We start from the raw sequence: 221,133 nt of genomic DNA, 5'->3' as shown, positions 1-221,133 counted from the left end.
AGCTCAGTAGGTCTCCACACTGAGCTGGTTCCTCCCGACTCGCTGTAAGTAGCGGGGATTACGCTGATGCTGGAGCGCCCCCTTGCGTTCAGGACCCAGACCTACCCTGCGCGTTCTTTGACCACTTGAACGTAAAGGCAAATAGGCGGAGCGGTTAGTGCTACGTTTCTGCAGATTTGAGCAGGTAAAATTAGCGTTTGTGCTGCTACGGTTTTTGAGATATTAAACATTATTTTATAGGTCATTCAAAGGTCACCATCCCCCCAGACTGCTCCAAAACGGGCCAAAATGGTCTACTTTTTTAGTGCTAGGTTTGTGCTGATTTGTGCAGGTAAAATTAGCGTTTGTGCTGCTCTGGTTTCCGAGATATTAAACATTATTTTATAGGTCATTCAAAGGTCACCATCCCCCCAGACTGCTCCAAAACAAACCAAAATGGTCTACTTTTTTAGTGCTACGTTTGTGCTGATTTGTGCAGGTAAAATTAGCGTTTGTGCTGCTACAGTATCTGAGATATAATGATTTTAATTATTACGGCCTACGCTGTACAACACCAGTGTCTGTGGCAGTGACTTTCAGCAGCTGTGGAGTTTTGCACTTTTTCTAGGCTTGCTGCATATTAACTTTTATTAGTTTACACTTTAGTAACACAATTTATTCAGCGGAAAGGTCGATATTTCTTTTGTTACTAGTGCAGAAACGTACACAAGGTAGGCTAAAGTTTTTATTTTATCTGTGGCAAAACTGAGTTTCATGTGAAGTGATTCACGTATACCTAAATTATTATTATTTTTTACATACCCAGTTGGCCTCTATGATTTTGTTTTGAATTATATATGTTCATTATTATTAATGTAGCTGTCTCAGAAAAAATGAAGTGTTTGCTTTGATAGGTTGTTACCTACGTGTAGAAAACTGAATATTCCACAGCACCTAGGCGAGGGATCTTCAACCTGCGGCTCTAAAGCAACATGTGGCTCTCCGGCCCCTCCACTGTGGCTCTTATAAGACCAAGTAAGTCATTTTTTTATTATAAAGACAACAAGAAAGGGTTCTGTTAACAGTTTTTTTTTTAAATGAAATATCTGCATTGACTATTCACTGAATGTACAAGGCTTTTAAAAGCTTCAAATCTGTTTACTGTAATTTTCAAGTTGGTTGCCCATCTTTCCTCATTTTCAATTATTATGGAAAGGACTCACGTAGCTGGCTTCATTTTAACAAATACTTTTTTTCGTTATAAAGCTTTGATGATTCATTGTCTTATCAAATCTAAAAATAAACATTTTTATTTACATTTCCATAGCTTACACGATACAACAACTCATTTTCTAGATATTTATAGGCTCTTTCTTTTTTTAGGGTCTAGACAGGTTTTGTAGCAGCAGGGGGAAAAGGGGCCCTTTGAAATGAAAAGGATGCTGACCCCTGACTTAAGCCACCAGGTAAACACAAAACAAATACAGAAAAATTATTGACAGAAAAATGGAACGGGTACTTTCAAGGCTACAGGTGAAGGTGACTGGGTGTGTAAAAGCAAATATGCATCAGACTGACAAAGAAAAGAGTGTTAAAAGATTTTTAATTTAGAACTTTAACTTTATGTGCAAAACTGAACTTACTGATAACACACACTAGCCATTTGAACACATGTAACTGTAATGAACCAAATAAAACAGAAAAATGCAGGCAGCACTCATTATACTGTGTATAACACAGCATGGGGTTGTATTTTTTTCTTTTCAGATGCTCCTGTCACTCCATTTCCCAGGTCATCATAGCACTCCCACACACATGGAGCTCTCCTGCAGTATGCAGTGTAATGCCCCAAACCATCAGTGGTCATCTTTCCATGGAAAGCAATTACTTTCCATGGAAACCAGGATGGCAGGAGAAACAAATGGCACTTCCCTTGTCATCCCTTTGCTGAGCTAGCAGTGCTGTGAAGAGCAGTGTTTGGTAAAATAAACACTTGAGATGTTCCTCATTGTCTTAGCAATTACAGCGGAGATATTGCACTGAGCATCGATTTGGATCGCAGCAGACCTCAACGAGACAGCTTCAAACATTACACTAAGCAGCTCTGCTCTCCTCCTGTAGGTTTGTTGGGTCACACCATCTGTGGCAATGGCTTTCACCAGCTGCAGGACTGGGTTTTCACTGTCTTTCAGAACAGCATTTTGAAATGTGGAGCTGTCACAGAAGGCACAACATAAGCACTGAAAAAATGCATCAAATGCACAGGTATTGAGCACAGAGATTGTCGATTCCCCCTAATCTAATAGGCTGATGGAGGTTTCCATTTTTTAATAATCCCACTTTCACTCTTTTGGCCCCAAAAGTTTCATCTGCATGGAGCCATTCGGTACATGAAGAGAGGTAGGAAGTCCTCTTCCTTTTTTTCGGTGGAACAGCTAGGCCCCTCCAGTTCTCAACTGCATCCCCATCAGCCGGAAGAATGTTTGTGGCAGCATCAGATCCCACAAACGGGTGAGCATCCATTTTTATTTTATCTTCTGCATTGTGAGTCGTCATGGATCCAGAATTGGCATCTGTGACTTTCAGTGGTCCCACTGTTGCCTCATCTTTGACCTTTTCTTTTGCAGAACAAATCCGCATATTTCCCTCGATGAAGGAAAGATGACGAGCAATGAAGCGATTGACTCGAAGAGGCAAGTTGTCATGTTTGAAAAGGCCATGTTTTATGTTTTTGAACTCAGCTTCAACAGTGGCTGAACTTGCTGTGATGCTGGTGCTTTGGAAGAGAGGGACCATTATTCCTGTCCAGAGTGGCAAGTAACTTGCCAGTCTTATTATATGAGGAATAATCTCAGGGAGAAAGTGAATATTATCTCTATCCCCGTTTGCTGCAGCAAGTGACCTGCTCTCCTCACATTTTTCTGTTACCCACTGTCGTAGGTCAGTCTGGATCTCATCCACTGAATCCACTCTCTCACTTTCCTCCGTCTGTTCATCTGGAATGATGATGGAGTCTTGAGCAATTTGGGCTTTCAAGTATTTCTTGCACCTTTCTGAAGGAAGAGGGGCTCCAGAACTGTCATCACCTTCTGCCTCACTGAGGGCCACAACAGTGATAGCATGTAGGAGCTGTTTTGCATGGTCCAAACATTGAGACTGAAGAAGTTTTGCTAATGACCTGAAAAAGAAATCTTTAACACGATGTGTTTTCTTCTTCAGGCAGTTCCACTGGCATATCATCTTGATGCAGTGCGCAACATCAACCCTGATATAACAAGAGGGGAGTTTGGCAGACTGGGTTCCAAGAAGGACATGAAAGCATTCATTAAGGTATGACTTCAGATCAGGATGAGGAGTGAAAGCCTTGACCAGAGCTCCCAGAATTGCCAGAGAAAAGTCACTCACAGCTTCCTTTGGCACAGGTGCACCTGCACGAATCCATTCTGTCAACCAGTTTGCGATGGCATTAACATCATGTTTCTCTGACAGCATTTGCACCACTGGGACACTGCGGCAATTGTTTTCTTTCAGAATACCTTGATAAAGGAATATATGGCCAGATTTGCCATTTGGTCTCAGCAGTTTTTTCACAACTGAACCGGTTGCATCAAAACACACAGTTGGGGGAGATTTTTTTGACAATGTCTTATAAACATTCATCTGTGTTTTACTCCAGTAGTGACAGAAAAACCTGTCCAGTCCAATATCTCGGATGCTACCACTGTGAGGAACACTATATTTTAACAATTGCAGAGATGCAATGGGGTCCTTATCTCCTAATTCCAAGTCTTTTCTCTCTTGTTTGGCTTTTCGCAGAGTGGCTAAATTTGGAAGGTGGCTTGGCTCAGGATCTCCAACATCCATCAGATCTGCTGCCCTCGCTGACCTCCATACAGCTGGTTCCATTCTGCCCTCACACAGCTCTTTAGCGATCACCCAGGTTTCCAGACATGAACCGCTTGGAGTGGCCAGTGTGCAGGGAGAAATCTGTATTTCTCATGAAACACTGGAGCACCATTGGACTATTAATTGCTGGCTGTCTGTCACATGACATTTCTAACTGGCCATGACACTCCTTACAGTCGCCTCTGATGTCCAGATAATTATTGTTGACAATTGGATGGACCTTTGCTCTACGGAACACAAGTGTACATGTATTTTTGATCTTCTTCCATATAAGATCGTTGATGATATGAGTCCAAGTGCCAGGTTTCAAAATTGTGTATTCCCTTTTTTGGGTAGGAGAAAACTTGTCATTGTATTCAACCTTTTCAGGAATAAATTTAACCCAGTCCTCAAAAGGGACTTCTAGTTCAAAAGCTTGACAGTTTTCTTGTCCAGGAGAAATGCAATGTGAATCTAACTCTCCTTCACTATTACTTTCCTGATCACTGATTTCCAAAGCTGACCAGATGTTGTGTCTATTTAGCTTCACAAAAGTGTACAGGGCCTTTGCTGACATCTTGTCTTCTAGCTGCTGACTCAGCTCTTTCCAGACTGATGCAGCTGGAGTGGCTATTTTGCCATTTTGGACTATGGCCTCTTTTGAATTGCAAAGAATTGCAAAAATGGAAACCTTGTCTACAGATGGCTTTCGAGGCATCTTTAAAAAAAAAAAAAAAAAAACCACACTATGATTATGATGGAGCAAAACGTGATTTCTGAACTATATATACAGCCAGGAGCAACCCCTCCCCCAAGTTCTCCACCAATCTACACTTTCATATTTTGTGGAATTATTGTTTTTAAGATGGAGCTATTGAATTTGTGAGTTTATTAAAGAGTCTGAGTATTTAACCCATGTACTGTACAGCACTTTAGTCCAGTGTGCTACATGTTTTAAAGTGCTTTAGAAACTTTTTTCTTGGACATTTTTGAAAATGTTTAACATTGAAAAAAAATCCTTTTGATCCAAACAGTTAGCTATATCATGTATTAACTCAGTAACTAAAATCTCAGTATTTTAAATGTAAGCTTACCTTGTTCAGAAATCAGATGAACGCTGTTCTAAGAATCCTTCAGACACAGTAATGCCAAAAAATATTTTTTTCTGCCAGAAAATGTGTATTTGATGCAAACGACTGCGAGCTTGTTCGTTTCTCAAAAAGTGTTCATGGGAGTGTAAAATGTTCAAATGTAGTTTTCAATAAAGTTTTTTTAATCCACTCTAAAAAAAATAAATACTCAAGCATTTGCATCGTGGTTTTATGAACAAAAAGTGATTGAAGTAAAGAAATTGAAGTTAAAAAAAAAAATACACTCATTACAAATTTAGCTGATTAAATACGACAAGAGGGTTTTTTAACAGAACTTTATTGAACAAGTGAACACACAAAGTGAAAGGTCATTTGAAAAAGACATTTTTCAGCAGTAAACCATAACAGAATATCTCAAATCATAGCAGCACAAACGCTAATTGTACCTGCACAAATCAGCACAAACGTAGCACTAAAAAAGTAGACCATTTTGGTTTGTTTTGGAGCAGTCTGGGGGGATGGTGATGTCATCAGCAAAAAATATAACTTTTAATATCTCAGATACTGTAGCAGCACAAACGCTAATTTTACCTGCACAAATCAGCACAAACCTAGCACTAAAAAAGTAGACCATTTTGGTTTGTTTTGGAGAAGTCTGGGGGGATGGTGATGTCATCAGCAAAAAATATAACTTTTAATATCTCAGATACTGTAGCAGCACAAACGCTAATTTTACCTGCACAAATCAGCACAAATGTAGCACTAAAAAAGTAGACCATTTTGGCCCGTTTTGGAGCAGTCTGGGGGGATGGTGACCTTTGAATGACCTATAAAATAATGTTTAATATCTCAAAAACCGTATCTTGCTGAGCAAGATGCCCGAAAATATATGCGCGCGCAGGCACACATTTCACCGGGGGATGTTAGAGGCGAAATGTAGTAATGATAAAACCTGAGGTAATCATATTTTGATAACAATAATAATAACAATAATACTAATAATAATAAAGTCATCTACATGCTGGTTGATAAAAGCTTTTGCAGTGCTATGAATACACTGCACTGGCTACAGTCAAAAGTCAAAATGTTTTCACATTTTTTTTAAATAAAAGACATTAAAATACATACAGTGCAGTATATACAGTAAAATACATTGCAAAGTTGGATTAGGATTGTTATGTTTGGTCATAGGTACTGGAAAATGACTTTCATCAAACTCTTACTAAAGCTTTTAAACACAGAAATATAATGGGGGGAAAATCCCAATGTTTAAAATCCAAAATGTTATGGCTATATATAAACCTATAAAATCTATTTTATGGGTTTTAAGCTTCTTGAAAATGGAGACATAAATACTAAATCAGTACCAAAGGCGTGAGGACTTGAAAGAGGACATAAATAAGGTAACGTAAGGAGAGCATAAACTAATCAGACTGGGATATCAGAACAGAACAGGCAGGCTCATGTTTGCAGCTCCTGCATTAAATCTGTACTAGAGGTTATATTTATGTTTGTATGCTCTGTGTAGCTGAACATCAACCTTCTGAGCTCCCAGTTAAGGCTCACTATTAATAGCATGATCATCTGCAATCAAAATGTCACCCGCACAATTTGATAAAAAAAATATCGCAGGTCTGCCGTGCGGCACACAGAGTGACTCATCTCTGCCGGGACTCGAACCCGGAGCCTCTGGATTAGAAGTCCAGCGCGCTATTCCATTGCGCCACAGAGACTGCGCCAGGATTTCCCCTCTCTGCCAAGGTTTACATACTTCACATCCTCTCATACCGCCGCTCTCTGCATCCCCGCAGCATCAGGACCACTCTGAGCCGACATATTGGCAGTGCCTTGTTTTGACCACGAGAGGCCGCTGTTGTACAGCGATGAGGGGAGGAGTGCGTCAAGCTAGCCTGTGTGTAAGCGGAAATCCAGACTTAGTGCGTTAAAAAATAAAAGCCGCGAAGCCTGCAGATAATAATTTAACGTGTATTCGTAACTGGGGCTTTAATTTTGAAACTGCACCATCGAGACGCTAAGCGTTATTATTGTATCTTAGCGCAAGCTATTAGAATAGCCCCACAGAGCGAAAATGGTTTTTGTGGGAGCAAAATAACCAAACGTTTTATTTTTTAGGCTGAGTGTCGGTAAGTTGACGGATTTAGAAACGAAAACGATTAAAGGCTTTTCTTAAGCGTCACATAAATTAAGCGTCTGTTTTAGCGGGCGGCCTTTAATACGCTTAAATGAAACGGCTTTCTAATGTCGGCTGTTGCGTGTAGTATTTCATATCTGTGTAATGTCAATTTTACAGGCCACCGTCACCGTCGTTTTTATGTTTATGAGTGGAAATGGTGCGCAGACTCACTAAAGAGACTGACATCCTGCTGGCATTACACCAGGGTTGCATCAGAATCCAGTTGTGCACGTCCCCAGAAACCACAGAGTGAGACATCTCGATTCATTCCATGTCACTCCGGGTTTTGTCCCGTCGTACAGCTGTGGAGACACTTGTCTTGCTGACAGTAGGGTTGGTTGCTACACTTTTTGTTCTGCATGAATTGCTGATCAAGCAGTGGTAATTATTGTGAATTAAGAGAAGTAAAATTAAGGAATTGACACAAAACGACTTCCACACTCCATAAAAATATCAATGATAACATTTATATATATATATATTTTTTAAATGAAAGCAGTTGTCTGTATCTTTTAAAAGACAAAAACAGTCTGTGCAAGATTTCCCACAAGGTAACCTGCACAGTAGTGAGCAAGGCAGCGTAAACACAAGAACCACAGTGAATGACATCAATATCAAACCGACTCTAAACCTTTTTAAGTCTCCACGTGTGCTCGATCATCCAGGTAAGCAAATTTTCAGGGATCTCCATTTTAAGGTTGCTAGTCTTGATCTAGACTCTCTCCCTGAATTGCCAGGGGTAATCACAACACGTAATCAGTTCTGGCACACAATACATCAACATCATACTTCATTTGGTGTATGGCTCAACACAAACCATTGTTCCAACAAAGAAACAAAAAAGAAAGAAAGAAAAACAAAAACATTTCTCTCAACGTTTTAACCTTTAGCTGGCTAGTGAAAAACTGATTTAAATCAAAGCTTTTTAACAAGTGACCATTTTATAAAAGACTAATATTGTCTCATCTTTTAATACAATAACATCAAAACCAAGAAAACTTACTCTGACCCATGAAAACTACAAACTGTATGATATCAATAGAATTCCACAGTGGCCTCTAAAGTGGCAACACCCAGCAATGTGACAACCAGCCCCGGTTTCCCCACATCTACCCTGCAAAGGAACTTCCACCCAAATCTAATGTAACTGGCATCCTTAAAATGGATACAAGACTCAGAGTCCACAAGCACAGACACGTCCCTCAGCTTGAAATTTGAGTGCTGATATTTGGACTTTGGATTAATCGCATGCATGCAGGCTTAGAGACCGAAAGATTAACAGAAGCTAGCCACTTCACAGAAAACGTAAGGAAGACCATTTATAGAAAAGAATCTTTGGTTTCTCCAATGTCACACATTTTTCTATTTAAAGCAGATTACACAACTTCCTTCTTATACTGAAGAGAAACATGTTCTTCTGAAGTTGTGTGATGCCATTACTACTAAGGGGATCTGAAACTTCAGAGAGGGAAATAAACCGTTTACGTCCAGCAGCAGACACATGGCGCTCTTTGAACCCGCTATACCTCGGTTTTGATTTCTGTTAGATCAGCGACCCTAATCAGTGAAACTTGATCTGCCTTTACTCGCTTTGCTTCTGAATCTTTGCTGGTATTGCCTAAGTTTTGACACTGTCTCGACACCCTTGAAAAAATAATTTGCAGAAGTGGATCTGAGAAACCGTTTGCTACGAAATTCAAAATTGTGAAATTCCGATCACAAAATATTATGTGCTGGTAATACTCGTACAGACGAATGAGATGCATGTTGGTTACAGTATAATGACAAAATGACAGAAGGGGAAAATAACTATATAAAGAACACAATAGTATATTAAGGAAATTTGTTGCTGTTGTTCAAAAATATTTGGAAATCCATTTAAAAATGTAGTTATTCGGAGAAAAAGTGGACACTAAGGCACAGTTAGACATTTTTCGAGATTATTGAATAGGAAAAAAAACATGTTTTACTCATGCTCACTGATTTGTGTGCAGTTACATCTGCACATGACATACATTTCAAACATACACAGAGTTCCTCGAACTTCTCTGATTAGCTGTTCTGGAACTGAAATTGCAATCTCAGAGGTAATAAACTCAGAGTTTATTTTTAAAGTCGAAGTTTTGTTGAACCTCCCTCCTGGAACAGGGCCCAGGAAGAGTGCAGCAAACTGCCAGGAAGCATACTTTAAAGAATAAAAGACAGACAGCATCAAATGGCTTGTTTGGTCCAATCTTGTGAAACAGTCGAGGACAGAAACATAAACAGTTAGTTCTCTATATCTATTATCCGTCTATATTTCACACAATGTTAAGTATGCATTATTTAGTATACAGTCTTCTTAAAATTAACACGATGAGAAACATATGGAGAAAATATACTTTTTCATATTTTTTTGCTGAGACTTAGAGGAGAAATTTGATGTCTGTATTTTTCACATGAAACTGGAGTCCAAGTTCAAGTAGCTTTTCTGGAAGTCCCGCACATGAACACAAACAAACTGTCAATTCAACATGAGAAAGACTCAATACTTCATGAGAAATGTGTAAAAAAAGAAAAACAATCTAACACACGACACATAAAAAAATCTTGGCCTCCTGCTCACTGAAATGTGTGCAGTTACCTCTGCCAACAAATTCATGCATTCTCATAAACGTAGAAAATAAACAGGTTTGCAGAAGCCGCCATGTTGCCACGCCATCTAGAAACAGTGGCTGTGGAGAACGTTGTGCCCCTGTCAGGTGTTTGTCCGCGTGGCCAGAGAGACCGGCCACATACGTACAGCAAAGATGAGCAAAAGCAGAACTTGTAGCTGTTCGCGTATTGTGGAGGCAAATTTGAATTTGGCCTGGATTCTGGCTTTATCTAATGAAAATTAAAGCTGAGTAAATAACAGCAAACATTCTGGAAAATGATATGTTGCATATTCAAATTTTTGTACTGTCAGTGATGATAAGCTCATTACAATCTCTCTTCTCCCCTCTTGTTTTTTTAAGATAAATGCCACAGTCTGCGCTGTGTTCACATTCCTCGGTCCACAGGATTAAAACGGAGGCGTTGCTGTTTATTTACCCACGGGCAATCCTGATAATGGAGCTCCATTGATGATGGTTTTTCTTTCCCTACTTAATAAACATCCTGAACACGCACATGAAAGAGTAAATATACTCAGAGTTCATCGAACTTCTCTGATCAACTGTTCTGGATCTGAAAACTGTAGGGGGAAAAAAATTGCGATTTCAAAGGCAATCAACTCAGAGTTTATTTTTAAAGTCGAAGTTTTGTTGAACCTCCCTCCTGGAACAGGGCCCAGGAAGAGTGCAGCAAGCTGCCAGGAAGCATACTTTAAAGAATAAAAGACAGACAGCATCAAATGGCTTGTTTGGTCCAATCTTGTGAAACAGTCGAGGACAGAAACATAAACAGTTAGTTCTCTATATCTATTATCCGTCTATATTTTCACACAATATTAAGTTTGCATTATTTATTATACAGTCTTCTTAAAATTAACACGATGATAAACATATGGAGAAAATACTTACTCACTTTTTTTGCTGAGACTTAGAGCAAAAAAAAGTAAGTATAAATATGTCTGTGAAGGTTCTCAGTCATCCAGGTCATCGTAGTCAAAGGAGCTTGCAAAGAAAAGCGTCTGGACTTCTTTAAGTTACTTGAAGACGTTTCACCTCTCATCCGAGAAGCTTCTTCAGTTCTAAGGTCAAATGGTGGAGAGTCCCAGATATAAACCTAGTGGGAGTTTCCCCCCACAGAGGGACAAAAGGACCCCCTGATGATCCTCTAATCGCCTGAGCCAAGGTGTGAAACTGGGTGTGGGTCCCAATCAGCCAGAGTTTCGGGTGAGTTCATTGTGAAACCTGGCCCCACCTTATCATGCGAATTCCTGAGATCAGATGGCCCAGGATGTGAGTGGGCGTTAAGGCGTCTGGGAAGGGATCTGGGATCTGGGTCTGGGAAGGGGTCATAAACCACCGAAAGATGGTTTACGACACCAACTCTCTGCCATCTATAATCCAGTTTTGAGATCCCTTCCCAGACGCCTTAACGCCCACTCACATCCTGGGCCATCTGATCTCAGGAATTCGCATGATAAGGTGGTGCCAGGTTTCACAATGAACACACCCGAAACTGGCTGATTGGGACCCACACCCAGTTTCACACTTTGGCTCAGGCGATTAGAGGATCATCACGGGGTCCTTTTGTCCCTCTGTGGGGGGAAACTCCCACTAGGTTTATATCTGGGACTCTCCACCATTTGACCTTAGAACTGAAGAAGCTTCTCGGATGAGAGGTGAAACGTCTTCAAGTAACTTAAAGAAGTCCAGACGCTTTTCTTTGCAAGCTCCTTTGGCTAAGTATAAATACAGAAATCAAATTTCTTAGAGGAGAAATTAGATTTCTGTATTTTCCACATGAAGTCTAAGCTCAGTTAGCTTATCTGGAAGTCCCACACATGAACCCAAACAAACACGAGAAAGACTCAATACTTCATGAGAAATGTGTAAAAACCACAAAAAAGAAAAAAAGAAGAAAAACAATCTTACTTGTGGGACATTAAAAAAAAAAACAGATCAGAGGAAGTAAAATAAAGTCGATTATAAACTTATTTTCAGCATTGAACACTATAATAATTTCATCAAAACATTTAAACACTATCACACAAAGACTTCTGTGTTTTTACACTGCGTTTAAGTGTCCAGGAGGAGAAGCCAAACTATACGTTCGACCGTGAGCACCACTGAGGTGACGAATCAGCCGTGTGACTGGCTACGGGGCAAACGTGGAAGCATTAGTTAAAAAGAAACTTAAGAAGGTGGTTTATATCTCTACTTGAGAAAAAAGTAAAAAGGTAAACAAGCACAGGGTGTTCCTTTCATCAAGGCTGATATCCTCTGTTAAAGGCCTGCTGGAGAAACATGGTGCTGTTAAAAGCTAAATCATCAGCCTCTGCTTCTGATAAAAAGTTCACCATTTCCTTCCTCCAAGAGCATGAGGTATTTCCCAGACTACTGTCCACTAACAGACCAAACAATGAGGCTGATGATTCATAAGGACATGTGGGTATAACCTTTCAGCCTTCTGGCCGTCTAAAACAAAAGACGGCAAATCTGTTCCCTGTTTTTTTGTTTTTTACTCTTAGTAAAGTAGGCAACTAAGTGATACATTCATTACATCGTATACTCTCAGAAAGCTGGGCATGTCTTTGTTTCTTATGTACAGCATACCAGGCTGCAAGAAATCCAAGGCAGTTAATACAGTTAATGGCAGCTGGACAGGGACAGTGCTCACAGGTCAACAGCAGACTGGCTCAGTAAGTCTTCCATATATATGAAGTAAAAACATTTAAGCTGTGACAGTGACACCATTGGGGCGGTGTGAAAAAGTATTTGCCCACTTAATGATTGTCACACTTACATATTTCAGGCCATCCAACAATTTTTTAGTTACATTTTAGTTACTTTTTTTACATAGGAAACAGTAGTTTTGGATAGATTTGTTTCCTTAATGAATGAAATCATTATTTAAAACCTGCATTTTATATTCACTTGTGTTACCTAATGCTAATATTTCCTTGATAAAACATTTAAGTGTGGCAATCGGGAAGGGGGCAAATGCTTTTTCGCAGCCCTGTAAGCGGTGCAAAGGTAGTAAGTCTGTTGGGATACATGCGTGGATGACGCTGTTCTGATTTGACTCAACATTCAGGCTCAGCTCACGACCAACCGCCTACTGTCTGCTGCCGATGGGGTTGCAGTTGTTGTTGTTTCATCTGTATCAGCAGCAGACGGGTCCAAAGAGCCTCACAGTATCTGACACATGGCGGTGCAATGCAAAGCTGTGACCCTGCACTAAAATGGACGTTTGTGTTAGGCTCGATTATGTAACCGACATGATTTCCAAAAAAGGAACCACTTCGGTGTGCAAACAAAGCATGTTGATAAGGGATCAAAATGCCATGGGAGCATTGCTGTGAATACAGAATCAACTTAATGCGTTGGTATATGTTGTGTGTCACTCCATAGGGATGATAAAGACATGCAGTCTTGTATTTCCCTGTGAGATTCATGGCATCAGATTTTAGCAGCACTAAATACAAAGTGCTGAAGCAGCAGCAGCTGCTTCTAGTTGCTCTTCTTCTTTGGGAGCACGAGGGGACGTCGGGCACTTATCACCAGTCTGGCTTGTTGATTTTGGGCTCTACCACAAGAGCAATTTTACAGTTGTCTTCTTCCACCGCCATGGCCTGAAAGTTGCACAGGGCCGTCTGAAAAGAGGAAGAAGAAGAAGTAGAAAAGAAAATGTGATAGTGTTTAAGAGAAAGCCAACTGTAGCCTGGCATTCAAAGAAAAACAACAACAACAACAACAAATGCAGTTCTAAGAATTTGCAGTACCTCGGTGATTATGAGAAGCATGCACTTACAAAGAAAAAGAAAAGGAGAAACGAGCACACAAGTACACCTAAGAGCAAAAACCTCACCTTATTGTTGTTGTCGCAGATATCACTGAGGAGATCCCGAGGCTCTGGTACTTTGGGAAAGATAGTATCCTTGTTTCTACACAGAGACAGTTAGATATCAGAGGTTAGCGCAGCCCCAAAAAAACAGAACAAAATAAAACCAAAACAAAGCCAACGAACAACAGGATCCATTCAGTAAGAAGAAGAGACTTTTTACTTACTTCTGGTAACACATCACAGTCAGGACTGTCAGGGTGGCAACCACCAATGGGACTGTAATCGCAAGAAACACTAATGGACTGAAGCCCGAGTCTGCTTCTGCATGCAAACACATATAAGCATTCATTTCAGCAACAATGAAACTGTTTCATGTTTCAGCCTTTGATGTTACTTTCCCCTTTCAGCTTTTTTTAATAGAGAAAATAACATGTCGGCTTCATTCATCCATTTACACCCAGGGATAAAACTATCTTCTGATTAGCAGATGACCTGCACTAGAGCCACCCCAGAGAAGAATGTATGGCCTTTATAATTTAAAAACAAATAATAAGTCAGTGCATTCTGTTTTTTATTAACACAAGATTAGAAAAAAGACACAAAACAGAAAATGACTTTACCAAAATACTGTTGGTCGGTCCACGGTGTTTCTCCTTTTTCTCCATACTTTGCTTTGATAGCCATGCTGTAGCTACAGTGAGGGACCCGGTCCAGCTCGTGTGATGTTTTTTCTTTTAGTATTATTGGACTCTGTGAAAAGTGTTTGAGGGAAACGATCGATTTGAGCCTTGAATCAGTTGATTAAAACTTCATCCTGAGAGAAACATCAGTGAGTTTGCAAAATTCAGCACGTAACCATAAAGGACAAATTTAAATATTTAATTTGGACTCATCTACTTGGGACCCTGTCGATTTCTGCCAAATATAATAACAACCGCCACTATAACTGATGAGGGTTTGTTTTTTTTTAAATAAAAAGCTGCTTTAGCTGCTTGGAGAAAAGTCTGTAATTTTCTCCTTATTTTCTCTTCTTATTTTCTCTGGATATGATGGCTACCATTATTCCCAAACCAAGAGCTATCATGCTAGCATGGCTTAAGGTTGTATTTAAGCTAAGTCCTGTTCCAGAGGGAGCCCTGGAAGCTGATCCTTAGCCACTTCCTCCTCCCCCTCTGGGATTCCAAGACTTTCCCAGTTAAAAAAAAAAAAAAGGTTATATAATCTGTCCACTGAAATATGAGTTAGCCTCTAACAGACGTCTTTTAACACAAAGGACCCCATGTCTTATATGAGCTCCCACACAATGTTTTGAACTCCTTACCGTGTCCTCCAACTTCACTCTAATGCTGGAACTCATTCTCTAAGTCAGGGGTGTCAAACTCAAATACACAGTGGGCAAAAATTCAAAACTGGAACAAAGTCGCGGGCTAACGTTAGTATTTTTTGAAATATATTTATTCCTCCAGATATAAGAATGAATCTTTTCTTATGTGCTCAAACACGTTTTGCTGAAAAACTGAATATGGAACAAGCAAAGCTTAATACTAAACAATATATATATTAGCTGTATAATACCAGTAGGCCAGCTCTAATAGTAATTTGGTATGGCTTCGCGGGCCAAATGTAATTAGGCTGTGGGCCAAATTTGGCCCGCGGGCCAGAGTTTGACACCTATGCTCTAAGTGCTTTCAGTTATTCGTTTTTTAACACAATCGTAACACACATTACTTTAAACTAATGGACGTGACAGACAAAGTAAGATAGTATTGTTGTTATTCTTACTTTTAGTTGACCACACTTAGTGTAATTTATTATATATTCCCACTCGTCCTGTGCAATCACTTCAGGAGGGTACCAAGTAATATTAAATTGATTCCCACTTTTCTCGACTTTCCAGTTAAGGGGCGGTGGTCTCACTGCACAGAGAATAACAGACAGATGTTGCAGTTAGTACAAGCTAGCCAGAGGTGCCTTAAATGCAAATCATAATGCAAAACAGTGTGTATTTTGCCTTTCGAAAAGTTGGTAGTTCTAGATTGTGTCATAAAATACACAGTGCTAGATACACACAGATGCGTGCCACCCCCCCCCCCCCCCCCCCCCCCCCACACACACACACACACACACACACACACACACACCATGATAACAGCTAAAATATTTCCAAGAAAGGAGAGAAAGAACAAATTATACCCCAGAAACTGAATGAGGAAGCACAAAATATTTCAACACAAGTTTCCTCTCGCATTACTTTTAAATTCTGAATTAGCACTGACCACTACACAGCTTACCAAAGCGAATGAGGCGTTTAAGGAAGGTGTTCCTGACAGTTTTGTTGTTCAGTGTTGTGTTAAACAAGACGCTTATAATATGTTGTGTGCTCACTGGCAGATAACAGCCAGTCCTCAGATCATCAGTGTAAGTATACGATGGGCATTCTTCTATTCCACTGACGATTTCATCCCACTCATCCTCAGACCTTGGAAACATAAAGAAAAAGGTGATTTACTTTTCTACCAACACACGGTATATTCCAAAAGGAAAGGACAAAACAATGAACTAATAATAAGACACTGGCATGCTTTTGCCTCTCGGTGCTGGTGAATAGAATAAGCAGGGGAAATGTGTTTCTTGCTAATGTGCAACAACAGCATCACATAGACTGTGGGACTCAGCCACCGAATAAAATAATAAAATTTGAAGTATTTCTTTAATCTCGTGACATTTTGTTGGATATTTTAAATGCAAAATGTAATAACTGTGTTTAACAAAGAAGCCACCCGGTGGGAAACAGCCAGTTATCAATACCATGTACAATATTTGTACCTACAGTACAAGTTTGGACACAATTGTGACGCATGAATGTGTTGAAACCTAGAGTGTCAACGCATTCATTAGAACTACAGCCTTTTGCTACGTGGACTAGCGATGCTGCAGTTTTATGCAATGTTTTGTAAAGTTTTGTGATGCAAAAAACAAAAACATTTTAATTTAAGATACTAATTTAACATCTATGAAACTGTATAATTAAACAGTTTCTTTTACTTCCTTATTTGTGCTCTCACTGGGAAACAAAGAAGACAAAAGTTCATAGGAAAATGGGTCTTTGTTGCAGCCTAACAAAACAGGAGTGACTTCTGGATTCAGTCTCGTCTTGGTAACAATATTGTGCAAATACCATGATGTTCACATAATAATGTCATTGTCACCTTCGTTATCTGAGACACTTTAAAAAGTTTATGTTGACAATGAACTTCTCGACGATGTCGACGGGTGAGGCAATAGAGGCGCTATTGTGAAAGTTAGCCTTTGTGCTTTGGATACAAGAGTGCAGTCATAACACATTTGAAGCAACAACTTAAACACACAATTCTCACATCTTTGAGTAATTTCAACAGCATCCTGACAAAATCAGTGGACAGTGAGGAATAACACTCTCCAAGTGAATGCCAATATGTACATACAACCTTCCCAGAGGTCATCTCAATCAACGAGTCAGAGGGGTATACTGCAAGTAAAAGTTTGAACCTAAAACCCCTGCTGGAGATCAAAGTTATCACTGTTAAGCAGAGCTTTCTGCTTCAGCTTCTGAGCGTGCTCATATAAAAAGCAGCATTTCACAGGTCATAAGACTCTTCTTCCACAAAAAATGATCCCCGTGAGCGCCCCCTACCCATTCCCTTATAATGATATGAGGATATAATGATTATAATTCCTTATAATGCTAGTGTAACGGGGGAAAATTCACATTTAGATTTAGGTCTGTAGAACTTTACTGTTGGATTTAGTTTGACCTTTTCCTTCTTAGATGAAGGATGTGTGTGTGTCAATATGACCTGGTGAAAACTTCTTAGATATGCTTAACGATGTTTCACTAAGTTAACCTCTAATTGTTAGGGAAACTCACAAGAAGACCAGTGCCAGGTGCTGCCTGGAAAATAGATAGTGGGAAAGTCTTCCCTGGCCAGCAACAGCCCGGGTGGGACAAAAGACTGTTGTAACTGAAAAGATACAAAGAGTGTGTGTGATGTTATCAAAGGGACGCTGGGAAATCCCAAGGTTAGCGCTCTCGTGACTGTAGAACTGTGATGTTTGATGTGTGTTAGCTTTCCTGCATCCAGCAATTACATTAGCTTGACCACAGCTGACTGTGTTGCAGACTTTAATAACAGAAATTTCACCCACACTAGGCACAGTTTGCTCTTCACTCAGTGGTTTTAGTATTCACGCCTAACAACCTGCACATATAAAACACCATTATATATATATAGTAGAGAATTTATAATACACTTGAAATGATGTAAATAAAAGATTCAGTGAAAATGTGGTGCTTATAGCCGATTTACAAAGAAATGCTCTGCTCCTGAACTTGTTACGTGTTCGCTACAAGTTAGCGTAGTGATTTAGCCAGTTAAAAACAGAGCCACTTTCGTAATACAGAAACCTCTCACTTTACGCTCGACAGCTCGCGAGACATTTATCTAAGTTAGTTGACTCCGCAGGGTGTGGTAGGTTATTTACAGCAGAAACACCTCATTTAAGTGTTAGGGTCATGGATAACAGTGGAGCTCTGTGGCCCAGACGGATTAAACATATACCTCTCCAATATTATCTTTGATGCACTGGCTACCGGGCAGTGTGGATGAAAATTTAAAATACCTTCTTCTAATGCAGGTGCCCTTTAAATAATCACCAAGCTGCACATTAAATGTACCATTTTACCCCAAAAGAGCACTTCTGTGTCAGAGCACAGACCTGCCTCCAGGTTCCTCCCCTGGGACAGCCCTAGGTAAGAGCAGGGGTGAATAATTCTGGTTTTGTTCAGCCAATGCAAAAACTGAGTTAATGTGTAACTGAGTCCTGCTGCTCATTCTAATAAGAAATGTTCTTATGCTCTCTCATGACACATCTCCCCTCCCCTTTGGTGAGGCTCATACATTTAATATAAAGTCATGTTGCTGTTGATGTGACAAAGAGAGTGAGAGTGGGAAGCTGCCACTTCCTTTATATGTGTGTTAAATTATTATTTATGATAATTCTGTGTGCCCTTTAAAACAAAAGAGGGCAATAGGACTACACTGAACGAGCAGCAGAGTTTCTCTTTGTACAATTCAGCAGGTCTTGGGTTTCCTATGTAAACTGGTAACATATCTTATGCTCTGGATTGGCAATATAAAAGTTAAATAAATAAAAATGCGTTTGGATACATGATCCCCACTTGTGTCCAAGATCACTTCATTTTTATGGATTGTCATGCAGAAAACCGCTGTGTTGCTTTAGTTCATTTTAGTATTTGCTTTTGGGTTTCTTTGTTTTTTCTTTTTTTCTTTTTCTTTTTACTTGCAACATATTTGTTTCAAGTTTGTGAAGACGTTTACTTAATTTGCTTAGGTTTTGCCTATTTAAATACATGACCTTAAACGGCAGTCCATTGGGATATCAGGGCTCCGGCGTGTTACAGTTGGCTTGAGTTAACACTTAACCCTCTTCATTTAATGTTACATTGCCAAATATGGTTTGGTTTTGTATGCATAAATCCCCACACCCCCAACAAACAGCCTGCAGCTGGCAAAAAAGACAGAGCCATTAAACACAAGAATTTAGCCCTGATTGAACTCTGGCTCATTACTTCCACTTCTGCTCAGAGTGACCACTGACTATCAGGAAGTGTTGCAAAATTACAAAACTACCTGTACTGCGTAATGCTGAATTTCTATTTCTTTAAACTGCATAATAAAAAAGCACATACTTGTAGAAGAAACGGAGATCTGCGGCGATACCGGTTGGTGACCATGAGCAGTTTGTTTGGTTTGGGGAGTGGACGTAGCACTGAAAATCTGTCACCAGCTCTGAGAGCGACACAGACACAGACACAGATTGATAATCAAACACATAGACAGCAATTTGCTTCATATGTGGCTCAAAAGCATTTTTTTACAACAAAGCAGAGTCAGTGGTGAGAATTACCTGGATTAGTTTCACTGACGACCACTGGCTCGCTTGATGACTTATTCCAAAAACTTCTGATAGACACATTTAAGACGTTTCCATTCATTAACCCCTTCAAAACTAAGGAAGTGCCCTGCTATTAAGAGAAAAAGAGAAGAAAAAAACTAATTTGAGTAAACAGTCTAAACCAATCCCAGATCTTTTGTTTGAAGAACTGGCTAACCAACCAGACATAGTTGTGGTGTACATGCAGAACAAAAGGGCTGTGGTAATAGATGTAGCAATACCGAGAGAGAAACATCAGGAAGAAGGAACACAAGAAGCCCGAGAAACACCAAAGGCTGAGAGAAGATGTGGAGGGTGAAGACAACAGTGGTCCGGTTACCACGCGAGATCTAGAAAGCCCAGGACTCAGTGCCACACATACACACAGCTATAGCTGTCATGGCTTAAAACATGTGAGGTCCACAAGAGTGCAGCTGGAGAAACGGTACGCTGCAACACAACACAGTCTTCCCCTCAAAACTTAAAATAGCGGTTGTCTATACAAAATCTAGAAATTACTCAAACCTACTTTTCATATCTGAAAATGTTTTTCAGCAGTATGCAAATAATGAGCCTCTACTTCCAGGAGGTGGTTGAGATTACTTGCAGTCTCTTAGCAGCGGTCTTTCCGGGAATTATTGGTTATTAACTGATGAAAGACTTTTAAATTATGGGGTAAACGTTGTGTAATCACAATGAATATACGAGGTTTTAAAGTAAGCATATACACATATAAGCGTACTTACAGTGGATTCATATTTTTGTCCGTTTGTATTTGTAGACACTTTATACTGGTAATCGACAGAATTCTCTGGTGGTACCCAGGTCACGTTATGATCAAAGTCGTTAATCCTCCGCAGGGACACATTTCGTGGAGGTAAGATTTCGCCTTAGTGAAGAAGGAGAAAGAACAGAAAATGAGTCAACATCTGCAGGATCAGCGAATAAAGACGATTTATGTGGCTCGCCAAGCAAGCTGTTGCGCTGAGCCAGTCACTGAGGAGGGAAAAAAATCTTTCCCTCAAGGCACAGCTGTTACGCACACTTCTGCACTGCTGAACAGTCTATTTACCAGATCTGATCCTGCTTTCGGATTTCTACGTGGATAATTTTAAAAAGTCAGATTCCTCCTGTTTCTGTCACGTAAACAGAATCCGGATTGGAATACTAACATGGGGGTGCGCTGAGAGGATTTACACGCGCGATTTACACGAAACACATTCTCCCACAAAGTTTTCTCTTTTTCCAGAGTCCGTTTTACTGTTCCGCTACACAGTGGCGAATGCCAGACGTGACGTCACTAGTGGGAATCACCGCAAATGACCCGAGCGAGAAAACTGGGAAAAGGTGTCAAAGAAGCAGGCAATAACAAAAACCCAGGTAAATGTGTTGTAAGCGTGGACGTGTAGATCGTCTTACCGTGACTGGACTCGATCGTCAGAGACAGGCAGCACAGAACTAACAAACTTGGGAACATCCTGCTGATCCCGTGTGTTCAGCTCTCCCCCTGAAAACTTTCTATCTCCTGAGTTTCTGTTGTGAGGAGAGCGGGGGAAGCGCTCTTGAAACGGGGTCCCCTGCTTCTCAGACTCTGTGTGGTCACAGCTGTTCAGAAGGCAAAAGCAGAGAGACGTCTGCCATGTCTCTGATCTACTTTCGCTTCCAGCTTCTTGGGAGGAAGGCACAGAAAAATAGTGGGAGGCTGGAAGTGGGTGGTACGCTTCCTCCTTCTGATGTAGACACGCTGACGCACGCACTGACATGTTGTGCTTTCTTCCTTTTTTTAGAAGTCATATTTTTCAGTACACATATTCTATTTTTTATGTAAAACAAATAACCTATGATAAACCTTTGCACAACTACTAAGACACATTTGTAAGTTTCAGAACTCTAACCAAACAAAATCTAACAAACAGGGGCGTAAAGACAAAAAAACAAACAAACATTGGCTGCTGCTGGTCCCCCAACAGCCGGTAGAATGTGCTGTGTGGAGTGAGAACGTGTTAAGACCTGCAGGTAGTCTGTAAGTATGTGAAAACGTTTAAAGGCTTGGACAAAGATTCACGTTTTATTGTCATGTACAGATAAAAAGTATAGCCACATTTATCCATAATGAAATTCTTTGGCTTGTGCTCCTCAGCTTTACATGAGCATATAGAGAGTGTGCAGAAAAGGAGAGAAAAAAAGTATTAAATATTAGAGCGTTGAGACGAGTTGGTATTTACGCGTTTGTGCAAGAGTATTTACAGGTTGTGCAAAGTTGTGCAACGAGCATTTAAGTGGCATTTGTTGAAGTGATGGTGTGCAGAGTCCTGTAATTGTAGTGAGTGTGTAGTGGTGTGTATGGAATATCAGCAGTTCAAAGGTCTGATGGCTTGTGAGTAAAAACTGTCTCTGTGTCTGGTAGTGCGGGTCTGGATGCTCCTGAGCCGCCTGCCGGACGGCAGGAGTGTGAAAAGTCTGTGGCTGGGATCCGCTGCGTCTTACTTATGCAGCGCTGTCCTGCATGGCTGGCAGTTCAGTCCTGTTGATGCGCTGTGCTGATCTCACCACCCTCTGCAGAGCTTTGCGGTCCAGAGCATTACAGCTGCTGTACCAAGTGCTGATGAAACCAGTCAGAATACTTTAAATGGTGCATCGATAGAAGTTTGTAAGTATTCTGGGGTTCATTCTGAATCTTCTGAAGAAGAGCCGCTGTCTTGCTGCTTTTTTGATCACGCCAACATGGTGTGACCAGCTCAGATCCTCGCCGATGTTGATGCCCAGGAATCTGAAGCAGCTGACTCTCTCCACCTCTGGATGGGGGTGTGGCCTCCTCTCTGCAGTCCCCTGTAATCCACGATGAGCTCCTTGGTTTTGCTGACGTTAAGCAGCAGGTTGTTGTCGCCGCACCATGATGTCAGGACATCTGCCAGCTGGTGGGCACATGCTTTGAAAACTCGACCTGGAATGTTGTCTGGTCCAGGAGCTTTCAGAGTGTTTACTTTCCTGAAGTATTTACACGCGACTGCCTGAGATATCTGAAGAGGGCAGCACAAAGGTCACAATACACCAACACAGTGTAACCATGTGCTTACATCAGGCTCTGCATCTCTGCACCAGTTGTAGACTAACATGGTCTTCTTGCAGCCAAGCAGGCGTAGACAGCTAACAACACTAGGTTTGCACAAGTCATTCACAAGCATCACTCCAACAGGATTAAAACTTTATTTTTAAAAACAATATTTTACTGTAAAGTTGATGTTCAGTTATTTAAGAAGACAACATGATCAGATTTCTTGTTATGCTGTTCTATCCAAGTTTATCAGGGACATTTTACTTTTTAATGCTGCAATGTCTGAAATGTTGTGTCATTGCGTTTTTAGCTTGTGATGCCTTGTAGGACCTGGTGTCCTGAGTGTGATCACGTATTTATGAGCAAAAGGCACACGGGAACAACAGCTGTTGTTGCTTTCTACACATGCTATTGTTTTTGTAACCTTGAGATGTTTCAGCGTGTCGCAACATTAAGAGACATTTTTTTGTTTTGCAAAGCTACCATCTGTGACCATTACACCGTGGTGCATGCAAATAATATTTTAATGATGTCTTGTGAAACTTGTACCTTCATATTTCATGTTTTTTACATGTTAGCGGTGCATGCCGTGGCTGTAGACCCAATTTAATTGTTGATACATTAGTTAAAAAAATAGAAAAATAACACCTCTCATGTCATTCTTGGCTGGTGTAGTCAAAGAAACGGGGCAGTGAGAGAGTCACACATGGCCGTTTTATATTTAATTTTGACTGCAGGTGGGAAGCAAGGTCACGTCATGTATGAGCATATTTACAGTAGTTTCCTCGCTGCCTGCCTCACTAGTTTTCGTAGATATCTGCAGTTTCTGAGTAAATGCCGCTGTGGAGCCAAATTCCCAAAAAAAATGTTGAGACTCTGTTTAACAGTACAGATGTAAATGGGAACCTCGGGAATCTTTTCTTCGGAGGAACTCTGCCTCTTTGAAAATCCAGCTGAAAACAGCTGGTGGAATAAATGCGCTTTATCCAGTAACACTTGCTTTTCTAGTCTTTTGTTCCTATTTATTTATTTTTTGCTTTTTTGGGATGCGTTGCTGCCAACAAATTCAAACTGAGTTCATATTTTTCTTTTCATGAAATAGTAAAGCGTCTCAGTTCACTCATCTGATGTTTTCTTTGTGCTATTGTGAATAAAACATGTTTGAGATTTCCGCTTTTCTGCCCATCAGTCTTATTCCTTTGTCCTCTCAAAAACTGAAAGCACAAACACGCACGTCGGTGATAGCAAACAGGTTAAATGTTTGACACCCACATAAAAGTATTTACTTATATGTCCATTATCTTCATGCTACGTGTGGTTGGTTTATGTTGACCAATGAAATACGTTGCTGAGAGAGAGGAGGGTGAGGAGAGCAATTGAGGATGTGCAAATGAGGAAGGTCAAAAGACTTCTTCAATAATCTGAGGGGTAGGGTCAAGATTTGGAACAAATACCATGAAAGCGTGGATCCATCTTGGTTTGTATGGGTATTTCAGGGTTCTGGTGGTGGTGTTATGGTTTGGGGATCATTTTGGGGACTTTGGGCTTTTTTTTTTTAAGCCAAATGTTGATTTAGCTGCCACAGCCTCCTTGAGAATTGTTGCAGGCCATGTCCATCCCTTCAAGACCACAGTATTCCCATCTTCTTCCAGCAGGATAACACGCCATGTCACAAAGCCCAACTGGTCTAAAACATCGTAAACTTAAACTTGAACATAACGATGAGTCAAATGACCATCACGGTCAGCAGATCACTGTCTAATAGAGCATCTTTGGGATGTGGCTAAACAGGAAAGTCACATCATGGATGTGCGGCCAACAAATTTGCTGCAGATTTGATGTTGTTGTGTCAATATGGACCAGAATCTCTGATGAATGTTTCCAGCATCTTGTATCTATGCAATGAAGAACTGATGCAGTTCTGATGGCAAAAAGAGGTTCAACCCACTATTAGCTATGTGTAAGTAATGAAGTAACTGATGTCCGACCCTGTTCTCCAGGCAGAGAAAGAGCATGGACAGCCACTCATACCTTCAAGCAAAGACTTATAAAAATGGACTGTCGTCTGTGGCACAATACATGGTTTAGTGGGGTAAAAAAGTTCTTTGTCATTGTCACCTCAGTGTTTTGAAATCAGCTGAGCAGGGCTGGATCTGACAGATAAACAGACACTGTGTGCTCATACAGTATTCACATGCCCAGCCTAAAACCTTTATACACTTGTTTTTGCAGCAACTCCCCCTGCTGGCCAGTAGAACAAAGTGCAGGTTTACAACTCCATTGCAATGGCCTCACTTTTTAAAGATTTCACGCAAATGCGTCAGTTTATTTAAAGCCTATTTTTGTTTGCTATGACTTCACAGCAGCCAAAAAGGGAAAAATAGGTTGATCATTAAAAAAATGATAAAAAAAAACCCAAACTCAGTGTCTGAAGCCTCATATAAGCTTTAGAAAGAGCGTTATTGTTCTGCCCTTCTTCACTTACATCATGAGATCCTGTTTCAGTGCTCATACAGGAACCTGACTATTGTTTTAAGAATGAGCTGAAAAACTGAGCTTCTGTACTTATCCTCGGGGAGTATCTCCCCCTGCAACCTCCAGTTTAATCTACAATGGGTAGGATTTTTTTGTTTCCGTCTTTCAGGAACAAAAACATGTTAATGATTCAGGTTAATACCTGCTCACTGAAAATACACACATCCAGATGCTGAGACAAGCTGCTCATTTCTGTTTGAGCAACTATTACAAGAAAGGCTGAGCGGGTTCCACATTATCACATCCAAAACACAGATCAACACACGTTTCCCTCCCCCAAACACATCCATGTTTTTAATCTCTCTCAAAAAGTCTCTAAAGCTCAAAAGTTGTGTTGGAAGCCCCCATTTCCCCTGGAGCTACTTTGGACTTCACCTTCCTTTTCAAGGAAGAGCATTTCCCTCTCAAGGTGATATTTCCATTTGGTTGTGTTAAATGCCAAGTCAAAATAGCGCTGCACGGAGTTGACAGTGTGACGTCGAAGTTTGTAATTATTTTATTATATGTTCAGATGTTTACAGTTCTTGGAGTACTTACATCACTTCTCTCTTTACAAAGTTTGAAAGTTTTGTACAAAGACAGAAAACTCTTAATGCCACACATCAAAGATCTTTTATACAGCTTAACTTTAGTAAGAAAATGCCATCCAAAACATGTCTGCCAGCAGAGTTCATGCAAGTGAATATTTAGACGGACAAGGTGAAAGTTCTTTTCACATGCACCAACAATGGTAAAACAGAGAAGTATACGTAGGCTGTCGCAGTCACCCAGCACTAAAGCCCAGCAGTGTGCTCTCATCCCGACGTGTTTTCCACAGTTTGGGGCTTTTTTTGCTACCAAAACTTGCATCCTAGTTAATTCCTGCACAGGTGACTCCGGATGGCAGTCAAATTTTCATTTGTACAAATAAGGTTCATGTTGTGACAAGATTACACTTGTTTTTCTTTCCATTTTATGAGTTACAGCAGATATCCAGGGAAAAGTCAGCTCTTGTTACCACTAGAACATCTTCCAGATTAATCAGCCTCCTCTGGTCTTCTCTTTCCAACGGGAATGCAAAGCCTCCCCTTATCTTCCTCTGCCTCAGCATGAGGATATCAATCCCACTCACATTTCTGGGTCCACGGTCGGGCAGCTTTTCTGAAGCAAATTCCGAAGATTTACTGCATTTCTTTATCCTGTCCACAGCACGCTCAATCAGCGTGGATCTGCACTGTCCCACAGAGTTACTTATTAGCAGGTGAAATTCCTTTTTATGCAAACACGGACACAGGTGTTCACCAGTGCAGCAGAGGTGCCCCACAGCACACGTCAAACCTGCAACAGGTATGAAACTTTCAACCGAAAAAAGGCAAGTGAAACTAAATGTTTTCAACCTGCTGTTAAGTTACTATGTATATGTTCCTTCAAGTCCATCTGCACTGCGAGCATTCCTCTGAACATGTGTGATTAGGAGATTTCCTGAGGAATTGTGTTTTCAGATACAAGGATGATGTGTTCAGTGGATTCTGGCTCCGCTTTGTACAGATCTCCAGGGATGGACTGAAAAACACAGCAGTGTAAAAATGAGTATTTATGAGGACAGAAAGAGCATTTGACTAGACTTTTTTTTCAAGTATATACCTTAGAATCTCTGTTTCCAGTCATCATCATTTCCTTGAATATTGTTGAAGGATCAGGTATCCTGGGACAAAAGATTTCCCTGTTCCTGCAACACACACACACAAAACCCCAACACATCATGTTTAGGCATGACTCTGACACTGGAAATACCTTGGAAGTACCTTGTGGTGTGAAATCATGTTACACAACGTCATATGGAAAATTTAAACCATCATTCAAATACTTTTCAGGGAAGTAGTACAGATACCTGCAAGTTCTTTCATTGATTTCAAGAACCAAAAGTGAGAACTAGGTTTCTTTGGTTTTTATTCCAGTATTTTAGCCAGGTAAGATAACACCAACTGAGATTCAAAGCAGAGTCGTTTTTATGTCTTGAAGTGAACCAATTCACCTTCTCCAAGAAAACAGCAGCAGAAAAGGAAGATGGTGGAGTTCGTGTAAAAAACAGGGACTCTTTGAAGGTCTAGTGTTATTTCTGTGTGTCTGCATGTTTGCTGTTTTATCAACATTTATTATAAATCTGGATTTTACAGTAATACAGTTTCATGTGAAGTATTCTTTTGCTACTTTTGCTAAAGCAGCAGTTTTAAACAGTCCTTCACTCCTCATTACAAGCTAGTGCTAAATAGTTAGAAACTATAGTAGTAATAAAATATTCAAATTCTATAGCCAGGATGAGGGCAGAAAGAGGCTGTCACAGCAGTATGTTTTGTAACTTCAGACGTTCACACAGATACGATATGAAGCTCCAGTATTAGATAAATATTATTTCCAACTATGGATCATGCACAGCTAGTCGAGTAGGTTCATGAATACAAATCCACAGCTGGAAAATGGCAGAGTAGGTCATATTTTTACCTATTTTATCGATGCAGCTCTACCTGACACACCAGTCTGTTGTGCTGGGAGAATCACTTTAGGTCTCAGTATAACCAGCTGATATTAGCTACTTGCCTATCTATTAGCATTGGCATTAATAGCGGCCAGTAAATGACACATGGGAAAAACACCCCACAACCATGCCATGATGTTACAGAGTTTCTTCACCAGAGGGCACTCTGAATCTTCCCTCTTGGCAACACATCACAAACACAACAACCAGCTTATCCAGAGTCATGCAGAGCACAAAAGAGTAAATAAGTGACTACATAAATGTAAAAGAAATCTATTTATGTTTTGACAACAAACAGAATATCTGATTTTTAAAATACCAAACATGAATATCAGTTTTAAAGATCCTGCATAGGCCAGGCTCTAGTCTGAACCTTTATTATTTTACCCTGCACATAGATCACGCCACAGACTCAATAAAGTTATGATATAAAAATGTGTGAAAGCTTTTCTTAGAGTAAATAAACTAAGCTGCTAAGTCATATGAGTTCATAGCACTATGGGAGGTTATAGTGCTTTCACTTCTGCTGTGTCTGTGTGTATAAAGGCACAGTCTGGCAGGAGAGGGTGAGAGGTTTTTAATCATTTGGGCCTATGACTAAGCCTTCTGCTATTTGCTACGTGTTTGCTGCAGGCCACACCTACCTGCCTGTGGCTACAGGTGGGGCAGTTTTGTCAACCTTTCCACTCAGAGGCATCGTCATTCTGTTTACTGATTAAACACTAGTCCTCAAGAGTCCTCAAGAGTAGCCACTCGCCATGGTCTATCAATTCTATTATCTTCTTTTCTTATAAAATCAAATTACACAAAAGTCACATCAGGAGATATTTTCACTACATGAAAAGCAAAGAGAAACTCAGCCCTCTCCCCGGGGCAAACATTTACTGACAGTGAGGAGGGGAAAAAAACTTTTACAAGAAGAAACCTCCTCAGGTAGCTTCCATGCTAGTGTTTATTTGGTTAACTATTGCTTGACAGACGCAGTAGGAGAAGCTTCTTTTGACATTAGTCTTTTAATGTCTCTCTGAGTGCAATGAGGCTACTGCACAAATCATTCTTGACACTGACTAAATCAACTCAACAATACTGTATGCTGTGCAAAACCATTGTTTAAAACATGGATTTTGCAAAATCTGCACTTGCACACAAACATTCACTTTTGAAATCATTCTGGCACATACCTCTGGAAGCAGTAGCAGGACAGAATGACGGAGACAGAAAGAATAATTGGGACGACGATGGCGATCACAGTCAGCATCTCATCTGGAGACCTATTCTCCCCTGGAGTGAACAAGAGAGACTTCCTGGTAAAGCTTTTAGGAGATTTTCAACATTTTTGCACATTGTGTTGCACATAATATTGTGTATCACAGTGGTTTGCTAGTGTCTAATTTCTAATTGATGATCCAAATTCAGTGCTCCAAAGTTTACAAACAATACTTTTTGTAAATTCATTTTAAAATGTGCCATTAGACATGATGGAGAACAGCTAAAAAGCAAGGCTGTATAGAGCTTTCATTAACTAACAGATAGCTCAATCACCCATCACATGAATGCTGGGATTTTCTGCTTCTAGCCGTGTTCCTGTTGTACAACATAGCTCGAATTAGTGAGCCAACACCTGCAAAACTATTTTTTTTTGTAGCACGGTACACTGCAACATCAGACACAGGCATTTTAGTTATTTATTTGTTTTATGGAGTGTGTAAGATTAATGTGTGATCCTTAAAATATACTGTTTAGTATACGACAGTGTTGCTTTGATTCCTTGTGTCCAAGTGACTGTGAGTTATTTTCTTGTAAACGAAGTTCCTGATGATGATGAGTCATTATTAAAATGACCCGACTTCACCCACCCACAGAACTTTATACACTAATTGGTGCATTTCCGATTGCAGCCTCACGCTGATTTGGCCTACATTACAATATCTGCACCAACATGTAGTTTGACACAAAATTTAAAGATGAAGTGAAACTTGAATCATTGAATCAATATGCTGTCAGTGATGTGATTAGTACATGATAAAAACACGAACATACAACTCTGTGTGCACATCATGGGATCTCATGATAATGTAGATATAATTATTTAAATATACTCATATTAATAATTAGTAATACTGGTTAGACAGTTACCGTGAGTTATGACTTCACTGAGGTCACTGGACAAAGGGATGCAGTATTGATCAGTCTGCACACTGTATTGGAATTTGTATTGGCAGTTTTTGTTATAGAGGATTTTCAGAGGTGGCTCTTTAGTGTGGAGAGTCTGAAAAATAAGAAGCACACAAAACCAATGTTGCACTTTGTCAGTATGGAACAACTGTAGCATTGACATAATATCTGGATTTAAGACAGACAAATGTGAAAATAATTTTTTTTCTGATATTTGATAGAAATGTTCAGCTATGAGATTATTCCAGCGTCTCATAAAACACTTAAGCAGAACGTCACAATGTGAGAACTTACTCTGACTTTATTGCACTCGGTGATGCAGACACTATAGTTTAATCCACATTTTCCAACAGCCGGACCTCGATCTTCCCATGTCAGGTCGAGATAGCCTTTATCTTCTGCGATGTTCATCTTTGGTAAAGGTATCACTGAGGAAATAACAAAACACTTGTTAAAAAAAAAAACAAAAAACGTTAACATTTCGTATTCATTTTCACAGCTTGGAATGACATTAACAATAAAAAAATTAAAAATAACACCAACCAAATTTAGGTTTGAGGGTGTTGCGTCCAGTTTCAGTCTCCACGAGCACATAGATGCCAAAGTTAAGATTATTCACGTTTAGATAACAAACATCCTTTTCATGGCTGGTGGACCCATCACATGCTCTGATTTTATCATGTTCCTCTGAAGTCCTGTAATAACAGAATGAGGAGTTAACAAGAGAAGTGAAAAACATAAAAAGCTTTTTCACTTCAGCCAGTGACTCATGTGATTCCTTCAAAGTTCCCAGATTAATATTCAGATGAAATGTTAAATAATTCAAATCGGCACAAGATTCTGACGAAGCCACAAGCAGGTTTTAACAAAATACTGCTGTCCAATATTTGTCACTCTGTAACATCCATACACAGAGTACTGCTACAGAAATGTATTGCAGTAGTTCATTTTCACAGAACCCCTGACTAATGATGTGCTGATTCACGGCACTAATCCTATATTTTTTCTTTAGATAAAATTTCGCTCCACACAGAGACTGCGTTACATTTCTTTTGTTGTTTGCAGCTTTTATGCTCACCTGTAGCTGATGTTCAGCTTGACTGACTCATTGACTGGTTTCCAGAAACACTTTGTTCTGTGAGACTCAAGTGAACATCTGAAGTCCGTCACCAATTCAGCTGTAAGTACAACAAAAGAATTAAGTCACACACATAGATATATATTTAAAAAAAATTATTCTAGAAGGACTTAAGTTATTATATATCAGCATTTCAGCTTTCTGGTACTTACTGCGGCGCTTTGAAGTTTTAATGGTTTTGATCACAGGTCTGCTTTCCTTCCAGTGACTACACACAGGATCTAGAACAGCTTGAATGCTGATATTCCAGTGATCAGAGTGCTCATCTTCTGTGAAGTACTTCACTGTGAAATGATTAACTAGGCTTCGGGGCAATGGCTGGAAAAAAAAAAAAATATATATTTAGTGAAATTTAAATAATTCTTAGTTCTCCAGCACTCTGTCTGATATCCACTTTAAGGGCACTTTATTTTCATAAATAGAAAACATTTTTTTAGATAAATGATGCTTTTTGTGTTTTTTTAACTTAACTTTAGGGTTATTTACGGCGCTGTATTGTTCAATATAAATGATGTTTTATTTATTTATTTATTTTAACTTATCAGGTCAATAAATTCACCATTGTGAAAAACTAGAATTTGATTAATATTTTGTTTGTTTTCATATTATCATTAAACATGTTTGGACTAATTTGCCATACGTTTGATGATAGTAGGTCTATGGTACATGAAAAAAATGCCAGATAGGTCAAGTGGATATTCTTTATAGATTTGAAAACTGTCATTACACATGGAAAAAACAGTTATTAATAAGAACTAATACCAAATACAGGTTAAAACTTTGTTTCACAAATCTAATGTCAGCCTGTCTCACTGCTGGCTTTCAGTTCAATATTACCTCAACTGACTGCGGTAATTCATATCTGGATACTGCATATTTGACTGTACAGTTTTTCGGGAGATTGTCTGGCTTCTTCCAGGACCAGGACACGGTCACTTGAAATTGGTCATCCCACCTATATGTCACATCTGTTGGTTCGGGAAGTTGATAATCTGCAGGTATAAGAAGAGCCGTTACTCCCAGCTTTGCATAAATGATCAATGCTGCTCAGAAACGATCGTGGTGGGCTACCACCGAAGCCAGAAATGACATTTCCCACGAACTCTTTCACAACACTCGCTGCAGTCTGCAATTAGTTCCTTGTGACACTCATTGTGACACTGATGTGTTTTGTAATACCTCGGACTGAAGCTGAAGATTGTAAAGCTGTAACTGTTGTCATCATTATACATCATTATATATATCCTTTTTTGTGCTTCTGTTATGCAATAATGGTAGTTGATTGGCAGTAATTTGGCAAAGTCATCTCCAAAAACAGATGATCAGATTTATTACCAGCAAACTCACGGAAAATGTCATTGCACCTAGGAATACCTAGGAAAAATGAAATCATTTAATTGCGCCAAATCAGGGAAATATCCAGCATGAAAATCACCTGACTGTACATGAACTGGAGGACATTCCTCACATTCCCCCTCCACCTCTGTTTTTACTATTAGATTGGTTGGAAATGCTCTTGAATCATATGCAAAATGTCCTCGGCACCACCCACACATGGAGTGTTAGGGTGTAGTAAAATGCGCTGATATCCACACTGGGCATGGAAAAGGACAGCAGTGATTCCTAGTAGTTTTTAAACACATGATTATAAATATGAATGTGTCATTTTAAATTCATTTGTCATAAAAATGAATGCGTCTTTAGATTTATCTTACAATCACACAATAAAGTGCAGCTGCTCGGCGTTGAAAATGTGACGCTGACATTTTCTTCGGATTACAGTATATGTGCACAGGCTTTTTATGCAAAGTGACACAACATAATGGGGGATATCATATCTTAGACAGATGTCCTGGAATCAAAAATAATGGGGGAGATGATTTAATTTAAATGCTATGAGACATCCTTTTAAATTTTGCCTCAGCTCTGTCATTGTTACACTTTCACTTGCGCAGGTTACCCCGCAACTGGTTGCGCTGCGCACCTGTAAAGTGAAAGACAGCCTCTTTAAGCGCAAACTAACCGTTAAGGTGCACTTGGTAAAATCGAGGGAGACTGAGTGAAGTCATAAGAATAAGAAATATACTCTGAATTTATACTCAAACAGAAAGACATCAGCGAATGTGTTCCAAAGAGCTCTCTGAATTAGCCAGATCCTTGGAGATAACTACCCTAACACATTAACACATTTTGTTACTGGGGATTAGAATTAACAACGCAAAACCACCGAGGTCAAGTTTAATGTGCTTTCCAATTCGTTTATTCATAGCAATAATTCATTACATGCCAATAATAACAACAATAATAATAATAGTAATAATACCACTTAGTGTAATAGGGTCAAGACCCTTAAAGTAACACTTCACCAAGTGTTATTAGTGCAGCGGAAAGGAAATGCTCCTTGAAGAGGAAGAAACCTCAGGGTGGGATTCCCGGATAAGGTGAGAGGAAAGCGGAGACAGAAATAACTATAAATAAATAAAAATACGCACTTACATTTAAAATTTAAATATTATCTGACTTATGCGTTAATTTATTATTTTTTACAAGGGCAAAAACACACAAACTACAACCACAAAAGTGCTTTAATTTAATTGGCAAATAAATAGCAAGTTGTTAGAGAGCTCGAGACGCTCGGTTAACGAATAACGCGCGTGCGTCTAAAACATGCTAATTAAAGTCTGGTTTGACGGGCTGGGTACGCTCACCGACAGGTTCCCTTTAACCGAACAATTTTTAGATGTAGACTATTATTAAAACTGGGATAACAACTAATGAGTGTTTTACCTGCTTTACAGTTGAAAGTCATGGTGGTCGCGCAGAGAAAGATGAAAAACTGCTGAGCGACAGTCATGTTGCCTCCAAGCGTCCGGACTTTATTCCTGGAAGCGTTTCAGGAGCTCGTTTGATTCCCTCTAGGAATCAAAGTAGAAAATAAATGTATATATATCTATGTAAAAGGAAAAAATACCGGCGACAGACCGTCTAGGTTAAAAGAAAAAAAGGTTGTTTTTTTTTCTAAAAAGTGAATGGAAACCGGGAAACGAGAAAACGAAGCCAAAACTCCAGCTACACCTTAACTGTCTCCGTGCCCACTGAACCTTACCGGGAAGGTCGGGGCGGAGTTGTTTCGAGTGGGAGGAAACTGTAATGACAACGAAGCTACGACATGTCACGGAGTGAAAATGCGTCAGCCTCGGTTACCAAACGCTGTCGGAAACGGGAATCCAGCGTCCATACAACAAATCGTTTTGGGGAATAAAGGAAGCTGCTCCCGTCGCTCTCTTAATGGGGGCAACATTACGCATGCGTGTGATCTTAAGTGCGATATATCAAACCGCAAGTGTCCATCCATTCCTCCAGGAAGTCGTCAGGCCCTAAATGAGTCTGTGAATCATTAAGCTTATTATCTATGTGGTAATGGCTTTATGCTGCAACAAACAATATAGAGTGGGCCAAACGGATAACACGGGTGCAGGAAAGGCCAAGAAAAACATAGATAGTTGTGTTAGACTTCAGATTTATTCGGTTATGGGTCAAGCTCAAAGCCTCCGTGGATGATATTAGACTAAATTAATGCTACAGTAATTGCGGTTGTAAAGAAAACTGCTGAAAACTTTGTGGTGGATTTCGCCTGTTTCAACATGCAGAAAGCAGCCGGTGGTTGAAAGAGGAACAAGCAAACCCCAGCGAGGGTTTCCAAAGAGCGCATGAAGCCTGAAAAACCAAAACCTGTGAGCGAGCTGCTGCTGCGACACTTCATGTGTGGTGTGAGACGTGATAGTATAATCCAGTCATAAACCCTGTTTCTCACTAGGACAAGCAGAATCGAGTGTGCAGACAAAAGCCATACATTTTTTTGTTTGCACGCTGTACTTGCAGTGATTTGTGAATAATTTTATCATCTACGTCTTCATGCATTTGGAAAGTTTTATCATGATCGTCTCATGTAGGATTTGTTCCAGGCCTCATTTCATGATGGCTCAAGTGTTTTGAACAATGAGGCTTGCTGACAGGCAGTGTCACACCTAACAACTTTTGTTTTTTAACTTATGAAGCGAGGCTGGTATATATATGAGGAATGTGCTTTGGTACTGTCTTGGTGAAATATGTTTTCTCTTAAAAAAAAATGTTGCTGACATTAAATGAGCAAAAATCAAATTTCTCATTTCATCGTTTGATTCAGTTACTGACAATTCTTTTTTTAAAAGCCTTTTAAATAATATCCAGATAATTGGGTTTTGCTTGTACTTACACTGGACACAGCCTGTATACGCTCCTCCTGTGCTTTCCCAGCTGTGATGGAAATGAAAATGTTTTGGGAGACTGTTTATGTTGGCTTTAAAAGGCCAGTGCGGCGTCCTCAGCCACATCTGCGGAGAAAGAATGTATGAGCGATACTAAAAAAGCCCTACAGAGATCTTTTCAACTACTGTCTTTAAGTTCAAACATCATTTTAGGCAAACGCAATGAGTATTTCCCCCCCACAGGTTTTATTGAAAAAGGGATTTTACAAAGGAAGTTTGACAAGCAGCTTCATCTCAGTAAACAATGCAATAAAAATGACAAACAGAAATCTCTGCTAGGACGGATTCTGGACCAACAAGAGTCCAAAAAAGTGGCTAAATAATACACCATACATACAATACATATAAACATACATGGATACAGAGTTTATTTTACAGCATGTTGACAAATTATGTACATCTGCTTAAATATTATTTATCTGTCTGCTAATTTCAGTGTAGCACTTGTGAAATACTGTGAATAACCAGCATGTGAGGCTTCTTATTACTCAAGATAAAGGAGTCTTTTCAGAAGACAGAGCACAAAGGCACTGGATCCAAAATCAGGTCTTTAATAACTCAATGCACTGAAGTAAATCTCATCACAACGCTGTCATCGCTTTGTCAATTTCTCATTTCAAATGTCCAAAAATAATAATATTTCAATGATTGTTTTCAAGCTGTAATAGAATTAGCAATCTATATTATGCATTCACGCGCGCACAGTCCAGAACACTGTTACTCCAAAGGGATTTTGTTTTGTCTTAACAATGCACTTGACAACTTTTAAACTACACAAGCCACTCCTGTCAGATTTATTCCAACCCTGAGCTCTGTCTTGTCTTCACTGTGACTTTGGAGCAGTCACAAGAGGCCTGCCATTGAATAAACAAGGTAGTAACTTTGCCCTGATGCTCTATAAGCTGTTGCTCTTTAGTTGTGACTTATCTGTTTATCACCTTCTCCTCAGTCGTCAGGAATGCGCTGCTAGCACATAAACATCGACCCTTTGCCAGACAGAGTCTCGAAATGCTTTCGGTTAGTGCCTTTTATAAAAGAGTTGAACTAGTTGAGCCGGTATGGTAGCACGAAACCTCTCGCCACAAACACTGAGACGCAATCTAAAGGTGCTACTGTCTTTAAAAAGGTGACTCAAGTTGTAAAAGTTGGGACGGAGCGCAGTGTCCTGCATAGATCTAAAGGGCGGTATTGCAAATAGAAAATAGAAAAACTGTTTAACCAGCAGTCAGTCTGGCAGTTTGCTGTAAAGGTGGGGGGGGGAAAAAGTGCAATGCAGCTGAGCGTAACACCTAAACCTGACATGCAGACACGTAAATGGTGTTGCTGTAATACATTCTCAGAATTACTGCTGCTGTGGTTTGAGGACTAAATCTGAGTGCTGTGCCGCAAGCTGTTACCCCCACCGTCCACTGCACATCCAGCAAAGATGCCGTTGATAGCCAAATGGCATCTTCACCAGGGGGAATGTTTTGGCATGCATAGCTGGGCAGATTTGCACTGACAAATTCCCTGTTATAAACCAATCCAGGTCCTCAAGGGAGAAGTGCAAGGATATACAGAAGTGTGGGTGGCCGCAAGAGACGGAGGGTGGTGTGCAGGAGGTCAACCGAGGTCAGTGGACGTCCCGCTGATGGCACGGAACACATGGAGGGAGTTCTGTAGTAGCGATCGCATCATATCCTCCGGGTATATCTGGGGTCAAAGCAAAACAAAAGCACAATCAGTGTCAGACACACACTTTGAGTACTGTGAGTTGGTGTTCTTCACATGCAAGCTGAGTGCACACTAAAGCTGGACTTTATAGTACTGCACAGTGGCCTACACCACAGTGGGTGATGGTGCACCTGCATCGCCCTGCCCTCACCAGAGACTAAGATCAGAATTTTGGCCATAATCTTCAACAGTGGGGTACTTTTTGTCAAATGCAGAATATTTCAGAATGTACTGAGTCAAAGCGCAGACTGTGGGAGATGTGAAAATGGCATAAGTCTGCACTGGCAGAATAATGGCTTAATGGCACTGTGAGCAAGCTAGATACATTTACAGGATAAAACATTGTGTTTAACGGATGCATTATTCTATGGTTGATCAATAAACTGTGTTTATGAAGCATATTAATTCCAAGCAGCAAAAACACAGTTTTTGTGTACTGTGTTGCCACAAAGTGCAGATAGTTTTCTGAGAAGGTCATGCAAGGCAAGGCAAGGCATTTCATTTATATGGAACCAAACACTACAGTCATTCAAGGTGCTTTACAAGAAAAATGAAAAACAAAAATAACAGGATTTTTAAAAAAAGAAGACAGAAATAATATAAATAAAAACGACAATGGTAACAATGATGGAACAGCTACTCGGTTAGTTGAAAGCAATAGTGAATAAAGCTGGTTTAGCTTCTTTTAATTTCAATGGATACAGTTGGAGAAGTCCTGACCTCAGTGGGCAGCTGGTTCCAGCTTTGGGCATCACACTGGCTAAATCACCCCATTTAGTTTAAGCTCTGTGACCACTAGGTGACCAGATCTTGGAGAAGCCTACCACATCTGTATCTTAGACATCTTAGGCATACATTTAACAACCAGTAAAAAATTATTTTTATTTTTTATTTAAAATAAAAAACTTTAAATTGAATTTTGTATTTTAATGGAAGCAATGCAGGGAGCTGAGAATTGGAGTGATATCCACTCTCTTCCTGGATTTTGTTAAAATTCTAGCAGCACAATTCTAGGCTAACTGTAAATGTCTTGTAGTCTTTTTAGCCAGGCCAATAAAGTCAACTCTATAAGAAATAAAGGCATGAATGAGCTTCTGTAGATCTTGCTGAGGACATAATCTCTCAGTTTAGCTACTTTTGTGAGATGCCAAAAAGCTGATTTAGTTACAGCCCCAATACGCTCAGTGAATCTAAGGTTCTCTTCCATGATTTTTTCCCACACGTTGCAATCGTGTATCCTTGTGTCCAAATAGGATAATCTGTTTTGTTTTCACTTTTTCAAGGCACAAACATAGATAGCCAAATAAATCTGAGTATCATCTGCATAGCAATGATAGGCTGACTTGTATTCCTGAATGATGTCACACAAAGGAAGCATATACAGATTAAACAAAAGTGGCTCAAGAACGGACCCTTGTGGGACTCCACGCAGTATTTTATGCAACTGAGAAGTATTAATAAAGACAAAATAATCTATATAAATAAATAATAATTATACCTTCAAGGTATGAACTAAATCATTTAAGGATTGTTCCTGTGGGACCAACTGAATGTTATAATCTAATAGTATGTTATGATGCACAGTGTCAAATGCTGCACTAAGCTCTAACAGTACCAGCCCCACCCACCTGCTGTTGAAACTTTATGTTTGAGAGTCTTGCAATAAGAAGAAAGTAGGTTTAAAGTGAGAGTGCTTCACCAAGGCGCATGAGAAAAATAAGGATTTTTTTTGGCCTGTCCCGTTTGCTACTTTTACAATCAGAATTATTATGTGAAGGCCAAGAAAGATGCCCAATGGTGTTTTTCTCAAGTGGATCATTATGGCTTAAGGGTTCTTTTGTCTTGTGTCTTAATCCTGTCCAAAAACAGCAGATGGCTGCCCCTCCCTGAGCCTGGTTCTGCTGGAGGTTTGTTCCTGTTAAAAGGAGGTTTTTCCTTCCCACTGTCGCCAAGTGCTTGCCCAAACTTGAATTGTGATTTCAGGTAAAGCTGCTTTAATAGAATCCAAGAATGTAAATGAGCACAATAGGTTCCCTTTGAAAAATTTGACATACGGTGACATATATATTTATAATCTAAAAAATATTCATATAAAAATAATAGAATAATATTAACTAAGAGGCCCTGTAATAAGTCAAAAACATCATCCGTCATTCCAATGAAAACTAAACACTGGAAAGGGTGATGTCACTAAAATCTGCACTCTTAGTGAAAAAGGTTATGAAGAATAATGTCTTATCGACTTAAAATGCATGTCACTTTATTTATTTTATTAAAGATAAAATGCAACAACATAAAAATTACTTTAGCTAGCAGATATTCATCCAGGCAGTGTCAGAGCTTTCATAAATCAGAGGAAGGTCGTCGACAGCTTGGCATTACTATGATCTATTTGAGCCTCCCCATATGGAAAAGAAATAGAAAAAACTTATGAAATACTTGCATAAGATGTGGCCTACTTCATATAGTGAATCATATAAGGCTTATATGATTTACTCATGAAAGTGGCCACTTTCATATATTGTTTTAGTAAGTATCCAAAACATACAAGTTTCATTTATATAATTTTTCAAGGGATCTTACATCTGTTTTCACTCTTGTATGCTTTTCATACAAGTTTCGCACAAGACAGATACAAACTTTATAAGATATATCTATCTATCTTTTCTATATGGGTCAACAAGCTATGTCGAGGAATATTTACAAAAAAGGTGCAACAGTAAAGCAAACAAAAGCAAATATTTCTTTATTCCACAGATGATTCAGCAGTCAGTGAGGCTGCACAGCATCCTCCGGGTGTTCCCCAGCTGTCGATGACCCCGCAACAACAGCACCTCGCCTCAAATCAACAGGATCAAAACTTTGACCATTCAGTGCAAAACTATATTTGTTTTATTCTAACAAGGAGAGAAGCCTTCCTACTAAAAACACACCCATGTGACATAAGACACAAGGTGACAGATGGCAGCCAAGTGGATGGTATGTTTGCCTGTAGTCTAGTTTGCTTGGGAATAATTCAGATGGCAGAAGATCCCTTTTTTTAAATTGGGATTCTGTTTTTACATATGCGGACACGCAAATAGTCAAACCTTAACCAGGACACCAGTGTGACTGTAAACAGGATTTGATTAAAGATGTCTCTCATTTGCATGGTTTTCAGCGCCATCAGTAGTGCTACTGATGACAGTGTGTCCCAGTGTGATCTGACAAGTTTGTCAAAGGAGGAAGTAACTGTGTGCAAAATGTGTCTCGTCTGCCAAACCACTTTTAACCTCTGAATGCATTATAAAGATCTTTCCAGCTGAATGCATTTTATTTGACATTAAACAAGCATTTGTCGGATCCATTCCTTTTAATCCCGTTTTATTTCTAATTAGGACCTGACTATTAACCACCCAGGTATCGATTGCTGCTGGAATGTTTTTGGGGATCCAGATAAATGTATTTAGATTACTTTTAGATTTAACCATAAGGTGTCTGGAAGAAATTAACCGCAAAAGTGCACAGTCATCATTAATGTTAATCAAACACATACTTAAAAAAAAAACAAAATCACACACAGTCGCACATTACCTTGGGTTTTTTCCTTAAAGCTTAAGGCCAGCATAATGGAGAGAAAAAGTCAGACCAGTTAGTTTGGTTGCATCAAAAATCGGCAGGCACAAAAACAAATGAAAATGTGGCCTAACAATACCAACGGGATGTGTGGCAGCTGTGCAGCAATACATCATGACTTATCATTTACGGGAAGAGACGTCAAACTAATGCACAAATGCGATGAGCAACACCGACCAGTTTTTTCATGCATTAAAACTCATTTATCGCTGTTACAGTTGCAACACAGACGTGTTTCACAAGAGCCGACTCATTTGGTTTTTTTAAGCCGAACATTTTTTGGTTTAGCCTAAATTCTACTGTCAAGGATTTTGAAGACAAAGGACACAAGCAGTGTTCTGTAACGCTGGGAATAATTTTTTCTAGGAACTGTTTCTTCCCACTGTCACTCATCACATCTCACTTCCAGTTTGGTTGTGCCCAGTGGTGAAAATGAGGAATCAAAAGTCTGCTTCTGAAAACCGCTCTGTGAGTTATGTAACCGAAAGGGTCAAATAATCTCAACATACGCTTTCACAAAATCAGGCCTGTGTTCATGAAACTTAACTTGGCTCACGTTGAATGATAAGCGCACCAGCATTCCCGTTTATATCGAGCATGAAGCACAGTTTTTCATTGTTGACCCTGACTAGGGTAACTCTGAATATCAGCCTAAAAACAGGCAGCTCGTTTGCCGATGTGGACATTTGCCCAGCTTTTCAGATATCCACTCTCCAAAATCCAGCACACAGGCATTGCAACAGGAAGTGACTTTTACACATGAATCTTTCAGTGTGTGTCCAGCATATAAAGGTTTAGACTCTAAGACAGACTCTTTCTGAAGTGAATTGGGATCGGTCCCTGGAAGTCCTGTTCTGACCTTTTACAGCTGCGTGGTTTCATCCTGCACCTGACAGCTGTCCAGCAACGACCCAGAAACAACCCACTGCACAAAGTCACTTTTGGACATACAATTTTGCTCTACTGAAGGGGTTGTTTTATAACGGCAGGCGTCTATTATACTTCTAGTGTTGATGTCCATACAACCTCCGTGTTCGGGGTATTTATAGTCCAAACATGGTCGTTGTGGACGCCTTTTAAATGTCAAACTTAGACTCGTTTTCGATATCGTTTTCGTAATGCTTCCACATGTATAGACTCTGTATTCCCATGTTTCCAGATGGGCTGTTAAACTAAACAACAGTGAGCAGCTGCTCCGGGGAGCAGAAATGTCCTGAGCTTCTCACAGACAGTTTGCAAAACGTGCACATCGACAAAGACTGTGGAGCAGATAGTCCAGTTCATACAAACACACTCGCACGAACTTCTCGGACTTTCCATCACAACTCCTCCCAGTGCTACTTCCGATCACACACTCACTTCCTCTGACAAGACTCTTTACAATAAGACAGGATACCAACCTCACTAAAATAAAAACAAACTATATATAATGCAAATGCACTTTTGAACTTGTTAAACACATTGTACTCCTATTGAAATGAATTCCAACATTGTTCTAAATACTTTAACCATTATTATTTTATATTTTAACATATATTTCAAAGTTTTTAATATTAAAAAAAATAATGAATCCCAGTTTTAAACTGGTTACAAACAAGTAAGTTGATGAATTAAAATAAATAAACCAGTTAAAGCAGGAAAATTAAAAACCACAATAACAAAAAAACCAACCCACATGTACTGAATAAATCAGTAGGCTAACGCATAATAAATTGTGTTTGTTTATAAATAATCCATGTTGTAAATGTAAATAAAAAGATTTTACATTTAACAATCATGTAAATTCCCTAACCCTGTCATAGACGTCCACATGATGTCCCAAAAAATTTCCGAGTCCAACGTTCAAATGTTGAACGTCATATTGACGTCCAAGTTGGGTCACGGCAGGATGTCCAATTTTCTGACCTTGGACGTCGTGTAGATGTCCAGAATTGGTCATGGACCGACTGACCTGATACAGACATGATCTGTACGTCTTTCCGACCTCCATTATTTAATGGGAAGGTTCAAAAGGCTCATGAGTGCCTTTGCTGCCTATGTCATCATGGGACTGTTTACCATGATTTTGAAAATGAACATCAAATGGTGGTGCGGCGCCCTGATGCATCGCAGGGAAAACATTTAGTACAAAGGCCTGACATTTTCATAAATGCCATTGTGCACACATTGTTGTACCTGGATATGATAGTGAGTTGTGGCTCACCACCAGATCTCACTTACCAAATGGGAATTTGTTCTGCTTCCCAAAAGTGATATTCAAGTTTCAAGATAGTGGTTTTAAGTCGGTTTAAAAACGGTAGACCAGAGCGTGTCAACAAAGTGCTTCTGTAGGCAGTCAGAACAGGACTATCAGGGCAGGATCCAAATGTGGCAATAGAGCTGGAAGCGGTGCATTTCTGAACCATTTAATGACCTTAAAAGGTTGCAGCCAAATTTAAATTTGGTACTTTTGTCTTCAAACCTTATTATGAGTGTGGTCATTTTGATTGCACCTGTGTGCACCGCAAGCGGAAAAATAAATTTTTAGTGAACTACATTTTGATTTGCCTTGCAGGAACCTCTCTGCCACACACCTCTGCAAAGCGGAACAAAATATAAAGGTTAAATTAATGCACTGTGGGATTTTCCCACTCCTAACACAGACAAATGACGTATGAGTTGCGCTCGGGGAAATAAAATTACCTGCTCGTGGATGATGTCCGACAGCTCTTTTACCATTTCTTTGAAATTGGTTTTCAGGCCCTCGTGATACTCAAACTGGTCCTCTTTGATCAGACGCTCGTTTATGTCCAGCGCCATGCTGCAAGCCTCGACAAAACGTCTGGAATCAGAAGAAAGACATTATGTCAACAAGTTAAAGTGAGGGTAAGCCAATAAGCCCCTTGCGATTTTTTCTACTCATAAAGCAGACATATACCTGAAAACATCCTTGAGCTCTTTTACTTTCTTGTTGCCGGACTGGTTGGATTTACTGTCATCCAGGAATGCTCTGGCATACGCCATGGGGCCTGCGTTCACCTGCAGAAAAACATGCCTCAAAATGTAACGCATTCTTCTTCTTCACTGATCAGTGCACGCAGATAACAACTGGTACATGCCACTCACTTTCATCCAAGCGTCAAACGTGGTGGGTGGATTGCAGGGAATACAAGTGATTTTATGACTGTCTGCAAGTGATGTGTAAGGAACGTCTGTATTTTCTAACTACAAACAGCAATAAAACAGCTCTGTACTCATTTTTTACGGGGACTTATTTAATAATAAAAAATACACACAGTTAACACTTGGCACTCTGCCCAAGTGAGTCATAAAATAAACACACAACAACAAACACATTTCACTGATTATCATCTGAATGCACTTTCTCGTAAAGTGCTAACGCAAAGTTACTCGTCAAATTTGGTGAAGCAGATTCTTACAAGATACCAGGAAGGTTGCACTCAAAAAAAAACTATTTACACCCAAAATGTTGACTTAATCTGATTACATGTAACATTAGCAATGGAATCAGGTAAATGAAATTTACTTCATCAGTATATCTCCAGTTTATGTCAAGCATACATTAAGAAAAAGTATCATTAAGAAAAATCATTAAGAAAAGCAGCAGGGCTGCGCAATTAATCGAATTTTAATCTCAATCGTGATTTTGGCTTCCCGGAATTAAACGAACACGATCGAGCGATATTGATAATGTGTGCACCACCGACAGAAGGCGAAGCGAAAGCAAATCGAGCGCTCCCTCAATCGCCACCTGAAACATACTCGCATGAACACTGTGTTCCTTCCACTGTGTAGCCTTAACGTTATCCTGAACCATCTGGAGGAGGAATGCAACAAACTTCAAATGCTTAGAAGTTCTTTGATGTTCCACAAGAACAAATCATAAGCAAAGAGTGCTACAGGACTGTGTCTGCACTACAAAGCACCTCAGCTCATTCAACCGCCTGGAAGTATATGGCAGACTAAGGATGCACGAAGAAAAGAGAAGCAGCGTGGAGGTCGCTAACGTGAACTGTCCGACATCGAGCCTGTGGCCATGTGGCCAAAGATAACTGTCCACCAATCACAGCGAGGAACAGAAGTTTCAGGAATTGTCAGCTTACTGGAAAAAAGAGACGTTACCCTCACGGGCAGAAACAACTGAAATGCCACATGTTACAGGGCAAATAGAGAGCTATGAATTTCAGTCCCATCCATCACGCAGGTACAGTGAATGATGTACTTGTTTTTAGGAGGTGAACACCTTATTTGCCCCGCATAAGAGCTTTAAAGAAGACCACAACAACAAAACCTGTTGTAAACATTCGAGCTGGACAAATGGTACATCAAAACAGCAGCCGCTTCACGAGCACATCTGTTTGAAGTCTTACTTCAGGTGACTTTAACAGGAAGGGGAACTGGAGCAGCGCCAGCCTGTTCTCGTCATCAAAAACTGCACATTTGTAAACAGGGGATCTATTCTCAGCATAGTAGTGGGAGTGTTTTGACAGAAACTCCTACACGAAAGGAAACCGCTTTAATTCCATTAGGGAGGTTGTGGGAAGTATCCATAGATGCAAAGCAAGGCTTGACGGGACATCCAAGGTTAAAGCTGGCAGACTGCCTGACCAGGCCACACATCCTATGTGGTGTTAATAAAAAGTGTGGCCGGGTCCAGACCGCACAAGAAACGATGACACACTGTAGTTGCTCAGTAATTACATTTGCAATGTAAACGTGATTTCTAAGAAGCTTTCAAAAGTCCTGCGTGTCTTCTCTGATGGCAAAGTCTGACTTCTTTAAAAATGCTAGCTGACTGTACAGACAATAAGCTTCGGGAAATGTTTGTTTAGTGTGAATGGTTTCAGGAAAAGTGTGTTAGCCTCTGGTAAAAACTGCAATATTTAATTTAATAACTAATAGTTAAACTGCAAAAGCTAAAAGGAGACTGTTGGAGGGAGTTTCTGGAATCAACCCTTTGAATTTCCTTCGGTGATCTACAAGAGTGAAAACATGAAAGACTGCGGCACTGAGAGAAATACCTAAAGACAGTAAAACAGGGGTTTCAGACACATTGCCAGCACAGCCTTGTTCAAGGGTAATGTCCACTGGGTGATTGTAAAAAATGAGGAAAAAAACACAAAGCCAGCAAAATTATCAGATTTTCAGTTTAGCACATCTTCTGCCTGGTTATCAGTTAATCTATTCCAAGAAAGAGCTCTGAGTCATCCTTAGATTTACAGCCCTATTACGGACAGAAGTTCAGCCATGGAGCTGTTACTTTGTAACTACTGAGTCAGTGAGGATTTCCCAGGTAACTGCACGTTTTCATCCTGTGCTCTGTATGACTGAGGAGGAGGGTCAATCACCCCCCATCAGCATTTTCACTCAAGAATGACACTTATAACTCATCAACATGTAAAAGAAAGAAATAATACAAGTCAACTACAGATACAAGTCAACTACAGACAGAAAACTGAAATATCTATTTATGCGTAAATCTTGTTATCTCAACTAATCTGGAGGTACCTATGGCCAGTCAACTGAGGTTTCACCCCCTAAAGAATATATGCTTAATAAGTTATAAATACTATTTTAGTGGGAGTGTGCAAGAAATGCCATAGAACAACAACAATGGACAGTATAGCAAGTGCGGGAGAGAGTACAACAGTGCAGCGTCTAAAGCGTGGAAGTACTGACATTACTTTGAGTTTGATTCTGTAAAAAGTCACAAAAACATTAGCATCTGCTGTTCACTCTGCGTGAGAGGAAAACTTCTTTCTACAGCAAAAAATTTAACTTCAAATCTGAGCAAACAGCTAGCACGCTGAATGTGAAACCCCTGGATCCTCCCACTGACATGACCGCTGGGTCACTGGGCAAACCTCCGCCTGCCGCACTCCTGCTATACAGGTGAAAATAGATTTAAGAGCCGTTGAATCTTTGATTTTATTTTTTCTCTGCTGTGTTTTACTCGCATCTATTTGAAAGAGTGAGTATAAACACAAAACATTATTTTATTTTCTATGCTGGAATATGCAGAAAATAGGTTTAAATGTTAAAGACATTTCTTCCAGTCAGAGGCTGTTGCATATAATTTAATTTTTGCTTGATGCAATGTGTATAAAGTTAAAAGATTAAAACTAATAAAACAATTTTGTTGCTAAGTGTTTCCCAAATTTCCCCTCTTTGCCTCCAGAACAGCAGTGGGAAACTACGTTATCATTTATTCCTCATCACAGAGGAACCATTTCGAAACTCTATGATGCTATTCTGTCTTTTAGTAACCACTCTAATGTTAAGCTTAAGCGTACATGGGAAGAAGAACTGGGATTTCGAATACATGAGGAGTCTTGGGAACAGGCTATAGCGAGAGTACGATCTTCCACCTCCTGTGCTCGTCTTGGACTTATTCAATTTAAGGTCATACACAGGGTGCATTTCTCTAAGTCTAGACTTTCTGAATTGTATCCAGAAGTGGAAAATAAATGTGATAAATGCCATGGTTCTCCTTGTCACCTTAGCCACATGTTTTTTCTGTGCCCTGAGCTACAAGATTTCTGGACAAGGTATTTTGCTATTATGTCAACTGTTCTTGGGGTAACTCTTCATCCTTGTCCTCTGATTGCTGTGTTTGGGATTCCTGCTCGCTCACTTACACTTGATTCCACACAAAGGGATATTATAGCCTTCACATCCCTATTAGCGAGACGTCTAATATTGTTGCATTGGAAGTCTGTTAAGTGTCCTACTATTTCCCGGTGGCTTAAAGATGTCATGTTTTTTTTAAAACTTGAAAAAATTAAATATACTTTGAGAGGTTGCACAGCCAAATTTTTTCACAAGTGGCAACCCTTTATCTCTTATTTTGCTAGTCTAGAGGTATTGCCTGTTTAAATCTACTTTTGTTACTGTTATATTCCTCTAATATGTTTGTGTTGATCTGTGTGGGACTGGGGGGGGGGGGCGTTGTGTTTTGTTTTTTTTGTTTTTCTTTTCATATGTATGTGTATATATATGTATATATATATGTGTATGTATGTATGTATATATATATATATGTGTGTGTATGTATGTGTGTATATATGTATGTATATATATATGTATATATAATGTGTGTGTGTGTTAATTAGGAAAATTATGAAAGGTTGATTGTATTTCGGTAACTGCAAGTACTGTTTTCTTTTTTCAATAAAAATATTTTCAAAAAAAAAAAAAAAAACTAATAAAACAAGTTTTAAAAAGAGGCTTTTTCATTTGATTCAATTTTATATGATGAATTATGCAGAAAAATAGAGCTGGGTTGAAAGGTCTATTGCTTTTTTATGTATTATGTATCATGTTTTTAAAAAGTAACTCAGCAATACTTTTGAAAATAAGTCATCAGTAAAGTAACAGGATTCCTTTCTTGGAGAAGTAATCAGCAATTGGTAGCTAATTACCATTTTCAAGTAACTTGACCAACACTGGTAATCTGTAAACTAAAACAACACAGATTTTAGAATGACCTTTCTCTAAGATTAAAGAAAATCTGTGAAATTCAAAACAATTCATCTCCCTGCCTTATGTGGTGTGTGCTTCTGATAGCTAGAGATACAAAGTGATGAGCAGCGCTGTCTTGTACTGGACCTTTTTATTAGTTAAGATGGGCTAGCGCTTATCGTTTCACTCTTCACAGAAAAACCAATGTAAAAATAATAATAAAAGTGAGTGATCAGCTGTGCAGCACATCTGAGAAAGTTTACATTTTGTTTTTTTTTTCGCCTTTACCTGCACAGAGACGCAGCCCTGCAGTTTGAGCTGCAGCTGGATCATGTCCACTTCCTGGCTGGAGCAGAGCTTGATCAGCTCCGCCGTCCGTGCCTTCATCTCATCTATGGCCACATCTACCGGCTTAAGCTCCACCTGCTTCTCAGCCACCACCTCCACCCGCTTCTTAACATATGGGAAAGTGTTGGCAGCTAAAGACAAGAGCGCAGGCAGAACCTGTTAGGTCATGTTGCGCTGCAGATACAACAAACAATGAAAGAAAAATCAACAAAAAAAGAGACAGTGACATGTTGTAGGGGTGAATTCAGGTGAATTCTTGTTGTCTGACATGCCCGAGCAGAAGTGGACATATGAACTTTTGTGTGCGCAAACAATGAGAGATACAAGCATTCAGCATACATAAACAGAAATAGATAAATAGATAAAATAAAAGGTGCTCTTCATTGCTCAGAGGAGACTAATGTCCAGCTGTCACTTGCTACAGTAACCAGCTGTTAATACAGTTCAGTATTTATTGATAATTCAGTAGGCAGACGTGCAACTACAAAAAAAAAGACCCATGTTTCTGCACACTGCTACTAGGTGTTTTTTTTTGCCTTTGAAATGTGCAACGGCGGAGGAAGAATGTGTTACTAATGTGGCGTATCCACATGCAAAACTCTATGAGACGTTCTTCTCGTGTTTGCTTTCTAAACGTGTTCTATGTACTTATGAGGATGGTCCTCCTCTTGCACTGCTCCTCCACCCCGCCGTGCTTCTTCCCCGACAGCGTGTACGGCGTCTCGAACACGAAGCGGCTGATGTTGTGGCACTTCTCAAAGTCCGTCTTCTTCTCTGGCGCTTCCTTCTCCTCGAAGTGGGGCTTGACAAAGGTCACTTGGATGTAGGCAAACTTGGGGTCAAGGTCTTTGGGGTTGACCTGCAGGCAAGCAGTCAGCAAGCTAAATGAGAACGTCATCCAGAAGCAACATGAAGTCTTGTTATTAAAGAAAGAAAGATCACTAGATAACCCACTGAATTCTTCTGAAATCAAAAGCAGACAAAGAAACAGTCTTTAAAACCACCAACTGGGACTTCATTGAAAATCCACGGGGTGGAAACTGATCACTTTATGTTGGACAAATTTTCTGAGTAAACACCCGAGTGTGGCTTCACTGCCAAATTAATTATTTCTATTTCTGCTACTTTCTGCTTTCCACAAAAACAGGAGCCTGCCAATTAAAGTATTCCAACCGTCTCCCACCCTTTCCTTCCTCCATTTATCTACTGTACCTTATTTGAGTCTTGAATTATCTTGACATTTTCTGGCCCAAACTTTTCCCCGTAGAGCGTCAGCAGCCGCTGGGAGATTTCGGACAGGCCGGTCAGTTTGGGTTCTTTGTAAATGTACTCCTTCCCGTCCTCCTCCTCAAAGAAGCCCTGTTCAAAATACACATTTATATTGGAAAACATCTTAAAAAAACTTGGCAAAACTGCTTAGGACTAAATTTTCAACTTTTTCTTCAATACAAATGTCCTTACTGATTAGTAAATGATCATAAAAGATGCAGTCACAGACCACATGGCGCATGCTGAAGGATGTCACATTGTACATGTTTGCTTTATTTTCCTCAAACTTCCTCAAATCTTGCCTATAGTCACTTTCTAACCGTTATAATTTAAGATTGTGTAGGTGACTGTTTTTACTCACAGCTTTGAATCACACAAAGCAAAGTTGAGAAACTGATTCACAGTTCTAAATAATCCTCAGTTACCTTCAACTTTGCCTCATTTATTCTTCGGAAAAAGTACTTTTTGGTTCCTCTTCCTTCAAGCCAAATGTCTGATTGGCTGATTGGCTGTCCTCACATAAATAGAAAGACTAGGCAGCAGGAGGGTGGGGCTTCTGTGCTCACAGATTGCCATATTAAAGACATCATATAAAGCCAAGAGGGAACAAACTGTCTGAAGCAGAACATTTAGCTTAGTAGTTCGCAGACCAGGGTTAAAGTCTGAATTTGAGACATTTTCCCAGAAAAGTGAACACACAATAATGTCTGACTACCCTAGAAATAAGGAGAAGCATTTCAAGGCCTAATTATCTCCCATCGAACAATTTACGTCTTTTACGTTGAAAAGCATAACGTCTTTTTCCTTATATGGACTGGCTGGAACATGACAGCTTCATTCAAATAAAAAAACACGGAACATCCTGCTTTGTATTTATATAACTGCAATGCTGAAATGTCCATCAAAGAGATTTGTACAGCTTGTAATTTCTTCCTGTTTGCTCTCCTGCACATGAGCACAGACAAATTAGCAGGCGTGCTGTTCCTGCTAACTGCCTGCTTTTGTAGTTTGAGTAAATAGATATTTGAAACCTCTGACACATGAAACAACTCTTCTTTTGCCTAATAGAGAAAAGCATAACATGGACACTTTTGAGGAAGCTCTATCTATCTAACCCAACTGGGATGGTGTCAGAACAGAAGAAATGAATATCTGATACATCATTGGCTTCCCAGCCAACGATAACATAGCTGTTAGCTTAAACATGCAAAGAAGCCAGAAGTAGCCACTAATAAACCTAACAGGCGAGAATGACCAAAAATAGCAAAGTTTCACACATAAGTCTGAGGACTCCCAGTGGGGGAAATAATTATTTGATCCCTGCCTAAATTGCAAGTTTGCTCATTTACAAAGAAATGAACAGCGGCTAATTTTTATGGTAGTTTCATTTTAAAGGAGAGAGACAGAATATCAACTAAAGAAGTGAGAAATTAATTTGGATGTCAGCATTTTATTCTACAGTCGTGTCCCTGACGTCCTTTGACACATCTTTGGTCTTGCCCAAGGTCGTGGAGAGGTTAGACTGGAAGAGACGCATTACTATGTGAGATCCGGAGCATCTGTGACTGACTGACTGACTGAATGAGTGACTACTGATTGCAACCTGCGGGCACACAGCCAATCTGCGGTGGGAGCCAGAATTCTGTGTTGCAGGGGATCAAATGTTTATGTCCTTCAGTGACATGCAAATCGATAATGTGTTTTTTTCTGTGATTTTGGTCTCTCTCCATTAACATGTAAACGCCCACAGAAACTAGAGACGACTCTTCACCTCTTTGTAAGTGAGCAAAGAGGTGACAAGACTATTAGTACTGTTATTTATATTATTTGAATCATCACCAGGCCCCGTATACACTCAACATTTACATTTCACACAGTCTTCGTGAGTGTGTGGGTGCTTTCAGAAGCTGCTTGTTGACCTCACCTGTCCATAAAAGGCCACTCTGAAATAGGTCCCGAGCAGCCTGCGGCCCGACTGGATCACCTCCATGATCTTATTGTACGCTCTGTGCAGAGTTTCGTACAGTCGGCTTAGTTTCTGGAAAAAGTAGAACAGATGCCATCAGAGCTCGCCTGTTGTTAGCGATTGTTTGTTTATCGCAGCAAGTGGGCCGTACACACAAAGCCGGCACAGGAATTTGAGTTATGCAACTCGGCAAAACACACACGAATTAAAGTCTATTTGTTTTTGTATACAGAAAAAAAACAAAACTGCAAACCCACGGCTCAAAGAAGCAATTCTGTATATCAAGACAAACCAAAATATTATGACAGCTCTGCCAAACATGTCGCTGCTACATCGTGTGACGCCAACCATGACCTCCCTGGGCATGGACTCTGGACACCAGTCATGTTGTCCTGTTGTATTTGGTTAGCCGCTCATCCCTGATGTAGGTTAAGTACTGGAACGTCTGTGGATCAGACTTGTTCCAGCACAGCCCCCAGTAGACTAACGGTGCCAAGAAGGCATTGCTATTTCTGAGCCGCACACACATCCAGTGCAGGAGCCAACGCACTGCACACATTGTCATTTTGACATTTGGTTCATGCTGTTTTTCAATGCTGTTACAACATGTTGCCGCAGTGGAGCACAGTAAAGATATGACGGAACCGGTTAAGCAGGTACTTAAAAAAAAAGAGGAAAAGAGTGGGATGAAATGCCGCGAAAGACCTCCTCCATTCAGAGCAAAGAGCTGCTAAAAGCACAAAATATAACCAGATATACTCGTGAGAGAAAGTGTAACACTGGGCGTTTTGAAAGGTCAAATTGGTATTTGACAGACTGAAATGAAGTTATGAAGCAGTAAATAATCTAACACAAACACCAGTGCCAGTGGCTCCTCGGGATTGTAATGCTGACATCTCTGATTTCAAACTCAAGATGCTTCCTGCATTTTTTAATTGTTTTTCTTGAAGTTTTTAAACACACAGGAACGTTTCGGTGAGCGCTCACAGTCCTCTACCATTCAATGCTTCAGACTGGTGCGCACTGAAGTAAAAGGAGATGTTTCATGCATCATATGACTCTTCTTCTGCACAAAATGATCCCTATTAGTGCCGCCTGCTCCAGTCAGAGACGTTATCAGATGATGATGATGATGAACTGGTGGTAAAAATCGACAGAGAAGATAAATATAACAGTGAAATGCAACACTGTTGCAAGCAAGACAAGAGGTTAACGCAGCAGGAAATTGTTAAACATGAGATTTAAAATAAATAAAAAGTTTCTTTTTGTTATAGTTATTTATGGCAGCTTTCTTAGTCACAAGGGGTCATCACAGCAGGCAGCTGCCACTTATTTTTGTGCCAGATTCCCTTCCTGCCACGACCCCGAAGAGATCTGTGTCACCTCAAACTGTGGCAAACTTGTAAATCACTGAAGCTTGGGTTTATTATCAAAGCGCTGATATTTGTTTCTGATCAGAGATTAAAGGTCACCAATAAAACAGGTATCCTTGGTATGCCTTCTAAGCAATGTTCCCTCTAAGCTGCGCACAGAAAGTCTGCGTTGCGCACAAAAAAAATCTAACCTGAATTGAAATTAAAATTAAAACTTTAACAATGCTGTATTGCAGTGTTAGTGAGTGACTGGCTGCTCCCATATGGGATTAGAACGATGCCACCTTATCCCATAGTCCAGCCAATAATGCCTACCGTATATACGCAGCCAATCAAGGTCGTTGACAACCTATGACAGCGTCCTTATGTGCCGACACCAGTGTTTTAGCTGGCAAAGCGGCGTGGCTGATGTGGAGTGAAGCGACGTTAATGACAACGTGTACAACCATTGGAGATGTGAGCAGGACAGACGGAACAATTGAGGGAAAATGTTTTTAAATTGTGTTGATCGGCCACGTAAAACCAGAGTTGTGATAAAAAAAATGCAATGTTTGGTTTTCTTCCTGAATACTGGTTGTTTATATTTACTGCGGGAAGAAACGATTAAATCGGCGTTAAAAAAAAAAAAGGCTCAAAAGCACTCTCCACCTGTGAGCAAAAACAAACTCCAGAGTGATACATCTCCTGTTGTCAGGCCTGCATCAGGCTGTTGTTCTCCTTTATCTCATAGTGGACAGAAATAATTTTTTGGAGTGGCACAAATAATTTGTGTGGCATCAGATTTGATGCAGAACAGCTGATTGTTCTATAAATAGTTTGAAATGTTTATTTAAAAACGCCTTGGCTGCATTTAAAAAAATAGCTGCAAAAAACTTTGTTTGCCAAACTGAGTTACTTTTTTGAAGAAGTAACTATATAATTAATTGCCCAACATTGGTCATTATTTACTGTATTTTGCAGACAGAGAGTTACAGGACACTCACACAGACTCATAATACAAGCCAGAGCTTTATATATATATATAAAAAAAAGAAGTTGTGTTTTCGAAATTGGAGTTCAAGTTATTTTTGCTTCCAATAGTGTTAACATATTGGAATACTAGGTCATGAACAAGATTTTTTAAATTTTCATGGTAAGTGGGCTAAAGCAGTTAATTAAAAGTAGTCTAACATAAATGTAAATGCTCTAATTTGATTATTTTAATAAACCATGTAACTTGGATGGATTCGATGCCGGCGTGACCACAGTGCACACGTCTGACGTCGCTCACAGTGGTCAAAGGGATCGCTCAGGAGGTTTGTGTGTTCGCTCAGACACGTGAAAAATTAGAGGGAACTTTGCTTCTAAGTTCTAGCAGCTGAAATTCCTTTACAGCAGATTAGAATCACCTATAACAACATTTAGGCATTTTCTGCATCATTAAATGATCACATGCAAGTTCCAGTAACCCTGCGATGCACAGTTTGCATTGAAGTCTTGTTTGCATTGAAGTCATTTGCAGTTTTGCGCAGTTTGATATCACACTTAGAACACGCTTATGAAAAGGTGTCATTTCTGGCTGATTTTAAACTGAAACTCTCCGTGGCAGGTCTTCAGAGAGCCACTTTCATGACTCCCAGAGTAACCCTCCAAATCCACTAAAGCTGCATTTGTCAAACCGAAATAATCATCAACCACAAATTCTTACAGGGTGAGAAGGTGCGCAAAGTGAAAATATGCACTGTGAAGGGATGAAATGACGTCCCGCTGTGCAGGTAAAGTTACTGAGAACTTCATGTGAAAGAGGACACTTCTGTAAATGCAGGCCATTTCCTGACACTCACAGGAACACAGCCTTATGCACGACGGATGCGTGTAAGGATGATGTCACGCTACCTCATATTCGTGGCGCTTCTCATAAATGGGGATAACAAGTTTGGCGATGTGTGTGATGACTTCGTAGCGCTCAGCTTTCCACAGCGCGTCCACGCAGACCTCGAGGTGTTCCACCAACACTTCCTAAACAATGGCAGAAAAAGAAATGTCCTTAAAATGTTAACACTGATTCATAAAACGGGACCCATTATGCTCATTTCCTCTTTTATTTGTGGACTCTGGTAGAGTAGCTTTGCATCATTTACAGTTTGTACTGAGCCTTGGGGCAGCCCCTCAGTTCATTCTCTGTCTGAAACAAGCCAATTAGGCTCCTCCCCCTTGGACCAAGTTTTTCCTAGATGGTTCACTCTCACAGCCAGTGTTGCATATGTAACATGACCAAATTAAAATTAAATTAAAATTTAAGTTTAGCTGCTCCTGCTAGAAGTCTTATTATTTTTAACACCTGTTTGTGAATGTTGACTCTTCCCATGACAGTAGCCTATTCAGTCTGACACGTCTTCACATCTTCGGTGCTGAAACATTTGGATCCTAAAAATGTCTTATAACTGCTCATCGTATTATTTGAAAGGTCTAATATAAGTATCCACCACTGTAACGGTGCTGAACACACTGATTAGGAAACCCCATTTGTTATAAAAACAAGAAAACTCCAAATATTTTAGAAATCTAAAACTAAAAATTATGTTGTTTTTTATTAGATTAATAAACTGAATTCACAGTTTTAACCCTTTAACCCGTAGTGGTCACTACAGCTATTCAAAGGCTGTTTTCTGGTATTTGTGTCAGTGTTGATGGTATACTCGCACATAAGCCAGTACAATGGACACTGATGTGTCACTCCTAACACGTTCTCACTCTCATAGCGTAACATTTTACGCTAGGTGACAAATCGTTGGTATATCACACTTCCGGGCACCTAATACGTCCCTATATTACGAGATCGGAAACATGAGAACCATTTGGAATGAATCTACACATGTATGTTGGTTTTACTTAAATCAGCGGGAGCATCATTCTACTGGATTTCTACCTGTAACCCGGCGTGTATCATAAGAACCTGTCACTCCATACCCAGCAACCCACTGGTCAGCCAGTGGACATGTAAAAAACTCTTTGAAAAATGTTTTTCATGCCTAAAGACGAATAAAAATACTTAAGAAAAGAAATCCTGATTGAGGTCGTTATAATTCATGCATGAAAGGGTTGAATCCAAATTTGTGTTGAGCACAGTGGGTCCTCTTTAACAAACACTCTACAGTAGAGATGGCCAAACAGATTTTTGATGCTTTGCTTGAGAAACATAAATCCAAGTACAAAATTCAGTGACAAATAAGCAGTTTATTTTTGTTTCTGTTTGATTTGAGGTAAAACGACTGTTTAACTGGGTTGTCGGGTCGATCTCTATATCTTCAGAAAATCTTAAATAAGCATTTTTCCTGAACAGGTGCCACACCTCAGTGTAATAGACATCCTGCATGCCGGCGTCTTCCTTCATGGCAGCTTCCTCGTCGATGTTAAAGGTGATTTTCTTGAAAGCTGCCAAGCCGCTGGGGAACAACTCTGGTAAGCAAACAGCAAAGATGAGTGAGGAAAACAAAAAATGTTTCACAAAAATCTCCACTAGAACATTTTCTACAAAACACATTTCTATTTATTTATTTATTTATTTCCCCCAGCAGGTGTGGCAGGTGTTTTTGTGACACTGAGAACTCACGAAAATCCAGATAGGTGTGACCCACAACCAAATGAAACACATGAAAGGTGGATATTCTTCGATTCCCAACATGCTGTAACTGCCTGGTGATAGTTAATCTACCTGATGGAAGGTAGCTTCAGTTCATACGTACCGCTGGACTAAAACCTAAACAAATTTTCAGAGATAAGCTTTGTCGTCTACCAACTGTTGTCAGCATATCCACCACACATTTGTTTGGCGGATTACAGAGACTTACAGCCAGTTTTGCATAAGATAAGGATAACCTAAAAAAATAACATACGGCATTGTGAGAATTTGCTTTTGCGACTCCACTGTGCTGTGGAGTGTTTGCACATTGTGACAACAGCGAGCCACAAACAAACTGCCAAGTATATCACCAGGAGGTCCACAGCAAAGGCTGCTTCACGAGTTTCTAGCAGATCAGTTACACTAGGCACACAATGCCAAGAAGGATCAAAGTATTTCTTGTGTACAGAAGGGCGGGAGACCTTACTTTTTCTGTTCAGGTATTCCGCAACCAGCGCAGCCACGTGAACATAACACATCGCAGCCTGTGGAGACAAGAAGAGGCCATCATGAACAGAACACACTGAAAAAAAACTTTTTAACACCAGAGCACACTGTTTAAATGCAGCTGGCAATTGCTCAATAATATTTCAAGCAACATAACATCATTACACATGATTTTCGAGGCTGCATTTAATGACTTTTTTGTGTTCAGTCATTCAGGCAGATATCTACAGCCACACCTACCACTGAAACGAAACTGTCTTCTCAGACTGTGCGAAATAGCTGTAAGGCATGAAAGCCATTTTTGACTTTCTCTTATCCTTTACTGAAGCATAACCCAATATGTTTCTCCACAGGAAGAGACGTGATGTGGAATAGACAGTAGCTGAAAAGCTCAGCAGTTCTTTTCACTTCACTCATTTAATTGTACATAAAAATGTTCATCCTGTTGAAACCCATGTGGATAAACTTGACATGATTTGACGTGTAATTAGTTTTTGTGTGGCTACATGTGCAGCATTCAATTCATTATTTAAATATTTAGTAATAAACATCAAGTACAAAAAACGTATTCAGGAACACTGCACATAAATGTGTATTTAAACTGTTATAACCTGTTACTGTAATGTATGTAACAAGGCCACAATAAGCTAACACGATAATTCTACGCCTATATGTTGCAAATAAAAAGAATAGCAGCTCTACATAGAATTATTATCATGTTGACCCTCACATCAATAATAAATCAATAAATCACTGAGCTGACCTTGAACACCTCGATGTCTGCTAAACTGCATCGCTAATTTGACCGCTGTCCACACACCTACAAAGTCCAGAACACACGCACACAACGCTACCAAAAACCTCGTTGGCAGAGATAAAAACAGATCTAATGTTACAATCCCTCTGGAGTGTTTAAATTAACTGGCTCACTTTATACTGAAAAGTTTGAAAAATCCTTTGAGAAAAGTCCTTATATAAATATCAACTTTTAAATAACCAAATAAATACACTTGACCTGCACTTAACAGCGCATCAGCTGCACGACCCAGGGTCAAGTTCTATATCAGTCTTCACCTTTGAACTCGCTTTCCCATGATCTAATCCTGACCAAGCGTTTCCTTGTACAACATCGGGACTGGATGCATTCACGGTATTAATATGAAAATTTTCATTTGAGTTTCATTTGGCAGAGGATGCAGCATTCAGTTTTGTTTCTTAGTCACCCTGAATAACCTTTTGCTGCAGCATCACCAAAAACACAAAAACAAAAGAAAAGGGGACAAAAAGTAAGTGGACTTGTACGTTTAAAGTTTCATTTAATAACAATAAAAATACTAAATGCTGAAAATACTCAAATACATGTTGAGCTGGGCCTATAGATATTACAGTGTCCAGTTTGAAATGACAGCATCTTGGATTAACTTGAACACCACTGCAGCTGAGAAAGGAAAACATGGCCTGCAGGACTAATTCTGCAGGTCTCATTGTCTGTGTACCAGACAGCGTGAATGTGATTGATGTGCGATCAAAGATGTCTGGTCAAACAACACAACCTGCCTGTCCGCGTTATTCTCCTACAGACCGCTATCCACATGACTGTAACAATACAAAGATAATGACTAAAAAGGGAGAGACACAGACGTCAGAATCACTCACAGTCTTCCTGTTCATACCTCTGACAAATCTCCATTTTTGAGGTGCGCTCTGGCCATGCTGTCCAACCAGGTCCGCCTCAGCTCAGGGGTGCTGGCGTAGGACCGGGCCAGGCTGTACTGGAGGTCCAGCAGCATTTCAGGATCTTTTTCATGCTCTCGCATCTGGGCTGTAGCCATCAGAACTGTGCGGATCCGCTTGGTCAGACCCTTCACTTCTGAGGGGAAAGCTGTGGACTGCAGCAAACATACAGACACTGGTTAAAAAGGGAACAAATCTAGGAGGAAACAGGAGCTTCAGATGTGGCCTGCATCCTGCTGCTAGACTAAAATTAACTCCTTTAAACGTTTTAAGTGCAGTGTGGGGGATGACTTTCTAATCTTCTAAAAAAAGGCTCTTATTCTGATAGGAGCGACAGAAGACAACATGCAGGTCATCCATATTGTGTTCCAGCCTTCATTTTATGTGTGTTACTGCTTTGTTACATTACAGTTACATTACATTACAATCTTACCTATGCATATGGTTGGCTCGTTATGTAAGGTCCTACCCACAAGAAGGTGCAAGAGACGTAGGACCAGATTTACTCTGCATTAAAATACTAATATTGGGGTTTACTCAACAGCAATGCACAGAGACAATTTAGTGACTACAGGTGTGAATGCAGTAGCTTTTGCTGCTGCCTGTGCTTCCTGTGTATTTGTTTCCTTTTCAGAGCATCGTATCTGGGGAGGAAGCTATTTACAGGAATCGCACGAAAGCGTTTTTGCCGAGCAATTAAGAGCAAGTTGAGCCAAAACTTGTCGGAATTTGCATCTTTGATAGTTGCCATGAAGGCCAATTTGTTTGAAATGCCGGAGGGGGGAACAACACCAGATCACCAGCTAGTCAGAGCAAATCAGAGTCATCATTTAGTCATTATTAACCAACTGTTGTATGACACTGCGTGGAGGAAGAATATCACCGAGTTACGCAAGTGGCACAGCAACGCCAGCTCATCTATTATGGACTTGTCCGTGGTAAAGCAGCATTTTTTCTGGGTGATTGTTAGAGTCCGTGTGAGGTGTGAAATGTATCCAGATGAATCCAAGTCTCCAGCAAGCTTCATGATGCTGCAGAGTCCAGTCAGTTTCTCAACAAGCTGGTTGTTTGTGACCTCTTATTTGTGCTAGATTACATTTGCCATTATTGAAACGTAAACTTTTTATTCTCATCGTCACTTTGTTCTGCTAAGTTAATCAGTAAATACTATACGCCTTAAAACACTGCGCCATACTTCACACTAGTAGTCCTAGCAGTAACTTGAATCTGTCATCTAAACCTCCTGAGCGGTATTTACTGTTTAACCAAATTACATCACTCAAGCAATGATTCAAATTCCCATGAGGAGTAATGTTTCACAAGTGTGATTGTGTGGCTGCTCTTAAGAACACAAAGAAACAACAAGGGGAGCGAAACTTGCTCCCTTCAATCGCTCATGAAAGAACAAGAGAAACGAAGCAGGAACAACCTGAAGGTTAAGTCAGGCTCGATTAACCTTCAGGTCATCGAAGATCGTCGAAGGCTAATTCACAGTCTCTTCCAAACAACTCATGACAAAAACAGAGATACTTTGGTGGTTAATCATCCACTGCTAACTAGACTGTCTGAATCCTGATTAACAAGTTAAAAAAAAACCCAAGTCATAACATCTTTAATACTTTAATACTATAATTACTGTTTTTGAATTATAACACTAATACCTCGGGATTTCCTAATCATCACATTCTGTCCTGATAAGTGAAGTGAAGCACCGTGCTTTGTGTGTACTACAGAAAAATGGTGAATTATAGTGAAAAAATCATGAAGCAATGAGTAACGACTTGTTGTGACACTTCATTTACACGAAAAGAGCATAAAAATAAAGCTCATTCGCTGATTATTATCATCTATGAAGAAAGTGTGGATTTAGATCAATCTACAGATTGATTTTACAATACATCCACCTGGAAACTCCTCAGTGAATAATGGTAACAATGAATGTTTGTTGGTGCCAGCTGTGATTGGTTGTCTAGACTTCCACAATACCTTCATGGCCTTGTCGCTGTTTGCAAAGTTGTTGATGATGGAGAGAGACTCCTGGAAGCGTGAACTTCCGGTCAGCGCCACGTCAGAAATCAGCTGGCTTACTGCAATGATGATCTACTCGGGAAAGAAAAGCAGGGGAAGGTGGAGGGGGTGGGGCAGTGGGCACGGAGAAAGATGAAAATGAAAGGAGGAAATGCACACACGATCCAGTAAATAGTATGTGCACTAATCACTGCGAGACAACAGAAAGAGAAACTCAGCAGACCGTCTGCAATTAAACACGCTTTACATTCTTACACGCTTTACATTCTTCTCCTCCCTTACTGCACGTGAATTGCTCAGAGGAGCGTGCTTGGAGAAAAGAAAACCGAGTGCTGAACGTCAACAGTTGTCAACATTAACACTTTACCTGCAGGTGTGTGCGTAGGAAGGTTTTCCTCTTGGTGTACTCGTAGTTGTTCCTCATGAGCAGGTAGAGCAGGGCCGACGCCTCGGCCCGCAGAGAGGCCAGCTTGGAGACGCAGCACTTGAGCACCTCGCAGCACAGAGCCTCGCACAGCGTCACGCGACCCTTGAACAGCACCGAAGGGAACTGGCGGGACAACGGGTTAGTGTATTAAAGACAGATTCAGGACAGGGCTGGAGTTAGAAAATAGAGTGAGTGTGTAGGAAAGACAGCAGGAAAACGATAAATCACTTGATACACAGTGAAGATATCACATTAAAACTTTGTGTTATGGTAGATACTAATAATAAGTCCATTTAGATTTGGCTGAAAATAAAAATAAAACCACAAAAAATAACTAAAAAATAAAATAAAAAATAAAAAACTTTATATTACCCACAATTTTTTATGGATCATCTTCAAACTTCACAAAAACATAGTAGACCTCCTGGGCTAAGTACCTAGGTTGGCTAAGCATTTGACCTTCATTGTTAGCACTCAAGGTCAAAGTTCACCTTGAAAAAAATTTCAAGAAACCATATTGAGTAATAACATGAAACTGCATGGAGAGAGTTGCACGACAACTGGGTAAAGGAGATAAGAAAAGACGCTTCTCTGGTAAATAATCCTTCGACGTCATAGGTCAAAGGTCAGACATTAGGGTGCTGTTAAAAATAAGCAGGATGGCATCAGCACGTTTCAATCAAAACATCGTAAAACGTCAAATTTATTCAGGTTTTGGGGGGAAATCAAAGGTCTAGAAAACATCTGCATCATCAATCTGTGTATCAAACATGATACACTTGGCGTTAAAAGGTTATTGCAAAGTTTTGCTTGGGTTTTTTTTTTGTGGTGATTTTATTGTCAGGAAGTAACAAAAAACGGACCTGTTAACATTTTAGTTCTTATTTCACATTGTAATGACCCTGACTGGTTTAAACTAGTACATATAAATTGAACTAGTACATATAAGATGAACTAAAGGACACTATTGCAATGCCTGCCTCATGAGTCTTGTGTACCAGCTAAGTCTTGAGTCGTGTTTAGACTTGAATTAGTCTCGATGCGCTATGTTGTTACCAGTGTTTGTGTGGCCAAGAACAGCAAAGGTTTGGCTGTTAACAGGAAAACACGGCACGCTGCTGCCAGGAATTACGATTGCCGGTAAGAGTTTTAATCTAGTGCAGTTACAAATATAAACCTGTGACGAAATAAATAATAAAATGTCACAAAAACTGATATTCTGTCTCTAACTAATGAGGGGGGAAATCTGAACTGTTTATCTACATTTTTTTATTTACTGCAAAAGAATGCTGCTGTTAAAGTCCTCGCTGCCCATATCACCTTTCTCCAGTTTTCAGGCAGTCACAATACTCACAATAGCAAAAATCTGGAAGTGGAAAGTTCTGTTTGTCTGCTAACAAAGGCCTAATTTCTACCAAACGCAGCATAAATGAGTGGATCAAAAACAAGCAGACCGGATGAGAGCGCGGCTAATCCCTGATTAAAATAACAGTCGGCACAAGTTTCACGCATGTGTTCCACATGGAAACCGATCAAAGAAAGCCAGCTGAAGGAGAATCAATATGTTTCTGATACAAGGACGAGCTCTTCTGTTAGAAGGTGTCGTGCGTGGATAAATGTGTGCGATACCTGGATGAATCTGACCGCTCAGTTGGAGCACAAGATTGAGCCAGAGAAGGCTCCATTATTACCTCCAACATATATAAACATGATGTGCAGAAGAAAGCAAAAGATCACTGAGTTTGTAAAGACATTTCCGTTTGGAGTGTGAAAGATCCAATACTGAAAGAAGAAAGAAGAAAAACACGCGACTGTGTGTCGACTGCTGAGAACAGACAAACAGACCGTTCTCAGCTTGTCTGTGTGGTGGATTTTTAGCCACACAAAACTGCGGCTAAAACCCAGAGACACCGCTCTGCCTATGTGAAAACCATGTTTGCATATTTGCCTCTTGCAATCTATGATAAGTTCACATCAGTTAAGCAAGTAAGTTATTGTTATAACAGAAATGAAGGGGCTCACAGCTTTGGGATCATCGTTCATAGTGATAACATCTTCATCCAGCATTTAAAATAAATGAATGACGACCGCCAAAGCAAATAAAGACAAACTTTTGTTTTTTGTGTTGTGAAATGAAACACAAGCACTCAAACCTCCGCCAAGAGAGCTGACTACCGGGGCTGTGTGGACTTTTAAGGGAATAGTATTGGATTTTGTACATATTCATTTTGTTTTCTTCGTTCTTTTTAAACAGTAAAAAGCAGAAAAAACATCCAATGTAATGTGATACTTTAAATGTTTACAAAGTACTTTCCATATGTTGACACAATTTCTGACCTTGAAGACCTTTTAAAGGCTTGTTAAGCTGACCTCACTCCACACTCCTACAAAGTTTTATTTGAATTCAGTTAAATTAAGCTTTTTGAGTGTTTGCAGAGAAAATGAAACACACACACACACACAAACATACCAAACACAACCTAATAAGTCTGGCTGCAAAAATAACTGTATCAGCACTGCTCAGTTACTAAATAGACATCATGTCTCTTTAGTAGATGTCTACAGTAGCATTTAAACACCTAGTGATGGTTTTTGCTACTTTTATTCTGTGTAAACACTAAATCTCTACAAAACAAACTAGTGTAAACAGACCACTTTGTAGAAATAAAGACAGAATAGATTAAAGTACAAGTTGCAAAGACTATTTTTTGGGGGACTACTTTCAGCCGTGCATTCACACACTCCACCATTTGTGTTAATGAAGGACAACGTCTGCACTGTGGCTCGCTCGTGTGCCTTTAACAGTTTGTGTCATGGTCCTGGGCCATGTTGGCCCAGTGTTCTTAGTTTTCTTGTATGTTTGTATTTTGTTCCTTGCTTAGGCCATGTTTTCTGAGTTGCCCTGTTGTGTTGTTCCCTAAGTGTTTTCCCTTCATGGCTTTTACCCCCTGTGTGCCCCTCTGTGTATCTGTGAGCCCTCGTCTCTCCTTATGTTTTATTCCATGTTTCCCCTGCCCATTATGTCTAAGTTCTCCCCGTGCTCTCTCTTCCCCCTGTGTGCCCTCTATGTATTTATGAGCCCTCGTCTCCCTTTGTGGTTGTTTCATGTTTTCCCAGCCCGTTATGTCTGTGTTTTCCCCGTGCTCTCTCTCTCCTCCTGTCTGAACCTCTGTGCACTTCCTGTTTACTTTGTGACTCTCACGCCCGTACATGTCATGTTCAGTTCACCCCGCCCTGTCTCGTTATGATTATCAGTGTCACCTGTGTTCCCCGTGTGTTCCCACTTTCCTCGTTAACCCTCTGTGTATTTCTGTCTGCGTCTCCCTCTGTTCAGCGTGACGTCGTCCCTCATGCTGTGTGTGATTCCCCCGTGTTTCCTGGTGAGCTTTATGTTAGTTTTTCCCAGTTTAGTTTTGTATCTCCTATTATCTTTGGTCAGCAATAAAGCTGCTTTTTGAGTTCATCCCCGTGTGTGTGAGTTTTGCATTTTGGGTCCTCCTCCTGCCTGCCACACAGCCGAGCCTTGACAGTACGACGTCACCAGACATGGACCCAGCAGGCTCCTCCCGGGAAAGCGATTTGGCCCGCATCTTCAGCCTGTGGGAGCGAGTTTCCCACGCCTCGGACATTAAAGCAATGTCCATTGGGATAAACGCCATCGAGGCAATTCTCAAGGGGAATCCCCATCTTCACGAGCTCTCAGGATTTTCGGGCCTACTGTCCAATCTACAGAAAGCCAAGGAGACAGTACAAATTCGCGAGCTCGTCATACCGCAACAGCGACCGCCACAATCAGGAAACGTTTCCACGCTGCTGCCACTGGACTCCTCTCCATCCACCCTCCACTCTGACTGTCACTCACCCGCTGCTTTTCTCGCAGCAATGTGGTCGGAGGATGAGGAGCCGGCCGTGATCTCTCCGTCGTTGCCGGTTTCCTCCATCACCGCACCTCCGGCTTCCCGAAGAAAACGGCATTCACGCCGCCGACGCGCCACCCCACAGCCGGACATTCGGCCTTCTAATTCACCTGCTGTGGTGAGTGAGGACTCTGTGTCTTTTCCAGACATTATGACTGTTCATTCAGGGGCTGTGTTTTGTGTGGCGGATGTCAATGCGAGCTGCTTATCGCCTGTGCAGCTACCAGAAGCTCAGTCGGCTCCCTCGCAGCTACTTCCAGCTCGGTCAGCTCCCTCGCAGCCCTTCACAGCTCAGTCAGCTCCCTCGCAGCCCTTCACAGCTCAGTCAGCTCCCTCGCAGCCCTTCACAGCTCAGTCAGCTCCCTCGCAGCCCTTCACAGCTCAGTCAGCTCCCTCGCAGCCCTTCACAGCTCAGTCAGCTCCCTCGCAGCCCTTCACAGCTCAGTCAGCTCCCTCGCAGCCCTTCACAGCTCAGTCAGCTCCCTCGCAGCCCTTCACAGCTCAGTCAGCTCCCTCGCAGCCCTTCACAGCTCAGTCAGCTCCCTCGCAGCCCTTCACAGCTCAGTCAGCTCCCTCGCAGCCCTTCACAGCTCAGTCAGCTCCCTCGCAGCCCTTCACAGCTCAGTCAGCTCCCTCGCAGCCCTTCACAGCTCAGTCAGCTCCCTCGCAGCCCTTCACAGCTCAGTCAGCTCCCTCGCAGCCCTTCACAGCTCAGTCAGCTCCCTCGCAGCCCTTCACAGCTCAGTCAGCTCCCTCGCAGCCCTTCACAGCTCAGTCAGCTCCCTCGCAGCCCTTCACAGCTCAGTCAGCTCCCTCGCAGCCCTTCACAGCTCAGTCAGCTCCCTCGCAGCCCTTCACAGCTCAGTCAGCTCCCTCGCAGCCCTTCACAGCTCAGTTAGCTCCCTCGCAGCCCTTCACAGCTCAGTTAGCTCCCTCGCAGCCCTTCACAGCTCAGTTAGCTCCCTCGCAGCCCTTCACAGCTCAGTTAGCTCCCTCGCAGCCCTTCACAGCTCAGTTAGCTCCCTCGCAGCCCTTCACAGCTCAGTTAGCTCCCTCGCAGCCCTTCACAGCTCAGTTAGCTCCCTCGCAGCCCTTCACAGCTCAGTTAGCTCCCTCGCAGCCCTTCACAGCTCAGTTAGCTCCCTCGCAGCCCTTCACAGCTCAGTTAGCTCCCTCGCAGCCCTTCACAGCTCAGTTAGCTCCCTCGCAGCCCTTCACAGCTCAGTTAGCTCCCTCGCAGCCCTTCACAGCTCAGTTAGCTCCCTCGCAGCCCTTCACAGCTCAGTTAGCTCCCTCGCAGCCCTTCACAGCTCAGTTAGCTCCCTCGCAGCCCTTCACAGCTCAGTTAGCTCCCTCGCAGCCCTTCACAGCTCAGTTAGCTCCCTCGCAGCCCTTCACAGCTCAGTTAGCTCCCTCGCAGCCCTTCACAGCTCAGTTAGCTCCCTCGCAGCCCTTCACAGCTCAGTTAGCTCCCTCGCAGCCCTTCACAGCTCAGTTAGCTCCCTCGCAGCCCTTCACAGCTCAGTTAGCTCCCTCGCAGCCCTTCACAGCTCAGTTAGCTCCCTCGCAGCCCTTCACAGCTCAGTTAGCTCCCTCGCAGCCCTTCACAGCTCAGTTAGCTCCCTCGCAGCCCTTCACAGCTCAGTTAGCTCCCTCGCAGCCCTTCACAGCTCAGTTAGCTCCCTCGCAGCCCTTCACAGCTCAGTTAGCTCCCTCGCAGCCCTTCACAGCTCAGTTAGCTCCCTCGCAGCCCTTCACAGCTCAGTTAGCTCCCTCGCAGCCCTTCACAGCTCAGTTAGCTCCCTCGCAGCCCTTCACAGCTCAGTTAGCTCCCTCGCAGCCCTTCACAGCTCAGTTAGCTCCCTCGCAGCCCTTCACAGCTCAGTTAGCTCCCTCGCAGCCCTTCACAGCTCAGTTAGCTCCCTCGCAGCCCTTCACAGCTCAGTTAGCTCCCTCGCAGCCCTTCACAGCTCAGTTAGCTCCCTCGCAGCCCTTCACAGCTCAGTTAGCTCCCTCGCAGCCCTTCACAGCTCAGTTAGCTCCCTCGCAGCCCTTCACAGCTCAGTTAGCTCCCTCGCAGCCCTTCACAGCTCAGTTAGCTCCCTCGCAGCCCTTCACAGCTCAGTTAGCTCCCTCGCAGCCCTTCACAGCTCAGTTAGCTCCCTCGCAGCCCTTCACAGCTCAGTTAGCTCCCTCGCAGCCCTTCACAGCTCAGTTAGCTCCCTCGCAGCCCTTCACAGCTCAGTTAGCTCCCTCGCAGCCCTTCACAGCTCAGTTAGCTCCCTCGCAGCCCTTCACAGCTCAGTTAGCTCCCTCGCAGCCCTTCACAGCTCAGTTAGCTCCCTCGCAGCCCTTCACAGCTCAGTTAGCTCCCTCGCAGCCCTTCACAGCTCAGTTAGCTCCCTCGCAGCCCTTCACAGCTCAGTTAGCTCCCTCGCAGCCCTTCACAGCTCAGTTAGCTCCCTCGCAGCCCTTCACAGCTCAGTTAGCTCCCTCGCAGCCCTTCACAGCTCAGTTAGCTCCCTCGCAGCCCTTCACAGCTCAGTTAGCTCCCTCGCAGCCCTTCACAGCTCAGTTAGCTCCCTCGCAGCCCTTCACAGCTCAGTTAGCTCCCTCGCAGCCCTTCACAGCTCAGTTAGCTCCCTCGCAGCCCTTCACAGCTCAGTTAGCTCCCTCGCAGCCCTTCACAGCTCAGTTAGCTCCCTCGCAGCCCTTCACAGCTCAGTTAGCTCCCTCGCAGCCCTTCACAGCTCAGTTAGCTCCCTCGCAGCCCTTCACAGCTCAGTTAGCTCCCTCGCAGCCCTTCACAGCTCAGTTAGCTCCCTCGCAGCCCTTCACAGCTCAGTTAGCTCCCTCGCAGCCCTTCACAGCTCAGTTAGCTCCCTCGCAGCCCTTCACAGCTCAGTTAGCTCCCTCGCAGCCCTTCACAGCTCAGTTAGCTCCCTCGCAGCCCTTCACAGCTCAGTTAGCTCCCTCGCAGCCCTTCACAGCTCAGTTAGCTCCCTCGCAGCCCTTCACAGCTCAGTTAGCTCCCTCGCAGCCCTTCACAGCTCAGTTAGCTCCCTCGCAGCCCTTCACAGCTCAGTTAGCTCCCTCGCAGCCCTTCACAGCTCAGTTAGCTCCCTCGCAGCCCTTCACAGCTCAGTTAGCTCCCTCGCAGCCCTTCACAGCTCAGTTAGCTCCCTCGCAGCCCTTCACAGCTCAGTTAGCTCCCTCGCAGCCCTTCACAGCTCAGTTAGCTCCCTCGCAGCCCTTCACAGCTCAGTTAGCTCCCTCGCAGCCCTTCACAGCTCAGTTAGCTCCCTCGCAGCCCTTCACAGCTCAGTTAGCTCCCTCGCAGCCCTTCACAGCTCAGTTAGCTCCCTCGCAGCCCTTCACAGCTCAGTTAGCTCCCTCGCAGCCCTTCACAGCTCAGTTAGCTCCCTCGCAGCCCTTCACAGCTCAGTTAGCTCCCTCGCAGCCCTTCACAGCTCAGTTAGCTCCCTCGCAGCCCTTCACAGCTCAGTTAGCTCCCTCGCAGCCCTTCACAGCTCAGTTAGCTCCCTCGCAGCCCTTCACAGCTCAGTTAGCTCCCTCGCAGCCCTTCACAGCTCAGTTAGCTCCCTCGCAGCCCTTCACAGCTCAGTTAGCTCCCTCGCAGCCCTTCACAGCTCAGTTAGCTCCCTCGCAGCCCTTCACAGCTCAGTTAGCTCCCTCGCAGCCCTTCACAGCTCAGTTAGCTCCCTCGCAGCCCTTCACAGCTCAGTTAGCTCCCTCGCAGCCCTTCACAGCTCAGTTAGCTCCCTCGCAGCCCTTCACAGCTCAGTTAGCTCCCTCGCAGCCCTTCACAGCTCAGTTAGCTCCCTCGCAGCCCTTCACAGCTCAGTTAGCTCCCTCGCAGCCCTTCACAGCTCAGTTAGCTCCCTCGCAGCCCTTCACAGCTCAGTTAGCTCCCTCGCAGCCCTTCACAGCTCAGTTAGCTCCCTCGCAGCCCTTCACAGCTCAGTTAGCTCCCTCGCAGCCCTTCACAGCTCAGTTAGCTCCCTCGCAGCCCTTCACAGCTCAGTTAGCTCCCTCGCAGCCCTTCACAGCTCAGTTAGCTCCCTCGCAGCCCTTCACAGCTCAGTTAGCTCCCTCGCAGCCCTTCACAGCTCAGTTAGCTCCCTCGCAGCCCTTCACAGCTCAGTTAGCTCCCTCGCAGCCCTTCACAGCTCAGTTAGCTCCCTCGCAGCCCTTCACAGCTCAGTTAGCTCCCTCGCAGCCCTTCACAGCTCAGTTAGCTCCCTCGCAGCCCTTCACAGCTCAGTTAGCTCCCTCGCAGCCCTTCACAGCTCAGTTAGCTCCCTCGCAGCCCTTCACAGCTCAGTTAGCTCCCTCGCAGCCCTTCACAGCTCAGTTAGCTCCCTCGCAGCCCTTCACAGCTCAGTTAGCTCCCTCGCAGCCCTTCACAGCTCAGTTAGCTCCCTCGCAGCCCTTCACAGCTCAGTTAGCTCCCTCGCAGCCCTTCACAGCTCAGTTAGCTCCCTCGCAGCCCTTCACAGCTCAGTTAGCTCCCTCGCAGCCCTTCACAGCTCAGTTAGCTCCCTCGCAGCCCTTCACAGCTCAGTTAGCTCCCTCGCAGCCCTTCACAGCTCAGTTAGCTCCCTCGCAGCCCTTCACAGCTCAGTTAGCTCCCTCGCAGCCCTTCACAGCTCAGTTAGCTCCCTCGCAGCCCTTCACAGCTCAGTTAGCTCCCTCGCAGCCCTTCACAGCTCAGTTAGCTCCCTCGCAGCCCTTCACAGCTCAGTTAGCTCCCTCGCAGCCCTTCACAGCTCAGTTAGCTCCCTCGCAGCCCTTCACAGCTCAGTTAGCTCCCTCGCAGCCCTTCACAGCTCAGTTAGCTCCCTCGCAGCCCTTCACAGCTCAGTTAGCTCCCTCGCAGCCCTTCACAGCTCAGTTAGCTCCCTCGCAGCCCTTCACAGCTCAGTTAGCTCCCTCGCAGCCCTTCACAGCTCAGTTAGCTCCCTCGCAGCCCTTCACAGCTCAGTTAGCTCCCTCGCAGCCCTTCACAGCTCAGTTAGCTCCCTCGCAGCCCTTCACAGCTCAGTTAGCTCCCTCGCAGCCCTTCACAGCTCAGTTAGCTCCCTCGCAGCCCTTCACAGCTCAGTTAGCTCCCTCGCAGCCCTTCACAGCTCAGTTAGCTCCCTCGCAGCCCTTCACAGCTCAGTTAGCTCCCTCGCAGCCCTTCACAGCTCAGTTAGCTCCCTCGCAGCCCTTCACAGCTCAGTTAGCTCCCTCGCAGCCCTTCACAGCTCAGTTAGCTCCCTCGCAGCCCTTCACAGCTCAGTTAGCTCCCTCGCAGCCCTTCACAGCTCAGTTAGCTCCCTCGCAGCCCTTCACAGCTCAGTTAGCTCCCTCGCAGCCCTTCACAGCTCAGTTAGCTCCCTCGCAGCCCTTCACAGCTCAGTTAGCTCCCTCGCAGCCCTTCACAGCTCAGTTAGCTCCCTCGCAGCCCTTCACAGCTCAGTTAGCTCCCTCGCAGCCCTTCACAGCTCAGTTAGCTCCCTCGCAGCCCTTCACAGCTCAGTTAGCTCCCTCGCAGCCCTTCACAGCTCAGTTAGCTCCCTCGCAGCCCTTCACAGCTCAGTCTCCAGTGTCCCCCTCAGTTCAGTCTCCAGTGTCCCCCTCAGTTCAGTCTCCTGTGTCCCCCTCAGTTCAGTCTCCTGTGTCCCCCTCAGTTCAGTCTCCTGTGTCCCCCTCAGTTCAGTCTCCTGTGTCCCCCTCAGTTCAGTCTCCTGTGTCCCCCTCAGTTCAGCCATTAACTCCACCACACGCTCCATTTTCACCTCTACCATCGCTTCAGTCATCAGTTCGGTCTGCCACTCAGTCGCCCTTAGTTCCGTCATCCACACTACCACCTGTTTCCCTTCCACCCCAACCATCACTACACCCAGCCATTCAGGCTGCTACTCAGTCAGACATTCAACCCATAGCCCTGCCGTTACTATACTCTGTAGCTGAGCCACTAGCCGCCCGACCCACAGCCACTTCAGCCACTCCTCCACCCGTTGCACCTCCACTACAACCATCACTGCAGTCTCTAGCGCAGTCTCCTGCAGCTCTGCTTTCCCCAGTGCAGTCTCCAGTGTCCCCAGTGCAGTCTCCAGTGTCCCCAGTGCAGTCTCCAGTGTCCCCAGTGCAGCATCCCTTAGCACAGTCATCCACTCAATCACCAGCTCCACTTTCCCCTCAACTATCACTACCACCTCTAGCTCAGTCTCCTGTGCACTCACCTCTGGTTCATTCTCCTGTGAAGTCATCAACTCCACTGCCTACTCCACTCTCACCACCTCCGTTACAACAGACATCAGTTCAGTCCCCTGTGCCAGTGCAGACGCCCTCAGTTCAGTCTCCCGTGCAGTTATCTACTTCACCACCATCAGTAGCTCAGCTCCCACTCTCATCCGCATCTCTAGTAGCTCACTTCGCACCTGAACCATTGGCCCAGTCCCCGATAGCAATACGGTCTTCTGTTCGGCTTAACATTCAGCCAGGGGTCCCAAACCTCTCTGGCTCTACATCAGCTCCTGCTGGAAGCTCGGATGAGCTCATCCAGGACTCCGCGGCTCCCACGCCGCCATCTACCTCGTCCGCTGGGGGTTCCAGTGAGCCCGGCCAGCACCTCCTTGTCTCCGCTGGAGGGTCCGAGGGGCCCGTTCAGCCTCCTGTCTCCGCTGGAGGGTCCGAGGGGCCCGTTCAGCCTCCTGTCGCCGCTGGAGGGTCCGAGGGGCCCGTTCAGCCTCCTGTCGCCGCTGGAGGGTCCGAGGGGCCCGTTCAGCCTCCTGTCGCCGCTGGAGGGTCCGAGGGGCCCGTTCAGCCTCACGCCGCATCAGCTGGAGGGCCCGAGGAGCCTGTCCAGCCGCCATCTGCGACCGCCTCGTCGTCGCCTGGTCCAGCTGCATCCGAGTCTTCGTCATCGCCTGGGCCAGCCTCTGCCTGTGCTTCTGCTACGCCTGGGCCAGCCTCTGCCTGTGCTTCTGCTACGCCTGGGCCAGCCTCTGCCTGTGCTTCTGCTACGCCTGGGCCAGCCTCTGCCTGTGCTTCTGCTACGCCTGGGCCAGCCTCTGCCTGTGCTTCTGCTACGCCTGGGCCAGCCTCTGCCTGTGCTTCTGCTACGCCTGGGCCAGCCTCTGCCTGTGCTTCTGCTACGCCTGGGCCAGCCTCTGCCTGTGCTTCTGCTACGCCTGGGCCAGCCTCTGCCTGTGCTTCTGCTACGCCTGGGCCAGCCTCTGCCTGTGCTTCTGCTACGCCTGGGCCAGCCTCTGCCTGTGCTTCTGCTACGCCTGGGCCAGCCTCTGCCTGTGCTTCTGCTGCTCCGCCTGGGCCAGCCTCTGCCTGTGCTTCTGCAGCTCCGCCTGGTCCAGCCTCTGCAGCTCCGCCTGGTCCGGCCTCTGCCTCTGCAGCTCCGCCTGGCCCGGCCTCTGCCTCTGCAGCTCCGCCTGGCCCGGCCTCAGCCTCTGCAGCTCCGCCTGGCCCGGCCTCAGCCTCTGCAGCTCCGCCTGGCCCGGCCTCAGCCTCTGCAGCTCCGCCTGGCCCGGCCTCAGCCTCTGCAGCTCCGCCTGGTCCGGCCTCAGCCTCTGCAGCTCCGCCTGGTCCGGCCTCAGCCTCTGCAGCTCCGCCTGGTCCGGCCTCAGCCTCTGCAGCTCCGCCTGGTCCGGCCTCAGCCTCTGCAGCTCCGCCTGGTCCGGCCTCAGCCTCTGCAGCTCCGCCCTCCGAGTCCTCGTCTGGTCCGCCCTCCGAGTCCTCGTCTGGTCCGGCCTCCGAGTCCTCGTCTGGTCCGGCCTCCGAGTCCTCGTCTGGTCCGGCCTCCGAGTCCTCGTCTGGTCCGGCCTCCGAGTCCTCGTCTGGTCCGGCCTCCGAGTCTTCGTCCTCGTCTGGTCCGGCCTCGTCTGGTCCTGTGCCCACCAGGCCATGGCCAGCACGCCTGGGACTGGAGGGCCGCCACTGCCTTCCGCGCGGTCGGCCCCCTGAACTGCTCCTTCGCCGCCGCCTCCGCCTTCCGCGCGGTCGGCCTCCTGAACTGCTCCGTTGTCTCCTTTGCCGCCGCCGTTGCCTTGCGCACGGCCGGCCTCCTGAACTGTTTCCACGTCGCCGCCGTTGCCCTGCGCACGGCCGGCCTCCTGAACTGTTTCCACGTCTCCGCCGTTGCCACGTCTCCGCCGTTGCCTTCCGCATGGTCGGCCCCCTGAACTGCTCTGTGTTTGGGTTGTTTTCTTGGGCTCCGGTGTTTGCTGTGCTCTTCTTTTGTTTTCTGTTCCGAGCCCTCTGTCCTGGGCCCCCGCCGCCCGCCCTGGGTTGTTTTCTGTTTGGTTTTGTTTTTCTGTGTTTGGGCTGTCTGGAGCCAGCCCTTGAGGGGGGGGGGTACTGTCATGGTCCTGGGCCATGTTGGCCCAGTGTTCTTAGTTTTCTTGTATGTTTGTATTTTGTTCCTTGCTTAGGCCATGTTTTCTGAGTTGCCCTGTTGTGTTGTTCCCTAAGTGTTTTCCCTTCATGGCTTTTACCCCCTGTGTGCCCCTCTGTGTATCTGTGAGCCCTCGTCTCTCCTTATGTTTTATTCCATGTTTCCCCTGCCCATTATGTCTAAGTTCTCCCCGTGCTCTCTCTTCCCCCTGTGTGCCCTCTATGTATTTATGAGCCCTCGTCTCCCTTTGTGGTTGTTTCATGTTTTCCCAGCCCGTTATGTCTGTGTTTTCCCCGTGCTCTCTCTCTCCTCCTGTCTGAACCTCTGTGCACTTCCTGTTTACTTTGTGACTCTCACGCCCGTACATGTCATGTTCAGTTCACCCCGCCCTGTCTCGTTATGATTATCAGTGTCACCTGTGTTCCCCGTGTGTTCCCACTTTCCTCGTTAACCCTCTGTGTATTTCTGTCTGCGTCTCCCTCTGTTCAGCGTGACGTCGTCCCTCATGCTGTGTGTGATTCCCCCGTGTTTCCTGGTGAGCTTTATGTTAGTTTTTCCCAGTTTAGTTTTGTATCTCCTATTATCTTTGGTCAGCAATAAAGCTGCTTTTTGAGTTCATCCCCGTGTGTGTGTGAGTTTTGCATTTTGGGTCCTCCTCCTGCCTGCCACACAGCCGAGCCTTGACAGTTTGTGCGCAAAATCTGTTGACACAGGAAACCTGGACTACAAAGAAATCAAAGAGCAGTTTATTGGTTTTAGAATCTCACAAACCTCATTGTTTGACATTTTAATGAACCTGTACACACTGTAATCAATTTGCAGACGACTATTCGCCTGATCCAAGCACGAGTGTTTAAAGTGTTCATGTTCGGATAGTTACTATTTGCAGAGGCTAACCTTTAATGCTTGAACTGTAACAGGAGGAAGCACGCCAGAACAAAGTCTTCACCGCTGCTGTTCTCTGATTCATCACTTAATTAACCCACATGACACTGACACTGCTGATATGATAACTCTAGGAAGAGGGTTGTTCTCTCCCTTGGGACCTACCTTTATTACCTCAGCAGCTTTTGAGTGAGTTGTGCTGAAGCTCATTTCTATGCAACATAACAGTGAGAAATACTCAATTAGATACTAGGGCTGCCACGATTAGTCGACTATCAAAATCGTCGACGACTAATTTAATAGTCGACGCGTCGTTTGAAGCTTTGTAAGAGGAATAAGTGGCAGGATTTAAGAGTGTAATAACGGACTGAAACAGAAAAATGGCAGCACTGCATGTACAAGGATGCCAGCTGCCGTTAAACCCCGAAGAAGAAGCAACTCCTGTGTCGTAGCTGTGTCCAAAGTCAGAAACCGCATCCTCCTCTGCCCGCATTTGTAGGCCGATTACGTTACAGCGACATGACGAAGGCTGTCCAAATTTGAAGACTCCGACAAATGCGCCCGACAAATGCGCCCTTCATTTCTCCAGATATGAAGGATGGGTCGGGTGTATACTTCGTGGCCCAACCTATCCCAGAATTCATAGGGTGGCCCTGCTCAGTTTCCAACATTGGCGGCACCTAGTTAGCTTTAATATTACTCTTATTATTCTTTCTGGGTCACAAAATAAAGTTTTAAGATGTTTTCAGGCGAGAATGTAGCTGTGCAAACTTCAAATATCTGCTCAGTTTATCAAGACATTTTCGGAGACGTCTGTTACCCACCAGCTCGATAGCTAGCTGGGGTTCAAGGCTCACTAGAGCCGGTGAGAACACCGGACTCCGGGCAAATCGTTTTCAAACCCACCGCCGTCTTTCGCTACTCAGGTTAAACATATATAAGTCACTTGGATAACTTAAAATGTTATTGTTTGGCTTTTTTCAGTATTTTATTTGTTCCTGAGTAAATCAGTTTGTCTGAGATTAAAGTTAGTTTTTACACAGCTGAATAAACGTCAAGCAGACAGCTGATTATCAGAAGTGTGAGATGCTCAAGAATATACTGCGGTGTCCTGTTATATTTTAGATAGCAAGGAGCAGACGGCTGAGTTTATTAAACTCCAATGAAACAATCTGCAGATTTCATTAAAATTTAATAAACTATCATCTTGTCTTTATTTTTAGTTAGCACAGACCTTAAACACTTAAAGCTGTAAGCTAATGATAGTTATATAAGAGCAGATGCTGCTGGTGCAATAAGCTGTACGTTTTACGTCCAGTGGATGATGATCTGATTAGTCGACTAATCGCAAAAATAATCGGTGACTAGTCGACTATCAAAATAATCGTTTGTGGCAGCCCTATTAGATACATTTCAGAGCATTTTTCTAGCCAGTGGCTGGGAACGAGGCAGAAAACACGAGAAACACTGAAAAGCCAGGTTACTTTATTGGAGCAGTGTGACCTATGGGTTTTTTTTAGCTATTAGATGGAATGAGAGAGAACGTCTGTGTGAAGGCTGGAACCAGACATCTCACTCATCTCATTGTTCACAGTGGAAAGTTTTTTAGGCAGCGGCAAAAACAAAAACAAAAATGTATATCAGCTCCGGTCATCAAAAACACAGCATGTTTACCTGCTCCAGGCATCATCTGAGTCATACTGATTTTACTACTGCAGCAACACTTCGTACGAATGTGAACACATACCTTGTTAATGAAAGCACGCAGAGCGGCGAACACGTGTCTGAGGGCAGCTTCTGACTGGCCGACTTTGAGGAAAGTCAGGTAGACGTCAAACACCTTCTTCATCAGTGCGTTGTGACCGTCGCTGTCCAGCAGCTGGTTCTGAATCACACACACACACACAAGAATAGATGCACAAAATATCAGTGCAAACTATATTCATCAATTTCCTACATCACTGTTGATGTGTGAGCAGATTTATGAGCTGAACGATGCTGATGACGTTTTAGGCGCATCTCATTCTGTTCTCATCGACTAAAAGCAAACGAGATGACAACGACTGATGGCAGCGGCTGATTTTTACTGTGTCCCATCAATTTCGGGACCCTACAATTTGGGATCCAGTGTCAGTATCAGTACTCATGCTCGCATCAGATGAAGCCATTGATAAAGTTACTGTTTCGAAAAAAAACCCACAGCTAGAGCATGAGGATACACCCAATAAAAGCTTCTATATGTGAGCCTGCTTGTAATGTGGCAATGTGAATTGCGTAGGTTGTTGGTTGCAACTTTCTTGAGAAAAACCCAGCCAGACAACAGCTGCCAACAAATAAAAAGAATGACATCTAAATATGTCCAACTTCACTCCATCCTCCCCAAAGGACTACTTGAGAACAACACCAGATGTTCAGTAGGCTGGCTGGGGTCCAGAACTGTCTCGAAAGCATATCTCCACTTAAGGATAATAAGCAAAAGGACCAAGTCTGGTGTTTGGGTTTGTTTTTTTGTCTTTAGGTAAGCTGCGTTAAACAACACCGAGCAGTTGAGGAAGCTGTGACGTCAAACAAAGGCAGAGCCGATAAAACAGAGAATCAAACTCTCCCAGAATGATATGAACCTGCATGAAGGATGAAAAAATTAGCTCCACAAATCCAGCAAAGACATCCATCCACTGTGAAGCATGAGGTCAAGACTAGGACTTGGGTTTAGCTTGGCACTCAGGAGTGATGGTTAAACTCGAAGGAGCTTTAAATGCTTGAATAGCCTCTCATAAATACAACGACAACAAAAAATGGGCCCAAATTCCAGGCCCCACAAGTTTGAACACATTTTTGAGGCTCAAAATGTGGTTACTGTTAGGTTATGATTCGATTTATGCTAGGGGTTAGGGTTATGCATTCATTTTTGATGGTTAGGGTAAGCCGCTAGTGAAAGCATTATGTCAATTAGATGTCCTCACTAAGACATAAAAGGCAAAAGTGTGTGTGTCCCGCTACACACAGAGTGGAGCAGGCAGAGCCACGAAAGGTTAAACAAAGATAACAGAAAACTGTTTAAAATGTGTTCATTTTTTAAATCGTTCATTTAGACAACATCAGACTCAGCACTTACTCGGGTGACTTGCAGAAATATGTAAAGAAAAGATGAGCATACATATTAAGATTTCTCTGAGTGTTATTAAGAGCTGAAAACCTCTTAAACATCACGGAGGCTGACTCAAAATTTCATAACAAGCACATCACTTATTTAAGGACTCAGTGACATTTGAATCACTTTAAAAGCTTATCTACCATCTTGGTTGGACTGTGTGTGCAGTGCTTACCTTGAAACACTGAGTGAACAGACTCAGGATGTCCAGGACGCTGAGGCAGACCTCGGTGGAGGTGTTGCCTTCAAGCAGGGCCTGATGGTGGATTTCTGCTTCTGACAGCCCTGCCCCTGAAACACAGAAACACACATGGAGACATAAAGAAATCCTGAGGTGCTGTGCATGCTAATGGTTCACATTGTGGTGTAGAACAGATTCTAATTGTAACCCTTTTATCCAGAAAATACTGATGACTGCAAAGTTATTCTTAAGTATTGTTGTGTTTGCTGATTTCCTGCTTGCTTTGAAATGGTAATTTACATACAGCTCATTAGGCAAATGCTTCATTGACTGATTTAATTGCACAAATCAACATGTAATTACATCTTGTTTAAGATACTCCTAGTAGGTACCAAATGTTATTAAAGAACATAACATCCAGCGCAAGTCCATTTTTCATTATTAGCATAGAGCCAGAGATAAGAACAACTTGTTTCTCGGTAAAGTGCAAAATAACAAGGAAAACACATGTGACACATCAGTCTATAGGGTACATGTACAATCATTTTATACACAGGTTATTACATGCAAATCTTTTGAGAATCCTGTAAACAGCAAACACTGCATTAAAGCCACAGAGAATTTTTTATAGAGGATTTTATGTTTAAGATTAAGATGCAGCAAAGAAAATCCCTGTTTGTATGCGGGTGAACGCGCCCATTTATTTTCTGCAACAGCGTTTTCCGTGGTGATTCTACACACTGTTGCATTAATCTAGCATTGCTGCAAATCCATTACGTGAAGACCAGAGAGGCCTTAGAGCTCGACATACTGCGGTCAGTGGCTCAAGATAATGTCTGTTTAGAAAGCACAGCCTGAGAGTCAGTTGGCTAGCTCTGTCTTGGAGGAGCGGCATTTCAACCCATGATGAACTGTTTCCTTTCAGTCGATTCACTCGGTACAACACATAAGTATGGGATATCGTGCCCTTGCATTTCCTGGCTGAAGAAACCTTTATTCACGCCTTTAAGGTGGATGATCTGTGACGACATACACACAGCCCCTCCTGCGCATATACCCCCTGTCATCCCTCAGTTCTTACGCTCTTCATCTCGCTGACAACACATCTTTTTTTTTCTTTTTTTTTTTTTTGTGTCCCGTTTGGATCTTTAGCCAAGTGGATCATCATGGCCTTGCCATATTGGTCCATTTGATTGACCTTTATTATAATTATGAATTTATTTTATTTTCAGTTGCTACAAACGGGACAGACATGACTGGGGGATAGGACAGGGAGAGAGAATGAAAGAAAGAGAGGGAGAGAAAGAAAACCAAAGGGGAGAAGAGATGGTGAGAAGGGGGGGAAGAAAGAAAAACAAACAAACAAACAAACAAAACACCTGGATCACCTGTATGGAGAAAAAAAACAGAAGAGAAAGCAAACAACAAAGAGCAACATAATAAAAAAAACGGCACCATCACAATAAACTAGCTAGCAGTAGATAACAGTAGATACTAAATAATAAACGATATTGTGCAGCACGCAAGATAGACAGCGCACAATGTGCTTTGAGGCAGCAGCCAAGAAAGCTGTAGTCCGCGTCTGTGAACACCCATGTGTACACCTGTGTGGATCAGCACGCTTGTATTCCAAAGGTTTCTCCATGTAACGATCTGCTAGGGAGTGTGGGGAGCCACAGCCCCGTCCTCCAGGGTATGAAGCAGGTATGGAAGAGATCCAGGCCCCAGATATCCAGAGGCCCCAGAGTACAAGGACCCAAGGAGGACCACCAAAGGGGGGGAACCATGCCACCCTCCTGGGAAGAGCTGAGTAGAGCCCCAAAGGAGAGGTCACCCCGCAGCTACGGAGCAGAGGCCAGAGGGGGTTGCAGTGGTGTGCCCGCGGGCTCTGCCGGCAGCCAGCTGTGCCAGAGAGGACCGAGCTTCAGGCCCAGAGGCCAGAGGCCTGAGGGCCCCCCACCCCTCGGAAGGAGCCCAGCCGGGCCACAGGCGCCCGGCCCCGCCAATCGGCCACCAGGAGTGAGCCGGTACATACATGAGCGCCCAGTCCCAGACGACAAGGACCACCAACACACCAACGTCTGAGGGCATCAGCCACCGGCAGGGAGTGTGGTGAGGGGAGATAGGCCTGCGTACTTTAGAGGGCCTGAGATGTACCCAGAGAGCTCGAGTCTAAGACCCAACCTGACATATAGACACAGACGAACAGGCACACGCGGACACAGACGTGCATTCCCACCCCATATGCACAACCAAATACTCGGCACTCACCCAACGTGTAGACAGACACAAATAGACACTGCACAGACAGGTTGAGTTCATTCTCCACCTCTCCTATATCTCTCCCCCCACCTGCAGAGTGAGCTCCTGTAGTGAGGTGACCACCTGCAAAGATATAACAACCTCCCCACCAGTTAGAGAGCCCCCTAGTTGGGCCGATGCACCAGAGGTCCCCTGCACTGGGGCTGAGCCCCCCTGCACCCACCTGCCCACTGCTCCGGCGACACAACAGCCAGGACCCAAGCCCCCAAGCCCAAGGCCCGGCCAGCACCCCAGACCGGGGGACGGAGCACCCCCAGACCCCCAAGCCTCCACGCCCGTCCCGGACCCTCCCAGGGGCAGCCAGGCTACCAGGCCAGTAACCAACGTCCGCCAGCACAGACCCTCCCCCATCTCCGCTGTATGCAGCCACAAGGAAAACACCATCCAAGAGCCCCCAGAGCTCCTAACCAGGTCATGGCCACATCCCCCAGGTTAGGGGGATGTAGATGCACACGTGGATTCATGTTCTAAAAAGACCTTCTTCTGACGATTCACAGATACAATTTTCTTTGGTGATTTTCACACTTTAGCACTTGTGAAATCAGTGGTCACACGGTTGAGAAACTGCTGCTCTGCAACAGAACTGATAGTTTCTAATAGTTCTTTAAGTAGCACTTTGTAATATGGTCGGCGACTAACAGCGTAGTTCCCCTGTAATCAAATGTCATTTCAACCAATGTTATTTGAAATTACAATGTAATTACATTTACCTATAAATACCTAAAGGTAGAGGCACTAGAATAACAAGTCAGGTTTTTACAGGAAACAAAGAAATGACTATACTGTAAATAATTTTAAGTAGTGTACAATTTCATGCTAATTTTGTAGAAAAATGTAAATAATCATAAATCGTAATCTTGCCTTTTTACAACTTTATTTAATTCATTATGCTGATGTGCATTTATTATTTATCATTCAACTGTCTTTTTATTTTACCAATGTAAATGTGAGAAGGGCTGTTCTTCTTTACCAGTTTACATTTGCAGGCCTATGTGACCTTATACAATAACCCCTTCATAATACAGCCTACAACAGGGTAAGATGGGAAAATGCTGTTGTTTTTTCCACAAATTACCAAATAATAAAGAAGTATTACTTACAGACTATTAAAATTTACTTTAAATTAGTTTAACTATTTGTTTCCAGTAAAAACCTGACTGGTAGTATTAAGTATTTGCAGGAAAATCTTAATTACCTTGTAAATAAAATACATTTAAATTCCTTTTGATTACAGGGAAATTAGTGTCATACTAAGAAGTTTTCTTTTTCCTCGTCCACATGCACAGAGAAGAGCTGAACAGTTAGGTTGTTGACACACTTTTTCAACTACTCATTGCACCAGCAAATATGACACACAAATTGGAGCGTGACCAGCAAACATCCTACCAGAGCCTACACGTGGAGCTGGTGTGGTGGAAGGATTGAAGCAACAGGCAGTGATGCAGCAGCACTCACATGACAGAGGTTGAGACAGAACATTTTTTATCTTTTTAATGCCAAAATTGGAACGTGCACTTGGTTTATGATGTGATGGGAGTGTTAGTGTGCATGCTCTATTGTAGCTCCAGTTGCCTCCAGTTCCTTGCATCTGATTCTACTACTTATAGATTTTTGTGTCCTCAAATAATACCAAATAAAACAATAACAAAACTAATAATTTCACATTCATACATTTCTTAAATTAAACACTTTCATTTCAACAGAAAAGGTGAACATAAGGATAATAAGGACTGTCACTACAGACTAGGCGTGCCACATTAGGAATGTAACCGCCTCTCTCCAGATTCTCCTGTGAATCTTTCTGCAAGCCTAATCTTTAACAAACAAATCATTGGTTGTGGAATTATTGTCTTTCATATGAAATATTCCTGTGCAAACCTCAACTGTATGCAGACTCCCTCGGCTGGAACACAAATGCAATCTATATCACTTTACCCGCATGATTTCTTGACGATTAGTGCGGTGCTGGCAGAATTAACTGTTCCATTACGACTTCAATTCCTGTAAATTTCTAGGAATCTTAGATGTGAAGTGTTTTGCAACCTGACGTTTTGCATGTGAACTAGTGGGAGTGCTTACATATGTTGAGTGTGAAGGAGGCTTCCATGGTGTTGAACTGGTGTATCTTGCTCTGCATGAGGCTGGCACGGTTGCAGCGCATGGGTGGCATTGTCTGAGACTTTCCACCTGACGAGAACAGCTTCGACACACATGCGTCCTGGCTCCTATATCGATAATAACAGGAGCAAGAAGGAAGGAGGAAGAGGAATAACATAAGACCCTGTTCCTGTAACTCTCACTGAGCTGGATGTATTACGATATATAACAAATATGTTAATACCTGATAATTAATAAAAGATCGACACAAGCTGATTAATACCAAACAGAACATTTTAATACATTTAAAAAAAGAGAGGAGTAAAGGTGTATTTCATTGGAACATGACCTGGCACCTTGCTTCCTTAAAACTCAACTAAATTTATTTGGGTTTCAAATTTCAGGCGCTGACAGATAAGGTAAATATGACACACAATACAAAGGCGCAGCTTTGTTTTCCAGCCTTACCTGCCGATGTTCCTCTTTCCAATGTAACGGAACTGAGCCAGACAGACCCTGCGGAGAAAACATGAAGCACGAAGCGCCTTTTGCATCCACTTAGAATGTTGACACAAGACTGATAGAGCAGTTAAAACACACGTATAGTTTTGTTTAATATTTACATATGGCTGTTGTTTCATTAGCTACTCACTCGAGCAAACTGAGGAAGTTCATGATGTCTTGAGGGCTGATTTTGTTCCAGTAGGCCATCAGAGTGTCTGTGGGCAAAAAGACAAAGTGGACACACTTGGCTATATGGTTTTAGTCCCCCAGAGCGATCACTGTCAGAAATAGCAGAACAGGTAGCCGAGTCACGTTCTGAGTAAGTGATGTGCACTGTGGCTATAGAGCCTCACTGACCTTCTGACAAGGTCTTGGCGATGTGCAGGAAAGAGAACAGTAGGCCTTTGATTTCATATTGTCCCAGTCTGCCGATAGGAGGCATGGTGCTGCTGCTCATGGTTGAGGCGCGTCTCTGCAGCTGGAACAACACACAGAAAACGCTCGTTAACTCATTTTAAAGCACTCCTACTTCCTGTTTGGTTAGGACCAGCACTAGAGGAAAATCTTTGAGTGTCAGAGGATCTAAACGGTCGTATTTTACAGAAGGAGAATGATTTATTTAAACCCAGACTTGAGGACAGGCTCACTGATGAAACCTTTGTTACCAAAAAAAATCCTGAGCGCAAACAGTATGTGAGAGGTTGCTTTCGCAATTAATATCTCTTATCAGCAAACACACAAAACAAACATGTTATTGCTTTTGATTACACAAAGCAGTGACAAGAAACAATTCTTAGAATTATGCTGATGAGGTGAATCGTGGATGTAAAAATATACAGATTTACAGATAAACCAGCAGAAAAGCTAAATTTAGAGCAAAATTGCACAAAAACCACTGAGCAGAATGTCATCAGTCCTGGAGGCGAGAAGGAGACGGAGAAAAGGAAGAACCTATTCATTTTTCACTTGTCTTTACACCTTGGCCTTAGGGGGACAATATAGCTTCAGAGTGCTTTTTCTGTTTAAACGTCATTATGTGTTTTTCTTCAATCTGTCAGGGGTTTCATCTAACTGTCATTTACAGGTCAAATCCACATGACTAGCACTTTCTCACGTTGCGACTGAATTGTAAGCACGGGCGCCTGCTCATCTGGCATCTCATAGCGAAACGCGAATGATCGCTGGTTCACATGAAGGTGGCGTTTTCCAGTACAAGCCACGTCACACGTTTCCCAAATGAGTCATGGTTGAAGAGCAGGAGAAGAGTTTATGTTGGCTCTGAGTTTACAGAGGTTTCCTGCTGAGAAGACACCGCCATTGTCCAAAAGTAACATGCAGCTGCTTTTTAACATCATTGCCAGAAAGTGAGCCGTGAAGGCTTCAGATGTAACGCCGAGGCCGTGTGTGTACGTGGCCTACACGAAGCCCACGTCCAGTGAGTAAAATGTTAAAGTGGAACAAAGCAGCGCAAAAGTTTGAGCACTTCAGAACTAATTAGAATTTCCTGATTTGGGAAGTGACAACAAACCTACCAGTGAACAAAACACTTAAACCGAAATTTGCATATCGCATGTTTCAAGGCTGCTTTGCATACGCTATGTTTAGGTTTCCCGCACAGTGTTTCAGAAGTGCTTCCGTGAGGTGACTCCAAAGGGCTCAGACTGCATTCTTAGAAGTATTTAAAAATGCATATAAAAAGTTTCAGGGCTGCAACGCAAAACCGTGATAATCAGACATTGTCAGACTTGTCTTGATGTCAACAGTTCAGCATAACTGACATTTCTGAATGACATTCCAGGTAAGGGAAAAAACAAAGAAGAACAAACCAGTGTCCAGCTTGTCGGTTTTCTGGAACTTAGAGAAACCACAAAGTTTATTTATCTAAAAATGAACTGACTGACAATCTGCCCTAAATATGTTTAACCTGTTGGGCTAAAATGAAATGTTACCTCACCTCATTGCTGTCCGGTGTTCCTGGGTCCATAAATAGAGAGCCTCTGGAGTCTTCCCTCCTCACAACGTGGCCATTCTGAGTTGGCTGACCTGCAACCAAAATAGGTTTGTTGGGGTCCAAAGACTGCAGATTTGGCTACACTCCATGTCTCGTATTCACAAAGCTTCCTAACAGTAGCTCCTAGTGGAAAATTCTTTATATTTTCCAATAAAATTAAACAAATTCATAATTCTAAATAAAAACGTATGAAACCATTCTTACGTCAGGACTCTCAGGAAATGTTTGGGCCAATATGCTATACAGGAACAACACACCATTACTCATTCCATTGAGCCTGTGAACATCATTGTACACAGTAGTCCAGCATCGTGATGTCTGAGAACACAACCCTTGTTGTGTCACCAGGGAATAAGAAGCTAATGAACTCCTTTTCTGGAATAAACAAAGGCTTTCTACTTGAGACTACAGATGATTACATTGTTGCTTCTGCTGCTTTGATTTTCATATTTGTTTACTTTCAATCTGCCCATTTTGGCCTGTTTACGCTACCGAAATGCAAGACTACGTGGTCCCTGTTTTAAACATTTAACCCTTTTGGTCTCGAAGAATAAAAACAGTTTAGCCTCCCAATCTTCTCAGGTCAACGTGTATTTGACCTAATGAGCAGCTGCTATAACTCAGTAAAACACCCACGTTCACTGGGTTTTCGAGGATTCTGTTTGATACCGATCTTATTCATCTGATTTCAACATCATGTTGGTAGTGAATAAAATACTAGAAATGTTGTAGGATTGGCTAAGAAGTTTGATGTCTGTCTGGCCAACAGCTGCTGCTTTCAGACAGAGTGCTGCTAATGGATCAGTGGGTGTTGAAGCCATATGTTTCTATCATAATGAATAACGTAAACAGGAAGACGCCATATGTACGGTTTCTATTGTTCTCTACTCACCGTGCTCTTTCTCGATCGCTGTGCTGATCCTCCTCATGTCTGTGGATATTAGGTCATCTCTGGAGCCCTGGCCAACCACAAGATGGAGCGAGTGAAAACTGTGTTGCAAAGAGGTGAGCTGGCACATTCCGAATATTATAATCAGACCAAGAGCAGATGTTCGACATTCTATTTCCTGCAATTTGAGGAAATATTTTAACGGTGAAAACAAAACGTATCAGTTCTGGCACCTTTGTTCGGAATGTATTGTGCCACTTTAGCTTCCTCGGAGCAATCTTTTACTGTTTACTCACTCAGTCTGAGAATTCCTGCATTACACAGGAGGGATTCCCAGCACGTACGGTGCTTAATACATCTATTGGACCACCAATTTATTATTCTACAGCTGCCCTAAATTAACAGTAATTACCAAAATAATTGCTGTACATTTTTGTAAATGCACTGGGTTTTAACTGATCTGTATACCAGACCAGACCAGTTTTCACAAAATCCACTGCACTTGGCACCACGGTACACTATTTGGCAACAACTGAATTGAATCTAAAATAGAGAGACTGACATTAAAACTTTTATAGTCTGTAGGATCCCATGAATGTGTGCCCACTGCGGGTCAGAGTTCATGCTGCAAGATTTTGTCTTATGATCACTTCCCTGGGATGGAATAGTTGTGAAGCTCCGGCTAGTAATGCTAGTAATCCCAGTACTGGAGTGGCGTCAGCGACACTGCCCATATGGAAAAGAAATAGTAAAAACTTATATGTGATTTACTCATGAAAGTGGCCACTTTCTCATTACTTTCATATATTGTTTTAGTAAGTATCCAAAACATACAAGTTTCATTATATAATTTTTCAAGGGATCTTATATCTGTTTTCACTCTTATATGCTTTTCATACAAGTTTCACACAAGACAGATACAAACTTTATAAGATTTATATATATCTTTTCCATATGGGTGGGGTTTGCAGTCTTCTTGAAACGTGCTCCTTCAAACTACATGACATTAAAGTCATCTGCCAAGGAAAACAAATAATAAAGCTAAAAGCTACTTTTGACTACTCTCTTATCCACAGGAGGTCACCAAAGCGGGTAGCTCTGCATGTTTGATTTGGCAGAGAGTATTTGTCCTGGGATCAAGTCGGGGATCTTTCTTCAGCTATCTTTGTAACAACCACTTTGAGTTTCAGGACATCAGAAAGATGAATACGTCTGTTTCTTTGATCCCTGGACCTTCAGTTTATATCCCCCCCTCCCGTGTTTCCCTGTTAACTCTCACTCGCTGTTTGGTGTTTTGATATTTTTGTTGATGTGTAGTTTTGCCTCCCCTGTCTCATTGCTGTTGATCAGTTTCAGCTGTGACTTGTTACCCTGGTGTTTCCCGTCTCCCATCAATTTTTCAAAATAGCGTTGTGTTTGAATTGCTCTGTATTTGTGTGCGGTTTGGAGTATACATTTGTTAGCACTCAAAAATGTGCACACAAATCATTGTAAACATTTGTAAATGTTAGCTTGTGTTTGTGGATTAGACCACACGCACATTTGTAAACCTTTTGAGGCTAATTTCACTCCAAAACCAAGCTTTGCAGGCCACGCTGGTCCTTGGCAGACGGTTTCAAGCCAGGTGTTAAGACTCTACCTTTGCATTCGCATTAACATTTTGAATTTTCACTCCACATCCACCAAGAGGCCTCACAATGTTGCTGAACTGAAAACAGGTCAACAGCGACAGCACAGTAGGCTGGGCCCTATTGTATAGCACAGGTAAACTAACCTTTTTAATTCATTTGTCATTTTCAGTCCTGTCAGACAGGCTAGTTTGGACACGTGCTGGAGAAAAATTCAAGATTCCTTACCTCGATTTTACATCATGTATCTGGCTTTGTTTAGTACTTCATACGACAAGTAGCTGTCATATTAAGGATTTTGCAACTAATTATTTGAAACTGGAAAACTGTAAATGAGACTTTTTGAACTGAACTGAGAAACTTATGAGGCCCTAATTATAGATGAAATCAGATTTTTATTTTGATAAACACGGTCATAAAAATAGACTGGTACATACTGTACAGTATGCTTCATGATTCCATTGAATTACAACAACCACTCCTTCTGAATAAGTCTATGCCTGACTGAAGATCTTACAGCACAACAGCCAATTCATATGTGAAACTGACTTTGAGTTACATCACAGAAATCCCCAAGAAAAGGAGCGTTGTGAGGTGACTCACGTTTAGGCCCAGCCCAGGACTGGAGATGAGAGGCTGAGCGGAAAGCTGCTTCAAGTTCTGGTAGAGCAGCTCATAAAGTGGGAGGTACAGCAAACAGATCCTGGCCTGCTGGTTCTGAAACCATAAACATTTGAAAACAAGTAAAAGGAGATGATTATTGTAGGTTAATGTTAGCTACACATTGCCCTTACCTTTCTGTGGCTGCACTCTAACTTAGGTGGTTTGCATAAGAGACAATCTTATCTAAACTAAAATAGAAAGGTATGCACAGGTGGTGACCTGTGTCACATACTTCATTTACTTTTATGGGTAAAAATGCTGAGCTCACTTGGTAGGACATTTGGCCTCTGTTGATGATTGATGTATTACACATTAAACAATGTCTCCTTTATTTCTTATTCAGACTCTTCAGACTTTTGTTTCTAAGATAGGCGTTGTTTTTAATGCAGGTGTGTATTGTGTAAATGCCAAATCAAATACTTTAATCATTGGAACTCATTGTTATTTTGCATTGTTCCCAAACAGAATCGTTGAGAACAATAAATCATTGTTCTGCCCTTTTCTCCGTCCACATTCCTGCTCATCCTGCCTCTGCTAGTTCCTTTCTGTTTGCATGCTCCTAACCTTGAAAGCGGTGTAGCGATCATCCATGGCGTGTTTAATAAGAAGGTTCTTGAGGATGCCCACGGCCTGTTGCCTCACTTCGGGCGCTTGCTGCAAGGCGTCAGCCACCTCTCTCAGCAGCAGCCCCACCAGGAAGTGGTTACGGCAGTATTCCTCCGTCAAACTGAACTCCAGACTCTGCTCTGTGATTGGGCCAAATAGGAAGTGAGAGAGCATCAGGATGAGCTGAAGTGAAATTTCCTAACAGTAAATTCTGGTCTGGTAAAAATCCGTTTCCAATCTAATTGAATCGACTTCTTACAACATTTTTTTCCTTGTGAGCAATCAGTCTATAATGTAACAACGTAAGCTGCAGATGTTAAAGGGAAAGCCTAAATCCTCGACCTCAGCAGCTGTGTAACACACTCTGCTAGCACACTTTAGGCCCCTTAGGGCAGTGCTCTGAACTTCATTTGGTATGCTTCACTTCTCAAACCACAAAAAGTCTGCACGACACATTTAACTATTGTTAGTTATTAACAGGAAAAATGGGAACAAAATTTTATTGAAACAAAGGTTAGCATGATAGAATCAGCCCAGCATCATCCAGCCCTGCAAAACCCAGTAAAGGCAGCTGAAGGCTGGAAAGGACAGAAACTGTGGACAAGCTGCAAGAGTGAATGACAAAAAAAAACGGGAATCCCAAATAAAAAGATTTTTTTGGATATTCTGGGAGTTACAACTGGGTTCCTAGAACTACTGGTGAGGTTATTCTTTTCTGTCGTCTCATCGGCCAGGAAGTGATATTCCCACATTTTCTCACACCCTTAAAACACGATAGAATGACATATAAAATTAGGTTCTGAAACATACTGAAAGTAAGCATGAGTAAATAAGCTTTATTTTATTATAAACACATGCTTGAAACAATGCATTTTGATTGGATATAGGAGATTTTAGACCAGTCACGAATGCTGAAATCAATGTTTCATAAGGGAAACAGTGATCCGGCTAATGAACTGTTTTTGTTTGTTCTTTTCCTTTAATTTCTCCTCAGACTGCATATTTTTACTAAATAACTATAAATAAAAAACATCCTGGCTTAATAGTGCACAACTTGGCCCTCAAGAGTTTTACTTCCTGGCGTTTCTCTTTTGCGGCGCCTTGCAAGATAAATGCTTCAGAGCGCTTTGCATTAAAAGCACCAAACAAGCACCGACACAAACACAGCAGATATGATGTGTCTTATTCAGTAGTTATAATGTTTGATAGAAGCAAGTGTGGCAAATTCAATCATTCAAAGTGCATCGCTCCAAACCACTATGCAACAAACTCACGGAACACATTCATCAGGACATTAACGTTTCCACAACACACAAAGCGGAGCGGACTTGAATAATTCATCAGGAAATCTGCTGGAAATGATCTTTCGGTGTTATTCAGACAAGAGAAATAAACAAACAGACCACTAAAAAATGAGAAGTTCAACAGAAACAATGACATGGAGTTCAACAGCAGCCCTGGGTTAATATTAACACAGGCAGTGCAGCCTGGAAAACAGAAACCATCTCCAATTATCTCCTCTAATGACAGACACGGGCAGGCAGACAGAGAGACAGACGGGCGGAGGAAAGCGAGAGAGAACCACAGCTTCATGAGAGATGCTTCTGACTGGTGTTTACAACAATCAAGTGAATTAAGCATTAGGAAAAGAGGATTTGTTGATTCCCATAACAGCCCAGCTGCTCTCCTCTACAGCACGCAGGCTCGGGCCCTGGTAGGAAAATGAAGGCAAGAGCCCGGAATTAGCATTATTCCGAGTGTGAGGGGAATGAGTGCCCTATGAGGGTGGGTGGGAGGGAAAAAAATTAGGCGGCGGTGTGGTTAGTGCAGGTGAGGACAAGGAGGAGCAGTCATGTGCAAGGTGTCAGCAAACGTGGTGGTGTCAATGGGTGCGGTGGGCTTCACCTACCTACGGGCCCAAAAAGCTCCGTCGCATACGGAATAAAATCTGACCACAAGCAAAAACACACAAACAAACAACAAAAAACAGAGAGGGGTGGAGTAAAAATAAAGACATTCGGGGTAAAACTGTAAACAATCCATGCAGCATTTCCACAGCGCGCACTCCAGTGTTTGTTTTCATGGTGTCGTGTAAAACGGGTTGTGCGATAAAGTGTTGGCAAACCTTGTTCACCAGAGATCCGACTAATGCGGATAGGTGTGATGTAATGTGTGTGTGTGTGTGTGTGTGGGTGTGTTTGTGGGCCAAACAATCAGGTGGGTTAATAGGATCAGTGTGGTGGATGCATGTCAGAAAAAGGTCAGGGGCTGGGGTCGTGTGACAGCAGGTCAGTGGATACATGTGCGGTAAAAAGTAGGCCTACACAGCGCGCTCTTACCTTGTACCCTCTGCAGCTTGGTGCGCCCGAAAGCCATGGGCAGGTTGAGAGGGATGAAGTGCTCGTGGTTACACAAGGTCATCAAGAAGTCAAACTTCATCTCGGTCAGCACCTGTGGCCAACGGGCGAGAGTGCGGTTCGCACACAAATATGCAAATTTCGGCCAAACAGAATTCTCAATGTAACATCAAAAGCTGCCCGCGGCGGGGCGTCTGTGAGAGCAACACATTTGACTAACAAATCCAAACAACATAAACAGAGAAGGCCGGGAGAAACTGTTCAACATCAGACACAGCGACAGGTGAGCATGAGACAGGGCGCGACTACACACACATCGTGGAGGCGCTCACGAAAACGCCCCAGTGCACGCTTCAGTTCACTTTAGATCTTTGTCCTTTAAGGTGGTTAATAATAAATAATGAATGCCGTGAATCTGCAAACATAAAGGTGCAACTGATGTTTAGAATGCAGCAGTGCTGATGCACGTGTTTAAGAAAATTCAATAATAAATTGCTCCAAGGGGGAAAAAATGTCCCCTTTTTGGATAAAATTTTTTAGGCTAGTTTGAGTAGTTTCACTAGTTTTTGTTTTGTTTTTTTAAACTTAAAAAAAAACTTCCTAAAAACCTAAATTTGCCTCTGACATATGCCCTCCGTACAGTAATAATTATAAAGACTCAAAGTGACACTGAAGCGAATAAAAACTTAACTAAAATTAAACATTTTCAAACAATTAAAATTAAACTGAAATAAGAAGAGCTGCCCTCAAAACTAACTAAAAACAAACATTTAAAATGAAATTAAAAATTAATTATATATAAATATATATAAAACTAATAAATATAAAACTATAATAACTCATTTTTCATGTTTCTGTAATGGTTAATCCATCAGTAATAATATTTTTAATGCGAATATAATTATTGCAATCATGCATGAATTTTTCAAACGCACAGTTTTACAAGAAAGCTGCTAAAAGAGTTTAATATTGCATTTAATTCATTTCTGATCTCAGAGAGGAAGAGTATGCCTGCACAAAGCTGAGTTCAGAAACATCCATTCAGTTTATTTCACTAACAAACAACAATATGATTTTAAGATTTGTAAACAATTTGTCCACAGGTTTGTAAAATATTTACGTTCTTGTGTTTACAACAGATGGTTTAATACGTTTATGAAATTTTGTACGTGACAGGAAACCTCTGAGCAGGAAGCGGCTTTATTAGAACTGACTCACTGAGAAGTAATAGAACCTTTATTAGAAAACATACTACATCAGCTATAATCAATAACAGTGTGTATGATTCATAAAATTACTTTTATTAACATTTTATTGAACAAATAAATTAAATATTATTGATATGTGCTATTTATTATTGAATTATTGAAGCCTTGGGTTGTCACACATGTGCTACACCTCCACTCTGACGTTGTGAGGTTGCCCAGCTCTGTGGAACACGTACCTTGGGATCTTTAGGGCTGAAATGACACATGTAGTGGTTGACCAGGCCGAAACCGAAACCTCTGTTCATGACAGTCAGGCACCTCTGAGGAGAGAAAGCAGACACGAGAAAACAAGCTGCTGAAATTCATGCAAAACGATGGAGATCTCAGACAAAACAATGCACTATTTTGTCTGAGATCAGCATTTAAAGGCGGCGCTGTCGTGTCCTGAGGCACAGCAGTAACACATAATCTTACGGATCACAACAACACTGCTAATACAAGTTCAGGCTCGTAATACACCCTGAACTAAAATTACAGCAAACCTGTTTTGTTTTTTAAATTTTCTGTCATATATAAATAACAGTGATCCCTATTAAGGAAAGGGCCTCAAAGAGAGTACCTAAAATGGTTATCTTAGGCTTAAAGAGCTGCTTAAAGAACAAAGCCTCACCAGCTTGCCGTTGTAAACAGTCTGCTTATGAAGGGCTGCCAATCAGAAGGAGCTAAATCAGCCTGTTTAAATCAAGGGATGCCTTGAATGACTACAGCAAGGCCCAGTAAAAGGCCCTACTCTAGCAAAGTCCATGAATAAAAATAAGCAGCTGGAAATGAGCAACAGGTCTTCTTTGAGCTGGTTTCATATTTAGCCTTTGGGGTTCACACCTTGATGAAATTCGCCAGGCTCAAGTTGATGCAGCGAGCCTCCTCTGGGATTTCTGAGTGGCGGATGGTGATGTGCGGCATAATGGACAACACCAAGGACTGCAGAGCCTGGTGGAAACTCTCCGGAAAGCGCTGGGCCCGTGGCATCTAAAGAGTGGGGAGGAATAGCATGTAATGATGCATCACTTTAAAGTCAAACAGCCACCCATATTATGAAGACAGATCATTCCCAGCATATAGATAAGACTAAAAGGTTTATACTGTCTCTAACTACTTCTGTGTAGCAGCAAACAGCAGCGCAGCTCGGCCTGCTGCTGAATGTTTAGGATTTTTGGCAAAGACTCAGATGTAACACAGGCTCGCGGTATCAGAATGCCAAGTACACAATGAGTTTTGTGTCATCGCATGTGGTTACGCGGACATAACAATATGTGGACTAGGTCTTATAACAACATCCAGTCCACATAAGACTTTCAGTTAAAGACTACAAACTCTTGAACTGCTCAGCGTTATTGAGCGAAAAACGCTTTTTACCAACCTTCATGCGGTTCTCCTCCTGCAGGTACTGAGCCATGGATTTTGCCATGGTTTCAAAGAAGAACCAAGAGTACTGCAGAAAAGAGCGAAAGGTTACCCATTATGCAATCTTCCTAGGAATATAATGGGAGTACATTACAAGCAGAGTGAGTCAGGGGAAACTGGAAGAGAGATAAAAGAGACATGAGAAGTGTAGTGTCCTACAAGCAGCTACATGTTGAACAAGTTTCTCTTTCGAAACTGGTGACAACTGCTGTCAGAACCCTTCGTTTCCATTCTTAGAGAGTTGCACCATCTGCTGCTTAAAGTTGGTTCTACGTGTGGACGGATGCATGAATTATCCGCGCGACTGAGTGCGCACCTTGAGCAGTTTATTGCTGGTGTTGAAATCAGCAGTTTGCTTGAGGGTGGCTGTTACAGCTGTGGCCAGCAACTCGTGAGTGGTCACTGAGTTTCCTGATGCAGGATTGTTGGTTACAAACACGTACTACGAAGAAGAGAGAGAACAGTAAAACAAAAGCACTTTAGTTTATAGACACAAGCAGAAACACAGGCAGTGTTTGCGGCAGCTTACCTTAACAAAAGAGCGCAGGTAGTGTTCCAGTCCCTCCTCGTGGCATTTGGAAACTATATGTATGATCACACTGAGGGCACAGAGCATGGAAATTCAATCTATGTCCTTTTATCAGGAGTAAAAGCAGTAAAAGTACAAAGAATTTGTTTTTTAGCTGACCGCAAAGAGTTAACAGCAATCTCGTGGGCTTCTTTGGTGGCGGCTGTGAGCACCTCAAACAGCTGCATCAGCACTGTTGGCAGGAAGGTGATGATGACATGAGTCTCCATGGCATGTAGGCACTGAGGGAAAGAGGCCAGACAAGATCACTTTTACTTCTGACTCCCAGATATTTACAAGAATCGTGATTACACGCCTCCACACAATATATATATATCGCCCTGATCTTGAAAAACTGTAGCCTATTAGATATAAAATCAGCGCTCGGCATTATTTTATCTGATAAGAAATATATGTGAAAATCTGTCTTGATCTGTAGCTGAATCTCTGTGCTTGATGTAATGAAATTCCCTGTCAGACATTGCTGACACATTTCCTTCATATTCACAGCATAGACTGTATAAAAAAGATGGGCTTAGCCGCAGTGACATTCTGTTGGTACCACTTATGCTGCCAAAACAGCAAAACTTTGACCTGCAGCAGTTTGCCTGCTGGGTCGGACCACCCGGGCCAGCCTTCATTCCCCACACATGTTAATTGCTCCCTAAAATGTTAGTCATCCCATAAAAATGTTTTCCCAAAGGAAAACCTCTCAAAAATAAGACAAATACTTCAACTGATTTCCTCTAGCATTTAAATAGTTATGATTTTTCATACAAAATTCAGTACAAAAGAGGTTAATGTCTAAAAAGATTTCGTTTTTTGGCAATATCTTTTGTCATTGTTGCATTTGGGGTTGCCATCATCCATCCATTCATCCATCCATATCCCTTATTAACTTAATAAACTGTGTTATAAGCCTTTTATTGCTTTAATGGAGGCTGTTGTATAATAGCACTGAAAGGTATTTTGATTGTTGAATGACTGTGAAAGCTCATAAGTAGTCATAATGATGCACGCCCTACAAAAATGATCGATCTGTTAGTGCATTGCCGAATGACACATATAGTGGAAGTACTGTAAATGATCAATAACTGCACATGGACCAAAGCTAAAAAACTGACTGTGCACTGCCTCACAGCATCTTACCTTCAGGTATTTGATCAGTTCTGCTGGGTTGCCCTCTGATGCTGTTCTCATCAGCTGGCAGTGCTGGAAGAATTTGTGTAGGTGGAGGTCCTGCGGCGAAACAAAACAGGACATCAGTGTTCCTGAAAACCTTCATTTGTGCATAAAAAAGCAAAAGAACCAAATTGTACCTGAGGATATATCGTTGATGCTACGTGGGTCCTCACTTTAAACAGTGTCTTGGCGTTTTCCACCCACTTGATATCAGCCTGAGACCATTCGAAGAGAATAATAGACAAAACAGAGTCAATAAAGTATCTGCAAACTTTTCACATTCCCTCAAAACTCCAATAACCTTCAGGGCTAAAACATGAGGGGTCAACGTTCGCTTTAACATCGTGAGCATGACAGTGACAGAGCTGACCAGATCGTTTTCATGGCTACAATCTAACCTTCCTGGTGTCCTGACAAAGATATCCAGCAGGCAAAGTGGCAGCCACGGGCAACTGGAACTCCAACGACTGCATCCTCCCATCTTTAAGCAAAGGCATCCAGGAGTAGCCCACTGAAACACGCGAAAGCAGCCGAGCTTTAGAAGAAGGCATTTTAACAAGCTAAATAATGTGCTCACCAACATTTTAATAAAGCTTCATTAAGCCAAATTTCTCACCAAGTGACTCCACTCCGTCCCTCTTCTTGCTGCTGGCTTTGCTGCTGGATTCACAGCTGATGTGGTAAAAGGTGAAGAGGATATGATGTTTCTCATGCACGTGAACCGGCAGCTCGATCTTCACCTGCACACACAGAGGAGCAGGTCGCTGTTTTAATCTTCTTATGTCACCATCAGTTCAATCTTCACACATAAACAAGATTAGAGGCACTGATTCCAATAATGGATACCATATAGGTATTACATAGTACTGCCAAGGCAACATTTTAAAGGATGTGCCACATGCTGTGATTTCCTTGTTGTCTTTTTTGATGTTTTTTTGCTCAAATTAAGGGAGTTACATTAACCATAATGGCGTTAGTGTTTCTCTAAACCTGCAAAAATGTACTGACAGTGAGGGTTTCCTTCAGCCTCTAAATTATTAAGAGGTAAAATTAACATAAAATCAACAAAAGGCATCTAAAAATAACCATCTTGTGTATTTTCAGCTATCTGTACTTTACTTGAGTAGCTTTTTTGGACTACTTTTCATTTTTACTCCCCACATTTTTAAACAAATATCTGTAGTTTCTATTCCTTACATTTTCATAACAGACTTGTTACTTCAGCAGTATCATCTATAGAGTTGGGAGTTAAAGTGGGCGCAGGTGAGTGCAGGTGTAAGTTGTGATAGCAGTACTTCAGAATCTAGCTTGTGCTGCAGAATAGGTCATTTTAAATGCAACGCTTCTACCAGTTCAGCGAACATCAGCAAACACACAGTGTGTTACAAGCTACAATTTCTGGCATGAATTTGAACACTTTGTGCATTTTCTCTCCATGAAGAAAATGAAAGGGGTTTGCTTGTGCTTTTTTATTTATGTGTTTATCCTTAAATTAATGTTTAGAATGAAATCAAAAAAACAAACAACAGCAAAAGCATTGTTTCATCTGGGAGTTGCTGCTGTGACACTGAGACACCAGAGGGCAGCAACAACAGGGAGATGGATTTTCCCTGCAACCACACATGCTGTTTTTTATTGACAGGAAATGACACAAAAAAGTTTTGATGACATGCACAGACCCACATCGTCATAAACAGCCTCTCAATGCCATGACTGAATATCACGGCTCTTACATTTATAACACCAGAACACGTGATTCATGCATCGTTCTGTTTTAAATTTACTCTTCTCGGTAAATTAGACAAAAGTCTAAAGACCAGACAAGATATATCCTTAAGATATAAAAGTTAACAAATTTTAGGTGTGAAAAACAAAATCAGAACCCTTTATATAATATCAGTAACTATAAATGTGTCCTACATGTTGCTTTTAAATGCACTTCACTATGGAACTAACAAGACTGACAGATTTAGAAGCACAAAGATCATCGTTGCCTTGCTGAAGCAGAAATTTTGGTTGATGTGACTGGAAGCTGAACAATGTGAAGGGAAATCCCACAGAGTGCACTTCTGTGTGTTCCTGCATGCATGTGGGTGCACACAGGGGGAGCTTAAGATCCTAATCCGTTTGATATCAAGGCCATATGGACCCCCTCTGCTCTACCGCTCTAACTGTACCTCTCTCGCTGAGCTGTATTTGTGTGTGTGTGCATGTGCATGCGTGCACTGACTGTCGGGTCAGTTTAGTGCGAGATCACAGCCCATTCCTGAGACAGATTTATGGGATTATCTCAGTGCTGCTGAGGAATGTCAGTACTAAAGACGGCCAATTAGGAAAAAAAAAAAAAAAGATTTAAGGGCATAAACTAAATTTCTTTTTAAAATCAAACTCATTTCTCAGTTTTTGGAAGCACTCAACTTCCTCTAAATCTGCTAACTTGATCTAATTTAATATGAATTGAAAGGCGATGCCATAGAAGAAATAAGGTCGAGCCTGCAACATGAGCTCACCTCATCGTAGAAGTCAGGGCTCTGATTGTGGTGCAGGACGGCTGCGTAGGTGCTGCTGGTGAAGAGTGAATCTCCCGGCTTGCCGTAGATGCACTGAAAGGCAAAGAGGCACATTGGTTATTGGACTCCTTTGATTTTACGGGCACAGTGATGAGTAAGCGCTCAGGAAGCTGTGGTTACTGCCATAATTTGTACAAAAGGCGAGGGAGTGAGCAAGCCTGTATGGATCATGCATTACACTTTGAATCAGCAATGATTTAAACATAGCCTGAGAGAAACTACAAAGGACGACCTAAGATCGCAAAATGTTTGGGCTCTGACTAGACAGATGCCACAGCGCAAACCTTGCACAAAACTCACGGACTTATTTTATGTGAGCAGCAGAGCCCTTCCTCCAGGACATGATGACACAAACAAGTCAATTCAATTCAATAAATGACAACAAGAGTTGTCTCGAGGGCTGCTTCATATTGTCAGGTAAAGACCCTACAACAATAGAGGGTCTTTTATTGGGTTCTCTAATAATAGAGATCCCACCCCGTTTCCATGAGCAAGCATTTGGTAACAGTGGGAAGGAAAAACTCCCCGTTAACAGGAAGAACCCTTTGGCAGGACCAGGCTAAGGTTAAGTTGACTTTTGACCTCTGATGATCACTTTTGAGGAGGAGTCAGTGCAAGAACTCTGTGGGAAAAATTAAAAAATTGCAACAAGCTCAAGCTTGACCAGGTCAGGATGTTTCTAATGAGGGGTGACAAAGGGGAGGGAAAAAATTCCAACCTCTTGTGATGGCTTCATACTGTAATTAGGATGCTAACTATTGTTGTCATCTCTAATGAGCATGAATGTGCAGTGCTAGCCAACAGGACGGACAGAGCTACAGGAGCCAAATGCCTGAAAGCCTCCGCAGGAGACGAGCCCAGAGGATGGGAGAGGCTTCGTGAGAGAGGACAGGGTTCACAAATGCCAGAACAATCTGGAAACAAGCTGTAGGTGGAGCAGGAAAGAGGCGGGGGAAAAGATCTGAGATTCAGGAGTGCAGGTGGTGCATGGTTTGATGTGTACCTTTAGAGCCCTCACTGCAGAGGCAAAGAGGCTGATGGGAGTTACGATTGTCTGAGTCAGGATGGGGGCCGAAGGAGGTCTGGAGGAGATGCTTCTGATATTATCTATCACAAAGGCTGGCATGTTAGCACATGAACTGTACCACACATGACTTAAAGTGTCGGCCACTGGTGCAAAAATGAGAGCACTCCAACCATGAACTCAAGGATTGAGGAGCAACTGGTCTCTCAACGATGAAATGGAAATGAATGCACTTTAAATTCCCGTCCTCTGAGAATTCCATCCTCTTCAGCCCTCACATTCCGACTCCATAAGGCTTTGAATGAATTTCCTCTCAGTCCGGCTGTGTCTTATGTGAACCCCAGGACCTTACTGAGCTTCCGCTAACTCTGATTAAATCTCCCGAGAGGTGTGCCGCCTGCTCCTGTTTGTAAACAGCTTTCTGCCTCACAGTACTTTGAGCGTTGTCTGGAACGCAGTCTGACCCACGTCTGGGTCAATCTGTGTGTTTTCTAGCTGCGGTGTAATATGTCTGACTGCCCGCTGATTGAAAATTCTCAATGTTTTCGTGGTTAAACTCAGAATTTCTGTTTCTCTCCCTCAAGAAACGTGAAAAGAAAAACAATCTGCAGCGCTTTGATGACTATTTCCGACCACAAATATTTGAAATGTGTGGCCAGAGAGAAAAAGAGTGACCATTCATTATCTTCTGTTGCCAGCTATAATAACTGGTTGCTGCGAGCGCTTCCCTTCTCCTCCTGGGCCCCTCAGCTGCAATCTCAAGTCCACTTTGTAAAAAGCAATAAAAGGAAAAGTTTATCATATCTGAGGCCCCTGTCACTGATCGAATCTCTCCCAGGACATTCCACTGCAGTGTTATTGTTTCTCAAACAATAATCCGGGCTTCTGGTGCGCCTCTTCAACAATCTTCACTTTTTTTGTATTGGTCTTCCTCTATTTGTTTCCTTGTGTCCTTTTTATCGTTATGTTGACTGTAGCATTTCAAAACCTTTCCTATGTTCTTCTCTCCATTAGCTTTGCTGAGCTATGTAGAGAGCCAGGATATCACCCTAAGCCTGTCTTTTGACAAAACTATGAGACACAGATGTGAGTCACTCTCTCTTCCATACATTATTCCTTGTCTATAAACTCTCCTTTTCAAGCTCTAGAAGTAATAAGGCAAAAACAGATATTCCATATAAGACAAGAAAAATGATGTACAGAATAATGTCAAAAAAAAGCTTCAGGGTCTGTAAAACTGAAGCTGATGCATTCTTTCTGGCAGCCAGCAGAGGGGCGATTCCTGGCTGCAAAGAAGTGTATATTAGGGTGGGTTTAGATTATCGATTTTCTGATTAAAATCGATTTTAGCTTGAATAACACGATATCGATTCATTAAAATCCTGAATCGATTTTTAAATATAAATTTATTTTGCCCAAAACGACAGAATCTCAGGTTAAACCTCACAAAATTTCGACAACCACCAAACACCAAATGAGAGCAGGTACACGGATTCTGCACAACACATCAGAATCAGTGAGATGTCAGGTTTCTCACCCGACGGCACGTACGCAGAGATGCCATCGGGGCTAAAAGCCAAAAGCTCACAGATTCTGATGCGTTGGCGGGTCCATGCTTTGTGTTTACGTCCTTTTTTTGCACTAGACTCTGAAGCTGCAGTTTTGTCTGTCTCCAAACAAAATTGACTGAACCAGCAGCAAAAGAAGATCCAAACTACGCTTCACATTTCGCTTCTCATAAACATCCTCATGAATTCCCTCTTACTTTTGCTGCTTTGCTTCCACCACGATATAATGAAACTTCCTGCACAACTCTCTCTCTCTCTCTGTACTTTAAGAACACTTTCGCATCTAAAAATCTCTGTTTTCTGCATCATTCGCTTGCTTATTACGCACCAGTCTACCGTTATGTACAGCGCTGTCGGCCACTTAATTTAACTGACTTCTGACAACAAAGCCTCATTTCTGCTGTTCACTGAAGAAAATTAAACTTCTTAAAATGATGCCAAATTGCAAAACACTTAGCTGTGCCTCTAATAAAACCTCTGTAACTCTTTAACCTCTGTAACAGGCCAGGAAAATCTCTGACATGTTTTTCTGTGTTTTGTCCTCAGCTACTTTGACATAAAGGCATCTGCTGTGATGCTCACACCTTTGATAAAGTCTCACAAGTGTCAGCTTTCTTTTTATAGACATAAAAATATGGATATGTACTGATAAATGATCAGAATTATAATATTTCTGACAGTCTGAGGCAAAATTTCCCCGATTCAAATCGAATCTGATCACATTGGATCGGGACCTTGTGAATCTGAATCAAAATAAGTGACGATACCGAGCCCTAGTGCATATAAACGTCTCTGAAAAAACGGACCTCCGTTGATCTTTGAGCTCACAAACAACTTTCCTGATGAGTTTATGGTCTCAGCCGCTAGCTTGAAATCTTATTTCATACAGCACAATGTTCATTTTGTAAACAACAGTCTCCACAAAGGTAAAAAAGATGGCAAAACAGGGTTTGAATTAGAGTGGGCCTACCTTGTAAGTAATTCACTTCAGTTTTGTTTATATACAACAACAAATCACAAGAAAAGTTGCCTCAAAGCATTCTGTATTATAAAGACGCTTCAATGAAAGAGTGAAACCCCCAACAATCAAACGACCCCCCCGTGAGTGAGCGTTTGGCAAAAGTGGGAACAAAAACTCCAGTTTAACAGGAAGAAACTTCCAGCAGAACCAGTCTTAGGGAGGGGCAGCTATCTGTCGTGACCCCCAGCTGACCCTATTAGGCTTATAAATTATTAGTGTGCAGCGTCCTTTCATTCATCCACAAGATATGCAAATTACTCATCACATCCAGTTTTACAACAGCCAGGTGGCAACTGTAACAATACTCTGAGGCTTCACAGCAGCTCTTTGCTAGCAACGGCTGACGTCACAGTGGCTGCTTCTCTGTCCTATATATGGCTGCCAGCGGTGATTTAATGTTGCACTTGGTTAATGCATTTCTGACCATCTGCTATATATAACAGAAACAGTGGGAACAGCAAGGTCATATAGGTGCAGTACTTCTCAAACACACTGGACAGATTGCATGAACATGTAGCGATGAGTCCGCTCCAACCCCCAGCCACTGCTACACATCTGGTTATAAATTCATACATCAATATATCATGTCAATGATAGTCTGAAGACAATCACAGTTTATTGGTAAACCTGAAAAATGTTTGACCTTTACCATAACAGCATCTAGAAAAAGTCACATGTTGCAGTACACACTGACCTTTAGAGGAGCAGCACCTTCCTCATCAGAATCTCGGAACTGGATGCAGATGGCAATGTTTCTAGCCTGCAACGGAGGAAAGGTGACATTAGTCAGCCAAGCAGACGATCGGTAAGAACGACTGTGTCTCTGAGCTCAGTCAGTCACGCACGCTTCGTTCTCAGTATGCACCAGTAACACACAAACGGGCAATATTTAAAATGTACCAGCACCATCACCCATCACATCTTTTTCATCCTAACTCACGCACCTTAGTGAAGGTCTTCTGGTTGTCATATTTGAGCTGCAGGGGGTAGACATACAGCTGGTTCTTGTAAGTGGTGAAGGGGTAGTTGTACTTGGCTTCCTCGGGGAGGAATTCCTCGATCTCCACCGACACCCGCTCACAGCCGTCCTCGAAGGGCTTGACGGGAATGTAAGAGGACGTCACCGTGTCTGGGGCACAGAGCACACGTCGAGTCAGAGGACCAAACCTCCACTGCTGTGTCCCTGCCTCTCGTGTCATGTCAATTAACGTCATTTCTGAGCTACAAAACAAACCCTTCACTGTGCAAACCCAGACATGAAACCTGACGCTGCCTACACGCCGTGTCACATGCTCTCTGTGGGAATCATTGCATCTGATAATACGGATGATCTAAAAATTTAACTTCTCAAAAGTTCTCAGATTTAGCAAAATTTTAATTCAGGAATATTTGATTCTGTTGTTCTTCAAAGAACATGCTAACAAGGCTTTTACAAGGCAGCATCCAGCATGCTAATAGCCCAGTCTGATCGCTCTTAGTGGAAATCTGAAGGAACAGAGTGTCTGCTCCAACCTGTGCTTGTGCGATTTTTGCTTTAGCGTCCCACCCTGCGGCTGTTTCAGCAGATCTACGGAGACCGACGTACACACTGGCTTAATAGTTCAGGCTTTATGGATCAGAAAGTGGCTAAATAATCATTTATGTCTCTTATTGAACATCACTGGGATATACTAGGCTGATCAGAGGCAGTGACCACTGCCTATCTGCAGGCTACATTCATTCAGGAATGGAGATCATTTCCTCAACATCAGACCCAGACACTCGACAGACAGGTAGCTGCTTGCATCCCGCGCAGAGATGGCCAATGTAAAATCATTTAATGGAATTGTTGGGTTTTATGCAGTGAACACCACAAATCTGCTTACTTGAGAAATCAGGCGGGACACACTCGATGGTGACGTTCAGCTGTCCAGGGATGATCTGAAGTTTGCTTTTCTCTGGTCTGACAGGGAAAAGGAGATTCAGTACAAGATCAGTGTCCTTTTAAGGGTTAAGTGTGCTTTAGATGTGATGACCTCCTTAATGACAATCCTGGGTGAGTAGTACTTCCTCTTAGGCAATGGCATGTGAAATATAGACCTAAAGGCATAAGTGTACCCCTGGATGACGGTTTTGTGCCACAGTAACTAAGCGCTAGCTTAAATAGCAGAGGAGTGGTGTTGACTCACTTCCTGATGTCGGCCAGCAGCTTGATGAGGTCATCGGTCGAGATTTTGCTGCTGTCTTGGCGATAGAGAGGAGAAAACTTCCCATCCATATCCAGGCTGCCCTGAGCGTCTTTGAACACCTGCCTGCAACCACAACACACATGGTTCATTACAGTTCTCGCCTCATATGTGCAACCAAATACCAACATTTCAGTATAAAGTATAAAGTATGAAGTATAAAGGAATGTTTTGCTTTCACTGTTTAAAAACACTTGTTTTCTTCATGTGTTCTATTAAAGAGTTACTTGCTCCTGTACACAGACTCCCCTGCTTCCCTGTGTTTCCATATTTTTGTTGCTGTTGTTCTTCTTCCAGATTATAGTTTAGAACAGTTGTATGAAAGGGGCTTTTTGTCTTTGTGTGATCTCTACTGGATATTTGGATATATGTCAGCGGGTTCTAACATTTTTGAATGACGCCTGAAGTCCCTTAATCATTTTTCACACCATTTAGAAAAAGGTGTGACTTCTGTGCTGGCCTGGAGTATTTTTATAGCTCACAGCATTACCAGTTACATGTGAAAGCCTCCACTAGGCCTGGAGGCTTGGGGTGTGGATGAGGGTGGAGATGGGGGTGGGGCGTGAGGCTTGTAAAATCTGTCACAGATTCTAATTTCACGTCAAGACCGGACAGTTCCTGGAAGTTTTCTGTGCTGCTTTTCATTAGCTGCACTTCCAACAGCAGCTAATAAAAAGCAGAACTGTCTGCTCTTCATTATGAATGTTGAATTCCATAACTGGGATAACGTAATATAATGTTAATCAATATAATCCAGATCAAACTAGATCAGCAAGCAAGTAAATGTTCTTTTACACGAACTTTATTTAACCTCAAAGTTGAGAAATTCCTAAACTTTTGGGGTCCAAAAAGTAAATATTATCTTATTTTCTCCCTCTATGACAAATAGATGAGGCTTTACACCTAATTGTATGATGTTATTATGCTCATGCCTTTGCACATGTTCACATGAGATCACTCCGAGTTGAATCAAAACAGATTATTTACAAGATTATGAGGTTTGACTCATGAATTATTTCTGTCTTACTTGGCAGCCCAAGCAAACGGCATCCTGTACTGGCCCAAGCGTTGGCACGTCTGCTTGGCAGCTTTGAGCACCTTCTGAGCAGTCTGAGGAGACACAGGAAAGACATCATCAAGTCAACACCGGAGCGGTTTCCACCGTCTCCTCCACGAGGTCAAAATCAATGGCAGCGTACCTTAGTGATGTCAGAGGTTTTCATGTATGGCTCAGCGCAGTGGGTGATGCCATTCTGTAACACCTTCTCCACACGGGCCACCAGGAAGATATCTGCATGGGGGTTAGTCACTGAAAAGATACCCTGCAAAAGAGAGGGAGAAATGAAGCAATCAAGACATGTGGTTGGGATTTGATTTGGCAGCTTTCGAGGGTCTTTTCTTAGAACGCTCTTCCGAGAAATCTGCTACTGTGAATGGAGAGGAGAGATGCCGAGTTCTATGGAGAGAAACTGACTACAGACGTGGCCAAAGTTTCAAATGATACGCCAACCTATCAGACTGCTCAACACGTTCTCACTCCCAAAGTCTGTTCACGGCTCTGTATGATCTCAGTGAAAACAGATATCCCTAACGTGGTCATGCCAGGAACACAGTTGTGGGCACAGAAGCTTGAACGGTTGCTGACTTCCTGTTTGGAAGGGTCATCCAATCAAGTGGTGTGTGTGAGAGAGGTAAAAGGAATTTAAAGGTGTGGAATAAAGCACTGTATGAATGTGTGATAGTGTAAAAGTCACTCTTAAATTCATCACCTGCTTCTGTGTGAGATCGATTCAGGGGAAATGGTTGATGCTAAAGCTGTACAGGAAAACCACATGGTGCTCACACGTCTATTTAAGGGCCGATGAGATGCGTCTGCATTTAAGCTTCCAAGTTCAAGTAAAGCAAACAAAGGCGACAGTAACTACAATCAGACTAAGCTATGCTGCTCGCACTGGTATGACTAATAAAAACTTCAATAGAAATTTCTGGAAATAGAAAAAAAGCATAAGTGACAAAACTGAATGACAGTACCAAGGAAGCAGCTGATTCAGATGCAGACATAACAATCTGGACATTACTAACACTTATCTTTAAGGAGGCTAGCATGCTGCCAGTCACAGACACACACACAGAGCAGGGTTACTCTCCAGGCCATAAGCCTATCCATCCTCTGTCCTCATTCACAGCCCTTAAAACCACACACAGCTGCTTTTGCTTTCAGTTTTTGACGTTATTTGCTCCTCACCGCTCATCGTCGACCAGTTCTTACAGTGTGGTTAAAAAAAAGCTTGTAAATGCTCCATTTGGGCATTAAACTTTCCTCATAGTTCATAAACAGTGTCACATCCTTTTTGTGCAAAGATAAACCATCTCACTGCTGAAAATGCTGAAACTCAAATGGGTAAGATTTGTGACTTGCGTAATAAAGAGGGTCCAGAGGTTGTGGCGTCCTCCTGAGATATACTGCAGAGATGAGAGGTGAAGCCTGTGTCCTTGGAACACACCCAATGCACCTAAATTAAACTGCGGTCTGCAGACCTATAATAGCACACTAATCACAGAGGCAGGAGCCGCTCTGTTTGTATGCATATATTTGTGTGTACATGTGTGTTCTGCTGGTGCTGCACAGATGTTTCTGGCAGAGAAGTCCAAAAATGAAACTTTTTCATGCCTGTAGCTTTAAGGCGGCCCTGCTGCTGGTTTGCTGGCTGCAGAAATCCTGCGTTTGTCACTCTCTGCCCTGATTCATCCCCTCGTCTCTGAGCTTTTTCCTGCTTTTTGCTGCGCTGTTCATCAACTCGTTTCTCCCGTCATGGAAATGGAAAGTGAGCTTGTTTTATAACCGCTGCTGGTTTATACCAGGCACCGGCCTTGTTTAGTGACTTCATCGCTGCAACGGGCCAAGCGGCAAGAGGTAAAGAACAGGCCGTGTGTGCGCCGAACTCACAGCACCTGCAAATGTTTGCAGAAGGGCCTGAGCCAAGAGTAACGCTCACACATGCACATTATTTCTCCCCAAATAAACTCTAGACTTAAAATACTGCAAAACAAAGTGACAGGACATAAAGCTTACATCCCGAGGCCTGAGCTCACATCAGGAAGCAAAGTGATTCTGAAATCACTTGCAAATGTTCGCCGAATGAGCCGAACGGGATCCTTTCACAGTTCTTTAGGTCTGGTTGGGGACCAAAGGCTGGCTTGTGACACACTCAGCATGACAGTGGAGAAATGAATGAAAAAACAAAAAAGATCATGCACTGGCCAAAACAGCTAACTCACTGCACACACAGTGTCAGCAGTCCTGACTGAGGCCAGGACTGTGCTGGGCCAGCTGCAACCAATATGGCAAAGCTGAACCTATGTGACAGAACCAGATGAGAGCTCAACAGTGTGTAGACATTTTAAAGACTAAGCATGACAGAGGGCCGCCTCCAACCATCAACTTGGCTTAGAAAAGTGCAGAAAGTGATAAAAACAATGCAAGACAAATGATTTCTATAAATTCTAGCTCATAAAACCATCATTTTCTTGCGTTTGAGTCAGTCTCTCATTACTTTTTAGTTTCTGCATGCTTCTACCTGCTCTGTCGAAGGAGAGAGTTACTCAAAGACACGTTTTCCCTCTTCTCGTAAGAACGATCGACTCTTCGTGTTTCAACATGTTAGTTTTTTAGGGTTTTTTCAGCTTTCAGGGTTTTTTCATATATTTCCTGTTATGGATTTCACATAATGACATCGCCATCTTTATAAATAAGGACAGCAGCTTAAGTTCAGATTGTTTTACTCTTCGATCTGTGTGATGTCCTACGGTCATTAGGGAAGCCCCACCCAAATAAATTAACACTCCTTTTCAGTGTATTCTATATATAAGCTAACTGACCATAGGTCACGTAAAACCAGAAGCAGAGTTCAGTCTCAGTTTCACATCAACTAAACCTGTAACGCAGCAGGATGACAAACATGCTGGATCTCTTTTTAATAATCCAGCTCCAGCACCAAAGTTTTGCAAAGAGCACAAAATATTTTGTTTTCCACACAGCAAGATCTGTATGACCCAGTGTGACTCAGCTTTCACACCCAGGTCTGACTGTGTGACTCAGCTGCAGTCACTTTCTCTATCAGACACCTGTCTACATGCTATTATAGTTCCTACCTGAGTGGGGAAGCGCAGCAGAGCCTCTGACACCCTCTGAAGCAGCGGCAGGCCGTTTCCTTTCCCTGAGTCTCCGTTCACGAGGACTCCTCCCTGTCCCCCGTCCTTCACTCCACCACCACCGTCCGAGTCAGATGAAGGAGATGCTTGAGCGGAGGTGTCGGTGAGCATCTCCCTGACAGATGGTGGATTGAGCTCAACGTGGAAGTCGGCCGAGATTTTGCAGCTCTTGGAGACATCGAAGAGAGCGAGGCTGATGAAGAACGGTTCCACCTGCGAGTCAGAGGGACGGTTACAGGCTGCAGTCCAGCACGTACCTTTATTACTTTACAACATTTCACTTTAGGACAAAATCTCAGAAATCAGGTCATATGACTCTTTAGTTTTAGCATGAATTAAGCAATAATGCACACTCTTCCCACCAGTAATGCAGCCTGCTAACATCAGCTAGGAACCTTTTGCCCAAATATGGTCACTTCTGGGTCCAACCAACATGCAAAGTTTTACTAAATACAACATGAGAGTCGTATGTGTGAGCTCAAGAATATATTTATAATTATTATAATAGGATTCAATGGACAGGTTTAATCTGTTTAATCTGAAATAATCAAAATTCTAGATTCAGACAAAATATTTATGGATAAATGTCTAAAAATATTTGTATTCTCTCAGTGTGTCATCCTCAAGCACAAGCAAAAAGTTTTCTATTTTGGAAACCTGCAATTCCTGCACGATGGACAAAATCGCTCCATCCAGTGAACTTTAAAGCTGTCTGAGACCGCCGAGGGAAAGAAGGGATGGAAGAAGAGGAGGGAACGAGAGCGTGTGCTGCTTCCAAACCACAAATGAGTCAGATGATTTCTCCTGCCAGCCTTTCTAATGCATCAGCAAGCAGGAAAAGGAGGAGGGGGAGAAGTTGGTCTAGCTCTGTGTTTTATATCTAAAGCGATCTAAAGCCCTGACAAAGGCCGAGCTCACATATGCTCAAAAATGCTACCTCACGCTACTGAAAGCTCCTCATCCGGCACACATTAAACATTTCTGCATGACCCTCCATGCCTCAGGCTTAAATAAAGAAAGATTTGTTTTAGTGCTAATGCAACAATATCGAGTTGCGTTATCCTAGTTTGGCTACTTCCGTTGCTTCCAGCCAGACTGACATGAATTATGAAGGTGTATTATGTGGGGCAGCACTACAGAGGGAGAGGCTGGCGGAAAATCTGCAGTGTGAAGAGGAAAGCTATGTACTGCAGTTAAGAAATGTATCCTCAGGTTCAGGATGTAATTCACTGTCAAAGCCATAGATTTCAACCTGGCGACATACCTTTAGAAGGAGTAGTGATGTACTCTGTTGAACATAAGTCTTAATCTATAACGAGCCATTATGCTACCTCACAGTCTCAGCACGAAGAGATAATACCTGGTTTCAACTCTCTTCAGCTCTTGATGCTTTAAAGAGCAGGTAGATGGAGCGACTGTGCTCAAAGCCATCCTATTTAAAACTGCGGCCATGATTCATCTTTTTTTACCTGTTTAATGTAACAGTAGCACAAGTAGCAAACCACAGAACAGCTGTGTTGTGGAACAAAGGTGATGACATACATTGGTAAGGACACCGTCGCCCTTCTCATTCACGCAGCCCTGCAGACTGAAGGTGAGGTCGTGGCAGCTGACCACTATACGTCGACCAAAACGCTCCTCGAAGGGCTTCACGTCTGGCTCGATCCCAGAGAAGTCCAGCCTCTGGATATCAGGGAGGAGGAGAGTGAGAAAGCAGGAGAGGGGAGAGAGTGATCCCGCGGAGAGGAGGGAGGATGAGCGTGAGGAGTTGGAAGGGGGAGGAGAGATCAAACAGGGTGAATCAATAGTGAAATAAATAAATCATAGGAAAGCTAAGCATTTTAAAGGAATAACCTTTTGTACCTGTGTCTCAGGATCCAGAGAGGAGAGCTTCAGCCTGCCTTCGTTCCTGTTCATCTTACTGAGCTGGTCTGTCTCCCTGGTGTACTGCAGACAGACAGCAGCGATGTAAGCGAGCTAAAAATCCATCAGGTGTTTCTTTCTTCTCTTTTTTTAACTGCAGAATTTTTTCCCCCATGAATTTATTTATCTATACAAACAAATGGTGTAAATTTGAAAACCTACATCGCCTCGTTCTCGAGGTATCGAGTTCACAAAGTTGCGCTGGAGTGATGACAACAATACCCCAATCACCCTTTCAGGCTGAGGGATAAACCACACAACAAAACAACATGAAGAAACTGTTTCCACAACAAACAGCATTCCCATCTGTTTCTGTTCGATCCACATCCCCGCCAAAACTCTAAATTAAAATATTCAATGCCTTCATGGGCCCTGGCCTCCTCAGGACTCCCCGAGTTAGAGTTATCATAACGAACTGCTTAACACTTGAAGCAGACATAAACAGGAAGTTATCAACTGATGATATGTTTTAGAGATAAAAGACAAAGTCTGGCTTTTTTTTTTTACATAAATATCCAAAATATGTATATTACTCTCACATTTTAAGAAAAAAATCTGTAACTATCTCTGATACCTTTTGTGAACTCTTCTAACACATTAAACAGTAGCACTTCAGCCGCTGCGTTCCTTCTCTTTTATTTGCACACTTTATTGCAACAGATTTTTATAGCTTATTTGCATGGACTTCATTTATGAATGAGGCAGGAACCGCAGGTAGAAGAGCAGCCCTTACTGTAATGGTCTGGTACAGTGTACTCAGTGAGCTGCTTGTAAACTTACACAAACAGAAAAAGACAGGAAGGTTGATATGTAGTCAAGGGACAAAAGGGGGAAAACAAAGGGCGTCCAATGGAGCACAATCAAAGCCTCAGGTTTAGGTAAGAGCCCTCAGAGTCCATTTCTCTCCCCTCTCTTCCTCCTGTTCGCGCCTCTGTTCTCACTGTCTGCTCAGCCTGCAGACAAACTCGACCTTGTTTTTACGTGCACAGAGAAAAGCTTTGCTGCAGTGGCCCAAAGCAAACAGAGTGGAACAGCAGCAACAGAGGGCTTTGTTGCTGCTGTGTAGTTTGGGGTTTATAGACACATCAGAGCGGCTCTGTCTGAGCACCACAAATAAAAGAGATGCTGAACTTGTTCTGCTTCCGATTCATTTTTTAGATAATGTCTCATTAAAATCATCTCATATGCTTTCTTATTATGTCATTTACTAAAGCGCCACAGTGTGATTTAACAAACCACTGATCTGTATTCAGGATTATGCATCTGTAGCTGTAGCCCACAGGTGGCTGTGAGTCAGACTGTTCTCCTTTGATTTTTGCAGATATCTGCAGCATCACAAAGAACACATGCAAAAACGAGATGTACATTTAGTTGAATTTAATGCCTTAAAGTTTGCACACTTCTTTTTTTGTTGTTGTTTTATGTTATGCTAAAGGTTGATAGGGTGACAAACCCCCTTTAGTTTCTAATGGAGGACTTCACCCTTATATTTTAACACATGCACGGCTGTTTGCAGAGAGCAGCTCTGTGTAGAATTTGCTGATGGTTACTGAAAAGACCCGTCTGGGTCTGTGTTCATAAATTAGCGCGGTGTTAATAGCCACAGAACTTTCCACTCCCTTCAGCACATTTTTGCAGCTTCACACTAATTTGACCCACTTGGTAAGTCTGGCCCAACTAACGCAGCTTCATTAATCATCTATCATTCCTTCATACCTTGATGAGTTCAGTGTGCAAGCTCCTCCCCGAGTTCTCCAGCATGCTCTCGCCTTTACCTTGGCTGGCCGTGTCATCATCTGAGAGGAAAAGGACAATAACCAGACATCAGTACATGTAATCCACATGAATGCCTGTTCACCAAGAACCATGCACACTACAAGTCACTATAAAGCTTCCCTCCCTTAATGCTAATACTTCTTTTGTTCTCCTCTTATCTAGTTTCCTCAGTTTTCTTTCTTTCCACACCATTCAGTAATATCAGAATCAGAATACTTTATTAATCCCTAAGGAAATTATATTATGCCAAGTTTTTGGCTAATAGCTCTTTTGATATCATCTTGGTTCAAAACTAGTATTTTATGCCTGTCATCGTGTTATCTTTGGCACTTCTCGTAGATTTAACAAAACAAATGGGAATACATTTGTTGTTTTTGCAACAAAGTGCCTAAAGATACAATTTTAAAATGTTTATTTCCCTCTGTCTGCTCTATGTAGACACATTTACTTATCCTAAGTGTCTTTTTTATGGTTGATCGATTCACACGTCCGTGTAAATGACTTAACAAAAAAAATACTCCTCTGACAATGTTCAGGATTGAGTCCAAGAAAGACTTTGAAGGACCTTCAGAAAGTCTTGAGAACCATTATTCAAGTCCACTTGAATAGAAGTGAGCGGTGGCTCAAGGTTGTTGCACTGTCCTGTATACACAAACTCCATTGTTCCTCAGTTAGCTGATATACTAGCATGTTATTGTCTCAGGGGCTACAGGTGAAGGAGTCCGCCTGCTAATTGCATATGTGTGACTGTAACGTGGAAACCAATGGAAAAAAACATGATAGGCCCGTGGTTAGAATCAGTGTTTAAAGTAAACTGACTATGAAACTATAGAAACCTTTAAATAAGACTATAAGTACTATGTTGACTGAAAGATAATGTGGACATGTAACTGCTCAAAGTTTGGTAGAACAGCTCACCAAGGACACAGTCCAGCGACTCAGCACCGTTCCTCCTGTCCTGGCCAGCCTCTGTGCTGCTCTGCAGAGCCTGTTTCAGTGTGGCCACCCATTCCTCCATCTCTGCCTCACTGTCTGCAGCCAGGAAGTGGCTATAGCGGTCTTGCATCTTAAGCTCAAAGCCATTCCGCCGCATCTTGGGACTCTGAGGAAGAAACATCATATTTGACTGATTTTTGACTAACAGGTGGAAACTGATGAGAATTACAGGATCTTTGGTACAACTAAATAAGCCGTTAAAAGCACAGCGTAGGGAATCAAATGTAATCAGAAGAATCTCAACTTAAATTCAGAAACAAACTGAGAGTCAATGCTATTCGGCCATGACCAAACAAAACCTGATTTCCATGCTAAACTCAAGCTTCCTAATTAAATCCATGAGCCAGAATGAACTCCCTCACTCCCTCCATTCATATTCTGAGCGTGCTCATTAAACTGAAAGCTGTCAGCTCTGCCTGAGGAGCAATCAAGGTACTAGGCTGTGCCATGAGCCAGCAACAGCTCTTCATAATCTGCTAGAAGCTGACGTTTCTGCCCAAGTCACTGGAATGCAGCAGATCTGCCCAATTAAAGCAGCCAAAAGCCCCCAAGGGAAAGTAAGACACAGAAACATGCTGAATTTCACGAGGGTGGGAGCTCGTGCCAAGTTCTGAAACCTCGCAGAGAGCGCACGAGGGAAATAAACACAGTGAGTTTAATTAAGCACACCAACATGGTCACAACAGAGAAAACAGCTTTATCCACTGCTGCTGGGTTCTTAATTGTACTGAGTCTACCTGGATGACATCTATACAGGAGTCCAGGTAGATGGATCCTTTGGTTTCCTTGCAGTTTTTCTCATCCTTATAAGAGTTGAGGATGTAGGAGCCATCGGGGAGCTGAGACAAGTAGAAATACCTCCTCTTGAACACCTGCAATCCAGAGCACATCTCATATGACTCATCTGACAACTCATGACAGCAAAAATATGACACTATGACATGTGACTTCAAGCTCATGTGCTGCCTTCCTAATGTAGTTAAAATTCCAGAATGAGGGCAGATACACTGGATACTGCAAGTTATACAGCTGTGTCTTTCAGCAACAGCCTTTTGTTGTTACTGTCCCAACTTTGGAGATGAGTTGCTGTTATCAAATTCCAAATTAGCAAATATTATTCTTAAAATGGTACAGTTTATCAGTTCCAACAGTTTATATACTTTCACTATCTGAGACCATATCCTCATTTAGGTTAGACAGCATTTCTAGTAGATAATGGCAGACAGCTTGTACACAAATTAAGGATGCGGTTTGGGGAAAGCCTCAGAGTATTTCTCATGTATTAATGAGAAGTGAATGAATTGAAAAAGAGAGGGAGGGGCACGAAAAAGAGAACAAACAGGGGTTGTATGTAGAGAGAGAACTGGAAGGGGCATGCATTGAAGCGTGGTCCCAGTCCTTAAATTCATATAAATTATCTCCAACTCTGCGTTCCTTTGTTCATAAATGACAGATTCATGTGCAAATCATTACAGTCTGTTTTTATTTACATTTTACATACCACCCCAACATTTTCAGAGTTGGGTTTGTATGTTTCTCATGGCGCTACGTCTCATATGTTGCATGCTGAACTTATTTGCACGATCCTGGACATTCAAAACATTCTCAGTTCAATTCAGTTTAACTTTATCCATATAGCACTGGTTCACAGTAGCAGCAATTTCACTGGGAAAGTAAAATGATGTGGGCTGATTATTCAGGACTGTGAAAGTGAGGGTTTATGCTGGGTGGGACGGTGTTACAGGATAAAGTCACGTACATCGATGCAGCTTTAACGGTGTATCATTTTTCCAGCATTACAAATTGCAGCTGCAGCTACGCTCCTATTCTGACCTCTACATGTTTGTGTTGTTTCACTTGTTGCTGTTATGCTGTGATAACAGACAGGAGGTCTGGTGCTGACTCACCCTCATGGAGACAGACAGGCTGCTATTGATGTTGGCTTTCTGAAGCCAGCCCTGCTTCAAGATGCCTCCCCTCTGGGAGCACAGCGATGCCGAGTCCTGACACACAAACACAAACACTTGGCAATCAGCAAAGACGGATTTCATTACTGCGGTCAACTCACGTTAATATCGTTGTTTGTAGTATTTTCTGCCATGAAGAAACAATTATTTTTTCCTGTGGTTGTGAGAACTGTTTGTTAATTAGAGCAGAGCTGTATTAACTTTGTCAGTGAGAAAGCATGAACATAAATCAGTGTATGGGGAGAATTTCTTTGGGATCCCATGAAGCAGTTCATCATAATTCAGGCTTTGTCCTGTCAGTGTAACATCTCCATCTCAACCAGTAAATATCATGGGACTGTTCATCACCACCACAGAAAACAAATCTGTTAATGATCACGCTCATACACACAAACGCACACACACATAATGGTAATGCATCGGGCCACTCGAAGGAATACAACATGCAGAAATCATAACACAGAGCAAGAAGGGTTCTTGTACCTTCTCTGACACACAGCTCTCGTTGTCCTCCTGACAGCTGCGACTCAAGTCTATACCTGCTATTATCATCTACTGACTGAGTGCTATTAACCCATAAACTGGCAGGTCTGTAAAAAGGTGCTACTATTCTTATCATCTTATCAAAACATGGATGCACAAAGATGCAGAGATAAAATAACAGAAACCTGAGCTACCCTCCCTGTGCAGCCAGCAGAGCAGCAGCATTTACTTGCCTTCAGTTAAATTTCCTCTGTCTAAGTTTATCTGCATCCGGCCTGAGGGTAGCAGGGGGAGGAGGGTTGATGAGAGCTATTTATAGAAACTATAAGGGTTCTGGTTTCACTGGCCTGCAGTCAGTCTAAGAAGGGGTCGAACGACAAGCCGGAACATGCAAGACACGGGTAATACCTGCTTCGCTGAGCAGAAGGCTTTGAAATTCTAAGCAAGATTTATAGAAGAGCACTAAAAGCTGTGCACGTGCACGCGACACAATGTGTCCATAAAGGGCCCAGTGAGTCAATAGCCTATCATTCCTCCTCCCTGTAGGGAACGACGTCTGTGATCTAACCACGCTCAGGCCGCTCTACTCACCTCGTCTTTGGCGTCTTCATCGATTTCAAACACATGAGCTGGCAGTTTGTCCGTCTTCAGGCCTTTGCTTTAAAAACACAAAACAGAGGGTGAATGGATGAAGCTGGCCTTCTCCCCCTCTGCTGACAGCTACGTCACATATCTGGGTTCTTTATGTCTTTCTTGTTTGTAACGCTAGATCAGATTACAGCCTCCTTCATGTATTTTTTATGTTCAAAAATACTTCTCAAAATTCATGGTTGCAGTGATAAAGTCATTTCCTCAGTAAGATTTATCACCATGGAAATAAATTCTTTACATCTGGACTGCACCTGCTGTGTGGAGGAACATCTGGCTGAACATCAGAGCTGCACTAACACATTGATCCAGCTGAGGAAATCCGCTGCATGTTACACATCTGGCTGTTTTACCTTATTTTAGCCTGTATGTTTTCCCATATATCCAAACTACATTTTCAGTTTATTCCACTCATTTCTGTCTCATGTTCCTTACCTCGGCAACATGCGGAAGTCTCCAGAATAAGCCTCGTATTTGTAGTTGATTACGTGCCAGTCAGTGTTGTACATCTTAATGCACTGCAGAACACAGAGAGCTGGATTAGCAGTGGATACGTTCAAATGGAAAAAGCGAGCCATACCAGCAAGCAGACCTTTTTTTAATGACTGTAAATCACGGAGGAGGATTTTGGGGTGACGAATCAACTTCGATCATTTTTCATGAACTCAAAATACAAGTCTGCAAAGCATCAGACACTTTTAAGTGGACTTTTTGTGTTTTTAATTCAGCATAGAACTGCAAGCAAAAAGTCTCCTGCAAGTCATCTGAATGGATCTTTGTTCAATAAATGCTGAGCAAGCCCAGGGTCTGTTTTAACTGCCCCTATGACAGTTGTTTCCGTGCTACATCGCAGTCATGACGGCTGGCAGATGAACACAGATTTAAAGCCTGGTAGAGCAGCAGTGTATGATTGCATCGTGCCAGAGAAGTCTGTTTTTCATTGCTAATACAATATTTCATCAGCGTAGCTCGTGTTTACGACTGGACGGTGAGTACTCCCGTTTCTTTATGAGCTCCCAAGGAACACGTCAGGGTCAGTATCATGCAGGCTGGTGTGAAATCATCAAGACACAGCCTGTTTTGTTGATCATTTTTACTCGTATTCTTTACTGAGCAGACTGCAAATAATGATATATATGATAAAATAATGCAAAATAACTGTGGTACCTCTTTGGCAAACAGACTCCTAGCCTCCCGCTCGGCATTCTGGGGCACAGAGGGAACAACGGTCCTCCTCTGCCGGGAGATCTGAGACTCCTGTACGCATGCAAACACAAAATGAGCCACATGTGGATTCACATGCATGGTGCATGATGGAGATATTTCTCATAACATCAAACACGGGAAAAGAGAATGAGAGAAAACAGAAGACAAATATACAAAGAAACAAATTCTCTCAGTACGAAGGAGAAGAGTCGACACAAACAGATGCACCACTAGAACAAAACCACATGTGTCTGAAGCAACAGCAATAAATACCTGACTGGACCGTATGTGAGAGCTGGACTCAGCCGTGAATAACTGGGCCTAGTGTTTTGAGGATGTTCAGTGATTAATGATGGGAAAACGTCCTTTGGAAAGTAATAGTTCACAGCTCTTTGACTCGGACAGACTGAAAAAGCAGCTGATTTTGGCTGTTTACTGTGGAAATTTCAGCGCAGGTGCTTTGAGCGTAACATATTTGTAAAAGATCCATAAATCACAGGCCGTAGACGGAGCCAAAGACAGAGGCAACATATGTGACGGGTTAAGCCCTGCACTAGTTTATATTGCGAATGAGCACTTCCTTTAACTTTAACCTTCTGGGAGAATACTAGTGTAACTCTTGAAATAACAGGAATGACTTGAGATTCAAAAAATTTACTTTAAAAAGTAACTATGTTCAAATCGTTACTTTTTAAAGTGTTACAATGGTAATTAATGTCATATAGTCCTTGGATTTTTGCTATTTTAACGGTGTAACGTGGTTTTGGGGCCCAAAACAGGGTTCAAGTTTAGCTAGCAATGGGCCACCTGTGATAATAAGAAATAAACTGATAAGGATACTAAACTAAGAGCATAATAACAACTAAGCACCTGACAATATTGTAGATCTAAAGTTTATATTCCATGTAGCACAATAAACAGAACTGTTGCAGATTACAGAAGAAATCTATACAAAATAACAGTTTACACCTGTTATAAAAAATAGCTGACACATGGTTATTCTGATGGCGTGGACTCACCGAGACATCATCCACAGGGCAGAGCAGCAGGTCTCTGTGGGGGTCACTGTGGATCTGAGCCTTTCTCTGAAACACCACAGCCTCATAGTCGAGCGGTTCAATGATCTTTGGCTGCTCCTGAAGGGGGAGGAAGGAAAGGACACCAACACATGTCATTTCAAATAAACTTTTTTTCTTTTTCTTTTCATTTTGATCTCATGCACCAATTATGTTTGTCTTTTCTGTGGTTCTGGTGGGCCCTGCACACCCCTGCTGTTTGAAAGCAGCTAATGAGTGTTCACCTCTGGAACTCCTCACCACCCATGCTTCAGCAGAGCCACAAGAGATTAAAGACACAACCACAAAGTTCAGAGGGCTGTCACAGTGCAGGAAAACAGCTGCTGGGAGAAATGTGGGCTGATGGGAGGGAAATAAAGCAAAAGATGACCAAAAAGGAAGAAACTGAAGATAAAGTCTCAGGTAAGGACTGAAAGGGTAGCAAAGGCAACAACTTCATCGATTCATGAAGTCTGATAAAGCTTGACAGAGACATAATGAAACTAAAAAAAAGCAAGTTCAACCAAATACCACAACAAACTATCACGACTTCCTGTTTTAAGTTTCATAGAGAAGTAGATGACAACAAATGGGCCTTTCCACGGTGTCTTAAAGAGGCATGCAGCCTCTGTTCACTGTAGCTTTCCACAACTGGGTCAGAATGTGATCTCACATATAAATCTAGCCCACTTGGAAGGATTGAAAATTAATTCCAACAAAGTTCCATTTTAAGCTCAAGTTAAGCAGAGAGAAAAGTGATGAAAAGCTTAGCCCGACAAGGCTCTGGCTCAGCGACACCACGCTGCTTGGAGGCAATCAGACTGTATGGATTTGATCAGTGTCTGTGCCCCATTAGTGAGCCGCTGCTACATAGTCTGATACACGCTTAGTGGGCAGACGCAGTGAGGAATCTAAGGAGCCGAGGTTGTAAAGAGCTGACTGAGCTTTGCAGCTGGAAGAGACTGACTGAGCGATTTTCCACCTTGTACTCTGTCATATTTCCATTCATGTAGCTGAGATTAGAGCTTTGTGCTTCTATTGCAACAGAAAGGCAGTAGTTTGGCTCCTGCTTGCCCCCCTCTCTCTTCACTTTAGGTTAAGCCTATCATTAGGATTGTTTACCTGTGCAATTATTCCGGCTGGATCCAAGCTCTCACATAGGCCTTTTGGAAATATCCAGCTTTATGATCAAATATAGCATTCACCCCTTTGATTGCATGAAAAGAGCCTTAAAACATATTTTGCTCACTTTGAAAAAATATATATGTCTTCAGCAACACCTCATATATTGCTATACACTCCCTATTTAGGCTGTATTTTTACAGTGTGTGAAAAAGTAAAGTTGAAGCTCAAAACCAAAATGCCAGCTGTTTTTTTGTATCGTTTCCTCAAATTTCTTCCTGACATATTGGATATTTTGGGGCATATTACAATTTTCGAAAGTGCGCTGGATTTAGACAAGTGCAGGCTTCTTCAGTTTAGTTAAGTAAAAAGTGTGGGACCACTTTGCACTTTGTTTATTTTTTGTTTTTTTAAAGAAAAGTGAAAAGGCAAAAAATAAGAGCTCTGCTTGTTTGCTTGTTCAAAGAGCTGAGCTCAGAAAATCCATCCAAATGTGTTCACAGATTTGCAGACTAGCTCTAACTAGAACAGAGGGGAAAGTGGGAGACCCCGAGGTAAGACTTGTAATAGATGACTCCAGGCTCAAATGATAACTTTATTAACTTTATTTTTAAAGAAACTAAAGATGATGCTCCAGACAAACAACTAGCTACATCCACTTTGGACAGGCTCCTGTTATACATGAGCGCTACTGAGACTCTATCACTGCAGCCAGCATCACAAATCATCTGATCCAGCTCTCCTAACACTTCCACGCTCTTACTTTAGAATCAGATCTTAAACTTTGAACGTTTGTTTCAAACTGCTGCTGAAAACACATTTTTACAGGTTTGCTTTACCTTAATCTTTTCCCCTTGTTTTGGGCCACAGTTTACACCTATTTATGAATGAATCTGTTACCCTACAGCTGATTGTGTGTCTGTATGCTGGAACATGTATTCTAATCTTTAACATTTGGCTTTTATTGATACCATGAAGCACTTTGTAATTCTGTGTTTTCAAATTTGCTGTACAAATAAAGTTGTACAGAAATAATTTCAGATGTGCTAACACAGTCAGTTTGAGTTTTAACATGGTAATTATTGCCATTTTGATCAATTTTATTTCATTTTAAACCAAAACAAATGCTTTTCGTTTTCTCCAAAACCCTAAATCTTCAAATCAGGGTGCATGTTTCAGGAGTGCATGTCGGCTTCTTGAATGTGGTGGCATCTGTGCATGAGCCATAAATGAAGAGAAAGTTCTCCCTTTTGTAAGTAACCAGTAATTTAGCCTGTGAAAGAAGTGTGGTACATGTACATGTTCCTCCACAATTTTCCACCAGAGCCTGACTTTCTTGGCAGTCCACACAAACCCTGTGTCTCGCATTTTTTAAACCACTAATTTAAATAAAAACTTCCTGACCCTAATGGTACTTGTGCTATGTGGATTTAAGTATTTTCCTATTTATGCTGCTATGTAGCATCTGTGCTATCATTTTACATGCAGACCCGGCGGCAGCAAAACAACACCTACAAGTCTGGTAAAACCATTACATATGGCTGTGCACCGCCCCTGCACCCAACACAGCAGCTCTGCTTCCTGTCATGTGCAACAAGCCTGAACCGCAGCGCTACAAGTCAGAGGTGACAGGCTCGGCAGCACGCACTGCCTCCACTGCAACGGTGATCACGTTACAGACAGAAGGAGGGAGTAAGAGGAAGCAAGTTGTGAAGGAGCAAGTTCTGCTTTTACTGAAGAAGCTTTGCAGCCACAGGCGGTGTCACTGATTGAGAAACAGAGAGGCACAAAGAGAGCTGAAAACAATCAAAGGGATGTAGCGCAACACTTGGGTGTAGCTTGAAAGCAGTCGAGGCTCTTTAAACTGTTGCCACCTCCAATTAGGACACACACTCACTTCTCTCAGCTATCAGTGAGCTACATTCACTGAGTACAAAGCACAACTCCCAGCCCGCCTCCATAGGACTACAATGATGACGATGATGTTGGGCAGCATGCATTTCCAGATGTCTGTGTCCCATTATGGTTCTGCAGATGTAAGGCACTCGCGACTCCAACGTGACCGAGTGGATTTCATTACTTTTAAGAGGGGAGCTTACACAGTATATACACACACTGACATTAGAGTCACATACAGCATAAAGCAGCTCCACTGTCCCACAGCTGACCCCACTAAGTACTCCAATCTGTGTGTAAGTGAGACGCACAGGCATACGTCTGCTTAATCTTTCTCTTACTTCCTGTCTCTTTAAAAAAACAAACAAACAACGACTTGATCTTTAATCTTTACTTAATCTAGAAAAAAGCATATCTGTTCTTAGTTACACCTGTCTCTGTTCTCTGTTTTCTCCGTAATGTCATGGGTTACAGGATATCTATAGAATTTATTAATAAATGAATCTATTTATTTATAGATTTCTGTATCGATTGTCTACAGAATATCTGACAACAATCCATGGAAACAAGACGCACTCAGGCATCTTGTTTTATTTAGATACCCTGATTATGACAAAGCTATATTTAAAATACCAATATGACTCATATCACATGCCAGTACCAATTCTTTTGTTTTTTGTACAGTATTTCCCACACATAAAAACTTGCTAACAATTAAACTTGGAATTAGGAACAACTTTTAGGGATCTTTTCCTCCTTTTTTAGCCATCCACAATCGATTTATTTTGAAAGTTTAGTCACTGCCAATCAGCTAGGCCCGACTCTTCCCACTTTGTGTTTTCACTTATGACTGGTTCTCCAGTCTGACGGCTTTTGCGGCAGTGCTCGTTATCATTTAGCCACTTTCCCACAGAGTCTATCACCCTGCAGTCAAATGGAGGCTAATTGCCAGCTGGCAATAGAATTCCTTCTTTTGCTCCAGAGATCTGCTGGGAGCTGGCGTGCTGCTCTAACCTGCAGTCCTTGGAGAGCTAGCGGATATGCAGCAATGCTCCTATTGGGACTACCATCAGATGCACTCCAAGACCCTTAGAATGGGATCCATCTGAAGGATGATGCTCAGCTATTAATTTTCAATTTGACCAATCAAATATCTCTTTTTACGAGGGGGAAAAAAAATTCCATTTATAAAATAGATTTTAAAAAAATCTCTTCACTCTTCAACAGATTAAATGACCACTGACTTTGGAAAACGCTACCTTATTTGTAGAAACAATGACATGAGTCATCAACCCCCATATCTGCCAAACCGACATTCAGCCAATATATCGATGGCTTCCTGTGTCACTAGTCCAAAATCCAAAGATATTTCATTTTCACATTTAAAAAGCTGGATTCCAACATTGTTATAGCTACTTCCCACTTCCTTTATTTCCCCAGTGGGGCACTACAGCAGATGGATCCTTATATTGGACTTATTTTTTCATCCATTGCAACCAACACGTGGGACACACTACCTTCTGACCCCCTGAGGCTGGGTTTATGACTCCTCCTGGTCTCAAACCAGGGGACTTTTGCATGAAAGGCAAATGTGTGAACCACAGACACACCACAGATCCCAGCAACTCCCAGTGGCTGTTTTCTGAAATTATAAATCACTGTGTACTTCTTATCAGATTACCTGAGAACACACAGCAGGACTCACATTTATCAAGTCAGATTAAATAACGCCAGAGACACCGGCACAACACAGAGCGGTAATCACACGGTTTCAATTTTAGGATTGGTACGTTATCATTGTCCAATTGGTTCAAAGCAATTTAATATAATAGAAAACAAAACACACACACAGATGTGGATTTGATAGCAGGACTTTCTAGGAACAGCAGGAAGCCCAATAACCACTAACACATCTCTAATGGGAATTTCCATGGAACACAGTTGGCTCAAGGCCAGACAAAAACCCACATGTTCTCCATTGTGTAGTTTCCTTTTAGTTTTTCTATGTTTTATGTCATATATAACACTGTGCAAAAATCTTTGGCTTCCAAGGATCCAGATTCTGTTGCATCTTTTAAACTGGTCTCGACCGATAGTTCTCTGAGCTTTCTGAAGATCCTTAAAGTCTTGATTTGGACCCTGGGTGCTTTTTGTTTGTTTGCTTCGTTAACCCAGATAACGCTGGCATATGAATCATTCAAGCATAAAACAGGTACCTAATCAGGGGATGTCTGCACAGACAGCTTAGCAAAGAGCCAATTTTAATGTTGGTAATTACAGCCTGTCGCAAAAACAGAATTTGTTCCCATTTCTTTTGTTGAATCTATGAAAAATATCAAAGATAACACAAACATAAAACTGTAGTTTTTGTACGTCCATTCCAACAAAAGCCTATTAGCCAAAAACGTGGTATATTTCAACATAGTTTGCAGTATGTCCTTAAAAAAATGAAGGAAAGTGGACAAATGGAGGATAAGCGAAAAAGTATCAGGACTAAAAAGTTTTTTACACCAGACGACCAGTATCTGAAAGTCATGTCCTTAAGAAACAGGAAGTCCTATGTCCTGTTTAGGACCTGAGAGACACATCTGGGCCTTCAGTTGATTCATCCAGTGTTCGCCGAAACATCATCAGCAATGATCTCAATAGAAGAGGGACTGTCATGAAGCCACTCTTAGAGAAGGGAAATGGGGAGAAAAGGCTGGAGTACGTCAAATTACACAAGGCTCAAAATCAAACAAGCTGTGAAAACAGATCTTCTAAAGAGATGAGAAAAAGTCAGACGGCTTCAAGAGAAAAGTCCAATAGTGAGTTTTTACAGCCATGTGTAAAACTCAGCAGAGGCTCTTATGAGGGTTTGGGACTGCATTTCACTCACTGGTGTTTGGGATCTCGTCGAAATTGATGAATTTATGAAGGCAGAAAAGAACTATTAGATTTTAATCCACCATGCAATACCATCTCACAAAATAACTCTAAAGTCATGGATGTACCAATACCCAGACCTCAACATGACTGATGCAGTGTTTCGACACTTCGACAGCGACCGATAACCACAGCAGAGCTCCGAATGTTCTTCAAGACGGTTGGAGAATTATTCCTACTTAAAGAATTTACTACTACTTTAGGAACAAACTGTTTTTGCCTTATGCACTCTAGAGAAGAGATCAAAACAACTTGCTTCAGATAGTGAGGGGCTTCCCCAAGGCCCAGCAGAAATACTGATTACTTGAAATGAATTACAGAAATCTAATCTAGCAAGAATAAAAATATGGAGCCTGTAATGAGTATCATAGCCCAACTTTAAGTTTTATTCAACATTCTCCTTAGAAACTGATAAGATAGTTATTTTTTTCCTGTTGGGGCCCAGGAGTAGAGTCCTCTTCCTATAAGACCAACTCTCCTGAGACTAAGCTAAGAATGAATCCGCAGACACAGTCACAGAGGATGCATTGGTCACAGCATGCCCAAGGGAATCCCCATGTGAAATTAGCACAGGCCATGCACCCTCCACAAAACAGCATTTGTTCTCAGCTGCAGCCCAACCTTAAAACAGGAAACAGTAGACATACACACAGCCACACAACACTCTCACCTCTGTAAAAAGAAAAACAATCAGTGCCTTATCACAGGGTTTTTAAACTTGGAAACGCCTTACATCACACAACTCAAGATGAGCATCATGAGACTGATCTCAAGGGGAACAAGAGTTTATCTCTTATCCAAACTAACCTAGAACTTAAAGGAAAAAGATGCAAGAAGCCGCAGTCACACAAACACAAAGCGGATGAGTTGGCAGATGCATTTTGTTAAAAGAAAAAGAAAACAAGTCATTATTAGGCAAGTGTTAATGCTGCGCTGACATCACTGTGGTTTAACTTCAAGACAAATGTCACGCCTTCGATTTACTGTTATGAAAATCCTTCCCCTGACACACAAATGCTGCATCAGCAGGATACTAAACGCTGTTCATTTCAAGCCACTGCGCCTAATCCCAATGACAGCCACCAGCATCGACATTCATTCAAAGAACACCTTCTGCTTTGCACAACCATCGAGACAAATGTGATAAAAAGCAATTACGGAGACAGGCTTCTCTATGCACAATGTGAGCAATTTCCAGCAGAAACAGAGAGGCGAGCACTCACAGCCAGACACACACACACTGCTCCAAGGCAAGGACAGGGAAGCCATGCTGCTGCAGCTGTCCAACTGGCACTGCTCTTCATCCGCCAGCACACAAAAGGAGCCGCACAGAGCTGAGAAAGCGTGTGTGCTAGAGGACGCTGTCATTTTATTTATTTATTTCAAATAAAGGCCGTTTAGAAAAACCAAGCCACCACGTGGAGTGGATTTAAAGCACATACCTGCTCCCACAGTGACCCTGGTTTATAAGCCTTTGCACAGGTTGCAGCAGTGGCAGTTATGCAGACATACCAGGGCTTTACAGAAAGATGTAATAATGAGGACACGGACGGAGCGCGAAAACTCACAAAACAGACATAAAAGTCCAGGAAGAAGAGCAGCCACCTAGAAAGGAGGACTAGTCCGTATAGGCTTATCCTCCCCGAGGAGGGCAGAGTGGAGGGGGGTGGAGGGGGTCGGCTATGAGTTACATTATCCCTGGTGGCTAAAATGACCGGTTCACAGCCAGCCTTTAAAAAGCTCCGCTCACCACAAGGTCCACGGTGGTCCTCACAGCCTCCGACACGCTCTGTCTGACTTCCGCGGCCGTCCCGGGTTTGCTCAGCCTCTTTGTGAATTTTCGCACCTCAGACATTTCGCTCCCCTTTTAGATAAATAAAAATCCTCTTCCTCTTCTTCTTCGGATATGAGCATGCCGCGGTACCGGACGGAGCGGCGGGCAGCGCTGTTTCCTGACAGCCAGATGTGAGACGGTGCTGGAGGTGAACCAGCCAGCGGTTCACGTCGCGAGGCGGGGCCGTTGCTGCTGGTGGTGCTGCCACCGCTGCTGCTGATGATGTTGGAAGGAGACCAAAGAGGGGCTGACAGCGTGAGATGCTTCACTCGGACCCACTTCCGTTTCTCCCGCCCCGGCGGAGAGCAGATTCAAAGATCGTCAGTGTGAGATGATAACACGGTCCACATACAAGGACTGCAAACACAGGTCGCATTTGGAGAGTTTATTACATTTTTAGCGTCACAGGTGGGCTTTTTAGGTATTACTTATTCTTGAAAAAAAAAGCCTGAAATTTACATTACTAGGATAAGCGACAAAAAGAAGTAGAAGTCCATAAATAAAATATCACAAAAACGAGATTTAATAAGTGATGTACAGAAAGGCACATTAACAATCAAGACTTCCAAAAACAAAAAACAAAACAAAATCAGTTTCAAAATATATGAGAAGCTTAAAGCTGTGTTTTGTTGTTTTAACTATTTATTGTGGAAATTAGAAATCGCAGTGATTTATTGGTCATTAAAACGTATTCTGAATTTTCAAATTGATAATTATTCGTCTCATAAGTCAGCTCTACCAGCTATCTGTGCAACAATTTTCTTTTGAATCTTATAGAGGAGTTTGTTTTTGTTAATGATGTTTATCAAGACACACAAAAAGAACAAAAAAAGCGGTGCTCAGAAAAGGAAGGAAGGAGAGAAGAGATCAGGATGACTTTAGACTTTAGTGGTGTTATCAAGGGCTGTACTGAGTGCAAAGCTGAACAGATGAAATTCTGAGAGATGATTATAGAAGACTGAAACATAACCATTTCACCTTCATCCAAATATAAACACACACACACAGAATGTGGTATAACGTGGGGGCAAGGGCCCAGAAAAATATCCTCCCCTGGCCCATCACAGAGTTGTTACGCCCATGGTTTGATGTCTGTATACGTTATGTTTCTGGTCACATCCATCCACTTAACAAGGGTACAGCGCCACAGCAAATTGTCTGTTTGTTTCTTTGTTTCTTTGAAAATTTGAACTTTGTGATGTTTAATCTTTAGTTTTTATTGTATATCCAACATACTGTCAGTGTGTCATCTATCTATCTATCTATCTATCTATCTATCTATCTATCTATCTATCTATCTATCTATCTATCTATCTATCTATCTATCTATCTATCTATCTATCTATCTATCTATCTATCTATCTATCTGTTGATCAAACCTTTTGTTTCAGAGGGGCAGCCAATGGGAAGAAATTTGGTTTAAATGGAGGAGGAAGAGAGTTAAGAAGGGGTTGTGACGAGGTCAGGAATAAAACAAACAAGGACTATTTTGAACTGTGCAAAACTGCTCTATAAGAGTTAAAGAATGCCGGGAATAAATTAAGTATGTGTCCCCTTTATATATATTTATTAGAGCGCATCTTGTGACATCTGAAGTATTAGTACGCAGGAATTTGGCTCATTTGATGTCTTGGATTATAAAACATTGTTCCGAAGATGTGAAACAGGTTGTTTATCAGTTACCGAATCTCATCCTTCAGGTGCAATAGCTGGCTCCAGGTAAAGCTAATAGTACACTGCCACCCTGTGGACTATTCCACAAACTGCAGCAAACGAAGTGACACCTGTAGTCTGCAGCGATTCAGTTTTATGTTTGAATGTTCAGTTTAGCAGTGAGGGAGGGCGCTTGTTTCAGTTACAGTCTTCCTTTACTTTTTATTATAATATAAGGTAACTTTGTCAGGCATCGTTTAAGAGGTACAAAGCTATTTATGAGAGCAGCTGACTCACACTCATGTTAATGTCCCACTGCATGCACTTCAGTTTTCTTGTCCTGACAAAGTTTATATTTCATTTAGGATCAAGTGTTGACACATGAGCACCAGCCTGTATGAAAGGATGCTGTGTGCCTGTCAGGACCTGCAGTGAGAGAAGCCGTCAGCTCAAAGAAACAACAATATGAACACAGGCTGTTAGTAAGTTTAATAAATGAATTGAAAATTTATATTACATAGTTACATAAACTGTTAAAGGAAGACTTTTATCTTCAGACAACGTTGGACCGAGGCACTGAATAGATGCTTCACTCATGCTCTTCCACCTACAACTGACATGCACACTTTTCAGTGTCCATAAAGATGTATGAATTTCCACTAATAATAACAACAATAATGTCAATATTAGAAAGCAATCCAAAATGTTAATGTAGCCACATGAAAGATATAAGTTTATTGTAACAGTGCTTATCTTATTCAAATGAATAGCTTTATTAATCTCTGCATTACTCATAAACATGTGGAGGTCATGCAAACATTTTGTCCAGCAAATGTTTTGGAGTCAACTTAATGCGGATCTGGAATTTTTTGAAGGACTCTTTATGACTGCAGGGTGATTAAAAATAAATAAATGCAATTTTGCATCTTCTTGGCACAAATTCATATTCATGCCCTCATCATGATGATCTCAGCAAAGTATCAATAATTAAGCCAGATGAATCAATGGACTCAGCTCGTAGATGATGTCAAAGGACGTTGCAGCTCTGGCAGAGGGAAGAAGAATCAGACTGTTTCTGTTTTGAACTGTGAATCATGCAAAGCAGGTTTAAACTAAAAAGCCTGAACCACTTCAGTGGCACTTTCAGGAGTCCTGTTATCTGAAATAATATGGACATGCTACAAAGTTACTGCAGGCTAAAGGCCCACAGTTTGTGTCTGTGGCGTGAATAAGGCACGGCGGGACCACAGAGCAATGTTCAGAGCCAACTTTATTTGATTCACGTCACACCACAGTGTCCAACAATTAAAAGCCAGCATGTCATTCTGTGGAATTCCAGAGCGGGATGAGGGCAAGGCTGGCATGTGTCAGCATCAGATACGCCCTTCACTTAGTCGTTATACTGGGTGAATTCTTTCAGTGCCCAGTTCTTCATCTCCATCTCCTGCCGTAATCTGCAGTACTCCTCGGCCAGCGCCTCAAAGTCTTTGCCCAAGATCTCGAAGGAGGCCAGCTTTAACTCGACAGACTGCTTTTCCGCTTTACACGCCTTCAGCTCAGACTCCAGCTTCTCCCTGAAAATGAGATCCGACGAGCTGGTTAGGTTTGGACAAAGGGATCAGTCAGAATGTAGCTTCAACAGAAGAATTTTAGTCTTGCCTTATTTTTCTGTGAGCAGAAATCGAGTCAGGCGTGTATGTATCCAGCTGGATTTCTACCATCTCCGCCCTTTAAAAATGAACATGAGAAACAGGAATGTGTGTATAGTTAATGCATCTCATTTTTGACTATGAGTCACGACTGGACTATCAGCACTGGATTAAAACATTCTTAGTACGAAATGCAGTCCAACTATCTGATTTACGAGAGCGTTAGAGTAATGCAAATGGCCTTATATAGAAACCAAGTCTGATGTACTGAAGCACTGAAAACGGCTTACTTTATCTTCTGCAAGATTAATTCACATTTGCCTTCAAAGTAATCCAATTTCTTCCTGTCCAGATCTGTCTGGATCTTCAGCCTGTGGTTCAAGATGAAAGACTGGAAAAGCTGAATGCACTTTGTCAGCTCCTGTGTATGAAAAGAGCAAACAGTGACTAAGCAAACAGAACACATTTACGCATTTCATGCAGCTTAATGTGGTGAGTACATTTCCTCGACGCATATCCTTATTCCCCCCCTTCCCCAAGTGCCTCGACCAATTCATGCTTGCAGTGCTATCACTTTAAAAAGAAGCTAGTTAGCACTGTGACTTTGTGACTTGCAAGCTTGCTTATTACTACTAGCGCCCCATGTTTTTGGCTTTCTGACCCGAGCATTTTAAAACCATGTTTTATCAAATCTGACTGCGGTTCAAGTTTGTTTATATAATAGTTTAAAATTATATGTGGTGTGGTGACTTGCTCATATCAGAACTTTGTAATACATTTTAATTTCATCAAAATAAAAAAGCAGAACCAGACAATGATGGGCTGATGCAGTTTTTCCTCAAGGATACCTTATAAATGTTGGTCTCAGGATAATAACCACTTAGTCAAGTCAGAATGAGCATTTTGATGAATGATGCAGTGTGCAGAAAATCACAGGTGCAGGAATTCATGGATCCAGCTTTTTCCACTTCTAACAAGATACCAATACTTTGGCTTCAGGTGTCTGCTAATCCACTGTCAGTGTTAATGTAATGAGCTGAATCCCTCACTCAAAGAAAGAGCCTGGGATGATTGATGAAAGCATAAAACTTACTTTTTTTTCTCTTAATTTTGTAGTAAAAATTTAATGTGAGAAATAAAATGTAACAAAATTAAATTGAAGAATAGTAATTCACTATACTGGTATTCATTAGTAAAATTATAGCGTTACAGTAAACAGAACTGCATGAAATAGACTGGACTGCTGATCGATATCCCCACTAAAAGCATTCCCTTACAGTGAGGTAGAGCTCAGTCTGTCTCTGCAGAAGAACCGTGTTTTCTCTGCACGTCTCCTTCAGACTTTCTGCTCTTTTCTTCTCTTTGTCCAGCTGTGCTGACAGATGAGACAGCTTGGCCATCTTTAGACCCTCGCTCTCATGCTCTAGAAGAAATCACAAAACAGCAGGTTAGTCGTTGTGTCGAGTGAACAGAATGACGTGGTATGAAGCCATGTGGTGAAAGTGTTTGTAGCTGCTGTACCCCATTCAGGCTGATAGTAAGAGAGAAGGCTCAGACACTTTTCTTTGAGATGTTTCTCCAGCTGTCTTGGTAGACCCTGTTTCAGACTTTGTACATTCTAGTAAAGAAAATACAGCGTGGGCATGAGGAAAGCATTTGTAGTTTGAATTCATTATCAAAAAAAAGAAAATAAAATAAAATAAAAGGAATATTAAAAGAAGTTTCCCAAACGGTTCTGGTGGTGTGCATGTTTTTATGGGTTTACGCTAAACAGATGCAGCACATCCCAAACAGATTTTAACTTGCATGTACTGAATTTTATGATTCACCTTCTCGGAAGGCATGAGCTCCATCACGAGCTGGGGGGTCAGGCCCAGGACCGACGGCTGGTCCTGGTTTGTTGTGTTACTGGGATCCAGCTGCCTGACACACTGAGCCACCAGTAGACACCTCTCCATCGTCTCATAGAACTATAAAGGAACAAACGCAAATTATTTGTTTTATTATATGTATTTTTTTTTAAGATCATCATTAGTAAGAGTCTCCTAATCGATTAAAAACTCCATGTGATAAACTTTTGTCTATAAACTTTTATCTGACCGTTTATCTATAAAAAACATTCAATAAAGTCGTTTTAGCCGTACAGCGAGATGAAAATCTGCTCAAAATTTGACAAAGAACATACAATGAATGCTTGTTAGCCTGTCCATAGCTCACTGATAGCTCTTTATGCACTTTTAAACTGTGTAAAGAAGTGAAATGTACCATGTTCTGGTCAGGGGGTACAGTGGCATGGTGCTTCCTGACACAGTGGTTCTGGATCATCTCCTGCAGCCCTCTGTGCAGGCTCTCGGAGCGCAGCCATTGAAGTTTCTGAATCTGCAGCTTCTTTTCAGCCTGGGAAAAAAAACCCAAAACACTCACACATGTAAGGACTCACACAGTACCTCACAAAATCGGTCAGATCCTGTCCCAGTTCTAGAAAGAAGGCTTAACAAACTTGGAGCCAGACCCTAAACACTGAGACAGGAACCTTTGAGATTTGGAGTCGAGAACAGCTGATCAGGCTTAGGTAACGATGAGTCGCTCCATCTTGAATTAAGCACCTTTATGGGTGCTGGAAAAATAAACCAAAGCATTAATGGTAACCCCGTCAATAAAGATCAGGGTCTCTATTTGAATTCAGTTTCATTTTTAAATGCAATCGTTCACCTGTTACCTGACGAGGTTATAGGAGATGAAAATAAAATGTAATACAAATATGGACCAAACATAAAAGACTTCTGTGATTTTAACATTGTAGTCCAACCTGAAACTTCCACTTTACATGTAAAAATCTGACTCTGTGGCTTCTGATGACCAATCCAATGCAAATAAAGCTTTTGAAATGAAATATTGTTACAACATATTCAGACTGCCTGAAGCCTGTATTCACAAAACCCATTGTAAGATACATTTAGTCCAGCTGTTTAGTCCATGTAGCGCTCACTACATGTCTGGCTATCCACACAGCTTTTTCAGGTTTTGCAGGAGAAAATTTGCCAGTGAGCAGGTTATTCGAACATAATCTGTTTCTCTGGTAAACGACACAGAGGTTAAGTTAGCTCTCTTAAAACTATAAATAAACAAACAGCTTCTTTTATTCCAGTATTTTTCAGTTTTTTAAAAAAAAAAGACTGTTCTCTTGAGCAGAGAAAGGGTCGATCCATGTTGTTGCAATTCTTAGTTCTCGCCAGTAGAGGTCAGTAAGTCACAGACTATTTATTGAATCATAATGAGTGGACTAAAATCTCATTTCCATAGAGGTGTGACAAATTATGACTCCTCATTTCTGAATAGTACAAGACAAAAAAAATACAAGAAAAACTGTTCCATGACCCAGTTTGAATTATTTTTTAAAACTCTACACTGATTAACTTCTGTGTTGATAAAAACAAATAGGAACAAATAGGAACAGGAACGACAGACACCTTGTCCAGCTCTGTTTTCAGCGGAGCGGTGAGTCCGGTTTGATCCACATGCTGTGCCAGAGTGGCCAGGAGTTTACAAAACTGCGGGTTCTGGATCAGATCTTCTTCAGTCATGTGACACAGTGGAAAGGAGGCGAGGACTGAGGGGAAAGGCACAAAATGCAGAGAAGTAATTAAGGACGGCCAAACTAAACGGACAATAGTAAATTTGGCAAGAAAATAAAGCTAAAAGAGCCTACTTTCGTATTTAACAATAACATCGTTATTTATACATTAATAGATAATACTTTAAACTACGTTAATTTATTACATCTACTTTCTGTTATTGCTACAATATAGGGTTACTAGTAGATATGCAGCCCACTTGTCTTCTTACCCTGTTGATGCAAAGTGTCACCCTTCCCAAGCGACGATATGTTTGCTGTCTCGGTACTACCGGACATTTTCCAATTAATTATTGTCCTTAGTATCCAAACATACAGGAGGTTTGTGGATTTGTGAACTATTTCTTTCAAACACGAAGACGAGCTGAAATCTTAAACACGTACTTCCTGAATCAAGTTGCGCGCGTTTGCCGGAAGCCTTCTTATTGGCTAACTGGACCACGTGGTCATACAGCGGTCCCTGGGTGACGGCAACGTGCTATTCACGAGAGCGTGAGGTGTTGAAGCGGAAAATATCGAGATTTTAATCTTTTCCCACTAACAACTAAACGTCCTTTGACATTAATATTAATAAAGTGACATGGCTTAAGATAAAACTGAATGTTTGTTGTTGTTAAACAACAATTACAGTAACAACAACTAGAAGCTAAAGAACGCATTTGGCCATTATGACACTATCAGAATATTCTCTTTCTTTTGTGTCTTTTGCTCCTCGATATTCTTTTTATTTTCAATTTTCCTGTTGTACTTTTAATTGTATCACATTTTTAGTTCATTTCTTGTTCATTTGTTTTTTTTAAATTAATTTTTAATCTTCACTTTTTGCTTACTGCTCACTTGGTTTGTTTGCTTCACTATCTGCATAACCTCCGATTAAAGATGTTGGACTTTTGCTTTGTCTCCTCTGGGTTCTCTTTCCCTGTGTTCCTTATAATTGGCATCTTATCCATCTACAAACAGGTATTTCACAACCACATGACAGAGGATAAGGCATGCACTGCTGTGTCTCTGGGCTTTCCTTGAACAAGCAGTTAATAAAATTGACGAATAATCAAAATGTGCTTTGACTCTTATAGCTCGATGTTGGGGAGTAAAATCAATAAATGACTCAAATTATGTGTATATGGTCAAATTATATATGATCAACTATGTGCTGCAAGTTAGGTGGAGAGGGTGTTCATTGGACAGAGATGGGGCTCTCGTGTTTTCATGCTGACTGTCAGTCTCCTCGTCCTTAAGATGATTTTGTTTTCGTGCCCTGGGCTTGTATGATCACCTCGCACCACGGCGGTTGCTGGCAGCGGAACTAACATCGCTTTGAACCTCCAAGGAGATATGATATTAGAAGCAGATGTCTCGTTGTGCTTTAATAAATGACAATCAAGTTTTTACATTCCACTAAATTTGGGGGATTTTTGGCTGTGGGATTTCTCCTGCTTGCTTTTTCTGTTTTTGATTATACAGCAAAGAAAATGGATTCAAAGACGTGGAAATATCCTTCTACATGTCAAGCAGAACATTACTAGCAGGGGGTGATTGGCAGGACTATGGCGCACACTGCCCTGTTTATTTACAGGCAATAAAACCCAGTATGTTCATCATTGTTAAAGTAGATTATTTATTTATTCTTTTATTGGGCCTGTCAAGTCTTTACAGGCTACATCAGCCCCTGTATTTATCAGTTTCTCTTCCATACATATTATATGTACATATGGGGCTGCACAATACTGGTATTCTTGTAGAGTGTCTTTTCCACATGAACTCTGACTTCTCATGTTTGCTTCTCGCAGCTGTTTCCTCGCAACAGTCCCTGTCCATATCTGGTCTTCTCAGTGAAGGATTTCTTACCTAAGATTTGCCAACACTGCGTGTACTTCTCTCCCAGTAAGCGTTAGCCAGCTTTAAACTTTGTGGATCTCCACTGGACGGAAAGGTTTGCGTTTCCAGTCTCAATGTGGCTGTTTCAACAGAGTAATGTAACTTTGAATGGTCCACAAATAGTAACTTCACTCTACTGCTGTTTACACAATAACTAGTGGTCCTCACTCATCAATGAGTGGGCAAATTTAGACATGGGAGCCAGTCAATTCGAGTAAAATTGTAACTGACAAGGGATAAAACCAATGGATTGTGCTGGGATGCGACTCTATGGGTGTGATTGGTTGCGCTTATAGACCAGCCCTTATTCGCTTGACCAATTAATGAAAGCTAAAGCTAACCGACAGCTACTTCGGCCAATTATAACGTTGGACTTCCCGGTAGGTGGGTCTCCGTGTAGAGGGGTGGGGTGTTCGAGGTCATTCAGTCCCTCTCTGATTCACTCTATCGGCGTGTGTGTGTGTTGAGGGAACGGGTAGTTGGAGTAAGGAATCGCCGGGCGCTAGTGCATCACGAATGCTTTTTTTTGGGAAAGGAACGCCGCTGAAAAATTACACCATAGACCGAAGAAGCGACCCCCGGTGACGACTTCTGTGAAAAGAATCTTTTCAACGCAGCGACTGCGCCACACGCACAGCCAGGCAAACGCAGCCGGGCTATCAAATGTTAGCCTACTAGCATCCCTGAAAACAGACGGGATCAAGGTGTTGATAGCTAGCCTCCCAGCTAATTGCCCATCAGCTAGCATCCTCAGCGGTAGCATCATTAGCTCGTTTCTCCTCGCGCACGTCGAGACCTCGCCATCGCTCGTGGCGGTCCCTTTTAGGTCGCGGCAATCAAATCCGACCCTGAGACAAAAACAGAGAGCGGTTCCTCCTCACTGGTGCTGGAGACGGCGTCTGCGTTGCATTAGTTGACACCATCACACCCAACCCCATCACCTCTGCCCCTCTTCCTCCACCCGAAACACTGGAAATCCACAAGCGGCCGGGTAGCGGCGAGGGGCCGGCGAAGCTGGGGGTGGTAACGCTACCGGACTCGCAGGGAGTCACAGCGGCTACAGACAAGCACAGCCGTGGGGATCTACCGACAAGTATGGACGGGCTGGCCGTGGAAGTTCGCGGCTCGAACGGGGCCTTCTACAAGGTAACCAGGTTACAAACGTAGTTTCTAGCTGTCCCAGTTAAAGTTTTGTTTCCTTCTCAAAACGTTAGGTTTCGCTCTTCTGAGCTCAGCTCTCGCTAACTGGTACTCTGCTAATGCTAGCGTGGGTCCACTCCTGACGAACAGGGATGGTTTTGCGTTCAATTAGGGCTGGCCATTGTGGTGTAGGCAGCTAGCCGTAGCTAGCAGTTAGGCTAGGCACACTTGACATCACCATGCATGGCCTATGTGTGTTCATTTTCTTTTATCACATGTCAGCGTGAAAACACGCTGTAAACAGTTTTGAAGCGACACACGGCAGGTCCGCTAATGAAACCCTGGATGGAAACATTTAAAAAGGGCAGCGAGCTGCTGATCAGACAGCTGTTGTGCAGCTCCTACGTGCAAGTGTGATGTGATGCTACATCAAAGCTCACATTCTTCATAATTGCTTTGTAGCCCAGCCCAGGTTTCAGCTACAGCGCTGTACCGCGTGTCTCATGTTTATTGCCCTGACTGACGCTTTTGGTTTCAATTCTGCCTGATTTTAAACAGAAAGATCACTTTCACATGCAGACACGTGACTTCAGGTCTTTGTTGTTGCTGTGTCACAGCTTGTTTACGACGTAACATTAAGATGGCAGCCAAACTATACTATCAAGCATGTTTTGGTTTGTTTTTTTTCTCAGATGTCTTAAGTGGTCAGGCTCACAGGTTTGGTTCTGCGAGAGATTGTAAGGTTTAAGGGGCAGCTTCAGACTGAGGAGACACTAAACCGTTTTGGGGGATAGGGAAATAAACCCTACTCACCCTCACCAACTCTGTCTAGTTTTAGAGAACATCTTTGATTCAGCTTTTTAGATAGCCCATTTCTTTGCCTGCGTCTTCAGTCTTTTTTTTCCTCAACCTTTCAGCTGGCCGGTGGAGCACATGGTGGGTTAGTGATGACCCTATATTTACCCTCCTCATGCTGCCTCACCTGTTGTTCTGGTTTACGGGGTGACAGTTTGGCTCTGGCGTCAAACACTTTCCACGAAACTCTGCTGTGTCCATTATTTCACAGCTCTTTCGGCCGATGTCATTGACACATAGCTGCGATTCTCTTTAGTGTATATTTTTGCCCTTGATGGAGGTGAGTGGGGTGAAAGCTTTGCTACTTTCCTCCTTTCCTGTCGTGATTGGCACATGGGTATAAAAGGATTTTATTCAATTCCACCACCATTCACCCCGTTACCACTTTGTTTTCTGTTGAGCTATGAATGGGCATCGTGTTTATTAAAGTGTCAGGAAAGTGGCACTCTATATGGTTTCTTTTGCAGCAGAAAACACAATGGGAAAACTGAGAAGACTAATTTTTAAACATTGTGACATTCCCTTTTTTCTCTATGTCACTGAAGCTTGTGCATTAAACTGCCTTCTTTTCATCTATTTATATTTTATTATAAGCCCAGTCTGATCAGTGGCTGGTTATATTGAAAAATCTGTGAGAGGAATATTGCAGACCTGGCATCTTTTCTCCAAATGATCTTAGTGACCACATGTGTGTGCTGGCCTAAGGCTGAAGTGTGGACACAGGCAACTGTAGTACAAACCTAGCAGTGCCTTGTGTAAGGGGCAGTTAACTTGACAGGGCATGCACACAGCTGTCTCACCACATGTGATCTGTGGAAACTGAAGGGTGATTACTTTGTAACTCCGATCGGTTGGCATTGCTGACTTCTGTGATAAAGGCCAATCTGCTCTGAAGCTGGAACCCTGCGATGACGTATAGTATAGAGGGATGGATGGTGTGAATGCTAACCAGGACCTTCTCAAAACTGAGGCAGTGGTGGTTAGCATTAATATCTGAGAGTAGACTGCAAAAAAATAAAAATGGTGTGACATCTATGCAACCAAAACCAAAGTGGCTTTAGAAAACTTTTAATGTGGTATCATGTTTCTGTCTTCCTGTATCATGATTCCCGTGTGGAGCTTATGTGTTCTCAGCATTTCCGTACCCAGGGCGCACACCCACACTTTGTTAAATTATTTAATAATTAATGCTATACATACTTTGTGACAGTAAATAATGGAGCACAAATCAGTTGCATCTCCAGTAATTGTCTTATCTTGCGGCTAGACCACAGCTGTGTCGTCTTGGATTGAAGGTACAGACTTAATTTCTGCTCTGCAGCCTTGATGAGCTACAGTGTAGCAGGTACTGGTGAAAGATGCCCCTCCAACACCAGAACCAGAACTATGTCACCGTTTGCTGCAGTCTAAGTCAGCAGGCTTGGATTTTGTCCTGTAGCCGGATGACATCAAACTGCTGCAACAGTGACCTGACCATCTAGCTGTAGGGAAAGTTGAAACAGAAAGGATCGAAGGCAAACTTTGAAATAAAAATGAATCTTGTAATTTATACTTAAATTAGGGTTTTTTTATAGGTATTTTTGTTTTTAATTCATAATCAATGAGAAACAAAATACTGCGGTATAAATTTATACCTCAGTATTTTGGAGCATCAGGATCTCCCTCGTGTCTAAACATTTATTTTATCCAGGTTCAGGTCAACATTAGCATCTTTCCAGCAGGTGAATCCCCACCCCCTACAGTACAAACCATCAAGAATACTTGTACAACCCCTCTGTCCCATATATGGTCGTGTCACACCGAGAGACGTGACACACCCACACCACAAATGGGGAGTAGGTTGCTTAAAATTTATGGCATGCTGAGACAGATCTGTGGACAGCCATGATGGACGAGTAGTAGGTTAAAGTGATCTCTCGTAATGGGCAGGCAAATGATTGTCCCCTATAGGCTGGCCCGGATGCCTGTACACGCACTCATTTGAACAGTCCTGTGTAAAATTGTTGTCTTTAAATCTCCCACACAAACACACAGTGAAGAGGGCTCGCTTCTGGATTTTAATTCTGTTGTTGTTTGCGCGTGTGTGTGTGTGTATGTGTGAGAGAGAGGGAGTGAGCGTGTGTGTGAGAGATTTCCCGGCTGTCTGTGCTGTCAGGAGGAGTCAGTGTTCCTCGTCACTTTATCCAACACAGAATTCACAGCCAGAGAATTGTGTCAGCGATGTGATGTCTTGGCTTCTAAAAAAGCCCAAGATGCGCTTTTTTTTTTTTTTTTCCCTTTTGTATTTCCAGTCACAGTATCAGTCTAACATTGCTCACAGCCGCCTGTGTTGTTTACATGTACACAAAAAAAAAAAATCAAATGCTCACAGCCCCACCCGTCTGTCTTTCTGTTGTGCATTCATGGGAATAAAAATTCTCTCTTTTGTCTTTTAGGGTTATATCAAAGATGTCCACGAAGACTCGCTCACAATTGTGTTTGAAAACAAGTAAGTATGCTCTTCCTGTGCACCTCTCCTGTTTAGCCTTAGCTGCAGTATGCCTGGTTTAGGATGTTGCAAGGCATCAAAAATTGTCCTGTTCAGCACCTGTGTTTGGCATGCAGCTGTCCATACATGTCTCTAACAGTTTTTTCACCTCCTGCTCTAACCCCCACCTCTCGCACCACCACCCTGGTGGCATGCTTTCCTATATTCCAAGCCCCACCTACTGTCCCCTTCTACCACCCCTCCACCACCCAACTCGTCCCTCTTTATCTACTTGGCTCAGCGTGTAGATCAGGGAGCTCCTAAAAATAGTGACCCATGGTATGTGCTTCGGGAGGGGTGGCAACAGGGTGGCCTGTGTCATTTTTGGGATCCATCCTTCCTTCTCCTTTTACTTTCCCTTAGCACAGCCATCTCTAGGCTTTACAGAGACTGGTCAGAAAAAGTAAATATTCAGTGACCCAATGCAAGAGGTTTTTGTTTTGTTTTGTTTTTTTTGTGTGTGGCCTTTTTCAGCCTTACTGCACAACGCAGTGAAGAGTGACAGGAAAGCGGAGGGAGGGAGGGAGGGAGGGGGAGGAGAAAGGGGAAGACATGTGGCAAAGGGCCACGGGTCAGACTCAAATCCGGCCATTCGCCCTGCTCGTCCCGGTGCAAGAGGCCTTTGGGTGAAAATGCTTTGTTGAAATCAGAAGACGATGGCCAGAGTGTTACACAACAATAGAATGGCAACAGTAACTAGTAATAACTGCTTGTTCAAGCAAGGTATGCATAACCTGATGAACCTTGAAGCACACAGGCTACAGCAGCAGAAGACCACACCAGGTGCATCTCCTGCCAGCTAAGAACAGGAAACTGAGGCTGCAGTTAGCACAGGCTGACCGATGGCAGATTAGAGAAAATTGGAAAATCACTGCGGAGGAGTCCAAGACTGAGGAGTCTTGGATTTGGTAGGGCATAAACAAAAGGATGGATCCCATCCTGCCTTGTGTCAGGGAGTCTAACCCAATATTGGCACGGTGTATCAAAGAGAGTGGCTGGTGAGTGTGGTTTGGTTGGTTTGTTGTAGCTCAAGTATAGTACAGCTGGATTTTGTGCTTATGTTGTTCTATTACACAAACACGAACAACAAGTCTTGATACTCTTTGTCCTGGGGTGACTGTAGAGGATAAAAATTTAAACATCAGGATATTTGTATGCCTTTGGTTTGTTTTGTTATCGATGTTAAAGCATTGTTGCTACTTTCTATAATAAAAGCTCCACCCACACCACATAATAAAGCTCCACCCACAAAAACCAAAACAAAACACAAAGGAGGATGGAAGCTCTCAAAAGAAAAGTCCTATAAAAACTTAGTTGAGAGATCAAACTGAATGAGCTGCTATATACTGTATATTAATCTCAAGCTTTAGGTTTTGCAAGTCTTTCACTTTTCTGCTTCTGAGTCATTTTTAAATTCTTGTTGAGTGTAAAATGACAACTTTTCCACTTACTGACCAGCCAGGGTCCCTGGGCTTCCTCATTAAACCTAATGAACCTTTAAAACTGTTATTGTTATTATGTCTGTAAATGTGCTACACAGCAGTGAGTGGGTAATACGTACCCATACCATTACAATCCGAGTGTGACGTGACTTAGAAGAGCTTCAGCCAACAGCGTTTCATTTACCTGTGATTGTCGGTAGGTTGACAAGTGTTTTGTCTCCTCCACAGCTGGCAGCCAGAGAGACAGTTGCCCTTCAGTGACGTGCGGTTGCCTCCTCCAGCCGACTATCACAAGGAAATTGGTGAAGGAGAGGAAGTGGAGGTGAGGCCTGGCTCTTTGCATATGTCTGACTCAGCTCATACACATAAATTTTCCGACATTATGTCTCAAGGCCTTGTTTTTCACTCCGACAGTCAGATAATTATTCGCCGATACTTTTCACCTGTCGTTTCAAAAATCCTGGAAAATTCTGAAGTCTTTGATAGGTACACATTTTAGATCACATATACTTTTTTCCACATTATTAATTGGAAGTACTTACAGTTTATGTTATGTGATGTATATTATCACATAGTCTGCTATACACCCAGTGATTTCAGACATGACCTGAGTTCCTGAGGCTCATTTACAAAGCCTGAAGTTTGAATCATGGATCTTGATATAATGATTAAATACGTTACAGGTCACATCTAAAACACATTGTATATAAAATGTGTGCATATGTGTTTCTATTGCTGTGGGTGATGTTGTATTCAGACCCAATAAACGTGTTTTTGACCGTTTCTCTAACAGCCAATGAAAGAAGCAGTTCCTTCCAAAGTTAATCCGCTAGCTGGAATCATTTAACAGTAACAAACAGGAAGTTGTATAAAAAGCATCAAATACTGTGTGGCAGAGTTTATTGGACTGTTGAATATGTGCTTATCCATCAAGTAACTGTTTAAATGTGTTGTGTTCAGGCTTTTATAAACATGGTTTGGTCTGCAGTCTTTTACGAAGGACTTAAAAAGCATTTCTAAAACGATAGCATAGATCCAGCCCACACGCTTTTTACAGAGTGACATAGTTAAATTAGAATTTTTGTCACTAATGTGAGTTTAACAATCCTGACTGAGATCTGAGGACCCCGCAGATCATTTAAGTGTTGCATTCGATTGTTTTGAGATGTCTCCATAACTGAAACACGTCCCAGTCGTGAAGACCTCTCATCTGCATCTATTTAGCATTAAGAGTTTTGTTTTTGTTTTCATGGAAATGCAAGTTTAAGGACACGTGGCTCTAGATAAAAAGTACCAGAAATGTCTCGTTGCAACGGTTTTTTAAGGTGTGCCAAAAATCTTTTAAAGTTGGGACTATGGGAGTTATAGATGTGGAATCCACATAATATTAGTGGGAGCTGTTCATACAAGTGTTTCGTTAAGTTTTTACTAACCACTAAACTAATACCTGAGGTGTCTTGGGTTAAATTAGTCCCATTCAAAGTCAAACAGCTTCATTCTCTCTTTTCAAGGTGATGCTTTTTATTTATTTATTTAATTTTTAGTCTTTTTTTTTTTTTTAAAGTGGATGAGCGTGTTTCTGTCTTTTGTCTGTGGTTCAGCTTTTATTCGCTGTCTCTCCAGGTTTACTCCAGGGCCAACGAACAGGAGCCATGCGGCTGGTGGCTGGCGCGGGTCAGAATGATGAAGGGAGAAGTAAGTGTTTGCTGAGAGTAAATCTTTGAACAAGTGAGATAAGTGGGTAAACACACAAACTGAAATTATATTTCCTGCTCTTATATAATAAAGCAAGAGTGACTAGTATGTATAACATCCTCTACCTTTGCGTTTCAAGCCCTGTTTGAACGTCTGCCCATCATTAGACAACACTTCAGTACATTTTAATACACAGTTGTTCTTTTAATCCAGCCTAATCTTTGTTTTGTGGATATGTTGAAAACTCAATAGTTACTTCCTGTTTCTAAGTTCCTGAGGCTTTCACTGAGCTGTTCAGCTGAAAGGAACTATCATAATTGAGAAGACGATATCACGCAGCGGTGATAGAATCCACCTAGGTCAGCTTCCTCTCTGTTTATTAATCAGTAAGCAGTCGTCTTTCACTTTGCCTCTGGCTGTACTGCCAGTAAGTCTTTATGGAGCTCTGAGTACTGCAGTATGCTGTGTGTAAAATAAATATAGGCCAGTAGTAAGAAGTGCTGCTGGGTAATGGGCCCAAAGAGTTTGTCCTAATCGACTCTGACATTGTACATTCAAATTACCTGTCCTGTTCACTCGGTGTGTCTTCTGCACCCTGACCTATTGTGTCAAAGTGGATTTGCACGGGACCAGTCTTTTTAAAATTTTTCAGATAATTACAAGGAGCTCTGACTCTCAGGCACCAGCTGCAGGTTGAATAGTGGGTCAGTGGGATATGGAAAGGACAGCTATGCAGGGCTAATGTGCCAAGGGAGCTGCTGCTGCTGCTGTAGTGCTGTTATTTGGAGCAGTCTGATAAGAGCCTGCAGGAATGTCTAGCATTGACTGATGGCTTTAATTCAGTCCTTTGAGCGTGGAGTGTGCAGTGTTGGTCTTGCTGCTGCACTTTTTCTGCACTACTTGTCGTGTTTTTCTGTATCTTTACTCTCATGCATCTTCTTTCACTTGATTTTATGTATATGAAATAGAAGAAAGTAGCAACAGAGTGTAGTTTTATTAGCAGCAAGACGCAGAGGTGCATCTCGAGACATCTTTGACTCCATCGGAGCTTTATATATCTGTGTTTTTGTCTACTTTATTAAAAATCTGTATCTCCCGTGTTGTTTTCAGTTCTATGTGATCGAATATGCGGCGTGCGACGCCACGTACAACGAGATAGTCACGTCAGAGCGCATCAGGCCTCTAAACCCCAACAGCCCTGCCTCTCGAAACACCTTCCACAAGATCCCCATCCCCGTCCCAGAAGACCTGAGGGACATGTGAGTCCTGCATATAAACAACCCCTCACTCATGCCTCTACACATCCAAGCACTTTGCTCCCTTAGAGTTCTCATATGTTGTCAGCAATCATGCGTGTAATGATGATTCGGTGGTGCCAAACGAATAACGAGATCGACCCTGCTCTGGATTGTTTTATCGACAGCTGTGCAAACGACAACATTCACAAAGACTTCAGGAAAGCAATCGGAGCCAACTGCATCTTCTACAGTGCCCAAACACATGAGCTCATCGTGCTGGTTAGTACTCTGAACACACACTTCAGCAGACGCCTCCTGATCAAGTTAATGGCCTTGTTTTATGTCATCACGTGAAGGAATGATGCAAAGCAGCAGCAAAAAATCTCACTCGCAAATGTGAACATCAGGGAAGGCAGACAGACGAAGAGATGTGAATCCAGATAATGCTGCTAACATTATATGCACAAAAGTACTGTACCGTATACACACACTGCTACTTTGTGACTGAGTGTGTAGACATTCATTCACAAATGTTTGTAAAGGCTATAGGACTGTATACTTCTGCTAATGCTTCTGTATTTAAGAAATATAAGCGATCCCCTGAAAGTAAACAGTTTTAAGTCGAGCTCACTAGATGACTAACTTTTAAAAACATCTTAAAATCCAAACTCCTGGATGTTTGGGCCCAGCGTAGGGATATTTGAATCATGGAATAATTCAACTACAACTGTGTCATAGTGATGGCAAAGAGTTTACATTTCAGCTCCAGAAAGAGCATTTTAGCAGTGCTTTGGATTGTGGTCAATAAAGAGAAGTGTCAATCGTAAATTGCGAAGACCTTAAGTCTTATAAATTTGCTAGAGCTGAATAACTTTACCAGAAAAAAGTCTGGCCACACAGCAGCCGTTCTGCAATGCTTTATTTGGGCAGTTATTTTAAAGCATTATCTCAATTAAAAAAACATCTATGGGCCTGCTAGAGAACTCTGATAAAAGCCACTTAAAAATGTGAAGCCTTTGGCCCAAAATAAACTTTTAAAAACCTTTTTTTAATTTCCCTCTCCTTAAAGTTTGACTTCTACCACCATCTTTTACCGCTGTAGAATTAACCCAAATTTCAGTTCAGGGCTCTCTAATAAGGGGTTCATGCCCTACACATCCCGGATGACTGTCTGTTGTGGTTTAGGAACATGTTTTTCAAAGCATTTCTTGCTCTGGGCATTGAATGTCTGTTCTGTCTGGATCGTCTTTACGAGTCGGTTATGGCTTTTGTTGTATTAGTTTACCTGATTCTGAACCTTTGTTGCCTTGTGTGTCTTATGTTGTGTCTTCAGTCCACAAATGAAACCACAGTAAAGCGTGCAGCTCTTCTGAGCGACATGCATTTCCGGAGCATCCGTACCAAGCTTATGCTAATGTCCCGCAATGAAGAAGCCACCAAACATTTGGAGGTAATACATTCTGTCAACTACATGTGTCTCCCTGATCATTTAAATCCTAGCCATGCATCTTGGCAAGCAACCTTGCGTTTCCCCTCTCCTAGACAAGTAAGCAGTTAGCATCGGCGTACCAAGAGGAGGTGAGGGTCAGGGAGGACCTGATGGGCCTCGCCATCGGCTCCCACGGTGCCAACATCCAGCAAGCGAGGAAGGTGCCTGGTGTTACAGCGATCGAGCTGGAGGAGGAAAGCTGCACGTTCAGGATCTATGGAGAGGTACGCTGGTTAAGGAGGCTTTCTGCTGCTGTTTTTGGAGAAGCAAGCAGGAGAAAACAAATGATCCTTTTTTACATACAGCACTGACAGTTCACTGTTAGTGAATGTAGGTGGGCAAATATCATCTGAAGCACTGAAACCATAACATTTGTTTGGTTCTCTTTTACTATTTTAAAACTTTAATCCTGATTGGATCAATGGAATAACAATTCAGTTGATCCATTCAGGCTGTTGCCAGTGTGAGATGGCAATTATAGGCTAATTAGCGACATGAGGTGATTTATTGGATGTAGGGATGTCTTAAAACATAAGATTATGAGTGATGGATTGAGAATATTGACTCTTCACAGTTTTTGCCAGTGCGTAGAAATGCAGAGAAACTAAACTGCCTGCTTGTCAAAGTCTGTGTTCAGATTTGGACTTTGGTCTTAAACTCAATTAGTGTTTACCCTACCGTTGCCAGTCACCCCCGCCTGCCCCAGAAGCCACTGGAGATAATAATTTAAAAACATGCATAATAATAATGAAACAGATTTTAATTACTTTATCTAATTAATGTGAGAGTTGCATTAAGCACTAACTTTTTAGATTGTATATTTGGTCACTAGACTTGTGCATGTGGCTGTTATTGAATGAGAGAGGGCAGCACAGCAGGCAGAAGTTAATGAGAACTCGCTAGCTTACAACGAACGGATAAATGCAGAAGTACTGCAAACATCCGAGTCTGAGCAAAGCTGTCAGAGTCCTGGCTAGAGCAGCACTGCTTCCACAGTGTGTCCGTCTTCCCCCCCGACATTCAACCGGTCACAGTAGAATGCTGCACCTCTCTGAGCCTGGTTCTGTAGGAGGGTTCTTCCTGTTAAAAGGGAGTTTTTCCTTCCCACTGTTGCCAAGTGGTTGTTGAAAAGGAGTCATTTGATTCGTGGGATTTTTCTCTGTATTACTGTAAGGTAGAGACACCTGTTGATGGGATTTAGTGCTGTATAAATAAAATTGAAACTTCATAAGGGCCACGGTTCTTTTTTTAGTGCAGAATAATGCACTGAAACGGAATAAAAACTTTTTGCTGTGCATACTTTCATTTTGGTTCTTATGTGCCGTACACTGCATTGTTTGTGTTGTTACAGACCCCAGAGGCAGTGAAGCAGGCCAGAGAGTATCTCGAGTTCAAGGAAGACTACTTTCAGGTACCCAGGAACCTTGTAGGTGAGTGAACAACATAACATTCCTGAGTTCATTTTGCTGCTGACATTCTGCTTCATCACCACACCATATTCCTGATTGGAACATTCTTTCACCCTTTCCGCTTTCCCCGTTGCGCAGGCAAAGTCATCGGCAAAAACGGCAAAGTCATCCAGGAGATTGTGGACAAGTCGGGCGTGGTCCGTGTCAGGATCGAGGGAGACAACGACAAAAAGCTTCCCCGCGAGGAGGTAGGCAGGCAGGGGGCTGGCAGGGACGACACTGCCAGCAGCAAAGAGGTGAATGGACCGATCGGCTGCTCTCCCAGACCCTCCTATAACCTCCCCAACCCTCCCCCCTCCACCATCCATCTTCCCTCGTCTCTCCAATCAGAAAAGCTACTTAACTGCAGCAGCGTGCAAGCGTCCCATGTGCTGTCTGCTTTGACTCTGTTCGTTCTGCTGCTGCTTTGTATCTTGTTTTGTCACAGAGTTTGCTTTGCTTTCCACACACAGCCCACTGCACAGCATATATGTTATACTGGGCTGGTTAGCCAACTGTGGTCTGATGGGTTGGTATGCTCCTGTTGAGTGTGCAATTTAAGTATATAGTTGCTCATTGTTTAAACTGATGATTATCTGTTTCCTTTCTTTAAAAAAAAAAAAAAAAAAGACCTTCAGCTTTTAATTCCTCCCCCACTCTCTGCTGTTGTTTCAGGGCATGGTTCCCTTTGTGTTTGTGGGAACCAAGGAGAACATCAGCAACGCTCAGGCTCTGTTGGAGTACCACGTGTCCTATCTCCAGGTTTGTCAGTCTTCCATTTTTACCAGTAGATGGCACCACTGCTTTTTGTTTTTTGTCTTTTTTTTGTGACAGAAAAAGATAAAAACAGTGTATTTTCTGTCTCTGCCACCTCGACTTTATTTGAATACATGTGTTCATCCCACAACAATTATTTCTTCTTCTTTGGGAACGTGGAGTAGGTGTGTATCGGTCACCTGTCTCTCGACTTTCCAGCTCCACATGAGGAAAGCTGCTGAGAGATCCTTATTTTGCCCTTACCTCATGTGCTTTTATAAATAGCTCCTCTCTACGGGATGGGGTGGAGAGTATGCCTGAGTATAGATTACCAGCTATCTGGACCCTCAGTGTTCAAAAATAACATCAGACCCCCTCCTGTCGCCCCTCCCTTCCTTCACACTTCCCTTGAGGTTCAGCTGTCATTGGTGGAGACAGCTGTCACACCGTGAACTGAGACCTTTCTCCCCACTAAATCCTCCTCTAGATCACCCACTTCTAAACTGCCATTAGTCACCACTGCCCACTCATCTACTATTTAAAAAAAAAAAAAGCTTTTAATTTATTGAAGGTGTCATCAAATTTGATAAACTGATACCTTTAAGTTTATCCCTGCTGTCAAGTTGTTTTATTAGAGGGCTGTGGGAGAGGTTATCGGTTTATTGGCTGTTGCTTATGTGGTATCCTCTCCAGCAAGATGATACAGAGATCCAACCAACTGGACAATCTCTGCAGAACCACTCAGCATCTGTGACTTGAACTGACTGAGAACATGTGAGCAAGCAGACTGTGGAGCTCTTTGTTATCCTTTAGAGATTTAGTAAAGGGGGGGGGGTGCATTTCTAAAAGTGTAAAGGCAGCAGTTTGCTTAAAAAAAAGAGACTGTAATTGATGGCAGGCATGCCTGTGTCTGTGTGACAGATACAGCTGCTTGTTCAACCCTCGACTATGAATTAATGTTTATCGCAGTCAGCCGGTCCATCTGTTAAAAATCACTAGGTGAACACAAGTGGGTGTTCTGTGAGAATGCTCAGGTTGAACTTCACCAATTGCTGCCACCTAGTGGTGAGCAGTAGGCTTATTAAGAGAACCAAAGCAAAGCAAGGCCCACAACGGATGGGAGCTCTAGGCCCAACAGAATAATCTTGTGTGAGTGGACTCTTGAGTCCTTTCTGTTCGCGGAACAGGCTCTTAAATGCGATTTGTCCCCGACCTGTAGGAGGTGGAGCAGCTGCGCCTTGAGCGCCTGCAGATTGACGAGCAGCTCCGTCAGATCGGGGTTGGGTACCGCGCGCCTACCGGCCGAACCGGGGGCCCTGGTGTTGATCGAGAGAAAGGCTACCTGACAGATGAAAGCACCAATTCACTCCACACTCGAACCTACGGGGGCCGCGGCAGAGGGCGAAGGGCCTCCAACAGTCAGTACTCCGGATATGGTGAGAGTTACAGAGTTCAAATTTGACTTTAACGTGCGGTTGTAATAATACAATACAGTAATAGTACAACATAAGATTCAGTCATGAAATAAATTAAAAATAATTTTTTATTTGATTGTCTACCTAATGCAGGCACAAACTCTGAGCTGTCCAATGCCTCTGAGCCAGAGGACCTCACCGAGCGAGACCAGAGGCCCCGTGGAATAGGCAACGATGAGAGGGGATCCCGACGGGGTGGTAGGGGCCGAGGATCCAACTCAGGACGAGGTCGCGGAGGGCCAGGATCCAAGCCTTCGAACTCAATCAGCTCAGGTAACCCTCTTTGTACCTAATGACACATATGGCATCTCTTTTCTCCCAAAAGATCATAACAAAGAATGGGAGAAACAATTTTCTTCTCTTTACAGCTGTCTGAAGCCCGAGCTTGCAGCTTACTTGAGCTGACTTCTTTATTTATGACTGCTAAGTTTAACATGAACATCCACCTTAGTAACAGTCTATATAAGAACTTTAAGATTAAGAAACCAAATGTATTTTTGGTGCAAGCAGCTACTGAAGATTTTCCGAGAAGCAGCGGGCAAGCAGTTTTTTGTAATTGAGCCTGAAAGGTGTGGTCCTCTTAATGAAGTGAAGAGGAAAAACCTGAAAAACCTCTAAGCTTCATCCTTCAGTCAGAAAAGGTTTACTGCAGGTCGTTATGTTAAAACTGCACTCATTAAATGGAAGAAATGATACACAAGTGTTAAACTATTGTTTTGTCACCTGAACAGTACTGAAGGACCCAGACAGTAATCCATACTCCCTGCTGGAGGGTGAAGGAGAGCTGGCTGACGCAGACATCAGTGAAGGCATGGGAGACCGCCGCAGACGATCCCGCCGCCGCCGGAACGACCAGGAGCCCAGTGTCATGGACGCAGCTGCAGAGTCGGACAGCCAGGCCGGCCCGAGTGAGAACGGACTAGGTGAGAGTTGCGGTGGTGCGTTCTCCTTGTTGAAACTTGTTGCCGTGCGTTCGTGGTTAGTCGAGCAGAAATCCGAAACTTTTGGAGGGAGATGATCTACATTTTCTAATTTGACTGTTAGATGAAGAAGCCCGGCCTCAGCGCCGCAACCGAAGCCGCCGCCGCCGTAACCGTGGCAACCGCCCAGAGGGAGGTTCAACCAGCCGTGACAGACAGCCAGAAAGTGGTGAGTTGCTGTCCTTTTACTAGTTTAGCTATTTTACTTTCCACTTTCAGAATGAACACACCCCAGCTGCTGTTCTAGCTAACAGACTTCAATGTTTCCAGTGACTGTTGCTGACTACATATCCCGCGCCGAGTCCCAGAGCAGACAGAACCTGCCCCAGAAGGAAAACCACGCTGCCCCTGAGCCCAAGGTACAAGCTGACATATGCACAGACACTATCCCCCCCCACCCCCGATGTTTCGGTTATATATCGGCTACATTTTGAAGTTCATTTTGTCATTTGCGTTCATTCTAAGTGAATGAGGTGATTGATTCACCAGAGGACAGTTCCTCTCACAGAGCAGGCTGAACTTAGCCAGGCTATCTTTGCTTTTGCTGCCATGACAGAAACTAAAACGCCCCTCAGAGATAATCTCTCACAGCATTGGTTATCACCTTTCTTTCTTAACGCTACGTTCACCAAGGCAGCAGAGCAGAACAAGGGCTACTGCAGTTTTAGCTTGTTCATGAGATGAAGCACTCAGGGTGAGGGCAGCTATTATGTACTTAAAAAAGCATAGTTACACCGTGTTCCCCTCCTGCTTGCAGAAAAATGATCTAATTCTGTGGTAAACAAGGCAGTGATCTCAGCTTTAGCTCAGTGACAATTCTCACTTTGATCTACGTTTTTCACCCACAGGAGAACGGCACCACCGCCAAGAAGGAAGAGCGAACGCCCTCGAAGCGTTCCCCCAGCAAAGGATTGACCTCGCCCAGCGAGACCCTGACCTTGGTCAACGGGGTCTCATAAAGAGACGAGCGAACCCTTGCGAACCCAAGTCTAGAGCAAGACTCCATGGCAAACTCTGTCCCTGCTTGCATTAACTTAAACCTTAAACAGATGAGTGAAAAAGTACCTGACAAAATACCTGAGTTCATACTACGAGAGTGAAAAAGTACAAAAAAACGACAAACGCATCTACTTAAAACCACACGTTAACGGTGTATGCTATCCTATCTATCAGTACTTAGTGCTTATTTAAAAGAAAAAAAAGAGGAAAAAAACAACTAGCTTGCCAAAAAAGAGCTGGTGGATATGACTTGATTTTTAAAAATACTGAAACACGAGAAACAGGACGAGACGTTTTTTTTTTTTTTGTTGTTGTTGTTGTTGTTTGTTTTTTGTTTTGAACTGTTTGTCTTTATTTCTGTTAATGTTAATTTTGTTCATTGTTTATCACTGGTTTCGACTCGGCGGTCGCTCTCTCAACCAAAACAGACGCATCTCTTTATAACGGTGTTTAAAGTGCACACAGGAGAGATGTAAAGCTGTATGAGCAGACAGTCCGGCTCATGTGACGCCATGTTCGCACACTGAACCTGGGAGTGAAGACGGATTGGAATACAGATAGACATTGTGCCTTGAATTTGAAAAACAAATATATATATATAAACACATAAAACAAAAAAACAAAAAAAACTTGAGTTTTTTTTTTTTTTTTCCATTAAGTTTGTTTTTGAGGGGAAGAAAATGAGTTCTTCTTCCAGGTTTTTTTTTTTTTTTTTTTTTCTGTTTTTGGTTTGAAGGAGAGAACAGATCTGTGAGGGAGTGATGAGGAAAAACAAAAAAAAGAGGATGCAGAAACAGATGGCGTGGGCCGATGTGAGGAAAATTCAATCTGGTGCCAAACGCGAAATTCAAGGCGCTTGTTCTCATTCCGCGTAGAACGGACGCGTTAGGGGAGGTAAGTGTGGGGGAATGGAAGAGGAGCGGGGTCGGCGCGTGTGTCTGTCTGTGTGTGAACAGTTGAGACATTTGGCAACAACAAAAATTTTAAACTGAGAGCGGATGACGTGGGGAAAACCTAACGTAGCCCCGAGGGGCGTTGTCACGGCATGCGTCTCTTCCTCCTCTCGCCTGTTTCAGGTCCTTGGAATTGTTCCAGGGCCGGCACCCCGGTGCAGCCCCGCAAACAGGATGGGCTGAGACCAGACCGACCGCACACTTGAACTGTTAAGATTTCGACTTAGAGAGAACTACACCGTGCCTCTTTCTGTGTCAGAGGGGCGGCGGCGCTAGCTTCCAGCCACACTTAGTGTCTTGATTAAAACCACTGCAGTGCACAGCTCCAGACGCACACGAAAGGGGGGAGGGAGCGCGACCACCTTTTCTGGGACGGGTGCTGCTAGTGACGTGGGAAGGGGTGGGGAGAGCCTGGAGACTGCAGACTGTGGGAACGGGACAGCTTAAAATGACATGAGAGCCACACGACACACAGGCCCACATTTACAGGTACACACACACCAGGTCGGCGTGGTTGCCCGCGTAGTGCAAAAGTAGAGGACCCAAAAACTCTGAGCGAGCGAGGTTGTCCGTCTTTTGTACCTGGCGGTTTGGGGTAATTTTTTATTTGTTTTCTTTGTTTTCGGCATACGGAGTAAGAGACGGACTCGAAAACCTCAGCGGCTCTCTGCTCATGTTGTTACTGTTGTCTTGGTTGTCGCTCTCAAGTTCTTTTTGTTGCTCTTTCCACATCGTAGAAAATATGAAATAAAAAACTGAAGTGAAATCAACCTCTTCTGTGGAGATGAACTTTGATTTCTCTTGTCTTGTGAGTTTGCAGTCTATTTTTCTAACTTGCATGGCCATTCGAGTAGTAGGTGGTGCCTGTCCTGTGCATGAGGAAAAAAGGGGTGTTGTTAATCTGACTTACAAAGCCATTGTTTCATTCACTAGAATTGCTGCTAATGTACACACTGAATGTCCAACTAACGTAGAAACTCTACCATGAAGAGAGGAAAAAGAACTATTTGTGACTGATTTTTCTGTTTTTTTTCTCTCTCCCCCTCCAATACTTATATATCTGCCCAGACCCCCAACCCCCCACACACACTCTGTTGGCGGGTACGAGTCAGGAAGGGACCGGTTCCTTTTACTTACAAGTTTTCAGAGTTTCAAAAGTGTTAAATTGTGAAATTACAAAGGGCGACATTGTGCATGACAAGCAAGCATCCACATGACCAAAGGTTTTGAGAGACAGACGAATGGGAGTGTGGTTGACTCAAGATGACCCAGATGCTGCTGTTTTACATTTCTGCTCACCTGTATGTTGTGTTTTTAGAGGATGATCGAACACTTGAGTATTTGTACCTTGGTTCAGTTGCATGTGTGCGAGTGGAGGATGAAGCCTTGCGTGGTATGTTTGTGTTTACCTTTATACCTCATTGTGTGAGTACTGTATTCCCTAATGTATCTGTATCCCTCGCGTCCTGTTGAAAGACTGCTGCGTGTGTGTGTGCGTGCGCGCACGTGCGTCTGCGTGGATGCTGGTTGTACAGTCGACTCCTCACTCTGTCAGATTTTGTCTCTGGTTTTCTCACTCATGTTCTGATGGCAATAAAGGACTTTTCATTGTTTGGTATACATTTTTTTTTCTTTTTAACATATACGAAACAAACCACATTAGATTAGGATGTTATGTTGATGCGAGTGTACTTCAGTGTAATAATTAGGGGACGATCACAATGGTGTCTTCTGAGTTGTAAAAAGAAAAATTATGGATGATATAACTGTTCCTACTGCAGTGTTAAATTTGTCCCAGGCTATTTTAAGCAAGCCTATTTTGAATTTAAAGAAGCATCGTCTGTTATTTCCAGTATTTGGTTGGCCATTATCTCACACCCCCCCCTCCTACCCTCTTTTTCATTAAAAGTTTTTCAGTAAATGAGCATAGTGAGGTTTAATTAGATGTGAGGAAAATCTTTCAAAGAACCATTTTTGCACCTGAAAGAACAGATTTTTAAAGGGATTTAAGACCTTTGTTCAACTCTACCAACCGTTCATGGCAGATAGTCAACCCTCTCTGAGCCTGGTCTTCTCCTGCAGGCGTCTTCCTGTTAAAAAGTTTGTTTTTTGTTTTTTCTCCCCACTGTCACCAAGTGCTTGCTCATAGTGGGTGGTCTGCTGTAATATTTTAAGTTTTTTATTTTACAATATAAAGCATGTTAAGGTGACTTATTGTGATATGGAATAATTAAAGTAAAATACTTTAAATGTCTAATACAGATATGAGACCCCACCCTCTATCTGATCAAATGTCTCTTTAAAACGTGTACTTTTACACAGTAGTGATTCAGCGGGGTATTTACAGCAACATAGTTTCTATTTGCCCGTACAAATGGTGAGTCATCACCTCTTTAGTGACCGGGTCAGCCCATCTTAAGGATGAGTGCAGATCGCTATAAATGAAAACGCAGCTGATCAAATTTCAAAGCAAAAAGAGACAAATGTGTGATTAAAAGTGCTTGAAATAAACCAAGAAGAGAGAAATGTACTATAATACAAGAATATGGCTGCTTTCTTTGATAGACAGCAGCTTCTGCATTAAAACTGATAGAAGTCACAAGCTTTTAGAGACAGGGTGGTGGAGAAACATCCTTTCATGGTTGTGTTTGCAGAGTTTGACTTTACGTACATACATAAATCTGATGGTGGATACAAAAAGGATTTTTTTGGGGGGGAAATGAAAGACTTTATTCAGCAGGTAAGGATATTAGTATATTATACCCAGAGTTTCGCCAAATTAGTGTCCAGTATAATCCAGGATTTGAGACTGGACATTGGCTCTTTTGTAACATTCTGTTGGGGGACATTATAATGTGTAGATGTTAAAGAGTGATAAATATAAATGCACCTCAAACATTAGTATGAGTAGATGATAACAATGTAGGCTACATAAGTAAAGGTAAAACAAAAGGAAATTCATGCAGTACTCACACACTGGGAAAAATATATTGATATATATGGCCAGTAGTATAACATCCTTTTATTTACCATCAGCCTATTTCTTCAAGGCAACTGGTGCTACTGTGCATGACATCTTACATAAAAAGGTTTTATGGCTTGAGACACACATTCACAACAGCTTGCCCTCAGCAGGTTTCCTCCTTGTTAGATAAAGAAGTGATTTTATCAAAACTGGGGTGTCACCTGATTAGTTACCCTAAGTAATGATGAGTCAACTCCTTTGCGTTTTTCTGTCTGCGTCTCCCTCTACTGGAAGTTTACTGTTATGTCACATTTGCAGACTAACTGCTAAATAAATGTCTTAAGTTGTAAGTTTTTAAGGGGCATTTTAGCAAAAGTAAAGCAGTGGTTCAATGATGAAAAACAGTCTTAGTTTCACTCATAAGAATATGTCATTCTAATAATCTAATGCTGATGCTAAATAAGTAATGTTTAATAATGCACTGCAACCTCATGTAAAAAGATCTAGCTACATTAGTAATTGCTTTTTGTACACAGATGGCAATTTGAATAATTCTATAATTTTATATACTGTGTTAAAAAAAAAAAAGCTAAATTACACAAGATCATATGATCTTAATGTTGTTATTATTTAGATTTTAAGATGTTATCAACATGCCCTTCAAATACTTGCTACTGATAAGAGATAATGATGTGAGTTAATGATACTTAGCTAAGGAGAAAAAAAATATTCAGCTTTAAATTTGAAGGAAGTTTCATTGAGTATTATAACACAAGTTTCAGACTGACCCAGTGGTTATTATCTAAGCCGGTTAGTGACACCAAGAATTTCCAATTTCCATAATTTGACGTGCAGCAGTCACATGAACTGTGAAGGTAAAGCAAACACAGGTTCGGTGTTAGAGAAGACATGAAAAACAAGAGCAGCGCCTTATTTTGCGTACTTGTTGTTCTCCTTTGCTGCTCACTTATGTCGGGTTGTGAGACATCGATTCTGCGCAGTTTACGACATTTTTACTCTCATATATTAAACTTTTAACTTAGAAATAAGTTCTATAAGTTGTCACTATTCACTCACTGCGTTTACTGTGAGCAATACAACGAGAGGTTAAGGCCGTCTTTTTTTAAGCATTTATTTTTAGGGTATTTTTAGTGTCCGATTTAGATATAGAAAACAGAAACTTGGTTTCGGTTTTCGACAAGCTAAAGGCGCTCGTTACAAAACACTCGTTCGCGCTACGCCCCGTCACTCTAGTGCAGCGGAAGCGCTTTCAGAATAAAACTAAACCCGTCACCCAATGGCAGCCCGGACTTATTGAGAGACACACCTTCCCACCAATCAGATTCTTACGTGCGCTTCTACCGCCAGCAGATATCTACTACTCATCTTTGGAGTTTCGACCTCGCTGTTGCACAGTTCACAATCAGTGAGTATGGTAGTTTTTGGTGTTGTTCTCCTGTCCTTTTCCTAAGGTGTCATCATTTTACTTTTACAGACTCACAATTGCAACGTCAGACATTTTCAGTTGTTAAAGTTATTTTTTATTTTGCTAGCCAGTTCGCGTTCGCGTGAGTGTCGGTAACGAATATTAGCTTGCTAACAGCAACCTGGCTAGCAGCTTAACAGCCAGGAAGTGCAAACACGAAACTTACTGAACTTAGGTTTTGCTGAAGTCCCCCGAATTTGACCGCTTTAGGCTAACGCTGGTGGCTAATTTTAAATACGAATGCAATGAAAGCTAAATATGGGCGATGACGATAAATGGAGTCATCGCTTTACTGTGGTGGCCCTCCTCGCTCGACTCCATTACAAGCTTTCTATTTCCTCATAATGACGTTGTACATTCACTATTGGGACCCAGAAAGCTTTCTCTAAGCTCCCTTTTTGTAAAACCACTATGAACCGCGCCTTTATTCTGCCCCACCTCGCTTTTAAACATGTACAGCAACGACCTGTGTGGAGGGTGGGACCAGCAAGGAACCGAAAGTCAGTATGAGCTCGTGCGCTTGTTTAGGACCGCGGTCAAGTGAGCCTCACATGCGAAGTGACAGTCAAGCTAGCCGCACAGTCAGCCGCGCCTACGATGTTGTTGCACTTTTCTTACGGATATTACGGTACAGGTGCCGACAGGCTTAGAAACACAAGTCTTCTTATTCATTTTTCACTATTTCACAACTCATTCCACTTCTAGCTTTGAAATATTAGCTAATCATAAATTATAATTCTTACACTACACATTGAAAATAACAACAACAAAAAGTACAAATTCTGTAACAGTGCAGTGTTGTCAGAGTTATCTACCGGTTGCACCTGTTGCTCCACTCCCACAAGGCTGGTAAGCAAACTGAAGAGGGTTGACACTGACAACACTGTATTGGTTGGGTGTACTGAGGGTGGGCAGAAATCGGAGCACAGGAATCTGGTGAGGAACTTTTTTGAGTGGTCTGCATGAAATCACCTCTTCCATCTGAATGTCAGTAAGACAAAAAAGATGCTGGCTGACTTCTGAAGGAAAAAACTGGGACTATGCCCATCGACGACATGGTTGTGGAGGTCAAAACATTGGACAGCTACAGGTATTATGGGGTTCACCTGAATGACAGACTAGACTGGATGACATAGGTCACTGAAAAAACTGCTCTCCATCATGGACAATCCATTACACTTGCTCCATTTCACCCTTGTGAAGCAGCAGAGCTCCTTCTAACTGATCCAACATTTCAGCCCTGAAGAACACTTCAGGAAATCATTCCCAGTGTTCTCTCTATAAAAGTGTACACTAACTTTTCAATATGGTATCTGTTTATGTTTAGTTTTCTTTCAAACCGTACAGTTCATTAGGAGGAAGAGTCAGGGTGACCTAGGGTTAGAATCCAGTGAAATATTTGTGTCACCTCATACGGGTTCCCTGTATTATCAGCTAAAAAATGAAATTATTCAAAGTACAGTACAGAAATTTCTCAGAAACCGTACAATTCAGAGAGCTGTGAGGCAGAAGAGGAAGAGTGAGGGTGATCCAGAGTAAGAATCCAGTGAAATATTTGCATCATCTGTAATAGTTTTCCTGTAATAAATGCTAAAAAAAAAAATACACAATATCAAAAATACCGTTTTGCAATTTTATTAAATTGGGGATAAGATCAAGTTGAATAGAAATGTACAGTATAGTGAGAAAATTGCAAATATTTCAAAACTCTTGATTAGACTCTTGTGTATATAAGCCAGTCGGCACCCGTACCGTAATATGTATAAGAAAAGTGCAACAACATTGTAGGTACGGCTGGTGGTGCAGCTTGCTTGACTGTCTCTTCGCATGTGAGGGCTCACTTGACTGCAGTCAGCAAAATTCAATAACAGGGTCCCTGCACGACTCATCGTCACTTGATGTGACATCACGTGGACGTGGGGTTTTTTTCTGACAGACACCCTTTTCTTCTATGCCTTGCAAACACAGTTGCTTGGTGTAAATTGGGGGAAAAAAATCATAGTCTGGGTAAAAAATGCAGTCAACAAGGCAGCATTTGAGTTATTCTATTTCTTTCTCTCTATTTGTGTATTTATGAAAGTCTTAATAAACATATATATGAGTTAATCCCTCATACTGGAACACCAAATATTAGTTGCTTTTTTTTTTTTTTTTTTTTTTTTTTTGGAGCAGGCGCTCTGCTTGTTGGTCTTGTCAAGCCAGAATAACTTGTGGTTCCTTGTTTTGTTGCGTATGCAGTGAATCAGGGTGAAGTGTAAGAAAGTTGAAACAAAGCAAACAAACAGGGTTTATTGTCACTGAGGGGCACTGTCTGATGATTTACTGAATGAAGCAGAATTTTCTTTACACACAGAAGGCTGTTGGAAGCTGTCTAGCTTACTGCTGCCTTTTGTCTCCGCCCTCTGCTGTTGTGAGTGGCAGCACTTACAGAACATGTGTATGTCATGTTAGTTTTCTACCTGTTGTAGACGAGCGACACCGTCTTTATTTGCATTGGAAAAGTGACGTACATATATCCTTCTCAAGACTAGTGTTAACACCCTTTAAGGTGTTCTGCCACATTAATCATCAACCCATTTGTTTTGTTACTTCTGATTCCTAAAAAGCAAAAACACCCACCCAAACTCTTCAGTAAACGGTACTGTGTTGGAGATCAGGACAGAGGCTTATTTTATTCTATTGTGGATTCTGATGACACATCCTGTGTTTACCTTTTGTAGGTACTACACTGGAGCAACAATGGTAAAGATCTTTATCGGTAACCTCTCTCAGAACACTGAGAAGGATGAGATTGAAGCTCTGTTTACTCAGTACGGCACAGTAACAGAATGTGCCAAGTACAAAAACTATGCTTTTGTTCACATGGAAGACCGCAAATCTGCCACCAAAGCAATCCGTGAACTGCATCTTCATAAGCTGAATGGCAGACCCATCAACGTAGAGCCAAGCAGAAGCAAGAACCAGGGCCCCGTGAAGCTTCACGTGGCCAATGTGGAGAAGGGCTTTGACAAAGAGCTCCGTGACCTGTTTTTGGAGTATGGCAATGTCACGGAGTGCTCCATCGTCAAAAACTTTGCCTTTGTGCATATGCCTAATTCTGACGAGGCTATGGATGCCTTGCAGGGCCTGGATAATACAGAGTTTCAAGGTAAGCGTAAATGTTTGGGTCTATAAGGGGTTTTTCAGGGCTTCCTTACTTTTTAGATTTGAGGGACAATGTTTTTCTCTCTCGCAGGGAAACGCATACACGTTCAAATATCAAAAAGCAGACCGAGAGGGGAACCAGAGGAGGAGGAGTATCCACCTCCGCCTGTGAGAGGAGGCTATTTTCCTCCTCCCTTTCCAGGGGAGAGACCCGAGCCTCCCTACAGAGGCCGCATGTCCGCTTACCCTCCTCCTCCTCCGCCCCCGCCACCTCCCCCTCCTCCGAGACGAGCAGCGTATCCTGATCGTGGCTATGGCGATCGAGAACCTTATGGGGTGGTCGATTTCTATGAGAAATACAGAGCCCGTCCTTACGCCCCGAACTTCGATGACAGGCGTCCCAGTGCCATCCCCCCTCCACCCCCTCCTCCCTCTGCATTGGTTAGGGAGCGTCTCGGAATGGGCTCTCTTGATCCGTATGAGCGGCGTCCACTGCCCGCTCCTGCAGGTTACATGGCGAGGGATCGAAGCCCTATCAGAAGAGCCCCCCCTCCGCCTGCTCCTGCAGCTGGTAATGGTTACTCCTACGAGCGTTCTCGATTGTCTCCGATGTCAAGGGCGCCAATGTACGCAGTTCCCCGTCCCCGGGAAGCCTACTCGGCGAGAGTGCCGCCTCCGCCACCACCACCGCCGCCGCCTCGCTATGCAGGCTATTAAGACTCCTCGAGTGTAATACAAGGTGAGAACAAAGAGTGGATGCTTCATGAACTCATTAATCACATTGATAACAAGCAGAAATGACACGGAAACAAAAGTTATAATAGACATGAGAGCTGAATCCGTTAATTGAGGTAGAATCACGCTTTAAACCATCAGCCAAAACTCAAAATTTCCTTCAGGTTAATAATAAAGGAATTTAAACGGTGCTGCTAGAATCCTAAAATATTATTGCTTGAACTTCTCAGATCAGTGTTGCGCGAATCCTAAGTAAAACGCGCTCCTTGACATGTGTGGTGTGCTCTTTTTCCAGGTTTAGAATATGACAAGATCGTCGTCGTCTGCTGATGCACGTGGCGCTATACGCACCCCTCCCCCCTCCCATGTCTATGGCGGATTGCGTTGCGTTTGCTGAGACTTACTGGAAGATACTGTATTGCGGACAGCCCCGTATTTAAAAAATATACGATTTCTTTGTCTGCAGTTCTTCTGAGCTGATCATGCCTTTTTCTCCTCCTCTCTTTGTTTTCCTGTTAAAAGCTTTCAAAATGTTTTGCAGAATAGGTGCTTGGACTTCCAGTGTGACCAAAACTGGACACTCTGCTTTTCAATTTTTCTAAGTGGAAAATGTAATCTGGGAAACTGTGACCTATTTCTTCTTTTTAGAACAAGGGATTCATTTAGATACAAATACGTGTAGGCTTTGTAAGCAAAAATTGTTTATTTTAAGATTGTTGGTTGATTACAAAATGCTTATTGATCCAAGTTTTAAAGAAATTTCAGCATAGTAGTTCTTAAATACAACACCTGCTGTTGGAGGTTGTACAGCAATCTTTAAGATTTGCGACACATGTTAGCATGAAGTTTCAGTGTGGTTTTGTTCTTTTTACACTTTGTGTTCTTTTCATGCGACAGTAGACTCCTTAGCCACCATTTATGTATGATTTTTATTTACTTTACAGACTGCTTTTTTTGAAAGCTTTTTAATAAATGAATAAAACAAAAAAAAAACATTTTAACTGTGAAATTATTCCTCGTTGCGTTGGCCTCTTAGGACGAAAACCAATTCGTCAGATAAGATTTAGCTTTCTTTACTCTTGAAACACTTTCAGTTTCACTCTTCAGTCCTGATATTATCAGCATGACACATGGTAGGTGTTTATTTATTTTTTTAATCCTCAGCTCACTACTAGAAAACCTGCCAGACTGGTTTTCCATGTAAAGTGTGAAAAACTATAATGCTTATTAACCCCCTGCCCCTCTCCCCCCTTTTTGTGACACACCCGAGACTTACCACTGCCTTCTTGAAGTCTTGCCAGGTTAGACTGCAAAAAGAAACCAAAAGTTGATTTAACTTTAAAGCTCAAATCCAGCGCAGTTAATGAAGTACGGAAATGTCCACTCCCAAAAGTCGCAAAAAAATAGGCAACTTAAACTTCCGTTCCACTCTGTGGCTACACAAAGACTTTTTTAAAGCTGTGTACACCGGCTTCTCCGTGTTTTGAAGTCACATTTCGTCAGTCATCTCCCATTGCCTACCTTGGGTTTTTCATCAATGGCCCCATGCTTCTGTCCAAAGTTTATTTATTTGTATCATCCTTCATTTCATACATTTTAGTCATTTTTCTACTATTTCTAAATTAATATATGTAACACATGAAATGCGCGTGTGATATTCTTAGCCTGTGTGCTCTTTATAGGTTGTTAGATTCAGTGCAGGAGATGCCAGCTCATGGTAAGTCCTCAGAAGATGTCCAGCACCCAGATTAAAACAGGTACATGCTGCTTAAACTGTGGTATTGCAATAAATGATCACACTTTGTCTTCTTGGATTCATACTTTTTCTGCTGTTGCAGTTTTGAAAGTAAAAAAACAAACAAACCCTGGCACTTACAATAATGATAATAACTTTTAAAAAAATGCTGTGGTATTTTGTTTCAAAGCACTTTAATATTAATCTTAAAAGGTGCCATATAAATAACATTTTACTTAATAACATTTTAGCAACACTGTCTCTCTTTGTTAGAATTGATTCATGTAGATTGAAGGCTTGTTATGGAGTCTTTGAATCTGTGTCTTTGTTCACAGACATGTCTTTCCTCTGGCACTTGCTCCGGGTCTAGAAGTGAATTCAAAGGGGATTACAAGCTGGGAAGGACCTGGTTAGAATGCAGTTTAAGGTAAAGGGACTCTTCTTTGATCAGTTCAATTTGTGAACCTTGTTTAAAGTGTCTGCTCTTACAGGGTATGGATTTTTGTCCCTCACTGAAAGTTTGAATGATTGGTTGATGAGTTGGAGTGAACATCATGGGCGATGGGACGGCTGTGTCGCTACATCTCTGCTTTGATTGGAGGGTAAAAAAAAAAATGTGGGAAAGAGGGAAATACGACAACTAAGTGGTTTTCCTATTTCCCTCTTTTAAATGTAATTGAAAGTTATTGTATGTTGCAATTGACTACAAGGACCTACTTTTTGTCTTTTTTTTTTTAACTCCCATTTTCTACCTTTTGAATTTTAGCTATTATGAAATAAACAATTTACATTTGAAAATGTTTTGATTTCTTTATTTCTATTTTTAAAAGTTAGCATCATACATCATACAGTACGTTAGGGTTATATGATAGTGAAGTTTTTAATTATCTTTTTTTAAGTTGCATAAATTCAACTGCTCCTAAGCAGCCAATCACATGGTAGCGACTCAATGCATTTACGCATGTAGAACTGGTTAACACAGCCTGCTAGCATGGGTTGTTCTGATCTACTGGGATTTAAAACAAAACCTTTTTCCAGGCAACTATCTCTAGGGTGTAAGACATTAAAAAAACAAAAACCCAGTTCTTTGTATTATAAATAAATATTTTTGTTGGTGTCCAGTGTCAGACGAGAATTAAAGTATGCAGAAGAGAATCTCTGAATTCTCAACATGTTGAACTATAAAGCAGATGGGCCACAGTAGCAGAAGACCACACCAGGGGTCATAACAGGAAGCTCGGGCTGCATTTTGCACAGGCTCACCAAAGTATGACGATAAAAGACTGGAAAAATGTTGGCTAGTCTGATAATTCTTAATTTCTGCTGTAACCAAATATTGGTGTAAACATCATGAAAGTGTGGATCCACCCTGCCTCATGTCAAAGGTTCATGCTGCTTCTGATGCTGCGAGCATGTGGAGAATATTTCTTGGCACACTTTGGGCCCTTGAGTACCAAGTGAGAATTGCTTATATGCCACAGCTGCCCAAGTATTGTTGACCATCCATTTATGGTAGTAGCCATCTTCTGATGGCTGCTTGTAGCAGGATAACATTTCATGCCTCAAAGCTCAGATTATCTCAAACTGGTTTCTTGAACGTGACAGTGAGTTTGCTGTGCTCCAGTGGTTGTCAGTCATCAGGTCTCAGTCTATAAGGACACCGTTGGAATGTGGTGGAACCGGATTTTTACAACATACATTTGCAGCAACTGTGTGATGCTATCGGTATGTCAATATGGACCAAAATGTCTGAATCTATGCCATAAAGAATTATGGTTCTGAAGGCAAAACTCATACTAGTAAGGTATATCTAATAAATTGTCAGATGACTATATATTTATGCCAAATCACAACAGCGGTTGCCTCAAGGAGCTTTATATTGTAAGGTCTACAATAACATGGAGAAAACCCCAACAATCAAACAACCACTTAGTGACGGTGGGAAGGAAAAACTTTCCCTTTAACAGGAAGAAATCTCCAGCAGAACCAGGCTCAGGGACGGGGGCCATCTGAGATGTCTGGCTGGAGATGAGGAGAGGAAGAACTTTATAAAAAAGGAAAGTTTTAAGCCTAATCTTAAAAGTAGAGAGGGTATCTTCCCCTGAATCTAAACTGAGAGTTGGTTTCACAGAAAAGGGATCTTAAACCAGAAGGCTCTTCCTTCAATTCTACTTTTAAATATCCCAGGAACCACAAGAACCCAGCTATGTGACAGCAATGTGTTCTTTTGGGGCGTTATTATGAGATCTTTAAATGTCACATATCATTAATTACAAGTGGTTGATTGATTTGAGCACAAAGCATCTATAAAAGTCAGACTTCAGCATATAAACTGACTTAGACTGATGCTGCTTTGGTTTCAGGCCGAGTGCAAAAGTGTAGTTTTTGAGCTACAAAGTGTTATCTTCACCAGAGGGGTGTGGAACTGCCTGCAGCATTAAAACATACAGTCATCACATACTCCCTCCCCAAAAACCTAAAGCACAATGAGTCAGTGTGATTTTATTTGCACAATTCCACAGCTGTGCTTATTCAGCACTCACTAACATGATGTTATTTGTGAGAAACCAGACAGTTAAAGCAGAGGAGTGTTGAATCCAGGTTTTAAACAGATGTTTCCACTGAGTGAGGGGCAGAATGCATAGATGGATACTATAGTTGCCTAATCAATGAACAGTGAAACTGGAAGTGAGTTCATTGGATCTGCTAAAGAGCGAAGTATCATTTCCTCTAGTCCCTAAGTCACTTTCCCCTAAATCAAACAAATACTTGGAAATCGTGTGCGCTCATCCAAGAAGAATTTTTTTTTTTAATACTTAGATTTTGAATTGTTATTTCTTTACTTGTTATTCTTTATCTTCAGTCTTTTGTAGTGGACATCAAGTCTTATTTGATCACAGAATTATATTTTGTCTCATTTTTATGTGGATTTATGGCAAAGTTAAATTTTTAGTTTATTTCACGTGAATTACAACAGATCAATGAAACATATTGGAATACTGAAAACTGGTTAGGTCATGTCACCAGTGGCACTTCCATGATCATAGCTGGTATGACAGAGTGCTGAGTGAAGCATTTTCCTCAAACTGTTGAAGGGGGACAGACATTAGAGCTGGAAGGTGAAAGTTCAGGCCAGGGTTTGAGGAACTTGAAAGGGGCAGAATAACAACACCCAAAGTCCATTATGGAAGCTAAGGCTTTGAAGTTGTGGGATTTGGTTTCTTAGTTGCCATACAGGACACCAGCCAATGAAGGGAATCGTCTTTCCATGACAGCACTGTTTGAGAGAGTTCTCACCTCCCAGAGGACGTTCTTTCAGAGATATCAAGATCGTTACTTTGATGGGCTGCCTAATCTTGAAGAATCTGCCTCGATTCATAGCTACAACCAGAAACCTGTAAATTCAGATCTGAGGTTATCCACATACACAATGTTTTCATGCCTAATGCTATCTTCGTAGTTGAGGACATCCCTCTGGTTTGTGTGCTCTGACCTTTACGTTTCTCTGAAACTTGGATGCATCTTTTCTGTTTGACATAATTAGAGGACCAGCTGTCTTGGTAGTTGTGGGCAGATTTTTTCCTGTTTTCATGTTTCATGGTGAAAAACCATTTTCACCATTTCTGAATAATTTGAACTCACTTGATAAAGACAGGAGAGATACAGTTAAATGTACTTTTAGAACAGTAATTAAATAAATCAACAGGGGGAAGAAGAAATCTATTCATTCTGCTCAACTGATTTCTCCTGACAGTATATAGGACTCGTATAGATTGCATAAATGATGTTTTAAGAAGTGGTCTCACACAATTACGTCCTCCACAGAGCACAAAAATACATTGCTAGATATCATTTAGAGTATGTGAAACTCGTACAACTACCGCCTGCATGGCAGCGACAGTGACCACATTCCAGACTAGGAATGCCTTTTTTCAACTCTATAAATGTGTGTTGTAGTGGCGGCACTCCGTCTCTATTTCACTCTTCTGTTCCACCTTTAGGAGTCAGTCCGGCAACATGCATTTGAAACGCGAGCTAGTCCAAGTACTTTTCTTGCAAAAAATATGTTTATTGAAACTTTTAATTTACATGGCAAGACTCGTTCAAAAACTGTGTTGCCTCCAGCTTATCCGACTCCCCAACTACGTAATTACAGTGTGCCGGAAGCCCAAAATACTAAAAAGCGCATTAGAATGTTGCACTTCTATATTCTATACATTTAACAAACAGTATTTTAAAATCAACTAGAATTATATTCTTAACATCAAACATGTATATTTCTCCTCTAATCATTTTACCAGTACCAATAAAATTAACCTTTAATTGGCTCTTACATGTGTTGTTTCTAGAATAGTGCTGTGTTTTCCCCTAAGCTGCCATGGTTGTGTGGAGATCTCATATTTCTACAGGCTTGAAAGGTTACCGCTTCATCTCAATGATTTCTAGAAAAACCTGTTTCTGTCTTCAATGCAAAGCCACACTTTTTTCATTCTTTGATTAATGATTGCCTTAGAGTAAAGGGTTCCACCAAAAAACAAAAACAAAATAATCAACATGCAGACAACTGTATTCCAGATAAACTGTTTATTTCTCAGTCATAACTTTCAAACTTTGCACTTTAACAGTATTTGCAAAATTAACAATGCAGCTTATGTAGACAGGATACGAAAAGGGTGCAAAATATTGATTTCACATATACAAAGAGGGATTTCTTGTCTAATGTAATAAATGCACTGAGCATTAAGTCGAGTAAATAACAACAAAAAAAGTCACACGTGAATAAGCAGTAATGGTTGGTTATGAATAACAAGGGAGAGTCTCATCACTCTCCTGGGGGCCAAAGGAGCTATCTTTGGGTGACAAACTAATCCTACTATCTGAGCATGTCTCCATGACTGGAGGAAGAGACATGGATGTCTGCTCCTTCCAGAGAGACGTGGATGTCTCTCTGGAAGGAGGTACTGCCAGCACCTCAAACTCTACCTCAAAGTTGGCCATGGCCTCACCAGACTCGCGGATGATCAGGATCTCATACTCGCCGAACCGGATCAGAGCTTTGTCTGGCAGATCCATTCTCTCCAGGTATCCCAGCGCTGAGGTGTTCACAGACAGTTTCCCCCTCTGGCTCAGATTCTGGATGATAAACAGCATCTCTGAGCTCTGGGGAATGTGGTAGGCGTAGAGCGCCAGCTGCTTACGGGACACCCGGGGATCAAGCAGGACGTAGGCACAGGCCTGGTCGTCACGGCCCAGCCTGAGAGGGTCATCGGCAGCATGTCTTCTTCTGGTCCCCAGAGGAAGCCGATCATAAAAGTCGTTACAGCTCTGCTGAGGATGGTAAAGCTTGATTTGGAGGCAAGTCAGGAGGTCCTCCTCTGTCTCCATCGTCATAGACACATTCATTGTGAAACAATAACTCCAGATGAAAAAAAGAAGACAGCTGATAGTTAAAGAAAGGACAAAAAATAAAAACCAAACAACAAAATTAGTCATACAGTGAAAATAGACCATCTTATCTGTAAAGCAGGGTTAAATCGTATTGCATATAATCAACAAACATTGTTTTTTTAGATGCCTTACCTGAATGTGAAACTTTCTTAATTAAAGAACGAGGTTTTTATTCCATTCACGGGACAGAAAGAAACTGAGTTAGAAGAATCTAACGGTGCTGCTACTGCTGCGAAAACAGGAAGACTGATTGCTGCGCTTTGCAAGCTGTTGCCTTTTATTCAGCCAGTTTTCCTGTTGGTCCAACAGTGTTGCTTTCAAGTGCAAATCCGGAAATTTTACTCTCAGGTTGAATTAAATTTTGTGAATGCAACATAAAAGAAAGAAAAATACAAATTTTCATTCAAAAGCTGAAAAACATAGCATCCAAGAATTAGACACTACAATACACAGTACAGTTATTAAAGTAAAAGTATGTCCACTGTTAAATCAGGAGACTGGACAGTAATGGCGTTACGCAGATCTGAAATATTTATGTATGTTTGATTGCGAAGTCAATGCAAACAGTTTGCCACGTGAAATTAAAGAAAATGAAACAAAATGCTAATAAGAAAAATACTAATTCAACATAATTCACCGAAGTCTTTGTTACAATTTACATTCTTTTCCGCTGGTTTGCTGTACTGTGCGATTTTTAACGCGAGCACCTGAATGTAGCATTACAACACTGAAAATTCCATGATGACGCAACCCGGAGTAGACAGAAACGCTTTTAAAACTTCATTTGGAGCCGTGTATTATGATTATTTACAATACTTTTTATGTAAACAAAGCAGAGAAATAAAATACAGACATGCAAACATACAGAAGAAACAATTAGATGTGAAACAGAGGACATTAATGATGTTTTGTAAAAAAAAATAAAAAATAAAAAAAGTAAATGAACCAAAAAAACAACAACATTTTTTTACAAGAGGATTGATCAACTAGTGATAATTTTTATGTTTTGCATATCTCGGCAGTCTTAACAAATTACTTATAGGGTTTTTTCAGAAGCAACAATGTTTTAAAATACAAAATGAGATGTGTTTCTTTAAACGCAGTATAACAGGGTAATCTGTTAAGGAATGTAATTTTATGTATGTCAAAATTTAGCTACTTATTTCAGAATGAAAAGTCGCTCTTCATTACTGGGGTGGCTGGGGTTAGTGAAAAATAATAATAATGTCATCAGAAGTGTCACAACCAGTTACTGTAAACAGACTCAACTAAAGACACTGCTTCCCACCCTGCGGTATTTACAACTATAACGGGAAGAAGCAACCTCGTAAAATAGACCGTTACACATTAACCAAGTACGTTTAAAACGTACTTAACTCTCTTTTCTTCACCATATAAATGTAGTTCTGAAATGTTACTGGTTAATAAATACGAAACGGGGTGACTTACAAAACATGGACAAAAGTGTACCGTAAGATAATGTAGGGTATTTATAACAAAGCACAGTGCTATAGCTAGTTTTTTTTATATTGTTATTATTTTTATTAGACATGCAAAGTAGAAAAATAGATATATTGTAGACTACTGGGTGTATAATATGTAACATTTAATGCGGATAAAAGTTGTAAAGTTGTAAAATTGTTGTTTTACCCGAAGACTTTAGATTACTGCGCACGCCCGGGCGGAGGGGGCGGTGCAGCTGGCTTTTTGTATGCCACAGGCAAGACACAACCGGAAGTTAGCAAAAGGAAACCTCTCGAAGGGGACTTCAATTCCTTTTTGTGAGCGCCGACTAAAAGGTAATGAAAATAGAAAATTTACGTCTTTATATAAATGCACTTGTGTGGCGCATAGGTATGTGTGGAGTACCCTGTTAACCTCGGTTCCTTTGTTCGCCCGCTAGCCTCGTTGCGCGAGAATATCGACTGCGCTGCTTTGTCTGTTAGCGTGGCTAACCGGGGCTAACAGGCTACACGAGCGGCGTTTAAACTCTGCTCATTTGTTCTTTTTGTAGACATATACAGATATGAAAGAAACGATTTATTGATAATAATGATTTAAAGTTGTTAAATTGTTGGTACTTGTGCCGCCGTGAACGACTCTAGGTTTTTACTATGCGCGGGCCTGTTAACAACGCTGCTGTTTTTATAGACTCAGAAAGGGTCAAACGTACTCTTCAATAGTATGTACTAAAAAAATTGTAACTATATGTTTTTCTCTCTCTTAACACTCTGCATTATCTCGAAACAGATTTGTAATCATGGTGAAGATTTTCGTGGGAAATCTGCCCAGAGCGACAAACGAGGATGAGATCAAGGCACTCTTTACCGAGTATGGCACTGTGACAGAATGTGCCATCATCAAAAACTTTGCCTTCGTCCACATGGACGACCGCAAGGCTGCCACCAAAGCCATCAAGAATCTGCACCTCTACAAGCTGCATGGCACGCCAATCAACGTGGAGGCCAGTCACGGAAAGAACCAGGGCTCAGTCAAACTGCATGTAGCAAATGTAGAGAAAGGATCTGATGATGAGCTGCGTGCTTTGTTCGAGGAGTACGGCACGGTCACAGAGTGTGCTGTTGTTAAGAATTTTGCTTTTGTACACATGTCCAACTCTGACGAGGCCATGGATGCCATCAAGGGACTGGACAACACAGAATTTCAAGGTAAGAGAGATTACCAACATTTATAAGGAGGTCAAGAAGAAACCTTAAAGTGTTGCCTTATTATAAACCAGCCCACATAACCTGTGTTTTTACTTTTTATTTTTTAATGTAGGCAAACGCATCCATGTCCAGATTTCCAAGAGTCGTCCCAGACATGAAGAACGGGATGATTACCCCCCTCCTCCCCCAGACAGGGGTGGCTATTGGCCCCCACGCTATCCAGGAGAGTGGCCCGAGCCTCCTCCACCTGGCTACATGAGGGGTCGTCTTAGCCACATACCCCCAGGTTACCCTGCCCCTCCTCTGCCTCCCCCTCCCCCTAGACGAGCAGTTTATCCAGATCGCCCTTACGATGCTGAGAGGGACAGATATGGCGTGGTAGATTACTATGAGAAGTATCGAGCCCGTCCGTATGGCATGGCCACCTACGACGACCAGCGTCCCGGCGTGCCTCCTCCTCCCCCTCCCCCGTCAGCCGTCGTCCGAGACCGTCTTCCGAACTCGTCGCTCGACCCATATGAGCGTCGGCCCCTTCCTCCACCTCCTCCGTCCTCATACTACGCCCGAGATCGAAGTCCGCTTAGGAGACCGCCTACCACACCAGTGCCCCCTGCCAGTAACGGCTACTCCTATGATCGCTCTGCATACGGAGTTCCACGTGCAAGGGACCCCTACGCAGATCGGCTGCCTCCGCCACCGCCTGCACGCTACGCTTATTAAGCAAGGGCGGCGCATTTTGAAGGTGAGGATAGGTCTGAGGTAGACTGGTGTTGCTCTTTCCTAAAACAGCGTTCCTGTAACGGCAGAGGCAGCCGGGGATTTGAAAAGCATGCGTACAAGGTGCTGTTCCACAAGTAAATTCGTTGGTAATGCACGTCGATCCATTTAACATGGCTTTTCAGATAACAAAATAGTACTAAGTGTGTTATAATACGACAAAGATGCACTGTTGAGGATGGAATCTCTGAATTTCGGGAAAAACAAGTCGAATTAGAAATTAACCTGGAACAACGTCCTGTATTCAAGAGTTGCAGATCGTTCATTTCTGTCATTTGCTCTTTTTTTCAGGATTGTCGTCCGACTGCGTCGCCGCTCGGCGCCTCCTGATGCACGTGACTCTATCCTCTCCCTGTCAGTGGCTGAGCGCGTAACGTTCCCCTGCGATGCTGACAGGAGGAACCGAATAGCCGACGTCCACGTCTCTTTCTGTTTTTATTACTTTGAGGCAATTTTTACACTCGTATTTTTCCTCCTGGTTGTTTTAATATGTAATTGTGCTGTAGTACTTTTACTGCTTGCCGTCTGGAGTAGGTGTTTATTTTTTATTTTATTTTTTTTGTACTTTTTCGTTTGAGTAATACTGATGTTGTTTGTGACCTTAGAGAAGCTGAATGAGTTCAGCAACAGTTTCTAGGCGATACTTGTGACTGTAGATTTAACTGAACTTAACTTTGTTTGGTATAAAATCTAATCTGCACGTTGACTCCATCATGTAAAACTTTTACACCGCACAACAAACCGCTGTGAAAAACTTAAACTGCTCAAATGTAGGAGTTCGATGCATGCAGGAAGTAACTGTTAACTTACAGAAAATAAATGTCAATCGGAAGCCTCCTCAGAGCGTTTATATGTGCATTGTCAAACACTTCTAATTAACCTGATTCAAATATTGTTGTAGGGTCACCGGAAATATCATTATTTTAAAAGTTATCCGTTTGTTAGCGATGAAATACCGTGAGACAAGCTTGTTAAAATCGTCACGCTGATTAAAAAAAACACGCCCAAACTTTCCTCACTGGTCTTGTCTGAAATGCTGCAGCTTTTATTCCTCAGCAGGGCGTCTGACGTCTTTCCTCAGTGCCAAAGTTGAAGGCAAGTAAAGAAAAGCTAGCGAGCTAGCGCTCTCTAAACCTACTGAACCCACACTGGTTTTGATAGGTGAGACTGGTTTACCTTGAGTCATATTGGGGAGGGGGAGGGGGGTATTACCTCAACAACTTCTGGACACCTTCGCAGTGAAAAGGTAAGTGACAGGTTACTGGATTGGAAAGAATGCTGATGTAGTGCTGAAACACATTCCACATTTGTATGATTCTTTTAGGTGAATTATTACTTTCATTCAATAATTTTTTGTAGTAGCCAGAAAAAAGTTGGGGATTTCTTTAGGCTCTTTATGCCAAAAAAGTCCTGAAAGTACCAAAGGTAGATACAGGGAACATGAATAAGAGAAAACCATCAGGTGTGGTCAGTTATTTAGTGATGGAATGATCGACTCTTACGCATCTTTTGGGGAAAAACATCATCATGCTGGAAAATCTTACACAAATGTCTTAAGCTAGATTGAACAGGTGAAGGAAAGTTGAGAACAAACGTTAACTCAGTTTGGTTTTGTGGAGTCTGTTAAGGCCCTTGTGCTTCTCTGAAGGTTAAATGAACTTCCACTGTCATCTGTGGTTTCTATAGCTATCCGGTGTGTGTAATAGTTTCACCACTTTGTGAAAACCTGGCATGTGAGTGTAATTGTTGGTTAGTACGCCTGCTTCGGTGTAGACCACAGGCGTTGAACTCCAGGCCTTGAGGGCGGCAGATTTAAATGGCTAAATTACCTCTTCAAAATGTCAGGTATGTTGACCCAAGATGTTATCTAAAATCTGCAGGACACTGGCCCTCGAGGCCTGGAGTTCGACACCCATGGTGTAGACCGTTTAGGGCAGGGGTCTCAAACTCCAGGCCTCGAGGGCCAGTATCCTGCTTGTTTGTGAGATATCCCTGCACTACCTGCTGTTGATTACCTGGATCAGGTGTGCTTTGCCAATAAGAAGCTACAAGGGCTGGTTAGTTTGAAAAGAAGCAGGATCGTGGCCCTCGAGGTCTGGAGTTCGACACCTGTGGTTTAGGGATTCGTAACCCACTTCCACTTAGGTAGTATGGATCAGCACTCAGTATATCTCACCCTCCACTCCAATGAGTAAACAGTGCTAGTGTGGATTTGGGCCATGGGCCGGCAGTTGAAAGAACGGGTCATTTTTAAGTAATCAGACATCTGTCACATTCTCTAATGTTGAATCACAGCATGGAGAAGAACTCGACTGTCGTCTGCCTGTCTGCAGTTTGCTAATGATGATAGGGACAAGTGAGAGAGCAGCTGGGGCAGGGGGTAGTGGGGTTAAATAAGAACAGTGGTGCTTTGGTTTGTGTCATTCCATCGCTCATAGATGGCTAATACTGGATCACTTATTTATTTGGGTTCTCTCTTATCTATTTTAGGGAAATCTGAGGTTCAGAGGTGTTAGCTAGTCTGCAAAACTGTCCGGCTGTTCTTTATGTACACTGTACAGACTGTGAGCGGTACGCTTTGCTGCTGACAGATTGGATGCCAGCTGTAGGGTTTCAAATGCATCTGAATTTTAAAAAAATGATGGCAGCTTTTAGGGAAAGTCGAGGTCTTTTTAAAATTGGAAATTTGAATAATTTATTTTTACAGTTTTTTCTTTTTGATTGAATGAATGTGAAGGATTTACCACAGAACACTACATTTGGACTTGAAGATGTGATATTTCTATATATGATAAATATAGATTTTAAACCCTTGTAAACATGAAGTTGGTTAAGTGTGTGGGAATTTCACAGTAATAATTTCTTTAATGTATTGTTAGTTTTTGGATTTTTGCAAATATCAATAAAATATTTAAAAACAACAACATGGACTCTGTTAACTTACATGCTGTGTGTCTAGTTACTTGGCTGGTTGCCATTTGAGTCACTGTTTTCACTGCATTGTTTTAGTTCTGTTTGCTACTGCACATTGGCCCTGTCCAAATTTATTTGTCTTCAAACACGTGCACAAGAAGCAATTTCTTAACATCCTGGTTTTTAACTGGACAGTAGCAGAGCTATGATACCTCATGGGAAGAGCTCTTTGCTCAATTTTATATGGGAAAGTAAATCTAACATAGATTTTATACTACAAAACTAAATTCAGGCTTTTTGTCATGGAATGGGGAAACACTTTTTTTCTGTCCCATAACCAAAATCAGTTAAAAATAAGGATTTCAATTTTGCTATAAAAAATTACACTTTAGGACAGTTTGTGTACATTAATTCCTACTTTTGATATAAATAAGTGCACAACTAACTTCATGTGGCAGGATTGGGTGTAAATTGATCCGTTTAAAAAGTTGTTTCACTATGCCAGCAAACCTTAGTGGGTGATGTTTGCTGTCAGGACAAGGCTTTAGGTTACCATTAACCCTTTCAGCAACAATATTAATATTTTAGTGAGCATTTCTGGCAAAGTTCCTGAAGGCAAACTTATGTTGTGTGATGTTATGTATAGTAAGTGTTCAGAGCAGTAACAGCGTCCTGATACTTCCCCATCTTGACTAATAAATTCCAAACAGCGGTAAAACAATATCTGCAGAAAGTTGCAATGAGACAATAAATACTCTTCTATCACCAGAGTGTGGAAGCTGCATTCAATAGTCACTGAGTAACCAGAAACTTCAAACTCATCAGAGGATGTTTCCCTGTTGTAAACCTGACACAAGTGACGCAGTGATGGGGAGAAAGAGCCCTCCAACTTGGTCTTAATCATATTGTGTATTTAGGTTTGATTCTTATTAATTTAACTCCTCATCTTAATGAAGTTAAGGTATTTTTAAAAACATATAATGCTGTATAGAGCAGCATAGTACATATATATCTTAAAAAGTGACTTTATAATGAAGTGCTTTGAGAAACTGGTCCGACGTCACATCATGTCCTGCCTGCCACCCACACTCGACCTGCTCCAGTTTGCATACAGAGCTAACAGATCAACTGAAGATGCCATTGCTACAACGCTCCACACCACCATCTCTCACCTGGAAGTGCAGGGCCGTTACGCCAGGCTGCTCTTTGTTGACTTTAGCTCTGCTTTCAATACGATACTCCCGGACAGACTAATAGATAAACTGCTGGAAATTGGACTTCCTTCCACCACCTGCCGCTGGATCAGAGACTTCCTCTCAGACCGTGTACAGAGAGTTAGAGTGGGGCCTCATCTTTCCTCAGCCCTCAGCCTCAACACCGGCTCTCCACAAGGCTGTGTACTGAGTCCCCTACTGTACACTCTGTACACACATGACTGTGTTAGTTCCCACCCAGACAACACAGTCATCAAGTTTGCAGATGATACCACTGTGGTGGGGCTCATCTCAGGGGGAGATGAGACTGCATACAGAGCTGAAGTTCAGAGGCTGTCAGATTGGTGTGCAGACAACAACCTGGACCTCAATACCACCAAAACAAAAGAACTGGTAGTTGACTTCAGAAGGAGGAAGTCCGAGCTGCAGCCTGTCAGCATCAACGGGGAGTGCGTGGAAAGGGTCTCCAGTTTCAAGTTTCTGGGTGTGCACATAGACACAGACCTCCAATGGAGCTCTAACACCTCTGCGGTCTTAAAGAAGGCCCAACAGCGTCTCCACTTTCTGAGAATCCTCAGAAAAATGGACCTGAAGAAGGAGCTGCTGACCGTCTTCTACCGCTGCTCCATTGAAAGTGTGCTGACATATTGCATCGGTGTGTGGTTCTCCAGCTGCACCACAGCACACAGAAAGGCACTCCAGAGGGTCATCAACATGGCCCAAAAAATCATTGGACATCCTCTTCCCTCCCTGAAGGACCTGTACAGCACTCGCTGTCTCAAGAGGGCACGCAGCAACCTACGGGACTGCACACACCCAGGACACCGGGTGTTTAAGCTGCTGCCGTCTGGCAGGAGGTTCAGGCTGCTGAGGTCCCGAACAAATAGACTCAAGGACAGCTTTTACAACAGGGCAATAGCCCTGATCAATGTAAATAGCTGACCTGACTGGATACCTCCCTGGACTTTTTAGGGGGAGTTTACAATGTTTAAAACGATAACAATAATATTTATATTTATAACAAGGTGCAATAATAATTAATGTGCAATAATAACAGTGTGCAATACACATACACTTATTCTTCTTTTTTATACTAAGTTAATATACTGTGTTGTGTTGTTTGTTACGTTGTGATGTGTCATATCGTGTCGTGTTGTGTTATATGTAGTGCCGACGTAGGACAGTTTTTCCAATTTCATTGTACTACTGTACTATGTATGACTGTGCAATGACAATAAAGAGTTATCTTATCTCTTATCTTTAACTTTTAGTTTCTATATATGTATATAGTGTGTGTGTGTGTGTGTGTGTGTGTGTGTGTAACACTGATTTTCCCAGTAGAACACAAAGGAGAATCATAGTAAAACTGAAAGTAAAATATCAAGTTTAGCCAAAGAATGAGAAACATAATTTTATCTGCTTTTTCTGGGAAATGTCATTTAGTCATAGGCGTGCTGGAGCATCTCCACCTCATCTCATGTAGCACGAGATAAGATAACAATCTGATACAGCTTCAGCAGAGTTCCCCCTTTGTAAATTCAGTAATGTAGGAACATGAACCTTTAGGTTGGACTTTGCTCTACGACAATGAGAACTAGTTTTTGGACCTGACCCAGAGGTAACAGATGACCCATGTGTCTCTATGGCTGGCTTAACTAATTCAAATTATATTTTCTCACTATGGCAACAAAAATGTTGTTTTTGTCTGAACCTGCCATACTGGCTAGTAATGATGCAACAACAGTAGCCTACATTCCCCAAAGTATTTTTTCTGTTTTGACCTTCCTTGATATGTTTCACCAAACACCAAGCATACCGGCACACACACACTGAAACTGGAAACTAGCCAGCTGACACACAAAGTTGATGCTGAAGGCAGACGGTCTAAAGAGAGCATTTTGGCCAAGCTGAAGCTGAAACAGGCTTTGTGAAGCTTACAGAAATATGTGCAAGAGCAAAATGAAAGGTGAAGTGAACTGTTCTGCAGTAACATTAGGATGCATTTTGCTTCATTTCAAGCCATATACTGTGGGTATTTTTCCTATTTACACTTGTGTAACCGGTGTTTGTCAGACTGAAACTAGAATGCAGTATGCTGCTTCACCAAACAATCTGATGGCTAAACAACTTCTTGTTGACACTTTGAGGAGTTTATGTGGACTTATCTGAGACTTTTGCAGTACCTGCAGCTACGGATGTCATTTTTATTTCCTTGCATGGCCCTGAGCTGGAAAACCATGTTGTAACTGTTACACTGAAGACACACAAAGGAAATTAGAATTATAAATTATATTTAATTATATTCATCTGACAAAATGTCAGAACGCTGTGTCTGAAACTATTCGGGTTTGCACTTTGTCGTGTATGTAGATCACTTTATAACTGTAGCTGTTTTATCTGATCTCTTGATAAACCTGTCTCAATAAGCCAAATTGGTTTGTGTTCAAGGTAAAGGCCTCTATAAACCATTTCCATAAACTCAAAGTGTGTATAATTGGCAGTCACATCAAACATTATCTAAAACCATGTGCAGAAAAACAGTTTAATTTCTTACACTGAAAATATAGAAACAAGTTGCTTTAAGGTTCTAAAACATTTGCATTTAAAACGCTTTAAATGTAGCTGTAATCATATTATGATAAGAGTTTTTTAATATCTACAGGGTACAAAGAGGGCAGATTTGTCTCAGCCAGCTTGAACTCTAATGTAACAACACCACAGCAATTTGCCTGTAAGTTCGCTAAGTCATTAACATAAACAATATACATGTCAGTAAGGATAGTGCATCTCATCACTCTCCAGAGGGTTGCGTGCACTGAGCTCAGCTGAGAAGTTGTTCATCATACTCATGGGTGTCTCTCTGGAAGGAGGTGCTGCCAGCACCTCAAACTCTACCTCAAAGTTGGCCTTGGTTTCACCAGACTCGCGGATGATCAGGATCTCATACTCTCCGAACCGGATCAGAGCTTTGTATGGCAGATCCATCCTCTCCAGGTATCCCAGTGCTGAGGTGTTCACAGACAGTTTCCCCCTCTGGCTCAGATTCTGGATGATAAACAGCATCTCTGAGCTCTGGGGAATGTGGTAGGCGTAGAGCGCCAGCTGCTTACGGGACACCCGGGGATCAAGCAGGACGTAGGCACAGGTTTCGGTGTCACGGCCCAGCCTGAGAGGGTCGTCGGCAGTGTGTCTTCTTCTGGCTCCCAGAGGAAGACGACCATAAAAGCCCTTACAGCTCTGCTGCGGATGGTAAAGCTTGATTTGGAGGCAAGGCAAAAACATAATCTTAGGTAAGAATGTGACTTAGTTTTCAAATTGTAGAAGATTGCTGCTTTTAACCGGTAAAATGGAAAACAAGAAATGCAAAGTATCTCAGTAAGAAGATTCAACTAACTGTGCTGTCGCCGCCAGAGAAAAATATGAATGAGTCTTTATGACTATACTGCTCTTTACAAGCGGCTGTCTTTGTTTCAAGGAAGTTTCCTCATTGGCTCTGCAGTAACCCTGCTGGTTTCAAGTGCAAATCTGCAAATACCACAAAGACTGTTCTGGATGAAGTAAAGTTCACGTTATTGGAAAAGAAAAAAAAAGTTTATTTGATTTGATTTTGTTAACAGTGTAGAATTTAGGGTAGGTGTCTGTAAGACAAGTCAGGAAAATAGAATTTCCCTGAAAAAACGTGTTTAGTGAAGAAATACTTAAGAGAGGACTCTGTGACTGCATGGCTACTATTGACACAGTATATTCTCATAGCTTGGTGAGTAGTCTAACACACACTCTGTGGATGAGCGTATGAATGTCACACTACACTGGTGAAATCTCCACCTGGAGTCCATGGATGAACCTTAAAGTTGACATTAAGGCACAGCATCTGTTTCACAGTATCTAAAACTAGAGCGGGAAGAAGGAACTCTGCAATATTCAACTGTTACACATTAACTAATCCTCTGCCACGATATGAGTCAAGCAGAGAAAAGCTAATGTTAATAAATGTCGGAGAGGTGGATATGACCAAACATGTACAAACCATTTCATACCACAGCTTATGAAGTCACTTACTTAAGGGCCACGGTATGATACAGGAAGTTTGTTTAAGGCTGTTCAGACAGAAAATAGTGCAGTATTATAATTTTTAACTGTACTGGGCATATTGAATAGAAAGTAGATTATATGTACCATAGAGTTATTAGTTATCATTGGCTTGAAAGGTCTAAAGTACTGGTTTACTTTTCTTTAAATTAACCAGTCCTTCAGTAGATCAATGCGCCCTCCTATACACAGGGTGGCGCTGTGTTTGTCATAGAATCTAGCTTGTATCGTGGCAGGCAGGCAAAAAAGCACCGGAAGTCGGTAAAAGGAAACGTCTCCACGGGTTTTAAATCGCTGTGGCGGCTAAAAGTAGCAGGGCATGTATATCGTCTTGTCACGATATTTACAATTGGTCGCATTTTAAAAGCTGGATAGTTCCTAACCTCAGTGTTTTTCCGCCGCTTTTCACCTCTGCAGCGCTGTTGAGTGTTAGCTTAGCTTTGCTTGCTAGCGGACTGTTTTAAGACGCTTGTACGCTTTTAAAGTCTATTTACCACGCTGTAGATTTGGGTTCACAGCTATAACTAGTCACCCATCAAAGCCAGAGCTGTCCAAAAATGCTGCTCTCCCCTCTGTTTCACAAGCTCCATCTTTGTCATCTGATCACAACTACCTCCCCAGAAAAGCTTTCAGATGCAGTACCTGCTTGTGGCCACAAGAGTGCAGTAATTTACAAGACAAATACAAAAAAGTAATATGCGATCCTGCTGCTGTTCTAAGACATCAGGACGACTGTTGCTTTCATTTATTATTTTAGTTTTTTATTCAGATATTTAACAATGGTGAAGATATTTTTGTGGGAAATGTGCCCCAAAAGGCAGATGAGGAAGAATTCAGGACACTCTTTAGCGAGTATGGCACAATCACAGAATGCACCATCATCCAAAACTTTGCCCTCTGTAAGTCAAAGGTAAAAACCGAGGCTTAGTGAAACTGAGTGTCACGAATGCAGACAAGGGATCCGATGACGAGCTGTTTGATGACAAGTAAAACACAGTAGGGTCAGGGCAGTGGTTCATTTACTTTCTGGCGAAAAAAGACATTTGCAATTGTTCGGTCACTCGTCTGATTGACCTGATCTGTTTGAAGGATGAAGATTTTCACCAGGAGATCCACGATCATCACTACAAGAACAGCAGTCAAAGCAGTTATTAAACATGCCAGCTCAGTTATTAAACTAGAACATTGCTCTGCTCGATCAATAAAGTGGACAAAACTTAAGAAAGCTCTTAAGAAAGGAGATGTTGGCGCTCATGTCAAATTTTCCGTTTTGAAATCCACGACAGAATGCTGCATCACCACTAGACCAGTGCATAGAGGTGGTGCTCTGATCTTGTTTCTGTTAACATCTATTCTGGACCACAATGTGTAAGGTATAACTCTGGAGATGTTGGAGCACCTCAGGGTGACCTCTTAATCAGGCTGGACCTCCCAGTCTGAGACTCAGAGGTCAAAACAGTCCGAAACAAACAGTTTAATTACTATTTTTATTATTTTAGCTGGGAAAAAGAGCAGTTATCATTCCGGTAAATAACCCAACAGTTGCACTACAGTAATTCATTTTGCCTGGGACTATCTTTGAGATCCTGTACATGTTAATTTGTTTACTCAAACTGGACACTTCAGTTCAGTCTTAACCAGTGAATTAACAAGCTTTACCTACCCTGGTGTTCTAGGTGGACATAGACCGTGGTCACCACAGTGCAATGATTAAGTCAACTGATAACACTGGTTTAAAAAAGAATGCAAAAAGGTAACAGTGTTTAATTGTAATGCAACTTGATTTCTGAATGTATTTTATAGGGTAAGGCCTATTTTCCTATATGGAGACAATATCTTGCAGCCATTTGCTGAAATTTGAAATAAATTGAGTCACACACACTTTGTGAGTGTTATTTAATTCTGTAAAGGCTTCAAACAACAGTACAGATAACATGACTGCAGTCTGCATGCTTTGTGACAAAGAGGGGTTGTAAGTTTAGAATATCTGTAGAGACAAGTTATCTGCCATGGGCACCAAACAGTCAGAAAGATGACTGTGACTTTAGAACCTTTTCTTTTTGTGTACTGTTGGTTATATTGGAGTAAAATCCATTCAGTAAACAATATTAAAAACCTGCAGGACGTGAAAGTGTTGCATGTCTGATCTTTAACACATTCTCCAGAACTAATGGACCACCATGCTTGAGAAAACAGCATGAGCACAGTCAGTTATTACTTTATCTACTGTCCTTTGTGGCTAAATTGTGAAAGATGCAGGAAATGCTAGCATGCTGGTGAACACTCTTCTTCCTGTTGTTTAGAATACAGCATAGACCAAACCACACACTGTGGGTAAACTACTGCAAATTGTGTATGTGTGCCTGAATATTTGGCTCTCAGTAATCTGTGCAGTTTAAAAAGGGTTTCCGTTACAGAATTGTAGTAAATATCACCTGCACCAGTTTGGCAGTGGGGCGGTGATGATTTGGGGAGACACATCCATGAAGGGACATACAGACCCCGACCTGCTACCCACTGGTACCCTGACTGGGTGGTACTGAGTGGTTCCTCAGGCCGTAGAGCTTTTTTCAGACCTCATTTGGGGCAGCTGACTCTGAATTCCTTTTGACCGAGGACAGTGCCTGGTCATATGTGACCAGCTGGGTGGGCAGTGCAGAGACATTAACTGGGTCTTAATTTCTTTAGACCTAAAATTGAAAGAATCTGGGATGTTACATATCACATATCCAATGCTGCCAATACACACACTGTTCAGGAGATCACTCATCACCTCTATCTGAATCTGGGAGGAGATCTCCTGTGACATCGTGTGTTATCTTATCAGGAGAATACCCAGGCCTTGTCTCATGCTAACGGCAGTGAAGAACAGTGGCAAAAAGTAATCAATCAGGTTTACGGGACTATATGAAACAAAGACATGTTCTGCCAGTGAGATGCCATTACTAGAATTATAAAGAAAAAACAAGCAATTAAAATAATAGCACATAGTAAGAAAAAAACAATTTTTCTTTTTGTTCATTTTTGTCCAACTTTTATTCATAATTTCTTTTTTTTTTTCCAGCTATGGAAATCCACCAAACAAACATCAGAAAATCAATAATAAAACCTCAGTTCCACACAGTTCCAGATGTTTTCTGATTCTATCTAGTGGAGGAATAAATAACATCTGAGTCCACTTCTCTGACTGATGCCAGCCTGTGGTGACTTTCTGTTTTTGGATGAAATGTCACAGCAGCATAATCCGGGTCTGAGCTCTGGCTCTGTGAATGAAAGGACTGTCAGTCTCATAACTAAGCGGGTAAAGAAAAAGAAACATCGTAATCTAGGAAGGACACAAAATGAAACGCATCACCTCTTCCTGTAGATTCTGTTCTCCAGTGTGAGGTACTGCAAAGCACAGAAATAAATTGTATAGTCATTTTAGTTGCAATGTTTCTAACCAATGCTATTGAAGGATTTTTTTTAAACAAGAAGAAAAATGTTTCTCTTATATAGCAACAGTATATGTGAAAGTCTGTGGAAACAAAAATACCTTTCTGGAGATGTTTGATTTTAGCAGCCAGATAGATGACGGCCACAATGAGAAAAACTGTCAGAGCACCCAGGACCACACTCATCATCTTTGGTAATCCATCAAACACATCTATGAGAAACATAAGTGAATTAAATAACAGTGACACAGTGTGCTACAGTTATAAAATAAATGCTAAGTTTAGTGTTGTTAAGTTTTAATGCTAAGAAGATTTTCCAACTTCAACATTCCGAATCTAAAACTTAGATCCATGTTTTCATGCATTCATCAAAATGAAATCAATATAAAATTCCTACCTTGGACCTCTACATTTGTTGCATGAACAATAACTGCATAATTGCTTAAGTATGTTCCACAGAAATACAGCCCCGAGTCCAATAAATCCACTTGTTTGATTTTAAGAAACACCGTGGATATGTTGGTGCTCATTTCAAATTTTCCACTTTGAATTCCTGTGCAGAATGAAGCAGGTTCATGAGGCTGGGACATAGAGCAGATACAGTGGAGTTCAGATCTCTTGGTCACTCTGAACCAGAATATCTCTGTGGGAGAACTGGAATAGTTGGAGCACAGCAGCGTGACTTCTTCTCCAGACTGAACCTCAAAAGTCTGAGAATCAGAAACAGAGACGGAGATCCAACCTGAAAATAAGAACAAAACAAAACAGAAATTAAAAAAAAACTCCAAAAAACTGGACATGCAAGATAAAGTTTTGGCAAATGAATTAACGGAATCGTATAGAAAATGCAATCAATTCTGTGTAAATGAATTCCACTCACTGAGGCTGAGGAGAAACAAAACTGTGAGAGAGGGACAGCTCCACATTGTGCATACGATGCCCCTGAAATGGAGCTCTACACAAAGGTCTGAAAAGGTGTGGTTTCTACTATAAGCACACACATATGAACACGCCTACACACAGTTTAACACTGATGATTTGCTAATTAGTCTCCAGTGCTGCTTTCTTCAAATTGTTTGTATAAATGTTACCGTTTGCTTTGAGAAAATTAAATGTAAGAGACAAATTACATGATTGTCCACATATAAACAAATTAACCAAATTAAAAATAAATCTTCAACCTTGAAAGTATGTTGTACACACCATGTTTAATAATTCATCAAGCTTTCCATTAAAAGCAAAAAACAGTTAATTGCACTTAATTTTGACTTAAATTGTGAGTGCCAACTGAATCGGTTTGGGCCATAGACAGTATAAAATATGGATGTCAGCTTCTGGGTTGGGGAAGGGAAGGCAATGTGTAAGTCCATTGCCTGTATTCTCTCAGAAAGCCACCAGATGGCAATAGATGCTGTTGCAAAGAAAGACTTTGGTCCTGTAGAAGTCTAGGGCGACCGTGGCTCAGGGGGTTAGGGAATCGCATCTGTAACCGGAAGGTCGCCGGTTCGATCCCTGGGCTCTCTGTCCTGGTTGTTGTGTCCTTGGGCAAGACACTTTACCCTACTTGCCTACTGGTGTTGGCCAGAGGGGCCCATGGCACGATATGGCAGCCTCGCTTCTGTCAGTCTGCCCCAGGGCAGCTGTGGCTACAACTGTAGCTGCCTCCACCAGTGTATGAATGTGAGAGTGAATGAATAGTGGTATTGTAAAGCGCTTTGGGTGCCTTGAAAAGCGCTATATAAATCCAATCCATTATTATTATTACAGGAAAACAGCTTAATGACTTTTGAATGAGCTTATGGCAGGGGTCGGCAACTACATTTGTCCAAGGGCCTGAATTTTTCTTGGTAGACATTGAGGGGCAGATGCTGTTGTACAATAAAATAATACAGTATCATTGGTAATATGTGATTATTTCATTATATTTTTCCTCCCAAGTTGATGTTATTTCTTCACCTGGTCAGTGTTGATGGACTCATTATCGGTACTGCAACAAGCCACAAGAGGGCGACTGTGATATGTTAAGCTTCATACTTGTGAGGCCCTCATGTTGTCCATCACTGTCACATGCAATGTCATGGTTTGCAAAGAAAACCTAACCTTAACCTTTACCTCAACAACACAACCTCAAGCAGACAGTTGATGCAGAAAACCGCTGCTATAATGAAGACTGAACCGATATGTATTCATAGGGCAACCTTTAGAAACGCTGTACCTGTAAACCTCATTTGCAGTGAAACTGTCGCTGTTGCTGAAGAATATAAATTGAGCTACCACAACACCACAAAGTATTTAAACCTCAAAGCGTCATATCCTGAACAGTCAGAGACCCATCAGAGAAAAAAAAATGATGCTTTGAAACTTAACTGAACTTTAACTGAACAAGAGAGGGAAAATAACCACGTCTCAGCAGGCTGCCTGGGTTTTCTCCAAGCACAACAAGCCATATACTGGCCTTGACGAGGCAGCTGTTTGAAGTGAACTGATTGACATCCAGGCCACTAGTGACATGAAGGCTGCTCTCCAGAGATGTTCTGGTTCAGAATGACCAAGAGACCTGGACTCCACTATCGGCTATCGGAAAGCTTGAGCACCGTTGGGTGGCTTGTCCCCAAGAGTATGATACACGTTGGCCATGTATGTGCTCACCATGTTTGGCTCAACATACACCTGTGAAGCTGCGTTCTCAAAAATTAACTTTATAAAATGCATTACAGGAATAGACTGTCAAGCCAGTCTTTGTCTATCTGTCACTCTCCTTTGGAGATGCCTTTGTGCAACCCGCCTCATCGCTCAGCCTCCATCTTCATCTCTACCACCACCAGCGTCTAGACTCTGAGAGGTCCGACTCTAATACTTATCACCGCTGGGGTTCTGTTGTGCTGAGACGGGCTGTTGGACTCTAACCGCCAAAATTTAAAATTCTGGACATCAGTAAAGCATGTTGCTTTCATTCTAATGATCTGTTCTTATTGAACTGCTTTCAGGGCTACAGTCAAACAAAGCCTGATCCACCGCTGCTTCCTTATTAAGCTGCCCAAATGAAATCATCAGAGCAAGTGGGTTATTGCCACCAGGTGTGCGAGCCTGAAGGCGGGAAACTCCTCTGGTCCTGACAAATTGGCTGATAGTGATCACCTGCTGAGGCCATGTGTCCTGAGGTGACCTATCAGCTGTTAATGGACCTATTAAAAGGGAGGTGGCTGAGTACTAATGCCAGTGTGAAAAAGAGGGACCTCCTGCCTGATTGTGAAGTGTGGTGACTCATTTGGAGACTGACCAGTCAGTGTAACGTGGCAACCCAGTCCTGACAGTAGGAGACAATGCGTGTGATTGACGGCACGGCAGAAGTACATCTGTGAGTAGTGTCTCCACTGTTGTTCACCAGGTGCAGCTGTGCTGGGAGAGGGTCGCCACGGCTATTAGCCATGCCAGCTTCCGGGATGATGCTTCTGGCCAATATTTGTTTACTTGCAGGGCGATGCCACGAGGGGAGCCGCAGTGGCATAGAGCGACAGACTCCAGTGCAGAGTGTGAGCTGGGCTGGGATGTGACGAGCCCAGTGGAGGGACGATTCGATTCAGTGTAGTGAGGAAAAAATCACTAAACAAATACGTGAGGTGAAAGATCAAGTCCATTATTATTCACCTTAATTGGAAAATCTTAATTTAAGGGTAAGTTAGGCTTGGTTAGAGAGACAGATAAACATAATTTAAGCGGCAAACTTCCTTGTAGACTTTCAGCAAATGATGAATTGCTTGTTATGGGATCTCTGTTTGTCTGAAGAATGGGTCCCAACCTGCAGAACTTGAAACACTTTTCAGAAACGCAACAATGTGCTGTGTATTAAGAGTTGTAGCTCATTGATTTCTGTCTTTTTGATTGGTCTTTTTTTTTTTTTTTTTTTTTCCCCTCCCCAAGTCTTGTTGTCCAACTGATCCTGGTGGATGCAACACCTTCCTGTCCATCACTGAGTACTTAATGTTCCTCTGCAATGCTCACAGGATGGACCGTTCCTCCCTGTCAATGAAGTGCACAACCTGATCACTGAAAGAGTGGCTAGTCCTCTGTTGGTGTAAATAGACTGCAGAGTCCCGGCCTGAGGAGGCAGCTCTTATTTGTCGTGTCATCTGCTTAGCCAGGGGTTGTTTGGTTTCCCCAATCTACACGTTTATGGCAATGGTCCTTGCACCTTGTGTACTGTACTACTGTTTGTGCTGGGGAACCTGGTCCTTGGAAGGCAATATGTCTGTGAAGGTTCTGCACTCTCCACCAATTGCTCTTAGAACTGAAAAGAAGTTTCTCAGATGAGAGGTGACATCTTCAAGAAACCTAAAGATGTCCAGACACTTTTCTTTCCAAGTTCCTTAGACTGGTCTTTGGAGTGGACCAAGTTTTGGAGTAGTGCGTTTTATGGTTTGAAAGCCGCAGAAACAGTGTTTCAAGAAAACACATCTCAGATACTCCTACTGAACACAAGATCCTCAAAAAATGCAAGGGTTCTGCTCTTGGTGAATGTGTTGTTGTTCATGAACTACGTAACATCATGTGGAGACAAAAGTAGGATCAGTGCAGCGATTCGTTTACTACCTACCGATGGTGATCACTAGAAATACAGCAGCCAAAGTAGCCATCATCAAACATGCCAGCTTAGTTATTAAACTGGAACACTGCTCTGCATGATCAATAAAGGAGACAAAACTTTATGAATTTAAAATGTTTACATTTTACACAAATTCTCCTCAAGGCAAACACATTTAAGAGCCCTTAAATATCAGTGGCATGACAAGGCTCCACAGTCTCAGACTCAGAGGTCGAAACAGAAATCCAGTCTAAAAGAAACTGTTCAGAATTGATTTATTTTTAGCTGAGAAGGGGACAGCTAATATTAAACAATTCCTAATTCAGTACTTACTCTGGCTGCAGGGAAATAAAGCTGGTATCCAGATGAAGCTCCTCATTGTGTGCGTTGCCTCACTGCTATGACACTTTATCTCTGAGATCTTTTGCTTTAAAGAGGTGGAGTACTGTACATGTTTATTTCTTCATTCAAACCGGGTACATCAATGTTTGAGCAGAAGCGTCTTGATGCATTCTCAATCATCCAGGAAAGTAAATCTCCAAAAGTTGATTCTGTTCATCTGGACGTAGCGTTTTGTGGGAGAAACGTTTCGTCACTCATGGTCATGAGAATTTGCATAATTAAGATTAAAGGTGAAAGTTAATTTTCCTACATAGATAATTTAGCATTACCTCCACAAAATGTCACCAAAGCGCTGTGATGAAACATATTTTATCACATATTTTTGTTAATTTGGGTCTCATTTAGTTAGAAATGTTTATTTATCAGATGGACATAAATGATTATTGTGAGCTTTTCTTGACCCTACGTTTTGACTAGATGGCCTCAACAGGAAAGAGGTTCTCTTATGCAGCCAGGTTAAAGGAAACCTACAGATTAAGGTGTAAACTAGAGGGGCAAAGATGTTGACTTTAGCATGAAATGACATTAAACATTTTCTTTTCGTGCACTGTTGGATAGGTTAACAGATGCATGCCTTACTCATCCTCAAGTCTGTACACATTCTGCACGACAAACAGACGACTATGACTGAGAAAGCAACACATGTACAGCTGGTTACGGCTTTATCTGATGATGTAGCCGCTGCAGAGTAAATTGTGAAAGTTAGACACAGGAAATGTGGCTGAATACTCTTTCCTGTTTAGAATACAGCATACATCATACTGTGAGTAAGCTGAATATCTTCTGTATGCCATTAGTAACCTGCTCAGCTTACAAACGAAAGCCAATATTTGGTATGATTACTTCTATTCTTCAACACAGCCTGCAATCTGTTGGGCAGCTTTCTTGTAGTCATGAGGAATAATTTTCCAGCCTTCCTGAATGATATTCAGAACTCTTCTTTGGATGTTTACCATCTTTTGTACCCATACTTCTTCAACAATGTTAAACTTGGGGAGGCCAAATGATGATGTTGCAGTTTGTGTTTGTTTGTTTTTTTAAATCCAGACATGCTTTTACTGCATCAGCAGTGTGTTTGGGACCATTATCATATGTTTGGCAACTGCTTTATTTTTGAGGATAAATAAATGTGCCAGTCAAACACTTTTCAGATTGTATCACGTGGCAGATCACTTTGTGAACTGGTGCCAGCAGAGCTACCTCCAGATCAACACTAGAAAAACCAAGGAGCTGGTGGTAGACTTCCGCAGGCACAAACATCCTCCACTGCAAACACTAAACATCCAAGGCATGGACATTGAGAGTGTGGATAGCTGCAGGTGGTTCAGGTCTTTTGGAGTGAAAGGCCCACACCTGAAGACCTTCTATGACTCCGTGGTGGCCTCAGCCATATTTCATGGTGTGGTCTGCTGGGCAGCAGCATCTTTGCTGGGGACAGGAAGAGACTGAACAAGCTGATCCGGAGGGCCAACTCTAAGAGCCCCCTGGAGCCAGTATAGGTTGTGAGTGACAGGATGATGGTGGCTAAGCTGTCATCCCCATTGGACAATATCTCCCACCCCATGCAGGAGACTCTGACAGCACTGAGCAGCTCTTTCAGTGGCTGCGGCACCCACGATGTGAGACGGAGTGATTCCACAAGTCTTTCCTTCCAACTGCTGTCAGACTCTACAACATCTTGCAGACGACTACACATGTGCAGACACACACAGACATCAATACACCAGGGTCACCCTGACAGCACTGGACAGCTCCTTCGGTAACACATTGCTGCACCCACAGTATGCGAGGGAGAGAGTTCGGAAGTCTTTCCTTACAGCTTCTCTAAAATGTACAACAGCAGTGAATGCACACATGTCAAAACACACATGTGCAGACACTAAGGTCCGTACATATTTTTGCAATATTCAATTTTAGACTTGGCATGTTTTCTTTTGTCCTTCACTTGTCCAGTTTCCTCAAATTTTTAAGGAGACACTGCACATCATGCTGTGTTATACTAGTTTTTTTTTTGCTCAACCTCTTCGGGAATCACCTTGTTGGTGCAAAAATACAATTGTGTGTTATCTTAGGCATTTTTCACAGTTTCAAATAAAGTATCACAAGATAAATTGTAAAATTGGTTCTTGAAACGCTGTAGGTTAGAGTGGCCATAAAAAAATCTGCACAGTCTTATTTGAAATGTATCTGCCACCCAACAGTAGTGGTTAAGATAATCACAACATGAATATCTGACAGCTAGATGCAAATGTCCACGTTTGGGCAGTTCATTTCATCTTTCACATCTTTCATCTGTCACAAGTAATTAGATGCTACGGTTAATACTACATAAATTAGAATGAATCAATAGTGCTTGGCCAGTTTGGGTCATAATAACTGGGCCATACAAGCAAACATAGATACATGGAAAAGTAAACTAAACAGGATTACCCCCATAAAATGGTCTGGAGATGCTGTAGCAACACCTATACTGCTACCAGTAAAGAAAGGACACTAGCAAAAAGCAAAACTAGACAAAAATTAGTCCAGAGGGACAAGGAGAAGGGGACAGCCTGCAGCCACTACCTGCAAATCCATTCCCTTTTTACTGGTTGTGTTGTCTTATCCATTTACATCAAAAGAGATCAAATTGATTCACAATTATTTATGCTTCCCATATCGACAGAATGATATCCCTGAGGTTTAAAAGTGCATGTTGAATCACTGCACAAAAGCTTACAATTTGTTAAAATGATACATATTGCAAGCCTTGCAAATCTAAAGGAAAAAAAAAACCCCGAAACTTTGCTATACATTTGAACTCTTACTGTTAATGGGAACCATCGTAACGCTAATGTACCTGATCTGTTCAGTCTGTATCAAGTAGTGAATACTTCCTGTCAGCCTGTGCAGAGTGTTTTCACAAGTTCTAAAGGCGCTCGTATTTGTCATGACTATGTATAGACGTCAAGCAACCACTGACTCTGTTGTGGTTAACGGTCAGCAGTTGCACAGCTTTGAGAAGATGGGCATGAAAAACAAGTTGTGAACTTGTCATTATCAAATTATTACTCTTTTAGAATTTAGCGGAGGCCTTTTCTAGGCATGTCAAATATATTTCTATGCAGTATCGATATGATTTCATTAATTTTTTTATTTATTCTCACAACCCCCTATTATTTATTAGGAAACAGGTACATGAGTTCCTCTGCCTTTACTAACATAGTAAGATGCAGTGAAGCTATATGAAACACAAGAAGATTTAAGATGAAAGGCCTTTATATTTGTACTGATATTTAAGATTGATTACAGATAAAAGAATTCTGAGAATAAGACCAAAATAACTGTACAAATGCTCACTGTATCATAACACTGTCCCATCTTTCTGTGCCATGATATTCATCTAGAATTATTAATACCAAAGGAGGAGGAAGAAACCTATAAAGAAGAACAGCCACCAGCCAGAAAGCTCAGTTACTTTCTGAGTCTATCGAGCAGAGGAATAACATTTGTGTCCACTGATGCAGGGCTGTGGTGACTTTCTGTGTCTGGCCAAAATGTCACAGCTCCATTGTGCCGGAGTCCTGAGCTCTGCCTCTGTCGATACAAGAACTGTCAGTCTCACAGCTGAGTAGAAAAGTAAACAACCATTAACTGATAAATAGTGAAAGACACAAAACTAAAAACTTCACCTGTTGTTTCAGATTGTCTTCTCCAGTGTGAGCTACGGCAAAAAATATAATTCAAAAATAAATTTTCTAATGTTAAAAATATTTGCATTATAGGATTAAAAAACAACAACAAAAACCTGGTAATAACTGGTAACAAAGAGGCCTTACAGTGGGAAGCAGGCGCTTCCCACTGTAAGGCCTCTTTGCTCACCTGTTTGAATGGGAGATTAGGGTAATGCTTTAACAGATGCTGTAGATTTTATATCGCACCTTCTCTGAGGCCTAAGGCAAACTGATCACGCATGTGCAGGTCAGCACACCAAGGGTCTTGTGGCTCCGTTATCTGCGGGCGGTGACTTCTCTGGAACGTAAAGTAAACTTTCTAATAGGCTCTTCTGGCCTTTGTCTGCAATTGTAAAACATGGCATGCAAGGTACCCACAGCCGTTTTATCCCCATACGGTTTTGCACTCAGCAGAAAATCACACTGCTGTACTACAGACCACTTTTGAGACCATGTTAACAGTTTTGGATAATTCATCTGCCATATTGATCACTTTAAGGCAGGTGGTTTCATATACTGGCCACAATCCTGTTGACAATGCTAAAGGGGCCACAAAAATGGCATCATCACAGGAAATGAATACGTTCTAAATAGTGAATTGTGGAAAACCACCACATTCAAAGTGAAACTAGGGCATACAAGATTTTCCTCTGAAGCAGACTAGTGGCTGCAGACACAGATCTGGCCTGCAATCCAAGGTCCAAAGCCACCATGGTCAAAATTGTTAGCCTGGTTAAAAACAGGAAAAGGTGGTCACTGAGAAAACACAGCCAAGCACATGTCAATATTGCTCTTCCTCACCAAGTCTTGAACAGTTTCCTCTCATCGGTTACCTCTAATTTCGGAGTAGGCTTTTCCTCTGTGAACTCCCAGAATATGCAGGTCCAGCACACCAACAGTCTCCAATCCAGTCTTTTTTTTTTTTATCACAACAAATCCATATAAATAATAATTGAAACAAATCCTCCACCCACTGTCATTTGATCACTTTAACGCAAAACCCTGCAGGCCTGGAGGGTTTTGCTCTAAAATGCTCACCTCTCTGTGACAAAGTGGTTAGGCATGAACTCATTTACCACTTATCCCTTAACCATATTGATAATTTCTTTCCTTGTTATTTTACAGTCAGCCATAATGCTGTAATTTAGACATTGCTGCTGTAACTTTGCTTAACACACACTATCCCGGGTTTTGTTTGTGGTAGCAGTAGTTACATCCATTACATCCATGCATGTGTTTTTTTAACCATGTTTGTCCATGTTGTTTATTCAGGTCCTATATTTAAGACAGGTATATGGGAAGAGCCGCCCCAGTACTTCGTGTTTATATAGGGTCATGAGGTCAACTTCATGCATGATCTTATTCCTGTTCTTTGTTTAGAATTGTATTGTTTGGTCTGACATTTGTTTCAATGGTAGAGACTAACGAGGTCAGGTGTATAAAGCAAGTGGGATTTTTGCATACCAGGTTAATTGTTTTATGGTAGAATGGAGATGCCAGAAATAAAGGATACTTAAAAGAACTTAAATGGTCTGCTGATGCTATTTACTTATCACCTTCCTTGCTGTTTAAGTTATGCTACCTCACACGCTCTCACTGGAGTCAAAAATTTCAACCATCTTCCCCACTATAACTGTGTCCTACAGAAAAATCCCCTTCCTTCCTGTTTTCTCTCCCCTTTATAGAGAAGGATTCAAATCATTACCAGTCAGCTACTCCCTGTACTCAACTCCAAATAGGTGGCAGTTGGACGAGAGTGGAATCTCCACTCCCCACAAAACACTAAAACACCAAAGCATGCAGTAACTAAAATGGAAAATCACTGAATCACTGCACAAAAGCTTACAATTTGTTAAAATGATACATATTGCAACCCTTGCAAATCTAAAGAAATAAAAAGTTATACATTTGAACTTTTACTGTTAATGGGAACCACCAGTGCATAACGCTAATGTCCCTGATCTGTTTAGTCTGTGAAAACACTCTGCACAGTCTGACAGGAAGTATTCACTACTTGATACAGAGTCAGCTCTGTTGTGGTTAACGGTCAGCAGTTGCATGGCTTTGACAAGATGAGAATGAAGAACGGCTGTTAACCTGTCATTATCAACTTATTATTCTTTTGGCATTTAGCAGATGACTTAATTATTTATTTTTATCTTTTATGCTCTGCCTTTACTAACATTGTAAGATGTTGTGAAGCTATATGAGACATGAGAAGATTTAAGATGATGAAAGGCCTTTGTATTTGTACTGATATTTAAGACTGATTACAGATAAAAGAATTCTGAGAATAAGACCAAAATAACTGTACAAATGCTCACTGTATCATAACACTGTCCCATTTTTCTGTGCCATGATATCGATATAGAATTGTTAATACCGAATTAAAGCCAAATGGCAACATCCAGGACTAAAATAAAACTTTGCCTGCTTAGAAGTGCAGTACCTCCAATGGCCACCTGAGGCTGGCACCAAAAATAAAAAACACAAACACTGTAGCGGCAACCTTCGGTCCTTCTTTGCCGCTTCTGCAGGACTTAAGTTTCTGACTCGTGCTCTTGTTGAATCGCTTGTATGCCTTTCGGTAGCAAAAACAAGGCGCTTGTAAAAAAGGAAAAAACATTTATTCTCCATACAAACTGAAAAATACAAACAAAGGCCTCTGGTGGGAGCTCCGTTTACATTCCTTTTATGTTACAACGAAAGCACAATAAACGGTGCCGGTTAGAAAACTGTTGCTCCGGGTCCTGCTTACTTGACTAACCTTTCATCCCCCCTCGTGCTTAACACACCCCCTTTACGACACCTACCAACACTTTACAACAACACAAAAGACTAACAAAGCAGGATCAATTTATGAAGCACGGTATATTACACTATAACATAAAATAATGAAAATTATAACTAGAAACTCAAATTAAAGATCACAGCAAAATGTTGGCTAAACTGCTCCAACAAACACTAAAAACCATACTTACAAAAAACATATGGCTCGACAAAATACCTTCATAACCTCTTGATATTATATTGCATAATATGAAGCAGACAGAAATACATTCATTCCTGTTACCTTTGTTCAAATTATTTCCTCTTGCACTGATAATTCTGAGTGATTGATACGTTTTTGATTAGTGGCTGACACTAATATCAATTCAATTCATACAGCCGCACATCTCAACAGCAGTTGCCTCGAGGTGCTTTCTGCTGTAAGGTAAAGACCCTACAATAATACAGAGAAAACCCCAACAATGACATGATCCCAAGTACTCGGCAACAGTGGGAAGGAAAAACTCCCTTTTAGCAAGAAGAAACCTCCAAAGAGGAAAAGGCATCTGCCACAACCAGTTGAGGTGAGGGGAGGAAGATAGGACAAAAAACACAATAAAGATTGTGGAGGCTAAAATGTTTTGACATATGACATATAGACCACTTATAACAGTAACACAGGACACCAATAGGATTCATGTACATTTTCACTTGTGATTTCACAGCATGACAATATCCACCAAACAAACATCAGCAGATCAATAATGACACCTCGGTTCCATGAAGTGCTCGGTCACTTTCTGAGTCTATCGAGTAGATGAATAAATAACATCTGGGTCCACTTCTGTGGCTGATGCAGGCCTGTGAGGACTTTCTGTTTTTGGATGAAATGTCACAGCTGCATAGTGCAGGTGCTCTGAGCTCTGCCTCTGTGAATAAGAGAACTGTCAGTCTCACGGCTGAGTAAAAAACTACCAACATTAACTGATAAAGAGTGTGAAGGACACAAAATGAAACACTTCACCTCTTCTTGTTGTAGATTCTTTCCTTCAGTGTGAACTACGGCAAAAAGTACAAACAATTTATGAGGTTGGTTGAATTATAATATTAAAAATATTCCTGTTGGGGGATTTTTAAAATAGAAAATAGTTGTTGTTCCTTTTTAAGTGTAATCATAAAAGACATGTAAAAATCTGTTACAATAAAAATACCTTTCTGAAGCTTTTTGATTTTAACAGCCAGACAAACGATGACTGTGATGAGGAAAACAGTCAGAACACCGAGGATCACACTCATCACATTTGGTAATCCGATAAAAGTGTCTGTGACAAAGACAGATTATAATAAATGAAATGACAGCAGCTGCAGTTTATTAAATGTGTGGTTCAGAATCTAACATCTTAAACTTTGACTCTTATTTTCATGAAATTCAATAAAACCAAATGAAGAGGTCATTCTTACCTTGGACCACTAAATCTGTTGCTTCAACAATAACCGGACTGCGGTCTATTTTAAATCCACAGAAATAAAGTCCAGAGTCCAATAAATCCACTTGTTTAATTTTGAGAAACACAGTGGATAAATTAGTGCTCATTTCAAATTTTCCATTTTTAAATCCAGTGCAGAATGAAGCAGGTTCATGAGGTTCGAACATGGAGGCGATACAGGTGAGTTTGGCTCTCTTGGTCACTCTGAACCAGAGTATCTGTGTGGGAGAACTGGAAAAGTTGGAGCACAGCAGCGTGACTTCTTTTCCAGACTGAACCTCCACAGGTTGTGATACAGGGATCCAACCTGAAAAACAAAAGAAAATAAATAAACACAAACATTAAAGCAACAGAATCTTAATCAACAGAATCAGCTGGTTCTGTGGAGTAAATGAGTTGCTGTACTTACTGAGGCTGCAGACAAGTAAAACTGTTAGAGAGTCAAAGTTCCTCATTGTGCACACGATGTCCCTGAAATGGTGCTCTACAAGTTCATATAGGGTGGTCTGAAGAGGTGTGGTTTTTAGTATCTGTATGTGCTATACAATACATCTGTGAAAGAATAATCACGCCCCCCAGAAAGTTTAACCCTAACAGTGAACCAAGAGACAAAGATTGTGATTGTTCGCATGTAGACTCTCAAACCACTGTTGAAATATTTTATCACATCTGCTCATTAAAAACAAACCTCTCAGAGAGTCCCAGTACAACTTCACATTAACGCTCTTGGAACTGGGGTTACAGATGACCTTGAAGGATACAGCAACCAAAGCGATCCTGACAGGCTTGAGGTTTTGTCTGTCTCCCTCTGAAAGCCATCTCTCTAAGGCCTGATTTACATATTTCTGGAGGATCTTTGTGGCTGACCTTATTTTGTGATTGTTTCCTGGCATTTTATACCAGTCAATAGAAAAAAATAAAATGCTGCCACTTTTCCCCTCCTGGCTCCCAACTTTCAGTTTATTTTAGGGGTGTTACTCTGTCACTGCTATATTCAAAAACTGCAGTGAAGAAGTAGCCAAAAATGCACATGAAGTGTGGACAGTACTGAACACGCTGCAGGCTGCATCGACCTGGTGTGGATTTGTGGACTTGAATTGATGCTGCCTTCTGAAGTATAAATCCCCAGTAATTCTCGGGTGGAGCTGTGGGCAATCATTCCTTGTTCTTTTTTCTGAAGGTTGTTATTTCTCACCATGGTGGCAAGCAGGCCCCATCTGAAACATGCTAATGCTAGTGCTGTTTGCCAGTAACTTTGTCAGCCTCCTGGTGCTCCTGAGGATTTTCACAACCACTGCTAGCTATTCTTAACTAAACCTTCCAGCTGATTTCTGAACCTGAAAAGGAAAGTACTTCCCAGTAATTTACCTGCTTTGCCATTCTCCTGCATTGCACTCTGAGCAGCGGCATTTCATCTGCTCGCCAGTTACTCCAGATTCTCTGATTAAAAAGCAAACAAGTAAGGCCTCAGAACCAAATCACAAATATTTCAAGAACTTTTTGAACTCACCTTGACCATTCGTAACATTTCTTCTCTGGAGGAGCTCTTTGTTTCATTCCTGTTGGGTAATAAATTTATTCAAGCCACTTCCCTCTTCCTATTAAACTCATTCTTTCTTGTAAATAAGACTTGTGACAGTGCAGTTGCTCTGAGTGTTTTCTTAGTCCAATAAACATGACAGTCAGGTTTACACATTTCATTAGATTAGATTAGATAAACTTTATTAATCCCTCGGGTGGGCTCCTCTGGGAAATTCGGTTTCCAAATAGCACAGCACGTGTAGACCAGAGGATTTTTTTTGGACTGCATACAGTCCCACTGCAAACCTCGTCTCTCACAGTATCAGGAAGTCATCTGACTGGTCCCAAAGTCAGGGTTGTAAAAATCTGAGACTTCATCATAAAAACTCAGAATGTGAAATGACTGGAATCTACAGAAGATTTATAAAGGCACACTATTACAGTAAGCTCATTCTGACAGTACAGATCATCCTCAGACCCAGTTATCACAATAAATCCACATTATCATGAACGATATGCCAATATTCAGCAGTCTGGCAGGCAGGAAGTGGACCTGAATGGAGAATTTAAGAGGCTGAACAAACTTAAAAGGACAGAAAGAGACACAGACAATAAGCACTCACGAGATAACAAGGGGAAACAGGTGGGAGCACAGCTGAGGGAAGCTAGCATAATGACTCAAGGGGAAGTAAAACTAAACACAAACTAAGACAGGGCAACAGTCAGTAAAATAAAACAGTAAGTGAGACATAACTGAATGGAGAGATGAAACTGATTAACCGATAACTAAATGGGGAAACGTGAAAGACACCCACAGAGAGACAAAACCGAAGCAGCGACAAGAATGAATGAATAGAATAGAAAACAAAAGAGAATTAACAAAGCTGTAAGCAACTTTTATAATCAAACCCTTTTCTGGATTACTTACAACCCCCCTCTGTCTACATAGAAGTTAAACTGTGAGCTTCAGTTTAACAGTATTGTACTGTAAATGGTAAATGGCCTGTATTTATATAGCGCTTTTCTAGTCCCTAAGGACCCCAAAGCGCTTTACATATCCAGTCATCCACCCATTCACACACACATTCACACACTGGTGATGGTAAGCTACATTGTAGCCACAGCCACCCTGGGGCGCACTGACAGAGGCGAGGCTGCCGGACACTGGCGCCACCAGGCCCTCTGACCACCACCAGTAGGCAACAGGTGAAGTGTCTTGCCCAAGGACACAACGACCGAGACTGTCCAAGCTGGGGCTCGAACCGGCAACCTTCCGATTACAAGGCGAACTCCCAACTCTTGAGCCACGATCGCCCCTGTAGGGAGTAGTGTGTTGCTACAAATTGCATCTGTTCATTAATGTGAGACAATGAATATCAAATGGCTTGAATGGGACACTAGTGGAGAGGTCAGTCACTGTGGTGGTAGAATCAGCTCTCTGTGACACTTCTGTTTTCACTCTTTGACAGAAGGTCACTGCTAATCATGTCATCAGAGCCCCTCTATTGCCTTTAAATTTAACTCATGCTGGTTATTGACATACTCATGAACTGCAAAGTTGACTGTGTGGAGTGAAGAAGAGGACCCAAGTTTAATAAGGCTGGTAAAACATTACAAAACAAAAGGCGAAGCTAAACAATAACCAAAAGTGGGAAAACTACACAGAAAACATGACACATCTTAAACATGAAAAACCCTTAAACGTGGCTACCTGGCATAAATACATGAAGACCTGGGACATGGCATGAAGTGGCAGGATAGCAGACGATCTGACAAAGACTGAATGACACACACACAGACTAATTATACACAGGCGTTGCTGTAACGTATTCGACCTTCAAATGCGGCCTCCGAAGGATGTAGTCACTGAATTGAGACACAGCCAATGACACCACAGGGGAAGAGTAAAAATAAGCACATTTAACATAGAAACACCAGACTTTCAAAATAAAACAGGAAACAATTAAAGACTTAGACATGGCACACAAGCTTGACAACATGAAGCACGCAGACAAGGAACACATGACATATTGACACAAAAGACAAGAAACTAACAATGAATCAGGAATTATAGGAGAACCAACCCCTAACTAATAATGTCAACACAAGAACTAAGCATATATTCAATATAATGTAAGAAATCACAAAATACAAAATGAACTTAAAATGCTGGGTCACGGACTCTGCCCTGACACAAGCAGCGTAAAATCAACAAACATTCTGCTCATCGCATTTCTTCGCGATTATTCCTTGAGGCCTTTTCAAATAGGACACAGCATGTGCTGTGCTGACCCAAAATTTGTGGTGACTGCTGCATCCAATGTGAAAGGGCCTTGAGCTGTCCATCATTTTAAATTACCCACCATCGCACTATGAAACTTGGGATAGTTTGGGCCATGAAGCATACACCTAACTGTCCTTCAAATCTGGGGAAAAGGAGGCTCTCCCAAGGCTCATCACGTCGCTGTGACGCAATCAGCCTTCAAAGGCACCCTTCAGAAGGTGCAGCCCCTGAATTACGACAAAGCTAACAGTCGATGTGGGTGAAGGTTTTTGTTTTTCTTATTCTTTCTATTTAAAAAAAAATAAAAAAATGTCAAGATGAAGGACTATGCCTGCTTTAACTGTGAGTTGTATTGATATGTGAGCTGTTGCCTGTAACTACAGACCTCACCAAATGCACTAACGCAGAGGTGTTTATTTAGAGCAGGGGTGTCAAACTCAAATACACAGTGGGCCAAAATTCAAAACTGGAACAAAGTCGCGGGCTAACGTTAATATTTATTGAAAGAAAAATCTTCCTCCAGATTTAAGAATGAATCTTTTCTTATGGACTCAAACAAGTTTTGCTGAAAAACTGAATATGGAACAAGCAAAGCTTAATACTAAACGATATATATATTAGCTGTATAATACCAGTAGGCCAGCTCTAATAGTAATTTGGTATGGCTTCGCGGGCCAAATGTAATTAGGCTGCGGGCCAAATCTGGTTTTTAGTTATTCAAATGTTCATAATCCTGATTTTTTTTTCTATTTTGCATCATGGCATCAACCTGCTATTGAAGCTTATTTCTCTTACTGCAATAAAGAAGTCACATATTTAGAGTTATGGATAGCAATGTTTCGTTTTTGGTAGCAGAAACAGACTAATCGTATGTACTTCTTCATTGGGAAGATTTCTAAAGACCTTCATATGAGTTCAGCTTTAACATTAGCTTCCAGTTCAAGGTATACTGTTGTAAACAGTGTTTATGTGTCTTTGGCCCCCTTCCTGAGTTTTAATTTTTTTGTAGAATCAGTTTAATTCAACTACCCTGGAGAGATTTCAATGATTAGATTTGATTGGTGGCTGTGGTGGTGTGTGGTGACTTTTACAATAAGACAAGCAGAAACTATTCCAGTGACAGTGGCCAACTGGGGCCACAAGATGTCAGTGATGTAAAGGATGGATGCAAACAGGTATGAGAGAAGCTTTACAAATAGAATGCTGTTTAAAACAAAGGACATCTTTAATTTGGTGTTTATTTATGATTTTTTTTTTACACTGCTCAAAAAACATAAATGAACACAATAACCTCTACCTCAAAGTTAAAACCCAGAGGACAAGTTTTGAAACGATGATCGAAGCTGCTCACCTTCACAAAATTTACTAATGCTGACAGTTCAGGAATTGTCTACTGTTGAGCCAGGGTTAAGGTTAGCAATTCAGTCTTTAAATGTTATCCATATTACTCGTATAAGTCTTACGAATACATAGGAATTTTTTTATTATAAGTGGATTTCCATTTAATGTTCATATTCAATATCAGCTTAATTTTATAACCACTTATGTACTTAGGGCCATAGTGTATGGATGGCTAGGAGTGACAAAATGAATGAATTAAATATCCCATTAATAATTACTTAAATGCCCTTCCATTTCATTTAAGCATTTAATAAATTATTAATTAATTTATTTCTATTATTAATGACACATTTATTTTATTTTTTATATATTTAATTTATTCATTATCGACACATTTAATTAATTATTTAGTTATTTTAAATTTTAATTAATTATTGAAGCATTAAATTAATTATTTAATGCTGTATTTATTTCATTCATTTTGGCACTCCTGGCCCTGCAGCTGTCATCATGAATTAATTTTATCTGTCAGTCTCACTGATCAAAGTCGGGGGGCGGGGTTAACACTGCCACTGTGGCATGTCTAAAATCTGATTGGTTAAACTGCACAACAAGTCCACACAGGTCCATGCCAGATAATAGATTGATGTACACCCAGTGAATTACACTCTGCTCCTTTAGGAGGCGATATTCATCGTTAACTTTGTTTGAATAGTTAAATGCTGAAATACTGAATGCTTGAAAAATCAAGAGGATAACTTGATAATAGTTGTGTGCGTCACTATTACCATTCGCACATGTGTGGTACCGCATGCGCGAATCTTACATCACTTCCTCCCTTTGCCAACATTGCGACAGTTAATATATTTAAATGACACGTTTAGCACCCAGTCAGCTCCTAGCGTTTCTCGACAGCTCTGCCTCCTTTTCAACTGTCCGAGACATTTAAACAATGGATACCGCCGTATACAAACAAATTCATGCTTTTCTTCTCAACGGAGAGCTTCCTCCGACTGAACAACAAGCCGAAAAATAAGAAGAATCTTGTCAGAGGTACCAGAAACAGGGTTGTTGCTGGCTATTACTAGCCAACATTGAACCAGGACATCGGTGAATGGACATGGTCTTATTTGAGTTAACAAGAGAAATCAGAACCTCTTCCTAATTTTTTCTAAAACATTTGTTAACTATATAATTCTGTATGAATGTGTTTACTTGCACACTTACATTTCAACATTAGTTTCTGACTTTTTATTTTATTGTTATCAATTTACATCAACTGTTTTTTCAGTATCCTAGAAATATTGTTTGGAGTACATTTTTCAGGTCAGATGTCATCATCGCTGCCAGATGAAGGACCAAATCAAAACCGTGGCACCAGGATTACATCCCATCAAGGTACATCTTAAAGCCTGTTCACCCTTTTAATTTACATGTTAAAAAGCTTGTGTGCTCCAGGGTAGCTTTAAATTTTAATTTGAAAAGTTCTGTGACCTGCAGGTAAAAGAACTTTTTCGAAGTGCTGGGCATGGATTTAATTGGACCACTCCCGGAAACATGTCTAGGGAACCGATATGTGCTAACCATGACCGATCTGTATACTAATTGGCAATGCTGATTGCAGAACTTCTTAAGTCCAGGACTGCAGCTGAGGTCTCTGCAATCATGATCTCTTAAGTTATACACATTTGGCACGGTCAGGAAAATCATGACTGACCAAGGAAAGGAGTTTGTGAACCAGGTAAAACTTGTGAAAGTGTTATTCGTACCTTTACCTATGATATGATGTATTTAGGCCAAGTCTGCTCATGTAACTGCAGCTCAACAACAGCATTTTCAGCAAGCTCAATATTAAACATGCTGTGTCCAGTGCATACCACCCCCAGACCAACGGGCAGGTTAGCATTTGGATGTCTAACCTTCAGTAACTCAAGTGAAATCAGTCATGCTTATTTATCTATTCTACAATACAACTCAATGGATGAGAGGACCAACCAGAACATTAAGCGTGCTCTCAGAAAGTGCATCAACCAGAACCACGATGACTACTCGTGATGCTTTACAGTGTATCATCGTCTTAAGAATGTATTTTTAAACTTATTTAAAGTTTAAAAGTTATTGACAAGTGCAAGAGATAATGAATTAATGAAGAGATTTTATGTGATCAGCACTACACCCACCACAGTCCCTATTTCCTGCTCTTCCACCGACATCCACGTCTTCCTGCTGTGACAAACGCCTGTCCCATGGATGATGACCTTGCAGTTGCCAACCCAGAAGAGGACATAAAGATACAAGACTTGAGGAGATGACGATTCTGAATGAAATGGTCTGTACATTTAAGAAGGGCTGACTGACAGGGAAAGGAGATTTGTTTAGTGGAAGACCTTTGGAACACGGAAAAGGAAGCAGGTACAACATTGTGTTGTTCAAGCAGGCGATGATGTTCTTTTGTCAGGAGATCCAAAAAGGAGACGCACAAGAGATGCATTATTCATTATTTGCATATTATCAGATCCACCAACTGAGAGGAAGTTTCTCCTGGACCACTCATATGGGACTCCTGAATGGCAAATTGATCATCGGTATGCCAGTCCAGGAGCAAAGTGTCAGAAAGACTTGGACCCTATTTATTCCAGTCTGGTGAGGCGCATTTTTATGCATTCACGTTGAACCTTGATGGTTTTAGAATTGCTGAAGCATGAAAAATAATGCCAGCCTTATTTTGTAGTTGTCTTTTTAATCTGTTTCTTTATTATTTTATATATTATATTGAAGTAAAATCACATGAAATGCTTTTTTCATTTAGGTGGAATACAGTGGCTTGCAAAAGTATTCGGCCCCCTTGAACTTTTCCACATTTTGTCACATTACAGCCACAAACATGAATCAATTTTACTGGAATTCCACGTGAAAGACCAATACAAAGTGGTGCACACGTGAGAAGTGGAATGAAAATCATACATGCTTCCAAACATTTTTTACAAATAAATAACTGCAAAGTGGGGTGTGTGTAATTATTCAGCCCCCTTTGGTCTGAGTGCACCCGTAACTATTGACTATGTGCACGTTAGCATATGCTACTTCCGGTGCGGAAACTCCTGTGGGGAGCTTTGTTTCCGGTGTCCTATTCGCACCTTGTTTACGGTCCAAAACAAGTTAAGCAAATTAATGAATCAAGCTGCGATTTACATTTCTCTAGATGTCTTGGGCATTTATCCAATATATCTGTAAATGATGTTTATCGACTTGTCGATTTTTTTCCCCTGCGCCTCAGAGCAAAAGAGAAAAGGGATTCAAATTTTATATTTCTCAGCTGTCCCTCGTTTATTGTGGGTGTTATGTTCTAAAAATAACCAGCGATGGGTGAAATCAAGTAGCCAATTTTATTTTTTGATGGTGCAAAACGTTTCATGGACATTGTGGACATCCAGTACTGCACATCAGTGTCACACTGCTAATGATCGATGCAGTGATTCTGGACTGTACAGGAGAGACGTCACGGAGGAGATCGTCTGCAGCGATCAGGACGCAGGACACAATGTGACGTAAGAAAAAGAAAAAAAAAAAAAAAAGCATGCAAACTTGCACTAAAAAAAAAAAAATCTGTGAAACAGCGAGGTGAAAGGTGAACCGCGTTATAGCGAAGGACCGCTGTAATTTTGAAAGTAAGTCACAACATACCTGCATTAGTATTTATACAGAGTAAATACTAATGCATAGAAACCGTTACCAGCAATCATTCATTTTTTGTGTGGCTTTTTTCACAGTTTGTTAACATGCTGTGTAGGTGTGTACTTGACTAGCTGATATCAACATAACAGGGAAACATCTGGTTGGACTATTCTTCACCTGTAGTTTGAATGCTGAACATTTGCCTGTTTAAATCATAAGACCAGTCATTATACAGAGATGTGCTTCTGAATGTGGACGATGTGTCTTCTGCTGCAGTAATGCAGTTCTGCTTGTGTTGAGTGATGTAAACAACTGATCGATCTAAACGCTTTAAACGTCAAAATTGATCATTAGATTTTTTTATGACACAATGGTGGCGAGTGTTCCCACCTTCTCCTCTTTGTAACTTAACGCGATCTTTCTGTTTTCGGGTTTTGGACATGATTTTGGAGTATATCTTCGCAGTAGCGATTGACCGCAAAGTAAAGCTACCGGAAATGTACAACCCCACATCCGGTCTCAAACCAGGAAGTTAGCATTTTCTCGTGCACAGGGTCCATTGTAAAATGCTCAGAGTAGAAGTAGATGCTTTTTGCACATACGTGATATGGATCGGGTTTCCGGTACGGCTCGAGTAACAACAAATACATCGCACGATGTGCACAAAAAAATGTCAAAAACCTGTCAGACGCTGTTAGCAAGAAACTGTATGCAGCCATCCATCCATCCATTCGCTTCCGCTTTTCAGGGTCACGGGGGGCGCTGGAGCCTATCCCAGCTGTCATAGGGCGAGAGGCGGGGTACACCCTGGACAGGTCGCCAGTCTGTCGCAGGGCCAACACACAGGGACAGACAACCATTCGCACTCACATTCACTCACACATTCACACCTAGTGGTAATTTGGATTATCCAATTAACCTATCCCCACAAGCTGCATGTCTTTAGACTGCGGGAGGAAGCCGGAGTACCCGGAGGGAACCCATGCAAACAGGGGGAGAACATGCAAACTCCACACAGAAAGACCCCGGCCTGATGGTGGAATTGAACTCAGGACCTTCTTGCTGTGCGGCAACAGTGCTAACCACCGTGCCACCATGCTGCCTTGTGTATGCAGCCATCTCCAATTTATTTCAGTGACTGCTGGGAGATCCCAATTTTCTTGCTGGTCAAGTGTCAAAACGATTGTTGTAGTTGTTGAACTAAATACACATTTTCCATTTCATATTGTAACGTTGGACCCGTTAAGCATAGACAGGACACGGACGTAATGACAGCACTACTTTATTTTCGAATGTGATCACACTGTGGTTTTTGTTTTCACAGGGACACAGACACTCCCGTTCTGCTGTCACGTCCGCTCTCTCCCACTCCGACTGTCACTGTGAACATACAAAGAGACATAATCACACTCACATCCCAGCACACCTGTTCACCCCGCCTCTGCGCTGCCCCGGGAGCTCACTGCATCACCCCTCCTCTGCAGCCGACCAGAGACCACACCCACGCCACACATATTAATAGTCATTTGCTTCTTGTTGCAGAAATATACATCCACAGTCTGCAATTTTTTTAAAATAAGTATATACTGGTGTATTCTATATATACTACCCAGTGTCACATCTTCTTATAAATGTATTTTTTTCTTATCTTGTAAATTAATGGACCTTCTTTTATTTTTTTTAAATATTATTTTAAACTTTGTGTGATTGTACAGCATACAGCCCACACAAAGCTTTAACGACTGGCTTTCACATGTAAACAGCGCTCCACGTAGCACTTAGCTAGATGGCAGCGTCCAGTGTTTCTGTTTCAGTCATTTAAACATACTGATATCCAGATAAGTGATATACCTTCCACAGAATAGCAGCCCATGACTACATGGTTTCCCTAATGGGAAGATACAGGAAGAGCCGACTGTCTCCAGTACTCTCTTAGCATTACCCATACTAAGTCTTTAGCTTGATCGACGCTCTGGCTCACCTCTACAGCTGCCTTGCCATCTTTAAGTTGCCTTGTTTGTTGAGCAGTACATGTAGGCCAGATATTGTCCCGTTTCTTTTTCCAAGAATGGCAGAAATCCTGTTTACTCCGCAGGTAAATCAGTTCTTTCTCATCATTTATATAACCTTATTTATAAATATGTGTGTAGAACTTACCATGCAATATTTATATACTGAACTTGTTATTTTCCTATTAACAAAAATGGTAACCTACATATTCTTTTCACAGGGTTGAAGTTGTCCTCTTTCATGTTCTATCAGATGGTATTAGACAAAATTACACGGCCAGTTGAGGATACTGATGAAGATGAAGAATTTGATGTTGAGTCCAGAATTGCTGCATCACTGGTTTTCTATGGATGTTCATTGAAACCGGTATAGGCAACTTTTTTTTTTTTAAACAAAGCTATTGCTCATATTGCAAATGCTTGTTAATAAAACACTTAAAGTTATAGAATGCATGAAAATTATAGTTTAACGGTGTAGTTCCTTTGAAGTATTATGAACAATGAACTAAATGCTTCTTCCTGAACTGAACGTGGAGATCTCTGGGGGGACCTTTCCTACAGCCTCCACGTGCTTTAAAACTCTGAAGCTGCGAGCTCATTTCCAAATGTACAAAGATTTTGAGGACGCAATTATTTCTATTTTTTTTTTTACACATTTACAAACAGCAGATTCACATTTTTATTCAAAATGTATCTTTCGTTTAGAGAAAGTTATCAGTTTTGCATCTCCAGCCGTCATGTTTATTTTTGTTAAAGGTAATTTCATTTACAACAAACCGAAGATTATAATGTGATATTAAAAAAAAAGCTTAACTATGTGACAAACGTGATGACGGCCTTTAAGAAATGGGCTTTAAAATTATTTTTAATTCATCTCCTCTGTCTTTGCCTGCCTGGGCAGGGCTCATTTTGGGCTCTCGCCTCTGGCCCACACACCTGCCCTGGTTGCCAAACCTGCTGCTGATCTAACTGATTGCTATTTAAGATGGCTGTTCTGTGCTTCTAGTTGCTGGATCGTTGAATAACCTGTGTTAGTTAGTCCAGCAACCAATAGCTGAACCTGTGTGTTTTCTCTAGCCTGGTTCTGATTAATCATTTCTTGTAAATAGATTATTAGGTGTTCCCATGTGGAAAGAGTGGAGTTTTCTGGAGAGCTTCATATGTGTGGACCTTTCCCCATATCCCTCTCATGGACCCTCCTTGCGCATTGCATATATTGCACTAGGTAAACATTATAAATAAATCACAGTCTCTTTGCAAAAGGATTCCTGGTCTGCGCGTGAGTCCTTCTGAAACCTGTGACAGTGCATCTGTTTGTTTTAACATGCTAAATAAAAAGCCTGGTCAGTCTCCTGTGATTCTTGACAGGACTTGGACTGTCTCCAGGTATGATCCATTTGCATCTGTTAAAGAAACTCCTGGAACTGGCAAAGCAGCGAGCTCTTTATCTGATAGCTCACAGGTCAGCTGAATCTCAGGTACTGATATTTTAAAGTTTTAAATAATATGGCGCCCAGTTATTTAAATGAACTCCTCAACATGTATGACCCCAAAAGAGCACTGAGATAGTCTTGATTGAAGTATAGAATAGAAGAGATCATGTCTTCGCTGTAGCAGCATCCAGACTCTGGAATAATCTGCTAGAGGAGATTCGTACTTCAGAGTCTATTCAGTCTTTTAAATCGCTTTTTTATTTTGACTTTTAATTAGAGTTCAGTATGAGTACCATCAGGCCCGTTTTGTTTGTTATGTTTATTGTTAATACAGTGCCTTCTCATTTATCTGTATTTGTTTCCAATTTATCTATATTTGTTTCTCTATTGTTTTCTCTTGTTTTTAACCAATTGTGAAGCACTTTGCTCAACTCTTTTAATACTATATGTTCCCAAATACATATTGTAAAACAGTACAATTCTGCTACATGTACATGCACCAAAGGAAACCTTCACAGCTCAGAAAATCTTGGAGAGCTTAGGTTTGGATCTAAACTAAGATCAATATGTAGCTATTTTTTTTGCCTATGAGTAGACAATTTTAATAATTTTGTTAAAAAGCTGTTCTTTAATCATACACTCAGTAACCCAAGAGTTATTAAGAAAGATTAGGGTAGTCAAACACTGATAGAATCATATATCATATCAAACTGACTGACTGACAAGGTTAGTGGTGTTGCCACAACACCTCATTTTCTTGCCACATGTATCGCAAACTGCGTCTTGGCTGTTTGTGGAGGTACAATACGTCCACACATGACTCTGTTTACGCTCAGCCATTGTTGTGAATGCGCGCACGCCAAAAGGGCTGCGACACATTTATACAGCCATATTTCGCACATGACTGTGAAACGCGGAAGAGGAAGTAGTTCCTTCCAAGTTAGACAATCCGAATGAGTTTCTTTCCACTGATCCCGTTAATGATAAACTAGAAATTTACCCCAAATTACTAAAATATTGGTATTTTAATAACTGGTATCGGAGGAATCAATATCGATCCGCACACCACTAATCCTGGAACAGCGGCACACTCACAGACCAGGGCGCCCACCTTTTGACATACCGAGTGCCGTTCTATAACATCATGTTCTCTGTAGATTAACGGTGAGAGAAATAGTGGCGAGGTTCAGTGTCTGAAAGGACAATCAGGAGGCGTATGGAACAAAGCAGCTTAAGGTATTTACAGCTTAAGTCATGACTTTTATCCAGTGTGTTACTAAAGCTCTTCAGATCAGATCTTCATTTCACTGGTAGATCAGGGAACACCTCAGCCAGACAATGAAATCCATCTTTATGCCTTGCACCTAGTCTTCCTTCCAGAGATGCAGAACAACCTCGACTCTTTCAGAGATGCATGGAACAGTCATCAATCACCACAGCAACTCTGGGTAAGATACAGAGACCCATGGAGGATCCTTCAGAGGTTATTTCCCTTAAAAGATCCTGGGGACATTTTCTGCCATTTGCTTTTTTAATGTTAAACCATTTTCACTGTGTTTGTGTTGAGTGGAATATAGACAAATTTGCTAAAGGATATATATATATATATATATATATATATATATTTTAGAATTGTGGCCTCGGTCCATTAAATTAGCCTAAAATGGCTAAGATACACAAAAACTTAAACTATTGATCCTAGGGACAAAAACTGCCCCACTGAGAACCATTAAAAACACAATTTTCCATTCCACATTTATTATAACATCAACTAATCCACTCCTTTATGTTAGGATTTCATTTTGGACTACTGGCCTTAAATTTCTGCAATGGTTTATGTGTCACTATCAATACTGGATAACGGCATGTGTGTTTAATAAAAAAAAAAAAAGAAAAAAAAAAAAAAGGGTCTTTTTACCCCCCCCCCCAAAAAGTATGTCTGTATCTAACTTCAAAGAGAAAAGACTTTTGGATTTAGACACTCTTTTTTCTATTGTCCACACTGCAATACAAACAAATTAAATATAAAAGCAAGAACCAAAACCAAATTAGATTTTATTTTGTCTTGAAGCTCTGCTCAGGTGCACTGCAGCCAAGGTTATAAGAATGAGTCATAGCGCGGGAGTAGTCATTTCCACGATGGCAAAATACTACAGCACAGAGGAAGTTGTTGACATGCTCATGCACTGTGAGAGCAGGGATGGCTCCTCGTCACCCGCCAAGGACACGGAGGAAGCATACACACAGAGCTGCTGGAGTCCACGTCCAAATCATCTGATTTCTCTTCTGAAAATGAGAGCAAAGGGGAGATGAATGAAGAAGCAGCAGGATGGACCTCAAAAAACTGGAGAATAGTTTGGTCTCCCACAAATACGAAGACGCTCCACTATGTCCTAGCAGCCACAGGGTTTATCCCGGGACCTACTCACTATGCCGCCGCCCGAATAACTGACACAATCTCCAGCTTCGTGTTGTTCCTGACCGATGAAATCGTGCAGCATATTGTTGCCATGACCAATCTGATGGGAGACGCACAATCCAAGCCTGGCGAGATTTGGAAATGTGGACCCTCAGCCTCTGGTATGAAAAATCAGGACGGAGCATTTTCCGGGCTACGATGTCCCACAAGAGATTTAATCACATCACCAGGGCGCTGCCTTTTGATGACAAGCTCTCCTGACCCCGACACTGGGAAGACAAGTTGGCTGTCTTCCGCCAGGTATGGGATATGTGGACGTACCGCCTGGTGATGCTGTTATCCCAGAAAAAGACCTCTGTGTAAATGAGCAGCTCGTCCCATTCAGAGGCAGGTGCAGCTTCAGAGAGTACATGCTGAAAAAGCAGACAAATATGGCATAAAGATTTGGGCAGTCTGTGATTTGAAAACATCCTATGCCTGGAGGCTGCAGGTGTACACGGGCAAAGCAGCTGGCGATCGCTCTGAAGTTAACCAGGGGATGAGGGTGGTCCTGGAAATGACAGAGGGCTCCATGGACATGTCATCACCTGCAATAATTTTTTCACCTCGTTTGCACTGGCAGATGAGCTGCGCAAGAGAAACTGGCTCTAGTTGGCATAATTCGACAAAACAAAACCCGAACTTCCACCTCTTTTGCTCCCAAGCAAAAGGGAGAGCGGTCTTCTCCTCCACCTTTGCATTTACAATGACGCACGCACTCATGTCCTACATCCCCTGGGCAAGAATGTGGTCCTACTAAACACCAAACACTGCAGTCAGGACGTCAGCGATGAAGGGAAAAGAAAGCCCATCATAATACAGGACTACAACCGATGCAAAGGAGGTATCGACAACCTTGATAAGGTAGGTGTCATTATGCATTATTACGCACCCGTTTATTCATTCTTGCTCATATTCTTGTGTAAAATATACATTGGTTTGATGTTTTCGGGGTTTTTTTTTTTGTTAGATTGTTGGCACCTACTCATGCAGGAGGCGAACAAATTGGTGGCCACTGGCACAGTAGGAACTGTACATCAAAGAGGTGGGAGAAATGATAGTCAACCAGCACATAATGAAGAGAGGGCGCTTTCCCCGCTCAGCCGTTTCAGGCATCGCTACAACTGTGCAGGGTGCTGCTGCAGGCCCCTCTCGATTCATAAAATCCAAGGGCAGGAAGCAGTGCGAGTTTTGCACTGACAAAAAAAGACGAATTGGGAACACCTGCTGCAAATGTGGGAGGTTTACCTGCAGAGACCACAGCCAGTTCATTTGAAGCGTCTGCTCCACCTGTTCTTGTTTATCTTTCAAAAATAAATGTTCTTCTGGTTCAAACTGATCTTGTATTTTTATTTACACAATGTTTTTTTTAATTTTAGAACGCAACAAGGTAATAAACATTTAGTGGGGAAAAGTGAAAAACATATACCATTTAGGCTACAATTATTAAATTTACTGTGCCCCTGCAAAAAATTAATAATAATGATGTATCAAAATCAGTGTTGGTGCCAATCTTTCACCCACCTAAAGGCCTAATTATAATAACAATCAAATATTTATTGAAATGCATTTTATGGAAAATATTTAAACCTTTTGTTTTTTCTGTTAAAAAAAACTGTCATGAATGTGTGAAGGCAGGCAGGAAAGTTGGACCCGAGAGCAGAACTCACGGAGGCACAGGTGAATTACAGACTGAACAAAGAACTAACTAAACTGGAAAGCAAATAAACTCGCAGGCAGGCAAACAGAACACACAGGGTGGTATGAGGGTAAACAGACGTTCACAACGCGACAGAACAAAGGAAACACAAGGCTTATATACACAGGGAGTAATCAGGGAATGGGAAACAGGAGGGAGACACAGCTGGGAGAAATTAGGGCTAACGAGACAGGAGGCAAGTGAAACTGAACACACTGACATCAGACATGAATGTTAAATTAATATTAAAATATTAACAGATAACATTTTTGCAGCAATTTTTGGGAAGTGGCTGTTTTTTTGGCCTTAAGTTATTTTTAAGGATCTTTTAATTACAGAGTACTCTTAACATACTGCTCAATTGTTGTGTTTGACAGACAGTTCAGAACTTGTCAGGTCAGCAAGACGCCTGCTAAATTTACTCACTTCTACATCTACCACTGTTCAGCCCAGTGTTCAAACTCCCCAAGAGCCTCCCAGGTTTTGTGAAACTAGACGCAAGCAACATATGCACAGATTAACAAAAAAACCTTTGAATCATTTGACATGTGTGTTACTTTTGTACTATATAAATTAATTAGCATAAAACAATGAGATGCTTCTTCTGAATATTGTGTCATTCTAGCAGAATATTGTGTCAGGAGAGATGGTACACATATTTAAAATATGCTCTAAATTGCTAGGAATAAAAATAGCTACTTAACCTGACTAACAATTTGTGTTAAAAGAAATGGTTGCAGGCTTGGAGCAACGGTCATTGAGAGTGACCAGACTGCGAAGGCTCCCAAATATTCCTTGCTGGATCTTGATCAAGGAAACTTCCAGTAGGCCTTGCTTACATGCAGTGGGGTCCTTGTCTGTGTGTACACACAAACACACATTTTGGAAATTACTTGACTGATCTTATTGATCTCTTCTCTCACAGTAGTACTGGTGAAATTTCTGCTGCCTCAAAGATTGGTGTTACCAGTACTTGTGCAATGGAGAGCTTTTGATTGAAAGCATTATGAGAGGAGGATGTCTGTGATGTTCATTATACTTCTATTATCTCTCAGGTATTAAGTTTTATAGGTTTCACTGCTCTAAAATGTTTGGAATTACATGTTTGTGGCACAGATTGTACCATCTCTTGTGTGTGTTTCTGTCCTTTAAGATTGAGTCGGCCGCAGAAGATAAAAAGACAGAACTCACTGTTAATATTTAAAAGAAAGAAGAAATTGTTTGGTAAAATTGTTTTACTCTGTTTTTCCACAAAAACTTTTTTTTCTTTTTAATTTAACAGTATGCAATTTTTTTCTTTCTGCATTTCAATGCTGTTGTTCTTCATGCCATCCTTCAGTTGGTGCCTCTTCCCACCCAGCTACGTGATGGTCTAAAACTTCATGGTCGTACTGATCTACTGAGCCAGTACCCAAACATCTGCCAATCACTGTTTTTGTCCCTGGGGTGGAAGTTAAGGTGAGTAAATGTTGACTTTAGAAGGGAAACCACTTGTAATTGTGAATAGTGGTTCCAAGTACTCTTACCTTTACTTTTTATAGACTGTAAGTCCCATAGTAGAGTACGCAATTAATGGTGGGACTGGAAAAAGAATATTCAAAATTGTCTTAAGTTGCATAGATAACATACATCTAATCTAATTTGTCATGTTAAGAAACCCACATTACTCCACTGCTCACAATCAAACTATTTAAGCAAATAAAGAAAAATATTTAAACAAGGTATGATAATAACTTATCAAAATTGTTTGGTCTCAATTGAGAGGGTCAGAATAATAGTGATGGGATTTCCGGCTCTTTTTAGAGATCCGGCTCTTTCGGTTCGGCTCACTAAAAAGAGCCGGCTCTTTCGGCTCCGAACCGGCTCTTCGGGTTGTTTTGTTGCTTTAATTAATTTATTATTAACAATAATATGAAATTATGCACAAAAGGAATTACTAACGTAAAAAAAAAAAAGTGGTTTTAGTTATATATGTTTATTTATAAATATATGCGGTGGCCCCTAGAGACAAAACACGTACAAACTTCAAAACACAATTCTAGCATGAACTGAACTTCCAAAGCAGAGCTACTAGATCACTTAAATTACACAATTGAAAGCATGTGTGTATTGTTTCTGTATTTATACACAGGCACTCATATATATTCAAATAATTTTAAAAAAAGTTCATTTACCTGTTACTACCACACACCAAATCCGGTCGTTGGTACTTGCTGGTTTGTGTAGCCACAAGATAACAAAAGCTCAACACTGCGCCCAGCATCCTGGAGCACTTCTGTTGTCTTTTACGTGTTTTGGAGTTTTTACGTTCAAAACACTATTAAGTTTGTGTTATGTTCCTGGGTCTGTTGACCCAGCGTTTTGAGTTTTAGTTTATTTGGATGATATGTTTGAGTTCTTTAGGGTAGCTAAGTTGTTTATTAGTTTCCCTTTGTGTTTTCTATTTAAGTTTCCCTCTCCCTTTGCCCTTTATGTGTTTCATGCTGTGTGTCTTATGTTGTCAAGTTTATATTGTCTTGTCTGCATCACATGTTTCCTGTTATATTTTGAAGGTCTGTGTCCTATGTCAGTGTAGTCAGCTTTGCTTCCTTTGTCTCGTTATGTCAGACTAGTGTCAGCTGTTTCCCCATGTGTTTCCACTTCCCCTAATCACCCTTGTGTGTATTTAGTCTGTGTGTTTCTGTTCATTTCTTGTCAGGTCGTCTGTTGTCCACGCCATGTGTTCAAGTCTAGGTTTTTCTTGTTGTTTGTTTAGTTCTCCCAGTTTAGGTTAATGTTAGTTTTACTTCAGTTTGCCTTGCACTTTGGTTGTACCTAGTGATGGTGAGATGAAGCCTCATGATGAACTGAAGCTTTCCATCCAATTGGTCGACTCATGGTTCGAAGCATTGTGATGATTCATTTGCTCTACTGCGCCATCAAGTGGACAATTCAAGTGAAGCGGGCTCTTTGATTATAATGATGTGTAAACCTTATGTACATCTGGATAATGACACAAACTAGTGTTTGGTGCTTCACTTTTTAATAAACTAAAAGACAGAAATCAGATTATAGGATGTGTAGTGTTGTTTATTTATATTTTGGTGTTTATCATTTGTGATATTTATTACTGTGTGCATACTTTATTAGGAGAGACAAAATTAAAAAAAAAAAAAAATCTCTTCCTTGCTGGTTCCATCGAAGAAGAAATGCACAAGTAACTATGTAGCACGTACGTAATCCAATTCCACAACACGGTGTGATGGGGAATCAGCTGTTTTCCTGCCCATGTTATTTCGAATCTGGTGCGAACCGGTGAACCAGTCCCTGAATCAGTCACGTGGTACGGACTACCCGCGAGGCCTCGAACGTCACTGCATACGTAATCAAAGCAAGCCTCGATACGCGCTTCAGAAAAACGCCCCTGCGATTACCCGACGCACGATTCGAAGCTTCGACACACAGGACACATCACTAGTTGTACCTTTTGTTACCAGCCATATTAAACGGCTTGCTTTTTGTTAATACTCAAGCTTTGGTCCAAGTTCCTATGTGTCTGAATTTTGGGTCCACTCTTCAGAATATATACATCTGTCTCCGCCCGACTGTGACAGTTTGAAGGTGCATCAGCGTCTGCACACTGGACAAAAACCCTATTCTTGTGATCAGTGTGGCCAGAGCTTTGCCCAGTTAGTTCATCTTCAGGTGCATCATTTTGGGCACAGTGGGGGGGGGGGGAAAGGTTAAGATTCTTTTATTTATTGACTCTAATAATAAAAAATGGCCCCGATCGGGTGAGAAAGGAGACATCTCACTGAAATTCTGGCGTTTCGGCCAAAATAAATTTATATTAAAAAAAATCAATTCAGGATTTTAATGAATTGATATCACGTTATCCAAGCTAGAATGGATTTTAATCGATAATCAAAACCCACCCCTAGTTACCACTTGCCTGTTAACCTCAGGCTCCTGGATGTTAAACCCTACTACAGTCAACTATCTGGGTGTTTGTTTCAGGCAGAACACTGAAGGTTGCAATGCTGCTATTCCTGCAATGGAATAACACCACCACATGTTGTAACAGGAAGAGCCCCCATTTGAGGCAGGCCACAAAATCTGGAAAAACAAAATTTACATCATTGGGCATTATGCGGAGACCCAAAGACAACAGACTCCAGAGGGCTGCAAACACTATGGCAAAAAAAAAAAAAAAAAAAAGAGATCCCAGAAGAAACACGAACACGTTACAAGAAACCAGCTAACAGCATGGTAGACAGGGTTTCAAATATACTGAGGGCTAATTAAGGGGATGAGACACAGCTGGGGAAAAAAGGTACAGGTGAAAATAATCAATGACAATTATAACTAAAACTATGGACAGAGTACAACACACAAAGGACACAACAGGAAATAACATAACAGGCAAAGATTGTCACGATCCTGGGTGTTTTGAGTTTAGTTTATTTGGATGTTTACATGATTATGTAAATAACAATAAATGATAATAATAATAATAAAAATAATTAACTAATAAAGGCACTACTAAAGGAGTTTACAATTTATTACGTAACAGAGAGAGAGAGAGCAAACTGCGGTGGCAAGAAGTTTTTCTTCTGTCTATGTGCTCATTATTGGCTGTTTCATATAGATCCAACCTGTACATAATGCAGATTTTTGTCCACATACAAATTCCAGGCTTCCCTCGTTCAGGTATTCATATGCAGCATACTTTTGGGAATTTTAATATGTTGTTTTTACCTTCCCTCTTCTAAATTGGCTGTTTCTCTGATGTACTGTTTGTTTCTATGGTTTATTTACATTTCTTACACAATTAACATGGCTCCCACATACCAGAATTCAAAGCGTAATGTCAAGCCCTATATACTTACATTTATTGTTTATTGATAAGAACATTTCTGTCAGTATCTGGAGCTATACAGGCGATACATTGTAATTTGGACATCCCAGCTTTCCTTCTGACACTGACATCTGAGAGGGGGTTTGTTCATTGACGTCCTCCATACTGAGCACAGTTGACAGCTCTATCAGAGCATTTATAATAGTTTGAGGGATCTCAACCTGATCGGACAAAGATCTTAAAAGGACCATCTCATGGTCGATAACAAACTGCAAATAGTCCACATCGAGGGGTTGTCTGTGCATGACCTGGGAAACTTTATGCAGTAGTCGCTGAAGCATCTCTCTTTTTAGCTGCTCCTAAATTAAATACGAAGAATTTTACGTTACTTCACTAACTTTGTTGTTCTCCAAGCTTACAGATCAACTAGGACGTAAGTTTCAGCCGAAAATGATAGCGAGGCGTTTCTGTTGAGCTAGCATTTCAGCAAAAAACGTTATAAAATAAAAAAAAACAGAATAGCCGAAAAAATTAACCGTAACAATAGCCACTTCTTAAATTCGTAGTATTCACAGACTGCAGTGTAATTGTTCCAAACTTAAACACTCACCTGATTGTTCGTGCCAGCAGTGTTGTTGGAAGACGACGCCATCGTTCACTGAGGGACAAGTTAACAGCAGCCCCCACCCGATACAATGCGCGCTACTTTGAGAGCATGGAAAATGACCACTTCTCACGTAGTGGCTGGGAAAACGTGTCATAATTGATCAGTTACGGCGTAATTTGTACACATTACTGCTTGAAAGAGCTTTAGTAACTGAGTTTTAGCAGTTATGCATGACATGTTTTCTAAACATTATCAAATAATACAGTGCAGGAGGTGTTTGATAAATTATGTTCATTCCCAGGTTTCCTGAAGGCAACATGAAAAATGGACCATCTTGAGCCTGCAGCGGTCTGCTGTCACTCATGACTCCCCGGCCCTCTCGGTGTAGCCACGCCCACCAGGCCAAAACAGGGCCAAAAGTCTGTAACTGAAAAATAGAGATCTTAAAGTGAAAAACAAAATTGAAACTGAGAGAAAAATCCGAACCTGAAGAAATTTTTTTTTGTACATTAATTTAAAAGATCTGAATCTGAAAAAATGTAATCTGAGACTGAATAGATTTTTTAAAAATAATAATAATGAAAAGAAGATTACTGAAAATTTTTAAATAAAGTTTACTCAGAGAAATAATACAAATATTCAAAACGTTAGAGTTGGATTTCAAATAAAATCATTCTTTTTCAAAGTTCACTCTAAAAATGTGACTTTTGCTTTAAGTTTACATATTTTCGATTTCAAATTTTTCTTTTAACTACACAAACATTATGGCCCTGATTTAACTCCATAGGTCCCTAGAGACAAAGCACGTACGAACTCCAAAACACAACAGAAGTGCTCCAGGATGCTAGGCGCAGTGTTGAGCTTTTGCGTTGGGAGCACACGCTGGGCTCTCCAAATCACAGACAAACAGTATCCCACATTCTTGATTTTGAGTTCACAAACACTTCTAATAACGACTAACTACTTCTAAAACTTTGGAGGTTGCAATATAATTGTACGTTAAAGAGTGTTTTATTAACATGCCTTCTGTCTCATTAATAAACATGAGACTGTTTTATGCATTTCCAGCTATTTATTAGATTTTTTCAAAATATAAAAACTTGGCATAGGAATACACTTGAAAGTATAAAATGTAAATATAGTTTAAATGAACGAACATACCATCTAACAAACAATTATAAATACCCACAAAAACAACTTAATTCATCCTTTATAAAATATAATTTTGGATATTTGAACATTATAAACACTTTGAACAAAACAAAGTAACTGTATTTTAAATTCTCTTTTTGATGTCAGTAATTTGTTTCCCTTTTTGATTTTCACACTGACGATGACAGTTGCCTTCTCTAGGTCTTCATCATAGGGCTTCCACATTTCGCTGTCAATGTACAGGGTTTTGCCAGTTTCTATGAGCACCTCGAGCTGGTTGGACTTCTCTGCAGTGGCCACACCAATTATATGAACCTCTGCTCTGTCCTCTTCCTTTGTCTGTGGATACACAATAAGCAAATATGTAACCTTGCAACTTGACCTGTTTTCATATAAAAACAACAAAAATATGGTAATCACATGTCTCAATGTGTGCTCATCCAGGTACAGTGGGGCAAAAAAGTATTTAGTCAGCCACCGATTGTGCAAGTTCCCCCACTTAAAATGATGACAGAGGTCAGTAATTTGCACCAGAGGTACACTTCAACTGTGAGAGACAGAATGTGGAAAAAAAAAAAAAAAAAAAAAAATCCATGAATCCACATGGTAGGATTTGTAAAGAATTTATTCGTAAATCAGGGTGGAAAATAAGTATTTGGTCAATAACAAAAAAACAACTCAATACTTTGTAACATAACCTTTGTTGGCAATAACAGAGGTCAAACGTTTACTATAGGTCTTTACCAGGTTTGCACACACAGTAGCTGGTATTTTGGCCCATTCCTCCATGCAGATCTTCTCGAGAGCAGTGATGTTTTGGGGCTGTCGCCGAGCAACACGGACTTTCAACTCCCGCCACAGATTTTCTATGGGGTTGAGGTCTGGAGACTGGCTAGGCCACTCCAGGGCTTTCAAATGCTTCTTACGGAGCCACTCCTTTGTTGCCCGGGCGGTGTGTTTTGGATCATTGTCATGTTGGAAGACCCAGCCTCGTTTCATCTTCAAAGTTCTCACTGATGGAAGGAGGTTTTGGCTCAAAATCTCACGATACATGGCCCCATTCATTCTGTCCTTAACACGGATCAGTCGTCCTGTCCCCTTGGCAGAAAAACAGCCCCATAGCATGATGTTTCCACCCCCATGCTTCACAGTAGGTATGGTGTTCTTGGGATGCAACTCAGTATTCTTCTTCCTCCAAACACGACGAGTTGAGTTTATACCAAAAAGTTCTACTTTGGTTTCATCTGACCACATGACATTCTCCCAATCCTCTGCTGTATCATCCATGTGCTCTCTGGCAAACTTCAGACGGGCCTGGACATGCACTGGCTTCAGCAGCGGAACACGTCTGGCACTGCGGGATTTGATTCCCTGCCGTTGTAGTGTGTTACTGATGGTGACCTTTGTTACTTTGGTCCCAGCTCTCTGCAGGTCATTCACCAGGTCCCCCCGTGTGGTTCTGGGATCTTTGCTCACCGTTCTCATGATCATTTTGACCCCACGGGATGAGATCTTGCGTGGAGCCCCAGATCGAGGGAGATTATCAGTGGTCTTGTATGTCTTCCATTTTCTGATGATTGCTCCCACAGTTGATTTTTTTCACACCAAGCTGCTTGCCTATTGTAGATTCACTCTTCCCAGTCTGGTGCAGGTCTACAATACTTTTCCTGGTGTCCTTCGAAAGCTCTTTGGTCTTGGCCATGGCGGAGTTTGGAATCTGACTGTTTGAGGCTGTGGACAGGTGTCTTTTATACAGATGATGAGTTCAAACAGGTGCCATTCATACAGGTAACGAGTGGGGGACAGAAAAGCTTCTTACAGAAGATGTTACAGGTCTGTGAGAGCCAGAGATTTTCCTTGTTTGAGGTAACCAAATACTTATTTTCCACCCTAATTTACGAATAAATTCTTTACAAATCTCACAGTTGAAGTGTACCTCTGGTGCAAATTACTGACCTCTGTCATCATTTTAAGTGGGGGAACTTGCACAATCGGTGGCTGACTAAATACTTTTTTGCCCCACTGTAAGTAGATACCAAAAGGTTGATTCTGTTCATCTGGATGAAGTGTTTTCAGTGGGAGAAACGTTTCATCACTCATCCCAGCGAGTTCTTCAGTCTCAGCTGACTGCAGGTTCCCCCAATCTTATAAACAGTACATTTGCACAATGACTGAAACTAGCACCACTGAATGAACAATGGGCTGTGAAGTCAGTTCCTTGATCAATATGCAAAATCTCATGACCAATGATCAACAACCACTGATCAGCTGAGACTGAAGAAGTCACTTGGATGAGTGAGGAAATGTTTATCCCACTGAAAATGCTATTCCCAGATAAACAGAATCAACCTTTTGGGTTGGTTACATTTGCATTATCTATCTATCTTCGATAGGGATATATAGAGAGACAATTAGACATATATAGATATACATATATATCATATTTTGACCAACACTGACAGAGGATCTATTTACATTTCAAAACCTATAATTCTAAGCATTTTGTTACATTGCTTTTACATGTTGGTACAAACATATGGCTTCTTCATACCTCAATGTTTGTAAATGAGGTCGTGTGCAGCTGCGGACCATAAGCAGACTGGTTAAGTTTGACATGGGAGACCTTTATGTGATCTCCCACGTGAAAGTGCTGCATTGCTGCCTCTCTCCACAGAGACACTGTCATGGTATAACAATCCTGAAATCACAAACATGACAGAATAAAAGATGTTTTCATTAATTAATACGAAAAGCCACTAACACCAAAACCAAGCCTACAAGCTAATACAATCTGCTCATCTACCACCAATCTCAAATATGCCAAATTACTTTCACCACTTTCAGTTGTTTCCGTGAG

The 221,133-nt window shown here is 41.8% G+C and overlaps 10 protein-coding genes, 3 long non-coding RNA genes and 1 other non-coding gene across 24 annotated transcripts; 5 read left to right on the top strand and 9 right to left on the bottom strand.

The window, feature by feature from the left end:
• The first annotated feature begins 638 nt into the window (after window positions 1-638).
• Window positions 639-1,848, top strand: LOC143417124 (uncharacterized). The gene is made up of 3 exons (XR_013097339.1): window positions 639-1,014; window positions 1,363-1,445; window positions 1,747-1,848. It is a non-coding gene; the product is annotated as an uncharacterized LOC143417124 (long non-coding RNA).
• Window positions 1,849-2,749: 901 nt separating this feature from the next.
• Window positions 2,750-4,599, top strand: LOC143417123 (uncharacterized). Of its 2 annotated transcripts, none has more exons than XR_013097337.1 (4): window positions 2,750-2,792; window positions 2,920-3,101; window positions 3,199-3,309; window positions 3,796-4,599. It is a non-coding gene; the product is annotated as an uncharacterized LOC143417123 (long non-coding RNA). The 2 variants fall into 2 exon arrangements; XR_013097338.1 differs by having other exon boundaries at window positions 2,750-2,796.
• A 2,015-nt stretch (window positions 4,600-6,614) lies between these two features.
• On the bottom strand, window positions 6,615-6,688 carry trnar-ucu (transfer RNA arginine (anticodon UCU)). The gene has a single exon. It is a non-coding gene; the product is annotated as a tRNA-Arg (tRNA).
• Window positions 6,689-12,278: 5,590 nt separating this feature from the next.
• Window positions 12,279-21,311, bottom strand: il13ra1 (interleukin 13 receptor, alpha 1). 2 transcript variants are annotated; one of them, XM_004567100.3, is made up of 10 exons: window positions 21,037-21,311; window positions 20,364-20,506; window positions 19,591-19,708; window positions 19,373-19,472; window positions 15,915-16,102; window positions 15,406-15,539; window positions 14,244-14,373; window positions 13,848-13,944; window positions 13,648-13,723; window positions 12,279-13,432 (listed from the first exon to the last, which is right to left on the bottom strand). In XM_004567100.3, exons 1-10 carry the CDS (start codon window positions 21,092-21,094, stop codon window positions 13,337-13,339), a joined length of 1,140 nt encoding a protein of 379 aa, XP_004567157.1. In that variant the 5' UTR covers window positions 21,095-21,311; the 3' UTR covers window positions 12,279-13,336. The 2 variants fall into 2 exon arrangements, with proteins under 2 accessions (XP_004567157.1, XP_004567158.1); XM_004567101.3 differs by having other exon boundaries at window positions 19,591-19,705.
• Window positions 21,312-25,688: 4,377 nt separating this feature from the next.
• On the bottom strand, window positions 25,689-34,276 carry LOC101468842 (interleukin-13 receptor subunit alpha-1). Its single transcript, XM_004567102.5, has 10 exons — window positions 33,823-34,276; window positions 31,873-32,027; window positions 31,188-31,353; window positions 30,976-31,075; window positions 30,441-30,592; window positions 30,192-30,325; window positions 29,859-29,991; window positions 28,904-29,003; window positions 26,831-26,915; window positions 25,689-26,749 (listed from the first exon to the last, which is right to left on the bottom strand). Exons 1-10 carry the CDS (start codon window positions 33,887-33,889, stop codon window positions 26,657-26,659), a joined length of 1,185 nt encoding a protein of 394 aa, XP_004567159.1. The 5' UTR covers window positions 33,890-34,276; the 3' UTR covers window positions 25,689-26,656.
• A 1,233-nt stretch (window positions 34,277-35,509) lies between these two features.
• Window positions 35,510-126,121, bottom strand: dock11 (dedicator of cytokinesis 11). 4 transcript variants are annotated; one of them, XM_004567104.3, is made up of 55 exons: window positions 125,804-126,121; window positions 118,075-118,191; window positions 117,017-117,106; window positions 116,285-116,367; window positions 115,793-115,859; window positions 114,659-114,754; window positions 113,489-113,623; window positions 112,674-112,857; window positions 111,696-111,775; window positions 109,920-110,003; window positions 109,599-109,739; window positions 107,997-108,269; window positions 105,044-105,166; window positions 104,872-104,954; window positions 103,788-103,910; window positions 103,485-103,561; window positions 102,564-102,748; window positions 102,314-102,379; window positions 97,947-98,039; window positions 96,053-96,176; window positions 95,835-95,947; window positions 95,574-95,651; window positions 95,404-95,493; window positions 94,375-94,496; window positions 94,216-94,285; window positions 94,003-94,128; window positions 93,643-93,714; window positions 93,105-93,251; window positions 92,459-92,542; window positions 90,997-91,108; window positions 90,567-90,605; window positions 88,616-88,797; window positions 87,992-88,105; window positions 85,764-85,830; window positions 84,815-84,903; window positions 83,218-83,338; window positions 83,009-83,075; window positions 82,825-82,872; window positions 82,339-82,484; window positions 77,932-78,047; window positions 76,353-76,490; window positions 61,325-61,507; window positions 60,916-61,029; window positions 58,869-59,084; window positions 57,176-57,233; window positions 56,419-56,525; window positions 54,963-55,085; window positions 51,673-51,786; window positions 49,692-49,838; window positions 49,128-49,338; window positions 48,420-48,610; window positions 43,588-43,688; window positions 43,353-43,491; window positions 40,629-40,648; window positions 35,510-37,034 (listed from the first exon to the last, which is right to left on the bottom strand). In XM_004567104.3, the coding sequence occupies exons 1-54, from the start codon at window positions 125,906-125,908 to the stop codon at window positions 40,643-40,645; spliced, it is 6,180 nt and encodes a 2,059-aa protein (XP_004567161.2). In that variant the 5' UTR covers window positions 125,909-126,121; the 3' UTR covers window positions 35,510-37,034; window positions 40,629-40,642. The 4 variants fall into 4 exon arrangements, with proteins under 4 accessions (XP_004567161.2, XP_004567160.2, XP_012778972.2 ...); XM_004567103.3 differs by lacking the exon at window positions 40,629-40,648; XM_012923518.3 differs by lacking the exons at window positions 40,629-40,648; window positions 90,567-90,605.
• A 2,671-nt stretch (window positions 126,122-128,792) lies between these two features.
• On the bottom strand, window positions 128,793-133,238 carry haus4 (HAUS augmin-like complex, subunit 4). The gene is made up of 9 exons (XM_004567106.3): window positions 133,036-133,238; window positions 132,660-132,799; window positions 131,455-131,586; window positions 131,019-131,159; window positions 130,711-130,807; window positions 130,467-130,612; window positions 129,480-129,610; window positions 129,200-129,268; window positions 128,793-129,114 (listed from the first exon to the last, which is right to left on the bottom strand). Exons 1-9 carry the CDS (start codon window positions 133,100-133,102, stop codon window positions 128,931-128,933), a joined length of 1,107 nt encoding a protein of 368 aa, XP_004567163.3. The 5' UTR covers window positions 133,103-133,238; the 3' UTR covers window positions 128,793-128,930.
• Window positions 133,239-135,125: 1,887 nt separating this feature from the next.
• fxr2 (FMR1 autosomal homolog 2) lies at window positions 135,126-153,316 on the top strand. 2 transcript variants are annotated; one of them, XM_076881956.1, is made up of 17 exons: window positions 135,126-135,847; window positions 139,132-139,184; window positions 140,894-140,987; window positions 142,289-142,360; window positions 143,471-143,619; window positions 143,784-143,877; window positions 144,932-145,048; window positions 145,141-145,311; window positions 146,439-146,517; window positions 146,635-146,744; window positions 147,211-147,297; window positions 148,511-148,727; window positions 148,860-149,039; window positions 149,498-149,689; window positions 149,811-149,915; window positions 150,017-150,105; window positions 150,595-153,316. In XM_076881956.1, exons 1-17 carry the CDS (start codon window positions 135,797-135,799, stop codon window positions 150,703-150,705), a joined length of 1,971 nt encoding a protein of 656 aa, XP_076738071.1. In that variant the 5' UTR covers window positions 135,126-135,796; the 3' UTR covers window positions 150,706-153,316. The 2 variants fall into 2 exon arrangements, with proteins under 2 accessions (XP_076738071.1, XP_076738070.1); XM_076881955.1 differs by having other exon boundaries at window positions 146,635-146,792.
• Window positions 153,317-155,990: 2,674 nt separating this feature from the next.
• LOC101470565 (RNA-binding protein 4) lies at window positions 155,991-162,553 on the top strand. 5 transcript variants are annotated; one of them, XR_003023014.2, is made up of 5 exons: window positions 155,991-156,089; window positions 158,870-159,297; window positions 159,385-160,032; window positions 161,711-161,785; window positions 162,099-162,545. XR_003023014.2 is itself a non-coding variant. In XM_004567109.3 (4 exons), exons 2-3 carry the CDS (start codon window positions 158,889-158,891, stop codon window positions 160,008-160,010), a joined length of 1,035 nt encoding a protein of 344 aa, XP_004567166.1. In that variant the 5' UTR covers window positions 155,991-156,089; window positions 158,870-158,888; the 3' UTR covers window positions 160,011-160,032; window positions 160,324-161,023. The 5 variants fall into 5 exon arrangements, 2 of the variants coding, with proteins under 2 accessions (XP_004567166.1, XP_076738069.1); XR_013096953.1 differs by lacking the exon at window positions 159,385-160,032 and having other exon boundaries at window positions 162,099-162,553; XR_013096952.1 differs by lacking the exons at window positions 159,385-160,032; window positions 161,711-161,785 and having other exon boundaries at window positions 162,099-162,190; window positions 162,255-162,552.
• A 3,779-nt stretch (window positions 162,554-166,332) lies between these two features.
• On the bottom strand, window positions 166,333-167,499 carry tifa (TRAF interacting protein with forkhead associated domain). The gene is made up of 2 exons (XM_004567110.4): window positions 167,344-167,499; window positions 166,333-167,203 (listed from the first exon to the last, which is right to left on the bottom strand). Exon 2 carries the CDS (start codon window positions 167,164-167,166, stop codon window positions 166,561-166,563), a length of 606 nt encoding a protein of 201 aa, XP_004567167.2. The 5' UTR covers window positions 167,167-167,203; window positions 167,344-167,499; the 3' UTR covers window positions 166,333-166,560.
• A 1,367-nt stretch (window positions 167,500-168,866) lies between these two features.
• On the top strand, window positions 168,867-171,671 carry LOC101471146 (RNA-binding protein 4.1). The gene is made up of 4 exons (XM_004567111.6): window positions 168,867-169,010; window positions 169,462-169,880; window positions 169,993-170,622; window positions 170,949-171,671. The coding sequence occupies exons 2-3, from the start codon at window positions 169,472-169,474 to the stop codon at window positions 170,598-170,600; spliced, it is 1,017 nt and encodes a 338-aa protein (XP_004567168.3). The 5' UTR covers window positions 168,867-169,010; window positions 169,462-169,471; the 3' UTR covers window positions 170,601-170,622; window positions 170,949-171,671.
• Window positions 171,672-176,981: 5,310 nt separating this feature from the next.
• LOC101472199 (TRAF-interacting protein with FHA domain-containing protein A-like) lies at window positions 176,982-179,995 on the bottom strand. Its single transcript, XM_076882260.1, has 3 exons — window positions 179,948-179,995; window positions 179,257-179,292; window positions 176,982-178,024 (listed from the first exon to the last, which is right to left on the bottom strand). The coding sequence occupies exons 1-3, from the start codon at window positions 179,993-179,995 to the stop codon at window positions 177,554-177,556; spliced, it is 555 nt and encodes a 184-aa protein (XP_076738375.1). The 3' UTR covers window positions 176,982-177,553.
• Window positions 179,996-181,904: 1,909 nt separating this feature from the next.
• Window positions 181,905-183,045, bottom strand: LOC143417122 (uncharacterized). The gene is made up of 4 exons (XR_013097336.1): window positions 182,705-183,045; window positions 182,409-182,519; window positions 182,229-182,263; window positions 181,905-182,136 (listed from the first exon to the last, which is right to left on the bottom strand). It is a non-coding gene; the product is annotated as an uncharacterized LOC143417122 (long non-coding RNA).
• Window positions 183,046-194,096: 11,051 nt separating this feature from the next.
• Window positions 194,097-195,715, bottom strand: LOC112430976 (uncharacterized). Its single transcript, XM_024799525.2, has 5 exons — window positions 195,670-195,715; window positions 195,235-195,567; window positions 194,985-195,095; window positions 194,798-194,832; window positions 194,097-194,702 (listed from the first exon to the last, which is right to left on the bottom strand). The coding sequence occupies exons 1-5, from the start codon at window positions 195,713-195,715 to the stop codon at window positions 194,580-194,582; spliced, it is 648 nt and encodes a 215-aa protein (XP_024655293.2). The 3' UTR covers window positions 194,097-194,579.
• Between the last annotated feature and the right edge of the window lie 25,418 nt (window positions 195,716-221,133).

The sequence above is a fragment of the Maylandia zebra genome, linkage group LG3 (assembly GCF_041146795.1).
Source record: "Maylandia zebra isolate NMK-2024a linkage group LG3, Mzebra_GT3a, whole genome shotgun sequence".
Lineage (NCBI taxonomy): Eukaryota > Metazoa > Chordata > Actinopteri > Cichliformes > Cichlidae > Maylandia > Maylandia zebra.
Note: the sequence above shows the minus strand (reverse complement) of the source record. Positions and strands in the feature narration are given on the sequence as shown.

What these genes read in the sequence shown, in the direction of transcription:
- LOC101468842 (XM_004567102.5), bottom strand. Translation starts at nt 33,889, where the DNA reads ATGACTGTCGCTCAGCAGTTTTTCATCTTTCTCTGCGCGACCACCATG. An exon ending in TAAAACTTCAAAGCGCCGCA is followed by an intron (nt 31,076 to 31,187) that starts GTAAGTACCAGA and finishes TTGTACTTACAG; the next exon opens with CTGAATTGGTGACGGACTTC. An exon ending in TCCTGCTACTGCTTCCAGAG is followed by an intron (nt 26,916 to 28,903) that starts GTATGTGCCAGA and finishes TGTGTGTTGCAG; the next exon opens with GAACAGGGAAATCTTTTGTC.
- LOC112430976 (XM_024799525.2), bottom strand. Translation starts at nt 195,715, where the DNA reads ATGAGGAACTTTGACTCTCTAACAGTTTTACTTGTCTGCAGCCTCA. An exon ending in AATCAAAAAGCTTCAGAAAG is followed by an intron (nt 194,833 to 194,984) that starts GTATTTTTATTG and finishes TTTTTGCCGTAG; the next exon opens with TTCACACTGAAGGAAAGAAT. An exon ending in AGAATCTACAACAAGAAGAG is followed by an intron (nt 194,703 to 194,797) that starts GTGAAGTGTTTC and finishes TCTTATTCACAG; the next exon opens with AGGCAGAGCTCAGAGCACCT.
- haus4 (XM_004567106.3), bottom strand. Translation starts at nt 133,102, where the DNA reads ATGTCCGGTAGTACCGAGACAGCAAACATATCGTCGCTTGGGAAGGGT. An exon ending in AGCTCATGCCTTCCGAGAAG is followed by an intron (nt 130,808 to 131,018) that starts GTGAATCATAAA and finishes TTTCTTTACTAG; the next exon opens with AATGTACAAAGTCTGAAACA. An exon ending in TTAATCTTGCAGAAGATAAA is followed by an intron (nt 129,269 to 129,479) that starts GTAAGCCGTTTT and finishes TCATTTTTAAAG; the next exon opens with GGCGGAGATGGTAGAAATCC.
- LOC101470565 (XM_004567109.3), top strand. Translation starts at nt 158,889, where the DNA reads ATGGTAAAGATCTTTATCGGTAACCTCTCTCAGAACACTGAGAAGGAT. An exon ending in GGATAATACAGAGTTTCAAG is followed by an intron (nt 159,298 to 159,384) that starts GTAAGCGTAAAT and finishes TCTCTCTCGCAG; the next exon opens with GGAAACGCATACACGTTCAA.
- fxr2 (XM_076881955.1), top strand. Translation starts at nt 135,797, where the DNA reads ATGGACGGGCTGGCCGTGGAAGTTCGCGGCTCGAACGGGGCCTTCTAC. An exon ending in CCAGAAGACCTGAGGGACAT is followed by an intron (nt 143,620 to 143,783) that starts GTGAGTCCTGCA and finishes TTTTATCGACAG; the next exon opens with CTGTGCAAACGACAACATTC. An exon ending in GGTACCCAGGAACCTTGTAG is followed by an intron (nt 146,518 to 146,634) that starts GTGAGTGAACAA and finishes CCCGTTGCGCAG; the next exon opens with GCAAAGTCATCGGCAAAAAC.
- LOC101472199 (XM_076882260.1), bottom strand. Translation starts at nt 179,995, where the DNA reads ATGATCGTGGATCTCCTGGTGAAAATCTTCATCCTTCAAACAGATCAG. An exon ending in TCATCCTTCAAACAGATCAG is followed by an intron (nt 179,293 to 179,947) that starts GTCAATCAGACG and finishes AACACTCAACAG; the next exon opens with CGCTGCAGAGGTGAAAAGCG. An exon ending in AGCGGCGGAAAAACACTGAG is followed by an intron (nt 178,025 to 179,256) that starts GTTAGGAACTAT and finishes TACCATCCGCAG; the next exon opens with CAGAGCTGTAAGGGCTTTTA.
- il13ra1 (XM_004567100.3), bottom strand. Translation starts at nt 21,094, where the DNA reads ATGTTCCCAAGTTTGTTAGTTCTGTGCTGCCTGTCTCTGACGATCGAG. An exon ending in TAAACGCCTCATTCGCTTTG is followed by an intron (nt 15,540 to 15,914) that starts GTAAGCTGTGTA and finishes TTCTCTGTGCAG; the next exon opens with TGAGACCACCGCCCCTTAAC. An exon ending in ACTGTGATGTGTTACCAGAA is followed by an intron (nt 13,724 to 13,847) that starts GTAAGTAAAAAG and finishes GTCTCTGTGTAG; the next exon opens with AAACAAGGATACTATCTTTC.
- LOC101471146 (XM_004567111.6), top strand. Translation starts at nt 169,472, where the DNA reads ATGGTGAAGATTTTCGTGGGAAATCTGCCCAGAGCGACAAACGAGGAT. An exon ending in GGACAACACAGAATTTCAAG is followed by an intron (nt 169,881 to 169,992) that starts GTAAGAGAGATT and finishes TTTTTAATGTAG; the next exon opens with GCAAACGCATCCATGTCCAG.
- dock11 (XM_004567103.3), bottom strand. Translation starts at nt 125,908, where the DNA reads ATGTCTGAGGTGCGAAAATTCACAAAGAGGCTGAGCAAACCCGGGACG. An exon ending in CCGTTTGCTTGGGCTGCCAA is followed by an intron (nt 103,911 to 104,871) that starts GTAAGACAGAAA and finishes TTGTGGTTGCAG; the next exon opens with GCAGGTGTTCAAAGACGCTC. An exon ending in ATCGCTACACCGCTTTCAAG is followed by an intron (nt 88,106 to 88,615) that starts GTTAGGAGCATG and finishes TTATGGTTTCAG; the next exon opens with AACCAGCAGGCCAGGATCTG.
- tifa (XM_004567110.4), bottom strand. Translation starts at nt 167,166, where the DNA reads ATGAATGTGTCTATGACGATGGAGACAGAGGAGGACCTCCTGACTTGC.